Here is a 243,793-nt window from a genome sequence, read left to right on the forward strand (position 1 = left end):
CGCATAGCCCAGAGAAGAGAAGGCTTGGGCTGGGGGGATCTTATCCATTTGTACAAATGTCTGATGGGCAGGAATGAAGTTGTAGGAGCCAGACTCTTCTCAGCAGCACCCACTGACAGGATAAGAGTCAACCGGCACAAATTGGAGAAAAACAAACAAACCCGCAAAACAAACCAACAAAACAAACCAGAAAATTCCATCTGAACACAAGAAAACAATTTTTTACTGTTAGGATGCTCAAACACTTGCATAGGTTGCCTGAATAACCCGCTCCAGTTGACCCTGTTTGAGCAATGAGGTTGGACTAGACGATCTCTAGAGGACCCTTCCAACCTAAACGATCTTGTGAAAGTATTGTAGCATGAGGGTTTACTGTGTCCTCAACATGGTGTGCATGTCTAATTTTATGGGAGTAGTTTACAGAATACAAATATTCTACTCTGCTTTTTTAGCCACCAGGACTCTTCACTGACAATATCCAGAATTCTTTAATGTCTAAATATTTGAAAAATTCCTACTGGTTTATGAGCTACTTCCTAACAGAAAACATTGACTAATCATTCCAAAACCACGGTTGGTGTTTTACTCCCTCACTTTTCTTCCCTCAGTGTGGATCCTACCCTGAAGATTTTACAAACTAAATGAAGCTATAAGACAACTGCAGAGCAGGTAGAAGAGTGCCTGTATTTTTAACCCCTCTAAAATATATGCATTGGAAGTTTGCTGTCTTCTTTCTTAGACTTAAGACTTTTCTTAGACATTTGCAAAGCATCATTACCTCCACCTTTCAGCTGGTGATATGCATTCTGCCTCCAACAACAGCCCATGGTAGTTCACTAACAAAGCTAGATATAGCATTTTAAGGCTGCTGTTCCCATCAAACCATTACCACCAACACATACCTGATGTGTAGGTGATGTGGCCACAAGATTTAATTGCTTTTATCGCTAACCAGCGCCCCATGCTTTCTTTGTGCAATTCTCTTCTCTTAGCAGTAAGCATACAACTTACCCATATATCCCCTCACATATGCTGGCTGCTTGCCCTAAAGGTTCCCATGTCATGGAAGTAAAATTCATGAGATGCTCATATAATTTGACTTCTTGTTACTCTTACTCGCACGTAGGTTCTGGGACGGATACTGCTATAGAGAGAACCACTCGCCGATTCCAGCGGCGTTACCCACCGAGGCGCACGGCGCTGCGCGGAGGTCGCGGCGGCTCCCGGGGCGCGCAGCGCGCTCCTGCCTGCAGGGGGAGTAACGGCCCCGCGCCCCGCGCCCCGCACCGCGCTGCCCCCGACCGAGCACCTCACCACCCAGCAAACAACACGAAGGGGCTGTGGGCCGGGGGGCTGCTCTTCTGTACGCTTCCCTCCTCGAAATGCATGAATGAAGAATTTGAGGGTCCATTTTCAAATGAAAGAATATGCTAGAAAGCATTTGAGTGAATGTGCTTCTCCCTTTGATTATGCCCCACAAACCCCTCCACATTCTTGTATTAAAGAAGATAAGCGGGGAAGAGGAGAAGCTGAAGTGTTCTTAAAGTAAACGGGAGGAGTAAATTTTCCATATTTCCTACACGGGGAGGATTTTGCACGAGCCAAATGGATGGAAGCTTGTAGGAGCCTGACCACTAAGTGTTCCCCACCCGGCCAGAGAAGGTGTGGATCTCCTGCTTAGTCTTGTGAAGGTCATCAAGCAGAAGATAAAAAGTTGAAGTGAATGGCTATTAGAGAAGAGGTCCAGAGAGGCAGCTGTCTTGTCAAGGCATACCAGATTGAAGATGGTTTTGTTGGGTTTTCTTGGAAATCTTTATTATATTTGAGATGTTTGCTTCATTCCAATGTATTGAATGGCAACTAATGAGAAAAAAAGTAAGCCTCCTTGGTCTCAGTAACCATTAAGTTAGGTGGCCTCTACCTCAAAGTTCCAAGAACAGTGGCCATCAGAAACAAAACATTTTGGCTGCCTCGTGAACCCTACAAGAGCTGTATCAAGTCAAGTCAGAAGGGAGGTACTGGGATGCTTTCATTTACATTAGAGAAAAAAAGAAAAATTAGTGGCTTTTAAATCATCAGCCGAGTAGCAAAACAATTGGGAAGAGGGCCAAGAAGGTACTCAAGTGCAGCTTTCCAAGAGAAAACAGCATTGGAGAAGGTACTGCAGTGAGCTGAGATTAGGAAGAAAGAGTGTGGAATGTCTTTCTGATCTTCCAGCACCAAAAAAAAAAAAAGTCTGCTCAGCAGAGAACAGTAATGCAGAAAATGTGACAGGAACTCTTCTGCGCAGGGCTTATCAAGTTTATATGATCATACAACCCTCCAGTCCCCACAGCTGTGATACCATGTCAGACATAATTATTTCCGCTGCCCAACTGGGTATGCTAATCAAGGTAGCTGGGTCAAGTCTGACCCCCACCTACTTCCCTCCCTTCCAAAGCTTTTAATCAACTTACTAAAAATGTTGAGAGCTCATCACACCCATCACTGGATGATATAACAATATGAAGACTGTCATCCTCCATCGCTGACATTGTTAGAGAGCTTCACAGCACACAGTATTTTGCCAAAGGTCCTGCTTTATGTTCTCAGTGACTATATATTATTAAAAAGAATAAAGCCCAACAAATTACCTGGAGCTAGAAACTCCAGGTTCCAAAATACAACACAAAGAAAAACAAAGTTAAAACATCACCCACAAACCACCCAACACCCCACCCCGAAGATGCTAAAAAGATGAAGACATTTTAAGTTGCAAGGGAAGTCTTAACAGTTTCTGGCTTGACAGCTCAAACATTTCAGCTGACTGAAACTGTTATCCCGTCATGTAATGAGACTATCTAACTTTCAAACCTTTGAAGTTTAGGGGCCCTTTCTCTTCCCCGAGTTACCTCTGAACTGTCACTTCATCCAGTTCTCTACCCCTCCCTGTTTCTCCCCCTTTTATCTTTACAACTGAGGCACATCGCTCTCCTTCATCCTGACCCAGAACACTCTTCTAACCTACACAAACACCTAAACTTTATATTCTTCCTCTAATCAACCATCCTATCTGATTACAAGCTTCTAGCTTAATTTCTTGCTAAAAATCAACTGTCCTTACCAAACTCCCATTTCCAAACTGCGCTGCCTTCAACAGCTTCCTGTACTATGAAGAGTTCTCTGTCCAGTGTCTTTCAAAATTGGTCTGCCTATACTTTTCACACAGACCTGCTCTGACAAATTGCTCATCTCCAGGCTCTGTTGAAGTCTCCCATTACCTCAGTGACACTGTCCCCAGTGAGGCTTCCCATACTACTGAGCATCTTACTCTTTTTAGCTGCTCCTTGTACAACCAAGCCTTGGGTTTTTACTGGCACAGTAAAGCCATCTAACATACAAAGTGGTAACGTGATTTTGCCACATAGTTAGGAGGAAAAAAAATATTAAAGAAACCGTAAGGGCCTTTAAAGCTCTGTCCTAAGGTACTCTCCTCAGACTCCAGGCTGAGGCAGCTATGCTAGCAGACACTTGGAATGAAGCTGCTTCTTCCTTGGCCCACATCCAAGAGGCAGGCAACTCTTCAGGCCTTGCTCACCCATCCTTTAAGACAGGCAACATCCTACCTCCTGTACTTGAAATACTTTTCACAAAAGGCAGAAAGGCTACTGAGGGAAAGGCTGCGTCAATTTACAGAGGATGGCAAAGTCACAAATGCAGGAAGATTAGGTTACAGGCCAATACTTGTTTCCTAGTGATAAGGTTAAGAATACTGAAGATAAGGTAGCCACTTACTTATGGGTGCAGGAATAAAAATCCTGCATGAATTTAAGTGATTTTTTTACATCTTACTAAGCAAGGACAAGCTCATCATTCAATCATCCCAAGACGCAGCTACCTTTTGAAACCCCCCACACCTTTTTCACACGTTTTAACAGAAGGAAACGGCTATCAGGTGAGAAGAGACAGCCCATCTGCCGCAGCACCGACCCTTCGGCTCTGAGGGTCCCTTCCCGAGGCCTGCGGGCAGCCCTCCTGGCACGGCAGCCCCTGGCAGCAGGCCGCCCCGGTGGGGGGCTCCTGCCTTGGCCCTCAGGCGCGGGGCGGCGGCGGGGCCCGCTCCCCTGCCCTGCCCGGCGGGCGCGCTCTGGGCATGCTCGGCGGGGCGGCCGCCGGGCCGCACCGGGGCGCTGCCGGCCGCCGCTGCCCTGCCCTGCCCGCGGGCCTCGCTGCGGGGCGGGGGTCGAGGGGCGGTGGCCGGTGCGGGCCGGCGGCGGGGCATCGTTGCGGGCGCTGGCTGAGCGCAGCCGGCAGGCGCAGCGCCGTGTGCCCTCCCGGGACGGCAAAGCTGAACCGGAGCCGCGGGTGGGCGGGGGCGTCTGGGTGAGGTGCAGGGGGCAGCCAGCCATCTCCTTAGCGTGCGCTGCAGGCAGCGCGTTTACAAGGGCGTTACGGCTGTGCCCCGTTGTGTGGCGATATCAGAGGCCGGTGGGGCGATTCCGGCCCTAACTTCAGCTTTCCTGGCTTGTGTTTTTATCTCCGATTCATACAGAGTGATTCTTAACGTGTTTTTATGTTTAGTTTCCTTTGTGTTTAAAAAAACCAACCAAACAAAAAAAGTACCATTCAAAAAAAAAGAAAGTCCTCTGGAAATACATGCAACAGTCTGTTACGTTAGCATTTCTGCTTCTTAAAGTTAAATATACTGAATCACTAAAACTTAGATGATTAAAGCAAAATTTCAGGCAGGCCTGTAGCTACCATGTTGTGGAAAGTGTAGTAATGTCAGCTTTTCAGTAAATTAATACAGAAGCTAGGTGGAGAAAAAAACCACACCAAACAACAGCCTAGAAGAATTCATCAATGCCATCTTAAAAATAACCCAAACTGGCTGTTAGTTTGTGTGGCTCAATTTGTGCCTCACTGTGTGCTCAAAGATGTTCTGTTTTGCAGCCAGCTTTTTCCTTTTGCTTAATTAAAACTACAACATGAGCAGCAAGGTTTTAAAGAAAATGACAGAGCACGTCCTCTTGCGCTTTTAAAGTCTCCCCACATACTCTGCTAGATCCTTGGTGAACCAAAGCTGTTGTCTGTCCCTCACCACCTCCCCACCTCAAGAGTTTCCACGGTCCCATATCATGTAAGGTCTGTCACTGGACTTGAGCAGTAGCTTTCACTTGGGCTATTTTCATGTGGGTTTAGCTGTGGAACTGCTCGCTATTGATGCAGAAGTTGTGAATGAGACTCTAGAGGGGTTATCAATTTCACCCATTCAACTCAAACGTGTAAATGCTAATGCTGTTAACCATTCAACTGCCAAAAAAGTTTTCTGGGACTGCAATTTCTATCCCAGACCTTACTTCACAAGGTATTTGTGAATGTTACTGCCACCAGGAAAGCACAGAAAACAGCTGCTGCTAAAATGAACACTCTGCAGCAGTGTCAGAGAGAGTTGGACAAAAATTTACGATATAGATAATCCTGGATGATAAATTACTGTGGTTTAATAAGTTGCTGCTCATCAGGTGAGCTTCCCTAACTGCTCTTGCGCACCCTCTTAGACTGTTAAAATGGCAAGTACAATGTGTTAGATTAAAATACTTTTGTTTCACTTCAAATGTGTCAAAGATGATAAAAGCACACAGTCAGCTACCTCATTATGCCACTGTAACTCAATAGCCTGCAAAAGTCAGTACAATTCTCAACCAGTGGGTTTTCAAAGTTCTGAACTGGAGGACACATACTGGAAATGAAGGAGGCACTCTGAATGCACCAACTCATCCTGGATCCAAAACCCAAGTTTTCAGTTGTCGCTATTAACCTTTACTTCTACCATTTTCACTATCTTTTTGATGGCCATTTCATTTACTGAGCATCTAGAAAATTGCTGCTTTTACCACTGAAAACAGAGAGTGATTTCCTCAAGTCTGCACCTTCTACTCATTCGTTTGATGTTATTAAGTTGATCACAGCAATAGCATTGCTGATGCAGTCATGTTTGAATGTGAGAAAAAGCATCACATAATGCATAAATACAGAAAAAATATAAAATACATTTAAAAAAGGGCCTTTTTGTAGTCTCACCTCTAGGGCAGAATCTAGAGTAAGGTTAGGCTGCTGAGGTCCCTACATAGCTCATGACAGTAGGTGCTGCAGAACCGGATCTGTGACCAACCCCATGCTGAGAAGCTGCCTAGGGCCAGTAGAAAATGGATTTTACTCTTGGTAAAATCTTACATTTTCCTCAGGAAGTTTCCTCATCCTACATAGCCAAATATCAGGTAATATGGGTGCAATTTATACAGACTAAGTCATGGACCAGAAACAGTTCCCTTGAGAAAGAAACTGAAGTTAACTTACCTGTGTACTGGAGTTCATTAGCCGGTGGTCTGCAGTATGAGACTGTGTGTCATCCACTCTTTTTTTTTTTTAGCTTCTTCCCTTCTCCTCCACTTCTTCGATCTGGAAGAAAATGGTAGCAACCAATGACTTTTCTGAGCAGCCCAATTGCTTAGCACTGCCTCCATCAGTGGAGGCTGGTAGGCATGTTCTTGATTCAGATCAGGCTAAACTACAATCACTGGTCAAACTGTGTACTATGGTTCAGTCTCAATTTGAATCTGGAAAACTTTTAACAAAGAAAGCTAAATTTAGGTGCTGCCAGAGCTGAACAGCAGCTGAGTCTTTTTTCCCTAATTGCAGTCTCAGGTGTAAGTAAGGATTAGTTTTTGGGGGAAGAAGGCTGGGTAGGTTTGGGCACTTCTTTTTATTATTTTTTGGGGTTTTTTTAACAACTGTTGAACACTAGCCCCTGAACATGTTCTGGGCAGATAGAAGTGTGGGGTAACTCATTGTATCTTGCCCCCCCCCTTCAATCGTTCAGTTTATTTCCATAGGAGAGAAATAGTAGTAACCTTTACAGGATGTTTCTGTCAGACACACAGGAAAGATATAGGACAAATGCTAAGGAGCTAAAATAACAGGATTGCACTGTTAGTCTTAAGCTACCTTTTTGTCAGTCTGTCACAAACTGTACCTTCACTGCAGAGAAATTCTCCTGCTCACCAGTCTCTCTGCCCCTCCATGCGTTAGCTTCCTTCTGAGTGAAACCAGGCAGGCCAGAAGACAATGCACACCAGCTGTCATTCCAACACAGACTCAGATGGCAACCAGGCTGCTTATCCAGTGACCCAGACTTACAGGTGCAGCTGATCAAAGTATGATTTTTCCTCTCCTTTTGTGGAACACCTCAACTTCCCACCCTTCCCCCCGCCCCAAGGAGTGGGTGTTAGGGAAAGAGTGTATTAAGTCCTGATGTTGAAATCCTGTCAAATATGTTCCTGTTCTGCTTTAGAGGATGGGCCTACTAGCCAGTAGATACATAACTTCATCTGAGGTATTCTGCTGGTCAACTATGTCAACACTGCTAGAGAAAACTGACTTCTGATAAATCAAGAGTCCTTTGCACACTTTTCCCAAATGAAAAACAGCTTGTCCTCAGACTTCTTAATAAGCATGATCTCAAATTTTAACAGTTTCTTTTCAATTGTCCTGATGAAGCCACCAGTTCTGTGAACTTGTTTTCTAGGCTTATATATCTTTTACTGACTATCACAGGTCTCTGTAGACCAGCTGGAATGGAAACAGAAGAGAGCTATTCTGCAAATAAAAATCTCCCCAATAAGTATCTATAAACAGAAATCACTGTCATGTCAACATGAGATGAGAATACTCGAATTACCACTGACATAGTACCAGCATTTTAGAGAAAGACCCTTTTCCGCTACAAGTTCCCTTTTTTTTTCCTTTAAATCAGGTTTTTCTACTGTACCTGAGTACCCACAAATATTTTATGCAGTTATTTAATGCACTTAGGTCAGCAAGCAGTGCCTGAGGGCCTGAAGAAGGAAACACTCACCATTCATTTGCTTGAATGGTCCTTCAATGCATCAATCCTTATCAGCCAAATCCTACTTTTTAAATCACACATTTTAAAAGCAAGTAGCACAGGGATTTATGAGTCCTGCTTCCCATGTTAAGAAGCTGGGAGAGGGAAGGAACCAGTTTCTAACATTGACCAAAAAAACCCCCAGAAGTAAACAGTTTGCTCTAAGCAGCAGCACAACTGTTGCACATTTTTCATAATTAGTAATTACAGTGAAATCCTGATCCCAATTCAATCAATGGCAAAATCCTCACTGATCTGCTCATAGCTGGGGTTTTGTCTGTAGAGGCTAATGATTCTAGCTCTCATGCACCAAAGCAAATTGTTTCAAGGCTCAAGCTACTTCATTGCCCCCAAATGCTCTTTCCATCCCTTTGCCAGAAGTCAATTTTCCCATAACAGGGTCAGCAGAATTAATCATATACCTTACCCTCAGCCACTGTGTTTTGCAGTCCAGGTGTTAAGACACAGTCAGACAAACTCTGCTAGCTGCTCCTGATCCAGATTAAGTGGTTGCTGACCCATTTCTGATGCCCTGGCACCCCCTCCCCCTGCTTTTGTTCTGTTGATTTCACTTTCTGCCTTACCATTTTCCAGTTCAGATTTTCAATCTTACTGTTTCAGGGTGGGGTTTTTTTTTTCTATTTTAAGAAACACAAAACATAGGGTGATACAGTAAGCTTTTGCCAGGGACTATGCTGTGTAGATAGGAGCCTGTACCAGGAAGACAGGTAAACTGTCAAGAGGTTGTGTGTCACCTCACAGTTCTCCCATCTCAAGCCAATTCCAGCTAACCTAGCCACTTTGTTGTTCACAGTTTCGGACATGCAGTAGTGTCAGATTTTGTTTCAAAGCTTTTTGAAATTAATGGAAGATACCAGCCTTGGGGAGTTTTAGGCAGTAGATAGCAAATGCAAATTCTGCTAGTCTTCACTATGATAGAGGGACAGTCATTTAATGTAACCTAGATTTCTAGGCTACCTGTTGTCAAGAGAGAGAGTTAAGCAGTACCAGTTGGCAATTGTTCCCTATCCTGTGGAAGGTAGGATGAATTTCTCTGGAGAAGCCTTGCTCTCTCTCCATGGACTACAGAGGGAACTGAAAGACTAGTTCAACCCAAAACATCAAATTTGTAGGTACATAATCCTAGCTCAAAGGCAAACTCCAACTCTCAAAAATCAATTATCATTCCATCATTCATTTAACTAAAAGGAATGCCATTTAAAACTAACTGGAGTGCTGTGTTCTAAGCCATCACACAGAATCTAACACAGCCTTGTAACATGGTGTGGTTTGACATTCAGTGGCAGTACAGTTTGAGCAAATGTAAACTGCCACCCACCTTGTCTATCATTCCTGCTTTTCTGTACCACACTAGCAAAAGCATTTGTGTAACACACAGTGAACAAGATTGGACAACAGATGTTGCCAAAATTAACTCAGAAAAACAAAAACCTGAAGTCACGCATCATTCAGATGGGTTCCCAAAGACCCCACAAACTGCACCTCTAAAGTAGAAAACAAGAGCTGCCTATGACTGAATGGCCATTAAAGCCATGCTGGGTAAGACCACACACTTTGCCTGCAGTCCCCTAGGCTGTTGTACACTGTTAAGCACTTTATTCTCTTTCTCTATTGCAGATCCCCACCTCGTAAGAAAAGACTAACACCCTGCTACATTACTAGGCTGTTGTGACCCTAAATATACGACATATAATGAGCTGTTAATGTGTATGTTATTGTATAAGTTTTGTAAGTATGTATATAAGAAGAGCCAGAGTATGAGAAGCCCACATGCTAGTGTCTCCCCACATACCAAATCTGCCCCTTCCAATCGCTCAGCACACACAGCAAGTTACACAAAGGTCTGTTTGCTCACCTGCAGTTTATCAAAATTAACAGTTACCATGTTTGCTAATAGTGCTTTGGAAGGCTTCTGTCATAGATCAGACTTCTACGAGGAACATACCAGACCCATCACAACCAGGAGGCCAACGCTACAGAAACTTTAGCTGCCAGATCCAGTAGATTTTCAGGACTGATGAAGCCTGGTAAATACTCAGTGAAACAACCAGTTTCCTCAGATAAGAAGAGCAGGAAAGGTTGCAAATATCCTAGTACAGTGACTTGATCAATTATACTTTTAGGTAAAATACTGATTTCTAGCCTGGCCCTAGAGATCAGTCCTACTGAGGTTAAGGGTTTCTTAGGTTAGATAAAGAGGATGCTTTCCCCCTCCATCTCCGAACCCCCACCTCTCCCCTAAGGTGCAGTTAGGTAACTTGCAGGTTACTTGATCTAAATAAATCCGTCACTGTCTCTTGCTGAAGGACCCTCTTTTCACTGCAGCCATTATTTCCTGCATTGCTATACTAGCAGGCTGCTTTCACCTCTGAGAGATCAGGTAGCATAGCCCCACCCATAAATTCCCAGATTATAAATGAGATTACAGTATAAAAAGAAAAAAATCCAACAAAGTGTTTCACAGGATGGTGACTGGGCCACTATAGCAACCCCCTTTCAGACCCTGACTTTATGAACCAAGGCTTAGTTTGACTGTGATAAGCCTTCTGACAGAAAGGCCCCCACAAAGGCCACTGTCACTGCCACTTGCTGCTCCAGAAGTTCTGCACTGATCTGTATCTTGCTGCCTCATTTGCACAGCCACAGACCTCGCCCTCTACTATAACCTGTTACGCCACCTTCTGCTTTAGCTGTTCCATAACACTTACATGATCTATTCTACTTAGTCTTGTTCTACCGATGAAAGCAGTTTACTTCTTGCATCTGACTCTTAAAAAGACAGCTTCTGCTCCTTCATCTCCCCGTGGGGCAGGTCAGTAGTTTCCAAACTGGAAGGTCACATGTCAGCTGATTGACCTTGGAGGAGTAGGAAAGTGGAGAGTAGGATGTTCTGCATCCATCATACTGTATCCCTATTTACAGCTTATGTGAATTCAGTTTACCTAAATATGTTCCTGAAAGTTGCTTTAGCAACGCTCTCTGCAAATTAAAATGATACCTGTCACTAGCAATGAAGCTGAAGATAATAGAAGAGAAAGTTATTTTTTTATTTCCTCCTTTATTTCCTCTTTAGGAAGGAAAAAATCCATTATTTACATACTATAAATACTTCACCTGTCCTTTTTTTCCTTCATTTGTGTTACTATTTGTTTGGGGTTGGATTATTTGGCAAAAATTCTAGAGGTACCTACACGTTTTCCCTGCTCTGATGAACTGAAAGAAGCTGGAGGCCTTAGTGTTCTACTAAGCAACATTCTTCATACTTTGGTGTAAAACATATTTAGAGGAAACATAAAGAAACAAATCAATACCTCATACCTCAGTTAAATTACCACAAGCCAAAATGTGGTTCTAATTCTCTTTCTCATTTAGCTTGGACACAATTAGTGAGAAAATTAAGACAGAGGGGAAAAAGTTTTGAGCTTTGATTTTTTTATATTATTGGCTTATGTTTTTTCCCTTCTTTACAGTGAAAGTTTAGAAAGTAAAGCTTGCTTTTTGCCACAATCTTTGTGTTTTGAAATGTTTAATTAACTTACTATACAAAGCAATGTAAATCAGACTGAGTTAATCTGTTTTTCAGTGGCTAAAGTAATGAAAAAAATGTGATGGTAAAGAAAATGAAGGTTGAGATTAAAGAGGCCTACAGTTAATGACAGGCTGAAGTTCAACTGTCATGTAATCAGAAATATTTGAGAATGGACAATAATTAAAGTCAAGCAAAGGATGAAGCCCAGATTATTATAATGAGATATGATATGTTCTTCAGACTATTTGGAGGTTAATGTTACTTGGTTTCATATGGTTACGGGTAAGTAAGTACTGTACTACTATATAGTAAAAATAATGTAACTGGATACAGTCTGCTTCACAGTGACCCAAGGTTAATGGTAGTTGCTCTTAGTATATTTAAAAGGTTTAAAAGAGATGTAACAACCTCAGCATTACAAATCTAGTGCAATGGCACTAGAAAATGGCACCGAACAGGCTAGCTTCATACTGGCGTTCTTGGTTCCATGAAAGCAGCTTCCAGGACGTTGGCTTTTATCTGTGTAATTATACTGAATATGTCCATGAATTCTTTCATTCCTGAATGGCACCACCTTTTGGGTAATAGATCATTGGTATGCATCACTCTGATAAGGTATTACACTAATATATCATTAAAGCAACAGATGTATTAGTGTAATACATCACTGGGACAAAGCACTCTGATGATGATATATTCCTAAAAAGATGGCACCATACAGAGAAGATGAGGCCCAGGAGAAGACTTTTGCTCAGTTTAATAGAATAAAAGGTATGCCTTCCTGGCATGAAAATGTGATGCTCCCTATAAAGATATGGCACCACTATTAATTGTATTCCCATTTGTATTGGTAATTTGAAGATCATATGGCTTGGAAAAAAATTACTGTGGTTGAGGAAAAGATATCCACCTATCAGACTATTTTGCAGTCTTTTCCCATAATGTCTGATCTCCTCAGCCCTACAAACACCTCATCAAAAACCTCACTGTGTTGAATGCCTCAAGAAGCCTATCCTGTTCTGGAGCAATGAGGCTATGGGAACAGTTCAGTGAGGTTGGTGATGACACGGCCTTGCAGAGTTCACCCAAGGAATGGGGCTCAACTAGACAAACGGGCAGAGGCCAGGGAAATCCACTAATACTGACCTCGGAGGCTCCTGCTGACTCACTGCTTCTGCAAGCAGGGATTATGCCACAGTCCCTGTGCCAGCCAGCACAGGAATTGTACTTAAATAGTTAGAAAGCCACACACAGCTCAAGAGGCACAGATTGGCCAGTTCTGTTCCAACCTCTGTGTATCAGCCTGCCTCAAGACTTCCCACAGCCAATGAATAGCATTCAAACTTTTGTAAAACCAAGGTGCTTTTTGGGGTGAGTCAAATAAAAGAATATGTGCTTTGAAAAAAGGTTCAGGAAGCTAAATTGTAGCAGTTCAGTTATTAGCATTTACAAAACCTCTCCCTGTATTCCAGAAGTCCCACGTTATCTCACTTACCAGGATGTGTATCTGGGCAGGCAGTGCAGGGGTATACTCTCTGCCTCATGTTATTTCAGAGGAATTTCACATATTTAATTACAAAAGGGGCATGCTGATGTATGAAACAAAGGCGAGGACTGTGAACCTCTGAAGCAATTGTCCTTTGTGAGTCCTCTGAAGTAGTCATCCTTTGTGTTTTACCCATTTTCAGTCCATAAAATTTCTCACACAAATTATAATTAAAATTATAAATGAATTAATTAGAAACTTATTTAAAATAATTGTTTAAACACAAAGGTCCAGATTACAATACCTGTAGTGATGTAGAGTTGTGCTGTATTCCTTAGCCCCCATAAGGCAAGTGAATGTTCAGATTCAGTGGTGATCATAGTTGGGTCCTAAATGAAATTGATTTGAAATGTAATAGTGAGTATATTGGCCATTTTCGAAATTAACTCTGAAGAACTGGAATACTAAGGGATGAGAGCAGGACAGCTATGGAGGAAGAAAAAAAGAGGAGAAAAATAAGCATGGAGAATAAAAATAAAAGTGGTGGAAAGAAAGGAGACAAAAGAGCTAAGGGAAGAGTTGGCAAGGATAGATAAAAAAAAGGGCAGAATTCCTTCCCCAGTTTATAATGTTGACTTCAGTATTCAAAATTTGTACTATATTGGTTATAGGCATACACATGCACATGCACACACACACACATATGCTTTTCAATGTATAATAGAAGGAAATGGGCTCACTGGACCTGATTTTACCATTTACCAGAATAACATCATAAAGTTTTGCAGGGCCAAAATGACTACAGAAGGGTTGAGGCAGATGGAAATCAGAATCATGAAGTTTTGGATAGCTTTATTCTAGTAGTGTGGTATTGTTTCTCTTCAAAGGTTTTAATTTCAAAATTCTAAAGTGATAAGGCAGTGGTATTAAGATGAAAAAACAGCCTAACCAGATCTGTCTGTCTGTCTTTCAATAGGACTGATATGTGATGGGACTATATCAGGCTTACATGCTGTAGTCGGGGGAAAGTGGGTGATGTAAAATAGTGTGGCATGTCTTCATATAATTTAGCTTTACAGACAATTTATTATATAATTCTTCTCTTTGCCAAGTGCTCTGCAGCAATCTTCTATTATTTTATCAGAAATATTTGCATAACTGTTAGCAAAAGATACAGGGTTGGTTTTTTGTTATTTTGTTTTTTTAAATCAAGTTCATTTATTTATCACATGCAAAATACAGCACCAAATTCTCACTCCCTGTAAATGAAATTACCTTTAATGGACCTATGTTGATTTATTGTAGCTGAAGATCTGTTTCACAATGTGGCATTTGATTGGTAACAGAGAAAGGCAAACAGATGCATTCATTATTTTGGTACAGTAGCACCTGGGAATCACAAAGAAGAATAAGCAGTTATCCTTAATAGGCCCTGGAGAAACAAAAATTACAAACCTACTTCCTGACATGTAGGCCTCACTGTCTAGGATTTTGTTTTGGTTTGTGACCCGCTTTCACAAATGATGACAACCCAATGTCTTGCAAGTCTAAGCTGAACAGATGCACCATGGGGGGAGGTCATATGTAATATTTGGAGCCTTCCCTCTGCTTTCTAAACAGATGAGCATCTACCTAAAAACTTAAGCCCCAAAGTCAGCTATGCATTGTACAATTACTCAGCTCTACAAAAGAAATATTACTAAGGTGTGATCATTAGTATTATAATCTGGTCGGTCTTCATGCAGATTTGCTCTTACTTTGCAGAAAGAATCTAGAAACAGGTAACTTCCAAGATAGCGGTTATCAACCTGTGGTCTGCAGAACTCACAGAGAACTAAGGGATCTGCAAAAGGAAATTCAAAGCAGCAAACTTATTCTAAGTAGGTTAAATTTGCCACACACTTACACTGGAAATCAGAAAGGATTAAAAAACACTGATTTATGTGAGCTACAGCTTTACATTATTATATCCATCCTAAATATTTCCCTTAGCAGTTTCTTCCACGTATTACTTGTCTTCTATCCAATACCCTATACTTTTCTTTCAGTTGGAAATTGAGGCTGTGCTTTAAAGTTGTTTTTTTTAACACAGAAACAAATTATGCAGTAAGTCTCTGTAGAACCTATCACAACTTTTTCCCTGAATTCCAGGATGGCCAAGAATGCCTCCAATAAAAGACCATTCAAACATAAGAAACACCCTCTGGAGTAAGACCAATGATCCATCCAGTCTGTTATTATGTCTCTGACAGCAGGAAAAAGAAGGGGGGGGGGGGGGGGGGGGCGCGGATATTCTGGCAACCATTTCCATTATTTCATCCCTGGAGCTCTTCAGGCAGTAGTAGCACACCTGGGTGCTTTCTTCTGTGTTTCCCTCCACTTTCCTATCTATATATTATTGATACTCTGACCCTCATACCTCTTCCTTTTTTTTTTTTTTTTCCTGTTGCACCATGACTTGTTTTTGCATCCTCAAACAGTTTTGGCTTTTTTTCTCCTTTATTTACTTTTCCCTCAGGTTTTTCTCCCTGGGAAGCGTTATGGGGTTTGGCTAATGCCTGGCCCACAAGGGAGATGGCAGTGGGGATAACAACAAAAGGAAAAGCTATTTAGGGAAAGCATGTGAATTTGGCAACTGTTGGCAATATGTTTCCTTTGTACCGGTCCAGCATCCATTGTTGTTGCAGAGATTTTAAAGATTACCTTCCCACATAGTCATTCTATTATCTTTTTATGTACATCCTGTCCATGAAGTTGTCTAATTCCTTTCTGAGCTTTCTGATACTAGTAAGATTTAGCTAATACATCATGTCTGTGATGTTGTGAACCTTCACCACATTTCACCTCACTCTTCCCTCCAAACTGAAGAATATCAGCTTTCTTAGTCTCTCCTCGCAAGGCTGTTGCTCCATCATCACAAGCGTTTTGACTGACCTTCTCTTATCTTCTTTAATTCCACTGCCCCTTTCTTAAGATGTGGAAACCAGCACTGCACACACTACTGAATATGTGAGTGCACACAGCTTTGTATGGTGACAAAATGTCATCTCTCTTTTGTACTCAGTACTTCCCTTGGGGTCTTTGCTTCGGTTTGGTTGGTGGGGTTTTTTTGGGGGGTGGGGTTTTTTTTTTGGTTGCCACAGCACCTTGAGCTCATGATTTCAGAGAGGTGACAGTAATGACTCTAAGATCTCTTTCCTGAATTCAGTAGTTCAGCACCTCAGTTCTGAGTTCAACATCATGTAGGTAGGGATTAGATAATTTTTCATTAGATCACATTTGTCTACACTGAAACCTGTGATGCAAAATCAGTTAATATCACCTGCAAACCTGAAGATTTCATTGTTCATTCCCTTCTCCAGCTCTTGGATGAAGACACCAAATGAAATTGGTCATAGGACCAGTTCTTGGGAGACCTTACTGCTGGCTCTTCTCCATCCTGAGAAATGCCCATTAATTCTTACTCTTGCCTTCCCATCCTTCGTCCAGTTTTCAGTTCATACGGGGTCCTTTCCTCCAATCTTAGTACAATTTACTTTCTTTAGTAACTTTAAGCAGCTGGACTAGATGATGCAGGTCCCTTTGCAATGGGAACTGTTCTGTCCTGTTCTATTCTATATTCTATTCTGTTCTAATTCTATTCTATTATTTGGAATCTTGGCAAAGGCATTTTGACAATCCAAATCCATTATATCCAATATATCCTTTTAATCCATTTTTTATTGTCACTATCAAAGAACTTCAGCCTAGTGAGGCAGGATTTCCAGGAGTCAGGCCAGCCTGACTCCTCAACAAGTGAAGTTTATCTACGTGCTCCCTGATCTTTTTCCTTATTATTATTATTAGAGGTGGTATTCTACCATTATGCTAGAAATGACAGTAAGGCTCACTGTCTGTAGTTCTTAAGATCCCAGCCAGATCTACCTTTTGGTAGATGGAAGCTTTTGTAGATGGAATTTTGTAGATGGCCATGCACCCACCCTCCAGCACAGTAGCTCTTTGTTATTATATTACACATCACAGCCACCAGTTCTGCAATTTCATATTTGAGTTCCTTCAGGACTCTTGGGTGGATGTTATCCAGTCCTGGTGACTTACTGACATCTGACTTGTCTATTTGGGCCAATACATCCTGTGTACTTACTTCAAATTGATCTATTTTTTCTGATTTATCTGCTACAAAGAATGCGTCAGAATTGGGAATCAGACAGTGCCTGCTTTAAAAAACACCTCAAAGAGTTCATTGAGCTTTCTTCATCTGCTGCAGCCCCTTCTATACCTTGGCCATTGTGTGGCCCCACTAATCCTCAGCTGGCTTCCTGCTTTTGGTGTATTTACAGAATTCTCTACTATCAGCTTCAGCATTCTCTGCAAGGCTGTCTTCAAATCCTTTTTAGCTTTCTTAATTCCTTGTTTGAAAATGACTTGCCATTTTAATGGGCTTTCCTGTTCTCATTGGAGCAAGATTTCAATTTCTTAAAAGCCTTCCTTTTTCTTTTGGTGGTCTACATAATTTTCATATTGAGCCATGCAGGGGACTTTTGGACTGTTTTGTTTTCTTTTTGAATTGTAGCACAATTTTTACCTAGGCTTCTAACACAGTAACTTTTAACAGCCTTTAGGGTGCTATTAGGTTTCTTGTGTTTCAGATTGCTCCTTGTAAGGGTCTTTTTTGAGAATGTGCCCCATTTTTATGTAGTTCCCTGTCCTTAAAGTGAAAATCTGTGTAATGAATTTATTTACTTACTCTCTCCCACTATAATTTTAAGTTTGATTGTATTGTGGCTGCAGCTATCCCACTATTATTTCATGAATGAGGTGTTGCATATATTCAAGACCAAATCCTGAATAGCTTCTTTTCATTGCTTTCTGCTCTATTATTTTATATTCAGCTTCTTATAACTTGACCAAACATTAAGTGATTGAGCTGAAATTTTCCATGTCAGATGACTACCTCATTCAGCTCTTTCTGAGAATGAGACTTGCAAAAAATATATTACAAAATATGTTTGAGACTTTTGTTTTGAAATATTCTATATCTACTGGCTCTGGAATAGAAAAATCATTATTTGCAAGGGAGAACTGTTGGAACTTAAAACACCTAAAGCCTCAGAAAATTCCAACCTCATTGCATACTTGAACTTAGAGGGCTGACCAGACAACTCATACTGTGAAGTATATGATCATAGTGCAGCCCCAACACCTAGCAGCTCAAGAGGACATTCTTTGTAATGGCCACTCTCATCTTGCTGAACACCAGGAGTGAAAACAGGGTCTCAGTCACATCAGTGATTTGTAGGAATCCATGCAGTAGAGGAGAGAAATTAGTCTAATTAAAACACAGAACAAAAACTACATCCAAGGAAAGATGGGGAATGGATTGGGAGAAATATGCCTGGTTGTGGAAAGTGAGTGAATGGGGCAGACTGAAAGCATATCCGTAATGCAAATTAGGTCTAGCTTGATGAAGAGGCTGGGATTAGGATGAGAAGCCTCAGGAGTTAAAGTTAAGCAGAAGGAACTGGAAAGGAGGCCATGAATGGAAAAGTGACAAGATTGGGACAGGGGCAACTTAGAGAGGATGAGACATGTAGGGGCTGAAGTTTGTTAAAGAGAGGCAAGAGTACCTGTGGGCACTTTGGTATGCTGCTGACCACTGTCCAGAGTTGAACTTGAGTTTCCACTGGTTTCCATTGAAATATGAGTGTACCTTTGCTGCATCCCACTGCAAAAATAACGATCATATAATTGAAAATTATCATAAGACATACATGCTCAAGAACTGAGATAAGGTTGCTTTGCAGCATTGGTACTGGCACTTCCTAAATCCTGAAGGCTTAATTCCAGGGTCTAATTGAACATGCTTTTAATATAGCTTTCTGTGTGTTGCAGAAGTAGAGGCTGAAGAAGGGTAAGGTTGTACTGCTCTACCTACTGAAATGAGCTAGGCCAAGCTGGTATGGTTATGATAAATGACCAGCTCTGGTATGGTTGCTGTTGAGCAATCTATCATTTGAGGAACTGGGCTGCACCTGCTCTGAAAGGGTCACTCCCAGGTTGGAAAGGAAGTGAAAATTTTAAGGAACATTTAGGCTTCTTGTCAAAGTTGCAGCATAACTAGTGGACTTCAAGAAGGAGAGAGGAAAACCTTGTAATTACACCAATGCTTGCAATCTTGTTTGGGTTTTTTTCCCTACCTGTCTTGAGCCAACTGTTATCTGCATGCTCACCTTCATTTACTTATCTTTAATTATTAATTTGATTTTTAAATAAAACTGCATTATAAATACAAATTGCCACCTTTTTTTTTTTTCTTCCTTTGGCATGATAAATAAATAGCTGTGTGGATATGACATCCTTACAAAGATCTTAAGTAATCTGTTGGAGGGTTTTCTTTTATCTTTGTAATTTTTGTATCAGAAATGAAGTAAATGAAAGCGAGAAACCTCCAGAGGTTAGTTACATAATTCTGAGGATTCATATACATGCACATACTACACTTTGTAAGTTCTGCTATAAATACAGTGCAAAGTTCATTCTAAAGTATGTAATGTTTCAGTGATTTATATTTTTCTAATATGTATAAATTTAAGGCAATGCACATTAAAATGGGGTGATTTCTTGGTGAGGACTTGAGAGAAATAAAATAGCAGCAATGGTTCCTTGACCTTTTTTCTTAAATATTAAATAGGAACTATATTGCTCTTTTGGAAGCTTTTCTACATCTTTCCCAGTAGCACAAGAGGTCAGTACTATCACCAAGACCCTGACATCCTTTCCTCTGTAATAAAAAATCCTTAATAATATGTATAGTTAATAAAATCTAATTGCATAATTCAACGGTAATTTCAGTCATGGTACTTGTCAGTGTGTCAAACACATCTTTCATAATATATGCTTCTATGACATAAGCCCCCCAACTCTATTCAGCCTCCTCATGAACAAGAGTATACACTTTTAAATACTCAGTAATCGTAGGTTCTTGTCTAAATACAGACAAATTTGGCACACTGTAATAAAGTGAAAGGTCATTTCTCCGTTGCTGCTTCTCTGAAGGTGACACTTCTTTGGTTGAGTTTTGTGACACTATGCAATTCTTTCCTCTATTTATTTTACCACTCTGGTACCTCATTAGCCATTGCAGAAATGGGATTTCTTTGACTGTGGTTTGCACAGAGGACAGAACATACTGATATGCACTTAAAGAGTGTTAAAATGCAGGCTATGTAAAAGCCAGTGTTTAGGGACAACCTGTAAATGTGACTTAACAAACCAACAGACCATAGCAGCTTCAAAGCACCGAAAATATAAGAACAGAATCAGTACTGTGACACAGGGTGGTTAGTAGGTTACTTTCATTCTTCTGCAAGGAACACAGTTGATTTCATTACTCCTAAACTCCTCATACTAGAGACATACCAAATGTCATCTCAACCATACCTAAGACAACCATTTCTGCACTCCCTTGACAGTCTCTTCTAGTTCTACAGACATAAAATGGGGCCAGAGTCAAACTGTACCTGCCAGCTCTGGTGAAAACTGCCTCAGCCTCCTGTGGATTCAGAAGAAGGAAAACTAGGTAATTAGATTTTGCTGGCTAGGGACAACATTGGGCTACCAGCCCAAATCCCTCATGGCCTGAGTGTTGTTCTCCTCCTGCCCTCCTAAGATGAACCTCCTGGTGCCCTCCTTCGCCAACTTCAGCTGAAAAACAGAAGGTGACTGTCTGCCACTGCAAAGTCCTTACCCCAACATCCAGCCTTCTACCTGTTTTTTTCCTCTGGCACAACCCTTAGAGTGAGCTAGCCTTAACATACCAGCTACATTTCACCTAAATCTACAGTTTAGACTGGACTTGTCCTGTTCTTCTTCAATGGTAAGACTGAGCCCTCTTTTCCTTATAACATCCCTTTTTAGTTATTTTTAAAATGATTATGTCTCCCTTCAGCTTTTTTTTTTCTAGCTGGACCATGCCAAAATTTCTTAGCCTCTCTTTATAGGTTCCATTTTTCAACTTTTTGGTATTTTTGTTACTGTCAACTGAACTCTTTCCAACATTCTGAGGTAATTTTCAAACCTGGCGCCCACAACTGAACTAAACCTTGCAAATGAGGCTTGCACAGGACTGTCAAACAGAATAATTACCTTGCTTGTCTCTGATTATAATTCATTATCAAAACTTGTACAATACTAAACTTTTAATGACAAAGTCTTGTTTTTAATGCTGGCATGTGTGCAGCATACAAGACCTACAATTTGCCTTTGCTCAAGGAAAATTTCAAAAGCTGAGGAGGTAACAGTAATACTTCCCTGTGAGAAGTAATGAATCTCAAGGTGTTGGAAATGTGGGCCAGGATTAGACGTCACTGTCTGCTTCAGGCAGTGTCAAGAAATGAAGCTGGTCAAAGAATACGCAATTAAGGCAGCAAGCAATAGCCAGGCTAAAGCTGTGAAGCTGGAGATGCCTAAACCCCTGGGAGGAGAAGAGCAAGCAGGCCAGCAGCAAGGTCTGGTGGGAGAGACCCACAGCTGTGGTGGTAGACAGCAAGAGCTGCTACAGAGAGCTTGGCACCCAGAGGTGGTCTGGAAGGCCATGAGGCTGCAGGGGATAGTTGATAGGATCCCTGTGTAGGCAGCCACAAAGTGAGTTAATTCCAAAGTCAGGCTCCCCAGTTCCAAGCTGGTCTAATCTCTGTCTTCTGTTAGATGCTGGGGGAAGTGGGTGCAGTTGGCATGGGACTGGTCAATGCCCAATGGCCAGCTCATAGCCTCCTGCAGGAAAAGGCATAGTTTTTACACTAGGAGGTGTCTATTTATAAAAAATACCTTTTTTTTTTGATTTAGCATAAATTTTCATTTAATTTTAACCTACATTATTTTTTGTCTCAATTGCTTTCCAAGACATGTCAAGCATTAACAAACAGTCATATCTTTAGCTCTTTCCACCAGTGATTTTCTTTTCTTCTATTTCTACTCTCATCTGTTGCCCCCTGTTAAGCCTCCCACATGTCTAACACTTAATCTCTACATTTATTTCACCTCCTAAGAATGTGCAATGTCACATATAGAGTCTTCTGTGAAAAACATTGAAAAGGGAAGGAAAGCAGTGGATGGAGCAGAAGAAAAACCACTATAATTTCCTGTAAACTTTCTGTAAAATGAAAACTTTCTTTTATTTTTCCAAAATTGGGCAGGAGGGATAACTGAAGAAAACAAAAAATAGTGATACTTTCTTCTACTTAAATTTGTTTTTATTCAGAAAAGCAGCCTTTTCATACTTCTCCAGTGGGGAAAAAGTTAAAGAAACAAACAAACAAAACACAGAGAAATTAGGTGAAAAGAATTATCTCATGCTTTCATTAGAGAGAAATTCAAAACACAAGTTTTAATACTAGACATTAATAGCCTGTTATTTTTTTTCAAATTTCATGTCATATTAAAAAGAAAATAAAAAATTTTCCTCATGCCCACCTTTTCCTTTCCAAAAAGGGCAAGGCAAAAAAATCCAAACCAAACAAAAACCAGACAAGATATCTGTTTAAAAATAAAATAAATAAATTACATAATTTCAGTATTTCTTAAGAGAGATTAATTTAGATTTTCTGGGAGGGTTGGAAATAGGAAATGTAAAAAAACCCAAAAACATTTTGTTGGTAAAAAAGAACAACCACCTGCAGTCTTTTGTTATTTCACAGATAGCTTCCAGTGAAATAGAACTACTGAAGAATGAATGGAAATTTGTCTTACAATGGTCTGATTCCTACATTGCAAGTCAAAGCTGAAGACTACTGCGTATCGTTGCCTTTAAAAAATGCAAAATGGGGCCTATGAAAATACATTGTAATTAGCTGGCTCAGCTGTACCTATCTTGACTTCCATGACACGTCCATCATTGCAGACACCAGTGGAAAGCTCAAATAAGGCATGCCACCTTAGAGACCCTCCTATTGCTTTTTGTGGTTTGTAATAAGTAAAGGTTAATTGTTATCCTTTGTATTTCCCAAGAGAGACCAAAGAAATGTAGAGAGGTTCAGGTGCCTGTAAACACAGAAGTGTTTGGAAACCTGTGGCAAAGGTGGTTATTTTGCTAGCCTTACCCTTTGTGTCCTGTAGTTCTCAGCACTGTCCTTCTGACAACATCGCCTGAAGTATTCATAAAATTATTTCACAGGACGACAGTGTCACAAAGGCTAATTGACTTGTGCTGCTGCCATGATCCATGGCTGTATACATACAGACAGTATTGTTTCCAGCCAAATGTATACACGCATCTGCAAGTGGAAACTGGGATTTGAATTCATAACCTTTAGCTCCCAAAATTCAGGTCTTTATCCAGAGAGTTAAAAGACCAGCTGTAGTCACATAAAAATACTGCTATTCATGAGCATGTTTACCCTTTTGAGGTAAAGAGTAGCCGTGTGTGTTCGCTTCAGCCAAAGTGACATATTTCCCAGGGAAATCTGCTTCTGGAAAAATGCCATGGTTCCTTTATGATTTCTTGAGTATCAGTGCCTGGCTACTACTGAAGAGCAGATACTGGAATCAGAATGAACTGTCTCTAGTATTTTTTGTCTCTGTGCCTCATTTCCCAGTCTTCTCCTTGTACACCCTACTCCACACACACACACATACACGCCTGTTTTCTCTGGCTTATCTGCTAGTTAGAAATACAGTTTACAAGTGTATTAAAGCTGTTCAAATTTAAGTACGAGTTGCAGCACTCACAGTACCATTACTGATATTTAGTTAATAAAGAGAACATGTTCATAATAGTTGTAATGTATCAAGCCCTAATAACAATTCATTTCTAGGCTTTCTATCTAGTGTAATACTCCAGTTGAAGGAGATTCTTTAGGGGTTAAATATGTATTTAGAAGGATTTTCAATGTTTATACTTTTAAATTATATAATGAGGGCTGTGTTTGCAAAAACTTTCTGAAGGATTATATTAACATACTCCCTGTTGAGGCAAGACAGCCTCACCTGCCGCACAACCTGAATAATAAAACCTCTGTAGTTACAGAAGCAATGCTTGTTACCTTCAGTAACTTTTTCAGAGACCAGGAGAACTATTTATACAGAGCAAAAAATATGTAAGAAGTGTTTCAAGTGTCCTTTAAAGGACTACTCAAAGCATTTACTTTGGTTTAAACATACCTACTCTCTGGTTTTGGGGAAAACATGATTACTGTAAGAACACCTTACAGGATACATGGCTGATGTCCAAGAATCCAGGCCTTCATCCCAGGAGCAAACAACAGGCATCCTGCTTATACATTCATTCATTTTGACTCATTTTAATGTCTTTGCACAGCCTAAGACTCACACTTGAAAACAAGATGTCCCCATTTGTTCTCATGGAGGCACAGAGATGCCGGCTGTTAGTTATCTGAATAACATCTATCCAGGTGACATGACACAAGGTAAAATGAAATCCTACAGCCAGTGCAAGAGAGGTGGTGCCATTTCTTTCATGCTTTTCTCAATATGGTAGTTAGGGACTTAGTGGGAAAGAAAAGGATTTAATGCATCTTTCTGGTGTGGAATACCACATAGCTAAACCAGAATACAGGTTATGACACTGTAACATGACACAGAGATGTCAGAAATGAAACATGAATCCACATTGTACTAACACTGCTAACAGCTGTGCAAGGCTAGTGCTGAACAAAAGAAAGATGGAAGAAAATGAGAAAGGTAAAAATCAGCATAAATACAGATCCATCCCAAATAATAAAATCTTTTAAATATAAAAAATGGATTGTATACTGACTTTTATATTTTGCAAACACAAAACAGCTACAGTTCTTTTAAGAGGATTTAAGGAGATGAGTCAGATTCCTTCAGAGTGCTGTTATTCCTATTTCTAATAAAAATGCCACAATGTGAGGTGCACATATTTTAGTTTTTCTTTCTCATAGTATAAATGCAGAATAACAATCATGAAATTATATTGTGCTTACTAGCTTTTATTACCTTTCATTTCTAAATAACCCAAAGCATTTTATATATCAGAAGGGTCAGTAAGACCAGGAACTCAGCAACTGTCAGTGTGAAGCTGCATGTAGTGACATTAAGCTGCTCAGGACAGGAAGCATGAATGCCATAGCCAACAGATACTGAAATTTATGAAGATAGAATTTAATTACCTAAAAAGACTTGAGAAGGGGTAGGACTGCTACTCTTACAAGGAACCTCACTTGCCCAGAATTACACCTCTAACAGCACAGTTCACAGCTAAGACTGCTAGATGTTTGTTAACTCCTTTTATTTCCTGTGGTGCATGTATATGTCGTGAAGATTTACCATTCAAATACAACCATTTTCCAGCTTAATGAAATCCAGATTGGACACAGCGCCAAGATGGCACCAGCTCATAAAATACAACTTTGGTTCTTTTTTCTTCAAAAAAAGGGGCAAAAGGCTCTATTTGTACCTAACACCAAATACTGTATTCAGTACTGGATCAATTACTTTACTGAGGTATTTTCTGAATGCAATGCCTATCCTCATTGCATACTGATTTTAGCTTTTGACTGTTGTTTACAAGTAATGCTACTAATGCATTGTATAGCTCTTCTATAAGCACTGGGAAGTGTAGCTAAATACCAGCATAAAAGATGTGACAAACAAAGTTAGAAATGGGGAGAAGGAATGGGAGGAAGAAATTGCAAAAAGAAAAAAGTAATCAATTTTAGTAATAGCTTGACAATTACAATTAAATAATCCAAAGCTCAAGCTGAGCATTTTTGTTACACACTGCATGAATGATGTTTGTACTTTGGAACCTTTAAAATATTTAAGCAGAGAAGAAATGAAATGAACTGCAACCAGTTAAGGTCATCCATTTAGGACAAAATTGATAAAATATTAAAATGAAAGAAATAAATTTTCAAACAGAGATACTAAGGCTTCATAGAGATGTATTATTCAAAGCAGAGGAGCATGTGTGACCTCTAGGCTATTACATAATAGAGAAAGGATACGACAGTTCAAATGAGCAGGAACTATAGGCAGCAGAGACAGAGAGGGAAGATGGATTAACCATTCCATAAGCCAGTGCTTTGCTTACAGGGAACTGAGCCTGGACCCCCACATTAAAGCATTACATGCTCAGAGCCAGCCCTTGGACTCCACTATTATATTTGGCTTAAAAAACTTTGGAAAAATCATGGATTTTAACTACAGATTGATTTTGTGTCTAGCTGAGATTGCTTGTTCTCAGCGACTGGCATTTAAAGCAGGGGTGGTCCCAGGCTGCTGAGTTTCAGAAGCCTCATCTTCCAAATCGTGACTTTGTCCTTATGTGTGTTTTGTAAAACAGCCTGCAGTCAGGACAGCAGAGGCTGGCCATGGTATAATGCACCATACTTCTCTTTCTGTGGCCAGATTTGGTAGCTGCCGGCGAGCCTTCTCATCATTCATCTGTGCCCTATCAGGGCTTGAAGATGCTCAGTTTACACTTTGGACATTTTTAAGAAAAGCGTTCTTAAACTCTAGCAACAAATTCTCCGTTTTTAATTTAAGACCAGTATTTATTATACAAGGTTTATTATAAAATAGGGTTTTGCAAGGATCTCAGCTCTCTTGTATCTGAAGTACTTAGGTACTTCGGGTAATCTCCCTGAAATGAGGAAGTAGCTGCCTGAAACAAGAAGTATCTTTAAATCCCAGCAAAATCTGTGTAAAAGTAGAAATTTTACCCCTTTGAAAAATTAATTTCCACCTAGCAGAGGGCTCTTGCTTCCAAGCTCAGTGTTCTGATGCAACTCCATTGCTTTCCTGTTGGCCAAAGGTATTCAATATTCATGCAGCCAGAAATGCTGTGCCTAACATAAGGTTTTGAACTGCATGTCGGGGGCGAGGTGTCAAAAACTTAGCTAACATAATGGCAAATCTTCTGGATGTAGATTAGCCTCCCTAGAGGATATACAAAAACATCTAAAATATTAGGAAAATAAGTGTCACCAGCAGTTATTTGTGATCTTAAGTCCTCTAAATGTTTTTGATCATCTTCCCATTTTTACTCAGTTGCAATTACTCCATGTGAAAAATAAATCTTCGCATTTGCAGAGCAAGCATTTATTTCTAACTCTCAAAGCTCTTTCCAAAACTAAGTATAAACATTATTAGCTTGATTTTATAGCTGTCCTAACTGGAGAGATAGCAACCATTTACAAATGAGGTTCTATCAAGGATGTAGGTGTAACCTATGATACTAGTTTTCTGTTCCTGGCACTGCAGCAGGCTTCTCTAGTGACCCTTGGCAAGATGTTCAGTTACCTCACTGGAAAACAGGCATAATGGAATGGGTCTGACCTTTTAGAAATTGTATGAGCACAGTCCTCATAAGGCCTATGGAAGATGGAGAATTTCAGTGGAAGAACTGAGACATGAGTCCTGGCCCTAGCCCTGTACCTCAGCAACATCTTGGAAGAGAATGTTCATCGATTATATCTTAGAGGCCTCTTTCAAATTTCAAAGGTATTTTTAAAATGGTTGGTTGGTTGTTTTTTTTTAAAGGGGTCAACATTGCTCAAAACCTCAGTAACAAAACCTACATTTTTTCACTGGTTTTGCCTAAATGAAGAGACACCTACTTATAAAAATAACCACAATTTCTTTAAAAATTGCTATCCTTGCCCTTTATGGATGTCTTACACTTCAATCTGTAGTGGTATAATTTTCAGGAATACAAAGAAATAACAAGTGCTTAGCAAAAATATAAACCAGCAATCTTCAGGCTCTTGATCTGATAGAGTATCCCTCAAACAATGCAAAAATTTTAGAACATATTTTAGTTGTCAATATATCTTAACCCAGAAGCTAAAAAGATGACCACATTCCTTTTCTTTATAATTGTCAAAAGGGACCATAGAGTATGAAGAACATAACAGAACTCTTCTGTGTATCACACTAAAAAGAAAGACTGAATTTCTAGTGTGATGATTAAAAAAGCTGTGGCTACAGTTCTAAAAGTATGTTTCTTCCTTTGAGTCAAAGTGAATTTGTTGTTGACATAACTAGGATTGGCCATATTGATCAAATCAAAGGTCCATGCCACCAGGCGATTTTCCTCCAGCAGAAGCCAATAGCAAACACCTAAGGAAGTGAGTAAGAAGGGACATACATACAGTGACACATCCTCAGTATAGTTTTATAGTTTCTAGTGATTTTTTTTAAGCAGAGTTACTATCTGCATGTTTGAAAGTCCCTGATAGGTGTTCCTCTCATGAGGATGTCTGATTACATTTTCAATATGTATAAAAAAGTGAGATCCACAAAATCCTGTAGCAACAAGTACCACAGTTCAATTATGGGTTGTGTGAAAAAAACCTCTCATGATGTTTCTAGATTTCAGCTAAACAACGTGTGCTGGTATCCTTCATCCTGCTAAATCCAGCAGAAAAAAACCCATTTATACTGGTGTGGAGGAGATGGGTCTCAGAACTACCTAAAATAAAAGCAATAAATACATTTTAATTGAAGTAAATCGATCTTCCTCAAAAATCTGGTTAAAGGGATTTATATGGCAAGACTGAAGAAGTGAGCTACACTTTTCAAATAATGGAGGGAAAAAACTAGAATCAGATAACTTGAAAAACTCACACTAACTTTATTGAAATTTTGCAGAAACAATCTGCTATGCCTTCAGTGCAGACAGAGAAATTTTGTAGCCAATATAATTTTTAAAACAGATAAGTATGTGTGTTGGGGGAGGGGATAATAGAGCTTTCTATTAATGGAAAGCAGTCCGGCTGCAGCCTGAACCGTGATGTCTTCCCTCCCCGTAATCATGGCATTAATTACTTCATAGGTCAAATTATGTTTCTGTTTGAAAGAGTTTGGCCATCTACATGAATCAGGGCATGCATATTTAGATCTACTGCATCCTTCAGCATGGGCTTTTATTCTTGTTTGATGCATGCGGGCTACTAATTTAGTTTTTCATTGAAGATGGCTCTTTTTTTTTTTTTTAATTCCTCTCCTGCATAATGGCAGTCTCATTCCAAAACATGTAGAACAAGCACACATTAATTGAATCTGAGGGCAAGTATTCTTCCTCCTTCGACCATATGGACAGGATTTTTCTTTAAAATAAAAAGGCCAAAAAGTGACTGGAACAATGCCCAAAGGGGAGAATAAAGACAGACATTTAAAGGTGAGCTCACTAGATTTATAATAGCAGGGGACACTATCATCCTTTCCAGCCAGCTACCCAGTTAGCACTAATGCTTATATCACAAGAAAGGCCCAGGAGATTCTTCTTTAGAAAATAATGGATATAGCTATTAATATACTGGGGAAGCTGCAGCAATCCACTTCAGATATTGATAATAAATTATATTGTTCAGATATGAGATTACATAATCCAGGCAGGCAATGAGAAAAGCATTTTTTGTGTATCAGTGTTATTTAGAAGAGCTGCTCAGAAAAGTTTTAAGGAGTTAGAGTGATTCCATCCAAAAAGAATAGCCAAGGGCTTTGAACAAAAATACTGCTAATCATTTAAGAATACGAAGAGCCTGGATGAGATTGTAGCTTAGGGCCCACAGGGAAGGTGCTACTTCTTATATTAACCTGATCCCACTGTTTGTGGGAACAGTTTGTAAAATGATTTTGAATGTATCAGAAGAGGTAAAGAAAGCATCAACATATTGTAACACATAGGAGAGCTTGCTCAATCGTTGAAAGGCCTTTCACTGTAAGCATTAGGATCACCTCTAAGAGGGCCAGTAGTGACCCAGCAGCCTACTCACTGAAAACTGTATCAAGACAACCAGTCTTGGACTCAGATTTTTTTAGAGGATTAGCTTACTCCCATGTGCAGATGCGGGAATTCTGTTGTCCAAAACTTAAAATAAGAAGCACAATGGGGGAACAGGAAATAAGCCTGAAAATCCCAAGTTTGCTAACCCTAAACACATTAAGAATACCATGAGTTTGTTTTAAGAATTACTGTACTTCAGATCTCTGTGATATTTCAGTCATCTGGCTTGTCTGCTGGTGTTGAGATAAATGGATTCAACGTTCTTGGATTTTTCTCAGTCACAAAAGTTAAACGTTTGTTTGTTTGTATAATGATAGCAAATATTCTTGTATTACCACAGCTATGGGAGCTGAGAGCTGTAGAAGCCCTTAAAAATCATGACCTTGTGGTAAGGTGGTGAGTGTTGCCATAAGTGAACTCCAAAGACATTTCTGAACCCTCTCTTCCCTCTCTTCTTCTGATTTCTGACTGAGCATACAGTACTAGCCCTCCCACTGAAGCCAACAGAAGTTAAAATCCGTTTTCCTTGAGGTGGTTGGTGCTTTGTAGGATCAGAGCATAAGCAAGGCTTACGAATTAATACAATCAGAGTGATATTTTTTTTTAGCTGTACCTTTTTAACTGTATAGCAATCTTTAACACCACCTTTTAAAAAAAGTCTGACTCTAAGAGGATAAGCATAATACAGCAGGTTTGAAAAATTCCCTGACTCCCTGGTACCACAGATTCAAGTCTCAGGGTCACTGAACTCTTCACCTTTCTCAGATAGATAAGATGACTCCTGCAATATTTAATATAAGATAAGCCACACAAGCATTTGACTGGATTTGACCTCTCAGACAGCTTACAAACCCAAGAGCTTGTGTAACCTGAACCTCTGCAAGGAAATGGATATTTCTGCATTCTCCCATAACTCCAAGAACCGGGGACTTTGGAAACGTCAAATGTCAAAAAACGTGCTGAAGTTGTTAGCCAGCAATGCTGCTGCAGACATTTCTTTAGCTGTATCCTCCAGTATCATTGGCCAAAACTTCTGTTCACCCAGGTGTGACCACCAGGCCAAGGTATAGGTGTCCGCACACCAGCAAAGCTCCATTCCGGTAGCTGCACATCAGAGGTAAACGGCAGCCACACAAGAACACCAGACAGCTTGACTAGGTCAGATCCAGGGCCACCTCATCCAGTTCCCTGTCCCCAGCAGTGGCCAAAGGCAGATGCCTAGAAAGCAGAGTAATACCAGAACTAACTGGTCCTTGTTACGGCATGCATACTGCCAGAGACCACTCTGGCCCCTGACAATTTGTGGTTCAGCCTTCCCACGAGCCAGGGGTGGTTTCTGCCTGTTAACAACCCTGAGCTATCTCCTCTGAGCTTTCATCACCCACTGCATCTGCGCCAAGGAGCACCACAAAGGTACTACATGAAGAACTGCCACTACTTCACCGTTTTGACCTGCCGCATGTTGCCCTCCTTTGATACTAGCTCACGTATTGCAACAACAAACCATCAACTCTTACTTACTCTCCTCAGTCCAGTCACAATTTTTAGGCAGCTGATATATCCCCTCTCGGTCATCCCTTTTCCACACCAAAATGCCTTAACGGTTGGTGGTTATACCCTTGAATGTGACTGCTGGTTCTTGGGTATCTTCTCTGGCAGGAGAAGGCACCTAATGGCGACCAGCTGGCACTGGCCAGCACGTCCCCAGCCACTGCGGTGGTGGGGCAGCCTCTGAGGTGGCAGCAGGAGCACCCTGAAACATCCCCTCATGCAGCCGGCGGCAACCGGCCCCAACTGGTCGGATCCGGCACAAACTCGCCTCAGCTACCAGGGCTGCGGCAGGGCGGGGCACGCACCCCTCCCAGCAGCCAATCAGGATGGCTGTGCTGGAGGTGGGGGCCAATCCCGGTGCAGGAGGCAGCTGCCCCAGCCAATGGGAAGTGGTGGAGCCCACAGGGTCTGAGCCTGGGGAAGGAGGCATCAGGATGGCTGCCTCGGCAAGCAGGTGGGTGCCTGGGGGAAGCCAAGGCGGGAGCCGGCGGCTGGGAAGCCCCCATGAGCCTTGGGTGGGGAAGGAAACCAGCAGGCCATGGGCAGCCAATGCTGGCAGGCCCCAGGCAGCACAGGCCTCATCTCCCTGCTGCGCCGGAAAGTCGCGAAGCATGCACCCATCAGGTACAGGTAAGGGTGGAAGGGCCACAGTGTGGTGTCAAGCTTGCATTCAGAAATTATTTTGCATTCTCTGCTTGCATTACATCAGCTTCACCCGTGACACTTCCTTTTCTAACAGTCCCTCGTGTAATTTGCCTTCCCCCCCCTTTCTTTTTTCATTTGCTGCTCAGCATTGAGCTGCTATTTTCATTAACAACACTCTCTAACCCTAAGCTCCTGCTCTTAAGTGACAACAGGCTGCTCAGAAACACTTGTTTTGTATGGGAAGTCTGGATGGGTTCTCCATTGTCCCAGGTACATCACTCTATTCGCATGTAACTTGGTGATGCGGCAACCAGAGAGGAAACCCAGGTAGCCAAGAACATCCACCTTGCATGATTTTGCTGCCCAAGCATTGTCCTGGTGGCATTTTGGGTAAGCGCAAGCTCTGATCCACAAGAGAGGTAGGGCAGGAGAAGACAGACAGCTGCAGGTGGACTGCAAGGACAGCCATGGGCCTGGCCATGTTCCACTGACTCTCCTGTCCTCCCTCAACCACTTGTCCAGGGGTCCTTAGATTTTCATACAGAGTTTCAGAGTACATTAACGCTGTCTTCCCATGTGACAAGGTTTCTCATAGTGGCTACTGTCAGAAATGAAAGCAATCAATACTTTAGGAGGGGTACTTACAGCTTGCCTGCCAGCTCAGCTCAGCCCATAGTGCTTTGGAAGTACCAGCAGATGCTGTCACTCATTACTGTATCATCCAAATCTGCCCTGAAAAAAGTTGTTACCTGTCAGCAAGGACACAAATGGCTTGTCTACAGTTGAGTAGTGCTACATGTAGACTGGTAATAGTAGAAAGTTCCCTAGTGCAGACAACCTAAGACAGCCACAGAAATAATCCACCAAATTTCAACAAACTTACACAAAGCATTCCTATTTTGGAAGCGATAATTCCTCATGAAAGCATTTCCATTTCTTCTTGTGTACTTCAGGATGTACTTCCAATGCCTCTGACAGTCCAGAACAAAGATTCTTGTCTTAACCCAAACATCCATTAAAGAGCATTCTGAATTTGATTACAGGAATTCTGAAATTGCCTGTAAACTGTCAGAAACCTTTTTCCCCCTTCTGTTGTAGCATCAACAGAAACGATGACAAAAATTCAAACTGCATAGTTGGAACTAACATTCTCACCCTAACCAAGTTTTAAACAATAAAATATGTGTCTGGTTTAGCATGATTTATGGCAGCTTCTGGAGAAGCCAGGACCGCTTCAAAACACATTGACTGAGAAAAAAAAATCACTACTAAAAAAATTTTAGGAAAAAGTACTGTATGTAAACTAATGAAGAATTTTAATATGTTCTTAACACTATAGTTATTTCATAAGAAGAAAAAAATAATCAGAAAATTTTTCACTTCCACTTTCATTGCATTTGTCTATATGAATAAATAATTCCTGTTCCATTTCAGTCCTAACACAGACAGCAATGTTTGTAGTAGCATGGATCAGGAAAATATATGTAACTGTTTCTGACTGAGGGTATCTAATCAAGGACATATTTTCGGTACTGAAAACAAGTATGGCAATAGAGTTTTATCTAGCCCACAATTTTTTTTTAAGAATGGAAACTATGGTACACTATAGGTCACATCTGGTTATGATGAACTGGAATAAACTTCTATTCAGGTGTTTTTCTTTTTACTAAATGATTGCCAATATGGGTTGTTTTTCCATGTTCTGACTGCAGTTGCATGAACTCTTCCATGTGTTATTGCAAGTTGATCAAAACTTTTTTGTCCAAACCACTTCACACTAGACAATTCGATATTTAAAAGGTCTGGGATCAAACTAATGTATTGCTTTTGTTATATTAAACTTGATGCTAACCAGCACAGTCCTAAATCTGAAAACACTTGACTTAGACCTCACAAATAGTCACAATTAGTTCAGTTAGGTCTGCTGACATCCTTAAACATCTGTGGTTTCAGATTCAGGAACCTGGTGAGTCTTCACCAGCCCTTGGCCTATGCATCCTGCAGGTATATATTGGCTGCAAAATGGTCCTGCAGAGTAAGAGATGAAATCCACAAGCTGGACAACTGCTTGCAAGATGGATAAATATAATCAACTTGCCAGAGGTACTTCCTTTGTGTCAGGTTGTTGCACACAAAAAGGCTTGACAACCTTTGCCTTCAAAACCAACAATTCAAGGTGGCTAAGCTCAGGTTCCTCAATCTGACATAATCAGGTATTAGGTATTATTTTCATGACAGAGGCAATGAGTTGACCTAGATTCAGATGAAAAGGTTATTTATGTGTAAATGTTACATATATTACTGAAGTCACAAGAAGCTTTTAAAATTAAAATTGCATAGTAATTGTTCTAAATATGTGTGTAAATGAAAAATAAGTTGCCCACAAGATCTGCTGACCCTGATGACAGTGACAGTAAACTGCTGCTGCTATAGTCTAGGCTGACGAAGGGACAAATATGAGGTAGCTAGCAGCAGGTCACCTTTTACTTTTATAAGCTTTCTTCTTGTTACCTGTAAGCCACAACTAACTGGATATTACTACCAAATATGTAAATGATGTGCTTTTTATATAAATACATATATAAGGTATATAATGCACACATACACATACTTACATGGAACAAAATATTCTAGATGAGAATTTATTTGCCTTCTAGAATTTGCAGATCCCTCATTGACTTCTTCCAAAATGCATAGCTCTTGAGTTAATTGCTTTCATTAATTTTACCCAAGGAAAGCTTTCCTTCCACTTTTGCTTGTGTGATTTTTTGAGCTGAGCTTCTTCTAGGTAAGCTTGGTTCCAGCCACGGATAAACCAGTTGCAGTTTGATGTTATACCTTTCCATAAGCTCCTACTGTGTGGATTACTCACTGCATTGATCTTGGTGGATGAAGTCCAGTATGATGACTGGGTTCCTGTGAATGCAGAAGACAAGCCATTACTGAGTTAATTTCTATTGCACTCCTCACTGGAGAGCGGTGAACTAACGTTTGAGCTGATGGTGGGACAGACTCCAGCTCTTCTCCTGAAAGGTATTTCAAATGGCAAGAGAGAATGTTTCCAACTGTTTGTTGTGATGGGCTTCTTACAGCAAGGTTCCTTTTGAAATCTTTCATATTAAATCAGTGACTGACATACTAGACTTCTTATTGTGTGCTGTTGGGACTTTATATACTGTGGTGTGCTATATTAAAGTTTTTCCCCTTTTGAGCAAGCTGGTTATGGCAATGTTAACAAGGTGATGACACCACAGAGCTATGCCCCCTTTTCCCTGTATTACGTAGTTTGCATGCAACAAATGGTATCTATTAAAAATAAGAAATAAATCCTTTTAAACATTGCATTAGGAGGTCCAGCTAACACAATGTTTCATTGGAGAAACAGGATGACAATACTCTTAATATGATGGCAAGATCTGAAGAAGTTAATGATAATTTGATTTTACATTGGGTAATAGTAGCTGAATATTTCAATGTAAACATGCTACTTTTTAATGTAGACATTAAATAGACATGTTCTCTGTCCTAAGGTCATCAAACAGAGAAAGGAAAAATAACTAAGGAAGAGATTTCAGAAGTTCAGAGTGACATTTATGTGAGCAGCTTTTGTGAACATTGAATATTTTTGTACCTTTGAAAATTACTCCTTTCATAAAATAATTGTGATCCCCCCCCCCGCCCAGGTATTCAGAAATCTGAATAATCGTGTAAAGTAATTTTATTTGGGGTTTGTTTATTGAAAAATTAACATGTTTAGTCCTGATACATTTAATAATATGTTCTGAAGAGTAAAATGAAGGAGACAAGGGAAATGTATGTGCAGGGTCAAGCATCATGGACATTCTCTTGGACAACAGCATTCTAGTGGAACCAGCTCAAGTAGTCAGGAGCACAGGAGAGACAACCTGATGTAACTTGGCCCATGTTTTTACTCTCAATAAGCAGGGTTCAAACATAATGGGAATCAGTGAACAGAAGCTTCAAAACATTTACACGTATCTAGACAGAGAAAAAACTTCACATCCATGATTAATGGCCTTTTTTTAAAAGAAAAAAAAATCAAAGCAAAAGCTGAAGCAGATTCTCTAGGCCAAGCTGAACTTAACCCAGGGTTGACTACAGCTGCATTTGATGGCTGAGTCCAAAATTTGGCTCAGCTGTAGTTCAAGTGTAATGACAGATAGCCTCTTTTTATTACAGCTCTCTGCTGAATTGTGTAGTTTGGGGAAGAAGCATGATTCTGGCATCATATCTTAAGTTATGAAAATTATGAGATCATTCTTATAATGTAAAAAGGTAATATCAGGCTCATTTATTAATCTCCACAGCTTACCCAAGATATTTTTTGTCCAGGAAGCATACCTGTTGCAATGCTTAGCATCCTGTAAGACTTATAGTAGTAGTAGTAGTCTTACAGTTGTCTTCTCAAAAAACCCTTGCAGGGTGTGTAACCTTCTTAACTTTCCTTTTTTTCCCCCCCATTTTACAGATGGAAAAAATGAGAACAGTTATGCCATCGATAAGCTTGTAAAGCGTTCAAACTTGTCCATGGCGTGAATGAGTGGTTCCCAAACTGTGATACATACACAAGTAGTTGTATATAAACTACTGTTGGGTGGTATATGATGTAAAGTTGCCACTGCCAATAAATGGACCCTCTAAGACAGCATTCTTCAAAGTGGGCGCACAGAAGACAAACCACTGGAATACAGGAAGAATTTTTTTGTGTGTATCATTAATAAATAATAAAAAAATGAATTTCATCTATTTCATCTTTGCCTCATCCTTTTTTAATTTCTGTTTTGTGTATTTCTTATAATGTACCTTATGTATTAGCATAGTAGTACATGTATATAAGTCATAAATAAATGATATGCACTGGTAGTACATGCTCAAAATATTTTTGCTGATAGGAGTGCATGGTCCAAAAAGTTTGGAGATCACTGTTTTAAGGGTCAGTCCTTAAGTGACTGAAGTGGGACTCCCATAATTTAACAATTCTCCTCCAGAAAACTAGTAAATGTCTCTTGGGACTTCATGCAAAGATCACTGAAATAAATGGAAGTCTTTCAAAAAAAATCAAGTGCGTTTGGATCAGGCCCATAAGAATTACAGCAGCAGAGGTAAAAGTACATATCTGGCATGCCTGAATCTGTTCACACAGCCCTGCAGACATTGCCCTCCGTAAAGTATTGTATACATGGAGAGGAAGGAAAAAGTGGTTATGTGTAACTCTGCATAGCAAGAGAGTAGTTTTATGGTGAATATATAGATAAATATGCAAATCAAGTATTGATATAGAACAAGATGAACGTTTCTTGGATCACAGTAAATGGTATAGTTATCCAAACACAAATTTAGCTGTCAGCTATGTACTTTTTCTAGCGCTACACCACATAATCATAAAAAGCAGAATACTTGACACTGCTATTGTAAAATAACCAAGTACACAGCCCACAGGTTTTGACAAACAATTGCATGCTATCATCCTGAAAATGAATGCCATCTTATTCCTTAGCCCATGAGTTGTCAACCCAGGAAAACAGCATTGCTGCTGACAAGAGGCACTTTATGGTACAAGACAGCAATCCTTTCCTGCATGGATTTCTTTCATTACTGACAGCTATGTTTGGGTGGCATTGATCAGCAGTAGTTTCTCACTGACCACAGAGCCACTGCTTTAACAGGAGGGGTGCTTATACCTGATGCCCATCACGCTGTCCCCCAAGCAGTTCAAAGACACGTTCTTTTCTCAGATCTGAATGATTAAGAAGGGCACCTGAAATACAGCTATCGCTGCCGCTGCACTCTAGAAGTGTTGCAATGTAATGCAACACTTTTATGCACCAGGAACAATTCTATGACTATAAAAAAAGGTAGGCGCGTTTATGCAAATGTCTAAAATCAATCATCAGCTACCAGGAATAGATCATATCTGAAAAGCTATTGCTTATCCCCCAAAGTTTCAATAGTAACTCCACTGTAGGCCTGTCTCTAACTGGCATAAGTGAATGGGAGGATCAGAATGAGGATGCTTAGAGCATCAGCATGTTTTTCTTGCTGTGGAATTCCCTTCACTAATCAAAACTTCTTTCAGGATCTCTCAGCTGCTTTTTGAGTTCCATGCGGAGCTACTGCAGCCTTTCCCAAATGAAATTTTGCATTGTACCAGAAGCAAAAAGATGCCTGATGCTTCCAGAACATCTTTAATTGAATATAACATTAATAATAGTTAATTATAGAGGTATCATTGAAGTCACATTAGCTCTAGAAGAATGTGCAAATATAAAACCAGGGCAACATTTTAGCCTTGACACACTACTAGTCCACTTCTGTTAGTATGATTAATAGGACATTGACTGATGGGTATACACTAGACTGTTCTCTAGGTACTGGCACACTTGTGCTATGGTGGCTGCTGTAATTTCCATCCATATGCAAGGCAGGGAGAGGGGCTCGAATGATTTCAGAGGGTGCAGAGCAGCTCATTCATTAGTCTGGCCTCATAAAAGCTTACTCTACTGCAAACATGGAACTGGCCACACCTATTTTAAGGTATTTAAAAGACTACATGAATCAATGTTACAACAAGTATCTCCCTTTAGATAGCCAGTAGTGATGTTAGCTCTTAGGAGAGGGCTTTCCTTTCCCTAGCGTCAGGTCACAACCTCTGGTTGGCCTTACAGTGCAGCAGAGGCAGCAGAAGCCAGTAGCCTGGACAGTCTGGCGGCTACAAGGGCCTTCTGGCATCACCAAGCTTCTGTAGCCTTGGCTGCTGCTCAACAGGCTCGCTTGACTCCACACTCCTGGCACAGCTGGTAATGCTGATATACCTGCATCTCTCTGCTGTCCTGCCCCAAAAATCACTGCTGTTGTTAGTGTAGCAAAGAATCCCTGTCACTGCCTCCAAGCACTTTAGAATGACATGTTTTCTTAGAGCAAGTCCCATTATGCCCTTTTCATAAAAGGGGAAGCTGAGTCACAAAATGCTTAGGTGGCTTATCCAAGATCACAAAGCGGCATCAAAGTGGTAATTCTTATGTAACTCTTGGGGAAAGCAGCATATTTCACTGAATCATGCTGCCTCCCAACCATAAATAATGATATTTGGATTCAGCACTTTCAGATCTATGAGCTATTCTGTCCCTGACTGATAGCTAATGGAATCAACTGTTTTTATCATCCAAAACCTGAAGAGAAATAGGGTATATTTCAAGCTTATTTTATGAGTGAGCCCATTGTGAAATAGATAACAAGGTGGCGGTTCCCAGGACACTTTTCATTATAAGCCTAAATAGGTAATTTTCTGGAGACATGCAAATAATGTTTAAAAATAGAAACTCCAAGGGAGCACAGACTGGCAAAAGCACACCATGCAGAAAAGGACTAGGTCAAACCCATATATCCCTGTCCACAACCAACAGCCCCCCAAAAAGCCTGGGCTTGCGCATTGGGCAGGGCAAGGTTGCTGAGGCTTTTGCAGGTAGTCTGTCAGACACAGGCAGGTGGACCCCAAAGCACAGCGCACTCAGTATCCAGGTTTATCCATCACCTCTTCACCAACAGCACCCCACTTTGCAGTTCACAGAGGTGAACAAGGGGAAGGGCACAAAGCCTACTGTACACCTTCGTAAGGTTTACGTTTATATTATTCTATTGTTTTATAGTCTGGACCATGTCAACAGGAGATAAAGAGGAAAGATGGCTGAGGAATTGAATTACCTGTAGTGCTGAGCAAGCCTTTTTCAGTCCACTGTGGTTTAAATTTGCCACCTGACATGATAAGATAGAAAAGGTTATGTTACTCTTCAGCTCAAAATACACCTGTCTGGGAAGTCTTAACATACCTCATTAAAAGGGGTAGTGCATGACCTAGCATCGAGGTTAATACTAATATGTTCTCCTGCAGCCATGACTGTGGTCCCTCATTACCATCATCCTCTCAATGTTGTTCTAAACATTGGCACTCTAATTGAAAAACACTGAGCCAGTTTCAGACGTCAGAGGCGAGCAGCTAGAATTTGAGATAGCTATCCTTTGAAACAGGCAAGGAGAGCAATTTTTTATTTGTTTTTTTCATTAGGTGTCTGCAGAACTTTAATCGATCTTCATGTGATGCCAATAGTTCACAGATAGAGCTACAGTGCTTGAAGGAAATAGGTTATCTTTTCCCACTGTGAGCTGCTATTTCTGAGGAGCATTTGATGTGAGTCTGAAGTAAGTGTGCAATCTGAATTTGAAAGGACCATTAACCAGGAAAAATTAACAAAATACATGGAAATGACTGAGCTTGGATGGCCAGTTTTCCAGCTATGGCCTTTAATTCTCCATAAAGAGAAGATGCTTTAAAAAGTCAAACATTCTCACCAATCAACTTATTTAAACAGAATGGTGAATGATGTCACATGTGTGGAAGGAATCCAAAAACAGTTTGGGTGGAAGAAAAAAAATGCAGTTATAACCCAGCCCTCTTCAAAGAAGAAAAATTAATATTTAAGCACATGGTATATTATTTCGTGAACCTTATACTGTGAGACTAGTGCAAATATGTAATTGCACTAAACAAATATATACATAAAAGTACTGTGAATGAAATCTATTTTTCTTCAAAAACTCTATCAGCATACTCAACATATACATATATATATTAAGGAAGAAAGTGTAAGCGTGCAAGTAAGGTCTTAAACAACTTGTAAGCCATATTAAGTTAATTTTATGAGATTCAAACATCATAAATTCAGCTCAAATACAGGCTTTATTTCAGAAGTGCATAGAGTCCAAATGGAATCATTCATTTCGGACTGCCTGAACTTGGTACATGCCTCCTCACTGACAACTTCTATAACATATGTGCTCGCTGACACTAAACGTTTGCCTGAATCGTGGCCAGGGCAAACAGACGAGTTGAACTTTATGCACCACATATCAGTGAACCTGTACTTACATTCACAGGCAAATAAAATTCACCCCTGCAGGAAGTGTTCTCCCCTATGCTATCTAAATGTCATTAAACACACAGAGATTTGTTATGCATCTGAGGGTACAGTCCTCATCCTCTGAAAGATATCATATACCTGCTGAATACATGAAGAACATAACTACATTCTGAGTTTTCTAAAAAACACGCTAATGACAACAAGGCAAGTTACTAATCAGGTATAGGTTTAAACCCAAGTCTTTTTAAAGCAGGAATTTACGAGTTCTTGGTCCAACATGCATTTATTTTAAAAATCTATTATCATAGCATCTAATGATCCAAGTCACAAGCCATCGCTCTCTTGCACTTAGCACTGTATAAGCATGTAAAGAAGCAAAGCCCATTCCCGAAATAGCTTACGATTCAGTTATAAACAAAGATACAATAGAGGGATACAGCATGGAAAGCATGAACAAACAATGAGATTGGTTGATGTTATGCTGTAAACTGAAAAATGTTGCTTTGGTGTGGCTCTTCTTCCACATTTGTACCTTCCAGAGTCATTACAAAAAGGTAAAATCCCACCGTTTCTTCGCTAATAGTACTTTCCCAGGTGACCATATGTCACAGGGATGCTACACGATCACAAATGGGAAAAATACCAAAGACCGTAAGGAGAATGAGTCATGAAGCAGTGAGACGTGTTCTAAAAATATTTACAAATCCTTAGTTAGAAAAAAATTGGCTGTTGTAAATAACACTTCTTGGGCAACAGGATTCTTTGTGTGGACAAATGGCACATGTGACTTAATAAATGGCAAGCTTTTCATGCGAGACCGATTTTCAGAGTGCTTATGAATGTCTCTCTCCTGAATTTCTTCCTCCATTTTTGCTTAAACTGTCCTGAGTCTTACATATGGAGAAAGAACAAGTTTAATCGGGGCAACTGTAAGCCTTTCATCAATTCAATTACCCGTTTAAGGACTCACTCATTGAACTTAGCCATAAAATGTTAGAGTTGTAGTGCTGCTCCTGTCTATCAGCTTGTGTCCCTGAATTCTTTGTACCCTTAGGGATGTTTTATCTTTTGAGAAATGTGACAGTCTGCCTTTTGAGACTGGCCTCGGCAGAGCTCCATAACCAATATATTGACAGATAGAAGGTAGCGTGGAAAGTGAAGCAGTTCACAACTTGTGTCTGTCAAGCTGCTTTCGTCTCTAGACACAAGGACCTTTTAAAACTGTTACAAGACCTTTCAAACCATTAACTTATATTAGTGGCATCTGATTATTTTTTTTTTCAGGGATCTATGGATCTATAGCAGTATCACATCATACCTCATTTCCCAGTATTTTTACTTTTTGGAAAATATAATTAGAATATTATCATATCTCCAAGCATACACAGGGCTTATCTTTGAAATGTTCCTTTGCTGTCAGAAGAAGAGGCTCAAAATGGGGAGAAGAATTCACTGATACTGCACTTCTGACATTTTCCACTGAAATGTGTGTTGATTATTTCTATATGTAAACTTGAATTGGAAGTTTCTCTTCCCTCCATTTTGAAGCGGGATGTAGAGAGACAGCTGTTTCAAAGTAAATTAAAAACAACCACATCACCTCTACAAATATACTTGTTTATAAAAAGTAAAATCAAACCCATACAGGACTAGCTGTGGAATATTACAGGCATCTTTATGAGGTCAGCCATCATTTCTGATTTTGCAAGACACACAGAGATGCAGCTTTGTTGAGATCAACGCTTCCTTTTGGGGATAACACTATCCAGATTGACCAATACCATGATTTCCTCCTTGCTTGCCTTACCGGAGTATTACTCTTTCAGTGCCCCAGCACCCCTGCTAGGAAAACGTGATGGTTTGGAACCTGCTGAAAAGCATTTTCTTTAAAAATTAAGATTTCTGCAAAGATAACAGAAAACAACAGAACTACTTCTTATGTTGTTCTTTACATCCTCTAGTACGTTCCTTCAAGATCAAACTGCCAAAATACCAAAAGACACAATATTCAAAGTTGATTTTCCTGAGTTTTAGTTTAGAGGAAATTAATCTTTTGAGGAGATACAGATAGGTAGACAGGTAGGTAGATGCCTGCATACTTCAATTTTCTGTCTTTAACCAAAGTCACAAGCCTAATGCTAATGCAAGATACTTATTGGACCTTGAGATTTCTTGCCATTTTATGGCCTTCTCATCTTATGCTCTTGTATACAAGGATCAAGAATGGTGCAGCTTCAGAATTACACGATAAAACCTTTCAGTCAGGAGCTGGAAGCACACTTAAGAAATGCACATTTTAAATCAGCCTTTAAAATCACTGGCAAATATTTCCTAGAGAAAATAGTAAATTAATTGGTCTAATGTAGAATGAAAGACCTAGGTTTTGGTAGTGTTGCTGTCCTTTCTCTCAGTGAAATAATCATGTGTCCAGCTAATGGTAGACTATATCGCTGTCAATATCACTTTCAAGTTATTAGGTCCAATCAATGCTGGATAAAAGGAAAAAAGGTGGTCAACAGGCAATCTAGCTTTCAGTTTAACACTCCCTCGAGGATTTTCATTATCCTTTCCTTTTCTGTTCTCAAGGTTAGCTCTAGCAAGACTATTTCTAGCTTCAACTTCCTGGAGATAATGCACATCCACAATAGCCTTGCTCCTCCAACGTCAGTGTGCCCTTCCACCTGAGTAAGCAGAGTCCCGTCTTTTTTTCTATTATTTGTGACCTTTTCCTGGGTTAAAAGGTCACCCCTGAAGCAGGCAGGTTTCACTTCTTATGGTGATTGCAGTGCAAAAAGCAGGCTTCTACCTTGTTAGAAGTGACATCACTGTACATTAAAGACATCATATCTCCTTTCATATTAAAATGCCTGTCAGTTCTGCTGCTCGCAGGCTGTAAATCTGCCACAGTCTCCTGTGCTTGGGAGCTTTCATTATGAAAATATGGAAGATAAGCACTCTGCTTTACTGTCAAAAGGAAAAAGTAGTCTGGTAGTAATGAGGTTACTTTAAAAATAAACACACAGTTTCTTAAACATGGATTATTTAATGTGGGGCAATTTTTGAAAGCAATCCTTTGTATTTCTTTCCCTAAAAAAAAATCAAGCTTAAAAAACAGTGTGAGTAAAGCGTGAATATACAGTCCTGTAGAATTTATTAATGCAAAGATTTTACACTTGCTCATGCAGTAAATCATTAGATTTTCCCTTTGACTTTGGCCCTCCAGCCTTGAGAGAAATGACATACTAGAATTTAACCTGTTTTTCATCTTTATATCATATAGATACAAAAAGACTTGTCTGTTCTGCAAGAAAGTGACAACATTCAGCTGTTATGCATATGACTTTAGAAGACATAGACAGTAGAAAAATACCTCCTAAACAGCAAAGAAAAATATAAATAATTATTGATCATTTTCTCTCATGGCATCATTAGGGTATTAATAATACCTTGCTATTAGGTAAAGTTTTCGTCCATTGATCTGAAAGCACTTTAGATATATCATTCTTCTTGTTTTACAGAAGGGAAATTGAGACACAGAGAGGTGAGATGACCTGTCTTAACACTTGAGAGCAGCTCAGCAACAAAAGTGAGAGCAGATCCTACATCTCTAGACTAGCCTGTCTTGCTTATTTCAAACTGGAATTTGCATCATTTGCTGGTGTACCCCTGAACTGTTCACACAGCATGTGATTATTCATTTATTATTCATTAACAGCTAGAATGATAACAGGTGTTTCTTTATTACATGTAAAAAAAAATAAAAATCTCCTTATCCATCTTGTGTGAAAATATTAACCCACTGCTATTCGCCATTACTGTTAGAATCCCCTCCAGTTGAGGAAACTTCAGCGTGCGAGCATAGCATGTGTATTTTCAAATTTCATCTTCCAAATGACATACTCCATTGCTGACACTCTGAGGAGCTGAAATGAGTAGCTCAAGAGTTATTTATGGATGATGAAGCCTTTCACCTCCAAGCCATTGATTTTAATGTCTGAACCCTACATCCAGAGACAGAAATATATATTTAGGCTGTGCTGTGTGCATTATGTGAAATCAATTGGTAATGTCAGTTCCAAGTAGAGAAGCACCCAGGTGAAAACCATGGGGCAGGCGAGGGAAGAAAAAAAGACCCAACAAAATTATTTGGATATTTGGGTATCACAGGAAGGTGAATACACAGGAAAAATTAAGTGGCTGAGGAGATGACATGGTTGGGATATGGTCTGATGAGGCAAGACCAGAGGATCCCACATATGTCGTGGAGGAAACCAGAGCATGTGTCACTCAGTGGAGCTGGAAGTGAAATGAAGCAAGAAACCAAAGAAAAGTGATGCATGGTTTGAACACAGCTTGCTTCTTCACCTTCCAGTTCCTCCTGAATGCAAAGGGGATTTTCTCCCGCTTTGCAGAATGAAGTCCTCTGTTTATGTAGAGCAGAGCAGAGTGAAGTAATGAGCACTGTAGTTCTTTAATGACCCAGGTCATAAGGATTTATAACCTATTTTACAGCAACATTGCCAACACCTTCCTAGCCACAAAAGCCTGCAAGGACTACTGATTAGGCTTTTGTATCTTCTCTCTTCTCCTCACAGGAGCCTTTTGAACCTTCCCAGTTCCACAGTCACAAGTCTTGCCTGAGTGCTTTCTCAGCATTCTCCATTGTTTTCAACACCTGTGCAGGTCCACTGGTAGTAGCAAGGGTGCAATTTTTAGTGACAGGTGGTCTGGGTTGCTACAGGCACTTTGCGCTACTGCCCTCTAAATTTTCTAGGCAGGATTAGGTGAGTGAGAAAACATGTGGTGGTTTGTTTTTTTGGGGTTTTTTTGCCCTAAAGCTCCTACAATTCCTAGGACTAGTGGAGCTGTACTGATAGCACAGATGGCAGTTTTGCCTCAGAGCTGAAAAACAGACTATGGAACAGTGAGTCAGTTGCCCTGCATCATTCCCCTCTCCCAGAAGATAATATTCATTCCTACCTGTTATCACAGACCTGGAAGAGTTAGTACATAACCTTCAATACTGTTTTATGTAATTTTTTTCTGATATTTTTTTTCTTGTAAAAGCAGTCAAGATCAAGACTGAAGTATATAGGAATATTTTCTTGCATGTGTGAACACCAGGGAATCAGAGCTGAACATCGTGTTTGAGGTTATACTACCTCTGAAACTGCAGGCCCTGGGGACTGGGTCACAGGCAGTCACACCATATTGAAAGATCTATATTTATAGGTAGCATCCTTATTTTCGCTAGTGTATGCACTGAAATGATGATAAAGTTAAAAAGACAAGAGAGCTGTAAAATGTACTCCGTTAAAAATTAACTTTTGAATTAATATGAAACTTTATGCTTTTGGTCTATTCCTAACAAAACTGTTTACCTTGCATGTATACGTTTCCTAGTTCTTACTTTTGATTTTACCCACTTTTGTTGTTACGTTACACAATAATCACATTCCATTTTATACCCTTAACCTCAGAAATAATGATTTTGTAGTCAGTGGCCAAGAACAGAGGCTGCTGGAAAATACCAGCTCACAACTGCTCTAGGAATGACCTAACATTGATATTAAATCACATTTTATTTCTAAAGAAATTGAGCTCTTCAGGTAGTAAAGGCACAGAAAGAACAGAGTGAGTATACCATAGTCTCCATTATTTTAAATACTTAATTGTTTCACCTCCTGGATTAACAGTAGATCAAATATTTATGTTTAACATTACTGAAATTAGGAAGATTTCAGATTTTTCTACATGTACCTTCCCTATTTTCCCTTCACTTCAAAAATAATTTATACTAATAAAAATAGCTTCTTCCATCTAATCAAATTTCTGTTAATTGAATGTGGGAACCGAGCCACTGAGGATGTGATTCACCCAAGGTCACACTGGAAGCCTCTGGCAGAGGCGTGTGAGAACCCAGGTATTCTGAGTTACAACAAACACCATTGTTTTTGCCTATTTCCAGTATCCTCACAACAGTAACGTGGATGAGCAGAGTAAACATTGACTTGGTAGCCTCCGCATGTGCCTTCTAGTCTGGCTAAAATCCAGGAAGGTGCTCCTCACATAGACAAACTGAATCATCTTTGTATATTTATTTTCTCTCTGACATTTGATTATTAAATATTTTTTTTTGCATTTCAGTAATGTCTAAGGAGGTTCTGCATATTGTACAAATATACAATAGCAACAAAACCAGAAGTTTGCAAGGCCAGAGATTGAAACCTTAATCTATTTTTTTAAGTTTTCATTTTCTAGTATATTTTCTTGGTATGTGTCAGCAAATGCTTTGAATTTCACAGCATTACCTTCTTGTTTATGTTGTGGCCTGTGTCAATAAAACTCAATTTGCTACTGTTGCAACTATTAATTAAACTGTGCTAACTGCTTTATACAGTGAAGTAGCACTGCTGGGTTCACGTTTATGTCTTACAATTTCTGAAAGACCGAAATGTGTGGATAGAAAAAAAACCTCTCAATTTATTTTAGGCTTGATTCCTAATCCGCTGCTTGCTGAAATGCATGGAAAGGCTCTTGGGATCTTTCGAAGGAGAGGCAAACACATATTTTCCCCATATATGAAATACCTGTAGAGGGTCAGATAAATGGAAAAATTGGGCTGAGAGGCCGGAAGAAGTCAGGTGATGGCAGATCCAGTCAGTTCTCAAAAAGTCACTTACACATCCTATGAGTCAGATTATACTTCTTCCCTAGAGCATCAGCTGGATTCTTAAGTGGTAAGGGTCAGAGAGGGACAGAAAGGTGGCTGAACGCTTTTTAATCTTCCTTCTTCACTGAATTTCAGAACATGGTATGGATAGTTTTTACCACGCTACAAATTAGAGCTGCCTCATGTTTACTTCATATCCCCAGGTCTGTGTCAGAAGCATTTCTGGGGAGCTGGGAACTAACCTTGCAGATGCTTTACACCGGAAGGTCAATTTAAAGTAACCACTTCAGCCCTTGTCTGTGCTTAAACTTGACACCAGAGTTTTCATCCTGAAATACTGAATTAGCATCATCAAACTGACTATGGAAGTTTACATTGAAATGTCATCTGGAAATGGTATTCCACACTGGAAAACATAGAGAACTTGTGTTTCTTTGATGCACATATTTTAGAAAGTCTAAACACAAAAGGCTGTGCCCAATTCCATCATATTTTGGGTAAAATCTAGCTACGTGTTGCAGAAAAGGTTCAAGTAGAGCTTCCAGCCTTTACTTAACAGAAAGCACAATTTTCACATGATCTGTCAAACTGTATTTTAACTGGAAAGAATAGTAGGAGACAGAAACATGTGACAAAAGGTCACCATGTCACTTAACCCATATAGGAAGACTTGAACAACCCCAGGTGGTGAGCACAATGTAAGAATTTGAAGACGACAGAATTTTATTAGGCTCTTCTATCTAAAATCTATAGCACAAACCTGATATTTTTTGATTAAAGTCCAATTTAAAAATGCATTAACTTTTTAATTGAGAACATGGCTGGCAATCAGGAGTTCTGATGATCTTAGCATAGCATGGGAAATAATGTTGGAGAGCTTAAGCCTTCATTTGGGGAGAAAAAATCTTTGCTTTTTTACTGTATAGGCACAGATAAACTATCATTCAAATGCTGAAAGGCTCGAACTCTCCCATCGAAATGCATGCAAAGGGGGGATGTCAAACCTCTTAAGTCTCATGAAAAAGCTTGGCCCTTGGGGAAGCCAAGGAGAGCACTCCCAGGAACTTGGAGGTGCTTAAGTGAACTCTGAAAGCTTCTAGGCATCCTCCCTTTCTTTTCTACAGACCTGAAAGTTTAGGAGACAGACAGAAAGCCTCAGGCTAAGTTCTCACATTATTCTCCCCAGCTCCCTGAGGATGTGCTCACAGCTCCCTGTTTACTGGGAAGTTTGCTGAGAAGGAAAAGGAGGAAGATCCTAATACTTCCTTTCTGTTGTTCATTCCTGCACCCTTCAATTACTTAATGTCCTATTGCATACCCTCAGGGCATCAGAAGACGACTTCTAAGAAGCACAAATCATATCAAAATAACACAGCTCCGGAAGCAAAAAGAAAGCGACAGAGAGCATGGAGCTCATGCCAGCTCGCGAGGTGAGGTCAGCACCCATCTGTTCTCTGCAAACAGCACAACCTCTGACAACACAAAGCCAGATACAGAGCCCCCAGCGAGTCATACCCACTGCTTGCTATTAGACAACAGCCTGGGAGTCCACAGCGATGAGGGGGGTGTTAATCCTCACTCTTCTGACACAGGAGGGTTTTCAGGACTGAAAAACAGACAAAGTACTTGGGTTGCAAAAGCTCTCCTGTTGTGAGGTTCTCCCTTAGGAATCCCATGGGATAGCTGCGGAGAAAGCATGTATGGTGCTTTCTTGATCCCAAGTGGATGGAAAGGATCTGCAGCCTACGAGTCATACCCTGAATCTGCTGGAGGAGTTTTGGATCAGGCTGGTGGGCTGATTGTTCAGCAGCTGGAATCCATTGCCAAGAAGTTTCTAAAACCAAGTTGTGACAACTACCAGTCTAACAGTTATATTTTTGATACCAGCTCATCAAGACAGATTTCTTTTGAGACTTCAGGTATATTTTCAATAATTTGTAGAGGCATCCTTAGTACAGAGAGGTAATTAGCAAAATCTCCACTGGCTTCAGTGGGAACAAAATCTCACCTTCCACCTCTCAAACTCCAGAAACGCAATACCGTGTTTACTTCAGGGCCCTCAGGAAACCCTGCAATAACCGTGCTGACCTTGAACTGCAGAGCTTCTCCACCTCAGCACTGTTTCATGGAGGCTACATCTCCTTCTGCCCCCACACTCTCAGAGGCTGTGAACAAGACAAGTTCCCCTGGATTTGGAACTCATTCTTGGCCTCTTACTTCATTGCATAATTTTCCAATCTTTCTTTTTTTTCTTCTTTTTCTTTTTTCCTTTCCTTTCTAATGTAAGAAGGCACCAAAGGTGACTGTTAAAATCATGGGGTATGCTGTGATTGTGGCTAGAATGGGTTTGTCCTCTCTGACATATTTTCAGGTGAGGACTGTTCAATACATATTCTTTTTCATCTACTACTTGCAGCCAGGGATTATTTAGGCTGATTTCAAAATCTGCCACAGACATTCTTTTGTCATCTGGATTGTTGTTGTTCTGTCTTTAACCTACATAAATGATGTGCACTTCACAAGAAATAGAAAAATTGGACGGTCCTTTCAACACATTTTGTGTTGTATAGCCACTTCACTCTATGGAAATGCTTTTATTTCAAGTAGCTGGAAGAGAAAAACCTTCCTAACTTTGAAGCGGTTTTTACTACATTAAAGAGAATGAGAGACTGTCAAATTCCCATTTCATTTTGTAAGTTAACTGTAAAGTTTTAATTAGGTCCTCTGAACAAGAATTCTGCAATGCTTTATGTTTAAGTGTTAGCAATAGTACATGACCCACCGACTTCCATCATTAAGTTCAGTTGACAAAGGCCAACACAACTCTTTTCTTTGTAACTTTGTAACCATTTATGTTTGAGGTGAAGATGTTAATATGGAAATTTTGTGAGCTGGGAACGACTACGAACTCTATCATTGTAATTTATGACCTTTCATCTAAGGCCAAATGTAAAGGCAATTGCAATTGTTCTGGATCTCAAGGCCAGCACATAGCAGATGTATGAAATTTGGAGTGTTAGACATAAACTTTTATTACTAAATTATAAATAATTTCTACCACTTACAATGTTCACCTTTCAAGTTCATCTTGATTAAAACGCAAGGGCAGCATCTCACTGATTTCAATAAGTTATACAGCTGAAAAAGCTCTGTCACAGTACACTATTAAAGGATAAAGCCATGCAGTATTTAAAAGAATCTACTGATAGCAAGGTATGCGATGTTTTAGATCAAAATCCTCTTTCATCTAGATGACAAACAAACAAAAGAGAATCATTCGCCAATGACGTCTTAATTTTATTTGCACTCTGGAAGCTTTGAAATCTTTAAGGAGTCCACCAACTGTGGATTACTTAAATCCTTTGAAGACCACCTTCCTGAGGTCACTGGGGTTTTGTCACTCAGGAAATAACACATTCTTTAGGTTGCCTAATAACAGATGTGATGACATAATCTTCCTGAATGTACAAGATGGGAGTTGTCCTCCCAGGTGCAAAGCACGCTACGTCAAAATGCTCAGCAACATAGGCCTTGTTGCACGAGAGTTAATTTACCACTGGGAACGGCATGTGAGACTGCTTCGAGACCTATGGCAAACCAAGGAAAATCACCCAAGGTCTGGGTTCATGACTTGGCCTCAAATCATGAAAGACAGGAGCAAAGGATACAAAACCTGCCAATCTCAATGCCCATGATTCAAAACGGATGCGTCTGTGAGGTTAACATAATATGAAGCAGAAAAACAGAAGAATTTGTTGACCGACACCAGACAACCAAAGGATTCACACACATAGAAACTGTAATTAAGTATATGCCTAAGCTAGCTAGAAAGCAGCCTGCTGAGCAGAAGGCAAAATAGCTTCAGGTTCTGATGGCTAGCAAAAAAGAGAAATACAAGCTCTAAAGACAAACTCAGAAATAACACAGAAAGGAAGGCTACCAAATTCTCCCAGTTGGATTTGCAAAATTGTCATGAAAATTAACCAGCTCAGGCATGAAAAATATCTTTGCCCAGTCTTTATCATGGAGATCGATAACACAATGCAAACTAGAATACTCCCTTATCAAAATATTATGTGCTGAAGCCAGGCGGCCAAATAAAACTTTGCAAGCCTGCTCCCCAGAGTAACTATTTTATGTTCCTTTTCTGCTTCAAGTACTAGATATAATCAAGCACAGTTGGATGCTCCTGATTAACACGACGGTTGCCTGGAAACACAGGCATAACATGGCCCAACTTTCCTGGCCATGCCTGCGCTTGACATTCACTGGACAGTCAGGTGAACGCGGTTCGGCTTTGCAAACCTTGGCTCTTAAAGCCTTTTAGCCTAAGCTTTAGGGGGGAAAAAAATGTTACCGGGTGCATGTTCAAAATGAAAAGATAAACAGCTCCGGAAGGAAGAAGGAATGCAAATCTGTGTTCTGAAAAGCTGTAGTACGTTTTCTTTGTATAGCGAGGATTAAGAGTTTCACCACCATACTGAATCAATAATGGAAGAATACAAAAATCCAGTCCAGATGCTTTCACAGTTGATTAACACCTATCACAGTACTCAATCCCTTAATTTTTTTTTTCCAGACATCAGGAGATAGCTGGGGGAAAGAGGAAAAGGAGGGGACAGAGGTTCAGTTTGTTGTTGTGCCATACTTTTTTTTCCAAATGACACCTGGAAAAAACATATCTCAGCCTATGTTCAACATAAAAATGTTCTGCAACTCATTTGTAAAGCGAGTGGAGCAACACTCTCCTGCCCGGGCCCGATCAGTGTGGCAACCACCGCTCACTTGGTCTGAGGAGGCAGCCCCGGTAGGGCCAGATCACCTCGGGATTAACAGGATCTCATCATAGTAGACTACAGTTGTATATGGGATCATACAGGTTTTTCCGTAGGACATTCATAAGGCGTTATGTGACTGTAAGTGGAAACAAGTCATACAAAACCGCATCTCTGTGGAGAAACGGGTGTTTGGCTGACGCGGGGTGCGGGGGAAACCCCGGCAGCACAGCCCGCGGGGCGCGGGGCCTTGCACGGGCGGCCAAGCAGGCCTGCACCGGGCAGCGGCGCTGGGGAACCCGCCCACCCCCGCGGACGCGGGTGGGAACGGCCCGCCCGCCCTGCCGCTGCCGGAGGAGGCGGGGAGCGGCCCGGCCCGGCCCCGCCCCGCGCGTCCCGGCGCCGTTTGGCCCTGCCGCCGCGCCGTAGCGGGCCGGCGGGGATTGGGCGGGAGCGCGGCGGGCGGCGAGCGCCGGGCAGGGGGCGGCGGGCCGCGGTGAGTGCGGGGCGGGCTTGGGGCTCCCAGCGGCGCTTCACCCGCCGCCCCGGGGAGGGGACGGGACTGGGGGCAGGGAGAAGGGGGTGGGGGCTGCCCGGTTACGTGGGCGGGGGAGGGGGGCTCCCGTGCGGTGGTGCGCGTACCTCCGCCGCGTGCGCCCGTTGTAGCCGGTGCTTCCGCCGTTTTCGCGCTTTTCTAAGCAAGCGGCTGCGAAGCTGCGCCTGGCCCGGGCGGGCTGTCAGGCGCCGGCCGGAGCGCGCTTCGCGCCGTTTCAGCAGGGCCTGAACCCGCCGCCTTGGCAGCGGCAGGCGAAGCCCGGCGGGTTACCGGCGGGGCAGGGGGGCGCCACCGGCGGGACCGAACGCGCGCGTTGCCCGGGAAGGCTCGGGCTGTGCAGGGCGGCGGGGCCGGGCCCTGCGGCCGCGGGCAGAAGCGGCGGAGGCGGGGGGCGCTGGCCGCAGCACTAGCCCCGCTCGCCGCCGGTGGCGTGCAGGGCAGAGCGGGGGGGCAGGCGCTGAGGCCGGGGCCCGGCGGCGCTGCGGGGGGAGCACCGAGCCGCGCCTGGGCGCTGCGCCCTCAGTCTTGAAGTCGCAGCATCTTTTCGGGTTTCTACAACTCGAATCTCAAGCCTTAATCCTAAACCTAGTCTAAGGTAACTGATCCATTTGAAGGCGTCCTTCCCAATTTACTCTTTGCTCATAGTTGGGAGCCGAGATCAAAAATCCTTCTGCTCTTTCAGCACAGGCTTCTGTGTATAGAGCCTGCCCTGGCTTCTCACCCCACCCCCTAAAGATACGAACCGCTACTTGTGGCTTAGCTATCTAATTTTAGTAAAACCATTTTAGCAAAACGTGTTACAGAGGCCTTTGGCTCTGTTGGAAGCTCCAAAGACACACAGCACGGCAAGCAAGGATGCTTAATAACTTCAGAAGTTATAAAAATGCCAAAGGGAAGGTTTAATGCTGTGGCTCTAGGAGCTTTGTCTCTCCACCTTAAGGTTTTGCTTTTATCTCCTTTGATATTTTCTTCTACTGAAAGTATGGAGAGTCAGGGAACCGTCTGTCTGTACTGAGCGTTCAAAGACCATATGTGAGCGTGTTGCTTACCCGAATGTTTTTTCTCGTTTCTCTTCCCAGCTTACCAGAGAAGATCAAGATGAGTCTACGGAAGCAAACCCCTAGTGACTTCCTAAAACAAATCATTGGAAGGCCAGTTGTTGTAAAATTAAATTCTGGAGTTGATTATCGAGGTAAGCTCTCCATCTGTCTCTCACACAAAGTAAAGTAATTGTTTGGGATGGCTGGAACAGATGCATTGCTTTTGAAAAACAAAACTGTGATCCAGAATCTTGGAGTATGTGAATATAGATCTCAGAATGGTGACATTAAAAATAGAAAGGCAACTCTGGAGAAACTGGTGAAAAGGAGATTAATGGTAGATTTAGAGATATTTACTTATCTAAATCATTAGTGTCCTTCATCACAGATTGTTAGACCGGAGTCTTGGGATGATTCAGAGTTTCTAAAGTGATTTTTGTAAAGATTGGCTGGAATTACAGTTTTTGAAATGGCCAGGCAGTCCCCTTTTCAGTGCTCTGATAGCAGCCCTTGTTGGAACTACCTGGTTTTTTCACCTTCCTGTTCTCCCATTCCTAGTATAGGCCTTGGTCCAGAAAAGCTTCAAACAGTAAACTCTGCTATTGGTCATAAGCCTAAAGGGATGAAAGAGTTATTTACATTCTTGTTTAAACAACAGCCTAGACATGGTTTAGATCAAGACTTGTGGACATACAGGAGAAAGCTTAGTGTGGCTTTTGCTGCTATATGCCCAGTTCATTGTAACATAATCCAGCAGTTCTGTTCCAGAACTTTTCATGCGCTGTAGGATTATAGGGGGTGTTAACCAGTAAATTAAACTTCTTGGTACAGTGTGAAGTGTCCTGGTCCTACTCCCATTAAAATCAGACTGTCCTATTTTTTTAGTAGTATCCAAACTTAATTAAAACTATCATGTATCTCCTGTTGTGCACAATTAAGTCATTCCAGAATAAAATGTCTAAAACATAATGGTTCTGGTACAGGTCACTCCTTCAGACAGGTTTAATTCAATTGGCTCAGTTTAGCACTTGTGGGAGGAGACGTTTTTTGTGCTGTGACAAGGAAGCTTTTTATTATGACAGTTTAAAATTGTTACTGGTCACTGACAGAGCAAGCAGTGCCTTCTTATCCCTTCCTTTGCCTCTTTAGTGTCCCAGCTGACAAAATTTGCAGTCTGTCATTTCTTTGAGGACCACATTGTCTGAGCACTTCAGGTGGGGTTGGTATCTTTAAAACTTCACTGCTTCTCATCGGTCTTTGGCTACTGTAAATTCTTTCTTGCAGGAGGATGTAGTGACAGCACATTGAAGTCAGTTATAGCAAGTCATCATTTACCTAAAGGTACACAAGGCAGGGCCAAAATGGATTTGGTCTTTGGACGTACTTTTTATTTGCTTTGAGAACACAGGTACCTTCTGTTTGGTAAGATCCATTTGCTGCAGATAAATTACTCAACTTCCCTCTCAACAAAGCCAGTTTAACATGCCTACAGTCAGACCTATGGGGAATTGAACCATAGTTCTGATGAACACCCTCATTTGTTACTGGTTTCCCCCTCCCTTTCTTACTTCCCACTGCTCTCCTTCCCACTTGATGTGATCCTGCAGTTAAAAACTTTTATGCTGTTCTCATTTGAAAAATATGCACTCATTTTGTTTTCTGGAGAAATTTGACCAATATTTGTAAACTCAGGCTCCTGTTACAGACCTGTCTAGATTCTCCCTCTAGGTGTTGTTGCTAATTTTATGTCTGTACCTCCACCCTCCAAGCCACTGTATACACAAACGTGTCCTAATACAAGTGTTGATGTGTAACTGTAAAATGTCTTGATTTGCTGTCAAGTGCTGCATTCATCTAAGGGAAGAAGCCCTGAGAAAGTAATCAGTGCTAAATTAATACGTATGATTTCTGTGTGTAGAGATGGATATTTATACTATAACATCTCTACATATAGATAAAACATAAAATACTAGCCAGGACGGGCAGTGACAATATTTAATGGCCTGAGCGTAAACACAAAGAAAAGGAGGAAGAGAATGAAAAAACCATGAATGCACTCTAGGAACAAAAGAGTTTGAAAGTACTGCATTTATGGCCTACTAAGTGGCAGCTTTAAGAAAATCCACACAATCCAATTTTAAATTTTGGACAAATATTTTTTGTGTTCTGTTGTTACATGGTGTACTCTGCATTACTGGAGTGAAAGAGTTTTGACTTGTGGGTTGGGTTTTTTGGTGCATTTAGTAACACTTTGTAAGCAGTCAGTTTTTCCTCTGTGTGTGGATACAGAGGAAAAAAACCAAAGGAAAATAATAACCCTCAAACTATTACAAGCTGGCAGGAGAACTTGAACTCCTAACTATTTCATGGAAGATACTACAGTAACACTTCTGAAAAATGAGGATGTGTCCTAGAGGAGGATTCTCAGACTGGGGTTTTTCCCCCTCCCCAAGTACAGCCAGTACACTATATTTTGAGTTTTAATGCCAGGTAAATAAATCGGGTATTTTTCAGAGGAAAAAAATATTTTAGTATTTTCTGCGTGTGTGCAAGGATTAAGTTAGGAAAACACACATGCAAGATGGAGGTAATTAATACAGCTTTTTACAAGTTGTTTTCTGTGCACTATTAACAAATAAGATTGTATTCTCTGAGCAATTCTTTACATCTGTTAATCCCCACATTCGGTTCCTTACACGAATAATCCATTTGTTGACCAGGCGAGTTAAATTTTTAGATGGCCATGGTTCTGATCTTAACAGTGGGTGTAGATGCCAAGGAGTGATTTAAAATTCAAAAATGCCATCGTGCTGCCAGCACATAGGAAGCACTGTGTGAACAAAGTACAGCCTTCAACAGGGGCTATGAGAAATGAGAATATTGTCTAGAATCAGTGCTACTGAAATGCATATTTATCCTGATCAAAACCCATCTAATATTACAAGTGGCACAGACTTTTTTCCTTGGGTTGCATTAGTTACAAACAACGTAATTTTAATTTTGTGGGAAGATTTCAGTATTATTTGAAAATCTTAGCCTGTTGAAAATTATGTAGAATTTTGTTTACATCAGAGACTTGCATCTAATGTTCTTCTAGATCTGTAAGCATGAAGATAATTATGAAAGTGTAAGGTGTCCTGTATTAAAGCGGTTGTTTTTCAGCTATATTCTTCACAAGTTTTGATGAAACTCAATTTACATAGCCTTGCCCTTTGATTATCCAGTTACACTTAATCTTACAGGTTTTTTTTAGGTGTGTGGCTTAAAACACAAATGAGAAGGGACAACTTAAACTGTCAAAGCGGAAGTTAGCAATCTTCTGAAAGTCATGCCCTAATAATGACTTCTTACCACCCCCACCCCACCCCAGCCATTCTTACATCAACTGATACAGTTGCTTTGAAAGTGTCTGGGGTTCCTCACTCCCAGTGTAATTCCGGGAAGAATACTCTGACCTACTGGCTCATCTAGCCAAGCCTGGGCTTTTAGTCTGTTACAAAGATACAGGGTTTTTTTCAGTACTATTCAAACAGTGCATTTTTGTTTATTTTAAAAAAAAAGTTTAAGCTGATTCAGTTTTAAATTGTCACTGTCTTCAGGTGTCCTGGCTTGCCTGGATGGGTATATGAATATAGCTCTGGAACAGACCGAAGAATATGTAAATGGACAATTAAAGAACAAATATGGGGACGCATTTATCCGAGGAAATAATGGTAACTGCTCCTCCTTTGGTTATTGCTCATTAGAAGGTTGTGATTTGATATTTACTTCTGAATTTGAAGAGTGGCTGAGGTATAACCAAGCTGCTTGTAAGAATATTAGTTTTAGGCTTTCTTGGAAACCTTAGCATATTTATCTTCTACAGTTTTGCTTTTCAGTGTCTGCGCATTCTGCATTCCTGTGGCCCTCTTGGCCTCTGAACTTGCAGTTCATTTAGAGAAGCATGCTCTTTTCTACCCTTCCTTAGAGCTTAGTTCTGTTGTTTGACAGGTTTACTCTTTTGCATTTACTGCCTGCCTAGATGGCCTCTGCTCCATAGAAGCTTGTGTTTTGCTAGGCAAACTACCACATAAATTTACGATACAGTACAGATATTGCTGACACTAATATTTTCATGTGATGCAATTGTCCAGACCTGATTGAATGCAGTTCATTAGTACTGGAGGCTATTTTCATCTTTATGAGTAAATATTTTTACCACCAGTCAAGAAAATCACTAACACTTCACTATTGAGCCTTTGAATATCCCAGTGCAGTAGGTGGATTTTAGTGCATTTCAAGGACAATCCCAGGTTCCTGAAATGACTGTGGTATCAGTTAGGCTGTAATAGCGGGGCATGCTAGGAAGAAGAATATCTGAAAATAGAAAAGGTTTACAAGTCAGGTGTGAAGAGACTTGTAAAGAAGGTAAATGAAGCAGAGTTTGACCAAGTTACTTGAGAAGAAAATGGAGGACAGGAAGAAGGGAGGGAATAAAAACAAACAAGAACTGAATCCTATGTTACAAAAAGACTGAAAGAGAATGCAGCACCAGCAGGACAGAGTGCTTTGGGAGGAGAAATAATCCTTGAATGAGGCTAAACGCTTTTTGCGGGGAATTTGGATTATTATGCTAAGGAGTGCAGTGACATTGCAGCTGGAGAATCAATTATGGAAATAAGAACCTATTATAGAACTTAAAACAAATGGATGAGAGGCAGGAGGCTGCAGAACAGGCTGAGCAGAGAACTTAAGATATCCCAGGTTTAGGAGCATGATGCAGTTTCATGTTGTGAATGGATCTAAGGATATCACCAGCAAGCAGGTGGAAGATGTCTGCTGCTTCACAGGTAATCATTAGCTTTGCCTGAAGTGCTTGGGATTTCCAGCTTTTGTTGAAAGATCATACAGCATTAGTGTCTGACAAGTAATTTTGCTGCTTAAACTCTCATGCTCCCCTCAGTAATGCTGCAGGGTAGCTGGCTTTATTCTTCCTCTGTTCAGCCAGCATCTGCTGGCTATGTAGTTTGGCTATGAATAAAGTGTATACTGAACTAAAGTAGTACATAATGTGTAAATGTGACAGCATTTCTTGAAACTTGGACTTCAAAGTTTCCTGACTTCATTCATGCTGAGGAGGATTCATTACACTGTTGTTTTACAAGCCATGGAAATAAGATATTTTAAGTAAACAAGCTTCTGCACATTATTTACCAGGGCCCTCTTACATGTGCCACTTTCTCCTTTTCACAGTATTGTACATAAGCACACAGAAGAGGAGGATGTGAAGATGCCAGAAGGAGGCCGTTTTGTACTTGTGAACCTTTTCAAAATGATGAGCTCTATTTGATTTGTAGTTAATAATCCACAGGTGAAATACACAAGTGTTTAAATATTTCTTTTTTTAAAATAAATGTAAAGCAGTATAAACTTACTGAATGTTTTTGTTTCAAAGCATTGCTTTGTTCCACTGTACAGAAAATAAATAAGAGAAGCATGTAATAGTGCTGCAAGACTGACTCAAAGCAACAGCTTGTTTGATTATGCTAACAGTTACAGAAATAATGATAGGAAGGTAAGCAGGCACCGAGTAATTGCAAATCACAGCCTTGTACTGATGGCAAAACAATAGTTTAACTGATGTTGGGGAGGAAAATGCTAATGTTTCAGTGACACTGACCCATCCTTTTGGAGAACACAGGGTCAGCTTTAAATGCCAATCTAGTAAGAGTCATTAGGTAAAAAATTTAGCTGTCCAAAGAAATCTTGAATTGTGGATTGACTCAAGGGATGTAACGGTGTCACTTGCACAGTTAGGAGTGGGGAAAGAATGGAATCAAGTAAAAGAAAAGCCCCAAGGGTGAAAAGAAAGCTCTGTGCCAGCTGAGGAATCAGTCACAGGTGAAGAGCTCTTGGCTGGCATGCCATCACAGTAGAAGCTGCTTCACCTTCTGCATATGTACTGCCCTCCCCCCACCCCCCAGCTTGCAGTTACATTTCTTCCCTGCATCTCTACCAAACACAGTGGTCTTTGTTAATAAAAAGAAATTGTAACTAATATCTAAAGCTTCTCCTGAAAACAGACTAGGAATTGAAAAGCTTTTGAAGCTTTTGTAAACATGCCATATGCATCCTCTTCAGACAGTTCATTCTCCTCCCATACGCTTCCCTCCAACCTAGTACCATCTATATGTTCTCTTCCATTACGTGCTAGCCAGAAACAAGAACAAATACATTAAGCTTATAGTATGGGGTGTGCATTAGGGAGGGGGAACCTCTGTGCAGGCAGTGGAGCCAGAACTTGTTTATATTTTGCAACAGTGCTCCCAGATAATTAAAGCCTACGAGTAAATCCAGCTCAGTTTTACATTGATACTTACTCTGCTTTAAAAAAAATTACCTTTTCCTCCTTTTACATGCAGTCAGACAAGAAAAAACGCCCCACCTGAATATTCAGGTATTTCTTAGTCTGAGTGTTACTGCACTTAAAATCCAGATACTCGGAACGTTTTCTTGTTCCTTGGGACAAAGTTATAAGTTAGGGTAATATACCTCACTGTGAGATAATTTAGCCAATTTTTAAAAACACATTTTCTGAAGCCCTGCTTTATTCTTTGGGCAGTTTGTAGTGCCTCCAGGAACAAAAAAAAAAAACTTCTAGTTGTGGATGGATGAACACCAGACAATTGTGTGAATGTAACATTGGTCCATTCTTCCCAAGTACCAGTAGCTCTAATGCAAGCAGGGAACAGTGACATTTTAGTTATCCAAGGGAGAGAATGTGGGTTGCAAATTTTAAATTCTTTTTTTAAAAAAAAAATCAAGGAATAATTCAAAATTATTTTGCAATCAATAGTTAACCTTTCCACATTAAACACTTCAGAAGCCACTACGGAATACATGGAGATGCTACTTTATAATATGCTTCAAAAATTTATTGTTTTCTGACAAGGGTTGAAAAGGGTCCAGGATCTAAGTACAAATCACCAACTTGCTCTTCTCTAAGTCACTTTTTAAAAAAAGGAAGATGTCTCCAAGTGGAGCATGTGGCTTCTTTGTTTTGCCATCTATACACAGCTGGCAGGTCACTGTGCGTTTCGTTTCTGGAGACCATCTGGGGTTTGGGGTTTTCTCATTTTTATTTCAATAAGAGTTAGTTTTTCCCACTCTTCCTCCACCTACCCACCTATAGCAATGTGCTCTGCACAGACTTTGATTTAGTCTCAAAAGTTTGCCTCGCTAACTTTTCAACTGCAGTTCTGTTTCTACAAGTCTAGTTATAGAACATTTTTCAGTTGTGATATCTACTTCAGCTGGTCTAGTCACATACTAAACTCTGAACTTAGAAAATACTATGTAGTTCACGTGCTAAGCGTTGTTTTTTAAAATGTATTTTAGATCATGAAGTCACTATTTACCTTGTGAGGTAGACAGGAAAATTTGCATCAAGATGAGCTGTTGCAATTCATATTCAAATTTCAAAAGTAGCTAAAGAAATTAAACATTTAATTCCCACAGTCACTGACCTTTATCTACATTTTACAAGATTTTTTTCCTCCTTAATTCAATTTTCAGCCTCTGTATTTAAATCAAGTGAACATTTAAGCTTGACTTCAGTTAGGTAGTCCAATGTTCGGATGTAGTCTGTTTTGAGTTGAATAAAACCTTCACCTTTGATTTTTTTTTTTTACTTATCTCTTAGAATTTGTTTTCACTTAATATATTCTGTAGGACACCATACCACTTGCAAGTAAATCAGACACTGGCTAGACAGCTTTCAGAGCAGCACACAGAACACTATCCAAAGTTTTAAGGTGAGGACCCCATTATATATGTATGTAAACATCAAAGCAGAATGGCATATTCCACAAACTCTTGATGCTTAAGAGTATCTCGACCTAGTTTATAATATCTTTATCCCATTGGGACATACAAACTTAGAAACACAATGTATCTTCCTACACAAAAGACTGTATTACATAGTAATGCTCATGTCCTTCACGTTACCTCATTTACCACATCCTAATGCTCTTGCCCCAGTACCTACATAGAAGAGTATAAAACAGTTTTACTCATGGATCAGGCTCATCTAGCTCAGGACTGACAATGAAACATTCCTTAAGCAACTTTACAAGTGCTGGTCCATCACTTGTCTTAGAAGACTACACCCAAACCTAAGCAATCCAAAACTAACAAACAAAAATGAACTGGATTTCAAAGACTAGAGCTGCCTTCACACCTTCACATCCATAGTTTGTACTTTCATGCAATGAGATCATTTCATGAAACCAAGGCTGTTCAACCACTGCCCCAGCCTCACCACGCCAGACAGACTCTGGGAAGAGCAGTAACTCAGGATCTGCTGCATCCCACATCCAGCGTAACCTTCCTGCACTTGAAAAGCCAAACTAAGCCACATCTCCTCAAGCAAAAGCCTGGTTGGGAGCAGCAGTGCAGCACAGCCTGTGGAAACTAAAGCAAGCCCATCTGTAAGGAGGGGGTAAATACTCACTGTGTGGTGGGGCAGCCAAAAGCCAGGTCCCTACTCAAGGCTACAGCACCCTGAAGTGCCCCTATATGAAGGCAGGAGAGCATGCTGGGAGGTTGCTTTAAAGGTATACACTGATGGCCACTCAGTTGCCACCTGGTTCCTATTTCAAAGGGAATCTAAAGCAAACCACTCTGAACATCACGTATTTGAGTTCTTTCCATCTTTTTCACAGTGTTGCAATGACCAAAGAGCTACCCAGAGCCCTGGTGGCTACGACTTGCCCACTGAGCCCTCAGGCTCTCACCCAGCTCTGCAGGTTTTGGCTGCATTATTCGCGGCAGTGAAGGCAGTGTGAAAGCATTTGCAAAGTGATCGCCTTGGAATGTTTGACTGATGGTACCAAACCCATGCCCAATCTTTGCCATGCTAACCCGTGCCTGTGTCTAGCTCCAGGCCCGTTGCAGTTTTGAAAGCAAACAGGCTGCAGAGCCAGCAAAGTTTCAGGTTCCTGTGCCAAACTGGTCTCCAAGGCTGTGAAACTGGATGGGAGGAGGCTTTTTCTGAGCTGCTGTATTGATCCTGACCGAGGGGCCCATGAACACGTCAGAGTCAGTGATCCACACAGCAGCTTCAGGCTGGCAGCGTGGCTTCCAGGTCTCTGCTGGGCTGCATGGACCCCTTGGCCACAGGACACCTCCTCGTCCTGACAGCGGGGGGCACGGGCAGCTCCCACACAGTACTGCGACTGCACCACCTGCCTGGCCTTGCCTTTATCTAGCAGAGCAGCAACAAGTTCTCATGAGAACATCCTTTAGAAAAAGGGTTGTTTTCTTGTAAGGAAATTAAAAAATAGCTCAGGTGATGGGAGAGCTGCTCTCCATGGACAGCGCTGCATCTGCTCTGAGCAATGCATGACAGGAAAATCCATCTGGGCTCCATCTGATGCTACATGAAAGTGGGGTGCTCAGCATCTGAAGGGATGTACAATTTACTTGCTGTCTGTATTCCTCATCTGTCTTGTTAAAGCAGTCATTAAGCTATTTGTTGCTGAGCCCTTTTTACTGAGATCCAGAAAGAGCCCTGCACCATCTCTCTTTCCCTCAACCCCATCCCCCAGTGCTGAACAGCTGCCCATGTTGCAGTAGTTACCGAACAGCTACCCACGTTGCAGTAGTTACCAAATAAAGGGTTGGTCTGTGGGGTTTTCAGCTGAATTTGTAAGGGAAGGAGGCTTATATTTTACGTTGTGTGTGAAGGTGTGTGTCAGTTCATTCCCAGCAGTAACATTTGAATCCACTGTCACGCTACAGTAAGTGGGATAGAAGAACAGCAATAATAGTCAACTGGGTGGAAATGGAAGGACCTCTCAGTACTTCTGCCAACCTTCTGCCTAACTAGATGTCAGAGAAACATCCTCTTTCCCCTGGTCTCCCCAAACACAGAGCCACAGACATGCACAGGCCAAGCCTGAGATGCCAGTCTGTAGGCATTGTTCTCCAGTCCCCTTGGGGCACTACCATGGGGTTTTGCCACTCTCCTACTGTGAGTTTTTAACCACTCTCACAGCTGGCCACTGCTGCTTGTTTTAAAGATGACCTGAAATCTTCCTAAATAAAATGGTGCTGCCAGCTTTGTTGGTTTAACGATCAGTTCCTTGTGATCTGGACTCAGCTGTTGCCACCTTCAAGCTCCCTACTTCATCAACCTGCCCACTCTTCTCTAACCCCCTCCAACTTCGTTCGCAGGACTCAGGTAGCCACTAGCTGACCAGGAAGGACTTGTAACTTGTTATATAGCTCTTACTGTCTTGCAGTAGCAAAGCATTTCTCAACTTGCCAATGAAGCAACCAGCTTGCTCTTGAGTGTCAGCTCTGGGTTGCTCACATCCATGTCTGCATTACATAGTGACCTCCACTGCACCTGCTCCACGTCTGCTGTACCTGTTGTGCCCCAACGAAGCAGAGATGTGGAAGCAATCTGCAAGGAGAAAGTTTCTGTATCAAAGAGCCTGAGATGTTACTGCGTTTATAATCCTTCTGTGCACTTTGTCAATAGTCTATCTTGGTTATCAAGCTACTACAGAGCATCCACACTTTTCCCTAGTGCTATTTTTAAATCCCAGCTGTGGGTTTTTTCCTGCTAAAAATCCACTACACAAGTGCTGCTGAGAAAACAATAGGCCGGGTGTAAGTTGTGTTATGTCCCCTTCTTGCAAGCTCCCTACTAACAAAGAAATTTATGACAGGAAAAAGGCATACCTCTCTCTAGTGACAGCAGTGCCACCTGGTCTTCTCGTGTCTGTCTGGGCCCCATCGTCAGAGTGATACGCAGGGCCTGGCTGAGCTCAAGTGACTCCATCAGGTCAAAGCTCTGGCCAGAGAAGGCTGAGGCAATGCTGTCCTGGTGGGTGATGCAACCAGAGGCTATGGAGAGGGCTGTATTTCTCGTTGGAAGCATCTGCCTGTCACTTGGTATTCAAATGTACATTTTGAGGCTGCTGGTAGGTGCTCGTGTCACGGTAATGGCTGTGACAGGCTTTTTCCGTCTCTAAGGAGGGGGTGGCTGTGACATTCGGTTTGAGAGTGGCTTTGAAGCCTCTGCTTGAGAGCCAGCAGTGAGGATGAACTCTGCATAAGGCTGTATTTCAGATCAGCCCAGCAATTAATGCTGCATCCAGGCAGCACTGTGCAGCTCCACTGACTGGTGCTGCTAAACCTGCATCCCGCGCCACCGGGCAGCACACCCTGCCCTCCTCCCACTGCCGCAGCTTCGGGAGCCGGCAGGGCCAGCTCAGCCCTGCGGTACGTCCCATGCTTTTATGGACGGGTTGGGTCTGGGTCTCATTTGTTTGAAGCTTTTCTCCCTATAGCTTTGCACAGAGCTCCAGGGAGCACCCAACACCACCGTTTCAGGGTCTGCACTCTGCTGCTGCTTTTCCCCCTTTTCCAGGTGGAAGCCCATGGAGAAATGGTCCAATACAAAAATGTATGCCTAATGCGTGGCAGCAGCTGAAGACCATGTAATGCAAGGCCATGCTGAGGTGCAACGACCTACATTTACCTGCAATAAGTAAGTTTCAGACCTGGCCGCTGTGCCATAACGGCTGCGATGTGTTTGGCATTTCCCATGTGGACTGCTGGAGGTCTGGAGCTGCTGCTTTGTTATGCTGGAGTTATCAGCAAGGGATAGTTCAGTGTAGGGTTAAGTTAGTAAGGAAAGGCTGTAAGAGACCAGCTGGTTTCAGGAAAGGATTAGTCTTTAATATAGCACAAAGGTAGTCTCTTTTTTTTATATAAAGTATGGGCAACGGCAAGCTGGAATATAATCAGTAATGCAAACCCTTCCCCCCTTCCCCTGAACTACCCTCTGCTTCCACTGACAAAAGGAAGGAAAACTGTAAGACTTGCATTATAACTTGAAATTCAGCGGCTGTAAGACCTCTTCCAAACGCAGAGGAGAGCAGGCTGCTGAGAGCCCAGGACCATCAGTTCCTGTGCTTTCAAACTGGTTAAACAGACGAGAGCTAGGCTGTTGGTGGTGGTACCTCAGTTTCCCATCCAAAGGACCAGCTGTAGACCAGGGCAGGCTGATGGGAACAGTGCTAATAAGTGGGGTGTCTGCAAGCCTGTCTCCAGTTTGCAGGGGCTGCCCCAGGCAGAGGTCACCACGATGCCCACTCTGGCCAGACTCCCATGCTGGTCAGACCCCAGGCAACATTGAATACAGGCACCACTGGAGCTGCAGAAACGAAATGAGGTGGTGTTGGTGTCTGTCCTTAAGTCACAGGGCAAGACAGAGCTTTGTGGTGTCCTGCAGGGAGAGCGGCCTAAGCACTAGCATGAATTCATTCAGCCATCAGCCACATATTTATCTGAGGACGAGGAGGACTAAAACGCACCAAGTGCTCTTTTGCCCCTCCATCTTTAATAGCTTTTCTGCACCACAGGGCCAACCCCCTTCCTGGTGGCCCTCAGACATCTAGCGCTGCCTCCTGAGGGTCTGCTGACTGAAGAAAAGCCAGCCAGGCGGCCGATGGGGCTGTTCCTCTGGCCCTTCTCTGGGCTGCAAGCTGCCAGCAGTTTGTTCAGCATCTCCTGATGGCAGCTCTAATAATGACAAGGAATTGGACCCTAATTTCCATCCGTTGCGAGCAAGGAGCTGCTGGCAGGGAGTGGGGCGAGCCTGGTGGCAGTGGCCAGGGTCAGCTGAGAGTCCCCATCACAAGAGCAGCCTGCCGTGACAAGACAGATCTGAGGAGGATCCGGGAAGCCCAGGGACAGGATTGGCTCCATGTCCAGGCACTGGCATGGCTGCAGTGTAGCTCAGGCAAGGAGCAGGGTGGCAGCCTGGATTTAAATGCAGCTTGTGTGCCAGGGGACAGTCTCACATATCAGATATTCAGTCCCATGTGCCAGCTCTGGTGGGTTTGGGGGGTGTTAATGGCTCCTTCTGGCAGGGCTGGTGGGTGGGATGAACCCACCTGGCCTTCCTAGCAGAATTCTGCTTTTACTGCCAAAATAGCTCCCGTTAAGTGTGAGAATCAGGGTGCACACAGCCTGCGGGTTACGGCCTGGGGGGAGCTGACGTGGCTTTGCTTTGCAAAGCTTCAGCATGGAAGCAGGGGGTGTGGGGAGGGTAACGGGGTGAGCAAGAGTCCGATCCTCCTGCATGTCTGCCAAGGAGTCCCAGGGTGTCCCACACAAACCCCACGGCTTGCTGCTGGCCCCCCTGCTGATTGCCTTTGTTTTCATTGCAGAAGCTTGGAGATTTAAAAAAAAAAAAAAAAAAAAAAAGGGGTGGGATATGAAGAGGAAAACTAATATGATTAAGGCAGGATTTGGGCACTGCCGGAGAGCTGCTGTAGGTGGTGGGTATTAGCAGTAACAGCTGCTGCGCTTCCCATTAGAGGAGAAAGCGAAGAAGGTCCCTGAAAGGATGGGTCTCCGGCAGGCCGGGCGGGCAGCGGTGGCAGCGAGCCCGCAGGCGTACGTGTCCCGAGGTAAGTGACAGCGGCACCAGCAGCCCCATCCCGGGGGGGGCTGGGGATCACGGCCCTGCTCCCCGTGCTCCAGCGGCGAGGGGTGCGGAGGGCGGCTGGGAGAGGGGTGGGAAACAGCAGCGCAGCCTGGGAAATGCCCGAGGGAGAGAGCTGCTGCTGCTCGGGGTGCTTTCGTGAGCTCCTGCAAGAAATCATATCCATCGAGGGAGGTTTAGGTGTGCCTAGACGGGAGGCTGACTCCACGAAGAGGAGGCATCCTGACACTGGTCCTGCAGGGGCTGAGATATTTAGCAAAGGCTCCTGTGAGTCCCACGGGCATCTTCTGGCACATAAATGGTCGGAGTGGCACGATGCTCGGCTGTGGGAGGTTAAACTGCATCCATCTGCTCCCTGCTTCAGGCTGGGCACAGACCGTTTCGTGTGCAGTGGTGGTTTGTTATACTCAGCTGGCAAGTTTCAGAAGTGCTAGGGATGGAGGTGTAAGTGAGACTGCCTCAGCCGCTGGTTTCCTCCGATTTATCTACATCTACTATGAAATCTAAGCCAGGAAAAGCTGCATGTTGACAAGATGTTAGAAAGCGCTATGTTAAAAGCAAGACTACCTGCCTTATGATACCTGTTACAATAAATGCCACACACTTGTCCTTCAGCTTCACTTTCAAAAGTGCATTCTGAAAAATCAGAATAACACAATAGCCCAGCTAATCTGGAGATGCGTTTTGTTCCAGCCACCAAAGCTGAGCAGTACTAAAGACATGGTATACCAAATATTAAACTTTGACTGTGTTGAGGAAAGATGCTTGCTTAGATTAAAAATTGGAGAAGGAGAAATCCTGGCGTTAACCAAAACGGCTGCCCATTTATCTCGCTTCCAATGCACACTTCAAAGTCAGTATCGCTGCTGTCTCATCAGCAACAGCCAGCCCTGACCAACAAGGACAAGCTGGAATGCTGCTGGGCAGCTGGGGAAGGGTCTGACAGTCACTAGCAGCCCAGCGGTTCTGAGCCGCGACGTGCGGGCTGCTAAGAGGTGCCTCGTGCTCCCCCAGGGCAGAGCGGGAGGCAGCCACATGCCATCCCACAAGATTTTCTAGAGCAAATCTCTCCCAACTGCTCCCTTCATGGGCAACTTTGCAAGAAATGCATCCTCTTGCACGACCTCCCCTCAACCCCAGCCTCAACAATTTACTGCAAAATATGAAATGCTGCGGATTATGGAGGTGGCTCCATGTGCCACAGATATCATTTATTGTCCTTTGTTTAAAGGCAGTGGGCAGGGTAGTGCCGGAACTCAGCTAATTCAAAGGCACCAGAGGGGCTCACAGGCTGCTGAAGCTGCTGCTTTGAAGTGAACCTGCCCGTTGTTTTCTGCCGTAGGATGGAGGGCGGCAGAAGAGCCCGCGTTGCCATCGCTGGCTGGGCATGCACAACCCTGTGCTTGGTCTCCTACGTGGCTGCCTTCTCACACGGCGCGAGCCTTTCTGCCTGCACTGACATGATGCCCAGGCACCTGAGAGTGCAGCTGCACAGCCCCGGCAACAACTATGTCACTGTCCACACCAACATGTCCTTCTACTTCCCAGGTGACAAGGTTCCAGGTAAGGAATAGCTTCTCATTCCTGCGTCTGAAAAATACATGGTAACTAATCTCAAGCGATGGCATTAATCTTTGTGGGGGCTGGGTAGAGGGACAGCTGCCCCTAGTGAGCTACGCCATCTCTCTCGTCACGTCACGAGGAAACAAACATATTGGCAGAGGGATTCCGCTGGCGGTGCTTGGCCTGAGGTTTCTCAGGTGATGGCTGACCCCAGGTTTTCACCATGGTTTTGTCCAGCTGTTTGCCAGAGGAAGCCAGTAGGTTTGGATGCTTTGGGCGGGATCCATTTGTCTAGACCATACAGGACCTCATCGCCACGATGGCGCATGAAAGCCACCTCCAGAGGGTAAAGTTGCCTCCCCTGCCTCTCTGCACTGCACGAAGGGGTCTGGGTGGCTCACCTGACTCGTAGGTATGGCTGGGCAGCATGCCCCGGCCCCAGCATCGTTGCTCCCAAGGCAGATGCAGAGATGAGAGGCACTGCTCCCCAGCCTGGCCACTTGCCTGCTCATCCCCATGTAAAATAAAACCTCTCTGAGGGCAGCACTCAAGCTTTTGTGTATTTACAGGGTGGTACCCAAACCTCCTTCCTTAAAAATGGCTGCATGCTGCCTAATGCAATGTCCTTTGGAGCTTATAATCGAGGAGAGGGAAAAAAAAAAAAAAAGACTCAAGCAAATTTTGGGTGCAATTCCATACCGCAAAGTTCAAGTCTGGCCTCCTGCATCCAGCATGTCCAAGACAGACCGTGAGGACAAAGACAGTAAAACATTTTTGCTGGTGTTGCAGGGGGTTTTCTTTTAGTTACAGTGCTACCACTGGAAAGTCCATTGCAAACAGTTCACCCCATAACTACGAGACAAATCCCTTTGTGTTCCCTGTTTTGTCTTGCAGTAACAGTGAGGAGCACCCGGGATTTTATGGGGTTTTTGCTTCAAGCTCGCAAAGTGTCTAACGATGAAATCACTGGCACGTTTGTCTTCATCCCTCCTGGTTCCAAGCTGCTGACTTGCTTTGAAGATGGTGACACTGTCACCCACTCGGACAAGTCACTGAAGAGAAACCTGTCCTTCGTATGGAAAGCACCAGACCAACCCATTGGAGACATCAAGTTTTTGTAAGAGCATCACTGGTTCCTAACCAGAATTTGTGTATTCTTAGTTAAGGTCTGGTTTTATTTTTTCATCGTACTTGTCCAGCACAGTGGTTTATGTATCTTAAACCCCATATAGCTAAATACTTATCAAATGCTGCAACAGTATCCCAGCTGGTAGATAAATCACTATTTATAGCTGCTGGGTAGTGCTGCTTTTTATTTACATGGTCACTATTTTCTCACAATAAATACACTGGAAGATGACAGCATAAGCACTTAAGAAATAGAAATATTAAGGCATAAAGAGAGAACTGTGTGATCATGTTGCCTCTTTCTAAATAACACAGCCCACAGGACTTCCCTGCCTACAGAATAATCTTGTATATCACTTCTTTAAAGAAAAAATAATTAAAAATGAGTGGGTTTAAAAGAAGTTATATGTAAACATAATTATTCACAGTAGGAAGAGAGAGGGAGCACTGGGTCAAAACTTGACATCTCTATTTTGCACCAAAGTCCCAAACTGTCCAAGTATTTTGGTTCTGATTTGGAATGAAATTAAACATCTTCTAACTGGCTGTCTTAGAGGAAGCACTGAGACTTCTCATTTTGGAAGAAATTAAATTGTTACGTTTTGACTTTACAAAACCACTTAGAAGCTGCTTGGCTAAATCCTTGGCCTCTCCCCAAAACACAAGTGTGCCGGTGAGTGCTGTGGCTTGTGCATCTCATCGTGATTCAACACAAATTCATTGAAACAGAAATATTGCCGCTTGCTTGGCATTTCCAGTTTTCGGTTGTTGTTTTAGATCAGGAAATACTATTAAAAACACATAAAACTCAAGCAACCAAATAAACCCAACACAAACCAAACACCACCCACTCCTAGCCACCCGCTCTTATGCTTCCTTCACCCTCTGGCTTTTGATCCTCCAGGCTGATTTCTGACAGCCTTTCCCTTTTCTCCCTATCAACAGCATCTGGAAAAACTCCTTGTTAGGCTTAAAAATGCCTCATAAGAGTCGGCTGGCACAGGAAAACCCGGGTTGTTTTCCCCTTAGCTAATTCGCAGAAGCAGCTGAGCAATCCAAGCTGAAATTCTCCCAAAACCTCCAGCTTAAATAAGGCTCTCTGGGTGAACAGTTAAAGGTTGGCCAATGCAGTTTTGGCACCTGACAAAAGGCAGAGGGTTAGACGGGCTCAAATATCAGAGGGCTGAGCAGAGAGACTTTTTTTTTTCTCTACCTATTCTGCTGTTTGTACAAGTTACATTGACTTGTTTTAATTAGTAAATACCACTGTTGTATCCCTGCCTACAGAAGATTATCAGCAGAGCTAGTCCAAGTTTTCCAAATGTGCTTCTAACAACACAGCAAATACAACATCTTTTTTTTTTTTCTTCTTTTTTTTTTTTTAATTTAAGTTCCCACACATTTTTTTGGCTGATCTTGATTATGGCTGGTGATTCTTCACCCTGTATCTTTCTTATGGGGCCTGGTATCTTTTATTTGTAATATAAAATGTGTGATGGGCTAATCCTTTAAAATACTTTTGCATCACTCCTGTCTTTGGATTAAAGCAGTCCTTGTGAATTGATCCCTGTGAAACAGTTGGATGTTTTATTAATGCCATACAGCCAGTAAATTCCTAATGTTAATTAGTAAATGCCTAATGATGTTTTAACAGCATCTCCATAGTCCAGTCATACTTTGTTTACTGGGCAAAGATCGAATCTGCTACCGTGGCTCAGCAAGGACAGAACAAAACACTTGCTGGCAGCGGCAAGAAGCCCGATTCCATAATTCCCGCACCCTCACAGGGACCAGCTGACCCACACCCCACAGGTATGGCAAACAAAGGTACGGGTTTCTTACCAACCGCTCCCCACAGAGTAGTTCTAAAGCTTATTCCAGGCAAGCATCAAAGTGACAAGTGACCCAAACAAGCTGGTGGGACCCATTTAACTCCTGTGGCCACTGGGGAGATGGCCATGGTGAACACCCTGAAGTGAGGGTATGGGTCAGCATTCAAGATGACAGAGCCAGTTCCGAGGAGGGCACCAGAAAGACAAACAGGGCTGCCTGATCTTATAATTTCAATGCAAAACCTAAAATACAACATGCTTTATGTAAAACCTCAGCCCCTTAGGACAAGCAAGTGCAATTAGCACTGCTCTCTAAATAAGCAAATACATTTGTCTCTAAATGTCACTATTGCCCTTCAGGTCTGTATTTAGTTGTATTTATGCAGCCTTTGGTCGGTAAAATGCTCCAATAATTTACTTACAACCAAATCAGACGCATTTCTCAGCATTTTCAGCATGGCACCAAGACTGGGTTTTAATTGTTTCACTTGACCATAATTTAGGCAGCAGGTTTTCCTGCTTTACTTTCCAGCTGGGTTCCCACTTAAAATTAAGTGACATGAAGATTAAAAAAAAGTCACTATTATGATTCTTCCTGGCAAACATTAACACCAAGTGGGATCTGAAATAAATAAACCAAAGACAACAGACTTCTGTTCCTCCCTCCCTGCTTGTTTTCTCTCTGTGCTGGACAAGGTCCCACCTCTCCTGTGGCTGCCACCAACTCCCCGCTGCGCACCACACTGCCTGCCAGCCCCACTGGCACGGTGGCAACGCCGGCACCGGAGCCAGGTTTCGGTGTCAGGTCAGACGCCCATCCCGTCATGGAGCCGAAGCAGCCAGCCCGGCCTTCGCGGGCTGTGTCTGGCAGGAGCAGCGGGTCCAGCGGCTGGGGGCTGGAGCCATCCCTCCCCACCCGAGACCCCGGCATGATGGACACCTTGCGAGGTTTCCTCTCCCAGGATGACACTTCCAGCTACAGCACCTCTGACAGGTAAACTAGGCGGTGGGAAGAGCTATTTCTCCAGCCCCTGTGCAGAACGAAAATAGTACTAGTTTCCCCACAGACGAGCGAGGCTCCATGTAGGAAGGTGTCTGCAGCTCGGGGCAGGGAGACGGGAGGGTGTTTGCTTGCCCAGATCTTGAGAAATAATTCTTTGGAGATTGCACACAACAGACAGTGACAGGGAGAAAATCCAGCTCTTAAAAACCCAACACTGTGCTGCTCAGCCCAGCAGAGGACCAGCCAGTGGCTGAAAAATGTGATAAAAACTATTGGTGGCTACAGTATTTTTCCAGAAGCGCATACAAATACTCAATGAAATGGTGAACTCGGCGGGCCTATTTCTCCATTTGCAGGGAAAAGGAAGAAAGGATTCAAAAGCAATGATGAAATTTTGGGTTGAGGCTATCTGCTCAGAACTCTTAGAGGGTTTGGGTCACATGAGCTTTCATGCAACATTTCATAGTCTGGGTGAAAATGATGGGGATTCTCGAGTGGTGCAGAGCCCAGGGATTCCCACATGAGCTGCAGCAACAGGTCTCATTTACTAACCCTGCCCTTCCTCTGTCCATATCTTAGAGCAGGAAGCATTGACAGTGCTGCCACCACACGCTTGTGTTTGACGTGTAAAGAAGACAGGCAGGTAAGCAACGGAGTTGGGTAGGACGTCTTCTCCAAAGACAGAAAGGTCTAAGAGAAGATGAGGGTAAAACCTCTCTACTGCATCACAGCACCAAGCAGCCCGTGTAGCTCTCACAAGTGAAACTACACTGACACTGTTAAGAGTTTTAATTTTTTTACTTTAACTGGGAATCAGTTTTCGTATCTCTTTTTTGTTTTCCTTTTGACATCGTTGCCTGAGTTTTTAAGAGTCCCCCTGTAAAAACTAAAATAACTTTTCCATATGTAGACATGACTACAGGCTTCTGGATGTTGCTGTGTTGGAAACCTGTATTTTGTTCCTGCGGAAGGCTGAGATGTTCCTTTCCAGAGATGCTGGATAGCTACCATCCATGACATTCACCAGAGGTCAAAGACTTCAGCTTTCCAAGGGACAGCCAAGGAAGCCGTGTGCTTTCCGAGGGCAGGGTCAGCCCAGGAGGCTGGATGGAGCAGAAAGGCAGAGGTGGTGGTGGTGATGGTGGGGTTAGCTACAGGTGTGGGGTGCACTCACTGGAGACAGTTGGAAGAGCAGGAGCTGGCAGATGGGATGAGTAGGTGAGAGTGCCTTTTGGGAAAGGGTGGCCTCAGGAGAGGAAGCCCAGAAAGGTGTGAAAGGACTGCAGCCTTGGGGGAGCGAGGTGGCTGTACGTACGGAAGGAGATGTGGGAGCTGGGAAGGGCATGCAAGAAATTAGTTAAAGAAAAGGAGAGCAAGAGAAGGGAGAGAAACTGAAGAATACCGGGGCTGCAGAGAGAGGAGGATGCTCAGATGGGAACGAGTGGAGAAGCTGGAAAGCAGGGATAGCTTAGACACATGGGATACAGAGTTAGCAGGGGAAGTCCAATACACAGGGAATGGAGAGGAAAAAAATACAAGGAAAGTAAAGAACCAGATCCAGGTTGCAGGATGGCACAGGAGGAAGAGAAGTAATCTCAAAGAAAATAGAAGAGGAAGGGGCCATACAGCAGAGAATGATGAGGCAGAAATATTTAGAAAGGAGTGGAGGACTGAGAACAAGTAAAGGAGAGATGTGTAACATGGGCACCTGGCATAGGCATGGAGAGAACTTGAGAAATGACAGAAGATGGTAACCAAAGGAAAGGAACAGTTACGGTGCAAGGCAAGACCAGAAGAGCATAACGAAATAAAACTATTGAGACATTAGGCAAGAATGGAGAAAGTACAAAAAGAAAGGAAAAATGGGGTGAGATAGGGCAAGGACTTGCAAGGCAATTCCATTTTGTATCCTAAAGTCCCAAATCCTGCAGCGTATCCTTACAGCATAGTGTTTGCATTTTAAGGGCAAGTGATCCATACACATGCAATCCCAACTTTGCCAGCCAGCTACTTTACAGTTTGCAGTTCAGCCACTGAAAGTCTTTTATTTGCTACTGTATTTTACTAGCACCTTCAGAAGCCTTTTCTTCCACAAAGAATGCTCTGACCCTCCCCTGCTTCACTTCACAGCTTGCCAGGTCTCCTACCTCAGCTTTATGCTCCTGTCACACTGTCTTCCCAGCAAGCTTTAGAAATCGCTAATGATGGTAGAGGGTGAGAGTTTCTCTGGTGTAATTAATGGATGTGTGAAAAAGCCTGCTGGGCTGGACAGGCTGGAGAGGTGCCAGCTACTGAGGGCCAGATCCAAATCTCAGTGGAGCCGAAGTAAAAACTCCAGTACATTTTCCAGGTTTTGGATGGGGGCTCAGGTGCACAGTAGGAATGGAAAAATTCATTGGGGACCTCCTAAATTGTATGACGGTTTCACCGTTAAGGCTTGGATGATATCTGCAGCAAAGCCTGGGCTGCAGAACTGGCATGGACTGGCTGTCGTTTTGTGACAGATAAAATAAGGTGCGCGGCACAAAACTGAGCCCCTAGGAACAGGAGTCATTCCCACGAAAATGGGTGGTTAAGCAACACTCTGAGGCAGCAGGTTTCAAACTGGCTGCATAGACTGAGAAAGCAAGACAGGCTCGGGGGAGAGTTCGCAGGTAGTAGGTGACTGCCCCAAAGGCCATCCCAAGCCTCCTGGGTCCCTCTGCTCCACGGTTCAATCCACAGCTTCAGAAGGGCAATACTGAATCCCAGTGGGTCTGCTGTGACCCTAAACATGACGCTTGGCTGGGGAGATCACGCCTGTCCTTTCAGCATTGCCCTGGCATCACTCAAGGGGGGTACTGTTAATTAAGTGATTTTTTTGTGTGTGATAACAATGCCTGTGAAAAATGCTACCGCTGCCACTGCCACAATGGGAGCTGCAGATTTTTTCTTAGGCAAAGCAGCGACCTTCCTCTCTGCCTGTGCCCTTCACCTCTGTCCCCTCCACCCGCTCTGCCTTGCCCCCCTGGGACCAACTCCCAGTGCTTTGTCCCTCCCGTGGCAATTCTGATACAGATGGAGCGGCGCTGAATCTGCCTCATTTTCTAAAACTACTAAGTAACCAACCAGGGGATATCACAAGGTTACTCTAAGGCCAGGGGGACACCTGGGTGTCAGAAATACAGAGCTGAACTGTATCATGACGTAGGCTGTGAGCATCTAATCAGCCCCCTTTCTCTTCCCTCACTGCACACCTTGTCATGTTTTTGCTTTCAAAGGCCAATACCAAGAGTAGAGACATCTTGAAAGCCTCCCCACATGTGGCAGAGTCTCCTTCTGCACCGTATGTTCACACTCCCCTGGGTGACACCACTGTGACAACAGCCTGGTTTGGTGATACCGACGCTGCCGGCAATTTGTCATCAGCTTCAAGGCAAATGGCAGAAAGAAAGCCAGCACTGCAGCCAGAGGAGGCAGATGCCAGGGGCGAGGAGGAAGAGGCAGGTGGGAACACCCTGCCATGGGTGACCAGAGCAGCTCCTGAATCTGCTGTTCCTGGGAAGGGGGAAGAGCCTGGCAGAGGAACCCGACTCCTTGCAGCCCAACTCGGCATCCTCCTGGTCTGCACCGCCGCTCTGGGCCTGGCGCTGGCAGCTGCTGTGCGCTGTGTCTGTGCCCAGCACTGCCACAAGCGGACGGAGGTCTCCTTCAGTGAGCCTGACCCTAACATCATCGCCGTCAGAGAAAACGGGGAGGTGATCCACTTCCGAAAGATCCGGGAGAATGGCTTCGTGCTGGTGCAAGCCGAGTACAACTGGGTCAGCCCCTCAAGCAGTGGGAAGAAGACAATCACCTGAACATCTGCAGGGTTGGATGCAGCGCTACAGCGGCCGGTGCAGGTGGAAATAGCCCAGATGGCACAGCACAGGTTCTAGGAAGCGGTGGTGTAGTTCCTCTATGTTCTGCCATATAGGTAAACAAACTTGAAGCAGGCAGTTCAGACAGAGGTGTTAGTCAAAAGTATCTAAACTACAGCCGCTGAGAAAATATAAGTTGATAGACTTTTCAGCTTGTTACACTTACTGCAATTAATATTGTATTTCTGCTCATTAGCTGTCACTGCAGCCATGACATACGCTTCCTCTGTTGCCTTAAGGGTGTAGCCAAAAATAGAAATTCTTCCTCTGCGCTGTAGTATTGTCTCCTGTTTAATTTCAGTAAAAGTTTCTATTGTTGTATTTCTTTTCAGGAACTATAAACCCCTGATATAAACCCAACCATTCTCATTTAGGAGCTTGCTGGTTTGATTCTGTGTACTTGATATCTCTCAGATGACAAAATATTTGCCAGTAGATTTTAAGTTTCAATTTGAAAATAAAAAGCAGTAACTCATTCGTGGAGAACATTGATCTAAATAATGCCAAATTTATCTATGGGAGCAAAGCACGGGGTGGCGGACACCAGCTTTTGGGGGAGAAACATACCTCCTTATCAGGTGCAAATGGAAGAAAACCTTTCCTGTCCATTTGCACCTGATGAGGAAGCTTGTTGAAGGCTGACAGCCAGCATTTACTTAGTCTTTTACTTCGAGTCAGCTCAGTAACACTCTGTGCAGAAACACGCACTGAGAAGTCCCCTTCCCAGGTCACTTTGGAGATGCTCAGCAAAAGCTGTGTGGAAAGTTAATGGCGCCCTTGTACTCTGAGTTTGTGCAAACTTCTCTTCGACCACATGGTTTTCTGCAGGAAGCCACTGAAACAGCCCTTGGTAAAACATGAAGATCTTGGACACCTTCCAAGAAGGAGAGGTGATGACCACAAGGGTAAAGGTTTATTTAACTGCAGCTTTGAAAGAGCCAGAAATAGTCCTGATAAGAATCCTCTTGAGATGTACATTTTAGACTCTTTCAGAGAGCAGGAGTCACCCCTTCTGGTGTCCTTTTCTAGGGTGGAGGGACTCAGATGGTCCCCAAGCTGTGTAATGGGGGTCAAACTTTGGTGCTGCAGCTTATTTCGCAGCCCACAGCAATCTCCCCTGAACTAGAGCACATAATGGCAGGACACTGATGGCTCACACGTCCTCCCCAGTGACAACCTCCCCCTCTGTCAGGAGGCCCCCATGGCCATCTCCATGCTTGATAGTCAGTCAAAGCTCTGCTCCCACATTCTCCCTTACCTTGCCATTGACTTCAGAGGAGACAGGTGGGACACAGATGAGTTCTTCTATTCAGACCCCTACAGCATGATGAACACAGTGCATCTTTTGCTAACAGTGCCTTCTATGTGCGCTCAGGAAGAGCTAGTTTCCAACCATACTACTCTACTATGATTAGTGACATGACGCTGCACACACAGCTGCACACATGCTACACACAGAGCCAAATTTCTATTGAGTTAACTTCTAGGCCTAGTAAGCCTTGGGCAAAATAAATGAGTAAGAAAAGAAGTGTACTCACAAATGTGGCTTGCAGAGGTGAGCTTCATGGTGTTAACCACTGCACTTTGAAGAGAACGGCAGCCAGACCATGGCCCTTTCACTGCAGAGTAACCAAGGGTAGTGCTGTAATTGAAAAGACATTTGTTTTAGGACTCAAAAGGATGCCAGGTGAATGGTTTTACGTTCAATAAATCGAGCCTAAACACTACCTACTAGGAAGTCTACACATTTTTAAGTACAGGTCTACACACTTACAGTGGCATTCCTCCTCTGTGTCATGTGCCTTAGAAAGAATACATATTTCTGTAACCCAGTGTAGCTGAACTGTGGAGCAACTAAAGCAGACTGCATTCAAGTCATTGTTAATGCAGCCAAAAAAAAAAAATTATCCTAATTAACTGAGAAAATAGGCCAACAAACTCTTTAATATTTAAAGAACTATCACATATTATTTTAAAAAGTTTCTTATGATGGCATAGCTGTTTATGAATAAATTACAAATACCTATGGCCTCTTCCACTCTGTCTAGGTTTAATGTTACCAGACTGCTATAGCTCTAGGACTGTAACCCTGCTCTTTCCCCACAACCCAGCAACACTCCTTGCCAGGCTGACCAAAGCAAGTGAAGGCCTCATGGAGATGTTTGAGTAGGACAGTGGCACTTTAATGCCACTTTGCTTTCTGCCAAACTCTGCCTTCCATTAAATTTATGCAGCTCCAGTATTATTAGTAGTAAAACCAGCAATGGTGAGTTCTGAGGGACACAGCTTCTTTGAATTAGTAATGAGTTTTGCTACTTTGCGGACTTGGCTGAGACCAAAAGTGCTTGTGGGTTTTTTTCCCTTGACTTCTGAATGATGTTTCATTTATTGTAGTTGCCATGACAAGAGGGATGGAGGTTTTATTTCTTACGGCTGTTAAAAACACAAGCACTGATTAATTTATTAAAAGCCAAACCATTCAAACTCCCCCATTGTCAACTGACTTGCTCTGTATGGAAATTCATCTGTACTCCTGTTTGGAACAGGTTTAGGAGAAAAAAGAACAGAATTAGGAGAAGAAAGGCACAAGCCATTCTAATATTACTGGAGAGACAAGTGAAAGACTTGCCTTATTTCCACCTCTAGTTGCATGAGATGGTGTTGGCCACAGACATTCTGCTGGAACTGGGGGGATCTCAGTTCCTCCAGCATGGGCCAGCTTGCAGCCGTCCATAGCCCATGTTAGGCTGCCATCCCTCAGCAGAGTGAGAGGGCTTTGGGTCAGAATTACTGGCCAAAGGTGTGGAAAGAAGCTCACATTCTTCTCCAATGCACACCTATCCTGAGTCTGTCTCCCTACTGGCCAAACAAGCATCCAACACAGTTTTGACAGTGAAAATTCCTATGGCTTAAATCCTCTGATGCCACTATGATGCTTGACCTATCCTAACTCAAAATCAAAACGCCAACAACTTTGAAATAACTGATTTGCATGCAGACATGCCCATTCATCACACCCTTACTTGCATCCTCATTTTCCCACCTCACATCACTGTGATTCCTGCTTTCGCTCTGCTCCACAAAAATATAAACCGCTGCTGCTAAACCATCAGTCCTCCATGTTGAGTGTGTAACACCATTGCTGATTCTTACTGCTTTTTCATAGTATCTAAAATCAATTTGTTTCTGCCCATCATCAAGCCCTTCCATAAATCTGTTCCCCTTCTGCTTTGGAGATGTCATCTTATGCAACGCTGCATCTGCGCTATTAAAGATGCCCGCCCCAACTACAGTTAGCAGAGGATGGCAGCCCTCCAGTGCATTAGTGGCACTAAATGTGACACGGAGAGGTTGCGTTAAGCAATGCAGTTGGCTTGAAGCTTGGTGAAGTCATTGTGGACATTTCCTTGGTTGAATTGCCACTAGTAAACAAAAAAAGCCAAATATGCACTGATTCAGTCAGCTCCAAAATGGGTGACAAGGCTTGTAGGAGAAGCCACGGGGCCCCAGCTGCCATGATCAGCAGGGACATGTAAGCTCAGGCTCTCAGCAGAGGCAGTGCTCCCCCCCCCAGCAGTGCAGGATGAGGCCCCAGGCATTATGGAGACCTGGCTGGTGGCTTGGCCGGCCCTTTTGGCACAGTTTCTGCAGCTATGTAAGACCACACTAACCAAGGGAGGCAAAGCAGTAAGGCCAGGAACCTGGAGAGTAAAACGTGCGGCACATCCCCCAGCAAGCTGAGCACAGGGAGATGATGCCTGGGCTGCCTTGCTGAGGGGTGAGGATGCGTCTGTCACCCCTGAGGGTCTGCCCCTGCTTCAGCCAACTCTCTGGTGGAGCTGCAGATGCGTGTGTCATTTATTCGCTTAGATTTAAGTATCAACGAGAAACACCTGTAAAAAGGAGATGCTCTAACACTTCCTGCAATATTCAGCTGCAAAAGGACAGGCAAAAACTGACAACGAAGTAGCAACCCAACCTACCCAGCCGGTGGGCAACTGAACAGCCCCCTCACCACTCCAGGCCAGCCAGGCCCCTCCCCTGCCCCTGCCACCTTCTCAGTCCGAAGGTCACCACGCATGGGCAGCTCTGCAGGGCTCCCCTCTCCCCTGCCAGCTCCTCCCAGGCACCACATCACCTACGAGAGGGCACAGAAAGGCCCGGGGGGTCACACCTGCCCTCGGCCTGCCAGCTGCTGGGGGTCTCTCCTGGCTCCCTCCCGCTGCCGAGCTGCTCCTGGTGGGGCATCTCACCGCAGCAGCCCCCCTCCCTCGCCAGCATGCGCACCGCTCTCTCAATAAAGCATTTTGTTATATGATGTATGAAGGAGCGTGTCTGCAACCACATTTTACTGTATATTTAAGTGCAGGTTTTGCTGATTTACTGCTGTTGCAGAGAACGTCTCCCTCCCCAAGCAGGGCAGGCCCATAAAGGATCTATCAGCTCTGACTAATGATTATTAGTACATCCCAAGGTTACGCACTGCAATCAAATAACGCGTAGGAGGGATGAAAGACTCCAGCCTGCTCGGCTGAGGACAAAGATCACAGGGAGCCTCTCTGAATCTTCGGATTGCAGTATCCATTACAGACTGCCACCTTCTAATGTCAAAGTATAATTTGTTGTGGAGGAAGCGTGTCGCTATCTGAAAGGCGAGCCAGAGAGCAGCCTCGCCGTCCACGCTGCCCTGCGTGAGGTGGCGGCAGCCCCGCGCCCAGGTGTGAGGGACGTGAGGCGGCTGCCGCGGAGGGCAAGGCCGCAGGGGTGACCCGCTGGTCTGCGTTGTGCGAATGCACAGCCCCAACTGGAGAAAACCACTTAACCCAGTCCAGCGAAGCGCCACCGGTCACTCCCAGCGCCTAACGGAGCGCAAACGCTCCCCGCCAGCCGAGCTCACCGCCGGGCCCGGGCCGGGCCGGCCGCGCCGCCGCCGCGCACACGTTCCCCATGTAACCCCAACAGCGCCCCGGCCCCCGCTCCCCGCCGCCGCCAGGGGGCAGCCTTGCTCCGGCGATGGCGGCCGCGCCCGGCCCCGCCGCTCTCCCCCGGGCCGGGCCGGCGGCGGGCGGGCAGCGCCCAGGGCGGTGACTGCTCGGCGGGGTGTGTGTGCCGGACCCGGCCGCCATCTTCTCCTGGGAGAGGGAGCGGCGGGCAGCGGCCGGGCACCGCGGGGCAGGTGCGAGCGGCTCCCGCCGGGCAGGCCCAGCCGGAGCGCTGGCAGGGCGGCGGGAAGCGCGGAGGGCCGGCTCGGGCAGGTCACCCTGCGGAACCCAGCGGAACGCCCGCAGCCTGGCCTGGGCTGCTGCCGCGGGGGCTGGCACGGGGCCTGGGCGGACACCCAGACACGCAAGCACCCTGACACAGGTGTACAGCCAGAGAGGCCAGGCCCCCCCAGACAGGCACACCCAGACCCCCAGGCGGGCACCCAGCCGGGCTCCCAGACACAGCTGCAGGCCCCGACAGGCACACCCAGATGGACACCCAGCCACACTGATGGGCACCCGAACACACAGATGGGCTCACAGACTGAGACAGATGCACCCACACGAGCACCCAGCCAAGAGCACCCAGCCACAGCCAGATGCACCCACACGGGCACCCAGCCACACTGATGGGCACCCAGCCACACAGATGGGCACCCAGACACAGCCAGATGCACCCACACGGGCACCCAGCCACACTGATGGGCACCCAGCCACACAGATGGGCACCCAGACACAGCCAGATGCACCCACACGGGCACCCAGCCACACTGATGGGCACCCAGACACACAGATGGGCACCCAGACACAGCCAGATGCACCCACACGGGCACCCAGCCACACTGATGGGCACCCAGACACACAGATGGGCACCCAGACACAGCCAGATGCACCCACACGGGCACCCAGCCACACTGATGGGCACCCAGACACACAGATGGGCACCCAGACACAGCCAGATGCACCCACACGGGCACCCAGCCACACTGATGGGCACCCAGACACACAGATGGGCACCCAGACACAGCCAGATGCACCCACACGGGCACCCAGCCACACTGATGGGCACCCAGACACACAGATGGGCACCCAGACACAGCCAGATGCACCCACACGGGCACCCAGCCACACTGATGGGCACCCAGACACACAGATGGGCACCCAGACACAGCCAGATGCACCCACACGGGCACCCAGCCACACTGATGGGCACCCAGACACACAGATGGGCACCCAGACACAGCCAGATGCACCCACACGGGCACCCAGCCACACTGATGGGCACCCAGACACACAGATGGGCACCCAGACACAGCCAGATGCACCCACACGGGCACCCAGCCACACTGATGGGCACCCAGACACACAGATGGGCACCCAGACACAGCCAGATGCACCCACACGGGCACCCAGCCACACTGATGGGCACCCAGACACACAGATGGGCACCCAGACACAGCCAGATGCACCCACACAGGCACCCAGCCACACTGATGGGCACCCAGACACAGGTGCACACCCAGACACAGGCGCACACACAGACACAGGCACACCCAGAGACACCATCACCCCCAGGCAGGCACCAGCGGACACACAGATGGGCACATACCCAGACAGGCAGCCAGACATACACACACCTGAGACAGGCACGCCCAGGTGGGCACACCCCTGTCCCCCCAGACAGGCACTCAGACAGACAGATGGGCACCCAGACACAGGCGCACACCCAGACACAGATGTACCCAGATGGGCACCCACACACAGATGGGCACCCAGACAGAGACAGACACAGCCAGATGGGCACACAAACACATGGGCACCCAGACAGACACCCAGACACAGGCGCACACCCAGGCGCGCACACACACACACATGCCCCGAGATAGGCACGCCCAGGTGGGTACCCCCCCAGACAGGCACCCAGACACAGGCGCACACAGACACCCCCCCTACACAGGCAAACAGACACAGAGGGGCACACAAACTGACACCTGGACAGCTGCACACACACAGACACCCCACCGCTGGCGGCAGCTGGTGACCCCGGCCAGGGCATCCCCGAGCCGTTTGCTGACACACACCCATTCCCTCCAGTCTCCACGTGCAGCTGAGCTGCAAAGTGCCATTCGAGCAGAGGATGCAGGCACAAGAGAAAGCGTTGAAGGAACAAACTAATAGAATCCTAGAAGCTAGGAATCCAGGCTCACCAGCTGTCATTTTCTGAACTGCAAACAAAACAAAAAAATAAGGCCCAAGACAACCATCGGTCAAATTTTTCACTTAAGTCAAAGGACCGATTTGACTTTTGATTTCTAAAGGACAACTATCATGATTTTTAAAGCAATAATATGCAGAAGAGATAGCACAGTTGGTGATCTGCATGATTTATTTGGCAAAGCCTGTTAGTTCTTTCTGGAGCAAATTAATAATTCTCCTGTTTGTCGGTGGGAATTTAATGTAAGCTACAAAGAATCATGGGGAGTTTTCTTCAGATGGAAATCCGTTCAAAACAGCAGAAAAAAGATGAATATGAGAAAAAAGCTTAATAAAGTTTTCTTTAAATGAAGCCTTAAATGAAAACCACTCAAGGCTTGACTGTTAATCAGAAGAACATTACTTACCTTACTCAGCATCACTGAAACCAGAACGTGGCAGCAAGTTTTAAAAAGGAAACCTTTTCTCTTTCTTTACAATCATAAACTGTAAACAGCTGAATTACTGGCTATGCTGTTGTCTTTCCGCTAATGTATCATGCTTCTGGGATTGTTCAGAGCAAACATTTTGTTGCTAAGACAATAAACTCCTAAATTGGGGCTTGTGGGGAAAAAAAAAATAAAATAAAATCAAGCACATTCTGAGCAGCAGCTATTCAAAGAATACCACTATGCCATCTTAAAGAGACTAAACTTTATTTTCAGTAGTACCAGGAAATATTGAAATTTCTTACTAAAGTTATTTTTTAAACAAGGAAAGCTGCTGCTTGCATACAATGGAGCATATTTATGTGTATACCAAAGCTAAAAATTCAAATGGGATGTATTTAGCAGAGTTTGCCACTGAAAGTAAAAGAGCTAGACAAGCAAAACACGTTCCTCAATTCAGTTCAATTGAGTTCAATACAAAAAAGTAAAATACTTAATTGTAGAACATAGAGGATAAAGGTTTAACGTATATCCTCTTACACAGAGAGCATTTTTTCTACATGTAATATGCACCTTAATAAAAAAAAACTACCTAAAAATCTTCCAAAACACTGGTACCAGCAAGATTTGAGTTTTTCAACAATATCCCAACAGATACTTCAAATGAGATCATTTGGGAACACCGAGATGTGATAGCATTGCTATGTACAGCTCTTTATGCCCTTTAAAATCAGAGAGGTTACACCTTAGTGTTACACATCACAAACACGTGTTACCTGATCAGACACATGATGAAAGTCAGGCTCTGTGGACTGCAGCGCTTTGACTCACACAAAATCTGACATACCAGAACTCAGCTGTTTTTACACGTGGAAGGGCCAGAAAGAGAGGGGTTTGTGAGCACAGAGTGGCAAAACCCCCGGCGCCCTGGGGATGTACCGCTCCCAGGTTGCTGCTCGCGCAGCCGGCCGTGGGATTTGGCTCCGGCTCGGGGAGCGATCTGTGTGCGAAGCTCCCAGACAGCCCAGCTGGAAAGATACAGGCTTCCCACATTAACACTCCACAAGCGGCATCAGACAGCGTTATCGTATTAGCGGGCTGAAATTGTGTCATACTCTTATTTTTAGTGCGCTATTATGCCTCTGGGATATATTTTATTTATCAGGGAATCGGACCTAAACAGATGTAGCGGTTTTTTAAAGGGGGCTTTAGGCAACTTACCGTGAAGTACCTGAAAGACTGCACGTATGTTTTGGGGAAGGGGCAGAGTGAATGCGTGACCTAAATACTCTACATTCATCTTTTTTAAGTCCTGAATGACTGTTTGGAAATCACAGTTAACTTTTCAGACAAACAGTGATATACAATATTTCCCTGAAGAAAGATTTTTGTCATTTTTAAAAAAGAAAAATATTGAGGATCTCCCAAAATTTCTCTTAAGTTAAAGCAACATTACGACACAGAACAATTCAGAATTTGCAGAACTCCTCGACAAAACATACCATTGCAGTGACACGGGATTGCCCAGAGGACCAACAGTGACTGCAACGGATACGCCGGTGAGCTGCAGCCCCACATGCATGTGGGTGTTTCCATCCAGGGGAGCTGCAAGTCCTAACGAAGAACATGAGAACCATAATCTGCATGGGTAAAGTCCTTCAGCGTCAGCACAGGAAACTGACTTCTGCTTCCCCAGGCAGCATCCTGGAAAGCTGCCCTAGTTTCTTGGTCATGGTTATCCTGCATGCTGGCACGGGATGGAGTCTGAAAGAAGACAGCCTCTTTAAGAGATGCTCTCCAAGCAGATGAGAGGATGTCTCGGTGACAACACCAACAGGTTCAGTTAGGGACAGCTAACTGGGAGAAGTTAAAAAAAAAAGGGGGGGGTGGGGATTTAGGCTGAAGATGGGGCAAAAAGACATTTTATCACTTCTTTCATTAAACGGTGTTGACAAGAAGTGGCAAAACTACACATGGAAGGCACCAGGAGACAAGATAGAATTCTGTAACATACAAGGTATGGACCGTGCAGCAGACAAAGGACACCGGTGGGGAAGGACTGCAGTCACAATGCTAAGAAACAAAGGGAGCACAGAACTGCAAAAGCTTTTGTCAATAGAACTTCATACCCAATTATTGTCACGGGACTCTCAAATTTTATTTCCTTCAGTTCTTCTGGCAAAGGGCCACTTTTCACATGACCTCCGTAATTTTTTTAATCCTATCAATGAAATAGTCCTTCCTTTGAGACAGCCCATTTTCTTCTAAGACAGCTGACTTCTCTTAGAATTTGGAACTTTCATAAGAAAACTTGACCATAAATAGTAAGTTTTCTCTTACAGAAAGATGAACTAACACCAGCATGCATCTGCAAGCCTTTGATTTTGCTACAATTATAGTTGACGGAGCTCACCCACAGAAGATGCTATCCAAAGAGGTGCTTTTTCTTCCTCCTCTTAACTGGGTGGAAAATGGTTACGCCAGGTGGCAACTGTGAAGTTACCTTACTCACAGGTAACGAGCGGACAGTACACACCAGCATGGGATCCTTGGGAGATGCACAGCCTCTTCTGTGCGCCGCAGCTGTTCAGTACCGGCTGTCTCTCCGAGCAGGCATCACAATCCATTTCTAATCTCATGCCTGCTTCTGGGCTGGGCTAGCAACACACGAGACAAGAGTTGATTTGAACCTACCAGATAGCCTGAGAATGAACTGGTTTATTACTTAACGAATCCAGGTGTTGGGATCAACTCAGTGGGGCTCTTTTCTGCGTAACGATGCCAAAGGCCATCCATCTGCCTGCCCTCCCTGCCCAAAACAGCAGTCAGTAGGGGAGGTGGCAGGGACCAGAGCTGGTTCAACAGCAGCTATTGCTCATTTTCTTGTCACTCTATAGGTCACTGGCTGGCAGAAATCTCTGAAGAAATGCATCTAAAAATATTTTGAAAACTTGGCCTCTGCTGATGAGAAAATTAAGTGGTGACTCATGCTCCCATCAGCTCCAGACTTGATTACTGCAATTTGATGGACTGAGAAGCTGATATTCCACCGAGACTGCAATTTGCTTAGGGGAGCAGCCGAGAGGCCTCATTGGCACCAATTGCTTCCAACACATCTCTCTTGTCCTTTTAATCACTAACAAATTTAATTTCACTTCTCACTGAAGATCTCACTCTCCACCTTTCTGGCAAGAGAACAACTTAGAAGCTGCTTTCATCACCTCTGCTGCAGCTCAAGATGCCAGCATGAAGCAACCTGCCCGTAGCAGTGCCTCGCACCTGCATTTCCTGGCATTGCTTTCTCCAGTCCTGCGCATCTAAAGCCATTGCACAGTCCTTGCCCGTGGTGATCCAGGAGATTACTTACCATCGTGCAGGGTGTTTTCCTTGTCAAACGAGAATTTTACAGGAACCGTACACATAAACTTCGAAGGATTTAATTCAAAATGCCTCCTCGAAGAAGTCACAGTCTAATGATCACAAGGGGTAATGTGGTTTAAGCAAGAAAACGGCAAAGAGGAGACAGCCTCCTCCTTCTGACATTGTTCTGGTACGATGACATAGATTTAGTCTGGAAGATGGGGACTACCCATGGAAATAGGGACACAAGAGATTCAGTTTGTTGGATGCTGGAAAGGGCAGGCCATCAAATCTAAAGTAAAATACTCTTCATTTACTCTCATCATGTGCTACGTTATCACCGAGCTTTGTTAGAACAATGGCAGGGCTTTTCAAACAGCTTCCCTAGGGAGACCGCTCTGCAGCTTAACAACCCTTTCACTGGAGATGTGCAAGTGTAACCAAGGGCAGAATTTAGTCTCTTGTCTATTTAACGTGTTTGTGAGGGACTGTATGTGTTTCTGGCACTTTATAATAATAGTAATATAAATGCATTTGGATTATAACAACTTGGAGAAACTATGATTTAGCCCTTTACTGTGTTGTAATTCCCAAATGCATCAACATCTATTTAAGTGCAAAATAGTCTACAGTTTACAAATACAATGCTGCGATTGTCTGCTGTAAAGGTTCTGTATGAGATTATGATTCAACACAAAACAATTCAATGTCTGAAATTTCATTTTTAATGTCAGAGTAACATCAAAAAAGTAGCTCTTTCTCCATATGCAGTCTTGCAAAAAAAATGTATACCAGGGACTTGGTCCTTTCTAATGATTTCTACATATATAACCGCTCATCTCTTATACACATATGCACTTGCAAATAAATAAATGTGGTTGCAGACAGACAATATTTCATCTTGCCTTCTAACCTCCTGCTGTCAAGATATTTCCACAGAAAACCATACACAAATAAAACTAATGGCTCCTCTCTCCCTGACTGCCAGAATAACGTAGGGGACTACTTCTGTAAAATCAAGCTGCTGGATCACTCTCCTTTCGCTCTGTGAACAAGCACAACTGTGCAGCATCTGCTGAGATTGCCTTTTCTGTCATATAACCTATTTGCATTAACTAAAGGATTTATAAGAAAAAACACAACCACAGTTTTGATTTTAACTACATAAAAAGTGATTTATCTTGGACCTATTACTGAGGTCATCAAAAGCTTCTCAATTTAGTGCACAAAAAAGGGAAATAAAATGTTTGAGTAACTCAACACAAAGTGCTAGGATTCCCTGTGACCTCTGAAGTGCTCTTTTATTGTTCAGGCATTTTTTCCTCTGCTATCATTAGATGGGAGTACAGATACACAGAAGGTAAGAAGTGTTGATGATCAAGAAAATCCTTATGTTTTAATATAGGCAAAGTTCTCATTTACCATCAGTTTTGCCTGATTATGTTCAGTAGCCGATATCCCTCAGATTTAAAGCCAAGAAGTTGAAAAGATTCAGAACTGTTCTAACCCTCTACTGAAAAACTGGTGGAGTTCAATTAATTAATTTTCAGTCAGTGATAATTTGCAGTATTCTGAGGATTTTCTTTCCCCAAATTTAGTTCATAAAATATTTCAGTACAGTTCACAGATTGTTTTTTTTTTTTAAGAACAAGCAAACGGTTTAAAAGCTTACCCACAAAAGAACAAAACACAGGTAACAGAGGTAAAAGTTGACCTACAGGTTAAGTAATTTTATCTTGTTTTCCTACTAACAAAATTAAACTCAAAAGCATTCTGTTTATTAAAGACATAATAACAAGTAGGCATAATAACAAGTCATAAAACAAACATCTTAACAGTCTTTAAACATAACAGAATTGATATGCATAATGAAGTACAGATTTAAAATATGTATTTCAGTTTTGCTTTATATTCCCTTTAGATTAACACCTCCAACACTCATACACAGCATTTAGGCTGCCCCAAACAATTAACAAGGACTTTGTAAAGGCTCTAACAAAACTCCATCGTAAACCAGTTTGAAATATTCTGTAACACAGAAAAAAAATCAATGAAGAAAAAAGGATGTGTTCAGTGGATCTAAGCAAGTTGTTGGATGCACTGAAGTTGGAGGTTCAGTACGCAGAGGTAGCTCAGTAAGGGTACTTGCAGTGATCTGACTACTTAGCATTGACACAACCACAGTACGTTACTGTATGCCTGAAGTCTTCCTATATCCTTAAAAGAAGCAAGCACTCTTTCTGGGCCTGTTGCTTTGCCACTCAAAACCCACAGAAAGAGTCATCAGTTTCAGTGGGGGTTGGGATTAAGTCCTTACGTACTCTGGAAGTTCAGATTTATGGAAGCAAAACAAAACCACACCGTCCTGTGTCTGAACTCTCCGTTGCAAGGAGGGTTTTTAAGCCCAAAGGATTTTTTTCCTCATGTGGAGCCAGTTACTGGCTAGCAGGCTTAAAGAAGGGGAACCTTGAATTTGGTCCAAGAACACGCACGCTATTCTCTCCAATTACCTGACAGGTTGGCCTGCTGGTGGATGTGACTGTGCTACCTCCGGGTGTGCTCATCAAAAGCGTGAGCTCGCTGCCCACTGCCCTTTGGCATCACTGGCTGGTGAGAGCAGAGTGCAACCCTAGGGGACACGGGTCCCTCAGCCCCGCCACCTGCTCAGTGTGCACAGCCTGATCCCCTGCCAGGGAACACAAGAATCCAGCATGTTGCCACCTCAGTGTACCTTTGTTACATGGTCATTTTATTGGTGATGACAATGCTGAACAAAGTGATGCTGTCAGCTCCCAGTTGTTTTTCTCATGGGTGACAACAGAGCAGTCTTGCACTGACTGGCCATCAGGTAAAGCACTGATGATTGGTACCAGATTACTTTCCTGTTGTTCACAGGAGTAATGGACTAGGAATAACAGACTAGGTAAACCAAACACAGATTATTTCACAAAGGCAAAAGGATACGAATTTCACATGCCTACTGTCATACAAAAGATCTTTAGCTTGTGTAAATGGCTGTAGTCTTATCAGAGGTATGATAATTTACATCTGCTAAAGATCTGCTCCTAGGTGTTTGCACTCAGTTGCACGATTAACTGCAATGCTAACCATGCCACACATGAAACTTCTGCATTTATATTGATCCCACTTTGACTTGTTTCTTTCATTCCTTTTAATGTTTTAATGCACAATTGCCAGCATAGTTTTTGTGGATGGGCACACTTCAGAGTCTGGACTAGAGTACACTTCTGGCATCTTAGTCTCCTGGACAAGATGCAGTGCTGACTATGTTTAAGTATATGCTTGTATTCCTTTCTCTTAGAAATAGTATCTTGTATTCTTTTTCATGTAAGTTTATTAAAAAGAGTAACATTTTATTTTTAAAAAAGTTGTGACTGATTGTCAAATCAGCTAAGACAGCGTTGCTGTTGCTATAAGAATCCTTTTAATTGGAAAAAAAAAAAAATTGTCAACTTTCTTGTCCTCACAAGCTATTATTCATTAACAATGCAACAATATAGAAAACATAGCTTGGCTTACTACAATAAAGGCTCTGCTGAATATTAGCATCCTAAATTCTGTCACTGCGGATCTCCATGCATTGCATCAGGGGAAGGAAAAGAAAAAAGAAAAACAAGAATTTGTGTTCTTCAGGGGTAAATTATAAAAGATCTCCTAGCTGCAAACACAAATACTTCACTCATAACCCAAGCACCAGACCATTTCTTTGAAGAAGCTTATGAGGCATTTAAGATATACAATGGCACAATATCATACAATGGAATTGAAAGAATTTTCTTGAGAAACCATTAACTTTGAAGGAATGTCTAGACAACTGTGTCAACAAATGCAAATAATTCATGCTTCTCAGCTTCTATCCAATGGATGGCCCCATGCTGAGTATACACAAACTCAGAAGAAAAAGGCATGTCACAGTCATATGACTAGGGAGTGTAACAGAGTCACACAAAAATTCAAGTCAATCTTGGAAAAAAAACCTTCAGAAAGCTCTTCCCCAGGGTAAGCCAGCAGTGGGATAAGCTTCTGGTCATTTTGGCTAGTTTAAAACAGAGTCTTACAGCTGGTGCACCCTGGCTTCAAAAGCAGGGGCAATGGAAGAAACAGCTGTTAGTCATGACCATTCACTCCGTTAGAAAAATAAAACCTAAAGGACTCCAAAATACTGTACAACCTCTTGCAGTAACCAACAAAGTAGCTTCTGGAAACAATGCTTTTGCCAAAAATGCATCTGTAAGGCACTTAACAGGTATCTTTTTAATATATATATATATATAAAAATAAAATATGCACTGAAGCAACATTCACAAATACCCAGTTGTCTCAATTGTCTGTGTGTACAGTATAGTACATATATACATTCACTGTGACGGCCATCTCCGTAATTATACCTTCACAGGTGCTTTGGGCTGCCTGGTTAACTTCAGTGCCTGTGAAAAGGAAACAAAACAGTCACTTTTTTATATTCTCCAAAGACAACCAACAGAACAAGACAAGATTTTAATTTATAAGGGGCAAGAGAATGCTGTGTGACTTCTGGGAGGCTGAGTGAGGAGCCAGCATGCAGCTGACAGGCCGCTCTGGGATCTGTGATGATGTTTTTCTCTCTGATAGCACATCACAACCTCCCCAGCTACAGACAGTCTTCACAGCGGAACCACAAGGAATATGGCCACAGTGCCAGTAAAGGAAGCGGAGGTGGGTCTCAGATGTCTTTTAGAAAGCGACTATTTGAACCCCACTCAAACCACTTGTGGCAGAGATATGAGAGCTTCTGACTCATGTAGGGAAAGACTGTGAAGAACATTTCTGCCAACACCTTTGTGTTCCCTGGCCTCCTTCCATATGGCTCGAAGGCTGCTCAGAGTATAGTCACTGCTGCAGGGGTGGATGTCGTGCACCCCTGATGTCTATACCCTTCCGAGAAAAGGTAAAAAGAAGCCAAAGTCCATCAGCCCAGAGGTGGTCTTATGCCAGCGGACACTTGATGTCTTTGTAGCTCTAGTCTACTCTTAACTGAGGGAAACCACTTGCCTTTACCTGATGGTAGGGTCCAGCTCTGCGTTCCCCGCAGGGTGGGCCAGCTATGGTAGCTGAGCTATTTATTCAGTGTGTGACAGTTCACCTCAAATGGCAGGCGACCGTGCTTCTGGCTTGGCTGGAAGCAGCCCCTCTAACCTGGGAGGCAAACGCAGCAGGCTTAAAAGGTCTGAGGTTTTCAGCTGCTCCCGTGTTACATGGCGTGGTCACTGTGAGGATGCCTGTTGCTGGTGTGCTCTGCAACAAAAAAGCTCAGTGCTTTCTTGTGCGGGACGAATCAGCCTGAGTGAGAGGGAAAATCCTGAAATTTGGAACCTCTGCTTCCCTTAGCCTTTTGGGTGAAGTGCCCAGGCAGACTGGCAGTTGCCTGTCGAGTAAGAGACTTATCGTTTCTGGAGGGTTGGCTAAACAAGCGATTTTCAGTCTGAGAGATGTCTGATGGGTCTTCTTATTGTAGATATTAACCTTTAATATTGTACATTTAAAGCTTGTAAGCACTGCTTGAAAAACGCTCTAGCACAAATGTAAACCCTTAAAAAAATCCAAACCTTTAAAAATAAATAGGCTATATTCCCCTCAGAAACACCAGCTTTCAGAAACACCAGCATTTAACTATTGTTAAATCTAGCCGTTTGAGATTAGTCTTTTGGTTATTATTCAGCAAGAGACTTTGGAGAGAGACATCATTTCACATTTTGTTTGGGGAAACAATTTTTTAACTTTGTAGTCTGGCAGATTCTGCTGCCATATTTACAAACTAGAAATACCTTAGTGTAGATGAACCTCTAAATATTTAAATTCAATTTCATACAACCAGATCACATGTACTATCATAATTAAGTAAGAATGTCACTGCAGATGAGTACTGTGACTGGATAACCGTCTCCCCCTGCAAGAGAGATGCCAAAATGAAGCCAAGGTGTTTATAGAAAATAAACATCAAGGGTGATGATGACATGTTTATTTTCAAAGCAGGAGACCATTATCCAGTCACAACATTCACTTCTATTATACTTATTGCAACTGTACCAGACCCAACCTCACTGATTTTTTTCAAAGAGTAATTAAAATAACATTTGTAAATAATACAGAAGACCAACTGAAGAAACTGCTGCAACAGAACAACAATCCCCCAAAGTGGCTCTACAGCAGCATTACAGTCTGATTAGCACAGGAGGTTTATTTGATGCTTAATGAATAAGAAACTAGTGCTGGTGAACTGTAAGTCTCTCCAGTACTGGCTGACTTTTCTGATGCCCTGTTTAAAGGCAGTGTTAACTTGCAGTGACTGACAGCAGCCCCTAAAGGCCATTATCACCCCTGAGGATCAGGGAGGTCTGGATGAGCTCCAGCCCCACTCCTGGTCTTGTGGCAGCAGAGAGCAGTTAGATGATGAAGAGAAGCCAGCATTGCAGGGATCATTCACCAGTAGTATCAACTTTAGGCTATCTTTCTGCAGGAATAGCAATGGAATTTTCTTTACACAAGCTGTAATGTCTCCTGATAATTTCTCACTAAAAAAAAAAGACTCTTGGACTGATAAGAGAAATGACATATGATTCTCAATTTCCATTTTCAGATACTACAATACATGCGTCTTAGCAAGGTCTGATTTGTGGACACAGTTCCTGAACACTGACAATTTTCCTGCTTTGTGCCATTCAGTTAAGCAAAAGTGGAGCCACATAAAAACCACAAATGTGGGGGATTTTAGCATTCAAGTTAACAAGGTGACTTTGGTGAAGCTACTAAAATGGAAGTCTGTTGGGTTTTGCTGAAAATTCTAAATACGAAAGTTATAAAAAAAAATTTTCTCCACTGAGAAGTGGAGAATACAAGGTACTGGTGGCACTGGGCTTCCCACAGCTTCCCAACCTTCATCTAAAATGGCTGTCAAAGACAAAGCATCAGCTTCTTGATCCTTATTATCTCAGAAAATTAAAGATAGCATTAAAATTAGTTGCATGGACTAGCTTTCTGTGAGGTGGTTACTACTGTTCTGAGAACCTGACCAAAACCACTGCAATTATTTCATGTAGATGTCAGATGTCAGTAGCTTCAATTTGTATTGCAATAAGCATAATTTGAATCAGGGATGTCGATGCAAAAACCTCTAGTTATAGTCAATAATCCTAACAAACTATCCCATGCCATAACTGTGGCATGAAATGTGATGCATCAGACTTCTAAGACTTCTTGCTGTTGTACAGGGTGACCCAAGTAGAAAAAAATAATTAAAAAACTTTACATCCTGCTTCCATTCAATTCAGGAAGTGCCCTCATTTTACACAATTTCCCCAGCACCCACACCAGTGGACAGATCTTTGTTACTTCTCCAAAAGGGAGATCCAAAGCTGTGGTTATTAGCTAAAGACAGAGCCATTCTTATTGGGCATAATCTGAATTTGTAATTTGAATGAATTCATAATCTGAACTAACTGTAGAGGTCTGACTTCAAGATTTGAACCTTTTCAGAACCAAGGGGGATAAAGTTCTGCATTTTTAATTTGACACTACTGTGGCTATCACTGCCATAGAGGGAGAAAAGGAACAGAAAAATCCTACCATGGAATCCTCAAGAAGGAACCTAAGGAGTTTAAGACGTGTTTAGGTATTTTTTTTTAACTCATAGCACACCAGCCATTATAAATCAAAACCAGCGATTCTTACCTTTTGCCTAGAAACCATCCAAGATTTTATTGTTGGTACCAATAGACTGCCAAGAAGAATCTGAGCAGGATGATAGATGAGTAAGGGGACGGAAATTAAGGATAGGTGCTCATAACCCATAAATACTATCTTCAGCATTGGAATCCCTGTAGGCAGAAAAACAGCAGACACTCACCTCAGATTTTAAGCTCCAGATAAGAGCAAAGCATTTTATATGGCACTGACATTTCACACACACACACAAAAAAACCAAACAAAACCCAAACAAACAAACAAACAAACAAACCCAAACAAAAAAAAACAACCCAAATGAACTCAAAAGAAACAAAATGAGGACTCAGAAGTTTTGTATAAAAAAGCCAACCCAAACAAATCAGCAAGAACATGAACAAAAAAAAAAATAAACGGCAGAGAAGGTTCTGTGGCAGAAAGGAAGGAATAGGGGAATGCCATAAAAGATCTTTTATAATTATGCTATTAGCTGTCAAACTCCTGCTGAAGATTTGATATAAAATATGTTCTGCTATCGCATGACTGTTGGGTTGCTGAGCATCACTCTGTGCTGCTTATTTACTTCTTCCTCTCTCTCCCTGTGCTCTGGTTTGTGTTTTCATGATCACCCTCCATCCAACCTGCCTGACTCCTGCTTGCAACCTTTCTTGAGTCCCTTCACCGCTGCAGGAGGGTTGCGTTTCCCTGGCATAGCCCCTGCCAGCTGGTAAGTACCCAAATGACAGCCTTCCCTGCTTCGATTCATGCAGTCAAGGCAGACTCAGGTGCCCTACAGATGAGGCTCACTTGTTAGAGAACAAAACGCTCTACTCTACCTGTATGTTTCAGAAGAGCTACAGCATGAGAGAAAAGGTTTCGTGAACCAAGTGAGCAATATGAAGTGGTCACATCTATGAAGAGTTGGGGAGCAGCTGAGTACAGAATTTGTCAGATGCTGAAAGAAGTGACTGTTAAGAGCTAAAGATGGGCCATTTTTCCTAAGAGCTCGAATTTGCACTCAGCAGTGCTAATTCTATTAGATACCTCCATGCACAATTTTCCCACTTGACGATGTGATATGTAAAATTAAATTTGATCTAGTTTTGCAGTAATTAAACTGATTATGTTTACTTTGAACACATTGTTCAAAATTACCTGCTTAAATCTTTGCTACTGTGCTCCACAAAGCATAGGTGTGGGCAAAACTTGCAACCATCTCTGTCTCACTTGACCAGACATTTGCATAGTCACCAACAAGAGCAGCTGTGATCCCTCAGGAGCCCCCTGAGAACATACCTTATTTTTTCCCTCATCTTAAATGTCATTCTATGAATCTTCCACCAGCATCAACCTTGCAGCGAAGCAGACTACACACGGTTTTCACAGAGCTCATCTGTCTGTCTCCTTTCTTAGCAATGACAAAAAGCTGAGCGTAGTGCTACGTGCTCTCCGTTCCCCCATCAGAAGATGTTTCAGATCAGCCAAAGTTGCCGCGTTTACATAAATGCTTCTCTGTGTCCCGGACAAATTCCCATTCTCAACACCGTTTCAGGTTTCCCTTAATGAAAGCTGCCTTCTCCCTATGTGAGGAAGCAGCTTATTTCTTGAATATTACCATTCCACTAGTGCCCCACTATTGCCGACACATGTCTGGGCTTGCCGGAATCTTCATGATGTTTCCACAGCACCGTTTCTTGTAATTATTTTCATTTGCTTCATCACATTACACCACTAACAATGCTGTCCCCATACCAGTAGCCTTTACTTAGCGGACATTTCCAGGGAAAGATTAAATCAAATAAATAAAGGCTTGAGTGCTTAATTTCAATATTATAATTACCTTCAAAACAACATCATGGACTTATCACACAGTAGGGCTGCTTATTATTAACACTAGTTTCTGGGGCTTGGGGATAGTTAGTATTGGGATAGAAATTAAATGGACATCCACATGATATTAAGGAGTGTAATTTACTTCAGATGTCCATCATACTGCTTTTGTAAACGGATAAAAGGTTTTATTGCCCATTTCCAAGTTTGGAATTGACCCTTGTGGGTCCTTTCCTGTTCTCTAACCACAGAAAACTAGAGTCCCAAGCTATGAACATGCTGTATTTATGTTTGTAAGACAGTACCTGGTGTTTTGGTAGTGCAATTTCACCCATAGATCCAAAAACGCTTAAGTAAGCTGAACAGGACTCCTACAGAGAATCAGAGAACACTAAAATGACTAGCCTGGGATCACACAGAAAACTAATGGCAGAGATGTGAACAGAATGGACCCAAAGTGACGGAGACACACTTTAAATTACTGTACATTTTCTGAAAGAAAAGATGAGAAATTCCAGTCTAAAAGGTAAATTCTCTAGAGGAAAGCTATTTCAGTAAACTAGGAAAAGAAAACTATTGTTGTCAAATACAAATACAAAATACTGTAATTAGTGTGACAATATAATTAGATCACTGGGTGGAAAGCGGTTCTTAATTCACAGCTTGTTTAAATACATGTCACAACAATAGGTTCCTGTAAGCTACTAATGTGCAATTAAAGTTCCTGTTATTTACCAGGAAAACCTAACTGGTGAAAAGAAGAAATAATAATCATTTTTGCAGGTAAGCATTATTTCAATGGAAAGAAAAAGCCCTGTCGGCTTCTTATGCACTTTCTGATTTTTGTAATTCCAACTTTGCCAGTATGCAACTCTCTCAGAAAATACTTCATGACAAGGGACCCAGAAACTACAGTCACAAATGCTTGCATCAGAAATATTACCACAAAGCTAAACAGAAATTTATTTATTTTTTAAAATGTTGTCAGAACTTTTTTGTAGCAATACATTGTAACTGCAGGCATCAGTATGACTGCTAACGTTTTCCAAATGCATAAAACTCATGCAAATTCCTAATTAGGAAAAATGTATTTTAACAGTTACTTTTCCCTCTCTTAAAAAAAAAAATCTCTGTACTTTTTTCTTTAAATATATATAATGTATAAAAAACACTGGGAGGGGGCACACAGGGGGACAGGACGACCAAAATGAAAACCAAATCCCAGCCAAAGGAAGAAAAGTGACATTGTGACGCCTGGGCTGATGCTGTACGCTCAATCTGAGCCCATAATGCATTTTCAAGATGAGATCATGACCCAGCACTAAGAGAAGCTGTAACAGAAACACAGACACTGACTGCTACAGTAGTGACGTGAACAGGTGTGGCTGTAACAAACCTATGGAAGTGTGAGTGAGATGAGTTTAAATCTTTCAGATAGATAGCAAGGAATGAAGGTGCTAAACAAAACCGATATGGTTATCCTTATTTTGGGCTGTCTACTCCTCTTTTCCTCATCTTTTATAGCATATTGCTTCCAGTGCTAATGGAGTATGACAGCTACACCAAGTCTAAGATAAATAAAGTTTTGCACAGGACCAAATCACATATATTAAAACCCAGACCACCACCTTAGTCTTAAGTGTCCTGAAAGTACACAGCAGCTCCTCCCTCCTCCCATGCCTTAATATTACTAGGGTACTTATTTGCCATCTGGAGCATTAAGGCTGCATTCAGACGTGTGAAGAATAATGCCTGTAAGGATTTTTCGTTTCGTTTTCACAGAGCCATTAATCAGGCTTATCTGCATTTCAGGGTAATTGGACTGACTTCTATGGGTCTTCATCTTGATTGACACTGGAGGAGGAACATTGACATTATCAGTTTATAGACAGTCTTCAAGTTTTAAGACTGCTGTCATGATCTGAAGGTTCATACCACAAACACCCATTTGTGTTGCTGTGGTTTATGCAGTTACAGGCTTCCAGCAGCTTGGTTCAACTCCTCTGCCAAAGATCCTCACTCACTATCTACCATGAGAACTGAATGGCAAAGTGCTCCTCTGTGGTTTCTTGCCAACTTGTGCAGCTTTGCTCAAAGCAGGGGTGTAACAAACTGTTGAGTTGCCAAAATCCTTTAAATGGGATTTATTGCACGAATGTGTGTCCAACTCCTGGATCAAAGCTGACCAAATACAAGTCAGGGTTGTATCCCATCCACCTCCAAAGAAAATGTGATACCCAGCTGGGTGAGAAAACAGCACCTCACCTGAGCAGGACTAGTGTGGTGTCTCAGAAGAGAGGAAGCACTGAGATCATCTCACAGATGGCCCTTACAAACAGGATCATTGGTGTTCCCAGCTTTTTACCCTGAACTTCCCTCTTCTCCTTTGTTTGGCTATGTTTCTCCTACCAGCGCTCCCCCGTGTTCCCATCTTCCTCCTTGCGCTTTGGCTCTGGTATTCAGAGGCTCTTTTTCTTTTTTCTGTTTGTATTCTCTCCCTTTCTTTCTTCCTCCTCTTCTCCACTCCCATGCTTCTAGCCTGCCTGGGTTTGCTTCCCAAGACCTTTCATTCTGCTCACTTGTAGCAGTGTAAATTTTGGGTTCTTCCCCTAAAATCACAGTCCCACTGCAACAGAGAGAAGAGTTAGGCCTGTGACATGGAGCACATTTCATTTTTCTCCCTGTTTGTGTCCCCACTCTGCCCATTTCACCCAAGAACTTTGCAAACCTGAGGAAAAGCCAGCAAGGCAAAAGCTGTTTATCCGTGACCTTCAACAACGGCAAGGAGGAGTGAGAGGGCTGCTCTCACCGGTCTGGTATAGGGAAGCCCTGTTTGCTCTCCATTGCTCCAGGGCATTCCAGTTTGGCTCCAAGGCTGTGGTTTATCGGCCCCAGTCAAAGGCCACCGTTTCTCTAGTAGCCTGCACGACTGAAAGCTCCCTATCATTCCTCCAGCTCTGCACCCAGCATAACCTCCCACATCCTCCCCTTTCCCCTTTGCTACTTTCACACTTCGTAGTCACCTTCGTAAAAGGCCCATGAAAATATTATGCTGTGCTTCACTACATTTAGTTAACTGTAAAATAATAATAATAAAAAATCCTAAAAGATTTGAAGGTATTTTTAAGAGAATTTAAATATAGGACTCTTTTCATCTAGCTATCACTGCAGTAATATAAATGAAGCAAATTAATTTTAATGCTCCAAGGTACTGATTCTGTGTCACTGTCACTGACAGGATCCAACTAGACTTTATGAGATGGCATTTGACTTTATGGAAGTGAGCACTATGCACGCATTTACAATTTTACAGGGACTTTAAGCTGTCATGCTGAAAAATGTTTATAAAACATTAATCAAAAAATGCCTCTTTAATACAATGCATTGTCTCAAAGATGTTAGAAGGCACATATTGTAAATGGATTCTTTTTCTGACTAAAGTAATTTCTACCAAAAGCCTTTCCCCACTGCTATACAAGTACACAGTGTGGAGAGATAAAGAGCACTTTCTCAGCACATTACTACCTGATCCAAACACTTGGGAAATCACTAATGTACAGCATGCCATATTTCCATGTCACACATGACACATTTGTCTAAAATTACCCAACAGAGTTTGACATTGCAGCATATTCCATAGCAGGGCTTTCAACTGACATCTGCCAAGTAAGAACTTCAAGTAGGAGCTTTCTTCTTCTAACAAGCAAGTAAGAGTTTTCTTTTATCCTATACCCATGATGGAAGTGATAAAACAGAAGTACTGGAAATCAGGGTGGTTTTTTTCTGTTTTAATATGTTTATTTTATGCTTGCTGAATGTATAAGCTCCCCTTAAAGCACTGTTTCATCATTTGCTGTTTTCTATCACATTGCAATGGGTTCAGAGAACTTAATAGAACATTTTTATTACCACCAAAACGTAGGCCATTATCTCTCACACCCAAAGCAGAATTATTGCTAGATGCTCTGCTTACATACTCCACTGTATAGGTTTTTCCCCTTGAATGTCTTCACAACAAACAATTTATCCTAAAACTTTATTGCTTACATTACTGAAACACATTCCAAATCACAAAACGCTGCAGCATTTCTTAGAAAAAGAGGTTTGGGGCAAAACAAAGAGGTCATCACTGGGGCTATGCAAGGACCAGGTGTTCAGGCATCAGAATGCCAAACAACCCTCGTAAAGAGGCAGAGGAAACACTCTGAAGAAAAGCCTTAACCTCTGGATTTTCAGTTCTCCCTTCTACTCATCTATGCATTTCAGAACTCTCCGTTGCCATAATCTTCAAGTGTAATATACAAAATGAATGAAATGTATGACGGTAGCTTCTCTGACACTCTCCATGCTACTCTCTCTCTGAAGGATCCTCTCAGGGGTTGATGTGAAGGGAACATTAGTAGGTCAAATAGCTATTTCTTCTTTTCAGCTGAGAAAAGACCTGTAAAGAGGGGCATATACGGCATTAAACCCCTCCTAAGCTGCCAGAGCGGAAGGTGTCTGAGCTCATTCCTGCAAAGACAGTGCCAACTGAGCACCTGAAATTTTACTGTCAAGTTTCACAATAGTATCGCATACAGCACACTGACCGCATAGTGGGAAAGGGTGGCGAGATCTAGGCAAAATCCAATTTAGAGGATTAGAAAAAAGTTGTTCATGCAGATAGCTACCAGAATGGCAAGATGCTGCTAATCTTCCCTCTTCTTCCCAGGCAAGTCGTATTGCCACAGTTAGTTTTGAGGAGACAGAAGCTTACATACTCTGCCTATCCTCAGGGAAAGCTAGCCAGGTATAGAAGGCATTTCTTGCCCTTGTCCAGACTCTGTTAGAGATCACGACAGGAGAAGATGCTTTTGAGAAATCAAGTGCCTAAGGATTCTTTTCCCTATATCCATGCCCTCTCCGAAGTATGCACTGAACTCAGGTTAAATGCTTTTCCCTCCGGACCAGTTTGTTTCAGGTATGGGAATAGCTAAATAATAGCTGACAACCCACAACAATACAAATACTTGCTCGCCTCTGAGTATTCCCATTTCAGCTGAAGAAAGTACCTTCCAACATAATATGAAATCACACCACATTGGAAGGCAAATGTTACCTGAAGCTGAGCCTTAAACAGGCAGCCAAGCTCTTCCTCAGGTGAAAAATTCCTCAGGGAAGAAACTGGTAGCCCTTTCCAAGGCCCACTCCAGCTGTAACTCTGAGATTTCTTTTGCTCTTAGCCCTAACCAAGTTATTCTAAACCTTACAGTAATTTTGTACTCTGCAAAGGAATCAAGGCTGAGCAAAGTAACAGACCACCTTTGCTACTGTCTTGTCCAGAAGTAAATAATGTCAGGAGTCCACTCGCAGTGGCTAGGCAATGGTTTACAGCAGTAAAATGGTTTGTGGCACTTAAGGTTCAATCACACCTTGGTGTCAAAGCCTAGCGTTACCATGGAAGTCTGATTTTCCTGAAGGTATAAAGAGATCATCCATCACGATGCACAACCACAACTGCCTCCAGGTGACAGGACACTCCCTCCCTGACTGGGAAGGATCTACAATGTTTGTAGCAGTTGAGACTACATTTCCCCTGCCTTTTTGCCCACATACATGCTGTATGAAGACTTGGGCTTAAAATATTTTCAGGGAAAAAAGACGATTCTTTCAGTATGTTTTCATATTTCAGGTCAGCAATAATGTAATGGAAAGCAAAAACCAGGCTCACAAAGTGATAAAACCAAACATTTGACAGGGAGGTTTTATAAGGGATGGGTGAGACATGAAGGGAGTTTGGAAGAGCTGCAGAGGAAAACTGCAAGATGGAGAGCTATCCTAGCTCAGTCTGGAGGTCTGCGTGGACCCTCATCTTCAAAAAGCATTTTCACCTTCGTCCCTCTCCTTGGGAAAGAACAATTATTTACCCGAATATTCAACAAGCCCTTGCATTCCATTACATGACTTACCTCTTTTGGTGGCCTAGAATTATTGGGAAGGCTCTGTACTGAATCAGAGCAGTGTGGTCACATATGGGCCATACAGTTATGCTAGGATGCAAGAATTTCACTGAGACCCACACCACGTTGGAAGAGATTGCATGGTCTAATAGTTAAGTAAAGAAGGAGAAGGAAGAAGAGAAATGAATGAGAAATAAAGTATTTCTTTTGCTATAACAAGAACTAAAAAAGAAGAAAACCTAATATGCTTCGAATGCTTTCATTAATTCTTGTTCTTCAGATAGCTGGCTCACTATACTGCTCAGAGGAGCAGTAATTTAAGTGCAATGTAAATACAGTTACTAAGAAACAGCACATCTTGATACTTTTTTTTGATATTTTGCTTGGTAAGTTTTAAGTAAATAAAAATGTAAAAGCTGGGAGGGAAGAGAAAGAAAGTACAGTTTGTCTATTTCTGGGTTTTCAACGTGTGCATTCAGATTAGAAGTGATGTTTAACGAACACAACACAGGCAATCTTACCAGATGCTAACAATGAAACATTTAACACCAACAACTGAAGACTAGTGCTTTAGACTCCAAAACACCTCCACCTGTCTGACAATATGGTAGTAGCAATTAGTTAACAGGGAATTAAAGAATTAATTGAACCACCATAAGTCATATTTTAAAGGTGACCTATCCTTAATTTGGCACCACAACGTGGGCACAGCAATGTTGTAAACTTTTCCTCACACTTCAGTGCTGGTTTTTTTTTAATTGCTTGGGTATCAGTTCACTCTTCATACACGTAACTTACTCAAGGCACAGAATAAATTCTTCCTTATAATTCACTGGCAATATCTAAGCTATGACATTTAAACCAATGAGATACAAACACTTCCTTCCCTTCTTTATAATTCTTGTAGCCAACACTTTTTGAATATTTAATAGATTAGACCTACTAATGAAAGGAATTCTGGACAAAGAGATTGACAAATGTTCTAAAAACACAAAGCTGCGATTTGGTTAATTTGATTATTTCCTTGAACATTACTGCCCTTTCCACACAAAGCTGAGGCTAAGATTTCTTAGCATTAAACTTTTGATTATGTGGATTTTATTTACACATATTAAAAAAGCCATTACAAACATGTGTTATAGTTGTTCTAACTGTATTTGCAAGCACAAGCAGGAAAGGGTTATGCTCCGAACTGTTTCATACTACCTTTTAATTAGATTTTTTTAAAAGGTTTTATTCCTTCTGAAACCTTGATGCAAAGAAAAATTTGATACACAAATTCATTATAAATGGTAAAACAAGAAAACACTTCTTTTCATAAAGAAAAAAGTTAGGAATACTAGCTTAATTTTTCCTTTAATTCTCTCTTCATTTGATTTCTGTGCCCAAGAAAGGCAGATACGAGGCCAGAAAAGCCTTAATGCTCCAGTCATTCGGGAAGGCATTTTGAGAAAACGGCTCACTACCTAGAAATACTGAGGGATACTATTTCTGAAATTCTGTGGACTAGGGTTATGTGCTTGCTGTGGTCATGGCAGCTTTTAGAGGAGGATCCCTCTTCCAGATTCCCAAAACTATCCTGTAATAGGAGATTTCTAAATTTTGCTGCTGCTGTTGATTTTTCACATCTTTGCACCCACTGTTTTAGAAGCGTCTGGAGTCAGCAGCTCAGACTGGCTGCCAGAAGGTGCACTGAGAGCTGCAAATGTAGATGCAACTCTCTCAGGGAGACTCAACATCATCTTCAATACTTGCCAGCTTTAGTATGGGTGACACTTGTAGCCTCTGCCAGCTTGAGGTAAAAAAAAAAAAATCTTGAGTCATGTCCAAACGTGGATCTTCCCAAGGGTAACCTGTCAGCTGTCTGCTGAATATAATGTAGTTTCTTAAAGTAGGTAAATTAACTTTAACTGTTTTTGGTGGGGAGGGAGAGCTCTTCTGTCATTATCATTTTACAGATGAATATGTGTGTTTATTTTTTTTATTATTATTATAAAGAGGTATGAGCTTGCTGTCATTAAAAACTGGCAATCTGGTTTTTAGTGTCTGATCCAATTACGTGTACATCTGGGAAGACACACAACCAAATAAATAATTGGAGAGGTGCAACTCTGAAATGACAATTGTTATTCATCGATCTCTTTCTGCAAGTCAAGATTGAGAGATGTAAACTTCAAGCGAATGAGATCTCCTGGGTGAGATTCTTCAGTTCAAACACAGTAAACAACTGTTGTCCTCTGATGCACATTTTAGTACTGCTGGAGGCAAACTTTCTAAATATTAATAAAAAACCTATACAGATGAAAAGGAAGCCTTGGGAGCCAGTACAGAATTTCTTGCCACATTCTAAGCCTAATCAAAGAAACATACGTTTCAGGTCCAACAGGAAAGGAGTTTCCCTAATTTACTCTAGTATTCCCCCTTCTGGAATCACAGAGAGGTCAAGATTGAGTAAATTGCAATAGATTGAACATGCTATATTGCGAATCTGTGATTAGAAAACCAAAGGAGAATCAGGTACTTGGTGTCCAAAAGCCACTATAACTCACCAGATTATACCATTTCCTACTTTCGGAATGGCCTGCCACCACCTTTCCTTCCCAAAAGTACAGCCCCTAGGGATGCTCTGGTGTGAAGGAGACAAATAGGGGGTGTTTGCCCAGCCACGTATATGAGTAGCAAGGGAAAATAAAAGAGATGCTCTGGCATAGACTATCTCCGTGACAACAGCCTACACAAAACTGTCAGTTTGATTTCTTGTGGAGATAGCCCCTTCAAGTGGGTGGTGGCCTTAGTGTTACAGAAATGCTTACACATGCAAAATGATATCTTACCATGGCTGGATTTGTCCATGAAAGCAGGAAACATTCATGCCATTCATACCATACCATTTGGTTTTGCTAGTATTCTGACATAGCAGCTGTACTGGAAACAGCAGCATTTCCTGGCATTCTTTGGGGTGTATCGGGAAGGAAGACATACCAATTACATGGTAATAACCTGACCAATAATATCATTTGATAAGAACTAAATGTTGGTTCTAGAAGACTGCTGAGCTAGGAAAGGCAATCCAGCTGCCTTCAACTTGGGCTACAAGAAAAAAAGATGCAAACATGAGAGAAGTGCAGTATGTGCAGGTGCTTCTGCTCTCCCTACTGTCATATCATGTAACATGAATCCCTCAGTACTTATTTTCCAGGGATGGAGAGAGGACAAAGAGAAGGGGAATCCCAGAGCTGAGGAAAAAGCCCAGGCAATTCCTTGCTGCTGAAGCCCCTTGGGATCCCAGAAGCTGGAACACGAAAGAGTTTCTAACTCTCTGGCAGTAGTGAGGGGTACATATTGGCCCAGACATGGCCTCCATGACACTCATTCTTTCAAGAATATTCCTCCCATCAGCCTCCCTTCTGCCCCAAGGGTCAGCACCCACCAACTCTAGGCAGAGCAGTCACTAGATCATTTTCACTTATATCACTCTACCAGACACGTAGGGAAGAAATGAGAGTAAAAGTCTGTAACAAGTAAGAAAATACGCAAATTCAAGCAATAGTAACACCAAGAAGTATGACATGATACCAGCAGTAATGTCTCCTGTTCAACACTCATAGGAAAATTTCGAAAGTAAAAGAGAGTATCAAAGGTCTTACTCTTGAAAACTTTCAGAGAGCAATTAACCAGGATTATTTTCTAGATCTATATGTAAAAGTCAGAGGAATTATTTACACACTTATAGCTAGTCACAGTTAGTACCCTGATGAATAATCAATCGCCTTAAAGGACAATTCTCTGCCAGGAACTGAGAACCACCACCACATTTCAAAAATACCAGAGTATAGCCTGAACACTCACTTAGGGAAATGCACGCAATTTTACCATCTTACTTTCTATTCAATTATTAAGAGATGCCCCCTTTTTAAAATCAAAATGATCTATCTACCTTTTATCTTAACACTAGTTAGAACATTTTGGCATTTTTTCTATGTAAAGGAGAAAGGCGATTATCACCACAGAATAAGAGTCTGTGCTTTATTAGTACAGCATTTCACAGAGTTTGGGTGCAGGAAAAGAACGGATGAAACAAAAATCCAGCTAATATTAAACAGCCATGGTTTATGCTGTATGAATATATTGTTTATCTCCGAAAAATGTTGTAAGGAGGTATCTGTAGAAAATATGAGCAAACGATAGATAAGATGTGAGCAGACTGGAGCTACATGTGAGCACGATGCACTCTGTCACATTGTGCAGCTGGGGAACACGGGGGAAAGCACGGGCTGACTAATCCATAGCCCAGATGATCCGTGCACAGACAATTTGAGTTGCCTGTGAATCTGCTTGTGCATTACAGCAGGCTTTTAAGAATTGTTCAAGTACAGAATATCAGTTCCATACCTGTGCAGTAAGAAGCTGAGTATTTAAAAAAAAAATCTGAATGAAATTAAAACAATAGGAAAAGTTTGTGCTTTGGCTTTTATTTGCAAAGTTAGCTCTATTTCCTTAAAGTATTTTGTAGCCTAGAAACTTTGACTGCATTACTTTAAGAATCCCATGGTGAACAAACTGCTACGCTGATAAATCTAAATGGGGAAAAATGTACTCTGCATCAAAAACAATGCCCTGGTTTTATTATAAACCAACAAAAATAACCCCGTCTTATTTTTTTACCAATCTGCTGCTCATCATACCTACAGTACTAACATTTGCACTTCTGGTAGCCAAAATAGGTAGTGCACTCCATTTTTTGCTGATAAAATAATTTTACATGGTAAATACAAAGAATTAAAATGGTTTTTTACAGTTCTGCATTTTACCTTTGGAGTTGTAACTTCTAGCTAGCAATTCCCTCTCTGCAAAAAATAAAATAATGTTCTGTACTTGGCTGTAACTTTTGTTTAAGTGCAAGCAACAACTGTGGTATTTTTTTAGATAAGCCACACTGATAGCTTTGCACTTCCTTGAGGCCTCTTCTCACTGAATGAACTCCAGGGAATGGCATCATGTCGGGCTTTCCAGATGGATTATGTGAAGCCATAGCTCAATGTCATTTTCAATAGCAGGGCTCATAATTAAAGGTCAAATAGTCACTTCATCTGCAATCAATCAATAGAAGAAGTACTAATACTAAGTACTAATCAATCAATGGCAAATGCACTAATAAAAGCCATGCATCAAATGTCCGCATATGTATGTGCCCACATGTACCGTGCATATATGTGAGTAGGGCAAAGGAGAGAAAGAGAACAAAGTGTGGATGAATATGCCAGAGGGCATTGTGAATACTATATTTATCTTCTCTCCTTGTAAGTTTATATCCTGCTTCACTCATTAAGTGAAATACAAATAAATATTAGTTTTTCTGTGTATGTGATGCACTGTATTCAAAAAACTGCCAAAGCACCCAACTCTATGCAGAAATACCAGCTTGTGTTCCTAACTAAGAAACGCAAAGGCACTTACCCTGTGTAATTTGTCCCTACACAAACATGCCCTGCACTCTGATCTTTGAGACAAAAAGTGTGTCAACTGTTCTGTCTACAAAATAAAACCCAGCATATGGAAACAGCACTCATCTCCATGCAGAGCAAGCGCTTATTCATGGATTCAACAGTGGAAGTGGCAGTTGGCCTCATGAGCATGCACTGCATGGGAATTAGTTGGTTTCATAATATGGTGTGGGAGAAACTGACTTACAAAAGTCTTCTCATGCCTCTCCTATTACCACTTCTAAAGCTTTAAAGCTGTCAGCTCTTCTCCCATTTTAGTCGGTGCCATTCTAAGCTCCCCAGGGAATGGGCCAGACGTACCTATTTGGAGTTTCACCTGCCAAGCTGAGAGAAATCAGTTTCAAAGCGAAAGAACAAGTGTTGGGGGGTCATTTATACACTACCACTGGAATCTTGAAGACAAACAAAGCAGAGCTCCACAACGGATGTGAAACCAGACCCTGAGCTGTGTTTGTTCTTTCAGGCATTGTAATGACGGAGAGGGAAAAACTCTCTCTGCTACAAGAGAACAGAAGGTTTCTCACTGCACCGTTTATAGCAAACACCTCCGGACAAGCAGAAACGTGACAGAACAACAAAAGAGTAAGGGCCAAAGTGCCTGCGTCTGTTCTCATTTCTGCTGAGATCAAAGTGGACAAGACCGTGCTGTGTAAAGATTTAACTGTCATTCAGAAATGGCTGATCCTTAAAAACAAATTAGATCTACTCTGCTTCCACCTTCAGCCAAGCAATAAATGCTCGCTGCTCTGGTTAACATTCCTGTTTACATCACCAGCTCAGGGGCATGCCTCATCGCACTACAGCTTTATAAAACCCAATCATCCCTGTTTACCTAGAAATGTGTGTTTATACAGCTCTATCTTATCTGCGTCTGGTAAAATACCAGCGGTCTCAAAACTAGCCAGCTTGAATCTGATACACAGCAGGCACACCTACGTCGTGCACACATGGTGTAGGGGTGCAGACAGGAGTGGTGGGACCCTCAGGTTTGCCAAAGATGGGCTCCCAGGGACTGCCAAAAAAGAGCATTTCCCCATCAGGGCTGGTGCTTGATTCAGGACATGCTGCTGCTGGTCCCACACAAGACAAGCCTGGAAGCCTCAAAGAAATGCTGACAAGGCTGAGCCCCAGAGATGGCATACAGCATGGGAAGCACAGGTCCCAGCCGCCCAGCGATCTCAATGCAGGGCCTCAGCAGGAAGGAAAGGTAGTGCAAAAGTGCAAAGCCTAAGAATGAACTGCATCTTCTGACTAGCCACCTAGAAGGTAAACTTGCTTTCCATGAGATGCCAGCTCTACAAGGATGAAGGTAAGGCAGTCTGTCCTGAAGCTGACAAACACAACAGTCTGGAGGCAAGAAACAGTCCCACAATACTCCGTTCCACCACCTACTGTTCCATTTCAACTTGCACACTTACCCATGAGACACCTGTATTAGCAGGGTAGAAGTATGTATGGCTAGGGAGAAGCTGTAGGAGTCCTTGTAGTCAAGGTGGCCAAAGTTTTGGGGGCTTTTTGTGTGCTTCAGCAAAGAAAGCTGCAAAATACAAAGCTCGACTCATCAGTCTATGCTAATGAGCGCAGTAGCTTGGAACTGAGAAAATGTGAGCCAGAAAGTCAACAAGCTAGGAGCATCAAACTAGGTTCTTCTAAAGAAGAAAATAAAATATAAAAAGGAGAGCATACTAGCAGAAGTGAACTGACTCAGCTGTGTGCACAGGATGCAGGTCAAGACAAGCTGCATAAGGATGCTTAGTAGAGTGCGTAAAAGAAATGGAAGAATCCTCATTTTTTTCTGGGTGATGGCAAGTCCCTCTAGGACTTAAATATTGAAAAAGTCTGTGCGTATTTTCTTAGTGTCATGGCAAGCTGCAGAAGTTCTCAACAGAGCGTATATAAAACTGTTTTCACGGGGAGGAGACTTACACATTTGTACTGTTAAATACAACCAGCTTCTCTTTTGTGGTCTCACAGGTGTGTCCTAAGTTTATACACACCTCCAAATAGCAAGTATGGTAGTGTGTTATGACTAATTTGTGTGGTTGCTCTCTAGAAATGTAAGTGTAACTGTCCTCCCGAATACAAGCTCATCTATTAGTTGAAGCTTCAGTTTTGTAGAACATTTGGGGGAAAAGACCTAACATCATTTAACCTATGTTCTGCTCCAAGGCAGAGTCAACTCTAGCTATCTGATTCCTGCCTAAGGCTTGTCTACAATGATAGGGGAGTCAAGACATCAACAAGCAACATATTCCACAACTGAAGTGTTTTACATGAGACAGGTTTCCCTGATTGTTAGCTGAAATCATCATAATTGTAACAAAGTCCTTCCCTTCTCAAAGTCCACTGTGAAAGAGTTACTTTTTTTCCTCCTTTGCATCAACCTTTTATGCATTTGAAGATCACAACTGTATTTCCACTGTCTTTTCTCAACAATCCCAATTGTTTCAACCTTCCTCTGTGGTCACTTTTTTGAGATCTGTGATCATTCATGGCACTCTCCTCTGATCTCTTTCCAGTTGGTCCACATAATTTTTGAATTGTGGAGCCCAAAATATCATGCAAATGTCGAAAGCCATACCACGCTCAAGCCAGACAACTTTTGCTACTTTTCTGCAACCCATGAGACTGTGTGTGAAAGGAAATTGGGTTAGTTTGGTATGATATGCATTTGACAAATCTACGAGGCTGTTACTCATTTCCTTGTTTCTTCCTACACTGTTACAATAGTTTAATTATTTGTTTCAGTAGTTTTCTACAAAATGAAGTTAAACTCACTGATCTATAATTCCTTGTCCCCTCCTCGTTTCCACTGTGAAAAAGAGGCATTATGTTTGCCTTTTTCTTGTCTTCCAGGAACTCCTTCACTTCCCACAGACTTTCAAGGGCACTTGCTAACAGTTCTGCTGCACAGGCCTGGCTGAAGCAAAGAACCCTGAGATGAGTTTTGCTGTATCAAACTGACTTGGAAAACATCTCACCTAAGTCCCGACTTGTTCTTCTGCTGTTTCAGGCTGAGTTCTTACCTTTGTTATTGACACTAGCTGTGTTTCTCTTTGACAGATACAGTCTTGAAAAGGCGTATATTCAGTCACATATACTTTATCAAACACATGTTTTCATATTTTGAAAAACAGTAAGAATATATTCTAGTCATTTCACTAACTGAATATAATGGATGAAGCAGTAGCAAGTGGCTGTAAGCATAACTGATTTAGCAATATTCTGTGAATATCTATCAGAACATCTTATCATCACTAAAGTGTCGTAAGTGACAAATATCTCAATGATGTTTTGATAAATGAATTCTAATAAGCAAAACTACCCAAAACATCGGCAGACTTAAAACACATACATTTTGCTCATGTTAAGCAAAAGACAATCTTGTCTATTTGTGGTTTCTGAATATACTACATGCTTTGACTTTCACTTGTACATCCCAGCTTTTAAGATTTTACTGTGAGATTGGGCAGATAATTCCTTACAACCTCTTTAGTAACAAACCTGAAATTTTATCAGTATTGGATTAGGTGACAAACCAGAATAAGAACAGAAAGAAAAATCCAGCTTTTCATAAACAAGGTGGTCTTACTGTATCAACCACTACAATCTCAGCTGAGTGAGAAGACTATTTTGTCTGCACCATAATAAGCATTTATTTTATCTGTGCAAGAATATTATCCTACTAAGAGTATCATACTGGTAGCATTACTTGTCACACTAAAACCAAAACCATTTAAGCAGAAAAGCCAGACACCACCAACATTATTTTTTTTTCAAGACAGCAAGGTATGAATGTTACTGTTGTTTTGCTCAAAAGCTTATCTCCTGACTTACCCAGGGTGAGGGATTTGTGTGTGGAACAGAAAATGATAGCCACTGTGTCTGCTGGTGTGAAACTAGAGTTATTCCTAGAAAAGAAAGAGTTTTAATAACCTTTGATAGCGAACACCTTCTTAAAACATCATCGAATGTTCACATCACTTTGATCAGGTCTAGTGACAGAAATAATTCTACCCACAAATGAACAGTAGTGTTTGATTTTTTTTTTTAAAGCAGAATTGTTTCTCAGTTGTAGCAAACTCTCTAATGAATATGCTCCTGTGTGAAGGAGAGGAATTCAGAACACATGGTATGCAGGACACAACTTTACTCCAGCCAAGGTTATTTTTGCAAACATGCTATATCACAGCAGTGACCAGCTTAACCCTGTAAAAAAAAAAGAGAATTACCTACAATTTCTTTTCCTAGTATGTAATGTTAACAAAACGCTCAGTTTAGATAGTGTGTTGAGTCTGCACTATAAGCACTGCTTAGAATATGTAGTTATCTTTCACTTCAGAGAAAAATTGCATCTAAGGGTTTACACACTGGGAGTAAGGCCAGAAAGGGTGGAAAAGTGACATACACAGAGAGGTATACAACTGGCCAATGGATCACCCTTTGGTCCAAGTTAGGAATCATTTTATGAGATTCTAGATATTTACCATGCTGAGTTGGTTATTATGGCATTTTAGATTTTAGTGTTGGGACGTATCTTCCCCCCAGGTTAAGACTGGCAATTCAAGTTATTTAAAAATGCCTTTTAAGGTCAGGGGGTGATCTTGTCACAGAGAAATTTTCCTGTGGCACTAAAAAAACCCGTAAGTAGCTCTAAGACATTGCACCATTCTTTGTGATTCTCCCTTACAGATATTCTATAATTTATATAAAGCATATATCTGAGTCTGGTGTATTGTGGCACCTTCCGTTCAGCAGAGCACCGCTAAAAAACCTGCTCCAGTAAGCTAAAGTGAGAGGACAGTGGTGAATACTCTGACCAGCTCAAGTGATGCATTAAGTATCACAGTACTGTTTTTTAGAGAAGTGAATGTACAACTGTTCTTCCTGGTTGATATTTTAAAAGAAAAAAAAAATAGCTCTACCAAACATTAGTTCAGGACAGCTGTCTTTTAAGAATCACCATATAAATGTAACAAATTTGACATATACAGAGCAGAGTAAATTGCCAGCCCAGCAAATGTATCTTGAGATGTAAAAAGTCAAACTGAGTTCTCTCTCTCATATGTCATCAGCATGTCTGCAGGGCAAATTATACCTTCAGTGACATCTGTGCAAATCCATTTTTTTCAGTGGATGAGGTATAGCAGTGATTGATTGAGATTTAACAACTCTGTAATTAACACACAAGAAAGGACAGAATTCAGGTCCTGCTCTCTTAGCCTATGAAACTCTAACAGAGAAAATGCAGTAAGGAGAATATGAAATGCCAAAATGAGGTCATCCCTGTTCAGAAATCTGCCCTTCCACATTTGCATAAACTGTAGCAACCAAATCAAAGATATCACACAAAACAAATATTCAAAGGTTCTGACTCAGCACATTCAATTACCTTGTAGAGAAGAGGAAAGTCAGAAACATGAAGCTCATCTGAACAGAAAATACTGAAAAAGAAACAAGTTAAAATTAGACTTAGATCACAGAAGTAAAGATCACTTACATCTCTGCAATTGCTGTGTACGTGCCTTTTGCCCCCACACAACAGGTCAGAAGCTAGACTGGACCAAGTCTGTCTGGAGAAACCCAATGACAGACAAACTTTAAACACTGTCTGGAAGAACAATACGTATTACTGCAACCAAGAAAGCCAGAGATCATATCGTGGCTACACAAAAGTTCTTCCCAAGGTAACTCTTCCGAATCAAGTATTTCTTGGCACAGTGAATGGCAGGACATTTCCCTACTGCATGCTCCACATCTCTCTGCACTAGTTTTGCTTATCGGGTTGACAGCATAAAACCTCTCAGACATGCTCTGGTTGCCAAATATTTAAATTTAGCCCCTTTCTATTTAACAACGGAAAGTACAATGTGTAAGCAGGATCACAATAAATATTCTCACACACTGGGTATATTACTCTCCTGATGAATGAACACTATTAAGAGAAGATCATCACAGATATTTTAATTCCCTCTGAGACAAAGGCTGATTACTGAACTGGGCAGTGTACATCAGACAAAGCAGCTTTCGTTCCAGCTCAGTCAGCTTTGGCTTCCCTGAGCATCCTGAGGGGAGCTCTCCTCTCTGCCAGCCCTCCTGACACCCACAGAGGCTGTGGGATGTTCCGAGCCCACCCTTGGTCTGGGGAGACGTGGGGAGAAGCAGGCAGCTTCCCCCTGTGCCATGAGTAGCTGCTGGGACTGCAGAGACTGAGCGTCATGCCGGAGTGCAGGAACTCCCCACAGAGCTGGAGAAGAAACTCTTGTGACCTGCACAAACCTTTTCTGGGTATTTGTGGGTTATAAGGGAAAGGCTTTTACCTGCAGCAGAATCTGAGGTGGATCCTCCTCCCTTTCCTTGCAAAACTTGTGAATGCAATAAGGCTAATGTGTCCCATAGGGCAGTGCAAGCCAAGACAATACATTTGATTTCGACCCCAGTTTACAACTGGGGGAAGTGGCAGGGATATTAGCTATTACCAGTGACATTTTCCATTCTCTTACACACATTTCCTAGGATGTATAAATGTCACCTCAGCATGCACTTAATCCTTCCTTCACAAACCAAGGAAGCAATCCATTGTTCCTGAATTACATTATTTCTGCAACTAAGTACATTAATTTAATATGCACAGAAAAAACCAAAAGATCCCTTAATACATATAATTCTGTAAAGCAATAAGCATGCGTTGCTACCAATTATCCCCTGTGCGTATTTTGCTGTGGCTAGAATATTAACATAAAAATTACATAAAAACATTAATCAGCAGAATAATAAATGCAGTTTCATCTCAAACTCCTCGTGCTTATTTCACATCCTGGTATAACACAACACACACATCCAATAGCAATACAGAAACTTTTTCTAGAACACAATGTGCATATCCGTCTCCCCAAGTTACTTGTTTTTTTGTTTTATAAATATTTTAGAAAAAAACAAATCTCTGATATGTTCCAAGCAGTTTCAATGCTTTTGTTAATATTCTTACTAAGACACTCCAGTTATGCACACTGGCAGTGAAAACATATATATAATGAATTTCAGTGTGTTGCCCTGCAAGTGGCATATATAATTACACATGGCACAAATGCAGAGTTGCCTTGTAGAGGAATAAAAGGACGGACAAGAAAGGCAATGGAAGCAACCACTCTACACCAACTGTTCAAGGAAAAACATGCCTTTTAAACTGAAAAAAAAACTTTGTTTTTTCGAAGTAGCCATCAGCACATTAGCAAAATTACTTTATTCTGAGTTTCTCTGCATGTTAAGTCAGAGTTTAAAATTTCCATATCGCTCTCTCTTGCTGACAACTCTGTAGTGATTTAAGTGCATCTGGGATGTGGTCTTTCTCAGGTGCCTATGCAAAGAAGTATTTCCTCCATTTGGAAAAGAAGCCCTCCTTAGCATGGCTTCCATCTTTCCTTTCAGAATACAGTATTTATACAGTACCATTTATAATCCCATGTGGTATTTCACACATGTATAGCGTTTCATAATAAAAAAAACCCTGCCATAATTAGGATAGAGTAAGAACTGACCCACAAAGGGCAGGGGCAAATTTCCTACTCACTTTAGCAGAGGCTGGATTTATAGAAGATACATTATTTTTATTAGACAGAAATATGTGCGCATACACATATTTCAAAGTAGGTGATGTATTGATTCCTTAAAATCTAACAGTTTTGAAGGGTATGAGATGTGTAGTTACCTCTCCCCCCAAGCAAAGTGAAACTCCTGTATCTGGAAACCCTGAAGCAAGACAGGAATTCCCTGCTGGGAGAGCAGACAGTGCCTGTATACCACTGCCTTTCCCTGGGAGGTAGTGAGTGATCTGCAAGTGTGTTTTTAACTGATGGCAAGGATACCACCTGTCTACTCTCATGTGTATGTTATTTAAGGCTGAATGACTAGAGTGCTTCTAAAACAAACTCTGCAATAAATGTGTTTATCCACAGAAATATATCAATGTACTCAAACTCCCAGCTAGCTTCTAGGTTTATTATACGGTAAGGAAGAACTATTCAAAAGTTATAACCATGTTTTGAATAACAGCTCAAACCCAAATCTTTCCTTTCTGTTTGGAATGCAACATCTGAGCATTTATAGTTGTTTAATAACTAAGAAGCCAAACCAGAATCGTAAACACTTGGAAAGTAATACCATGCCCCTTTAGAAAGGGAGGACCACTGAGCAATCCCGGGCACACCTGAATAGCGGGGTTCATCCTTCATCCCCCTCTAAATGCTTACTCAATCCCCTAAAAGCATCTAGCCCCTACAAAGTCTGGTAATCTGGTTTACTAGATGCATTAAAAGTACAAACTCTAGCCCCATACCAGTTTCCCCGCAGCCCCACCCTTTCCAGCACATATAACTCATTACACACCTGAAACAGATAAAAGAGGTGCTTTAAGGCTGAACTTACTTATGAACACTATTAAAATCAAGCTAAATTTATCAAGGTCAATATTTGGATTGGCGAAAGTATCACAGAATGTTGTGTAGATGATCATCAGGAGCACACAGCTGCTGATAGTGCCAAATGGAGGCTTCTTCCTTTCAAGCCAGTCCTTGATGTATCTTCGGACAATCTGAAACACAGAAACCAACAGGTTGCCTCTTTTCAAAGATGCAGGGAGCCAAGTTGGGCATCACAAAGTGAATCTGACAGCGGAAAGACACAAAGAGAAGAGAGTAATTTGGATGACGGCCACAGTGGATTTCAAAGCTTCCCTGCCACACAACTCTTCTTCTGGGGAATTTAACATTTGTAGTGCAACTTCCACTGGGCGTCCATAATGAGAGTATATTTTCAAGTACATTCAAATCCATCCTTAATCATGCCAAATGTTCTTTGCTAGCTGTCACTGAGACATGCCCATTAAGCCTCCCCAAAGTTTATCTCCTCTGCTGATACTAATGGATGTATGTAATTATCACAGTCCCCTTTGCATCAACAGACAATTCCAAGTGCAACTTTGGGAATCTTAAAAATCTGACATCTTCAGGAATTTCACGACGGCAGATAATCGAAAGTGATCCATGGAACATTTTAATATTTAAATAGCTAGCGATGCACCAGAAGTTTTTAATTAAATTATAACTCAAGCTTGAAAAGCAAAAGTGCATGTGTTGTGGGAGTTTAAATAATTCAGACTCTGAATATCTAGAGTTTTTGTAAATCCAAAGACAAATGCCATTTGCACGCTTTTAGAATACCAGAATTAACACATGAGAACAAGGAAACCTACTGTACTTAGCGGAACATTTGCACTTTCAGGAAACAGAATCTAAAGTTGTTTTTCAAGAATTTTTTAGAAACAACTATAAATTTTAAAGCAACTTCAACTTCAAATTATGCCAAATACTACAGGACTAAGCCTCGGCAGATACAATGCATCTATTTCAGCCCTGCCTGGGGAGTCGCTTTTAGTTTCTCTCTTTACTTTATATGGTTTGAAAAAACTTTTTAAAGCTTTTATCATACAGCTGTGACTTGTGTTAATTTTTCAGCAATCACATTATCTTGCTTAATTTCTCCTGAGACTTCCTGATGTTCTCTGTAACCATGCTCTTTCAGGAATAATAGCACAAGAACCTGAAACATTTCTACCAGAGGGCTCTAAAGTTGTCTTGTTACCTCCCCATAGCAGTACCATTAATAAACATCACCATTACTGGTTTAATAATACAGTATTTTTATTTAGAGGTATTCAAGATCGATATCAAAGCATCATCATCAATGCTACCATATGACCTTTTCACACACACACTGCCAAACCTGCGGGATTGACTTCACAGCTGTCAAGTTTTCCCCACTGCCTTCCCAGCTTGTTTGCAAGTCTCTCAATAGGGAAGTCCTGGAAGCAGCTATCCCAGTCACCACCAGCATACAGACTTCAAAGATCACATGGCAGGACACATACTAAAAATCTGGCACACAGGGTTCACGCAAAGCTAAGCAGGCTGAAGACCAGCACTTACCTCTCAGCACTTCTAAGTTTCCCACTTACGAAAAAACAACAGATTTACAGGAAACCATGTAAGGGAATGCTCAACACTCCAGTGAAAACACACAACTTTAAAATTTCACGCTTGCCAGATGTTAAAACAACAACTCAGAATATACAGCCAAAGTTCTGAAAGAGCATTCCATGGAGCTCCTTCAGCCACCTCCTTATAAGCCACCGGGTAGGAATAAGACTATTGATGAAGACAGACAAGAAAACTTCAGTGAAGACCCTTAGTGTCCAGTGTGAAAGACATCAAGAGGAAGACCGGATCTGTCTAATCTGAGCAGATTTGGGACTTTGTAATTATCAGAAGTAAAAAGTGAAGTCTTTCACCTCTAAGGTGCGTGGGTTTTAAGGAAGTTTTTAAAAAATCCCATATCCCCTAAATTAAGGTCACACTGGCGGAAAAAAAAAGCTACTGAAGACCACCTATTTATTTATGGTCATTCCAGAAGATTTATATTGCAAGTAATGAGATGTGGAAAAAGAAAAGTGACAGTTAACTATGCTACAGTACAATTTATACAGGAGGTATTTATTACAAAACTATAACCTTGTGTCTGTACAAGGTATAATTATAACATACATGATAATAACAACTTTATCAAGGCCTGACATATAAAAGAAAGAAAAGAGAGTTTAAAATGTAACTGCAAGCAGTATTTCCTCAAAATCCTCAATTGGCTGGTATCTTCTTTAAATATCCACCTCTATCTAGTCTGGAATTATTGTGAATCAACCATCATAAATACCAGTATGGCTTCTTACTGCACATTGTACTTTTTTAAAAATGACATAGTTGGACCCTGAAGAACTAAATTGTGGCTTCAGGAAATCATCTGATCAACCCAGCATCATACTAAACGTACACTGTAAAAACACAGACAAAATACATCCTCTCGTAGAATCCCATACATTTTGATCTTCTCACAAGGTTCAAGGAGATCTACAGTTTCAGAGGCTGAATCAGCCTACGATCACTGATTCAAGGTAATCTAAATTCTTGCATAACGTAAGAGGGGAGAAGTATGACCCCCTACAGGCATCTCTAAAGACTCAGCTAGATTTTTCACAAGGAAGGTCACGTCAGCTGATTCATTTTGGCTGAAAAACAATCCATTTGTTACTTATTCATGCCCTGCAGATCTCCTTCAGGACAAGGATGCTTTGAAAGCCTTTTAATTCTTAACCCAATTCTGTAACTTTTCAGGGTTAACACAGAACTTAAAACTAAAATTGTGAAGATTTGTAGTGAAGTAACAATAAATCCCACAAATACAGTGAAGACAACACCCAATAAAGTACAGAACCAGCCAGCCAGTGAATCTTGCTGTTCTGTGGCGCCAGCACTCTGATGGGAAGTCTAATAGAGGTTGAAAAGCCATGAGCAACGCAGGTGTAAATGATTACATAAAGAATCTCATAGGTGCTTTGGAGCCTGGGCAGAGATATTAAGATTCATTTGTCTGCAAACACAGCAAAAGCTAATACAATCATTTTTATGTGTTATGGCCTGTACGAAGGACACCAGACTTGGGCTCCAAACCACCGTGCCAGCCCTCAGCTGAAATAACGAAGTCCAGTATTTTGAAGCACATGCCAGTAGAACGGGGCACAAGGGAGGGACAAGCAGCAAACAAACAAGCAGTTGAGAAAACCTCTGAACTGAAACTCCTGTGAAAGGATGAACTTCCAGAGTGAAAGGATGAACTTCCAGCCTGGGGCAGAAGTGTGACTGACCAACATCCAAAACACATGCATCAAATGGGCATGCTGATGGAAAAGAGCAAAAAGGGGATGTACTGGGTTTCGCATGGCAAGGTTTTGGTAGTAGGTGGGCTACAGAGCTGGCTTCTGTGAGAAGCTGCTGGAAGCTTCCCCCATGTCTGATGGAGCCGATGCCAGGCGGCTCAGAGATGGGCTTAGCCTTGGCCAGCAGCGGGTCCCATCAGTGACAGTGGTAGCGCCCCTGGGATAACGTATTTAAGAGGGGGAAAGTTGCAGCTGGAGAGAGGAGTGAGACTATATGAGCAGCAACTCTGCAGCCCCCCAGGTGGGTGCAGGAGGCCGGGGGGCTCCAGGCCCGGAGCAGATCCTCCCGCAGCCCCCAGTGCAGCCCCTGGCGGGGCAGGCTGTGCCCCTCAGCCCGCGGGGGGGTGGCGGGGGCAGATCCCCCCCGGCAGCCTGTGAGCGGCTGCAGCCCCGGGGAAGGGGCAGTCGGAGAGGCTGGTGGGGGGCTGCCTGCCGGGGGTCCCGGCTGGGGCAGGGCAGGGTGTGAGGGGTCCCCTGTGGGGGAGGGGGGCGGCAGGGACAGCGTGTGGGGGGCTGAGGTGACCCCTGTTCCCCTGCGCTGCTGGGGGGGTGGGGGGCGTGGGGAGAGAGACAATCGGGAGGGAAGGTAAACCCAGGAAGAAGGGAGGTGTGAGGGGAAGGTTTTTATTTCTCGTTATCCTACACTGATTTGATTGGTAATTAATTAAAACTAATTTCCCCAAGTTGAGTCTGGTTTGCCCATGACAGTAATTAGTGGATAATCTCTCCCTGTCCTTACCTCAACCCAGAGCCTTCCAAAACGTCTTCTCCTTCCCCTGAGGAGGGCAGTGACAGCATGGCTTCGGTGGGCACCTGGCGCCCCACCAGGGTCAGCCCACCGCAGGGGAGTACCTTCAGATGCAGTAATTCCACAGTGAAAGGGAATTCCTCGCATCAAAAAATGCAGTTAAAAACAACATCAGATGTATGTGTGTGTGTGTGGACAGGGAGAGGGAGACCGAGATATTGCAAGAATAATCATTATGTGAAACATAACAGCATTTTAAAACTTACTTTACAGGGGAAATGCTCCAAGATGCTACCATGTTGCAGAAAATGCATGCACAATTTTTAAGGTACGAATCTCAAGGTACAAAGGCCTTGCAGCCCATACCCCTGCAGAGACTCCTGCAGATGTAATTCTGTGAGGAGGGCCTCAGGGCCTCTGGGCCTGCGGTAGCGATCTCATCAGGTACAATAAACTGTAAAGTCTTTTGTGATTCCTTCCCTCCAACTATGGTTAGTGGACAGAAGACTCGAAAAGTAGGTGATATTTTATGAATAGCCTGCATAATGAAAAATGCTGATAAACTCATAGAAAAGTTACATGATACAAGAAATAAACATGTCCAGAAGGCAAATACCTCCTGTTGACTATGCCCTGGTAATCTCCAAAGGTTTTTGGAAAAGCATCAGCTCAAATTTCCTTCAAAATACAATTTGAGGCTCAAACTTTCCTCTTGCCCAGGATTTAATTTTTAAAAACAAAGCAATGTAATTACACATGAATTAACTGTAGTGTCCCCATTTCCATTTCATTCTTCTACCAGAATGGTTACATCCAGTGTTTTTCCTCCAGACTGCTCCGTATCCTGCCATAACCTCCCTGTCTAAACACCAGCCTCCCTAAGCAAATGGACTTACTGCTTAGATGCTTAATTCACCTAACATCCCCTGTACAAAGAAACACAATCTGCTACTCCAGCAAAACAGGTAAATAATGCTCACCTGTTAGAAGGTCATACATGAAAATAACAGAAGATCTATTACTGAAAAACAATTCACTTATCTAATCATACCTTCGTAACAGTCACACTGTCACTGTATACCCAGAGAAATTTGTCAGTAAAATACAACTAGGTTGTTTCCATATGACTGTTCAAGTGCTGGACATACAAGACAAAAAGATGCAATAAACAATGTAATTCATTAATGTTCATTATTAATTGAATTAAACATAGCAAGGAGCTCCCCCACCATCTATATGGAATAGAATAATTTCTGACATTTGTAATGCAGTACATCTTTTAAAAATTATCTAGATCTTCAGCGTTTAAAAAAAAAATCCATTAAATGAAAAAAAACAAAACAAACCCAGTGGAGATGGTTCCGAAGTCACTTTTTCTGTTTCCATTATACACACAAGAGTATCTCTTGGTATTTACATCATCACACAAAATAGTTTTCCTTATTCTATCAACTCTTTTGGAGTGATTTAATCTTTAACAGAAAGTACAATGTTTTACTGCACTTCTGCTCCTCTTGTTTATTATGTATTGGTAGGTACTTCTAAATACCTGGGAAAAACACCCGGGGCTTTACCATTTCCACACAGTAACACAAGTGACTTTTTCCTTATGTTGAAACATACAAGGCAACAAGCTGAAGTTATGATGGATTATTACTATATCTAAATGCAGCAGTTACCTTATTTAATTTAAGGTAAGATTCCTAACTAATTCTTAACTAAGATTATTACTACTTACATCAACAGACCTTTGCAATGAACTCTGCAATGCAAAATTTTCTCTTGAAAAGCTTTCAGTCAGGCTAGGTATTTGCAAGAGTTCAGTAACTTTCCAATATCTCTTCTTACATGATGATGGTAAACCAAGAAAGAAGACTGCATGGAGTATTTGGAACTACTTCAGTGAAGGTTGGAAGACACAAAAGGGAAAAAAATTGGGAAAAAGTACACTAAGATGACAGCGACTGTGAAGACCAGTAGAAAAAACATCAGATGCTAGAATGGAAGGGAGATCATGCAGGTTGCAGAAATGACATAAATAAGATGGTAAATCCTTCACAGATTTCTATAGCATAACCACCCTCCATATACCCAAGGTCTGCATCACAATTCAAATGCATAGATCCTTTTCCAAAGCGGAGCTTATAACTTCAGCCAGACCCCTGTCCTGGTAATTTTATAGGGACTGTACCTGTGTGAAGGCACACATTCTCACCTGTTCCTATATGCTGCTATAAAGTCCCAAACTTTGTACTGGTTCACCCACCCTTCTATACCTTCTGGGACATCAACAAATGTCAAATCTATCCTTATTCTATGGAGTGCACAATGATGGGATGGAACAAAAAACATTTTTGCCATCTGGGAAAAAGTCTTTTTTACAAGTGCCGTTTCCTTTCCTCAGCTTACCACCACCCCACCACCACCCAAAAAAAGCTATCTTACTCCATTATGTCAGTCAGTATACTCCCAAGAGACAGCTCTTGACACATCTACACCTTTTCAAAGCAAGCTTTATAAAACCCAGACAAGGCCATTTTCAAAATTAACTTTCACATTTTGGGGTAATTTACAACTATTGCTTTAAAAGCTTACAAACAGGCGCAACGTCAAAAATGTAAAGAGAGCCTGTAGCAGCAGTACATGGTTTCGCCATATTTTCTATTTCTGTGGAAACTAGGTTCTGCTCCCTGTTTGAGTTAAGCATCAGAAGGGACAGAACTGTGATCTGAAGGCTGTTTATCTGCCATCTCAGTTTTCTGTAACAAGCTTCTAGAAGTGCTTATCTCCCAGGGTACCATGCCTCCTCCCCGCAGCTCCACTGGACTTTGAAGGGAAAGTAGGGCTACTTCCATGTGGATTTAAGTTACAAGAACAAAAGGATTTGACACTGTTCCCTTTTTATAACAGTTTCTTTAACTATTGTTTCCCCCATCCACCCACTATAAACAAACATTAGGCTTAAGTGAACAGTACCTTCTACTCTGAAGCAACTGCCTTCCCCTTTCAATTTCTTATTCTTTATAATTCTTTTAAAAATAAATACATTGCTAAGCTTTTTAGTTTCAATTTCACTGATAACTTGTATTGCAACATAGCACCCTTTTAGAGTTGTGTTTATATGCACACCTCCCAAACACTGATAGGATTCCTCTGGAACATTTTGGGCACCAATGCAGAAGGCACTTAAAATCCTTTACCTGTAGGACATCATGATTTTTTTGTGTGTGACTAGATTCAGCGAGGATTTCTGTACAACTGGCTTCATTTCATAGATTTGGGAAGAAGAACTACTTAGAATCATAACATTAATTTTAGCTTTAGTTAAGGTCTGTTTAATGTGAAGTGCCCACTTTACGCTGGCAGACAAATTACCAATGGGGCAACTAGAGAATGCATGAATGATAATGTACAGACAAGCTTTTTATTATTTATTCATAGAAAACAGTGGGTTTTGGTGTGCTGCTTTGAAAAATGTTCAAACTAGTAGAATATAATGAAAGCACAGTGAAAATTCTATTTCATTAACATTTAATCATAAATCGCTCTTTAATATAAAACATAAAATAAAAGTCTGTCATAAGCATTTAGGTGTAGGGAATGGAAAAAGTCTGCAAAAAGGGGAAAGGAAATATTGCAGTGGTTTTCACTGTTCCTGTTGTCTGTCACTTCAGAAGAAAAAAATAAGCAAAGAAATGACAGTCTTCAGCCAAATCTCACAACCAGTCGTGAAGAAACCACTTAGACAGCTCTCAACACCTTACATTTTACTGGCTAAAAGTATTACCAACATCTACAGACAAGGAAACAATTATTTTAGCAAAATCACAACAGCTCAGGAACAGTAATCTGCATCAGAACTCTGCTACCCAGGAAAAAAAAAATCATCAGAACTTCAAGCTTCCAGAGTAAATTCAAAAGCTTTTCCATGAAATAACTATCACCAAGTTTATAGTATAACAAGTATTCTCAAATTCCCCTTAGAGGGATACAAGAGTGGTGCACAAATACCCAGCTCTTACACACTACAGATCTTCAAGGTTTGTAGAACTTTAGATCTTTATAAAATACTATGGATTATTTCTCTTTTCAAGATCTCTTGTCAGAGAGGTCTTATTCGTTACTCTATAAATACAAATTATATTTGACCAGCAGTAAATCAGATATTATATTACCAGTACTGACTTGAGTAACATCATACTGTCAATTAGCAAAATACATCTGCAGACACAGAGGATGCAGGTCACAACACTTTTTTAGGTTTAGACAACCTGCACATCCCTGACAAAGAACACAGCACAGCAGTTCTCTTTATTGAAGACCATTTATCAGCAACTGCTATGTGCAAGACTCGGAGCCTTTCTGATAACATAGGATCTTCCTCCTCCTTTAACCGTTCTTTCTTTACCTACCAAATGGCAGGCACCACCTGAGCAGAGCCTGTACCTGCAACCCCTTACACGTTTCATTGTCAGTGGCTAGAAAAGCGTGACTCGTCAATGGCAGTCTTGCCACACTGAAATAATTGTTCAAGAAACAGTAGAAAATAAGCATCAATTACACTATTGTGCCTTCTTTCTCCCAATCATCATTAAGAATTCTGACAAGTCAGCCAAGCAACCAAAACTCTTGATACATTTTGCCATAAAGCAAACAAAAAAACCCCACACCCAAACAAAACAAATCTAAAAGCACCTTCTCATCTGCTTTGCTTATGTCCCAGGGGCTCCTCAAACAACCAGCTCTGGCAGCCTGCTCAGGAAATGAGCATTTAGGCAACACAGGTTTTCCCAGAGGCGAGATTTTTTTTTAAAGGAAAATAAAGCCCTTGGAGAATGCTTCCTTTAAGCTGCCTTCTCTGTTTTACACTGATGTGGATCCAGCACAAAGCCTCTGCTATTCACAACTGAGTTAGGAAGGCTGAAGGGAAGCAATCCTCCAAGCAGGCAGGTTCCAAGTCCATTTTTTTCCCAGTCAAGCTTTTTGCTACCAGGTAACCCTACCAAGCATTCTTCCACTGAGTTTTCTGCTGAACAGTATGATTTTGCATGGAAAGGAATTGACACTGTGGGAATGAAATGATAGAAGTGCTGAAACCATCATTCTTAATTGTGGACCATTATCTCTTAACACATCTATAACCCCAAAGTGAGCAACTTGTGATTCACAAAGCAATGTTACCTTGCTGTGCTGCATGTTGTGCAACAGTTAGTCATGAGTCTATGAACTAAATGCAAAACTTCCCATTTAATCGGAACAGATCCACACCACTTCTGGATGAAGGGCAAGCAGACTTATTACTGTTACCTCTTGGTGTCAGTTCTTTTCTTGCTTATTGTTTTCCCCCAATTACTGCACATTATTTTTTTATATTCCCCCTTCAAAAATGGTTTCTCTTCCTCCTATCTGGGCAGGTTGGTTTACCTTTGTATGGTTCTACCTAATCAAGACAATCAACATAAACTACCCCGGCATTTCTGATCTGTAGCTATCCTTAGCATTTCCTCTCTTCCATTTCCTCTGAACAGGTATAACAAGTGCAATAACTTTAGAAACAAAATCTTCACAATTAGAGGAATGTGAGCTCTTTCTGTTGACCATTCATTTCCAAAAAGTGCTTCAAACACTTTTAAAGGAGAAACAGCCTATTTCTTCTTGGAGTGTATTTATAAAAACCAAAAATTCTTATATATATTTGTGACTGAGTTACATAAGCTTCGAGATTATCTGTACTTTTTGTTCAGTCTTTATCAGAACTCCTAAATCACATCTGTTCTCAGTTAAGTCTCATCACAATTCTAATTCTGAACTTATGACCATTCACAGCAGATTTCACCTGCTTACTGCTCAATTCATGTTACATAGCCTTATTATTTGCTGCAGCCAAAAAAACCCCAACTCCACCAGTTAGCTCACATAGCAATTTCTTATATCTTTCCAAAGTAACATGCCATTATATATAGATGGAAGTCCTCTTGAAATTTTGCAATCAATTTATCTAGTAATCTACCATCATCTTCAGGCTTACTATGTTGCAGTACAGATTGCTGATATTACATCACTATAGGTTACTTGATTGCTAGATCTCCTGTCACACTATTTGTTTCCTAGAAATTCCCAACTCATAGCTTCCAGGTTTTGGACATTTCAGGATGAAAGGATTCAAATACTTTTGCTTGTCCCCTTTTGGTGGACACTTTAATATAATCTTGACAAGGCAAGGATGTGATACATCCGTAGGTTCGTCAGAAACCCTTTGTGGTCCTAATTAATTAGGAGACTCTTAGGCATTTAACTTTTAAGCACATGAGCAATTCAATAGGCTTCAGGGACACAGAGGTTATGTCCATTTTCCACATGGTATAGTTGCAGCCAGGTTACACAGGTGCTGATGCTGGGCGTTTTTGACCACATAAGAAATTTCACTAGGACTTTGGTAAGTTACAGTACATACCAGTTTTGAAATATGCAGTTATAGTCTGATACAAGACTGACTGCCTGTTCTACATAGTGCAGGCAATGACAGATATTCTTAACCTTGTCCAAGGTGCTCCTTTATAGACTCCATTTTGATTTGCCTACATTTTAACCACACTTTCCATTTCAAAGTCTACTTTAGGCTGAAAAAATTCAGAAAGATCCAGCTGAACCCAGAGTTAAAGTGGATGCTAGAACCAGCAATGGTGTACCCCTTGGGAATACCCACTGACACTCCCTTTGTGCATTCTGAATGCCTGAGAACAACAAATACTTTCAGGTATTAACAATTAGGCTTCGGGTGTTTTGGTGTCCAAGAATAGTGGACACATCTGACAAGTTTTGGTCTTAATACAGGAATTTCCCACCATGACATGGGAGAAAACAGTAATTAATATTTGTGAAAAAAAACCCAGATATTACAGAGACAACTGTCACAGAAAATCTTATATTGCAATTAGTATCTTTACATTCAGTGAAAAGTTTCTATCATATGCCATGAAAAATAAGGCCTTGTGTTACAGTATGAACAGTGAGTATAAAATGAAATATTGAACAGCTGCTCATTCCATGAATACCCTCCATCCAGTGTAACAAATGATACAGGAGTCATGGCAAAAGAAGAGTTTGCAATCGTGCAATTAAAACCCTTATTGGAAAGCATATGCAAAACAGCTCGAGCAGCCTTAATTTTATGATTTCTTAACTTCTGACTGCTTAGCCCTTATATGTTTTTTAATGTTGAGAATTTTTTATTCCTGTAATTAGTAGTAGATACTACACAGGGAGAACTTCCTTCATTATCCAGGCAAAGGGCATGTGGCAAAAGGCCTATATAGTATTCTCAAAGCTCATTTGTATGGGTCTGGAATTTCTCACAGTCTGGGCTGCCATTTTTCCCACTTTATGTTCACAAACTCCCTTCTCGATATGCAGTAGCGTATGTTTGTGGTAGTGAGGGACAGATGCTCAATCTCAACAAAGATCAATGCGGCTCCAGGGAGCACTGTAGCATCTTTTCTTTGATATTAGACTTCGCTATCCTGAGGCTGTTCCTATGTGGCAGTTTATGAGGTTGCCAGTCTGTCTTTAAGATAGCTCTCTTTATCTTATTTTTTTAAATAAGAATGTATATTTAAAAGACATACCTGTCCAATAATAAGGGGCACTACAACAGTCATAAACAGCTGCGAGAATATAGATGTAAAAGGCACAGAGGAGGATGATCCAAGCTGCAAAATAAAAACATACCATTAATATCGCACTTTTTCTTAGTATCTGCACATTTCATACATAGATATCACATACTAGTATATATTTTATTTTACACACAAAAACTTGGAAGTATGTGCACAAACTTGGAAGTATGTGCACACATGTTTAGTTGTTAAGTCCCAATAAAATATTTGGTATTCCACGATAACAAAACTAAAACAATCTCTGGTTGACTATTTTATAACCTAAGGTGATAGTTCCATCATTATTCATTTAACTGAAACCTTGCTATACATATATGCCAAGTAAATTATATAAGCATTTGTAGGATGACAGTCTAAAAAGACAGGGAGTGAATCTTCCTAATTAGCTCAACTAACCTTATCATTTATACAAATATCAAGCAACAAAAATTGGTGTAGTTGTTTCAAGAAATAAATAAAAATTAAATAGTGAAGACATTCACGTTTTATTTCAGTGACAATAAAAAAAGAGATCTACTGAAAGTATATAACAATTGTTTCATTAAGACAACTAAACTGTGACAGGTTTAGTCTTCAAATAGGTGATCTCTTTAATTATGACTGTAAAAGCTAGAAGTATTTTTTTAAAAAGGTGCAGGTAGAAAAGGTGAACAGAGTGGAATTTCTGCAACCTACTTCAGAATGCTTAGGTAAATATGCAGTATTTTTTACATTCTGATTGGACTTTTTTTATGCCAAGTCATGGAAAAATTTAATGTAATTTAACATATCTTTAACAGCAATAGAATACACATTAAGAAATATATAGTAAGAGGACTGAAACAGCATTATCAGAGCTTCCACAGACAACCATTTGCTTCATGACGGTAAATGACATAACATTGAGGATTTCACCGATCCACATTATTTTATATTTTGCACTTCACTTTAAAGATCCTCAAAACAATGCCAGAATTCAGAATCTTTTAGCTCCATCTAAATAACGCTGATTTCCTAAAACATTCTCACATATGTCATTCTCACACTCAGATTGCGTTACACTTTTGATGCTTAACTTCCTTTCAAGGCTACCTGCAGGCATGATAAGACAAGGTGATCACACAATCTAGTCACTTGCTGTAACTGTCAAGAAAAACCAACATACGGCCATAAAACCGGGTTTGGCGTGAAACCAGAATCTTCGGAAATTCAGAAAAATCAGAAATTTCACATACTGAAGTATTTTACTTTATTCAGAAATGTACAACTGTAACCTTTACCTGTTCTCTGATGAGAAAATGCCAGTTAAACCCCTCTGGCAGTGGTTTACATGTACGCGCACTGCTTTTCGTAAGTGCCATTTGTACATGCACTGCCTGAGAAAACAGCGAACATGGCTACAGGCTGTCTATGTGAGCTAAGCTTTTGGTGCACGCAGATGGCATCGGAACTGGGAAACAGCAAGAAATTGAATTAACTTCGGACATTAGGAAATCATGGGACTTTGTTTCTTGATCAGCCTAGAGTTTAAAAGCAGACTGCATCTGCTCTTTCTTTAAACATACTCCATCACGTGCTTTTTGTATGTCCCTTTCTGAATATGCTCTGGGTCCAGAGCCTTGGGCAGAACGTACAGGATATGGCTGTTTCCTACACATTACCTTAACTGGCAACATCAAGACTCAGTTTGGCCCTTTAATAAATGATAACATCGCATCCCCATCACCTCCCATCGTAACAATGTGTGCACAGAAGGCAGCTGGAGGGGACCTGAAGACGGTATCATCACCAACACTTTCCATCTGCAAGTAGGATAGGAGTGAGAGCACCAAATTTAAGGAGCCTAACTTCCCAAGGAGTCAAGAGGGAGAAGGGTGGGCTTGCAGGGGGAGATACAGATCACCCACACGAGTACCTGAAGCCAGGCAGTGCAGCTCCTCCACTCCTAAGGGACACAGGGCTCTCTGCATGACTCCTTATAGAAACTGGAGCAGAAAACTCCATCATACCACTCATGATCTCCTTGTTGTTTTAATTCTTCTGAATTAAGTAAGTTCAAGTAAGGAACTTCTGAAATTTTAAAAGGTTCATAGTTTTTCGAACTAGTTTTGGACTTATTTTTTGCTATATGCTGAGGAGCTAAAAGCGTTACTTACTGTGTATCCAAAGAAGCTTTCTCAAGTGAAAGTGAAGATTTTAAAACTTTAAAATCTGCCTGGGTCACAGAGGAGTGGATCTAACCAAGCAGTCCACATGCCAGGACCCTCTGCATAGCTTCACAAAACTATGATACTTCAGCAGTGGCTCTTGTGCATTTTTATAAAAACACTGATTGGATTTCTCTTGCTACATGAAAGTTTTATGCTCAATAGATGCATAATCAGTTTCTAAGTCAGGAATGAAAAACTGTTCAACAATATAACACACTGCTGAAAAAGGCAGCCATTCTCACAGCAATAATCTTGCCAACTTTTTAAAATATTACTTTAAATGCAATGCCTTCAAGCTGTGGATTCTTATGCACGTAGTATATATATATATGGATATGTTTTGGTTTGGGTGTGGGGTTTGGGTGTGGGTTTTTTTGCTTTGGTTCAGGTTTTTACATAATTAGAAACTGAATTACAGGTACTGTGCTGGGATGCTAGACCAATTTACCTAGGAAAAGTAAAATTGTTTCATTCAAAGAAACAATCCTCTAATTCAGGATATCAGCATATGGTTCTTCACCTCAACTTCACCCCACCCATTCAGGTTCATCTCACTGTCATCTCCACCACCAAAAGGCAGATATTTCAGGTAACTCTCTCACCCTATCTACATTTTAAACAAAACAGAAATCCACATATCAGTCCAAAGTGTCAAAATTAATAAATCAATAAATTGTTCGTTAATCAACCTTTTGGCCAGAGGAAGTTAATTCTTCAACTACATTTGGTTTGTAGGAAAAAACCTGCTCTCCTCCTTGGAGAAAAAGTCAAGTTTTTCTGCCTCTAATTTGACTCCTCTCCTGCACGATCCACACTATTTTTGATCCTGTTTCAGTTGTATAGTTGAGAACCATATTCTTCCACCAGTCACCAGCACCTTCATTGCTTTCTCCAGAATAGCATGGAACTAGCTTTTTTCTTGGTTCCTTATGAGGTCCTAACACTCTGCTACACCACACCTGGGCACAGAGGTTCAAAGCAGTGTGTTTGCTAGGCTCTACCCGCCCCCCCTCCCCTTCATGCACTGCTATGGTATTAGACCTCCCTGTCCCACTTATGGTACCGTCAGTACTTCTTCAGACAGACTTCTAAAATTTGTTCCCCTTCTGTGTATTATGACAATAACTTCAGCGGACTGCTTTTTATCAGAATCTATCTGTTACAGAACATTTATAAACTCTTATATTATTTTAACCTTAAATCTATTCCCAGAGAAAGGCACAGAAAATAAAGGCTGAAGAGAACTCAAGAACATCTTAACCGCACAGAAGAAAAAGACTTTCTAACCCAGACTTTGGACATACAGTGGCTAACCATGAGGAATCACAAATAATACAGGACAGACAGCTAATGGGTACACAATGTGACAAGGAGTCCCTCAACATTTATAGTATGCAAATTCATTAGGCTCACAAAGGTAAGCATCACACAGACTCTCAGGCATTGCCTGGGTTCCAGACTTCCTTTGAACTTGGATATGTTCGTCACATCCATTTTGAGAAAGAGAACTGAGGAACAGAGGAAACAAAAAGATTGATATAATGTTAATCAAACCTTCTTGTACATTTACAAATTAAAATATTCTGTCTGAATGAATCAATATGATTTTGCTCAGGTTTTAGTTGGATCAGGCTAAGTTCTGTGTTCCATTTGCTGTCACGAAACAAAGTTTTTTAAAGGACAACCTAGATGATCTGCATTGCACCAAAATTAGCATTTGTTCATATTTGGATACCCTCATCTCCATGTCTAAAAAACGAACCTTTCTTCACAGGCAAACAAGAAATAGCACTGTAAGAACTTGTATAAAAACATAGAATCAAACTGCTGATTTATAGCTGTAAAAAATAAATCAGATGGGAATCTCTTATGGGAGGTAAAACACCATTTAATGAAAAAGCTATCACAAATTTTCATGCCACCATATTGTCTATGCTTATCTTAGAAAATTTTGAAACAGAAGTTTGATACTGTAAAGTGATCGTTATGTGCTGTTATGGATAGCAGCATTTCAATTAACAGTTTATTAATAAAAGCCAGCCCTGACTGAATTTACTCACTATTCAAAAAAAGATCCTGAAAATTCTTGCTTAGAGAAAGGCACTTTTCATTTAAACAATCTGAGTGATTTCAGAAGGACAACTCAGATAAGCAGGAACTGCACCTTCTGCAAGTGTTTGCTGGATATGGCTGTAATGAAAGAGAACTCCAGGCAAATCTTTCCAAACAATTCTGTCACAGTGCAGTATTTCAAACCTGACCTGTAGCATTCTTGCTAATTTAGTTCTAGACCTCTCTTCTCAAGACAGTGACTGTTTTAAAAAACTACTGACAAATTATTTAGCGTGTTTCTTTATGAGTTTGTGGTAGAAAAGGTGGCTTATCCTTAATTGATAGGCAAATATAGCAATCACTGGTTGTGGTAAAAACAAAAAGCAAAACCCAACCAAAAAAAGAAACCTTCCTTGCATAAAAACAAGACAATTCCACTCCCCAAACTAGGCTGTCTTCATAAGCCAGATGCTCTATTCTCATCTTTCTGGCTGACCGTGGGTGTTCCCATGTCTACTGCCAGTGACTCAGAAGAAACACACCTCCTGCCACTCACACCAAATAACAACTCAGTGTCATGTGTGCTGCACATCCTGAGCCCACTTTGGAGGCAGCTGTCCTTTGGGGCCTTACTCTTCCAGTGTTCTGCAACTAACATGTTTCCTCAGGTTGTGTCTTTGTGCTCTTCATGCACCACCAGCCAGCTTCAGCCTTGCCGTTTGTTGAGTGCAGGCAAGGAAGCGAGGCAGGGGTGAAAACGGGGCAGAACTGAGGGGAAGGGTCACTGGCTGCTCTTTCATGTGAGACTGAAGCTTTTCTTTTGCACCTTCAGGTCAGGCTACTTTGATACCTGTCTTTTTAAATTGCGTGTTCAATGCTGTATCATCACTGCTTCTGCATCCAGTCCAGATACAACTGCCTTAGAGGCCTGCCTGGACCACCGCATGCGCTAAACCCTTTATATGTCCTGTTATGGACAACAGCCCCATTACAGAAAGGACATGTAAGGGGATGCATTTTTGGAAAAGATGCGGATGGGATACAGTTCAGTAATGAAGGACAATGAACAAGACTGAGCAGCTGAACTAAGCCCTCCCTTGCTTTGGACTCTTTTCCAGAACCTTTATCCTGACCCAGTCACAGTGGTGTGTGATGTTACAGCACAGAAGTATGCACATCACCTTCAGTAACCCAGGTACTTGGCTAATGGAAATGCTTTGCAGAGAATACACTGCAATGAGAAGTAACAGTAATGATTCTGAGGCTCTGGGAAGCAGGAAGTGTCTGCGCTACTCCATGGGAATGGTGTTGATGGGCTCCTATGAGTTCCATAGCACCCAGCTCTAGATTTCTGGTAGGAGGTCAAAAAAGATGAAATGATCATTCCTACATAACATCTCACAGCAGTCTAAACAGAGCTGGCAGCTCACTAGGATGTTCTTCTTACCTAAATGCTCTGCATATGAATAATGCCTTTACAGCAGTGGAGTATCTCAGTAAGGCAGTTTTTCTAAAAGATGCCAACTCCCAGTGACTGACGAAGAGTCATTGGTATGAAATTAATCCAGGTAACAAGTGACAGAACAGGAGGAAATGGCCTCAAGTTATGCCAGGGGAGATTTAGGTTGGATATTAGGAAAAAATTCTTCATGGAAAGGATTGTCAGTCATTGGAACAGACTGCCCAGGGAGGCGGTGGAATCACCTTGGAAGTGTTTCAAAAACACACAGATGTGGTGCTTAGGGTCATGGTTTAGTGATGGACTTGGCAATGCTGGTTTATGGGTGGACTTGATGATCTCAAAGGTCTTTTCCAACCTAAACAATTCTCTTGATTCTATGTATTTAGATTTAAAATAAAGCTTTTAATTTTACCTATCAAAAACTGCAAGTTGTCTGTTGCTTCAGAGACAGGGGCTAAAGGTACAACAGAGTTCATGTTCAACGGCTTGGCAGTCATGTATTTTACAAACAGATCTTTCATTGTTATTCTTAAAAATTAAAGGCAGACACAAATCTCTAGTTCTGCTAAGGAAAACAGATGTTCTGGTCTTATGGTACATTTTGCAAATTCTTGCATATTCTATATGCTTCTATGGCCCTGGGAATTGATTTGGCACAAATATATAAAAAAATAGCTGTCTACATACACCCTCCAGTTTTGTTCCCCCCCCAAAAAAAATCTCAGCATTTCATAATCAGAAGTGTTGAAAAAGAAAAGCTGACAATCTCTTAACTTTAGGATTTGCTTTCTCCCCCCCTCCAAACCCCCCAAACTGGGCAAGGAGACTGTATATTTTGGCATTCCCTTGTTAAAGGAATCACAGATGCCTAATGCCATTCCAGGTTCCCCTATGACACATTAAACACCAATCCAATCCAAACATACCTGTTGATTTTAAAGCCTTTTATAGAGCTACATAAATAACCATAGGTATTTTTAATCTAAAATATACCAGAGCAACTCTTCCATTTTACCATGGTACCACAATCTTGAGGGCTAATGTAAAGGAATGAGATCACACATAAAGCCCAAAGGCACCTAAATGGGAATTAGATGATTAATACCCTTGGAGGGCTGAGACTTAAGGACTAGTATACAAAAGTTCTGCTGCAAACAAGGGGTTGACTAACTGGAAAGAAATAAATTAGTAAATACAGGATAATTAAGAACAATGAATATTATGTATCCATGAAAAAGGCAGCTGTGACATACCAGAATAACTAAATCAATCAAGGCATGGGATACTTCTGACACTGCACAAAGCCTGAATAGGTCCTTGTGAAGAATACTGTGCAACTGTGCACAATTCTTATTACCTAGGCTCAACAAGGAATTAAAACTGTAGCAGGTACACAAACCACCTCAGAATAAGGGATTTATTTGGGTTTTGGTTTGTTTTTTTTTTTTTTTATTTATGTGTTAAAGGTTTGAAACGCATGGCTGGTTTAGTCTAGTTGACTGAAGACTGAGGGGAGAGGATACGATTGTACACTATGTCTGAGCCAGGGTGATAAATTTCAGAGAGGTGCTATTCAGGTGTGTGGTAACATTGGCAACGAACAGGTAAAATACCTGTCACAAATATTGGATAGGTTTCTGCTCAGAGACACAAGTCTAGTGTTGCAAGGGTGGAGGGGGGGCAAAAATCCTTACTTTTAAGTTGGATCACATTCAGTTTTGATGTGAACTGCACAGCATGGAAGAGGTGGACTGGATGCTCTTGGTATCCTAGTTCTATGATCCTGTTAAGGTATGTGGTTAGTTTCTGCTGTGTAGAAGCAGGATGTGTACTTAAAAGGCTCCCCTAGAATTGCATAGATGAAAATTTCAAGAGCAAACCAAAGCAGAAGGTTCCCTCATGGAAACATTACATATTTTAGTCTTCTACCAAGACACATTTACAATATTTTGTGTGTGTCAAGAAGAGAAAGGAGGGACCCTGTGATTCTCTGACTGTTATTTGTATCCAATTTATATAGCAAAGCCATAAAAGGTGAATTTGAAAAAGGAATAAAATGATTAAGCAAGTATTTCATGGCAGCCATAAAAAAGTTCTGGTTAATTTTAAAGGGTTTGGATCAGTTCAGAGAACTTTGTCTTCCCAATGATTAAAGAGAAAGGAAAGGAAACGGTGAGGTAAATAACCAGGTAGAAATAATGATGCAGTTTAAATCTTCCACATGAATGAGTTGATCTGTTAACAACTCATGCACTATTCTGCTTCCCTTCCCTGCCCCCCACCCCCTTCTCTGTAATCAACCTTTTGTCACATACTAGTGAAATCCATTAGCTGCAACTTCCTTATCAACTTTCAAAGCTTTGCAGCTACCAAAATATTTGCATATTTAACGATTCATTTGGCTAGTATTGACTCTCATTTACTGACTACTTGAGAGGAAAAACATGGCAGTATCTACAAATCCTGTTCTAAAAAAAAAAAAGAAAAAAAAAAGAGGAATGACGGGTCTTTTTAATAAAAAGATTTATCTGAAATACATGGGAGTGGAGAAGGCAAAAAAATTTTATATCAACAACTTTTAAAACTATGTTTTAATTTAAGGATTGTGAGTATAGGGGAAAGCTTTTAACTCCAGTATTTCAATCTGCTAGTTTCTTTCACATCCTTATTCACCAGTCATTTTATTTCACTTTTCTCTGTGCTATTTGCATGTAATTTCCTTCAGTTGTCCACTCCTGAATTCTTTCAGCAATGCTACTTTCTAGTACTTATGGTATCACTGCTACAATGCCACCATAAAAATACCTATTATAAAATTCAGACATATGAAAGGGCACCAAAAAAGAAAACATCACTGAATAAATCAAGGAAAGGAGCAAGCTGATAAAGCCTTGGGAAGATTCCATGTTGACACAAATGTCATAGTAGTCATCCTTGGTAAAACAGCAAACATGAGAGCAATGCATGACAGTTACATGGAAGTTTTTGGCAAGTGTATTTTTAAAAATACACATGAATTTTGCATTGGGTCTTTAACATTCCACATTAACTGGTTTGCATGCATACTTCTGAAGAATGTAAAGTACATAAAATGTAAAATACTTACTTATTTCTAACATTTTCTTTGATGGCTTTCAATAAAAACACACCTTGATTCACACACCTTGACTTTTGTCACTTTGATAGCTAACTGGCTGTGCTCCCAGCAACTGAACAGACCACATCTGTCAGGCGTCGAGTCTCGACAGCAAGGGTAATACCAAGAAGGCAGCAGAGCTGGGATACTGTGTTATAAATACCACAGCATCACATTTGGCTCCAATAGGTGTGCGAATGACTGACTTCTTGTATTTTGATACCAAATACAATCAACAAAATCATAAGCTTGTATGGCTTGGTAAAAATGCCAGTCTACACATGCTCAACTGACTTTAAGGACAGAAAAGACAACCCCATCTCAGTGCAGCTGGAAAGCAACAGAGCTATGTTCATATGAGAAAGGTGACTATGCATCATCCTTTTACACGGTAGTATAGTATCTATGCTCACTCTGCTTCCAGGCCTCCATCCTGTGCAATACATAGGCATATGAAATCCCTCAATGAAAATAAACCTGCATTCATACATATTCCTCTTTTTCATGACTAAAGTTACAACCTACGGACGTGTGAGACGATACAGCTACAACTGTTGCAGAGTGCAGTGCTCCTGAAGTTCTGTGTTTCAAACAAGACATCATAAAAAGGTGCTGACATCTCCAGGTTATTAAAGAGATCACAGCACTATTATCTTCACAGTATGATGACACCTTTTGTTTAACTGTCTTTTAGTACTGTAAATGTGCCCAAATGCAGCATACTTAAGAATTCAAACCATAAGCTGTTATTACAAATCATAAAATGTTATTATAATTGCTAAAGGAAATAACTAAACTGAACATAAAGAGCAAGTCATATAAGTAAAGATGGACAGTCATACCCAAGTGACTAACTTCCTCAGCTATTACTTAACCTATCTGTACTCATTATTCATTGATAGCAATACAGTTATTTCCCAAAAAAAGTTTAGCCTACACTTCAATTTCTAGTTGGCAGTCGTTTGGGTTTTTTTTCCCCCAAAATGCCTTTGAGAAAATAAAACTTATTTCTTTCCTTTAAAAAATGTCACGATCAATCTGTTACCTCTGGCTTCAGCTAAGTATATGACCTCACGAGAGGAAGACTGACAGCATCCTTCTCTGAGTATTTTGGCACACTGCCTCCTGATCATCACGAATGAAACTGGAGAACATTGCGAAGAAACGCAAACAGCATAACCTCATGTTAACTTGAAACTGATGTATCTTATAGCACTTTGTTTCAACATTCCAGCTCACCGCACAGATGAACTCTAATCAATTATATATAGTTTATGGGACATTGCCCATTTATAGTATCTTTGCTGAGAATACAACACATTAACTGTTAATAATACACAATGATTATTGTGTTAATAACACAAGGATGATGTTATTGCAGATTAACGCATCTGAAAGCCAGATTCAGTAGCTTTTTACTAGCGTTAATCAGAGGTATCTGTGGTGATCCACTATTCTTTGAATTCTAGCAAGGCATCCTTAGAAGGATACAGTCTGGTAATTATGTGCACATTATTTAAGGTTTCATTTAATCAATTAGAAGCTCTTAGAACGCTTTTTTTTTTGAGTAAGCTTTACACCAGAAGTTTCATAGTAGAAATACACTTTTCAGAAGCATAACTGACAATCTTATGTTTAACACCATTCATTTAAGATGATACGTTATTTGCATTAAATGCATTATTTATTATAAGCTTCAACATGCCTTTATCAATGTTGTTTAGACAATTTATATTTACGTTACTAGGCAATTATGAAGAGAAAAGGCAGTTCAGAACATTATATTCTCTGGTCCACCTAGGGCAAAATTTAACCCATCGTCACTTCCACAGGTTAAGCTACGTAACAAAACCAAGCTAACAGACAACAATGTAATTTATTTCTGGCAGCACTAAGGGTATTTCTCTCAGTGTATACAGGGAGACTAACAGGATCGCTAATACTATGTAGTATCCAGACTATTACAGTATGACTCTGTGGAAGAGTTAATGCTCCTAAGTACCAAATCCAGGAATTAAAATTCACTGAAAGCATTGACTTCAAAGGTCCCTGAATGGTATCCAGAAGCCCAGCTCAACTACTGCTGAGGTAAGGGACAGCTTTATCTTGAAAGCTGAAAATTCCACCCTTTATTAACTAAGCATTAAGGCTAAGCTGCATGACTAAACTCAGGAATGGTCCAGAAAAGATAACCAGGAAATTACTGGTCAGTGTTTCTCACTCCACAGTACCACATGAAATGATCAAGCAGCAAGTTGTAAACAAACAGAAGCTTGTGAAATGTGTGCTTGAATCCACCACATGGTGAAGAGGCCAGAGGTATCAAGGAAACTCAAAGGAACTTTAGAGGTTCACAAGAAAAAAAGGATTCAGCAGTACAAACCACTGACTGCCAGGATACAGGAACGTGCATCAGGGTGTGCACATTTAGTTCACTATCCTAAATACCCAGCACTGGATACACTGAACTTTCAGAGAAGGTGGACCCCATCATAGTAAGATGTGCTGCTGGGCTGACCAGAACGGCTGCTCTTCATGTGTCAAGTTCTCAGGAAAGACCTCAAGAAGTTTTAAATATTTATATACCCCAAGAGAAGTTCTCAAGTTTTGGGCATTGTGACAAAACCTGCAGGTTTTGTAACTTCCCCCTATCCCCTGACTAGTTTGTTTATCACTCCAATGAAAAAATAATTCATGTGTGTATTTTCCACAAGAACAGCAGCTTTGAGTCATGTTAGAAACTGCACAACAATTAATGTGCATTTTACGCGCTTCTCATACAAGTGTCTCCAGGGCTGGCAGGAAGAACAGAGGCATACGCTTTGCCATCCTGTTCTTGCACACGAAGTTTTATCACTTCTTTTGAGAGGTAACAGTGAAAACTGCAATTTATGGGACAGAGTATCTCAGCTGCCTGGGGAAGTGGTTGAGTCACCATCCCTGAAGGTATTTAAGACATGTAGATGTGGTGCTTCGGGACATGGTTTAGTGGTGAGCTCAGCAGTGCTAGTTGGACTCAATAATCTTAAAGGTCTTTTCCAACCTATATGATTCTATAAAGTCACCAAAGGAAAGATCTTTATCTTGCTTTAAAAAGTATGCAGATCATTCCTTAACATTTCAGTTTTACAGAAAATATCCCTTTTAGCTATGTAGGGCACCAAAACTCAGCAAGGTATAGCAGGGTGAAAGTTGTCAGTGACCAAAAGCAAGAGCTGAAGTTTCAGTCACCTGAACACAGGCACAGATCTGGGTGAGCGCCTGTGGAAGAAACGCATCTCCATACAGGAGGGAAGAGTACAGGAAAACAGTGAGGCAGACCATCTGGAATCAATGAGTTCAGTGCAAGAATAACAAAACTCCCATTTTTCTTAGAACAGTTATCTTTTTCAACCTACAGTAAGTCTATGGTCCCAATCATATCAAGAAAGCTTTGCTGGTGTGTATGGATATATACGATATGGTCAAAGCAGTTCTGGTGTAAACATAGCTACATCAGATGGATTACAATTTGTTACAGTAAAAAATCTTCCCAACACAGATTTACTGAAGCAGCAGTTGATAATATTACAACCACTCTCACAGTACTGTTTATCCCAGTTTAGTAGACACTGCTGTATTTGTATACAATACATATGCGGCTCGAGCATCCCTACCATAAACAGCATGCCACTTGCATGCCACTAACAAATTGTTTCAGGCTAACTTCACATTTACCCCACCTTCCAATGTGCTGGCTTACATACAATGCCATTAGTAAGATAAACATAAAAGACAACGTGTACCTCCCCTGAAATCCTTGAAGTGTTTCAGCCGATTTCCCTGCTCTTCACAAAGCCGCAGTCCTCAGTAACTTGCACCACATCATAGCATTTCTGCCAGCAAATCCTCAAGCACCAAGACTTCCTAACTGACAAGGGACTCACTAAAGCATCACTATCCATCTATTAAAACCTTCACTGTTTGCTGGCTAACACCCATATCTTTATAAAACATGAAAATAAAACTCTGTCTTCTCCTTGCCCTTCTACTATGAACTGTAAGGAACCAAGGCCCTGACTGAAATAAAACTGTCTTCTCCTTGCCCTTCTGCTATGAACTGTAAGGAACCAAGGCCCTGACTGAAAACGTAACAACTGAAAAAGAAATCTTGGAACAGGAACAAAGCAGCATCATATTTAGCGATACACAGGGGCTCCAGTAATTTGTCTTGCTGCTGCTGCTATGTCACTAGCTTCTACCACAAAAATACCCATGGGCTTAGATGTCCAAGAGCAAGGCTCAGTTTATCTGAACAGTGCCTTCTCAACTGGCCTGTCATACATTTTGGACTAGTTCAATTTCATCCAGCTCGTGTATGTGAAAGCTCTCCAAGAGATCTCCTGAGTGATCACCTTACCTGGCAAGTGTTTGTATTTTACCCAGCCTAATAGCATATGGTTTTACAATTCTGCAAGAATAATGGGGTCTGGTCCTCTCAGAATGAGGTGCAGGTAGCGTTTGCATTCACTGTGACATGCTTTGATGGCCTTTATGGAAGGCAGCTTATTTAAAATACTGACCAGAAAAATCTTCCTCATTATTTAAGCATTGTTAAATCACCCAAATTTATATCTTAAATATGCGGTCTAATAGGTGCAAGATTACCCAGTAAAAAGACATTTTAAGATCAAGATACTTACAAAAAGCAAAAGCAGAAGTGGAGTTATTACAATGCCCTGGAAAAAACAAAAGAAACAAAAATAGTCTGTTAGTCAGGGAAGCAGAATAGCCTTTACTTCCTTGTACCTTAGCGCATGGAAATACGCAGACATCATTCAACATCATAGAAATTAAGTAACAAGAAGTTCAACTTTGTTCTTCACTAGGCATGTTCTTTAACATCTGTATGCCGATCATTTTATAAGCCATACACAGTACAAAGTATCTTTTTTTACCTCTAGCTTTCCCCATTTTGCACCTATGCGCCTCTATTCTGAAAGATCCAATATACAGTATAGATAATTTATTTTGAAAACCATATTGCAGCTCTTCCCTCGCTATGCTGCATCTTAACTTCACTAAGCTGCTCCTCTCCTTAGGGGGAGACTTGTGATCCAGTCCCATGCTACCCAGTCCCAGGTCCTCTTCTGAGCAAAAGCTGCATCAACCATGATGAATTAGGTGTCACGACTGTGTAATGTAAACTGATATTCCCCAAGGAAATGAGCTGAGATCTCAAAACTCATTTCACTTGATTAGACCTTGCGTCTCACTGGTAGAAGGCGAGTCTTTCATCTAATTTAATCACACAGGACCACCTCAGCTTTCCACATCCCCCAGGCAGATGCAAGCAAAAAGATTTGTTGTCTTCACTGACAAGGAAGAGGTTTAAAGCTGATGATTGGACAAAATAGAGGATTTTAAGTTCCACGAGAGCAAATCCTAAAATGAGTTGTTTGGGTTGGGAGTTAACATGACATCCATCAGTTTCATAGCTGCAAAGAGCAATTCCCCATCATCCTTCCATCTGAATTCAATATTTTATTATTGCTTAATAAAATTCTATCATTAAATGCATGTTAATTCACAAAGCTTGCTCAGAAGTTCTCTAAGTCAAGACCAGACATGTTCATCCAGATATGTCTCAAGAATAACTAGTATTTCAGTTATTCACAAACATTCTTTTTAAAGGACAAAAATCCAAAACTTGCTCACATCCGTCTAAAAGGATGCTTATTTTCTGATTTTAGCTCCAAGTAAAAAACAATTAAAAAAAAAAGCAGTTGTCCCCTGCTTTTCATTTAACCTTGAGAAAGTAACACAGCTTTACTTCAATCTTTTGGAAGCTAATATAAAGAAAAAACTTATATGACTAGATTTGTATTTGCTTTCTGGGTCCACAAAACGTCACGAATCCAGACAGCCCATTTGACACCGAGAGTTCCTATTGCGCTCTTAAAAAAACTGCAACAAGTAAATGCCACAAATGAGAGCAGACAAGAAGGACTGAGGAGGCAACAGTTAAGCTGTGCAACTTGAAGGCTCTGCAGAATTTAAAAATATATTTTGAAATAAATAACATATGCCATATCTGACTGCCCCACAGCCTAGCTATCCATAATCATTTATCTTTTTTCAAATGTCACAGCTGAGATAGATCATAAAAGACCAGAAAGAAAAGCCGTAGATACAATAAGAATTGCTTCAGGGAGTCACTCACTGTTTACAAGGAGGCCTAGACCAAAATGCAGACAACAGTTATAAAGAAATATAGGTGTTAAGTATACGGGCTGTAGAGGAAGAAACAAAAGTTGAGTAAGGGAGGAGGCACAATGAGCTGAACTAACACATGTCTACAGTAGCATCTGTGATGCTGAGAACAGAGAACTGACAGTAAGATCTGTAGAATATGGATGCAACACAGTCATTTCATCAGAATGAACAAATTCCAGCGCCGCTACTAAGAACAAATGAGCCAGACTTTCCCCTTCTTCTCCTTTCCCCACCACCAACTACACTGCGCAGCTCAAATATTACCAAGTGCCAGAGTATTCCCTAAGAACCCTGTAATTTTGGGACGGCAGAACAGTGCTGCAGCAGGGTTCCGTCTTCAGACCTTCGCAGCAGCAAAGAGGAGCATGGATGGAGCTGGAGGTGAGACATCAAAAGCATCCTACACTCCAAACAAACATTGAGTGTAGGGAGAAGAGAGCACGCTGCCAGCTGGTGAGTGCAGCCAGCTCTCCTCCAAATCTGAAGGAATTGATTCAGTACTATTGGTCATTTCTTACGCACTTCATGGCTCAGTACGTTTCACAGCACTTTTATACATTACAAAAAAATACAAAGGTAAAAAACCCAAAACAAACAGCCTTCCCCTGTATCTTGTTGATAAATAAAGGTGGTATCCTTCCTCTTTAGGATGGGTCCTGGGACTTATTATGTATTTGCTTTAGAAGCTTAGTGATATTAACACAATGGGCAACAGCCACTGCTAATTCAAAGTGTTATGTCACAAAAGGAAACCTTATTTCTGTGACAGTAACACTTCTTCATAATTCTGTAAGTGGAGAGGAAGAGAATCCTGGTATACTACATAAACAGATTCCTGACTGAGCTTGTAGAAGACTCAGCATTCAAAAGGTCAATTCTAGCAGGTATTTCCAAAATTTTGCTATTAAGCCTGGTGATCTTCATAATCAGAAGCAAGTGTCCTGTTGCCTTACCACAGAAATTATTTACAAGTTTGAATTCTCCCATTTACAGCACATACGCAATTCCCTGGGAAGCTAAAAACCACCTGACAGAACAGCCAAGTTCATATTAAAAAATAGATGCTGTTGCTGAATCAGAGTAATTTTATGTTAATGTTTCATTTTGATAAGGAGCACCTGTCTGAAAAACCATAGGGATTACATTAAAACCAAAGGGTTTTTTTTCAGCCGGTGGTGCTGTGGTGACTCTGGTCGTTTATGGGTACAAGCAAGGCAAGACTTATTAGGGGAGGGAAATCTGTTACCAGACCAAGTGATAGAGTTGGTAAAGAACAAATTTGGGGCATGTAAAGCCCATTTATATGTTACCTGAAAACACTGATGTTCTTTTATATGCAAAAGCCCTTCTTTTTAGGGTTTCTGTTCCAGATTTGAAGAAGGCTTTACAAGACTACAGTGTATCTGTCTAACAAAAGGTTTTACCTTTCCTTGCACAGACTGCCTTGCTTCAACACATTACCTCTTCATTAGAAACATGCTCCTCAATATGCTCATAAGCGTTATGTGACGCATCCCAAGTCATAACCGCTAAATAATAATATATAAAGCACATGAGTCTAAAGCCTGCTGATAGAAAGTACAGATGAAATTTAGGTTTTGAAGGCAAACCCAAAATCCAATTCACTGAGAATAAAGAAAAGGTGGAAGGAAAACAGTTACCCTGCACAGTCCAGCTCACGCACTAGCAGAGGCTTCACAAAGACAAGTGTATTCTGGCAGTGGCCACCCGGGCAGTGCAGCTTTCTGAGACTATGACAGGCTGAAAAGTGCAAAGGGAGTTAAAAATTTTTAAAAAGACTATTGCTTCTAAGTCCACAGGACACTAACACCATCAGAGAGAAAAAAATAACTGAATTTGACTACGCTTTTCCCTGCCTTGCTTTCCAGGTAAGTGCTGTGAAATACATGGGAGTAGGAGATAAACAGATTGTAGCTTAGCACTTCCAGCTGAAGCTGAGCATCTGCCCTTGAGAATGCAAGGTCATTACACAGTTTTAGCATCTTCAAAATTCGGGTGGAGTGTTAAGCTTTCCGACTGCTGCCCACAACGGAGTCAAAGTTGTAAAGTGACTGCCGTTTGCTATCAGCAGAAAAACTTTCAAGAAATCCATTTACACCTCTGATGTGAAAGACTGATTGAATATATTTCAATGATTTTACTTGGAAGGGAAGAAAAAAAAATCTCAGTCTGACCGGAGAAATTGATACAACACAAGAGTCTGAATAGTCAAATAACTGTTAAACAGATTTCTTTTTACAGCAAAGATCATGAAACATGTCTTAATTAAGAGAGTTTAAATACAGGTTTGTGTGTGTGAGCATGTGCATAAACGAACACTTTAACAGCAACGACATACTTGGAGATCCATTTAATTGTTACTTGCCTTGTACAGGTAAAGATGTTAAGAGGTTTTCTATAGGTTTCATCCAGTACAGCATTGCTGTTGAGCAGATATTAAAAAGTGTTTATTCTCCAAAAGAATATGTAGAATCAATACATGTAATTGGCTGCCAAATCAGACAGCAAAAGGAAGTAACATAATGGATTTGAAACTATGATGGCAAATCATTAAGAAATTATGCAAATTGTAAGAAGGTGGGCACAGATCCAGAAGGACACATGGTAGAAGACGAGTAAGGATTATGGTAATGAGGCATGAAATACATGTGAACTTTCCTTCGTTTCCTTTACCCACAAATTTCCCATGCAATTTTTCTTCATTCTTACAGGTCATCAGTATAACACGCATGTGGCAATTATTAGTGAAAAAAAAAACCTTAACCAAAGTCATGCATGACTTGTCTTAAGTAGGGCTAGAAATAAATTTTTAAAAAAAAAGGGTTTTGTAATCAAGGTTCTGAACAAATGTGTATTCTCTGAAATCCATTATCTACTTCTGCTTAACTCTACAGATGTTCTTGAACGCTTCATCAGAGCAAGCCACAAAAGGAGCAAAAGCATAAGCAGCATTATGTTATGAACTGAATAAAAATTAGTAAAAAGTTAACTGGGCAGCATTTCCACTACTACTGATATGGTAAAGTGCGAGAAAAATTACCATGAACTCTGGATAATTTTATCGGAAGACAAGCATGAATGAGAACTGAAACTCAATCTTCATCTGTGTACAGCAGTATTTCTCATATGGTTTTATTTCAAGAGTCACTGGCACTTTTTGGAAAGAAAGAGCAATCAAAAAAACCCAGCCTGTTCCCCCCCCAATAACATCTGTGTAGGTTTTCCAGTTACATGACAGAGACTTTGCCTTGAAACATATACTTCTATTTTTTCTTACATCTTTTGTTTCCTTGCTTTTGGGCTTGGACGTGTGTTTTTTTAAAAAATACATATATTTCACTTTATTTTTTGACAAATCTGCAGACAACTTTGTAACGTTTTACATTTCAAAACAGAGCCTTGCAACTTACCTTTTTTGGAACCATGCACAACCTCTCGACAGACACCACAGAACAAGATAAAAACCCCTACACTACATAGACTTAGTTTGTTCCAAACCAGAAGAGAAAAAACCACTAAAAGTCAGGTTGGGACCAGGCAAGCTCTTGCAAAACCATCAGCACGTGCCGCATGAAAGAGAGGTTCTAACAGAGAAGGGCCTGATAACAGGCTTGCATAGGCAACTGTGAATTTTCCATATCTCAGTTTTCAAGTACTAAACTATTTTAACATGATGATTTCAAGCCTGTAAACTGAAGCTGTTCGGAAAACATTTCAGCACATTCGTATTTGGATCAAGTGGCTGCAGGAGCCTATTTGAGACAACCTTTTTCTGGGTTCTTTAAACAGTCTTTAGTATTTCTGTAAGCATGGCTAAGCAAACTGTGCTGTTCATTTGTTCCTATTTAAAGCTGACAATGCAGGTCACAAATTTTTGTGGAATGAGACGTGGAACTCTATTTCCACAATAAAACATAGCTTTTCATCCCTTTCAAACTTCATGTCCATGTAAATGACGTAAGTTTTGGGGTTTTACCTCTTGCAAACTCAAGAGATTAAATTGGCACTGCACCTTCTGGTGTCCTTGTAATTTCAGTCATTGTGCCACGATGAAACTTCAACATCCCTGTGTTGTTCCTCCATGGATATCACAGAAGTTCCTGATAGCAAATAATCACTTGCCTTTTGTCTTCCAATTTAATTATTTTCAAAATCATTTCAGGTGCAAAACAGAGGCCTTTAAAAGTCTCCTACCACAGGTCCCTCTTCTGTCAGCTACTCCAGTGACATTGCTGGTTCTGAAATGGCTTATTCAACTGTAGGACTTCAGAATAAATTATGTAATTTATTTCTTTATTGTCCTGCTTTATATCAAATGACTGATATGAATTCTGGGAAGAACAAAGGCTTATGAATTTATGATTTTTAGGATGCTAAATACACTCATCATTCCCCTAATAAATAAAACGAAAAATCTGAAAACATAGTGAAAAGGGCATGAAGTTAAATTCACACATTTTTTGTCAAATTCATAAATACAACGCCAAGGCAAGGAACTATAATACAAAATTGAAAATACAATTCTACATAACCCTAATTCAACTATAATTATAAATAGGTACCGCAACAATAGCTGCAACTCATCCAATCAGGTCAACATTGGATTTTAATAACAAAACTGTAAAATTAGAAGCAGTATGTCCAAATGGTTTTTGCTTTATCAGAGGGTAAACCAGATTTCATACCAACTGTGAGATTACTGTGAATCGTTCCAGACATTGTACCACCTACGTTATGTTGTGTCAACCCCATGGCCTCTACTGTGGGAAATTTATTTTTTTAAAAAAAAAAGGGAAAAAAGTAAAGAAATGAAAAAAAGAGAGATAAAGTAATATTAAAAAGCACACTAGCATCAGATAATAGTAGAAGTCAAAAGCATTTCCATTATCTATTAATAATTACTAATTGCAGATGTTCCCCTCACACATTTTTTGCAAGTATGAAATCAAAATGGAATGAAAAGCAATGCAGCCAGAATTTGGTTCTTCCAACACAACAGAACCTAGAAACTAAGAAATAAAGTGATATTAACTACTGGCAGTAACGCTATTACACTTGTTACAGATTGAGTGTAAAGAATAAAACCAAAAAGAGAAAGTATTTTCTTCAGTAAGGTTGAGGTTCCAGTATCGGATTGAGAGTTAAACCAGGAGTAGGAAAAGAGTACTTCGGAAAGGTAAAACTCTATGTAAGCCTAGTTTGCCTGGTTTCCCAGCAGAGGGCATCTTCAGCACATTACACATTTTCTTCTCATATAGTTCAGAACACAGTAGTAAGGACTCTGAAGTTTTAAAGCAACTATAAAAACTTCTTGGGGCTTTGCAGGTGATACTGGAATAGTATCTGGAATGATGCACAAAATACAACAAAAGTCTGAATCAGAGTTGGAAATGAGTGCTTTCATCAAACATCCTGAAACCTCGTAACCTATATTATCAGTATTTTAAGAAAACCTAAATGAAATTCAGCTATGTGGGAGCTGTCTGCCAGCGCATGGAATAGTTCCTACAATGGGTTGGGGCGAGCTGCTGGAGAAACTGCTTCTGGCCATACTTTGCAAGTGCTGTGACCTCCTGCTACTGCAGCAGCTCAGCAGCGCTGTGCATGACCAAAGGAGATTTTGGTGGGCCTTTGTTCATGTGTCGGGAATGGGATCAAGCCACATTCCCCACCCAAACTTGTAATGCCTTCCTGCAACTTTTTGTTGTCTCTCTCAGGCAACACGTTCCAGTCAGCTGTTTTGTTAACATCTTTGCTGCATTCAATGATACCGCCAAGCCTGTAGCTCCAACTGTTTCCCATTTCCTCTTCGGCTGTTTATTGCTGACCATCATTCCTGCCCTCAAGACTTCCTCTCCTATACCTCCCACCTCCATGAGGATATTTTAAAACTTCTTCATATGCACGATACTTTTCCAAATTCCAGCTCATTAAACCATTGTCTGTTCCTATTCAAATTTATTTTTCATGCAGTATCAGCAGAGAACAAGACCACTATAATTCTGCATGTCAGCATAGGAACTGAATTTATACACTGCCATGAGGTGGGCCTTCCTTAGAAAAAAAGCCAAAAAGGAACTTCTCAATTGTCCACACTCATTCATTTTTCAGACTAATCCCCTTGTCTTTGCAAAAATCACTTCAACACAATCCTGTAATTTCTACAACACAGGCAGGTTCCCACACCACGACCCCAGCGGGGCTGAGGAGGAAAGACACACAGCTTGTAGTAAAGGTATCTGTAGGTACAGGCATGGCCCTTTCTCAATAAACGGTTTAATGTACAATAAGAATATAACAAACTCACTGTTAGGTGCTTTGGAATGTGCGTTAGATGAAAGGTATGTTAGTGCAGTGTTAAGGACGTACCACAATTTCTCCTTTGTTTTGTGCATAGAGAACAGAAATACAGTTAACATACATTTTAGAAGAAAAGGTATTTTTCTTCTAAAATTTTAAGTCCGTTTTCCTGCAGAAGAAAGTTACCAAGGATCTAAATTTCTTCTGTATTTGGATCTATGTCGAGTAACCACCAAATTTTAATGTTAATAACTAAGTTGACTTTACCTAGCAAAAGGTGCCAGCCCCAGCACCTCTGCTATCACAAAACCACTGGCAATACGAAAGGATGGCACACTAGATGGTGCTGTGGGACCTTCCAGGGAAAAGAGCCTCCTCCTAAAACAGAAGTTGTTGTACTGTTAAAATTAGCCATACAGTTCACTCTGTCTTTTGAAATACATTAAGGAGTACCAAGCCACAAGAAGAGAAACCAGAACCATAGAAATGGTAAGCAAACATTCTGCTTTCACTGATACTGCTTTTTGGAATAGCAAAGTGTCCCTCTTCCACTGGAATGGCTTCTCACCTCTCCCTCCCAAAACATAAGAAAGCAGTTTTTATGCTCTAGTTTTCAAAGGGTTCTACATGTAAACTGAATTGAAATAGTGATGTCTGAAGCCAGAGAGCCAACACAGCAAGGTCCCCACAAGCCTCTTCCTTCCTTCCTTACAATCTAGACCCATTCACGCTCTAGCACTCAGTATTTTACTCCACTGAATGTTTTCTTTAAAAAAAAAAATTTAACACAGTAAGCTCTGCATTAAGTGTAAATTATCTTTTTCCTGCCATGATAATCAGCTGTGTGAAAGAAAACAGAAGTATAAGGGAAAAAGGTGCAGAAACCTAAGGGAAAAGCTATTACAAATACTACAGAAATGAGTAGTTACAAGCAGTTATCAAAACTGATTCTACTTATTTCTAGCTTTCCTTGTAACTGAAAACTATTTAAGTAGAACAGTTTATGTATAAATACACCATCAACATATGAACCAAAGCACATTTCATTTTGTTAACATAAACACTATGTTTAAATAAACTCCTAGGTCCCTCATTTTCCTTCATGTTTTCAAGAACCTCAAACAGTGCAAGTGCAAAGCTCTGTACAACCCCGCTTTGACATACAGAAGAAAATAAGAACGTTATATAACGGTCAGGAGTGTTGTGCCAATAAAAACCTCTAAGGTTAATTATGTATCAGTAGTAGTAAAACACTTTCTTAGCATTGCAAAGGTCTCTTGGTGACCTGCTGTTCAGGAATACCACTTAAAACATCACTAAAGTGCTGCCATGAGTCTCACACTCACCCAGACTGTGGGTTTGGTCTGTGGTATACATGAAATGAGATACCATCCCCTCCTTAAATCAAACCAATAGCACTGTTCAGCTATAACTGTTGTTATAGATAAATTAGACAGCTTAAGTTGGTTTTGCCAGGAAAACGTCTCATCAGCCAAGGTGCTAACTATACTCTGTAAGGTGAGAAATTCCCTCCAAATCCCCTGGGGTATATGATGCTCAGGACCCTTCAGGATCATTTCCAAGTCTGCTGGGAAGTTAAGCTATTAATAATTAGGTTGAGGGTGAGCTCACTCATACATTCTTTTTCTCCTTTAGTCTAAGTGCCCTGAACTGTTTTACTAAAATGTATCAAAAAGCTCATTCAATGTGTTTCCACTATTATTTCCAGATAGGATTTCCTGTCAGAATTGAGTATTTCAAAGGCCAAACCCAACCAAAATGCACACACACGTGTGTGTGCACGCACACGTATACACAACCCCCCCCCAAACCCAGCCCCCAATATGGTAATCTATATTGCTTGTGTTCTGTGCTGCCTGCCTGGCCCCAAGTCATCAATAATGAATAGAAATGTACAGCTACAGCAGTAGCCTGTGTCGTGGGCTTGTCAGGGATTTTTGAAAAGGGACAAAAACACAGGTTTGCCATTCGATTGTGTCTTCTTTTGCAAACACAGGACAGACAAAACAAAGGGGTATTTAGAAAGGAGTAATATGATTAACCCTTTTCATACTAATTGACAGTTTCTTCCACCATACAGAGTGGAAAATTATTTGCTTGTAATGCAACCAGTATTCTCCTAGGCCTGGGAATTCAACAATAATGTTGATTCCGAGCACAGAGAGGGGAGGTTGTTTCTATTTTAAGATAATGAATACATACTCAAGAGGAGTCAAATACCATGGTTTAAATAGAGGGAGGAAAAAAATGGCTTTGTTTTCCTAGGAATCCAGCAAGTTCAGTCCCAAATAAAATTGTTCTTGATGAAGAAACTTAATGCATGCAAAGAGATGTACACCCAGGCAATGAAAGCAATGGTCTTATTAAAAAAACACACAGATCCTAATAAATGAGTTGATAATGTTTAAAAAAAAGAGGTGATTCTTGTATCTATTCTTTCTTTTCAGTGTTCCAAACAAGTCTATAGACATTAGGACTGTAGTCTTACGGAAGTGATTATCTCACATTTTAGAAACAGAACACACCAGCTGGTATACTACCAATCCACCCCCTGGGGAGGGTGGGTGGCAGACTACAAAATGTCTACAGGACACACACAAACTAAACTGATTGAAAACCCAGTTGTAAACCCAAATCTTTCCTGCCTTCTACATCTGCATAAATTCTAGAATAAGTCCTGCATTAGTAAAACTAATTAATAAAAACATTAACTTCCATAGTAGATGCATAAACATTCTCCACTTTGGAAGATGTAACTGAGGATACAGCCTTGTCTTCAAAAAGCCTGGAACTAGGCAATTTGTGTAAGAAATGAAACTATATAAGCACTTACTTTCAAACCAGGCATCAAAAGCAAGACATCTCAATTCAAATTATGTTGCCAGGCCATCCTTTCTAGAAGCCAGTAGCAAAGAAAAGCACACGGTTTAAACACAACTGAGGAAAATCTTCAAAGTAGCAATCAATAATACAATTTAAACAGCCTACTGAGTGTTCTGGCCTAATGTTATCTTGTGATAACTGTTTTGTATGGTTAGAATGGGGTATTATAATACTCAGTTGAACTGATGGGGTATTATAATACTCAGTTGAACTGAACTGTGCATAAATCGCTGAACATTCATGGGTTGAACATGTTAATAATGACTGCAAATAAGGAAAAAGGACCATAAACCACCTTTCTGTGGCAGATAACTGCCTCAAAAATTACAAGTACACACTATAGCACACTAAGGTTAAAAAAACCCCAAATCACAGAAATGGGATTCTGTTTAAATTAACTGATTAAATTAAGATAATTTACTCACAAAAGAAACTATTCTGTTTAAAGAGTTACCAGATTATTTTATAGCAGAAAATGTCTCAATTCTAACTCCAACTGTACATCAGCATGACTAGATTGATTATTATTCATCTCATCAATTTATACAATCCATAAAAACTGCTGCTTTTCTCCTACGGACATGTTCTTGTGCTTTTGGAAGTGCTCAGCCACCCCTCTTGTAGTTACTGGCCAAACAAAGGACTGACAGCATAAAACTTCTGGGTTGTTTTGGATATCCCCGTGGAGTACACAATCTGCTTAATACACATTTTAATGTGCTCAATACACACATCTGCAACAAGAAAATGCAGGGGTTTGTTCACATGTAGTAGAATGGGCCAAACCCCCTGTTCTTGTTATCAATGCAACACGAATCTGAGCATGTTGTAATTCTTTTTTTTAACCATCTGCTTCAAAGATGTTTTTTTCATGTTATCCACTAGATACAGATGCAGATCTCACATTCAAGACAAAAGAATGGTGCGTTTGTTCAACTGCATGCTATCGCTCCAGTCACAGATGACCTACTGGCTAAGGTATTGCTTCGAGCAGCCTGTCCCTCAGCACAGCATCCTAAATCGCTCATTCTACCTGCCGAAGAAACTGACAACTGCTTTGAAGCACGCAGGAAACTGGTTGAATCTACAGTGCTGTCACATCAAAAGAGCTCTGCCTACACTGATTTTTAAGCTGGCAGGTCCAAGGAAAATTCACCTCCCTGAAACTCAGCTCCACAAGTCCACACCGCCTGGCTCCCATCTACCATTTGCCCTTGGAAGCAGACAGGAGTGCCACCTAGGAAGACTCTGGGGCTGCCCAGCATCACTCACATCACTGGAGCACAGCAAGAGGCAGGGTACTACCATGGGGCTGAGTACAGCAACAGGCACAGAAGCCCACGTCCACTGCAGCGAGCTTTTTGGTGAGTGTCCTTTGACAAAGATGGCATGTCACAGTCTACCTGGGAACAGTAAAGGCGGCACACTCAGGGGGTACTGGAACAGGTCAGTTGTAGAAAGGTAAAAACTCAGGCAGACAGCCTAAAGAACTGTTTAAAAGAAAAAGGAAAAGAAAGGAAAGGGGGGGGGGGAGGTAGCAAATAAAACTTGGCTTTGTACTTCCATTTCCTGTATGGGTTATGCCACTCCAGCGTGCCGTCACAAGGAGCCTGCTTTTCCCCTGTCTGATATGAATACCGGCTTTGCATTTAAATCATCTGCCCTGAAATGCAGATCTTTGATTCAGTAACATAACAGAATATTTCCAGAGGGGGAAAATTGTTTCTGAAAACAAAACAGTCCTAGTCTGGCAGAGACTGCCTAGGCAGGGAAGGGAGCTGGCATGTGAGGCTGGAACCAAATGAAGAGAATGTATTTCCCTCACAGCCCCCACAAGAAAGGCTTTTTTTGATTTGAGCTCCCAAGAGCTCAAATGGCAAGATAATACTAACTTGGAGGGTGTTTCCTACTTTATGGGAGGTAAAACAAAGAAACAGCTAAAAGATGTCGTCCAATATTTCTGCCTTCCCCTTTTCAGGGCAGGAGCCTTCAGACTACTCTGTCCCCAGGGAATCTCAGCTCCCTAGGCAGCTCCTTTCTGACTCCTCAGGCTTTTCCCCAGCTATTCCCAAAGAATCACTGCAAGGCTGGAAGTTCACAGTACGGGATTAGACCATTTGTGTACTTAAATTTCTAAAGGCCCCAGTCCTCTGCATCCAGAATAATTCTCGTTCCACAAGTGGAATACATTCTTTTTAAAACTGAAATCCCTTGTACTTGGTTAAATGACATGCCACACACATTCACAGAACCTCATTAGCTGAAGGGACAAAATATATCCCTAAGACCCTTAATTTTTACTGAGGATTTCTAGGATTTTCTGACCAACAAGAGATTCACTTGTGTCTGTTTTGTGTGCCAAACACTTTGCATAAACTGTTTCACCTGGTAGGCAACAAACAGGACTTCTCCACAGAAGTTGCAGAATATGTAAATCACCTGTGATCTCTACCCTGAATATGGAAATCATGGAGACAGCATCAAGATTTAACCTATGATGAACAACTCACCTGATTTTCAAATTTGTTCTCAGATGCACTGTTTGTCTCATTAATGTAACAGAAATCAATTATATGCAACCTAATAATTAGCATTACAAATCATTGCAATCTACCAGCTGTAACCATTTTGAAAATTAAAAAAAACAACCTGTCATTCAACTCAGTATTAGCTGTTAGTAACCAAGAGTTACCAGTTACGGGGCAGTTTTAATACCCATAACATGGAAGGGTTAAATAGCCTCACCTTGGTGTTAAATACAGATTCTGCTTGCATTCTGCAGATGATACTTTCCAAATGAGAGCTACAACAGCTCCTGGCTGCCTAGGTATGAAAAGTATGTTTCATCTGAGAGGGGATCCTTACCCACCAGTTTACTTACCACCAGTTTATTATCAACCCTTTTTGTTCTAAGTGTAATTTCCATGTGAAAAAAAACTCAGTTTCCTGGTTGTTTGTGGTTTTTTTTTTCCTGAAGTTTTGCTGCATACTCTCACACAGGTGGTAAGAGTCAAAAAAATAACTGCCTTGCTTATTCACAATTACACATTAACTGTTTCTTTTACCTATAAAGCAATTATACGCAATGCAAATGCACATAATGCAGGTTTGCCTAACACTGCAGTGGGCAAATCAACCTTACTATTAAAAGGCAACAATGCCATCACCCCTCTCATTTCTGGATCAGACACAAAGGACATCAGCCTAGCTCATACACAGAGCAGAAATACACATCCTGTAGGCTAAAAGTAACAATAACTTGAGACAGTCATTCCCAGTATTGGTGCTGTGAAGGAGCTGCAAGCTAAAGACTTCAAATACTTTTTTTTAACCACACTGTTTTACTGAGACAGTATATGAACTAAAGAGTTCCAGGATCAGTTTGCCAGATACCTACTAGAGCTTGACACACACACACAGACACCCCCACCCCCACCCCCACACACCCCAAACCTGCTGGGTTATTTTTTACATACCTTATGTAAGAGGGTTTTTTAAATGTAAATATTATATTTAAATTAGGATTTCTGGTTTGCCTACAATCAAAAGCCTCTAACATCACAATCATGACAACAAGGTGGCCTAGCAACCTCGACAGACAGACATAGGAAGTTCAGTCAGTCAGTAATAAAAAGCTTTGGCTGTCTGGCTTCAGGGAAGAAGAAAATTGCTTGGATGCTCACTTCAGTACTCTTACTAGGTGATGCACTGTTTTATTCTTTCTGATAGCTGCAGTTTAAAAGAACTCAAAACAGCAAAATGTACATGTAAAGGGCTGAGCAAAGATGTGGACTGAAGCTTTATTTTGTTTGGTTTCAGATTCACACTTTTGATAGAGCCTAGGGAGCCAGAGAGAGAGAAAACTGTCCCGAAGCACCTGACAGTATCAGAAGTGAAAGCAGCTGCTGAAGTTGCAAGCTACCTGTAGAGTAAGTGAGTCTGGAACCAAGGGGCTCTGCTGCAGTGGAGCCACCTTCTCTGCAATGTTAGCAGGTGTTACTGCAGCAAAGCAAAACATATTTATCAAGTCATGGCCACAATTAAATTTCTTATCGTGATTCACCACAATACAAGAAAATGCACTGTCATTCTACTTGCCAGCAACTTTGTGGTAAAATTTACATTGCTGCTCATCACGGATCAAGCCTGAAGGTGTTGAGCATTTACAGCTCCTCCCAGAGGGGAAGGAAAAAAAAAAAAAAAAGCGCACCATCTTACAGAAAGGTTTGATTCAAAAAAGGGAGGTAGTGTCAGAGCTGAGGATTGTTTCTTCATTCTTCTTCACTGTAATTATACCTAGGTAATCACAGTGCTAAACTCCATGCTATTGAGAAACTTTCAGTTCTTCTGTCAAAATGATTGGCTTTTCTCTTCCCTAGCCTTCTCGAGTCTCTTTACTTTCTGTTCATCTCTTTTCTTTCTTTTTTTCCCCTCCTCAAAATCTTTCCAAAAAGATTAAAAGTATAATCCGCCAAAGACCTGACTTCCAAGCATACATAACACTTCAGCCTATACACTGAGGTTCTCTGCATTTTTTGGTCATAGATACAAATTTTTTTTAAGAACTCTTACTTAATGATGAGACCAAGAAACACCTTCTAACTTCACTACTAGCATCTACATTGATAAAACTCCAAACATTAGCTTGTCTTCAGTCTCTCCCAACTACTGACTACTCTTAGACCCTGAGCTGCAATGACAATTGGCAAATAAATCTGATTTGGTCATTTATTCAGCAAGCACAAAGCATCAAGATGAACATTTCCAGATTTGACAAGTAATTGCTGTATTAAATACCGTACATGTACATTTCTCAGAAGTAGATGGCCCATCCATAGAATACTTATTACTAGCAGCAATAACCATTCCGGATAAGTGACTATTCTCTTCCAAGGGTAATAGCATCTGCTTATATAAAGGGATATTTTTGGCACATTCTCAAGGTCTTCTTTCTTCTGCCCTGCTGTCAGAGCTCTAATCAGGTATGCACGGCACCTACAGTGCTCCTGCATACTCCAGGTAATTAGCCTTTCCACTCATCAGTTAGCATCTCTCATCACTGCAAATCTACAGTACGCTGCTTGTTCCTTAACCCTCAGGTTTCCTTTGCTCATTTCTTAAAGAATCAACTGAACAGTGGTTGCCTTGAACTGCTCTTTCAATGCACACCATTTAAACCTTTCCAAATAAAATCATTCCTGAGCATTTTGCTGGGAGCTGAATTTAAAGACATGAATTATCGATGTTTCAGCTAAAATGTATCCCTGGTCTTTCCCTTTTCTGCTAATAGTTAAGAAAATAAAAGCTCACAATGTGTCTCCTTGTGACCATCTTCACACACCTCTCTGCTTGAAAAATTGACCACCTTAGATAAAAACTAATTTACGCCTGTGATTTATTAAGACAAGAAACTCGTGTTTAAAGGGGAAAAGGCTGCAGTAAGTGTCTATGCTCTGACAAATGGCAAAAAATACAGCTGATTTAACAAATGAGTGCTCAATCAATGATGCACTGAGGCACATGACAAAGGGAAGTCAAAATCCATTACATTCAAGAACCTCCTTTAAATTCCACTTCAGTGCACTGACCCTGTTGCTCAATGCTAAAGACTTTACAAGGTTTTCGGAAACATTTAGAAGAGCTTTTGTTTTGGCATTCACTCAGCTGCACCTCACAATTAACACTGCCAGACTCCTTTCTAATCAATTATTCATTAAGATTACAGGCATATCTTTTGAGCGCCTTAACTTCACATCAGAAGTGTGCGAGGGATGACACATGCATGTGTACTTTACAGAATAAAAGGCAAACTCTAAGCAGGTTTTAATGCTAAATGAGAACAAGGCTAAAAGAAGCGAAATCAACACTTTTAGTCAAAGTTGAGCTTCAGGCGAGCTGCAGGCAGTGCACAGCATGAGAGAATTTGGCTCCAGAAAGTGCCCATGTGTTGACAGCTGAGTAAGAGTTTGAAGGCTTAATGGTAAGAAATGTTCCGTCAATGATAATGTTACACACTACTTACTCAGTTAACTACTCATCTTCTTCAGCCCTGACAGCTAATGACGCAAACCCCATTTGATAGAAATTTTACCATTTTCTATACAAACATGTTTATTGCAGTTACCATGGCTAATATTTTTTTCATTAAAAAAAAAAAAAACACAGAGGGAAATAATTTTCAGGAAATAACTATGAAACACAATTGTGCTGAGAAATTATGAATGTAGAAAAATCTGAAAAGCTGCTCAAACTATAGAATAAATACAAATTATTTTGAGCCTATGTCTACAAAACTAATAATATATGTGCAAGAAATTATTATCAATACCTATTTTATTAAACAGAGTGTGTTGGTGGGGAAGGATATTTGACCTCTTAACATTAAGACATATAACTTAAACGTGTATGTTAGGAGGGCTTTGTATTTAAACTCCATCAGAAATCTAACTTGGGCACTGAGGTTAGATGGTGTAAATGCTTCTTCCCATGGTATACTGAAGACTGATTTATCATGCAATCATTTAGGTTGGAAAAGACCTTTAAGATCATAAAGGTCAACCATATAGTTGAAGTTACCAAGCTTTCAGTCCTAGTTTGTACCCAGCTGTTTTACCAGGGCCAGAAGAAAGAGCTAACTAGGACATTAACCAAGATTAACTAGCTAGTTTAACAGACTCAGGGCATGCAGAAGCACTGATTCTGCAAGACCTAGGTACAGAATTGGCTAGGGAGGGTTGTATTCAGCAGCATCCCGAGTAGCAGTATTCAATGTACAATGTACATTCAATGTACAAACGCATGCACAGATCTTCAGACAAATATGGCCTAACTGCCTAGCACTGGTGCATTTTCTAAACATTACAGCATGAGCAAAGTCTAAAGAAAAGAGAAAGAATAAAAGGAAGTTGTAGCAAGGTGGGTGTTGGTCTATTCTCCCCAATAACAAGCAATAGGAGAAGAAAAAACAGCCTCAAGTTGCACCAGGGGAGGTTTAGATTGGGTATTAGGGAAAATTTCACCAAAAGGGCTGTCAAACATTGGAACAGGCTGCCCAGGGAAGTGGCAGAGTCACCATTCCTGGAGGTATTTAAAAGATGTGTACTGTGGTGCTTTTGGGACATGGCTTAGTGGTGGATTTGGCAATACTAGGTTAATGGTTGGACTCAACGATCTTAAAGGCCTTTTCCTACCTGAGTCTATGATTCTGTAAAATTACCAAAGATGATCAAAGGGTAAAGCCTACCAAAGTAGAACTGCATTTCCAGAATCTGAATTGTTATTTGGTAAAATCTCATAATCTCTCTAAGTGGGAGCAAGTCTGTAGCTGCCAAATAATACATCAGTAAAATGACAGAGGCGCCTAATATTCCTCTACTCTGCATGCCCACAGCTGCTGCCATCTTCACTGAGAAGAGCACTTCTGTGTTCACTTTCTACACATAGTGATAAGCACGTCTCATCAGTCATTTACTGAAGGATGGGTACCATGTTCTGGTACCTGCTTTTACATTACAGAACCATTACAAAAAATAAAAATATTCATCAGCAGTTGAAAGCAAAAAGGGAATGCCTTTGAACACGTGCCACAGATCCAAGCACTTCAAAAAGAAGTGAAATGATACACATTGTGACCACACCTAGCTCCTTAGATTATCAAGGATCAAGTGGCTCAGATGCATAACTGGCACTGACTGGATTTTTTGAAACTATTTAGTCACTAAGGACCGACAAAGGTCCCTAGGAGCATTTTCAGAAGAAAGAAGAAAAAAAAAAAAAGATAATAAATGGCTTAGGAATGAATGGGAGTAATCAAATTAGGTGCCTTGAAAAGTTTTACCTACCGTGACTTTGCAGAGCGTACAGAAAGCTACTAATGCATACCTAAAATGACAACTGTATTCCTGAACTAGTATTATCTCACGTGCTGTAAACACCTGCAAAAAGCCTCAGTGTATCAAGAAGTATGCTTGAAACCTTGACAGCAAAGGAACTTACTGTTATCAGACCAGCATTCCTGTCCCCGAGCCAACAACAAAGGGATTTAAATTGTCCTTGGAAGAACCAGCACTTTACAGAATTATTTAAATGTTCAGTTCATTTTGAATGTACTTCAGAAATAGAGGTAAAACAATTAAAAGACTAATCCAGTCCTAGAATTACTATTCGGGGGTCTCACAGGAGTCAGTAGGCACCATTCATATATAACTATGCATAAACAAATGAAAATTTATGTTTTACTGTTGTGATGTTCCAGTTTTACACCACTGTAAATACACTGATTCCAAGGGATTTAGAAAAGGACTAAATTTGAATCATGGAGTGCTGAAGTCAGCCCTGCCACCAACTGTACCAGCCTAACAAGAGTTATGAATTCACCATGTTTCCCATGACTGGGCCTGTACACAGTACCAGTTTTTCAGATGTCTCTTGTTCCTGTAAAATTTCCAGTGATTTCATAGGATTTGGCTACTCAGAAATAATTGTTTCATGCAGAAATAAAATATTGTATTTCCCAGCAAACAGACTAATATTGCAATTGAAGTACAGTCTAAATCCTGAGAGGATTTTCTTTACTATCCTGATTTGTTCAAGTCGTTCAGAGGTAGCATTTAACAGCAGTATTACATTTGCAGAAGTTATCTCTGCTTTTCAAAGAGAAAAATCTCCATTTAAATTTATATGTAAATTCCATGTTGCTTCATGAAGCTTCACAGCAATACATGACAGTACAGTATTATTAATACAGTAATACATGACAGTACAGTATTATGATTGAATATATGGGAGGGGGAGAACAAAGCAGAAAAATCCTCATAAAAGCATTATCAATATTCTGTTTAGCATCAGAGGCCTGAACACAAACTACAGCTCTGCTACAATGTAAAGCAACCAACTGACAGCCCTTTTGGACTGCGTGCATCATTTATTTCTGCTGTAACAGAAGTCTATTTCAATGATCATTTTTACAAATATTCATTGTCGAGCTCACCATCATCTGTAAAACAGATCAAATGGTACCACTAAACACCCCCACACACTCTGTTTATAACTGTGTATGTAACCCTGTCCTCAGGGTGTATATGAACAATGTTTAAAAGAAAGCAATATGCACAGCTGATCAGACCAGCAGCTGATCAGTATTTAATCACCAAATCCAATAAGGAAACAAATGAGGCAGAGCACAGGGGTTGAAAACAATGGTAGATGGAAAATGTTAAATGAGCCACCAATTTATGGAAGATAAAAACACTCTCAGAAACAATTTACAAAACAATTTTCTTTTTACACATTTAATAAACATTCTGTCAGAGTAAACGAAATCTCAGAAGCTGGAAGTTTAAAAAAATCAATTAAAATGAAGTCACAGGGAATGGTGGGGAATTGTTCCTGGCAGTTATTTGATATAGTATGGTTAATATTTCTAGTCAGGCAAATTAACAGTTTTGCTGCTGTAGACTTGCACTTGCACAATCCATAACCTCTGAGGGTTTGTTCTAAAAGCTACAGAACCATATGCATAAATATTTTTATATAGCTACATTTTAGATGTACAGTAACAGTAAATAACTCTATGAACTTTTATACGAAGGAATTCTACACTGCTAAAACCAGCTGAAAAGGATGTCTGCATCTAAAAAAGTAACAAAACACATAATTCATTCCATGGGGTCCCATTTCACTTGTAAATAATACTTTGAAAGCTCTTAGATAAAAACTGGTTTCTCTATCCATCTGTATCAATAGATAAGCTCTTCTCTAATACTATTCTACTGTATAATTTGTATTGTGCCACACTCGTATTGATTGAAGAAAATTCAAGCAAGGCAGTGTCAGTTTCTGTTTCTACAGGGAAACCACTGAGCTGAACAGCAAGGCACGTAAGGTCACATCAGGATTCAGCTTGCTGTGCTGCTGCCTTAAAATTATACAGAACTAAAGAAGAAAACAATGGCAGACTTAGCAGACACAGTATAAATACCAGTAAATAAACCTTTTTCTTTTCATTATCCTATTAATGTATCTTGAATAAGAACATTAATTAAGATTTTTTACTTTCCACACCCTTTCAGGTATTAAGTAATTAAAATCTGCAAGTGGAAGTTTTAGTTTCTTCATATGCTTCAAGCCAAACTTTGCTTTCTCTTCTGTGTTGTCAAGCGTGATCACAGAAAGAAGTTCAAGTTTTAGTTTACCAGCTTATCTTGACATCCTGCTTAGGAGAAGCTGCTGTTCCTCAGCCTCCGCAGCTCATGTCTGCATCAAAGATTTACCCATCTGGACTTCAGGTGCAGGAAGGAAGGGAGAAAGCAGCTTATCTGTACCACAGTGCGCTTTGCAAACATACTCCATTTCACACAGATGGTGAAAGTATGGATAGGCAGATTGATACAACCTTGCCTTGTTCAGAGGAATGAGAAGGGAAAGAAATGCACGTGTTTGACACGCAGAGCTCACTTTCATTTATGTTTGACCTGTACAAGCTGAACAACTTATTGTCAGCTGTCATGGGCCCCTGCCCACAGGTACCAGAAAGTGGAATACAGAGTACCACCGAGTACCTCTAACCAATGTGTTGGGACACCCAAGTGTCAGCAAGAATTGGGAACTTTAGTCCTGCCCAGTCTTCAGAAAACAAGACTCTCCCCACGCTGAAACCTGGACCCTTGAAACCACAGCTGTACTGTGATGCTTCCCTGGCGCTGTCCATCAGCAACACTCTTCCCTTAACCTGCAAGTATCTCAGAATTACATACAAGTTTACAACATACTTAGAGCCAACCAACACCAGCAAACAACTGAAAAGCTTTCTTCCTTGGTGCAGCACTGAGGAATCATATATCTGCTTACACATATTTGGAGTTTCAAGCTCTAATGTAATGTTATGAAATTTGAGCTGGCAACACAATGATGCAACAAGGGAAATGCGTCAATAAAAACAGTTGTATTTGAACTAAAGGATGTGCAGATACAAAACTTCATGTTGGCGTGAGGTATTTCATATGTCATCCTCTTTTTTCCCCTCTACAGATCACACAAGATATTTATGTGATCCCATTTATCCCATTAGCACACACATGCTCAAAATAGTGAGCACACACTGAAAGGATCAGCAATTATTTTAATAAGCACTGTGCTTAATTATTTCTTACTTTTTTAGTGACTGCTACATGAAAAAAACCCAACACTATTATCTCAGCTTGCTTAGAGTGCCCCAGAAAGACTAAATGAGCATGAAACTGAAAGGCATCTCCCATCCCAAGAACAGTAAGAAGAATGTCAGAAATAATGCAACTAAAAGAGGATTCACCTATTGAAGTAAAATCAAAGTTTCTGAACTAGTTAACTTTGATTTAAAAGAGCAAAATAATATGGTAGAGAAGGATGCACACTTGCTAACCTTTCATACTACCTTAACAGGTGGCATGCATTTCTTTCTTTGATGTTTCTTGTGAGGTAAGATTCAAAGAGCCAGTTTAGTTATTCTTTTGTTACATTTGTATTCTCCTCTTCTATCAATAGCTACATTAAAAAACAAAAGAATCCACACACATATTTTTAACCTTATGAGTTAAATCTGTCAAAGCACACACAGGCATTTCTGTAAAGGTTCTCAGGCATCTTGTGACTTTTTTTTTTTTTTTGAAGGTGTAATTGAAATTACATACTTTTCACTACTGATACTGTTTTGCACAGAAGTTTTGTAAAATCAGAACATATAGCTGAAATCATCACAAGGGATATGTTCACAGCAACAAATGTGAAAAGCAGAGGAAGGACAGGATACATGCATAAGCCTTTGCCCAAACAGTTTCTGTCTGTTATTTATCCCAAAACCAAAACTTTGGACCAGTCTCCTGAAGAGGATGATCTCCTTGGTGAATGACAGTCCTAATCAAGCAGCAAACAAATGCAAGTTTTTCTGATGCCCATCTCAAACCAGGTGTTAAAGCCATGCCTTGCGCCTGCAGGTGGCATTTTTTATTTTTGAAGACTTTTGTTCAAAGACCTATCTGTTTTTTCATTTGTGTGTGAGCCAGAGACACCAATGCCCTACTATTTCAGTAGAATACCCAAAGCAGTAGCTAGTAAGCACAGTCAGTATGTGGAGAAATGGCAGAACCTTCTGGTTAAACCTAATAGAAAAAACACTCACCCCCAATGTTTCTTTCCTCAAAACTGTTTATCTTTTACAACCAGACACGTGTACATGGCTTGAAGAAAAAAACAGGACAATTTTACAGAAGAAAAGCCTGTTGAAGTTTATTACGTATGCAGAAATTATAACTAGCTCAGGAAATACAGAGCTGGAGAGTGAGAGAACTTCAGGGGAAAGTGTCATATATGAATTCCCTGAACTTTAAATACAGCGTTCCTTAAATATTTGTTCTGAGGCCATTGATAAGAAAAAGAATATTTGGTCAGTCCCAGTACAGCAGATTTTATGTTTGCTGCAATACAGTCTCAGCCATCCATGTATAAACTTGCTTCCATCAAAAAGAATATACTCTTTGTTTCCACCCAGACCCATAATACAGCTAAGCAGCCACAGAGTCTCTCTGTTTATTACCTACACACTAGGAGAATTTTAGAAATTAAGAAGACAGATTAATTACACTGTACAATTTAATTAAGTCTTTGAAGAGTAATGGATCCAACAGAAAGCTCCCTATATAATCTGCAGATAGAACTATGAAAGAACAGTGGGTTCAAAAAAGCAGGTTAAAAGCCCAAAATGGCACAAAAACTCCCTTTCCACTGAAGTTATCTTCTGAGTAACTCAGGCACAGAATCTGGAAATAAATACCTCCACAGTAACAGCCTCAGTGAATATATCTGCAGCTACAACCTCCAATACCGCTCGGTCAGTCTGAATATTATTTGAGATCTGTCACCTCTATTAGCAATTAGACGCTTTCTGCTGATCCGCTGCCTCAGCACAGTGCACCAGCTTCTTACACAGACAGCTAAGACACCATAACGGACACTGCTCTCTTTCTGAGTGAACATTTCCAGGCTACAGAGAAAACAAAGCCTACCCATTCACTGTTTTCTAATGAATCAAGATGTACTGCTGGTGGCTGAGGGATGTAAAATGTCCAACTGCTAGGAGAATAGCCCCAAGCTCTTGCCAAATTATGCACTTCAGTATTACAGATCTGCTAGCAAAATGTATCAGATTTTCCTCCAACATGATATTTATTCTTTTGGACAAAGAGGACAGATAAAAATAAATTGTTGAACAAAATCTGATACCCGATGGAATAATAAGGTGTTCAACGGGAAAAGGTTTTCAGGCGCAGCAAAATACTACAGAATCTTAGATGACCAGGACACACGCACACTAAATGCAAATACATTCACTGACATAAAGAAGTGTGGAAAACTTAGAAAAATAAGATTCATTAACATAAACATAAAATCTTGTTCCATGGCTGAATCCACCTGAGAAGTTACCTATTCAGTTAACGGGTATATACAAAGCAAAAAAAAAACAAAACCACAAGCCACCATAATTTTAAAAAAATGCATTGTGTATCAGACATGATAAAAAGTTCGTTATTATATTTAGAGTGTGTGACCATCCTTCGTCAACAAGATACATAGAATAATATTTTTGTTTATCCCCATCTTGGGACATGCTGAGTCTCAAAATTAAGGACAGTAATAACTTGTATTTAAAAAAAAAGGGAAAACCAAACCCTGAAAAACACAAACAACAAAAAATCCCAGTACATGAATTACAGTATCAATTAGTTCTACATTAGCACATCTAGATTAGGAGAAATTCTGCAGATGGACGTATATGCATTTGTCTTACTGACATCAACACAATCCCATCCAAAAACAGCGTTTCACTTATCATATACCTGCAAACATTTGAAGGGAAAACCCGTGAAGAGTTCTCTAGTAGCCATCTGCCTTCCAATGCCAATACAGTGTAGACAATTACAGCAGTATTCCTTTCAACCTCTTGAACAAAAGTACATTAAAAACGTTTGATCAAATCCTCTTTATACAATATATGTCACATTCAGCGAATACAAATTGATGACCTTGCCCTTTGCCCTGGCAAACTCTCTTTGTCTTTCCCTCTGTGAAATGGCATATTTGAACACAGTATTTTCTTAAATGTTGCCCTGATTGCATATGAAGAGAACACAGGCAGCTAAATGTTAATTAAAGGAACAAATGGGGTTTAATAAATGCTCTTCTTGTGCACAATTTTAACACACTCTCTCACCTCAGATACATGTATAATGAAATGCCAGAAAGGAATATAATCCAAGTAGGTTAATAAAAAAAAAAAAAAGGCACAACCTCAGAATATTTAATGGTACAGTGAAAACATAAATCCTCCTTTTTGTACCAAAGCACCAACAGATTACCTTTAAAGGGAATACAATAAACTCTTTAAAATAAACTCCAGCACAAACTATGTCCAATAACTTACATAGCCTTGGACAATTCATTAGGCTGCTGTGACTGAAACAGAGTAAAAAGCACCTCTCCTTTCTGTTCAGTTTAGTATGCAAATGGTTGTCAAACAGCCAGAGTAGCTGGTTTCACTGATTTTTCTACACTGCCAGTTAATCAGTCTCCTATTTAATCTGTATGCAACCTTCATACACACATACAGGAGAAACAAAAGCATAAAAAGGAAGATATAAGTGCTAACCTACAAATTAACAGAGGACTCTCACCACTAGAACAGAGTTATTTGCATTATCTGTTTTACAGTAATGCTAAATGGTTAGACAACCCAATGTGCAGCAAACTAGGTATTTATCAGGCAGTCTCTTCCTCCAAAAGTCTATAACCTGGCTTATGAGACATACATTAAAAAATCCCCAGAGAACAGAAAAGAAAGCCAAGAGACAGATAGATATATGAGGGGGGTTGTCTGGTTTGGTTGCCTTTTTTTTTTTTTTTTAACTCTATTTTTAACAGAAATTCCTGAAGAGTCACAGGAAGTTAACAGTAATGGCATGAAGTGAGCAAGTGCACCTATCTGTTCACGTGCTCCTGAACTGACTGGATTCAGTAGATATTTATATAGTGAGTTTAAGTACAAGGTACTGAGATCTAGCACAAGGTGAGACTTCACAAAGTGTACACCCAGAACATTCAAAGAATTTAACACAATACTGTGTGTAACAGGCTGGCAAAGACAACGGATTAAGAAGAAGTGTTAAATATGTGTTATTTTTGTGCTGACTGCCTTTGCTTGAGCTGTAGGAAGGTAAAAGCTGGCATTTGATAAAGGGCTGGTTACTAGAAGGAGAAACAAAGAATACTCCATCTGTGTCACATGCATGTCACAGTTCATATTAACAATGAATAATACAGAAAAGACTGCTTCTTTATGCAACTTTTGGAGGATAAGAATACCTATCCATAAACAAATGAGGACTGAAGATTCCCCCACTTTGCTTCATCAAGCAGCAGATCAGATGGGTAAGAGGTCCCCTCTGAAGCAGTGTAGCCCACACTCCACTGATACAACAGTGGTACTTGCAAAGGGCACTTCTCTTCTGATTTCTTGCATGAAAGCCAGGAAGAGCTCTGGTTCCATCATTCGAGGATGCTAGCAGGCTTTTTCCAGACCCTTTCCTGTAATATCCACGTGCCCCTTAGAAGCATTACCCAGTCTTAACTTCACTATCAAACTGTGTGATAAATGTCACATATTAAAAAATGTAACTGGAAGATCTTAAGTAACTGGGAGGAAAAAGGCAATGCTGGCAACATATTAACAGTGTTACTTACATGTATATCCCCATTTGCTATTACTTTGTATCTCAACTGAACTTCAGCATTTGAAAACTAAGTTATTTCATGTAACCATATCTTAAAAATATTTGCAGATGTTCCAGTCAAGCAAAAGGGGTTTGAAAACAGTAACGTTTCTCCAGCTGGGAAGATATTCATCCTAGTTCTGGAAAGGCAGAATATTGTGTACATGATTTGTCATGTGGTTCAGGCAGCGAATCCAGCAGAGCTGTGAGAAGGACATTATCAGAAAGACTGTATATGAGTAAGTGTATGAGCTTATAGCATTCCCAGTTTTCTAACCCCACTCAGATCTCAAGACTGGAATGAAATATCATAGAATCATTTAGGCTGGAAAAGACCTTTAAGATCATCAAGACCAACCACTAACCCAGGACTGTCAAGCCCACCACTAAACCATGTCCCTAAGTGACACATCCACAAGTCTTTTAAATACTTCCAGGGATGGTGACTCAACCACTTCCCTGAGCAGCCTGTTCCAATGTTTGACAACTGTTTTGGTGAAGAAATTTTTCCTATTATCCAGTTGAAACCTTCCCTGGTGCAATGAGGCCATTTCCTCTTGTCCTGTTGCTTGTTACTTGAGCGAAGAGACCAACACCCACCTCACTACAACCTCCCTTTAGGTAGTTGTAGAGCACAATAAGGTCAATATATGGGCAATAAGAGAGATAAGAGAGTGATATGAAACATGCTTGGTTGTTTTTTCCTGGCTATAGCTTAGAGCACTTCAATACTTGACAAGATAAACTACAAAATACACTATCAAAAAAACCCAAACCACCCCCAGCCAAAAAAAACCCCACCACACCACAAAACCCAAACAAACAAAAAAAACACCAAAACACCAACTTTTTGTAACCCTTCTGTTTCATAGCAAAACATTAATTAAAGAAACCTTGCACTTTGGCACCAGAACAGCCTTTTCCATTGATTTTCATCAAGGCAGAATTCTACTTTTTAACTTTATACAAGGCATAGCTTCACTTCAGTCTCCTCTAGCAAAGCTAATAAATTGTCATTCTTAGCCTCCTCTTCTCTGCCCACAGTGAACTATCTCTTCTTCAGGCACAGATGAGACCATTTCTAAAATGGATCACAGACATAATCCCAGTGGGGGAAATAAAACCCAGGTTTTTGTTTTTAAACTCAGCTCATTTCACTGTACTAGTCTAAAACATGGCCCAAGAAACCAACAGGTTGGCATCATTTTTTTGCATTATGAAGGAAGTAGAAAGCAGGGCTGTCACCTCTTAAACTCACTCTGTCACCAGAGAAGTCAATGAGGAATTGCACCTCAGATGTAAAAAACAGAAAAAGGAAAAAAATTAAATCCCATTTTGCTGGATCACACTTCCCTTTTGAAAGGAACTACAACAACAACAACAACCCACAAAGCAAAAAGAGTAGCTGTAAAAAACCCAAAACCAAAAAAAAAAAAAAAAAAACCCACAAAAAAACAAAAAACCCTGACAGTCACTGGACAGCAACATTGGTCATTCTGAGCACCCTACCTCTATCTGTGAAAAGAACCCTCAAAACAAGGTAATGAAGTGAACCAGTAAACACACTTAGGAAAAAGATACCCCTTATTTGAAACTCACAGTATAACCCCACACAAATGCAGCATTTGAAGCATATTGCTTGCTTTATCACAGCAGCAAACCAAGCAAAGCCAAGAAGCTTAGTGTTCTTTAGCATTATCAGGCATCAGCAATGAACTGTGAACAGCTGGGATGTCATCACTGGAACACACAAAAATGCCTACTGCCCATTTTGACCTACTCTGGAACTCATTTTCCTGCCCCCACTTTTTTTTCCAAACAAGATTAGCTCTCAAAACATTACATTTCTTTTAAAAGGTCAAGGTTCATTTTTCGACCTGTTTGATGTTTTTTTCTCTTTTGTAGCTCCATTCACCTAAACAGTCTATCAAAATCAATGCCTTTCTAATGATCCCAGGTTCATGGTAAAGTGACTCTGGCTTGACTCACTACAGAAACTCTATCCAAAACATCCCACAAAATATCCCTCTTCCAGTCATTTCATCATTGTTCAGGGCTACAGAAAATAAAACTTGCACCACACAAGTCTCTTGCAGGATCCCACTCGAAGTTCTTGCAGGTACCATAAAAACTAAGTCTCTGACCAAACAGCCTACAGTTGTACTGACAAGCCAAAGGCTACCATATCTTTGTTAGACACAAACAACTTTTAATCACTCCACAGTTACAGTGAAAAGTTTGACAGCTCCCTAGAGTAGACATGAGATGTCCAAGATGTCATTTCCAGCAGGTAAGTTATACTAACTTCACTTGTGACTTACTTCGAAGTGTTTCTCTCCTTTCACATAGTAAATCCCTGCACGCTCTTCACACTCACGTTTTACTCTTTCAGACATATTTTCAGGCTTCCTTAGGAGGAAGAACCAAAAAAAATTCAAGCGTGTAAGCTTCAAAAAGGAATTTTCTCCCAAATATTATGCTGTCATAAACAATAATTGTCCCAGTGGTTCTGCAGTCCTTGTGATACACTTCTTTGCTGGTGCATTAGGGGTGATGGTGAAGAGTTTTGATTCAAGATCCACAGTGCTACTACCGTTACGCTGACCATAACCTTCTGCCAGCACAACCAGAAACCTCCCCATACTACAGAGGTCTGACACCAAGTGGATGGCGCGGCCACAGAGCAAACAAGACACACCAGTGCAGACAGACTCCTCTCCAGTACAACAGCGTATTTTCCACCAACTGTGGCACGGATTTTGAATTACATAGAAGTGGAAGGCTTGGGAAAAGAATATTGGAAACGAAGACATGGGCTGGCAGCTGAAATCACCACCCAATTTACAGCCCAGAGAGACTTGGGAACCAGCCAGTTTTGAAAGGACTGGTTCTTTTGTAAGCAAGAGAAGTCTAACAATGCCAAAAAATATGCCCGCTGAGCCGAGAAGGCAGGAAAAACTGCTTGGCACAAATGCAAGACTCCCAGAAGCAGTGACAGAAGAACAAAGGAACCGGAGCCTGTGCTTTTCCTAGGGTAACTCTCTTGTTGCGTAAGACTTGTGAATAAGAAATTCATTTTTTGACGTCCACAATTCTTCGCCTTCCTGACAAGTGGTTCCTACTACAGGTAATTAGAAAATTAAAGCCTCAGCTCATCACTAGATAAGGGAAGGGGTGTGTGAGACAGACTAAAAATAATCATCATAGAGAAAAGGTTGGCTAAGCCTGGGCCAAAATCCATGTAAGGGTGTTCTCTCAGGCTCCATTTACACTTGAAATCAGAGGCTAAGCCTGCTCACAAGTCTATTCAGAAACTCAGAAGCTCAGATATGCTCCTATTCAAGAGCAAGATGCTGATAATCCTATTTTTGTGTAAGGTTCTTCCAATTTCTACTAATTGCAAGTTTTACTGGGAAACAGAAACTGGGAGCTGTCACCTTTCACAGACAGCTCTTAAGATGCTGCACTTCCCAGCACTTGACCTTGCCTCTCATGTTCTTCCTTAGCAACTTCTTTAGCACCCAGGTTGTCTATTGCTGATCTCTGGGCTAAGATCCTCATACCATGGCCTGGGAACCAGGTTTCCTCTACTCGAGATGATCTAGCATAACCTAACATGTAAACTGAGAGGTCCTCTGCTAGGAAGCAAAACCTATCACAGAGTCAACACCCAGAGGTATGTTAGCTTGTGGGATTTGGAGACTGGATCCAGTCACAGCAGGCTGGTGTCTGCCCATGGTGACTGCAACCCAGACCTGTTCCATTTTAGTCAGAGGCACAGGTCAATCAGCCTACACAGCAAAACACAATGCAAGCCGTGTGCCAGTCACACAAGTATTTATGAACCAATGCCAGAACACAGAGAAGTAGGATTCTTGCTTCCTATTACTGGTCCTAGGAGATGATGTTTTATGTTTAACCAGGATGTTTGTATCTGCTATTACCTGTGCACTTTTGGTTGTCCAAATAGGTCCAAAGGTATGAACTCTAACAGACATGAGGCCCTGCAATGCTTGTCATAAACCATCTGCGTACACTCAATAGTTTGAGAAGGCAATGACACATCATGCTAACAGAGTGACAAATTAAGCCTCTAATTTCACAAATTCCTCCTGAAAACTGAAGAGTTGGCTGCTTCTACTGAAGACCTGAACTGATTTCATGAAAGCCTTTCATTAACACATTAGCAGAATTAGCAAATAAATGTGAAGTACACATAAGTATTATTAGTAAAATACTAAGATCAGACTTAAGGCCTCAACGTTGTAGACCACAGAAATAAAGTAGTATACAGACTATCTTTCTTATAGTATGACTACTTAATTGCTGTCTTCAGCTATAAATGAATTCCAGAAGCTGCCATTCTCTTTTCTCTTCCAACATTTTACCTCTGTTCCCATATGCTGGAATACCATCTTCTCACTTAAAACAGCTGTATAATAAACCAGACTACTGCCATGGTCAGGATTTAAAATAGAACAAAGCACAAGAAAACCACAACAAACATCAAAAGGGTTATTTTAATACTCAGACCAGGTCTGCCTTCCAACCCAGTCCCACTGCTAGTTGTGTTAGGACAACAGAAGGCACAGCAAGCTGCAGGGCATGTGTGGGAATGAAAAGCCACAAGTGCTGCTAATGAGAACAGGCAATTCTCACATTCTCTTCTGCTTCCCTGGAATTACAAGAAGGCTTCACTTTCCACACCAATACAAGGCTGCCAGCAGCAGGAACCAAAGCAAAGAAACATACCTCTAACACCCCCCCTAAACTAGTAAACCGAAGTGAAAGGGGAGGGGAAAAAAGCAAACCCCCAATCTTTAAACTATCTCTTCCTCACAAGTGTTAAAACTGATCTTTCAATTATTGACAGCTCAGTGACCGCTAAACTGGAAGCTGCCCATATCTGAATTTATATTTAAAGGCAACAGTCAATGAGAGGTATATTCACAGCCTTACTTAAAAAAGATGAGCAGGCCCTATGCAAAGCAACTTTGTAATCTGGGACTGTGAGCGGACTCATTGTTTTCCATTATAACTAATCTAATTGAAAAAGGGATCAAAGATTAAACCAACTCCTATTTAAAATCGACAGTGTCATAGTAAAATGTCATTTATACCAGTACATTAAGGGAAAATGAAGCTTTTGTAAATGTTTTTGCTTAACATGGCAGTGACATATTCAGTGCAAAGTAGTTTTATCTTGTTATATAAAACAAACGCAGCTTGTATAACATCACTCCAAATACTAAGTTGCTAGGGAAAAAAAAAACGTGAATGCACAGATTTGAATTCAGAAATAAAAACCAGTGAAAAATTGTACCTTGTAAAATTAAATTAAGTGGGGAAAAAAAATCTCTGTGGCTACACTTTAGCAGCTTCACCAGTCCACCTATCAGTTGTGAAGGCTGGGGGGAGGAAGGAGAGATATTGTATAAAGTGAAAATAAATGTCTTCTCTTGTAGAAGTCAATACATCATCTTAAGCTAGAAAAAATGGTCCCTAAACATCCGTAACTACAATCAGCAATTGTCATTAAAAGCTCTCATTATATAGAGTAAGTGTAATTAGAACATCTTGCCCGCACAGGGTGCAGCACACAGAGAATGCTTGAAGGATTCATAAATTAGTGCCAAATCAGCCTCCTTCCCATCTACCACGCAATCTGCTGTAAAAGAGAAAAATTGTATTTACACACATTAAGGCAAAGCCCACTGGCCTCTACAAAATTAGCCTAAACATAAAATGCAGTTATTTGCGGGACTCCCTATTTCATTATGTGTCTTAGGAATAGAGGGATAAAGTTTGCCATCAATAACACTGAACATATCTGCTGAACCCCGCAGATTCCAGGGCATTAATAATTTAAACTCTTATGGGAATTTTGTCATGGTGGAGATAGGACTTGTCTGCAAACGGAGCTCAGGGGATGTTCAATATGATCTATTCTAGTATACACACACAATTGCTACATTTATCATGATGCAGAGGAAAAGAATGGCTCTTTCTTAAGGACTTCAGAAATGTTTCTTACTGTGTAAATTACAGAAAACCTCTGAGTATTTCTAATAAAGAAATCCCAGATTCTAAAAAGATACTGTCATAAGAATTATACTGAAAACGTTTCTTCTCTCACCTTCTCTATTACTCATGCACGTACAGTGGTGTTCAACCCATTATAAAATGGGGTGGGAAGTCAGCAATCCAGCTCCCAGTAGTGTTGTCTATGCAAGGTGCTACTGTAAGCACAAGATACTGTATGAGATTATGGCCTAAGTAAATAAAGCTCTACGTTTGACTCAAACATTTATACCTTGTAAGTGCAAATCTAATAGCTCTGTATGTAAAACAGTCAGTTATGTGCACAACTACTAGACTGCAGTTCAAAAATTCCCTTTTGCACATGCCAATGGTAAGGCAAAAAAGAATATATCCTTTTGAGATGCTTGTGGTATTTGTGCAATACAGATTACATTCAGCATTTGTGCAATAGCTGTTCTAAGCTAACTCTAGGTATGGACACATCCACGCTGTAACAAGTTGATTTGTGTTCTCATTTAGTGTAACAATTTTCCACACTTCTGTTCTCGAGAAGTAAGCTCAGAGTTCAAAATTATTAGGCAAGAAAACCCTTCCTTTCAGAATATAATTTTCAGGAAAAAAACCTTCAAAAACATGTCTGTCTGCAAGCTTTTAATACACCCACACTGCACCTTCACTATGCCAGACATACACAACTCCATGTGCACCACAGTTCCCATGCAGCAGGACAGATGCTCCATTACAAAGCTCAGGCACTAGAGAAGCTAATACAAGGAAGTACCTGAAAATGTGTCTTGAATTTGTGAAATCTTCACTGAAATAGTATTTCAGCCAATGAATGTATAGGTGATCAGAAAGAATCTTAACAGCACAAGGCATGCCTCAGCATCTTAGTACTGATGATTAGCTTTACACCATGATTTAACATGCTCCTTGTAAAACCTTGAGGATAGCATTCAAAGGCTCTAGAAGATTACTGCCTGATTATCCATGAAAACTGTACTCCCTATGAGTTCAGTTCAAGAACTTTATCATATAATATCATAAAACAATTATTTTTCTATAGGGACATTTGTAACAGAATCAGTCTGGAAAATCTAATTCAAAAGTTTATCACTATAGCAGCTTCCACTTGATGTTAACACCCTGAAGAGCTATGTTCCCATCTCAGCTTAAACACGTTACGTTAGTGTTGGCTCTCAAATGACTACTTGGATGAGGCCTCCCGGATGGGCGCAAGAACAACAGATCGGCAGAGGATGTTCCAATTGTGCAGAGGGAATGTCAGGACAGCTGTGGTGTGTGCACGCTCCTCCTGAAACAGGAACTCCCAGGCAGGGGCTGCTGCAGGGTAACCCCAGTCCAGCCTGACTCAGAACTTGCTGTTCTTCCCTCTGCAAAACCAGCATTCCCCAGAGATACGTCAATCCTCTCTCACTTATGCTTCTCCAATATACCATCTTAATTTAGACCTCCCACTCTCCAGGCCTCTCCTGTCCCAAAACCCCTTTCTGTCACAAATCTCTTTTTAATCTGCTTGGACATATCAGTGCCTGACTGAACTCTGAAGCCTGCTGGATCTCCCTCTTGCTAGTTGTCCAAAGAGGAAGAAACTCCCCCTTACTCTGATAGAGCTTTAAGAAATCCATGCGCCATATCAGAAAAACTTTATGTGGACAGCCTAGAGACAGTGACTACCACACCTAAGAAGTCTTAATCTATATCATGCTGCTAATCTAGGGTGCTTGAACAGCTTTATGAAACAGATGGATAGAAACATAGTATTTTTTCTATCAGTGATGGCCTTTTATGCCCCTAAAAGAAAGCATAATAATTATCTGGAAGAGGCTGTAGAGAGTTTTTAATAGCTTTTAGAATAACTCCAACAGCAAATAAAACAAATCATACCTCTTCCCATATATTACAGATGATGTCATTTTCTGTATATTATTTGGTAACACTGGCTCAGGATGTTCTCAATACAAGTTCAGGGGCACTGGACTCTGCTGTTGACTGAATTAGCATAACAATTTTAATCCCACAAGTTAAGAGAAATCAGACTGAAAAATAAAAAAGCAGTCAGCATAATGCTTTGCAAGCATTTATGGTGCAGTAATTATGCCACAGCTTGAGGTACTAGGACTCTGAGAATATATTTTTCCAAATGTCTTTGGAGTGACATACCCTATTTTGACAGACCTTTATGAATGCAGGGAGGATCAGCCCCCCACTAACTCTGCTTGAGGGTAAGCAAACTGAGATAGTAATGATGAAATCCTATTTTAGTTCTTGCACTTAAATATGTATACACATTGACTGGATTTTGGAACTGGAAGACAAACTGGCAACTGGGCCAGCTTTGCCGGGAAGCCCACACTGTAATTAGGAGGGAACAAAAATAAGAAGAAAAAAAAGTGCAGCAAAACCATACTTGCACTTCCATTAACCAAGTGACTAAACTAAGCATTAAGGCAGTACACTATAAATATTAAGCTTCATCTAGATTTTATTATTTTGCAAGCTGTTTGCATTACAGTGATGCTCTTTGCTTGTATTTTAATTACCTACTAAAAATATGAAAAGCAATAGTAATAAATACATTTTACACATAAATTCATGTAGCAGTTCTTTGCTAGGGACACTACAGAGTCTATAAAATGAACTATATGTAGTCTTTTGCTCTGCTTTAACAGGCCTGCAAAATAAGGAAGATGGACAGAAGCTGTTTCTCATACAATGTCAGTGACCAGAAAAATCTTACTGAAATGCTACACATGAGTTAAAGCTAGAGGAAAATTTCCATTGTTATTTTGCTAACAACTTCATTAAAGTGCATTATCTGTATTGTGAATGCACCAAGTGGCCTTCCTGGGGACTCTGTATGACTACACACGATTTTACACCCACTGCAGGGAACTCAATTCTGCAGCACAGAGAAAGATTCAATGACTGTCGTTGTAGGAACAAAAAAATGCATGTCACTAACCACCAGTTAACAGAAATGAGAAACAGAGCTAGGTCTAGGTGCCTATGGGTAGAGGTGCATGAAAAACAGTGGAACATCTGGGATTTATTTGTTGTTCTTACGGAAAAAAATAAAGCAGATACATGCAAGACACTTACAACCATTTATAGCCTTTGCAGATTTCAAATGACTGGTTTGCCAGCTGCACGCTGTCTATCTCCCAGGAAGCACTGGACAGACACTTGGATATCTGTTCCACTCATTACAACCAAGCTTTCTCAACCATATACAGGATATTTACAGACTATGGACTAGCTCCTCCAGTCAGAGCAGAACTGTTGCCAATGCAAATCCCCTGAGCTGACTGACAAAACAATACTGTTTATTAAAAAAAAAAAAAAAAAAAAAGTGGCTCTTTCATGACAACATACCTTTAGTACTTTTAGCAGATCAAGGGACTACTTACTAAGAAAAAATCCTGCAAAAGCTGTCCTTCCCTTGCAGTCATTCTAGGTGACAGAGGACTGTGCCATACCCTTGTTACTGTCCCCTGCACTACCCAGATGTTATGCTAACATGGGGATCCTACCAACCTCTTCTCACAAAGGTCCAGACTGAGAAGAAAATAAACTGTCCCTCACACTGAGCAAGGGCCTCTGTACTGCTTTCTTTAAGAAAGTCCTCACTTTAAGAGATTCTCTCTCCCAATCCACTTCCAATTCTAATTTATCCGAGAATTAGACCTCGTACAGATTGATTACTAGCTCCAGGCACCTGGTAAGTCATGACGAAATTAAATTCACAGGCTAGTACAGTTTATTAGCAGGTTACCGAGTCGCTGGAAGACAAGAAAATACCCTCAACCCCTCTCCCAATGCCCTCCTACCAAAACCCTAACAAGCTTCATACCACTCACATGAGTAAGGCACCCACCCGTACATCATGAAGCATAATGTCCACAAAAAGCCTACAGAGTCTAGAAAAGAATGACCTGTACATTAACCTGTACATACCTTATACCACTTTCACAGGAGCGTGCTGAAGGAGCCAGCTACAAATTTCCCAGTGTCTGAGGACTTCTACAGCAACACTACTAACATTCAGCCTCCTTCATTTATAGAAATTGTATTTACCCACAATTGTGTGTTGGCACTGCATGTTTCTGTAAAACACCTAACTGGCAAATAAACATACAGTGTGGATATATCTAGCTGCATTATGTAATCTCTTTCCACATCAAAACTTCCACGACGAAGCGAATTCTGTTAGCTGCGCACCATGTACTGTTAAAAAGATTACAGGGGAAAAAAAACATCATAAATGCACAAGGACCTTCTCCCTAACTGCTGCACTATCTCACACAATAAAATTAATAATTTAACTATCTGAAACTTCACATGTGCAGGGCACTGCAAGTAGACCAGTGGCATTTTCACTTCAAATTTATATAGTCTTTAGTCAGTATACTTAATCTGCATTTCTAACACCTGCTTCAGTCGGCTGTGAAGTGCAATGCTATCTATAAAATTTTCTTTCATCTTTGTACTGTCCATCTAACAAAAATTATATGATGGTGGATAATTATTTGACTTTTAAAAGGATATGAAACTTTTCACATGTTTTTTGATCATTTCTTGAAAGACATGCTCATATATTTGACATTCCATTTTATTAAAAGGTTCGAGTTTTTTAAAAACCCTGGCTTTCACATTATTCATGTTATCTAATCCTATGTAATATATTTCTCCTTCAAATAGTTAACATTCACTTTCCATACGGTAGTAAAAATGTGGGAAAGAAACTAGACCACAATTAAGCAATGAGGCACTACAAGGTGTGCCTTTTCAGGCTATTAGCACATGCCTCAAATGCACCAGGAGGAAGAAGCTAGAATTTTTCCACTCAGGTGGGCATCACCATGAGCACCTCTATCATACCACAGTACAAAGTGACATACAGAAAGTATGCAGAAGGGGGGAAACCACACGCAGCTTTCATCCAGTGGGTTTCTGTCAGGCAAAAAAGCTGTTCCCAGTCATGCATGGTTGCAGTCAAGTTAAACACTAGGAAAATAAAGGTATCCAGTCAAAGTGTCCAAAGTTGTCCTTTCACGACATTGGCTGAAAACCAGAAGATAATATGAAGCATGGTTTACAAATGTAGAAATAATGACCAATGTTCTTATGTTAACATAAAAAAATTTCTGTCTGACATGGAATGATCACCACATTTAGATACAAGTAAAAAGAAGTCTTTTTATTGGGAAGTAAAAACTAGCAAATTTTTAAATGCTTCACCCTGTCAGAGCTCACACGGTCTTGTCAGCGTGTGACCCCACTTTGTACAACATACCAAGTTTTTCATAGATAAAAGCCAGATGATCACCTAGTCTGATCTTCCACCAACTAACCGGGAAAGGACATCACACAGCCATTATTGCAACAAGCCCTTACACTGGAGTTGACCAAGAAGGTACCTTCAGAAAATATTTTAGAAAAGGAATTTTGTGATACAATCTTTTTTAACAAAGTAGAAGCAACAAATAAGCAATTTACTTGTAATTACAGGAAAATAATCAGGGGCATGTGGGTGGAGAACTGGAATGAAGGAAGAGGAAAGAAGATGCTGGGAGATGCATTTGCTGACATGTCATGGCAGAAAGGTGACAAACTGTATGAACAAGTCTGAGCCTCAAGGCAGGCAAAGTAACTATCTCCAAGATGGTTTGGGTTTTGTTGGGGTGGAGCTTTAGGGCTTTTGATGTTGTTGTTGTTGGGGTTTTTTTGGTTTGGTTGGTTGTTGTTTTTTTACAGAAAGTCAAAACAAACAATCTATTCCACTGACAGAACAGTGTTAAAAGCAGCCAGGTAATGACAGATCATTAATTAAAACATTTCTTCCCCTCCTTCACAATGACTGATATTTCTAAATAAGTGCCATTAAGAATGAAAGCTGAGGGTTGTTTTGATACTTTGAAAGAAGCTAAGGCAAAATAATAATGAAGGGAGCCTCTTAGCAAGGACACAAGCACGGCCATTCAAAAAAAAAAAAATACACAAACTACTGCTGTCTCATACTGAAGGGTCACAACAGTTTCCCAAAACTGCCTTTTAAAAGGCCAACAATAAATAATAAAGAAACATAAACTTCCAAAGGAAGCTCCAGTTTTATAACAACTGTGCCTTCCCTGCTAGCTAACTTAAAAGACTTTGTGAAAGCTCTTGACCTAACCTCTGGCACTTCCATTAAGACAGTATTTGTCACCCTGACAGCAAGGGGAACGGTTTCCAGCCACTCAACTTATATTAATAATGATGTCCCTCTTGTTTTTACCCCAAGAGACTGAGGACTGCCGATTCACGAACTGCTGAGTTTTGAACAGGCACTGCTAGGTCAGAGAGAAAACCACAGGAAAAAAAAATAATCCTGACCCAGGCAGAGCTTTAACCTGTTCTGGGCCAAAAATTCAAGCAGCTTAATAAATTAGGTGTTTGGTATATTTTTCCACGGCCAAAGAGTCAACTCAAAGTAAAAGGTTTGCATAAATGATACAGCACTAGTATTGCTGTTTGTAAAGAGATATCATGAAGAACGCATACTGCTTTCTAGAATTGAACTCCTGCTGGCTGTTGAAATGACACCAGCTGGTAGACAGAGAAGGAGAAAGATCTCCATGCTCCATTATGAATTAGTGCATTCATGTAGGTGACTCCTCAGCATACCAGATTATATTTTATAACCAACACAGACATCAGGTGAAACAACTCCTTTCAGCAGCACTAGCTCAAAGTGCTAATGAAGCAGAAGACAGGGGTTTAAATACCCCTGTTCCAAATGAAGGGATGATTTCTCTCCACTCCTCCTCATCCCAACACACTTTTTTCATGCAGGTGACTAACAGCTGCAGTACAGAGGAGAGACTGTTGTTCCATTTCAATCAGAAACTAAAACTTTGGGGGAGAACATTAACACTAGATTCTAAAAACATTTTCATTTCCTTTTGATGAATTTTTTAAAAGGGAGGGAGAAAATTATATATTTTGTGCATTTCCAAATCTTTCTGCAGGGAACATTTACCCTCAAATCAGGCCAAATGACTACATGTTTGTGTACACCACAGCTCTAGAGGAATGCAGTTTTGCTGCTTCTAGTATTAAAAGACACTACAGAGAGGGTGAAATAAAAACCACATTGTCTTTCATAGTGCCTCCCTTCTCAATTTCTCCTTCATGCACCAACATACCTACCATAAAGAACCAATAAATTCAAATATTTGGTTCCCACAGACAACTAGTTATTTGCAATAATTTTAAATCTCGTTTAACAAACCAATTTTCAAAGTTTTGTAGTGCTAATTCTCACCTTTTTAAACAAAGCATGCAAATAATTCTCCAAGTATATGTCAGAAACAAATGCAACTTTTTTAAAACTAATTTCAAGTAAGTGATATGACATCGTTCCATGATACAAACTTCAGTGACTTAACTAGAAGTCAGACACCTTGATCTTTCTAACAGAACTAGTGATATTTCTTTCTGTTAATTTTACTTTCTTTGACTTGGAGTAAACAGAAATGGTTGCAAAACAGAAGACAAGAAAACATCACAAACTAATACCATAACCTTTTCAACATTATGATCTGCATACAATTCTGCACTAGTACAGTTGTTTTTTTCGACTATTAACAAAAAGCAGAACCAGAAAAAAATAGACCAAAAAAAGCATATCCTTTTGACAAAAATGCTAATTTTCACAGTAAAGGCGGCAATGATGAATTTTACAAATTATGACCAAAGTAATCTTAGACAAGCTGATTTTATGCAAAAACTGTTTATCGACATGGATGTGATTCACATATCAATCCAAATTGCCTGATTATATAATATTAAACACACACATTTCCTCCTTTAGATGTTCTCGAAATGATACTTACCAAACTTACATACTCTCTTGACTCTGATATTCATTAGCATTCATTTAAAATGGAATCAAGCTTTTTATAAGTTTTCAGTAAGAGAGGGATGACTGTACCATAGTCATATAGTCACTTTCATTTCCAGTCTCCCCACACTATGTGGTCAGGAGAAATATGGTCAGATAATAAAATTTAAAGTACTTTGAATGCTCAGTTTTAGCTCCTAAAACTTCACTCCCTTCTACTCTGCAATTCCTACATGACAATTGGCCTGGAAGAATAAAGCTGCTTCAACTCTCATGCTATCTTTCTGATTTGAAACAAACACCCCAAATTCTGCCTCTGAATTTTCTGCAGCAATTTCCACTTTTGCTGCTTGTTTTACTAACTCAAAAATGCTACTGCACATACATCCTCAGCTATTTCTTTCCCTAAGAGCCTGTTAACCCATAGAGACAGTAATGATGAGAGATGGGAGGGTTCAATATACTGTCTCAAAAGCTGTCTGTCACCAAGTACCACACCAAGCAAGAGCACTAGATGGGGTTGCTGACCAAAAAAGTAGGTGCAAGAAAAAATTCTACCTACTGTTAGCTATCATATGAAGAAGTGTAGAAAGCAGAATACTCAAATCTATTTATCTTTAAAAAGATTGTAGATCATTATTTTGGGGCTGCAAAGAGAATATGAAGAGATACATTTAATGGCCCACTTACTGCTACCTTTAAATAAACTTTTTTTTGGAAGAACTGGCTACTTGAGTCCCTTAAGACCAAGGGAGATTAATTAAATGGTCAGTAGCAAAAGCTAATGGGAACACTAAGAAAGCACTGAGACCAGCTACAGCTCACATAATTTATAAACATTTGACAGCTAATAGCTTCATTTTTTTGTATTATGTAGATTTCAAGACATTTTCCTCTTAGCCATTGAAAAAAAAATACAGGGACAAATCACTGGCCTTCTAGAGGATACTCTTTTCTGAAAGCTTAATAGTGTATTTTTCTTTCCTCTTGGTTACTGTTACCTACCCTCCTTAATGTTTCAAAGATAACCAACAGCAGGCCTATTACTTGTTAACTGGTTCTCAAACAGTCTGCGCTGGCTGGCCATGTCAACCCCTACTGGCTTCACTGGTCTTTTCAAACGAGCTGTGTCAGACAGACCACACGGTAAGTGTTGTAACACTCAGATTTCCAGTTATCCCCCTACCCGATTTCTCTCAGTCACTTAAAAGCAGGATCTCATTTACTTCTTTTCAACTTTCTGATAATCACACCTTTATACTTACTCCTTTTTTATTTACTCAGAGACAAGGAGATTTTCCTTTTCATTTTTTAACTGACATAACTCTGTCAGTTTGGCAGGAGGTGGAGTGGGTGGGATTAGAATATACTGGTATGGATGCACACACCTATCCATCCCTCAAAACAATCATCAGTATCAAGGGCTCTTTTCTTAAGCTCATACTAACAGGTCTCTGTCACAGTGAACTTTGTTACTCTGCCCTGCTTGTACCAAAATAGTACAAGCTAATTCAAATTTATGTATTAAACTGAGCATGCTACTCACTGGAAGCACTAACACACAATAAGAGTGAAGGCCTACACATTTATCAAGTTACGTGGCAAATCTGGGAACAGCTGATAATACCCAAACTTACGCTGAGATTTCAGATCAAGCTAGCAGAAATCAAAATGAGCATGTCAAATAACAATGAGAGAACCAAGCACCAGCCACAAAATAAAAGAAAGTTACACTAAGGCAACATAAGTGGCTTCCAAGATTATTTAAATTCCACAGAATCTAAACTCCTCTTGCCAGGTACACAATATCTGGTCCAAAGACTCACTGCTGCTGAGATCTGTCATCCCCTTCCACTCATGCAAAAACCCACCCTTCAGGGCCGAGGTGGCTTCCCAAGTGGCTCATTAACAGGGAGAATTTGCTCAGGATTTTGAGAACCATCAGAATCAAATGTGGAGCACAGACCAGCAGCACCACTGTACTGCTTCACAGAAGAAGAGACCACTTCTAGGAGCATGGTGGCTCACCATAAAGCAGCTTTGCTTTGAAATTAAACAAGACTGAATCCAGAATTCAGCACCTGTTGTGAACAGACGTCCTGGCAAGATTTTCTTGTAAACAGCTAGCGCAGTAAGAAGGGAATCCCAGATGACTGTTCTGCCCCTTTTCATACTGCAAAGACACAATTAAAAGGGAACAAAGGGGTATACAAACATTTACCGGATTTTAGAAAAATATTTACAATGGTTGTGCTATGAAATAATCAAGCCAGAGAAGGATATTTATCCTAGAAATAACTAAGATGAAAAAGTGATAACAATAAGAAAGAAAAAAAAAAAAACAAACACCCAAAACAAACCTAAACCATTCAACATCCATTAAGGTAAAATACAGTAAATAAATTCAGCCAATTGGTTATTTCCATACGAGTGGATTTCTTTAAATAGTAATGAAATCATTGCTAAAAAATCCATTGTTATTAAAATAAAAAAGTTGTCTCAGCCTACCAAAATTAGATTTGTAAGTTGCCGGTCATTCCTGTAATTAAATCTGTGTCACAAATTTGCAAGAAAAATGGACACTATGACTAATGCATTTACTTGCTGCACTAGTGCTGTCAGGCTGTGTAAATCATTATGCCTGCTAAAGCAGAGTAGATAAGAATTCCATACATTTTCATTATCCAGCTAGGCCTTGCATACATGTGACAGGCTAACGTACATATTCCATGCTAGCTTTAGCTTTCATTTGGAATACAATGTAAATAAAAACACTAGCCTTGATTTGATTAGCCAAGTGGCTGCTCCAAAAATTAACTGAGTTCTGAACAATATGAATGAGCTCTGCCCCCTTCAAAAGACAGATAAACCAACAAACCCATACATACTTAATTTGGACAAAGGAGACTGATGAAGTGGTGGGCACCTGGAATAGGCTCCTTCCTTCAGACTGACTTATGTAGCCTAGACACATGCCTTCTTTCATCCCATAGGTTCCAACAGAGGAAGCAAAGCTAATCAAAGACAGAATCTGAAGAAGTCTCAACCAACACTTTCATTTTTTGGCTGTCCCTTGCTCTGTTTTCTCAGGAGTGCCATCGTCACAGCAGCAGAACCCTCTGAATCCTTACTTTTCCCCATGATTTCCTGCCACCTCAGACCTTCAGATCTTGGTTACAGTTCTTTGTTTAAGGTGAAGCTGACGGCTGTTCCTTTCACACTTACTGTTCATAACCCCAAGGCACCAAAGAATCAGACAAAATTGACTCACATCACAAGCTGCGTACTCTCATGGGTTTCTGCTTGAGACAGTGGGCTTGGAAAGGAGATTAATGAGAGGTGGGAAGAGATTAGACAAGACTGTTCCTAGTCTAGCAGTGCACAGTATTTTGTGAGGACAACCTCTTCTACACTTCAGACTCTCCTTCTTTCAAGTACATGGTATTATACTGTCACTGCGAATTGAGTTTAGCTCTCAACTGAGCACAGTCTGTTTCAGTCCAAGAGCAGCCTCAATGACAGGCTATGCCTTGCTGAACTTAAAAGTCAAGGACGCTGAGCCACCCAGGCAAACACCATGGAACAGCCATCAGCACAGCATGTTTTGCAGTATCCTGCCTATTGCTCTGTGCTTTGGACTTTAACAACCACTACCTTCCTGTTGCAGCAAAACTTTTCGAAGTAGAACAGAAATGCTTAGGAAGCAACAGTAATGCATACAATGTTAAGAATCTCAGCAGACCCATACTTAACATCCCAGACAATTTCTTTAGCCATTAGGTGCAAAAGTACTCTCTCCTACAAGTGGAAGCAACTACTTCAGTGCTTTGTATCCCAGCAGATCTTAGCACGCATTTGCATGCTTTACGTTAGCAACCCTGCTGATAACCAACTACCCCATATTAGTAAAACGCTATCAGATTTTTATTAACACCTCATTAAAAGGAAAAACTGAAATAATTTATTACGTTCTACAATTATTGTAAACCAAACTGTTTAAACGAGGGGAGGAGATAATGACATTAACTACCCAACTCAAAGAGATCCTCTGTGGTATGATTCTAAATATTCTCTTGGCTGAAATTTATGTAAATTGAATTCATCTATCGTTAGTTATTACTAATCTAGCTACATAAAAACACTTTTCTGTAACAATTAGTTCTGTAAAACACTGCATTTTAATTAGACCTGGGATATTATTAAACTAAGTGTAAATATATATAGTATCTTTCCATACATTGTTTTGCCTGTGTATTTATAGGAATATGGGCTTTGGTAGAGTTTAAAAAATAATTACTTTGCAGTTGGTTGGTAATTTTTGTAAATCTCCTTACCAGAAAACACCTCCAAAGGCTTCATCTAAGTGTATTTCTGCTCATCAAGACATATTTGGCATTTCTACGTTTTGCATACCACAGTGTTCCGTTTCACCTGAGTAACCTCATCTCAGTATCATTCTAACATTATGCTAAGTCTTTTCCCACAAACATTTTGTTCCACAGTTACTTAACTTCTCAAGGACCATTTCCTAGTCTTACAAAAAAAAAAAAATTTTTAAAAAAAAAAGATTTAAAAGCATAGCACATCTTTCAGCCCCTTCAAATCAGCTTGCTTCACAGTATCATATGCAGGCACTGGCCCACAGGGCATAGTCTGAGAACAGACAACAACATACTGTCCTCCTGGCTTTGTCAGGGCTACATTAACAGCCCATGTGCTACACATTTTAAGACAGGGAACATAAGAAAACTGCAGCCCTGCCAGTGGTCAGATCCTTTCACATTATTTCCAGGACATGTACACGGTTATGGTCACAAAGATATAGTTATATACCTAAGCCTATCCACAGACAGCACATCATCAGACACTAATAAGAAAAATGCAAATGAGATTTAGAATCATCATGAATTAAAGATACAGGAAACAGGATCTCCACCTACAGCCAAGTCTGTAAGTTGGCCACCAATATAAACACAGATTTCCAAAACCACCACCAGGACCTTCCATTATCTTCTCAGAAAAAGGCCAATTATTTTCATGTTTTACAGAACAGTTTTGATTTCAAACAAGTATGTGTGCGTGTATATAATTACTACTTCGCTAGTTGTTCATGGAAAACTTGCAAGTAAGTGACCACATGCTAGTGACATTCAGAAGCCACTCCATAAAGGCCACATAGACCTACCTACAGCACTGGCTACTTACTGCAGTCCCTGCCCCGTTATCACCCCATTGCATTTTCAGTCATAAGGTTCATCCTATCAACTTCATAACTGGAAATGTTTGTAAGAGCAAGGCTTTCAGTAAATGTATTTGTGATTTATTTTCTGTCATACATACATATTCCCTACAAAATCATGATTTCAAACCAGGATACCACAACAAGCATCTCATTGTGTGCATGTATTTGTGAATTCATAATGGCCACTTTCTTTATAATTTTGTTTTTCAAAACAAATCAATTATTAGAAAAGAAATCAGCTGGTACTTTGGTTTGATTCTAGCTGATCTGCAATATTTTTAGAAGTCTTTCCTAAGAATTTTTTAACAAGAATATTTACTGCAATGCTGCTCCAAGATTAAAAAAAAAAAAAAAAAAAAGTGAAGTGAATAAAAAAAGTTAAATGAGGTAATTATATGTACATTGAACTTTCCAGGGATCAGTTCATGGAACTAAGATCAAAACCAAAAGTGGGAGTATTACATGAACACACAAACTAGCTCAGCTTCTTTAACTGAGATTTCTTCAAAGAGCTACAAACACGTTCTAGAAATTGAAATATGTTTATGGTGCCTTACTAGGAGCCAGCATTGTCAAAAGATATTCTCCTAATGACAGCTGAACTGAGGCCTTTGGGTATTCAAGGAAACCTCCTGAACAGAAAGCCAGGGAAAGCAGAGAAACCGGAGCTCATGCCAAGCAACAAGAGAAAATGCCACACACACACAGACTTAACAGTTGCTCTAACACTGGGATTCCACAGTTTGTGGCAGAAAGCACCTTCTTCCCGTTGGAAAAGGAGAGGATAGATGACTGAAAGGAAAAAGTATTTTGGGAACTGATATTTTAAAAATGTGAAGTCATCTATACCCAAAAAACTTATATCCACCCTCCTAACTTTAAGCTAAACCCTCAAAAGTAGCAGCAGAATGCATAACTCCAAAATGCCACACAATTTTCTCCTGGCAGTACAGCTTTACATACTTAAAACTCCCAAACTCTAACTATTCATAAAACAAACATGCATCAAGTTACTTATTTTGCACTTGCAGTTTTGATTTTAATTTTCTAATCTGAATTTGTCATTCATTCATTTTATACAACATAGTCCTCCTTCTGGGGACACAGGACTGGAATCACGAGTGAATACTTCTAAACAACTACAAATTTTAGTAAAAACCAACAAATGAAATTATTAGCTGCCTAAATAAATAAAACAGTCGCAGTATCTTGCCTACACATAAAATAATTTGTATTTAATATTCATTAATGTCTCTCTAAACAACATATCAATAAAAGAAATCTAATCTTCCTTTCTTCATAAATATATTTAGTGATTTTTATAGTGTCCTTTCTGAATCTTTGGATACCATCAGGCCCACAAATACTGTTTTTGCTTTTTACAGAAATGGTTATATTTCCAGCTGGATTGATTGTTTCCCCATATCTAGCTATTTTAGTGTGCTCCTCAGAGACAGAGTGGCTTCACTGACAGCAAAATATGCTAAACAAATGACAAGTCACTGAGTAAATTAGCATCTACTCTCTGATCAGCTGGGTCATGTTTTCTTTTCAAAATCCATGGCCTCTTGATAGAAAATAATGAGTATTTGATGGGCCTTATTAGAAAAATCAATATATTGATGCCCATGTCTGAAACATCTGCATAATAATAGCTTCTGTTAACCCATTAAGGAGAAAATTAAGATGTGTTTACACATTATTAATTTACCACGAGCAGAAACAATTTACTCACTACTTTTCTCAAGAGTTTAACAAAAAGAAATTGTAGTAGCTGCATTTAACGGCACGGTGACACAAACTGAAAGATGATTCAAATTCTTGCCAGCTATATGGCATAATTCCACCAACACTAATGTGAACAATACAAACACACCAATGACACTATTAAAATAAAAGCACTTGCTATTAATAATGCATTACTTACCAAAAAACTTCCAAAAGCAGAATTAAATATAGCAGCTGCCTGAAGAGAGAAAAAGATAAATATCACCAATGGTAAAACAGCTATAGTACAAGAATAAAATGTTATTCCCCCGCCCAACAAGCTATTCGATTCTCCAAATACACACATACACAGAGACATTAGGCAGTTGGCCACTGCTTAAAAAATTGCCAGTGGCCTGTAACTTATGAAGACTGATAGGTTCTAGTTTATGCATTTATAAGTAATGTGCTGAAATGGACAAAAGCAGGAGAAGAAAATCCTTGCCAGTTGACCTAAGAGGTATATCCACAAGAACTAAGAATATTACACAGAAGCTTCATCTCACTGCTTTTGCCCTGATTTGCCAGAAACATTTTTACATATTGACACCTATTAATTGAAATAAATATAATCTGACTTAAGTAAAACACTGCATTTTCATAGACTTAATTTTTAATGGAATATTAATCAGGCAGGCAAACTTAGTTGTTCATCATAATAAAGTATTGACAAATTCGTAAGTTTCTGTAGTTTGACCAACAAATTTAAAATAGGAAAAAAAAACCAAAAAAACCAAAACCACACAACCACCCCACACTTCTGAGGGCAGTGTCTAATCATCACTTTTTACTCCACACTCATTTAAAATAAGAAAATAAACAAGTCTGATAATGACTTTAGACATCTTTGTGCTTACCTAAATATCCAGGAAATACAAGGTAGCAGTATTATTTCTTAATATTAACTCATTAAATTCCAAGAAATTAAAACTTGAGTCTTGAATAGCTTTCCCCAATTACCAAGAAAGAACGGAAACTCTTGTATAGTAGCCAGTCTGATGATGAAAAGCCACACAGCAAAGGTAAGAGGAAAGGGAGAAGGGAAATCTACCATCTACATGAAAATTTAGAGCACAGTCAAATTAATCACTCTGGACACTTCCAGCTAAAGATTAATAACAAGTGGATGCTAGCGAGTTTAGTAAGTTTGAATAAAGTCCAAAATCAGGGTAGGAGCTGTAGCTGAACCTGCCTTCTGCTCCATAAGAGGATGCAATGAAAATGAATGGGTAATGAGATCCTTGGCTCTAGAGAGCTTAGCTTTCTTATTCAAGTTCATAATTAATTCAAAGCTTTGATAATTTCATTAGATTCCTCCTCTGCTAGCCCTATCAATAAAAGATGGCACTGGACTGCAGCTCCTCAGTGGCCCAAATACAAAAACAAATGCGGACTGGGAAACCTTTGCTGACTTGCTTACTAACAGGGACAATGGCATATGGCACTCCATGTTGCGGAGGGAGCATCTGAATAGATACAGCTAAATAAAACATTATAGTTGACAGTTGTAAACTACAGTAACATATTTTAACACCTCTTCCTCATCAGCATTCCTTTTTTGAACATAAAAAGAGGCACAAGTCCAAACAGTTCCTCTTGCCAGAGATCACAGCTGAAAGCAAGAGTGAGTACTACTTAAAATAATTTTTCAACAAGTGTGAATTAAATCAGGATTTTCTACCGTGCAGCTGATACTTCCATGTGGCCAGAGAGCACCAGATTACACCCATGCACACAAACCTACTGCAAAGGATCAGTTTCAATACAGATCACCTTGCAGGTATTTTTTGTTCATATATCCCTCTTCAAGTTCCTGTCACGATTATATTAAAAAACCCACCAGGTTTATCAAGTCTCTTTGGTATTTGTTGGACACATGCCACTCTTACACAGACTGATTGTATTTGACCTCTTCAAACCGGAAAAGATGCAGAAAGGTCCCTTTTATTACATCTGCCTCTGAATCCATGAAGGAGGATCTAGATTTCCATTTTTAAGCACACTTAAAGATCTCTTCCTTGCAAAACAGTCTTTGCTATATAAATCAGTGTAAATCAACTGTTAAGATCTGAAAGACAGAAGCATCTGGGCTTCACTTCCACACCAGAAGGCTGGGAGGAAACTTGATGGTCCCCTCCTCCCAATGCAAATTGTGTGTGCAGAGCGACAGCTACATTTCTGTCTGCCACAAAGAACTGTGTCGCTCACCCTCTTCAGGAAAGCTGGTGGAGCCAACGTAAAATGGATAGAGAGCATAAGTAGTAGCCCTTCGCTTTCTAACATGCTAAACTTACCTCCCTGTCTCAAAAATATCCAGTCCTACCAGAAGCTGGATTCAGGCCAGGCTCTGCTTGCACTGCAGGTGAGCCTGCCAGACCACAGCCACTGATGCAAGAGAAATAACTTTAGTGCTAGACAGCTCTCAGCCATTCTCCTGGTCACCTCAACGATGCACAAAAAAACAAAGCAGTAGCTCAAAGGAGTAGCTGGCAAGAACCGGTACACTTAGTATGACACTGTGCATCTAGTTTTAGCCACATGAGCAGCTACCAATTCTGATTTGAGGATCATCTACAGACACAATAATGTATTTTTTACTTAAAATACACTGCAATTCCACTTCCAGGAGAAATTCTGTACCTGGAAAGGTGTTAAGGAGAGACGCTAGATAGTTCTGTGGTGGCAATACTGGATGGTGATGTTTTGGCTATCAACAAACTTTCTTCTTTCCCAATCCAGCTGGAAGATTTCCGATTTGTTTGTTTTGGGGGTTTGTTTGTTCCGGGTTGTTTGGGTTTTTTTAATATTCTCAAGCACATAACAGGTACTAAGACAACAGTCTTAGACAATTTTTATGCTTCAGGTATTCAGCCAGTCATGTGCAAAAATCATAATTCACAACTAGTCCAGGGGTACAGTAGTTTGCAATTTTTAATTCCCTTTCTCCAAAGTGTCAGAAATTGTCCATAGCAGATGATTAAGCACACATTAGAGGCAAAAGAGGAAAAAGAAGGGAAAATAAAACAAAAAGGGAAAACCGCAAGTTAAGGTATAATCATTCAGATTATTTGCCTCACTGAGGGAGGACTTACACATGTCAATTAGTCTATTTGCAGTTTTCATTATAAAAATTTCTCCCGCAGAATAAATTCAGAAGAAATTTTTCTCATACCCACAAACCTGGGGCTTGTATTTGCAATTCTGGTTCAGCTTAAACAAACTGGTAGTGAACTGAATTGCTCCAATTCGTAATTAAACATACCTAGTAGCACGACCCTGTAGAATTTAAACACTTTGTGCTTCCAACTCCCTTCTATCAAGAGAGATAATATTGCCTACATACCTCACAGGGCATTGTCAAAATTAATTCATTGCTTAAAAAGCACTCTGAGATCCTTAGAGGGATGATACAAATAAACATTAGTGCTGACACATGATACAGCTAGGCTCTTCGTTTTCTATTTGAAACATTTATTAGTCACTATTATTGTATAACTTTTTTTTAGTGTTTGCTCCTTTTGTGCTTCAACAGATATCAGACTATATGCAGTCAGCTTAAATGAAACAATAAAACATGAAAACATTTAGATGTCCTTATAATACTCCAAGTTCAGATTCGCATGTGTTTGCAAACCGTTCATTGCACTTACCGTTAATACGAGGGGAGAGTTCACTATAAAATCAATGGCAAGATCCTTTCAAAAGGTAAATGCATAGCCATGTCTTGAAATGCAAGGTCAGACCACATTCAAAAGCAGCAGCAGTAAGAACCAGACCAATCATTCAAGTTTACATCAACTCAGAGACATGACTGAAAGTCACTATCGGTACTCTTAACAGGGCTAGTACAGGAGAGCATGTACATCTCCAGTTTAAAACAGTACACACTAGCTCCACTAAACACCAAATCTGCTTGATGTTAAGCAGGTACAATTTCAGTCAACTCTGTATGGCACTGGACTTGAGGGAACTCTCTCGCTGGTCGGCATTTCCAGGGAGGATCTGCTGGCCTGGAGCACTGTCAAGGGAGCAGTAACTCAGTCCACCTCTGAAGGAAACCCATCTGGCAGTACACTGGGCAGAAGCTTTCCTCTTCCCATACCTCAAACCTAGTGCAAAGCTTCAGCCCTTCATCTCTCACCTTATCCTGGAACACATGTACAGAAAACACTGCTACAATTTCTAACAGTGACGGCAACAAAAACCAAGACGGATCCCATTGTAACAAAGGCTAGTAAAAGAAGAAAAAGGCAAAGCCACAACCAAGGGGCTGAGCACTTCCCCACGGGTGGGTACCCAACTGCAGCAGCAAGTACACAGAGCATTCCAGTCCGTGTACCTGAGCAGCAAATCGAACAAGCGTGCTAAGGTTTTGATAGCAGTAAACACAGAATAAATTCTGAACTCTATTCCACTTCCTTGTATTTTGGTATCAAACTAAACTACCTTGGAATTTATTAGACTAGATAACTTTTGATAGTAATGTAGCAAGACCACATTAAAGAAGAGGAAAAGATACACTGGCAACATTTGGAACACCTGGGTCAAAACCCAACATTCTATCATTATCGGCAGTATTTGAATGAAACTGTTATGCACAACTCAACTGGAACTACAATTTCTTTTACTGCAGAGCCACAGGGAAACAACGGTGCCTTATAGCTTTGTATGTGGATCACGTAAAAAAGTAAAAGGCTTTTTCACCAATATGTATGTATCTTTTTAACACTAAAACATTTGATTATTGAGTGTCATTTGGCAGCCTTTAGGAAAGTAACCTTCCTAACTGTACTTAACCCGATGCTTACCCAGAGGCACCCTATAGCTGAGAGAGCATATGCTATGCGCACTGGGACCCGCCTGGCCCCAAGTTGTCCCTGCTCTGCGGGAAGGACATTCCAGGGCCAAGGCCACAGATGCAGCGTAATGAAACTAAATCACCTTAAAATGTCTCAGAAGGAAGTGGCCTGGGTGTCATACAAAGCTGCTCCAAGTATGTCCACAATTACCTGCAGTTAAAACCTCATCATCTTCAGATGTGCACTAGTGGGGGATATACAGCTCGAGCACCAGGCATAAGATTAAATATCCTATTTAACACACATGGCATAATGAAGAAGAGAGAAAACCCCAGAACAGTAGAAAGGAACTGGAGAAAGACAATGACTCTAGCAGGATTATGCAGTAGAGGCAGAGAACACAATGTAGTACTGTAAGATTTTACATTGTCCATGTTATTAATGCAAAATTGATAGACCTGTGTCTCCTATTTGACAGGAAGAAGAAAAAAAAAATTTAAAAAAATGGAAGAAAGTGATGGAAATGGTTTGACCCAAGACGGCAGAAAAGGAAATTTTATCTCGCCAAAGAGATCAGTGTAGTTCAAGAAGGTGAAGGAAGATGGTAGGACATCAGAAGTAGCTTGAATGCACTGGCAGAGTCCCTTTAAACTCCTTCAATCTTCTATTTAAAAATAAAATCTCATGTGAGTGTTACCACAGCTCATGTCTTAACTGCTGTTTCCATTAATAAGATGTTACAGCTCTGTAGAAAGCTATTTGCTACAGCACTGTTACTGCAAACAGAATATAAATATACCTAATAAGGTTTAATCTGTGTTGCTGTTCATAACTATTCATATCTGAGTTCAGACGGGAAAAATATATATATTCAAGTTCCTGGTTTTAAGCACTAAATTGAATCAGGTGTCCTCTTCTCTTAAGAAAATTAAGTTGCTTTTGTGCAAGAGTGTTTTAATGAGAACAGAGCCTGCCGACATTGATAAATGGGAATGACACCAGAGAGAGCATGTAAGCAGGACAATATGTGCATGTTACAGTCTTACAGGCTATTTTTCACTGACTATCCTGAATGACTTCGCTGTTTCTTAAGGGGCCTATTAATCTCAAATTTAGTTATTACACAACGTTTATTTGAACATACATTCTGTGGATGATGACAGTTAATAAAGGAAATCTTTTACAAGCTGTATTTTTACATATTGTTCCAACTGCAGCTCCTAGTCAATCTACTGTATTGATGAAATAACCTAGTTATGATGCAGCTTTAAAAAAGGCACATATATTCAGATTCTTTTCTAAGCATATGGGGACTCTTAAATAACTGTTAAAATGCATATAAAAATCCTGCTACAGCATGGCAAAATAAAAGAGGTAGTGTTAACTGCTCAACAAAGTCTCTAGCTGCACAGTTGCCCCCTCAAAGGCAACGCACATGCCTTTTTAACACTACAGCATCATCTTTGAGAAACAAACAGGGTCTAGACTTGACTCTTGGAGATGTATAAACACTCCATATTGAATTCAGCAGAAGCAGTAGTATGCATCTTACACATTAATTTGGCCCCACGTATTGTATACATGATAGGCCACCTCAACAGTGTTATTTCATTAAAAAAACCAAACAAACAAAACCACAAACACACACATGCCCCCCCCCCCCCCCAAAAAAAAAAAAACAACACACAAAACCACTTTGGCAACAACTACATTTTGAGTCCAAAGAAACCTTAATAAAAATCTGAACTCTTATTCAAGAAGTCTTTTTAAAAAAGACACCAATCTCCAATTTTTTAGTGGAGTGGAACTGTACACATAACCTTATCTTCTTAGAAAAACAAAACCAAAATCACCCAAAAACCCATACCACACACAAAAAAACCTGTATGCCTGCAAACCAAGGAAACGCCAGAACACAACAGGAAAACCCACCAAGATACGGTGGGGATTATGTTTTTTATCCACGGCCACATTCCCTGTGGTCCAACACAATTTGTTGACTGTGCAAAAGATATGGCCTAATCCGCAACCTGCCTCTAGAGCTGTGCTGAAAATACGAAAACATTTCTTTATTTCAACCATGTTCAATAACCATCAGTTTTATGGAAATAATGCTGAAAAGGCACCAGAAAATGAAAACAGAATAACTAATGTGCTTTTTGTTCACATTTCAGTGGGGGAATGTCATCCAGAGAATGATCTCCTCTAAAATACCTCATTGAGCCATGGATTCAAAGCTGCATACACTCCAGATTTGTTCCGGGCTGGCAGAGGTTGCCATCACCCGAGTACAAGTTTGTGCTGCCTCAGTCAGGCTCAGCGTTCTGCCACAAGCAGAGCACAGAAACAAGCTGGGGGCTCTGCTGGCAGAGAGTTATTACCTCCTACCTCTTACTAGCCAAGTTCCTTCTGTTGAAAATGACTCTTTCACTCCCACATTTTTGCAGTTTCTCATAACCATCACCGCCTGTTGGTAATAATATTTATAAATAAAAAAACATCAATCAAGAGGATGTCAAAAGGCAGGCTTTTTAGACACTTTAGTGTATGTGGTGCTCTCCATTGAAGGATTTCTGTTTGACCAATAGTTTCAGCAATACTGAAACAGGGAAAGAAAACTATCCTGCTTCCTTTCACCAGAAACAGTAACTTCTCTACTGTGACAGGCATGACTTAAGGCAGTTCTGGAGCGTCAGCACTGTATTTCTCATTCAGGGGCCGTAGATGAAGACATCAAAATATATACATCAAAGGCTTTTTTTCCAGAGAGTAAAACCAGAACATAAACATTTGTTAACAATGCAAATAGTGAAGGTTAAGCATTCAGACCTCAAAAACGTTTATGTGTCGGTCTGCAAATTTCCACTGATACTAAGATGTAACCGGAAGTTATATAAGTAACAGGAAATTCATGTTGAGCAGAGGTTGGAAAGCAGCACTGCCCTGCGTGGCTGGATCCTTTTACTTGAGATTACTTGTATAACTGAGCAGAATGAAAACAAAAACCTTTGTCATCAGTATCAGAAAGATCACAGGAAGGAAGCCAGGAGGGAAGAAACTCTTTCAGGAGCTGGAATGTCCATCGCCACACTGAAAGAACCAAGACTTGGTCTCTTCAGGTACAGAAGAGATTAGATACCTTATGAGACACAGCGCACAGTATCTGACTAGCCCAGGCTATCACCTGTACAGTAGTCACTTTGTTCGTAGTTTCTTTGCTTTATCATAAATGCCACAGATCCACCCATACCCTTTTCTTCCTTCTAACAACCATGGTCTGTTTCCTTTCGACAACGAGAAGGGCTGTCAGCAGAGATAGCCACCAGTACTCTCACCTCATCCTTGTGCAAGACAATCCTTGACCAGCTATGCCCCAAGCCCTGAAGCTATAACTTAATCTTCCTGTCCTCCCATCAGCTGCAGCACAAAACACAAAAATCATGCACCGAAGACACAGGGCCTTCTAAGTGTCAGTTCCTACGTCATGCACCCCAATGGGCAGTAACCTGAACATCCACAGTGGAATTCTGAATACCAACATGAATAAACAGAGGCAGTTTCTAATTTTCTCTCCTCTACTTTACTGTAAATGCAAATATTAAGATTACTGGCCAGTGCCAGTGTAAACATTCAAGTAAGCAGTGATTTAAAGCTGACAGACTCGTAGGAACACATGCTTTCTCATACTGAGTACACATGTGCATAACTATGCGCAGACTCCGTGCTCTAGCACCTGACCCACTCCTCCACAAACTCCATAATATGGCTCTGCCATGCCGGAAAGCTCTGGATTCCCAGGAAGGCATACAGCCAAACTTTTTGTATGTATTTTTCCCCAAATGGAAATCCCATTTCCATAGTTCTCCTAATCATGGGGAAACAAGGTAACTGCCCCCTTCTACCTAAGTACTGTAAAGTAGAAGCCTTAGCAGCTGTACATTTGACCTGTGAAACAGACCATGCTACACAATTAGAGAGCAAAAAGGAGAGAAACTGAGTCACTGACACTTTGGTATGAAAACTATCCACAAACCTTATGCACATTGTGCATTTGTTAGTAACTCAAGGCTTATTACCTTAGCAATGAAGCCGCTAGCTCTCCCACCAGAACAAACGGAACGCTGAACAATGATTTAATAAAGGAGGCTCAGCTGAACAGCGGTATACAAGTAACTCTGCCAACTTGATCCTCTCTTATGGTCAAGCACTTCATAACTGTAAGTGACTTTCTCTCTTAAAAAAAAATATTACTGTAGAAGGTATCCTCAAAAGGATACAGAGCAATAACAACCACCCAAACATACTTTTATTTAAGTTCACATTTTCTAAGATCTTAAGCTGTGATAAAAACACTTAAAGGTCTTGTCCCCTGATTCTCCTGGAGACACATCATCCATAACATGATTAGAGGTCTAGTTAAACAATGCATCCTACAACTCCAAAGAGTATTACTTCCCTGCTGAAGTGAAATGAAAGCACAAGGCCACTTTTTAAAAGGTGCCCTTTGCATCAACTGTAAGGCTGTGCCTGCACCAGTATTTTTCTATAAATATCCCGCTGTCATATTGCTTTCTGGGCAGTTAGTAGCAGAACCAGACATTTTAACTGCTGTGCCATCCAAACCAGCTCAGAATGGCATTGTTATTCAAGTCCCTGTCACTACTACCACCGGGAACAGCTTCACTGTAAGTTGTGCAATGCCAGGCGATGGGAAATAAAACACTAGCAGCAAGGAAGGCCACAGCATGAGGAGGCTGGCTGAAGTACCCGCTTTATAAAATAAAAAGTAGTGTGGCCCACTGCACAGATCCACGAAGCCCAATCTCTGGAGCTCATGTCAGACTGTGTCACAGGTTGCCGTTAAAAGATAAGGAATTTTTCATCTCATCAACAAATGTCTGTCCATATCTCAAAGAAGGTACAATTACTAGGTGTGGGTTTTTGTTTGTTTGTTTTAATGAAGCCTGAAGGTTAGGCTTTACTGTAAGCCAGTATTGTATGGTACTAGAAATTCCCTTTTTATGAGCCCAGCCAAAGCTTTGCACCCTGCAATACTGTGGCAGAGGTAGAAAAGGAAGGGAAAGAAAAGCTGCATACTGTAAGGAGAACAGCGCTATAGCCACTGCCTGAAGGTAAAAAAGGAACAGTCTTGATGCATACAGCTGCATTCTTTTAAATGCTGCTTAGATACTCGTCATCTAAATTAGCAATTCATATACTAAAAGTTACACATACACAGAGTGAGAAGGTGCATAAATGTGCATCTTTACATATTACGTATCCCCAAAATTTGTCCAAGGAGTTAAGTAGTGGATCAGTAACAGCTGAAGCTCCAAGCTTTTTTTTCCTCTGAAAACAAATTTTGAAGCATGCCCAAAGTTCTAACCAGTTAGTTGCCCCATTTTCCTCAAAGGCTGCTACACCTTCTAATCCAAAGGGGGTGGGGTAGGGAGGCTTATCTTCGTTAAAGTCCAAGGATTAATACTCAAATGCTGATAAGTCTAGGTCAGGGACTTGCTTTCACAACTACCTGGCTATCAGCAGGAGTACACCATGATCCACAGAAATGCTGAAACTGATCTTTGGAATTTTGATTTTTTTAATATATATATATATAAACATATACATATATTACATAAATGTATACATAAAATACATAGCAACTCAACTAAGTTAAAGGTATTTTTATTACATCCTTGAAGTAATTTACTTTATCCTCTAACGGAATAGAACACTATATAACCACTACTTCTCTGAAGAAAAAGTGGGAAAAAAAATGTTAAAACCTATGAGTTTCATGTACAGAACTCTACTCACTTTCTGTGGAGAGCAGAGGCTCACCAAGAGCTGTGCTGGGTGCGAGCCTAAGAAACGCATAAGCTTGTTTTACTGCAAAAGGTCACAAACTTGCCGTCTGCATCGAACATGCTCTTTCTGGCAGCATTCACTGAGCTTCCACAGTTTCCATTTGCATCCAGAGTTGGCTGAAAACTGGAATAGCCAGCATAAGGGATATTCCGGTATTTAAACATCTGCTTTAAACCTAAGCTCCCCTCCACCTCTAGAATCGACACTTCTCAGACAGTGATTGAAATTTTCTTTTCTAACCATTTCATTTTGGTATTTTGCTGCTTTCAGCTGAATTGCTCTCATGCCTAGTAGAAGATGACCTCTGCCTGGTTTGTCGCTGCACAAGCTTTTCAGCTGGTCCACAGTGCAGCACTGTTATTAAATTCTTATGATGCACAGAGAAGACACAGCCAGGAAGATCAGCTTATCAAGAGAAATGAAAGCACGGAGCACCTAAGTTACACTGAAGAACACGGACAAAGTCAAAATTAGTTGTTTGCAAAACTGACCCAGGTTAACCTGACCTGAAACAAAATATTTACATACAGATTTCCCCGAAAGTGTAAACATTTCTACAAAGTCTAAATTGCATACACAGTGCAAGACAAAAAGAATGGAAATGTTCCCTAATCAGCATGGTTTATAGCCCGACTTCCCTATTTCTAAAGCAGTTAAAGAACTAGGTGCATACATAATATGAAAGAAAAACGCAATTATCAGAAAAAACTCCTTCAACTGGAAAACACCCCTTTTATAACAATTAGTCTGTTTCCAGCTTTAACCATTTTGTGGTTAAAGATATCTTCTCATCTTACTAATAAACTGTAGAGACAGGGCCAATGCATTCTGATTTGCCCACAGAGAACTCCAAGGAGAACTCTATAAAGAAGTTGGTAATTCTGTGTGAAGTACAAAGGCCCCAGCAGAACACAGACACCACTACTACCTATTCTGCAATGATTATTCATCATGGGCACCCAATGAGGCAAGAGGTGTGGAAGCAAAATTGTACTACCATGCCATTTAAGCCTAGAACATCCTGTATCTACGCCGTCAGACCAAACTAAGTTTGCAGAAGCAACCTAGATCCAGAATTCTTTTCTACCTTAAAGTGCTTCAGTAACATAAGATGCCCTATAATACATTAAGTGGACAAAACTGCTTAAGAAGTCCATTCACAACTGCCAGGTCAAAAGTACGAGAGCTGCCAGCTTTCCTGCGCAGCAGGAGGTCCTGATGCCAAGACAGATGCACCTTCTTAACAGCAAAACAGAGTAGCAATACACATAACTAAGGAACAGAACTGGGATATGTAAGCAAATGGGTGAAGAGTAGAAAGCACACTACAAGCGATCAGAAATCACATCTTACAACAAACACCAAGTATCAGCTAAACCTACAAGAAAAGCACCTCACCTATCAAACAACTTTGCATCTGACACACTAGCTGCATTTCACAAAAACAGCTCTCACTTTAGAAGTGTAATTTAGGTTAACAGCTACTTCTCAGAGTAGTCTGTGATCAGTGCTTTGGGGGTAAAATAGAAAAATAAGGTTGCTAGAAATCACATCTGGCTATATTCCAAGTCAAGTTTTGCCACTGATAGAAGCTTGATAAAAAGTGGAGAAAGACTTTGCATACCAGGTCATATCACTGTCATCATCATGAAAATAAATAAAAAAATAGTATTAAAGATACCTGTTTAGAGAACAGGTTTTCATTTCTCACATACATTCATTCTAACACCAAGATGCTGTTTAGTCAATCCTATAGCAGGAAAGGCCTCAGAAAAACATCACAACATAGTCACCATCTCGTTGAATCAAAGTTCAATTTGCTCTAACACCGTAACAAATACATTTCTGTAATCTGTATCTATCTCCTACTCTTGTGGAAGTATCAACAAAATTCAGAGTGATATACTTATCTACAATATATAAAAGAATCATATCACTTCTGTAAGCTGTAGTGCAGCAATATAGTGGCAGAGCATGAAACAGTAATCAAAGTCCTGAAAAATACACCATTGTCAGCATTGTACACTGGTACCAGTGTATTATAGCACCTCGGTTTAAAATAAATCAACCTAAGTGCCTGCTTTGGTAAGCACTTCGAATTCACTGTACATCAGCATTAGGGGGGGTAATGCACAAAGAAACAAATCAGAAAATGGGACGTGTAAATAACAATTCAATTAGCAGATTTATATTACTCATTTCCTAATAAACTTTCTATCCGCACCTAGGCACAAACCCTCCCCTGCAGCCTTCCCCCCTTCATTTACATATCTGTGCAGGCCTGCTCTTTTTTCTTGCGAGCCCCTTTGCCCTTTCAATCATGAAGTATATTACTCCACTGTCAGAGCAAAGCAGTTCCTAACAACGGGGAGCCCAGCTGGGATAGGAAGAGGGCAGCAGGCTCAGGCATTAACATAATAATCCAACTGTGTTCCCCCAGGCCCTTAGGGCAGACAGCATATTAGGCAGGCCTCCTGCGCCGCCCAGGTGGAAGCCGCCGGATCACCTGCCCATCAACCTGTAGCAGTCGCCCCCGCCTCGGCCCACGGCTCCTGCCAAGCCCGGGTGCCCAATTACCTTCCCACAGAAGACACGCTTCCCTTCTTCCACGCCTGCTTAACCTACCTGCTGCACGTCCTTATTTACCATCTGAATGTGCCTTGCCTCACCATTTCCAGCCGACTCCTTGCCTTTCAACTTCTGGGAAGTCTAGGGTTTTCAACGGGACCTACTGCTGCTGCCAGCAGGAACCAGACTTTGAAACAAAATATCAAATACAAAGCACTGCTCTCCAGATGCAACTTCCAGCTCTACCTGCCTTCCGGATTTTTCCCCCGAGAGAAAGAGCGTGAAAAAACAAAAAGGCAAACATACATGCCCTTGCTATTTCTGTGCCATGCCATCCAAGGCAACCAGTTCAGGGCTGGCTTGCTTGTTCTTCCTGGGCTTGGCAAAGCTGGAGGATTTTCAGCTGCAAAGCGATTTCACAGCCTTTGGTACATGGCCTGCCACCGCGCAGTACACAGCTACTGATTAAGGAACAGAGCCCCTGACAAGGATTCAGCTGTACAAACACACAGACAAGAAACTTCCAAGAATTGCCATGCAACGCTGATTTCGGATGCAAGACTCGTGAAGCCTTCCAATTTAAAGAAAGCTTACAATTGTACTACTCTTCCCAACCTATATTTAATATCTAAGAAATATGCCCGGATTTCAAATGCTTTGGGTAGCAAGCAAACTGCAACTCAGAATACTAATTTGCACATCCCCTCTATTGAGCCCTTGAAATAAATTAAAAAAAAAAAATAATGGTCACATTTATTATGCAGTGTATTTCAATGTGGTTCTCTTACAAACCTTTTCATTTACAGTATATATGCTGCTTGTACAGAGTACAAGCTCAGGTACTTAACCAAAAAGAATAAACACACTTGCCAGTAAAAGATACTATTTTCTTCACCTTATACAAGGCAACCTCAAAGGCTACTAGGAATAAAGCCTTTGGTTCTAACAGAACTTTTAATTTAATTAAAAAATACATATTCTCTAATTTCCCTTAACAATGGAAGGCACAACAGAAATGCAATACAGTCTTATTAAAATAATGTTTTGCAGACTGTGCAAATCCAAATTTACTTTATCACTTGTGAAGCAAAATTTCCCTAACCTCATTAATTTTCATTTATCGAGCCCTCTCAAAGAAGGAAAAATTCAGAAACAATTTCACATTTTATTTTAAATGCTTGGTTGTTATATTATCAGTATAAAGAAGTGCAATGCACAGTAATCCATGTCACAATAGTCTGCCTGAGGAAGAACACTTAAAATAACGCTAGCTATGTAATTTAAATATTTTAGAAAGCAACTGGTAAGGAAGTTCTACATAATGGTAACAAAAACTACATATCATGAAAATCATGACACATTTTTTTAAAAACTATGTTTACAAGCAATTAATTTTCACAGCATAGACATTCTGCCACCCTAGTTGTAATAACTTGTTAGCAGCACGCCCCTCTGAACTGGGAAGAGGGGTACAGTTAAAATAGCCCCTTGCACTAAATTCATTCTAGGTCACAGGAAAACACACTAGAATAACCTACAGGTTTACAAAACATTTTAACATAGCAGTCTTCTCACACAGCCATAAGCTCATGTATCTACTATGACCTGATCTAGACTTCTAGAATCTGCAATTTAGGTAAGAGCTTTGTCAACTATCTCATGATCCTCCCACCCATCTCCTTTGCCCCCCAAACCAGTTACCTTCCCATTAGCGATGTAAAAATTGAACAGCACTTGGAACATTAACTACAGCTTTTCTCCTTCAACACCTCTAAATATAAATTACATTGGTTATCCATAAACCAGGAAAAGGAGTAACATTTTTGATTACAAGAGATTAGAAGAAAAAACCTTTGAACACTTGTAGTTTTCTAGAGGTTTGTTCTAATTAATTTCCTTCCTTCTCCAAACTCAAGGTCAAAAACTCCACAAACTAAAGTAACAGCAAGCTGTACCAGACACGCTTGGAAGACTACAAGATCAACAGCAAGAATTCTCTACCAAGAAATCAAGTATAATCAAGTCATCAAGTAGCTTTTGCTGTTAGGGGTGAATGCTTTGCGCTTACAGACACATTGCCAGCAGTGGCAGATGACAACAGAAAGCTGCAATGTTAGTTACATCCATCACTTTTCTTACGAATTCAAATGTTGTGAATGGAACACGTGAACAGAAATAAACTTGTGAACGGAAATACAGATTTCTTTATTTCATGGCATGATCTTTAGATCAGATCCATGTCCCAATTAAGTCAATAGGAAATTTATAAATTTGATTTTAAACAGCCCAAGGCCAGAACATTGCAACAGCTAAGTAAAAGGGAAGCTGTAGCTTAAGCTTCTGACACAGAATATGCTCAAGTTGTGATGGGCTGTTTAAAACAGTGAATGCCCCTGAAATTACTAAACATAAAAGTTGCCGTATGGAGGAAAATATATACATGTTGTTTAAAATGTATTTCATATGACAACATCACTATAAAAAAAAATTTCCTTGAAGTAATGAACAGTTAGGTCCATGCTGATGATGTAATTTCCTTCACAATTTCTCCTTCAATTCAACTGCAATTTTCTTTTCTTTTGCAAGACTCACTCTTCCTGACTACCTATACAGCCCTTGCTCTTTGATAGCACCATTCCTATGATTTTATTCTTAAACACCAGAGAAGAGTACATTAGTGCAACAGACAACGGTCATCTTCCATACATAGCTGTGCCAGCAGAACAAATATGAGCCTGTAATCCCCAGGTGCCTATCAGCCTTGGCTAGAAGGCTGCTCCCACATGCATAGGGAACAGTCTCTTTAGTTCCTATGTCTTTTCCTTTACAAAAGTTATTTCAAATTCATAAAGACTCTCTTGTAATGGAAGTAACCCAGAACGAAGCTGTAATCATTAATATGTAATATTAACACCTTAATGTACTCAAATTTATTCAGCATGTTGTGGTGGGTTGACCTTGGCTGGATGCCAGGGTCCCACCAAAGCCACTCTATCATTCCCCTTCCTTAGCTGGCCAGGGGACAGAAAAACCTAACAAGAAGCTCACGGGCCAAGGTAAGGACAGGGAGAGATCATTCACCAGTTATTATCACAGACAAAACAGACTCAACTTAGGGAATTAATTTATTACCAATCAAATAAGTGTAGGATAATGAGAAATAAAACCAAATCTTAAAAACACCTTCTCCCCACATCTCCCTTTTTTCTGGGCTTAGCTTCCTTCCTGATTTTCTCTCCCTCCTCCACCCCAGCAGCGCAGGGGAACAGGGTTACGGTCAGTCCATCCCATGCTGTCTCTGCCACTGCTTCCCCCTCGGGGCGGGGGTTCTTGCACTCTGCCCTGCCCCAGCCTGGGGTCCCTCCTACAGCAGGGAGCCCTCCACAAACTTCTCCAACACTAGCCCTTCCTGCATGCTAAAGTTCTCAAACGCTCCAGCATGGGTCCCTCACACAAGGTGCCATCCTTCAGGTACAGACTGCTCCAGTGTTTCACCAGCCCTGGCAGCAACTCTGCTCCAGCCTGGGCTCCTCTCTCCAGGTCCTGCCAGGAGCTGCTCCAGCATCAGCTCCCCATGGGGTCACAGCCTCCTTTGGGCATCCATCTGCTCTAGTGCAGGGTGCTCCATGGGCTGCCGGGGGGGGGAGGAAATCTGCCCCCCACGGGCACAGCCTGCCCCGCCAGGGGCTGCACCGGGGACTGCCAGGGGGGGATCTGCTCCAGGCCTGGAGCCCCCCTGGCCTCCTCCTGCCCCGGCCTGGGGGCTGCAGTTGCTGCTCTCACAGAGTCTCACTACTCTTTCTGACTGCAGTCACTCAAGGTTTTTTTCCCCTATTATTAAATACGTTATCCCAGGGGCACTACCACTGCCACTCATGGGCTCAGCCTTGGCCAGTTTCCATGGGGAAAGCTTCCAGCAGCTTCTCACAGAAGCCAGCCCTGTAGCCCGCCTCCCCCTCCCCCCACAAAAGCCTTGCCATGCAAACCCAATACACCTGGATAACATATTTACACCTACTCCCAAGTCTACTCAATTGCTCTAAAGCCTGTTTTTCCTTAAGTCCAAATAAGGAATCATTTTATAGGTCCCCAAGACATTTTGTGGTACAGAAAAGAAATGTGCTACATGAACAAGAAACTGGGGGACAATCTAACTGCAGAAATCAGTAATTTTGCCAGTTCCAAACTTTAATTACTGGTTTAATAACCACTAGTGTCTCATAACTTCATCCCTCAGCATAAAAAGTAGCTGGCATCAGCCAGGGAGAAGTAGGTCTGCAGTGCTTTTCTCTGCTCCTGCACTGCATTTGAATCTCCCACATTCAGATCCAGTCACTTTTTTTTTTTTTACTTAAACTGGAGAGGTGGTACTAGTGATCAAAATTTATATGTATGTTTTACCAGCCTGTAAACAAAAAGAGGGATGGGAGTGCTTCTACTAATATACACTAATGTAATATTTGCAGACAACGTCATGTCCTCGCTTGTCGACAGTAGCTGTGGCTTCTTAGTTTCCAAGAGCTTTAGGCAGATAACAAAAGAGAATAAAATGAAAAGCATTTCTGTCTCAGGTATGTTGCAAATCCACCCTGGTAGGGCTCTCCCAAAACCTCAGCTACGGATTCAACACCTTTATGGGAAGCACCTTGCTGCCTGCGTAAGGTAACTCAAAAAAAAGATCACACTGGCCTCTGCAGACATGACCTCGTGGACACTTGGATTTTACCTATTCTGGTGCTGACTGTGACCTTCAACAGAGCAGTGCAGACAACCAAAACTGCTGCAATGCCTCCCAAAGGAGCAACTTAGAAAGAAAAGTAAGAAAATAAACAGCCCACAAAGGTTGTGCAAAACAGAATCCAAGTGTTATGAAGAGCTGGTTTCTTCATATCAGGATAGCCAGCCAGAATCTTTTGAGCAGCATGTGGCTCCCAAGCAGTCACAGTGAGGCCCCATGCACCTGGATTACGGCACATGAATGGCAACAAATGATCCAAAATCCAGAGTGCCTACATCCGTAGGGAAATGGCTGCTTCCTGCCTGTGAACCATTCCTACACAGCTCCTCCCTCCTTTGTGTCCCTGAGAAGCAGAGTACCTGTCCCTATCCTATAAGAATTTTAATGGGGTACATAATATTAATGATTGGCTATACCCGCTAACAGCCATAGGGCCTGAAAGGTTAAATAACCCTGCACAATCAGAAAACTCTGCCCTCAAATTTCTTTAGATGCTGATATATATTTTTTTTTAAACAGCCCTTTGGGTGTAGAGCAAGACTGATGACTTATGGAAGTGAACAGGAATAGGGACAACAGAGCAGCAATCATGGCCATGTTGGAAGATGCACACAGCAGGCGTTACCTGTGTCAAAAGTGAAAATGTAAAAATTCAATACACATTCAGGCAAGTCAGGTTTGGGGGCTTCTTGCTCAAATAAAATATTTTGAGGAGAGACTGTTGAGACTGAAACAGGTAAAATCAATTCAGTCCTTTAAATCACTTCAGGGATCTTTTCCGCACTCACTACTCAAAATTAAGTCTCTTAAAATTGTTAAACACATGTAATATAGGCAATAAAGTACAAACACATTCAGTGTGACCAGAAAAATCAGAGTCTCCCACTCACAGACAGTGTGTATTTACCACATTTTAATTATTTTTTTTTCAGTATTTACCACATATTAATGTTATATCATGTTAAAGAAAGTGAAACTCTAGCAGTAGTAACAAGCAACGGGTATCTCCAATAACTACAGCTGACTATTCAACAGCTAGGAAAAACTGTTCGAAGTCTTCAGTCCTACAGTGCAGACATTGTCATCATTTAGTAAAATAGACATTCCACTTACAACCTTGATATTTTCACCTGAGGACAAAAAAAGCACAGAAGGCTGCAATCAGGTTCTCTCTCTCTCTCTCCAGGTGCCACTCATTCTAAAAGCACTACAAGAATTCAGAGACAGCACCTAAATCTTGGTTTGTTATTTCAGAGTATATAATACAAACAAACATTGATCACTGAAAATATTAATTAGCATTTCATTAGAAATATCACTACAGGAAAAAGCAGTGATGTGCAGACATCCTGCCTCTGGGATTAGATTCTAATTCATTTTAGATTAGGAAGCAATGAACTAAACCCACTACCCTGACAAGTTAACTAATCTTACTGACACAGTTCTGGATAGGAATAACACCAGCCCTAAGTATGGCACAGTAAACAAAAAGAAATGATGCTAACTTCTGACATTTACAAATGACCATGATAAAGAGTATCTGGAAGGGTTACATAAATTTGCTACTATGAGAGTATTGCATTTTGGTTTCTTTTTTTAAACTAACATGTTTTTATGTAACAGGACCAAAAAGAACAAATAGTTATTACGGACAGGGCTGTACTGGCAAGAAAATTTAACCAACAAAAGGGTTAATTAGGGATACAAATTTTCTCAGACTGTTAATAATGGGAATGACACATAGTATGTGCCCATAAGTAATTCTCAGGTATCTTTGATCTTCAGCCCCAAGCGATTACTATTGCCTACCATACCCTGGCCTCTGGGACTCTCTCAGAACCAGACATCTGGCTACTTTGTTGTTTTAGACTAATCTCATCCCATGAGAGCTCAAGAAATGACACCAGGCAAGGAGGGTCCTGGCAAGGGAAAAAACATTACAGTATCAGCAGATTTTCGAGTGGACTAGGGTATCAAATTGTCTTCAGATTTCTATAGGGATCCTGTGGCTTCTCCACTCTCCAGGTCCGCTTTCACACACAACACCAGAATGCACATGATCCTGTTTTAAGGAACTGTTAATCTCTTTGGAGAAGCTAATGAATGATAATCCAGGAAAGAACATGTAACAAAGGCAAAGCGAAGTAAAAAAACCTGCAAGGAATGGGTGGATTTAATGAAGATTCTATTGAAAGGTCAACACACGGCATGATCAAACAACGTTTTTAAAAGCCTGCCAAAAAATTACTCCAACATCCACTCTATTTTTGACTAATTCACTGGTTTTAGCTGCCAGCAGTGTTATTCCTAAAGTATGACCTTCTGACAACTGGAACAGATTCAGCCGAGTGCCTGAGTGGCTGCTCTGGGCTTAGAGACAGGGCAGTTCACAACGCACTGAACCCACAGGGGTGAGATGGGCTGCAAAGACAGAGAAAGAAAGGTTTGAATTCTGAGGCCAGGCTCTTCTACAATCAGAGGCTACCTGGGTTTTGCCACAAACTCGGGTCAATCAGATTCCCATCCTCTCCAAATCATAATAGGTTACGTCTGATGTGATGCTGGAAAAGCACTGTTGCAAGCAGTCCTGCAGAAGGCACTTTTCCTATACTGGTGCTCCTATATCCTTCCTACAGTAGGGCCCCTATAGCCTAAGTGTTCTCAGTGCATGCTTACTGCCTGCACTTGGCAACTGAAAGAACCAGGGCACTTGGAAAGAAATAAACATCTCCCATGTATTTTTCCGAGGGAAGTAAGTACAGCCATACTATGAACTTTATCCCAGCCATGCAGCATCATTTTTAAAACCCCGGGGTGGCACATAACGATAAGGACAAGAGTACTTCTGTGCGGGTATCCTTTTTGTTTCCAATTAACCACCACACCTTTTCTTCCCCTCCATTGGCAAGAGCAAGTTAAAAAGAATGGACACTAAATAAATTCAGATTCTAATACTTTTCTAAAGGCAGGCCTATATGATTTAACTTTGCTTCATTTCAGGGTATTTTCAAAGCACTCAGAACAGAGCTTTGGAGAAACCTCCAAATAATCTGCCATATCACACCAGCTCCCAAAAAAACCAAATTGCTGCTAAAACCTTTAAAAAGGTGCTACAGACAGAAGCAGTTTGAAAATAGTGCACTGAACTTTACTAGAGATCAAGCTGTTACCCAGCATCCTACTTTCTTAAAAGTTACTCCAAATGTATTTTAGCTGTTTCCTAATGGACGGTAACGGATCAAGAAGAAAAAAAAAAAAAAAAACCCAAACAACTGTGCTTCACCTAGCTTTAGTTACATCATATCAACAGTAAAATAACACTCCTGAACAATTCAACATACTTCTGAGATATTCAGAAAGTTGTTAGGCAATTTTTTTCTGAATATGAATCAAATTCTCCTTTGCTTTCTCACCAAGCAGGTATGTTGTTAGAGTGAATGTGGCTTAGTCTGAATAATTAAACTTCAAAATACCAGCAGCACCAGAACAATATAAACTGTTTTGTGTGCTCTCTATATACAATACATGCTCAACAAATGTGTCTCTTAAAAGCTTTGGTATGATATCAGTCTGTTATAGATTAATTGATGACTTCTGTGACTGCTGCAGCTTGCAAACAGAAACAAGTCATAAAATATTCCATACCACCACACTAAAAACTTGTATTGTATTTATTAATACATCATCTACTGCAGAACAATCCAGACTGCAGTGTAATAAGAAAAACACTGTAAGTTAGAACAGATCAAGCTAATATGTTTTAAAAATAGCATGTGACTGTATTAGTGGAGATAACATTAACACAAGTAACACCAAAAAAGAAAGTAAAGGCTATGAGGAATTTTAATTTTGGCATTTTATGCACTGTAGATGATTCATTACACACCCTCTTCTTTTCACTTGCCACAAAATTTGAATAGTACATCCCACACCTTCCCCCCTACTCCTTTTAAATCAGTAACAAATACTCCACATATGAACATGTAAGAACCACTTCACAAAATACACAGGAAATTATAGAATGGTTTGGGTTGGAAGGGACCTTAAAGATGATCTAGTTCCAACCCCCTGCCATGGGCAGGGACACCTTCCACCAGCCCAGGTTGCTCCCAGCCCCACCCCTGCTCTGGGCAAGCTGTGCCAGTGCCTCACCACCCTCACAGCAAAGAATTTCTTCCTAATATCCAATCTAGATCTACCCTCTTTCATTTCAAAACTATTACCCCTCATCCTATCACAACAGGCCCTACTAAGATGCCTGTCCCCAATAAACAGTTAGTCAATAAAGCAAACAAACCCCATGTTAATTCTTCATATTAAAGACAGAAAAAACACAGAGGATATAGATATAGGTTCTAACAAACATTTCTCACAGTGTCTAAAAGCATGTTTTTATAGGATTATCTGGAATATTACAGTTACAGCTTGGACATATGTATTACAGACATTTTCAAAGCCATATACCATCACCAGCACTCCAACAGCAAATAAGCAAATGCTTCAGAACATAAACACTCCTCCGTTTAAGTATAGATTTCTGTTCTGTGGGTATCCAAACATTGGTAGCTGATGCCGCCTTGCACTATCTATTCCAAAATTACAGCTATTCAGTGAGGTTTTCTAACACTAAATAAAACTCCCCACATCCATTCTCTTAAATTCAACAGCTGGAAGAAGTGAGCACTGTAGCCATGACAGGAATGCCAACATATATTTAGAAAGGTAAATCAAGTATGAAAACAAACTCCAGAGAAAAAAGGTCTTCAAACAAAATCCATGTTAACACATCTCCTAATTTGGAAATGGAACGGAGTAGCTCCCATTTATCTGTCATTACAGTAGAACAGAGAGAGGAAAAGTCATTTTGGATATTAGCACCACCACTTTGAACAATATCTGGAACTCCTCCACGAACCTAGTCAGTTTATATCATAAAGAGTTAATGAGCAATATTTTAACTTACATACAGTTCAAGCATTGATCTCACTGCAGAACCATTAATCCTGCCAAAGTACTAAATTCTAAATAGGGCTTCTGATTCCAACATATATTTGAAAGGCTGTATAATACAACTATAACATCTTTCTTCTTTCCTAATCTAAGACATTTAACAGCACAGCTCTATAGTTCACTGCTGACTGTATGTATAATATGCAGTTCTTCATGATTTAGATATTTTATTTCTGTATGTATGAACAAACCTAGGAAAAATCATCCATAAACTACTTTGATTAAATTCTCCTGGGTTTTGGAGGCTGTCTTTACCTCCAATAAAGGCTGGAGGAAACAGGCTTCTGAATGCAGATGGAAGAATGCATTTCCTCCACTGCGCAAAGCTCTGTTTCTTACCTTGCAATTAAACAGCACGTCAGCTAATAAAATGACTTTATACTCCCCTAATATTTCCATAAGGAGAAAGCAGAGGGAAAACCTAGTGATGTTTCCTGATGAACACACTTCCTAAAAAAAAAATAAGTATGATTACTCTTAGCTTCAAGAGAATGGCATACACTTAACCCACAAATAAAGCTCTGTCTATAGAAGCATTTAAAGCAGGGGTCCTCAAACTACGGCCCGCGGGCCAGATACAGCCCCCCAGGGTCCTCAATCCGGCCCCCGGTATTTACAGAACACCACCACCACCCCGTCCCTGCTGGGAGTTGGGGGGGGGGGGGGGGGGGGTGCGGGGACGACCAAGCAGCCGCAGATGACTGCCTACCACTTCACCCGCACACCAGCCCCCTGTTTAAAAAGTTTGAGGACCCCTGATTTATAGTATGAACAACACTTTTCTTCGCTTTTCTATTTCAAATTTACATGCACAATTTATTTGAAACAAAGACTATATTCTCAAAAAGACAGTAATTAATGTACAGTAGACATTGTACATACTACTTAGCACATCATGTCAACTGCACACTTTTGCATAAGGACACCAGCTAAGGCCAATTACTGCTTCTGGAAGCCATGTACTACAAATCACATAGACCCAATTTTCATTTGTGACTCTTTCCTACACTTACCCAGTCCACTGCTTCGATTTCAACAGAAGAATATCTGATTTTCACTAGGATGAAGGAGAAGAATCATGCCCAAGTTTCCAGGTACTCTCACTAGCAGCACAGGTGTTCTTTTGCTGGTGGCAGCTGGCATGTGCTAATTAGCAGGAAAACCAAATTCAACTATTTCCAGTTTTGTAAAAACATCTAAGGCTCAGAATAAAGTCTCAGCATACTACAATATGCTCTACAGGAAAAAATAACCTGAGAAAATGAAATTTTCCATTGTTTGCCTCACACAATTTAGAAAGAATTTGAAACCTGAAAGACATAAAGTCTCCATAAAATCTGCTTGTATGGCACATCTGCATCGGGTTGCAAAAAATTATTAGAGGGTACAAAAAGACACTCTTGCCTCCCACCACTCACAAAACAAAGCAAAACAAAAAAAAATAAATAAAAACACAAGAGCTGATGCAGAAACCATGAGCATAGCCTGCTGGAAGTGTTGCTAAATGAGCCATCTACCTCACAAGATACTGTATGATAAGTTAGCATAACAAGCAATTTGCCTGAGTAAAATAATCTCTTGAAAGCACTGACTGCTGCTAAGACCAGGCAGTCTGGGAAACAGAAGACTACTGCAGATTTCACTGTGGTTTTGTATTAGCAAGAAAGACTACAAACAACATGCTGGAACTGGCTGATGATTTGAAAGAGGAGGGAAATGAAAGTCAGTGTGATCACTTAAGAGAGAAGACAAGATACTTACACAGTGGGCACAGTGACTTATGTTATGCAAAAATACCAGAGGGGGGAAGAGCTGGGAAGGTAGTAAGCATAACTATACTGCTAAGACAACGACAAAGAAATTTTACACATTCTAAAGACAGAAATGCACATCTGAGTCCTGTTAACAACTCAGCACTAAACTGTCAGACTCAAAGTACCTGGGTTATAAAATGTCATTACATTCCAGGATTTCCCATTTACATAACAAAGTAAATCAGAATTAATGCAGAGGCTACTGTTTTGAATTTATATACATCTAAAACGAGAGAAAATTGTTACCTATAAAATACAACTAATTTCAATGTAATACTCTAAAGAAAATAGAAAAGAAAGGTTGCAGAGTAGGTATTTCGTTATTTGCAGAAGATAACTACACTTGAGTTTTATCTGCTAGGAGTATTTGGAAAGTTCAAAAACCTAGATGTAACAACATAGGCATTTGTGACTCAAGGGGTCATGAGAGTGGCCCCCTTATGAAGCAGAGATGCCTTGGAGTGACTCATTTTCAGAAGTATTTGAGGACAGCACTTTACAATACTGCCTGTTTTTCTGGGTATTCCATACTTACAAATAATATCTATTGTTCTGAGCTTCTCAGATCATAAATTGCAGAGAATCAAGTCATGCAGAAATCATCAACAAAGGTGGTATGAATAGCAAAAATGTCCTAGTATCATAGGTCACAGACATTTGTGACTACGCTTAGAAATAGAAATGCCTCACAACTGTACAAAAGAGATTGCACTGCTCGTTGAGGAGAAAATGTGTAAAAGAGGCCATTGACTAAATTATTGAAATATACACCTTAGAGAACATAACCTATATAGAAAGTCTCACTCAATACAGATATTCTGGACCATTTGGATAATGAAAGTACAGCAAGTATTTCTGGGATAACACATATGATATTAACATTACAGAAAAAAAAAAGTCATAGGATGCATTTTCTAAATTGCATGTTCACATGCCATTTTAAAACAGAAGCATAAAACATATCCATAGATCAAAACTGAGATTTTATGCCCAACTTTAATGTTGTCATTTCTTGACTTACAGGTAACTTATCAATACAGCTTATGCTTCCTCTTCTCATAGGACTTTTAAGAAATCATATACATTGAGTGTATGAAGTTTCCCTAAAAACATGTTCATTTTGAAACAAACTACTTTGCTTAAGTAGAATAAAAAAACCTGACAGCCATTCTTAGAGCTGACTTTCTCTAGTTCCAGTTATAGAATTTTCTTACTGTTGTATCAGTTCATATTTTTTATATTTTCAAAGAAATTAAAATATCACTTGCCAGAAATGCCTACGTATTTGCTATTTGTAGTTGTAACTCAGGAAACAAATGCACATTTTAACAAACATCACTTCTTAAAGTAGATGGAAGCATTAAGAAAACAAAACCCCAAAACCTTAAGTTTTACTTAGAAATGGCATGAAAACAGGACTAAACGGACTCTTCTGAATAAAATCACAACAGCTGAAACTTTCCTGTAAATGTAATAACCTTCATGACAGTGAAAGCACAAATATGAAAGGATTTGGTTTTGCCAGTGCTTGTTTTAATACTCTACTTTGAAATGCAGTACATAACTGGCAAATCTCAACGCTTCTACAAGCAGATTGAGCACTGTAAACTCTGTGAACAAGCAAGTGCTGTCACTGGCAGAGATATTTTGCAAAACCATTCCCAAAACGCAAGCACAGAGTTCAGACTCTCTACTATTGAGCACATTTCTACTGCTCATTGGTATCGCTGAAATGCATGTATGCACACATGCAAAGTCCAGTAAAATGTAAAAAGTCTGTTGAATAAACAGACAAATAAATATCCGTTTCTGCTGACAGGATAATAGTCTAGGTCACTAAAAACCTTAGTTCCACTTACGCTTTTCTGCCCCATTTCCCTTCAAAATTTGTTCTTTCTGGTTTATGTGAACTATCAACAAACAGGGACAGAGACGCAACATCACTGCACACACATGTGCTTTGATTAATTCATTAGGGACTGAAGATCATTCAGGTTTACTAAATTACATTTCTATAAAAGGAGTATTGTTATTAAATAAGAAAGGGATTATTTGTATCCTATGACAAAACCTGACACAGCTGAAAAGCTAGGATTTTTTTCTAAAAGTCTTTACAGCATTACAAAAAAAAAAGAGGGGTTTTTTTTCCATCTAAAGGTTGAAATAAAGCCACAATAGATAGCAATAATCACAATGATTCTCATCTTCTGCATCTGGATTAGAGGCTGTAAACTCCCCATCAATAATGCGAAAACCTCAGTGAATGTTTCATGCCCCAGTATTATGTCTGAGAAATAACTTTTCAGACTCCATTATGTCCGCCATGAACTTGATCTTTCACCTCTAGTGAAAATCCTCTTATAACTATAATTCTAAAGTTAATGATGAGAGATTTCATTTGCTTTCCAAGCACAGATAAAACCTTTTTGAAATACACTCTCACTGCCATGACCTTGGTCTATGACTTAAGAGTTCACCACATGTAATAATTTACTTTGCCCCATGGGGCTCATTGAGATTTCTTTTTAAAAGGTTTTGGATATGCAGTTGGAGCTGAAACACTCACACAGTATGTATCAAAGTATAGATCCCTGTATACATTACAGATATTTTGCAACAATATTAACAAACAAAATTAACTTAGATCATTACAAAATACTACAACAAAAAGATCTAGCTAAGCAAAGTCATCCACACACTAGAAATTCAACGTTTTGGGTATCTTGCTGCAATAATCCACAATATCTGCTAGAACAGGGAGTTTCAAAAGTTCGTGGAAGTAGTAGCATATGTAAATTGGCAAAGTAATTCAGGAAATATACTGTGTTGCTCTGGACTTACCAGCTGAAACACAATTCAGTTCAAGCACACTAATATTCTCTTTAGTTTGTGTGCCATATAATTACCAGAATTGCTGCATTAGACTACACCTAGTTAGTTTATGGCTGTTGACATTGCTGTAAATACACTACCTGCTTTGTTTGCTCATGTACTTCTTACTAAACAACCCTTTACCATTAAAAATAGATTAAGTCAGAACTACTGTATCCAACTCAATATATGACAAGGTGTTTGTTCCCTTGAATCTTAGGGAAAATTCCTTCAGAAACGTTATTTACCTTAAATTCAAGCACTGCCTTGCAGCCCTAGTCAAAAAGTACATAGCTACTGCCTCAGAGTGTTAAAAGTGCACATCAACCAATGATAACATACTGCCAAGCGTGACCGTGGCTCCTACCAGTTCCCACACCAACATTGCTTCATGCTGTCTCACAGAGCCGCCAGGCAGTTGGTGCCAACTCCCTGGGGATGCTTACAAGGGCCCCAGGCAGGGCAGGATTCCAAGAGGCAAGCAGTGCAGACCTTCAGTAGTTAAGGTGAGGGTGGCAAGAGGACCCACAACACCAGCAAAGCAAACAATCTGGAAATGCAGCTTATGGTGGGGATGTATTTAGTGGTAAAACTTCTCCCCACCACACAGATGGATAACCAGGGGCTGTTGTGCTTTCAGGGCACCCACAGTAGAGCGAATGCACTAACGAATTCTCCTTTGCGAGTCTCCTGCCCCTCAAATTTTCTTGAGCACTACCACCTTCTCATAGGGACTTCCCATGCGAATACAGGAGTTTAAGCCTCTGCTACAGGTATTCCAAGGGGTGCCGTTTCCCCTCTATCCTTGATAATTTAGAAGTAGCAGGAGAAGTAGCAGATTTCAGACAGAAAAGGCCACAGGCACAAGGGAACGCCGGTAAAAATCCTAGCTGAGCAGGAAGGCACCCGGCTGTGGGGACTGCATGTCTGAAAAAGGGTTCCCAGGAGGCATGCGGCTTTTCTTCAGCATGTCCAGAAACAGTTTACCAGCAGTATGCTGTTTTCAGATCTTGTCATAGGGCCAATGTTTTCCAGAAACTGGAGCCTAAATAATCCTTTGAAATCAGAGAAAATTTGCTGCTCTACTGCTCTCCCATTTTTTGCCAAATGCTCTAACAAGTGAAAAAAAAGTAAAAAAAAAAAAAGAATACTACAAACTGGGAAACACTTCTAAAATATTCTATCTTCTCATAAGATTTCTATAAAAACATTTTAAATAAATATGGGCTTGTTTATTCTCATTTATATAAAGGAATCTAGAAATTTGTTCTGCCTCTTCACACAAATGAGGTTTTCCTCATAGAATGCAAAACACGTTTTCTTAACATGCATTGAATATAATCATTTGACAAACAATTCAGAAGACAAAAACCTTCACAATGTTCTCTCATAATCATAATGAGGAAAAAAGGACAATAAAGTCAATTTAATTTTCTTGAAAAAGAATTAAAGACAATAGTAATTTTAACTGAAATACCTGCCTCATGTTTTACAGCTATGATTTCCACAAATCAGGACTTTGTATTGCACACCCAAAAAGAGAGCTAAAGAAAATAAATTATAGAACTATTAACGTTGCAAGCCTGATAGTTTTCTTTCCTACATCAGTAGCCACTAAGCAGATATATTCACACCAGAAAAAAATGTGCTTGGATAGAAAAAAAACCCCAAACTTTACCAAGTGAAATACTCTGAAGCTTTGATTTTAACACACAAAGGACAAATTTAAGAAAGGAGAAACAAGGTAACATTATCTCTTTACAAGCCAGTGTTCAGAACTGGCACATTTCAAGAACAGTAATGCTATCCTTGAGTAAATCCACCGAAGACACTCCTAAAGGGCATTTTGTATTCTCAATAGACATGTTTAATTTTGATTTCTCTGCAGTGAGCTGCCAACAGTCAAACGTATAAAGTATTCTTCAGATATCAAAATGTTAGCAATGCTTTACACATCATCATTCCAAATGTTCTTTTTAGAAAGAAATACTGAATTAATTCCATTTTTGACAATCAATATTGTTGCATATTATCTTTTGCTGGTTTTATAAAATACATGTTTTCACTCCTAGTCACAACGCAGGGCCCACCAACAGCCATGCTAAACCATTTGGAGCAGTATCCCTTTGTGCAAGGGGTCCACAGAGACAGGTGAACACATGAACAGATGTCAAAGGAACCATCTTTATTGTTCATGGTAGAAAATAAACTGCCTACAAGCAGCGGACAAAGCTGAATAGTTTCCATTCTGCTGATTTAACACCAATCTTAACATATGCAATGATTATTGCATAATCATTCTGTTACTATTAAAATTAACATTAAATTAGCATTTGCTTTGTAAGCAAATGGGTGAGGGACAGCAGAACCAGAACTGTGTTTCACTGGGTTTTGGTGCCAGTAGACAACTAACCACACTGCTCTGCCAAAATCAAGCCATTAGAAAACAGCCCTTACACAGCTGAACACTGGCATCGTGCAGGCATTCAATGGAATGAAGACTGCATAAAACACTCCACTGCAAACAAACCACTTGTAACTTTTTGAAGCTGTCACCTTCAGAATAATATTTCCAGTCTCCGCTGCTCTCCAAAAGATAACCTTTCTTTTCAAAGACTGAGGTAGAGAGACTGGGTAACACCTCCCTCGCTAGTAAAATATCTGCATTCTTTCTTTCAAACAGCTGTAAAGATTAAACATCAGAGTACAGTAGCTGAATTTTAGTGGGGCAGTAGACTCCACTCTCCACAAATATTTTAATAGAAGTATTAATGATTTGTTCAAATAGTTTAAAAAAATGCATGCTTTGCATATGCAATGCATTTCATACAGCACTCCCTGCTAAATAAAGGAAGCTCTTGCACACTATAGTTTTACACTGAACTAACCTGCAGACCAAGACAAATACAAAACCACCTTGCTTTAAACGGCCACTTTTGCAAGCATGAGAGCAAGAGTCCTCTTCTGTCCTGGCTTCTTTATGCCACAAACAGCTTTCAGAGTCACTGAACATCCCACAGCAGACAAAAAACTGATGTCTCCAGCCAAGCACTGTAGAATAGCAACAGCAAAGCCTCTGAGAACACTCTGGTTACAAAGTCAGATCTAAGACAGTGGGCAAACATTGCTGTAAAAAGGCTGTAACAAGGCTACAATGATTTCAGGTAGATTCCAGCCACAGCCCAAGTAGTTTAGCATAATTTAAACTGGCAATTTTACAACATTCTAGATTATGGCAGAGCTGCTACAAGCACCCCAGATTTGGGAAAGCTAAACATGCACAGAACCGCAAGTTCTGGATCATACATCTTAACAGTACATAAAGTTGTGCAGTTAAAGAGGTTAGGGCAGTGCAAGAACATAAATTAAATCTCTCACACTCCAACAAGTGCAGGAGAGTGGCTTTTTCCCTGGATACCTTATGAGCCATAAGAAAGACCCTGAGTTAGAGGTACTGTAAACCAGGTGATTCAAAGATTTTACTTCATCCAAGTCAACTCAACCTCAACACCTTAGGTTAGTAAATCAGCTGCTTTTCAAAGGTCTTGGGAGAATCTGAAACTTCATACAAGCTAAGTAAGGAATCTGGAGGTGAAGTGTTCAAATACGGGGACTTAGAACCCTCACTGTTTGCCTGAACTTGCTCCTATAGAACTAAAAGCAGAGATTAATGCCTTTGAAAATCCCTTCCATTCTAAACAGTTTTAGTAGTGAATCTGTATTAGAACTGGTAGTGATAAATGAAAGCAGAACAGTGAGAGAGGGAAGAAGCCCAGAAGATTCCACAATTGCTTTCGGTTATAGAAGACTTGAGAAGACAATAAGGAACTCTAGAGATATCTAATGGAGCTGCGTGACTGGGACACATTATAGTGATGAAATTCATATTGTAAGTAATAATTTGGGCTACTCCTATGCATTGATGGATATAAAATGCACTCACCACTCAGGGAAGGAAAAAACCCTAAGTATCAATAAATACTTCAATAAAAACCATCTGCTCCAAGCACAGTAATGATAGAAGAAAAGTAAACTCTTAGGATACATAAAAAATTAGACTGTAATACTAGAATAGAGTGGGTGAATTTAATAGCACAACAGCTCCTATGTACATACAAGGCTTATGCTGACACAGTTAATTCTTTATATTTGTACATGTGAAGTACAGATATCTTCCCTAAATCTGTCCTCTGACACCCACATACATTTCCCAGAGACTTCAGTGCTGTATGTAATGGTAGAATTAGTTACAATTTCATTTAGAACTGTTTAATCTGTGTAGGCAGACAAAATTTATTGCTTAGGAAATAAAAACACATTTTCATTATAGGTTTTTCCTTTTACAGTATCAAATTTAAAAACAATAGAATGAAATTACTTACCCTTCCATAAACAAACCTAAAAAAATGTATATTTTAAATGCAATTTGGAATTCAAATTTTAGACAATACTACTGTAAAATTGTACTTATTTTTAGAGAAGAGAAAACTGTATTATAGTAGACAACTACACATCATGACACATATAGTTTATTTGAAGATCTTAAACGATTTTGTTTCGTAATGTTCATGTGTTACCTTCCAAGGGTAAACACTCTTGGTACACTAGTGCACCAGTGTATGAATCTCAAACCATTAGAGCTTGTACTTCTTTTTATTCATTTTATTTTGTTTGTAAAAAGGTTAATGTACATGTATACACAGTTCAAAGAACTTCAGGTATTTTTAGATAAATCAATACCTTTCCTGTGACTTTACAGTAGTGTTAGGGTTCACTTTTTTGTTTTTACTTAAAAAAAAACAAAAAACCCACCAGCCAAAATCAAAAACACACCACTCACAAATGGAATTTTCCAGTGATCATTTCTCAGTGAGTATGCATATGCCCTTTGTTTTAAAATATCAGTTTAAACTATTTTATATAATTTGTTGGCAAAATGTTACTACTCTTCCTTGATTCTTTTCCAGAAAGGCTAGCTGTAGACCTTGCAAGTTTATATTTGGTTTTATGTTCTACATCTGCTTCAAAAAACAAATCTAAAAATCAATACTAGAACTCTTTCTTTACTTTCTATCTTACTTTGTAAATACCATTCTCGCTTTCTTCATTAGTCTATTTCATATTTCAAAATCTTGTCTTGCATATGCAACACATTTTACAAAAGGCACAGCAGATCCACACAAAACTTGCCAAAAAAACCAACCCACCCAGCACCTTGATTATGAGGTTTTGTACAAGCTACAGCTTAACTGAACAAAAAAACCTCAATGTTTTTGTTGTGTATGAGATAGCAAAATAGCCACAAGTATTCTTCAATAAAATGAACTGTCTGCCACGATTTATCTGTACAATTCTATCACAGCTCTTGCCTATTATGTTACACTTTTCAAAAATATGTCATTAAGCTGCCATAAAAGTCATCACAAATTGTTTTTCTCCCAAACTGATAATAGACTTATAGATCTAATTTTCAATCTCTCTTCTTCATTACTTTGATTCTTAAGAAGAGTATGACATTTGCCATCTGAATACTTTGTAGTAATATCCAGCACCTCTACAGCACTTCTGTTTGAGGATCTCCAAGCTTTTAATAGGTTTGTCTTTACAGCACCTTGAAATGCTGATGTATTTATTTGTCTGTCTCTCGCAGAAATGCACAGTTAGAAGCCAACTTTTAAAGAATTGGGTTTTATAATTTCACTGAAGAACTACAAGAATTTTGGAAAAAAAATGACACAGAAAAGCCTTCTGTGCTGTCAGACGCAACAACGTCCCTAAAATCCTGACCCTTCACGACTCAAAAAGAGCAAAAAACAAAAGTGAGACCTGGTTTTCACTCCAACTTTTTTTTTACTACATGGACTGTCCTCCTCACAAATCAAGAGACTTCATCAGTGTTACTGATGACAGAAACAATTAAATAATTGAGAAAATACAATCAAATTAAAAATTAGATTTTGATTTCTCATGGTGCTCCCTCCTTACTTTTTGCTGGTGTACATGTGAACATTTTTTTGTTCACCTGGGGCCTTCATCCATAAAATCACATTCAGTACTAGAAACTGGCTTTGCTGATGAACTAAATGCATTTGCAACAAAAGCTAGGAATAGGCTGGTTTAGAAAGCTGTTAACAGGGTTATGAAAGTAACACCATACAGGAAGAGATCACAAGAGGAATGATGGAAAAATCAGGGTGAAGAGGGAGAAAAAGAGAAAAGAAATAAGAGTTGAAAGGCAGCTGAGAGAACAAACCACACATCATACAGAAACCAGGGAGAGGAGCTGAAAAAAACTAGGAATGGGTCACAAAGTCAATAGGTGTGAATTTGTAGCCTTACTAGACAAGTCGTATTTCTGCTCATCACATCAAGAACTGCTACTTCCACCAAAACAAAAGACAGAATAGCCATAAATCTTCCTCTCCTTCAAAAGCCCAGATTTTCAGAAAGCACAGAGAGTTTTCCTCCATACCACTTACATTAGCCAACACCTCTCTGGATAGAACGATACCAGCTAGTCTGAATTATATAGGCTGATCTTTGGACAGCGGTTTTGATCTCCACCATACCTTCTTCCAACAACCACAGGTAAGTATCTTACAATGCCACATATCAGATATTTTCAGAACACGGTACCTATAACACTACTAGCACACACGTTATTCTTAAGCAATACAGAAACACTGTCTTGAACAGCTAAACACCTCTGCTGCCACCACTACCATCAATGGCAGTATGTAAGAAAATGAGATTTGAAAAGTCTGTCTTAAGTCTCGTGTAACAAGAAATACCGAGACAGAACTAGTCACTCCATTATTTTCTTTGCAGCTAGAATCCTTTGTTCTTCCACTCTGTTGATGTCAACACCGGATATCTCCTCCATTGATTATGGCAAAAAAAAATCCAATACACCTATAAAAACTGCTACTGGCTTTCAGCCTGACAATCTCTTTGCTGTCTCTCCATGTCTTTCTTATAAAGTGACAAGGATCTTTTCCTCTCTATAATCCCTAGGACTTGTGAAGAAGGCTCTCTCCAGTCATCTAAAACAAGCCACCAACTCACTCACACATCAGAGCTAAGTGAAGATGTCAATTTTCACCCTTAAACACCAAAAGACTTGGAAGCCTTTTATAATGCTTCCACCCACTATAATGCCACAGATAACAACAAGCAAAGGTGCTAAATGTCTTGATCTTGATCATCTTCCCTTATTAATAGAAGGCTACTGCTGACAAAGGGCTTCTGATAAAGATTGATTTCCTCTGGAATACCCCAACCATCAAAACCAGCCTCCACCTGATCACCTACCAGGCAAATGGCTAACGTGGTAGAGTTTGGAAGGCACACCTAACAGACACTAAGACTAGAAATTTGAAAGTAGAATAGATCACAGGGTTGGTGATCAAATGATGTATAGGAAGAAGACTTGGGTTTGCTTTGGACAATTTTATATTTGCACTCTTGAGTAACTGTTCTGCTGTTCTATTCTTATACACTGATAAAGAGAACTTAAAGCTGAGATACACTTTTTTTGATATACCATGTGTTTCAACCATTGGGAAAATAAACATTGGTAGATTGTGTAGTTGCTATTAAACAGGGACAGTTAAATAATAAAGTTTAACTTACCTGGATTTATACTCACAATCCCAGAACATTAACTTCAGTGAGGAGCACAGTTTAATCAGAATTCTTAGTATCAGCTTTGGCCACACCTTCCTCAGCCAACAAAAGCAGAACATTTTATTTTCTGCCCTCAGGCATTTATCAATTAAAAAAACAAGAGTCTTGAAATACTAGAAAAAATTTCTTCCTTTTATCATCTTACAACTGAATTTTCCAACTGATACGCAGCAAAATCCCCCATCCAAGTAGCTTCTAATGACTCTCCAAGCACTTGACCAAACACTTAATAACCTTGTCCCAGAACAATAAAATACAGCTCTTAGGTAAGGCTTTTCAGCACTGATCTTCAAACACTTCAAAGTTGCCATTACCCATTACTGCTAACCCCAGAGACATGACACCCCACTTTTACCCAACAAGTAAATGACACAGCTAAAAATAGAATCTGTGTTTCCTCAGCCCCAGGCAAGTCATGGCATAGAGCCTGATACTCCTTTGAGAAAAACCCAAGTCCAAGCTGACATTCAACAATCACTCCTACTTGGGTAAAGAAAACCAGAAACCCTCTATACTGTCGTACTACCGTCAACTACCACAGCTCTCATATGCTGTGTTTCAAGAAACCCAAAGAGGTTTTCAGAGCACTTATTGAGGGTGTGCCTGTATTCTACAGCAGCAGGACACTTCTCAGACTAATTAGTTCATGTGGAGCTTCTTCACTGTATTGCTTCTGAGCAAGCTCATTTATCTTCATATTACATTATGCAGTGTAGATACACCCTCAGACAAATCAATTTCTCCAGGTAAGGGATACATGCTTGACGAGGCAAAAGTAGTTTAAGAGACATTATTATGAACAAATGCTCTCACAGTACAAACACTTGTATTTCCAGTTGACTCCCAGGTTTAAATTCTTCACTTATCAGAATGGATTTACATTTAAATGGGAAAAAAATGCATTGTTCTGCTTATGTCAGAAAAAGAAATACATCAGTCACAGCTTAAGGAAATTTGGTGAGGAGATGTGAGAGGGTCTTCTCCCTTAGCACGAGGGATGTGATTTGCTGTTTTTCAGAAGAAAAATTAACAGTAGTCTGAATGACACAGAAGCATCAAACTCCAAAAATATGTTTGCGTTGGAAACTTGCTGATGTTTGGCAATAAATTTGCCACATACTTTGTCTACACTGAGCATGTTTAAAGCGTGTTTCTCTTTTGCGTATGTTCCTAGAGCCTGACTGAGAACTTTCAAATCCCAAAACCTAATTCTTGATTCACTGTCAGCAACTATCTGTAAAAATCACTAGGTATGCATTTTTACACTCCTCCAATACCAGTTTGATACAGAATTAGAGGTTCAACCTTACTTTGTCAGCGATTTATACAATTACTTACACAAGCCTCACATGACAGAAAGTTTCCATTTTTCAGCCGGTATAAAGTACGAACATTCCCACCACCCCAGAAGAACACTACCACAAAAAAGTGAACTTTAATGGTCAAGAAACTAAAGCAACTCTCTCCCTCCTGCACATGAAAGCTGTATGATACTGCCTTCAACTAACCAATCATATCCCCATGTGTTTCCAGAGGATCTTTTCCTTGTTCTAAGGACAGGACAGACAGTGCTAACATTGAATAAGCACTCATTCAATACTTCATTTTATCCTCACTGTTCACTATGTGATATCTTTATATAATTTACAGCACCTACATCTAGAATCGTAACTAGAAAACTTTTCATTTCTCTGTTGATCACTATTAGGTACTTGAATTATTTCCTTATACCAATTGTTCCACAGCACCTCCATCAGCCAAATTTATGATTCTTTTTCAGGTAGCAAACTGGGAGACAGCAATGTGCATCAGGATTGCCCGTAATTAGAGATGCTTGACTTGAAATGCTTTGGGTCTCTCTTCAGAGGATAGAGCAATTAAACAGCACTTTGTCAGTACAAAGTACAACTTCAATCTATTTCAGTGCTATCATGTGTTTTTCAAAGCTGACATTAATCGGTCCCAAGAGTCTGAACTCAGAAAATGAGAAGTACACAACTAATGGCCATATTTTAAAAATGTGGTTGAAGTGACTCACCCAACCTCGTGCAAGAGCTCTATGGCTGAATTCAGATTTGGCTCTAACCTTCCAGCACAGCATCTCAAGAACCCTAGCCTTAAAACCAAGCTCTTTTAGTGTTAGCCTCTCCCTTCCTCAACTACTAGGTCTCATCCACCTTCAGCAGTTATGAGGAAGCAGTTCTAAAGGAAACAACCTCATTAATATCACACCTGGATTAATTTCCTAAACACTGGTCTTCCTGAAAATAGCAAGTGTTTTGTGCCTAAAGAAAGAGTCCAAAATTGTATCAGCATATGCCGTTTTAAGACAGAAGTATAATGTGACCAAAATTAGTTTGCACAAGCAATTTCAATTGTGGCATTTCCTATCTGTTGAGGAATTTGCATTGCCTTACTGTCAGAGAACTCCATGTTCCCAGAATTTTTCTTTCATGCAGTCTCAAATAATAACGTAAGATTTTAATTGATGTCTGTGTCTCCATCACCTCTCTTGCTACATTTGCAGCTTCAAGCTTGAGGAACTTCAAGCTTGAGGGCCTCTTAATACTAAACACCATCCAAACAATCACTGCAAGGGCAGACCTTCAGCATAAAGCTAATGTTCCGCGAGATAACCAGTACACAGCATATGATCATTATATTGTTAGGAATTACAGTGCAGCAATAAGCAGAAATCTCCTAACACCAATTTATATCAGAAAACTTCCTACCACCTCATAAAACTCACCTTCAGTTTGACCAATGCCAGCAGATAACACCACTATTTCCCGTGTCTGACACCAACACGATACCCAAGCTTTAATTCTAGAATTTTTTACAAACTACATTGCAGTCAGTGTTTTACCACATGAGTTGATCATAAACATATATTTGAATTTCTGTTTAAAAAAACCATTCAAAACCAAAACGAAAACTCACCTCATTTCCACCAACAGCTTTGGTTAAAATTACTGCAGAAGACACAGGAGGTGGCATGCAGCCTACTGTCTGCAAGCTGAAAACAATGAAAAGAAATGTTACATACCTCACACAATGCAAACACTATGCAACCTATAACCTTAAAATACCAAATAGCTGAGTTGAAACAATCATCTTATCACCTGCGCAACCCAATCAGTTTGCATTACAGTTACAGCCCTGCACCAGCTGGCATTATTTCCATGCCATCTCTTACCAACCCCTACAGTGAAGTCACACCACCATTTAAAAATACACACACTTAACTTCTCTGTGACTTCATTTCCCCATCTGTAGTACTGTTAAAACGTTCACAAAGATATCTACAATTATCACAAAGATAACTGCATCACAAGTCCTGATATAGTAAAGTTTGTAGTGTGTTTTGAGATACGCGTAGCTATTTGGAAAAAAAAATAAGGAACTAAACTTCTATTTTCTTGGAAAAGCTGTTCATCAAGAAAAACATTTTCTGCTTAGTAGAAGAGTAAGAAGAACCATGCTCACTGTTCCAGGTTCCCACTACGCTTTGTTTTTCATCAACTCCTACTTAAAAAAAAAAGGTTTAAAAGAAAAATCACAATTGAGCTTTTGATTTCCTGAACATTAAAAGCCCATCAAATGTTTAATTTTTATGCATATTTTCACTTCTTGGTAAAATCACCTGACTTCCATTAATCAAAACATCAAAAGCTTTCTCATGCATTTTAGAAGTCTAAAATACACATTATTGTAGTCATTTTTTCTGTTGATTGCGTGGCAAAATTATCAACGTATATAGTAAATACTGTTGCAAAGTAAGAAAAAATGGTGAGGTTTCCTTTGTTTCCAAAGACAGTCCATAAAAACTGATTATTACAAAAATTAGTTGGATAAAATGTGTAGTTATAAACAACAACAACATTATACAATAGTTTAAAATTAAATTTGGGCCTAAGTAAAATAGGGCTTCTGAAGAACAACTGTTTTGACTTCGAAAGAACAATAAGGTATGGGACACAATATTTTGCAAAACCCCCAAAAGTATGGAATCTATATGTTTTCAAGTATTGGAGTTTGAGACAGTATTCTAGTTCAGAACAATCAGTTACTAGTGGTGAACTACTTTGCACTTGTAACTGTGTTAGTCCATTCCCAAGAAACGCAGTGTCAAAAAGCTGTAGCAAAAAGAAGTATTAAATCCAAACAACAGGGAGCATATTACAGTGCAATTGATACGCTGCAAATATACAAAAAGCTTAAACAGAAGAAACAGGTAAATGACAATGACGGTATTCAGTTTGTCAGCTACAGACACTGTGGAAAAGGAAAGAGGCAACCAATGTAAGCATTACACAAATCCAATCACAAAGTGCCAAGCACCACCTTGGAAGTATACAGAACCTTTAGCTTACATTGAAATAAGCTATGGAAGCAGAGAGTTGTCAGCACTTAGCAGGATAAGCTCATTTTGAAGAGAAAAGAAATACAGGAAAAAAACTACACGGAAAAGTTTGGAAATAAATACAAAAATATACAGCAGACGTAGCGAGTCTGATGTCCATCCCCTACACCGGTTGCGATACTGTTATCTCTCTTCTATGTGGTCTCTTGGCAGCCAGCTCCTTGAACTTCTCACCTGCACTAATAAGGGGTGGATTAAGTTCAGAGTTATCCAGAAAGGCATGAAATGTGTGCAAGGGCATTCATCTCAGCTGGCAGCGATATTCCACACTATAAGGGAAAAGTTTAATAATACAAGCTCTGTTAACCCTCTCACATTTAACAGAATACATTTGGAATTAAAAAAAAAATAAAAATCACTATCAAGCTATGGTTTTTAATATTCTTCCTATGAAAACAGTTATCTACAAAAGACTGGTACACACTAAACAGAAATACTTTTAATAAGGTGTATTGAAACATGTACCTGTGAAGATTTTTGTTGCTTTGTACCAACTACACACAATACTACCGATATACAAATTCCTCTAATGACCAACAGATTACTTACTACAGGTAACAACCAATGAACTGAAACGTTCCACTGGTACAGGTCATACTATATGCACTAACACCAGAGGTCCAAACACTTGCTGAAGAGCGATAAATAATAACTGTTCTGCTGATACATTACAGACAACAAAGTAGTAGGGTCCAAAGTCACATATTTTAGATGCGGAACTATCAAAGCCAATTCTTGTACCAGATCTTTGTATCTCGTGCCTTACCACCTGTACCGTAAATGCTATATGCTAGGAGTGGCAGAAGAGGTGAATCTGTGCAAACATTAATAACCCACTTCATGCTCCTTTTCAAAGCGGCGCTGCCAATGCAAAACCTAGTCATCTAATAAAAAATTAACTTAAAAGATGCTTGGGATGATGATGGTTTAGCCTCTGTTTTATATATTTCAAAATAATTGCAAAGCAACAAACCTCCTAATACCATCCCAGGCATGAAAGAGCAGGAAGAATACAACTGTAGACGCACAGATGAAAAGCTGGTACCACCTGAATCTGCCTCTCAAATAATATTTACAGCAAAACAGACTATTATAGAGGACATAATAATCTACCATTCATTCTGAAGCAAGACAGGAAATAGGCTGTGGGCATGACACTGTCCTTTAGGTATAACCTTGTGTAGAGAGTAATGGAGAACTACAGTCCCCCGGGGAGCCACCCTGTGTAAAGGGTGCTGCATGCCCTTGGGTACATATGTCTATTTTTCCAGGCCTTTGTGAGAACTACCTGCTAGCTCCCACAGCTCATAAGCTGTGCTAAACATGCATGACGAGGAAGTAACTTTGCCAAAGCCTGTCTTGTTCCCATGTTTTCATTAGGGTACTTCAGTGTTTCTAGGGAGTAAGAACTACAGCTGCAGGGCATTAGGATGAACTTCTGGTTACACAGAGCGGCCAAGGCACAGACAGCTCCTCATGTCGGCTCCTTGCTGTTCTTTCACATACCCACATAGGGATATGCGAGTACCTGCTTTAAAATGTGTTATCCTACGATTAGGACCGAGTTCAGTATCTTCTCACCTACACAGCACTGAAGGTACAGCTCCCAGCAGGCTCCCTTTGCAATGGATGCCTTCAGAGCCACACGCCTGCTGCCCTGAACGTATCCTGAATAGCAGTATTCATCAAGAAAGCACAATTTCAAAAAAAAAAACCCAACAAAAAACCAGACTCTTAAAACTGGTAATACACAGACACACCTTCATGAAAAATAAGGCTGGTTTAGGCTCCACGTTTACAGAGATACACACATGAGCTTTTTTTAAAAATATATATACATACGTAGTTTTACATGCAGTTTCACAGGTGTGTATGTATATACATACACATATATTTGTGCATGTAACAGATCACGTCACTTTAATACTAAGAACCAAAGTGGCATAAGTCATAGGAAATAAGGGATGGGAAGTGCTGCAAGGAACAAAAATATCTTGCACGTTGCACTTCATAAACTGAGACTCCTACAGATTAGGAGGGAATTTTGGCTACTGTGGAAAGTCATGTCTCTGTCCTAGTTGAGAAAACCTTCACAATGGTTTTACTTTAAAGAATAACCTTTACTGCGAATAGCCAAGTGCATACAGACACTGTATACAGTGTATGCAGATGGACCTTGTTATTTCCTCAATGTACTAATGCTGTTTAGCAAAACAGTGCTAACTTTTAAATGATGTCTCAATTTTCAGGTTCTCAGTATCATTTGGACCACTTCACACCTGGAGAAGTCTCTTACAAACAAAACAAAATGCTCTTTTAAGTTCAGGCCTTGTAAAAACATAAACATGAACAGCTTTATCATTAAAATTTTAAGACCGGAACTCTCCCCAAGCAGTGTTTCACCAAGCAGTTAAGAAACAATGGGGGATTCTTTAAGTAGTTTTCTAAAAGAATTGATTTTTGCACTCAAACACTCCAGTATAGCTGCATGGTGCTAGGTATTGAACTTTGATTTTGAAAAAAGCTTTTCATTTTTTGGATTTTTCATAACATCTATCACTACCACACCATCAATGCAGCTTTGGAAGCACACAGTACTTTGACAGAATACACCAAAGACTGAAAACATACTGTTTTCATGGTAACTTAGCTTCTGCTCATCTCAAAGTTGTCCTCCTACAAAAACTTTACTTTCTTGCCCCCACCCCACCCCCCATATAGTTTAGCTAGGAGCAGATACTGAACCCCAGTCTGGACACAGGCAAGAGGTGCCCCATACGGACGGTTTAAAAACAGAATGGAACACCAGTACGTGGCATATACAGTCTTTATCCACCAAGTTATGTTTTTCCTTCAGCATTCCTTTTCTTTCCTCCTCATAGTCCTTGAGACCCAGCACATCACTTCAACTGGGTTTTGTGAAAGAAAGCTAACCTGTTGCAAGCTTCCTAAATGTGAAACTAACTGACCAGACTTTCTAAAAACAAGACCAGGTTCCTGAAAGGATAATCTTGTGCACATACAGTGTTTTAAACAGCAAAGTGCTGAAGCACAAAAACAACCAGCAAAATCTGTTTGTAATACAAGTCTTAAAGCACCCACAGCAGGATAAGCAGCCCTTTAAGATGACAGCTACAATTATAGTTCACTCATTATGCTTAAACATACCCTTTTAAAAGCCATTCATTTATAGGTGTGATTGATAATAGCTGAAGAAAGAGCCATATTGCTGTTGGGAAGAACACAAGGGTAAAAATCTGGACAAAAAGGTGTAGTTTCACATGCATCAAAGCACTTGTCAGCTCCTGCAAAAGAAAAAAGAAGAGAGGAAGTTGCAATCATAACAGCTGAAGTAAGATCAGTTTGTGATTTTAAAGCTAGGATCATCTTTATAATACAAAGAGTGCACGTCAAAAAGACACCTTTTTAGGGATCATCTGATCTCCTCTTCTAATGAAGTACATCTAGAGAGCATAAAAGCTCTGTCTGCTTCTGGGCATTTTTCCAAAAGCATTGTCCACCACTTCAGTAATAGTGTAGCTCTTGTAAGGGTAGCTTTTCAGCAGGCAGCCTGAGCACTTTATCACTGCTTCAAAACCTGTGTTAACTATGCTGACGGCCTGTTTATTGACTGCTGATATCAAGAGGAAGGGAAACTTGCAGTGTCCATGTGATTGCAGGTTTCTTTAGTCTAAAGAGAGCCACAAACTGTGATTCCCATTTATACCATGAAAATGGGATGTTTACATTACAAACAGTCTTCATTTGTGGTGAGGTTTTTTTAAGGGAAGACCAACAAACATAAAAAGTGAAGTAATCTATAGCACATTTTGATTATTTATTGTATTAACAGATAGGAAATTTATAGAAAAAAATTAAGCTGATGAAGAACAGCAATGAAAGAATACCAAGACCATAACAAACTAACAACAGCTAAGCCATAAAAGTCAGAGAAATAAAGTGCAAAACACGAGAGACTGAGGGAAAAAAAATAATTTAATTTTAAACAGTGTAAGAGCACTACAGAGAGATGATCAAGTATCCTTACTCAATAAACTCTTCAGTTCGCTCTGTTTCTCCCTATTTCCCTCTTTTCAGGCACTCCAAGGACCTTCTACACAGTTTTTGAGTAGAAGAAAAAAGCCTTGTACATTTCAGCTCATTTCAACTCTCAGATTGAGAGCAAAAATTCCTTTCCCTCTCAAAATAACTGGCACTCTTTTCAAGTAAACAATGCAACAGTAAAAAAAAAGCTGATGGCACTTTTATTCAATGTCTAATATGCTAGGATTCTCCAGCTATCTGACACCCCAGGACGCATTAAAAAAAAATACAAAAAATTTCTACAGTAATGCAGCAGCCAATCTTCAAATACCATGCTCCCTCAGATTCAAAACAGGCGAACTTTTATGAAACACAATCAAATACCCCATTTTCAACCATCCAAATCCACACTGATGTAATTATACATCTGGAAGTACTAGCAGTTCAGCACCGTGTCCCTGTTCATTTTTTTAACACAAATAAAGTATCTCCCAAGTTTGGGTTAGGGGAAAAAAAACCTTCCACAAAAAAAAATACACATCCGTTCATAACCTATTCTTAAAGTTATACAAAATGTGGATTTGAAAAATAGATTTTGATCCAGTTTTACCAAGAAAGTATCATTACATTCAGGGCTTGGTTAACCGAATGAAACAACTTTTTTTAAAAAAAATCAAGCAAGCTCTTAAGCAGGCTAGTATCATTCCGCATGAGGAAAATGGGCCTTCTTCACATATAACCTGTCACAGTACCTATGGCATTACGAATAGCTTCACCATAGAACTATCTCATCTGATCTCAAAAAAAAGAGGCAAAAATAAAAAACAATTAGTAGTAGAAATACATCCAATGCAGGAAGAAAAGGCACCTACATAAAAGCGTACATTTTAAAAGTAAATAATACAATTGAAAAAAACCAAAACAAGTGACTTCTTTGAGCAAAGCTGCTAATTCTGACTCCTTTCCTGCGAAGTCACCTCCAGCCCCAGACTTCCTACTGGACCAATCTACGAAGGCATCACATCACACATACAGAAGTGCCCTTTTAGTTTCGTATTTTTACAATTGGAAAACACCTTAAAAACAGATGGTTTGAAAAAAACCTGTGTGATACTTTCAAAAGCAAAATTCAAGACAAAAATTTCGGAAAGACTGGTTAGAGCTTCCAGGGAACAAGGAAGGTGATTACAACACAGCCAACCTAGTGCATGAAGGAATGCTGTATTGGTGGAGCCAGTCTTTGCAGATCTAAATTACTGCCTTTAAAATGTCTCTAGCAATTGCCTTTTAGAATTCCTTAGACCATATCATCATAGAACAAACACAGAGGCAAACAGCCTTCACCTTTTTAAGCAATCTGCAAGGGGTTGTCCCAAAATACATCTGTCACTGTAGCTCTCAAAAAAAGCAGAAGTCTCAGAAGTTACTGGAAGCTGCTAGTTACAACTCTTCCTGCACACCAGGTGGAACAGGTTACCTTGTCTTTCCCCGTATTTCAGACCCCTTAGGGAGCTTATCCTAGCTTCTCGCTGGTCAGTGTGGGTCCCTGTTGCCATCCAGCCACACTCAGATGGTCATAGCTGGACTCCTCTGGGCAAATACCCACACAGAGCAAACACTGTTTTCAGTGGCTTGCCAAATTCCTCATTGAAATGGATAACTCAAGTATGTAACTTAATTTCTGGGGCCCTACAGGAAGTATTTGCTTTAAAAGAGCAAGCTAACTACTCACTGAAAACTGAAAGAGCATTATATTAAGGTGGAATCAAATGTTCTTGTAATTCCTGGACACAGACTATTTCTACAAATGTAACAGGACCTCAGTCACCTCTAGATTTGAAAACATAACAAGGCCATACACAGGCAGGCTCTCCCTGAATGCTGCCAATTATTTTGTAAAATGCTTTCTGAATGCATGTTAGCAAATTCTTTTCAGCATGCGCTTTCACAGCAAATAAAACCAGAAGTGTAACCTTAGAAAAGCATCAGCTATGTTTTGTCAGATTTATCAGAAGGCCTCCATTAACACTTACACATTTTTTTCACACAACATCATTTCACAAAGCATACCAAACACAAGTTTCAATCTAATTAATATATTAACCAAGGTAGAACAGCTGACACACAGGTCAAGAACTAATAAAGACAAAAGCAGAAATTATTTACATTGCAATCCAATAAAAAGATAGATTAACTGACTAATAATACAAACTTTCAGTTGTGCCTTAAACAATTAAAACATGCCCCAAAGCATTTTAATAAAATCATGACCTGGCCTCCTAACACATTTAAGGATTGTTTTTAATGTACGTTTTTGAAAATATTAGCACAAGGTACAATGAGTGAAGTGTTTTAATTCCTCTTCATCTTCTAACACCACAGCAGAAATTCAGAAAAGGCTTCACTTCTTGATGGAACATAAAGGACTGGTGCTGTACATCCAGCTAACTTGATGCTTCCAAAACAATTTGAGATGAGCTACCTTGACACGCTACCTTACACCACCTATAAAAGCTTCATTTACATCAATATATTGCTTTTAGAACCAAAGATGAAAAGAAGTTAAGTTTAAAGTAGGACATGACATACTGCCCAGGAACCTGTCAGTCATGTCACCTTAACTGGGAAAAGTTAGAGGTACACTAGCACTGAGAATCTAATCAAGACTTTGATAATGCTACGGATTTCACCCTCAGTCACAGCTGCTTTACAAATACAAAGCTTCAAGGTTTTATCCTCTGCGTGCTGTCCTGGTTTCGGCTGGGATGGAGTTAATTTTCTTCTTAGTAGCTAGTACAGTGCTGTGTTTTGGCTCCGGCCACAACACATGCAAAGATTCCTAACCCTGAAAACAGAAAACTCAACTCCATTAGCACTACTCGGGCTTTGTGTTTCAGGTCCTCTGTGGAACAAAGTGCCTCTCTGCAGCCTATTTCCATTAGGATTAATTACTGTCCCAGTCAAACAGATAACATGGTTTTTCCTGCTTCCGTATAAGACCACAAGGGTCTAAATAGCTGCTATAGAATTGACTAAAGTTAGGTCACTTCATTTACACCGTATCCTGGCAGAACTAGAGGCCCTGGTGCCAGAAATGCCAGCAGACACAGGAGGAAAGGACTGTCATCAATTCAAATATCACCTCCATTTGAAGTTTTATCACTATAACGATGATACAGGCATAGAAATTTTTTATGTTGAACAACTGCTGTTCCCCAAATCCTACTTTGCCCAGAAGATAACTGGACAATATCATGATGATTCTTTTACACATTAGTAGCATGCAACATATGAATGACATCACTTGTTAGCACAGCCAACAGTGTAAAAGGAATCAAGAAACTAGACTAGCAGAGGCATGCAGCGTTTGAAGTCAACTCTGGCTGCTCCTTCTCTTCTCGGCACGTAGCCATCATTTCCTTTCTCCATATCTCCTTTACACATCACTAAGAGGTTCTCCTCTTCATCTCTTCTTACTCCCAGATTATTCCTCTTTGAAAAATGTGTGACAAAATTTGAAACGAGTATCAGTGTCTCCAACATGCAGCAGAGCACAGGCACTTCAAGTCCACTCACCTACAACTAAACCCTATAGAAAAAGATTGCCAAGACTTTGTACCTGTATATTGGCCCTGTCTCTGCAGAGGAACCCCTTTGTGTTGACACTGGATGCTGTCTGTCCTGTGCCTACCCAATGTGGTAACTTAAAGCCACCAGATCTTTGCTTGCATCAGTCCTGTAGTGACTAGCCTGAACAGTTTCACTTAAGAGAGCACACCAGCAGGTGAGATGAAGAGGCACAGAGAGCTCACACCTCTTTGTGTCCTACAGTCATGGAGACTCCACATAGCCCCTCTCTGCCTAGATCCCTACAAAGTTCTGCCCTAGGATTCAGACAGTTTTCTGGCCTGTATCTCAACTGAGCAGCAGGGAAGTCATGGCGCAGAAGGGGTGGCAGAAGGCAGGTGCTGATGTGGTCCTGGGTCTCACTCTTTTGGGTTTGGGACACATGCAGCATGTAGCATCCAGCTCAAAACTGTGCTCAGCACTTCCATTCAATCAAAGCCCTGAAAAGTCAAGCAACCCAGCCTCTATGGATGGGTGAAATTTATTCCCACTCTCCTTCTCATTATGTCCATTACTTTGTGAAGAATCATCTGAAATCAAGGAGGGGTTATTCCATAAATGTCCAAGTTTTATCTTCTCGTTAGCCGTTCTCCCAACAACAGCAGCATAGTAATTAAATATTGCAATTACATTCAAATCAAAAGCAACACAAAACTTTTTAAAGGAAAACAAGAATGAAGCAATGAGAAATTACAGTACCTCAGTTTTTAAGGAGAGTCCACTGTTAAAGAATATAGCTGAAACAGCAATGTAAGTTATGGTAATTTCTGGTTTCAACGGTCCTAAAAAATATAGACGTAGAGAACAAAATTAACTACAGTCAGAGATAATGATATGCATATATTACATCAAAGTAAATGAGAATACTTAGAAAAATACCTGGAGCAAAACTAATCATTAAAGTCTCTAATAAGAAGAATAGGGTTTCAATTAAGTTACAGAAAGCACACTACTCATTTTTAAATAAAAGCAAACCATTGAGTGGAGAGTGCAGCATGATGTCATATACATTTGGCTTCCGTGATTACAGGCCACTGGGAACTAACAGGTAAATTCTGGAAATTTGAATACGGGTAATTTTTCACAGTTCTATCATCAGAGTACCCCTGTAACATCAGCAAACTCAAACTATACACTTAAATAAAAATATCAGCTGCTCCCTCCACAGGGCCATTGATATCATTCACGTATCTACCTCTCTCTTCTTCCACCACAACACACACACCTGTCTGGCTGCCTGTACAGAGGAAACCAAATGGTACTTTGCAATGATTCCCTCGGGGTAATACAATTCTGCATTATTCCTCCAAAACAGGGCTGTGGCAAAATGGTTCATTCCTGCCCTACAGTAAGGCATTTCAGACACACTGCTGCAGTAAGATCAGCAAGGGCAGATGCCTGCACCTCTAAGGGTTCCACTATATTAAAGACTTACATTTGTATATATTTATATACTTTTTTCCAGGGAGATTAAAATAAAATACTTTTTACACTCCTATAAAAATGATGAATTCTCTTAATACACTTTGCCTTTGGAGGCCACTAAGCGCAAAATGTATATACTCATTTTTTCACAAGCATTCAACCAATTATTATATTATAAAGAAAATATTAGCAGTCTACTTAGGACCAAAGTAATACGCTAACTCTGCAAGCGAGAGCAAGTTTCATGAGCAAAACTGCAGCAGCAAACAAGCAAGCCTTTACTCAACATTACAGAAGAGAAGATCCTTTCTGCTCTCTTGGATGAATGATACATTGATGGTCACACTGGAACAAGGTCAATGATCCTTAAATTAGAGGGATTTGATCATACACTGAGTCTAATCAAATTTGCATCTCTAGTCATTTAAACCCAAACCCTACTCTCAGAGAGGGCTCTCTTTATGAGACACTAAAACTCTGTGTTAAACACAAAAAATAAACCACTCATATGAAGCATAAGGTAAAAGTAAGCCAGGAAATGCAAGAGTTAAAGTTGCAACAAAGCACATGGCTCATTGCAAAATTATGGCACATTAGCTGAACAGCTGGAGGGAGGGGGGAAACAACAGAAAAGTTATATATGTAGTTACACAGAAAACTATACTTTTATATATATAACATTTTTCTAATGTTTTAGAAAATTAGAGTATATACGTACATGCATATACACACTGGGCAGACTGGTAGTGGGTTAGTTAGTCTGGCTAAGATAAGGGTTCCTCCAGGACTCTGTGTGTGTATTTTAGGTTTTTTCACTGGGCTACCTGAACTCCTTTACACAGGAGAAACCTCCACTACTAGAGCAACCACGTTCATGGCACACTGGGAACTCCGGTCAGAACAGATCCCCTTCATCTCTCCTGCAAAAAACTGGTCAGGAAAGCTCTTTTCACAAAGGAAATAAATAGGCTCATTCATCAAATAGGAAAACACACAAAAAGGGCTTGGCTTATGCCCCGAAGGTGGCAACAGCACAAATCTTTGTTATTTGTGGCACAATGTTCCACTGGTATGGACACTGGACCATCCACACCATTCAGTAAGGCCCTGCAAATTACAATATATGGTTTTGTCAGCTAGAAGATTACAAACTAAAGATTTCCCATACGCTGATATTTCCCACGCCTTCACACCTTTTTTTTTTTTTTTTTTTTTTCTGGTTTTAAAATGAGTAGATGAGGGATACCACTTTGGGGAACATGTGCTCACACGTTTCAATCAATGCTTGCAAGTTTTTTCAAGCAAGTTCACCCGGGAACAATACCATGTCAAAGCCTGACATCTCTTTGCAATAGGATAATTAAACGAACTACTCCATCATAGTGCTTCCATGCAGGAAGTAAGCTGAGGAAAAAATTATCTCCTATTCTAGTTAAAAGGATCTCCCACACTGCTGCTAACAGTTAGCATGACAATCAAACAAGAAAGGGACAACAGCATGGATCCTGGAAGAAGCTCCAAGTGGATCCTATTCACCTATGCAAAAGAGCACACAGATGTTAGAAGAGATCCTCACACAGCAGGCACTTGCCTACCCTGAACTCCATGAAGTACCAGAGCCTTAGTGGCCACAGCAAGTGTTCAGAGCTGTATTTTTTTAAATCACTTTCTTTTTTCCCAGAACCTAAGGAGGGCAGGGGGGTGGGGTTGGCTGAGAAGCTATCTATCCTCAAACTTCAGCTCTGTTAAGAAAGAAAAAAAATTTTAAAAATCTATGCGTATAGAAACACAGCTAGATTCTTCCTCCCCTAACATGGAATTGCTGAAGGAATTTTGTTCAAGTGTTCTACATCCCTTTTCTTAAATCTTTTAAATCAGTTAGAAAAAAGTACATATAAAATGTAATTTATTTTTGAAAATTGTGAAGATTTGGAACTGAAGTTACAATAGAAACTAATCAGAAGATGCTGCCCACATTTATACTTAAAAAATACACTGTTTATTTTAAAATAACACCGGTTACTTCATCAGCTCTCCTTACGAAAAGCAAACAAGACCTCACTGCTTAGAAAAGGACAGATCTTTCTTCCAATTTGTTTACGGTTAACATTTGACACCATTTTGCATACAATCACTCTTTTCCCTCATCTTTCATGAGGGAATAATTAAAAGAAAAATCTTTAAAATGCAAATATGTTGCTATAAAGTGAAAAAAATTATCTGGCTGAGATACAGCACCTGGGATTTTAACACAATATACACTGTAATATAGATTAAGCTACGTCTCTCGGGAAGCTCACAGATGGCAGACATCCGCACCCTGAAGTGCAAGGGCTTCAGGCCCATCTTTAAGAGTTTTTGAAGTTTTTAGTTTAGGAGGAGCACGTTCAAAGTAAGCCGCTATCCACTTCTCATTACTACTAATCAAAAAAAAAAGAGCAGGCTGTTATCCCAGCAGCCGGCACAGCGCCCAGCAAAGCTACACACGGGAACACACCTCGAACTACTCCTCGGCTACCTGAGGAAGTGACCGGCGAGCGCGGCGGGAGGGCGAGGGGCGCACAGGGGGCCCGGCCCACCCCCCTGTGCCCGCCAGCCCCGCCGCCCCCCGGGCAACTCGCTTCAAAGTTTCTGGGCCCCACCATGCCTCGGCGCCCCCGGCAGCAGGGCGACCGGCACCCTCCGCCCACGGACCCGCGGACTGCCGACTGCCTCCACCGCCCGGCTGCGCGGCCGCCCGCTCCCCGCCGGTACCGGGGCCCAGCCCCGGCCCGCACGACCCAAACGCGGCGGGGGGCAGCGCCGGCCGCCGGGGAGTTGACAAAGTCCCGCCAGCCACCCCAGGGGGGCCCGGGCTTCGGCTCCGGGGCCCCTGCCCGGCGCTCGCCACACCGCCGAACTACCGAGGCAAGCCAGCCCCGGCGGGGCAGCGGCCACACTCACCCCCTTTGACGCCGACGGCGGGCTCTAGCCGCGCCACCGCGATGACCAGCACGATCCCGACGATGAACCACTCCTTCCGCAGGCGCTCCAGCAGCCCCATGGCGCGGCGCGGCGCTACCCGCCGGCCCGGCCCGGCGCACCACGGCGCAGCGGCGGGGCGGGGTGCAGCCCCACCGCCCGCCGGCAGGACCAGCCGGATCCGCTGACAGGAAAAGTCTCACCCACCGCCGCCATTGCTACCACGCACCTCCGAATAGACACGCAGCCACCGCCGCCGCCCGCCCGACTGCCCGCAGCGCCGACCCCACGCCGGCTTCGGCCGCCCCTGCTCCGCGCTGCGTTCCCCGCTCCGAGGCGGTGGCGCCGGGCCGCCGCCGCCGGCGGAACAGAGCGGGGAGACGGGACGGTGGCGGCAGCGCCAGCGCCAGGCGGGCCGGGCAGCGCGGCCCCAGAGCCGGTCCCGGCGGGCGGCGCGGCCCCGGCGGGCGCGGGGTCTGAGCGGACGCGGCGGGGCAGCGCGGCTGTGCGCGCTGTTTTGGTACATTACAACGCCTGCGAGACGCCCAGCGTTTGACGCGCGGGAGGGCGGGCGCGGGCTGGCCGTTGGGCGCGTGGAGCGGGCTGAGGCAGGGGGCGGCAGACGGGGCCGCTCCCGGGCCGTACGGGCACCCCCGCCGCCCCCTCCCGCCCGGGAAGCGGAGCGGGATCCTCCCGTGGGGGCGGGCCGCGGCTGCCGGCAGTGAGGATAGCGCCGGCCGCAATCCTGCAGCCCGTATTGCGAAGGCGGGCGGCGCCGGCCGTGTCACACACGAACCGGCCGTGCCACACACGAACCGGCCGTGCCACACACGAACCGGCCGTGCCACACACGAACCGGCCTCGCACACGGCCGGCCGCCTCGCCCCGCCCCGCCCCCCCGCCGAGGCGGCAGGTTGTTCCCCGTCGCCCCGGAGCTCGCCCCTGTGCCGCTTGGTTGCCGCAGGACGGCGCCTGCCTGTCTGGCCCGAGCGGACCCACAGGCGTCTGCCCTGCCCGCGGGAGAAGAATCGCCTGTCGCGACCTGCCGACATCACCTGCGGTGCGCCTGCCGAACGGGCCGGCTTCCAAGCTGGAGACGATTCCCCGTGCGGAGGTCGGTGGGTTTACTTCAGTGTTCAATACACTTCCATTAAAGCAGAGTGTGGTAAACCCCCCCGCGCTGGTGCTCGGCCTGCGCGTCCCGTCGCCGTTCCCCCCTTCCCGCCGCTTCCCGGGGGGTGCGTCAGCCCAGCCCCCGCCCGGCCGCGGCCCCGCGCTCTGGATCACACCGACAGGGACATGGCAAAGTACGAGACGTGCCGCCACCACTGCTGCTCACACCGGCTCGGCCACGGCTGGCAGGGGCTGGCGGGTTCCCCACACAGCGGTTCTGCCGTGTGACTTCTGAACGGTTCGGTAAGTTTGTACTTCGCGGTCTTTGTGGGTCTATTCAGGCTTCAAAGAACAGCCCTGCCACGCACTTTTCTGCTCTCCGCTACCACGTAAATAAATGTTTGTACCTCAGAGCTCTGCTGCGCTCTCGGCGACTTCAGGAAGTGTATATTGCTGTATGTCCTGTCAGGTTCACTTGTGTAAACACATATACGTCATAGCTGATTTTTTTTTTTTTTAATAGGGAGGAAATGTGCCTTCTCCCACCCATGAGGGATCCACAGTGTGCAGTGTAAGATGATTATACATTTCGCTGCTTTGCTGGAGTACATGGTGGTCCTTGCTCTTTTCTCAGATATGAGTGCCAAATTGCAAAACCTCACAGTGTTTTGCCTGTGAACTGCTACAGGCTGACTGTTTGGGGAGAAAAT

General features: G+C 40.8%; 3 protein-coding genes across 17 annotated transcripts; 2 read left to right on the plus strand and 1 right to left on the minus strand.

Moving 5' to 3' along the window:
- Window positions 1-52,665: 52,665 nt before the first annotated feature.
- Window positions 52,666-59,323, plus strand: LSM6 (LSM6 homolog, U6 small nuclear RNA and mRNA degradation associated). Of its 3 annotated transcripts, none has more exons than XM_055797371.1 (4): window positions 52,666-52,810; window positions 53,950-54,062; window positions 57,510-57,623; window positions 59,143-59,323. In XM_055797371.1, the coding sequence occupies exons 2-4, from the start codon at window positions 53,969-53,971 to the stop codon at window positions 59,175-59,177; spliced, it is 243 nt and encodes an 80-aa protein (XP_055653346.1). In that variant the 5' UTR covers window positions 52,666-52,810; window positions 53,950-53,968; the 3' UTR covers window positions 59,178-59,323. The 3 variants fall into 3 exon arrangements, with proteins under 3 accessions (XP_055653346.1, XP_055653345.1, XP_005243372.2); XM_055797370.1 differs by having other exon boundaries at window positions 52,727-52,810; window positions 53,958-54,062; XM_005243315.3 differs by lacking the exon at window positions 52,666-52,810 and adding an exon at window positions 53,441-53,465.
- A 7,873-nt stretch (window positions 59,324-67,196) lies between these two features.
- On the plus strand, window positions 67,197-77,230 carry REELD1 (reeler domain containing 1). The gene is made up of 6 exons (XM_055798006.1): window positions 67,197-68,977; window positions 69,872-70,094; window positions 71,760-71,917; window positions 72,634-72,931; window positions 75,071-75,147; window positions 76,139-77,230. Exons 1-6 carry the CDS (start codon window positions 68,758-68,760, stop codon window positions 76,777-76,779), a joined length of 1,617 nt encoding a protein of 538 aa, XP_055653981.1. The 5' UTR covers window positions 67,197-68,757; the 3' UTR covers window positions 76,780-77,230.
- Window positions 77,231-88,525: 11,295 nt separating this feature from the next.
- SLC10A7 (solute carrier family 10 member 7) lies at window positions 88,526-243,511 on the minus strand. 13 transcript variants are annotated; one of them, XM_055795023.1, is made up of 12 exons: window positions 243,491-243,511; window positions 238,284-238,366; window positions 233,082-233,218; window positions 228,431-228,506; window positions 190,297-190,335; window positions 142,585-142,620; window positions 129,013-129,096; window positions 117,240-117,405; window positions 114,208-114,259; window positions 112,653-112,726; window positions 95,552-95,697; window positions 88,526-92,271 (listed from the first exon to the last, which is right to left on the minus strand). In XM_055795023.1, the coding sequence occupies exons 3-12, from the start codon at window positions 233,198-233,200 to the stop codon at window positions 92,227-92,229; spliced, it is 837 nt and encodes a 278-aa protein (XP_055650998.1). In that variant the 5' UTR covers window positions 233,201-233,218; window positions 238,284-238,366; window positions 243,491-243,511; the 3' UTR covers window positions 88,526-92,226. The 13 variants fall into 13 exon arrangements, 11 of the variants coding, with proteins under 11 accessions (XP_055650998.1, XP_055650992.1, XP_055650994.1 ...); XM_055795017.1 differs by lacking the exon at window positions 243,491-243,511 and adding an exon at window positions 241,953-242,171; XR_008745640.1 differs by lacking the exons at window positions 88,526-92,271; window positions 243,491-243,511 and adding exons at window positions 111,594-111,735; window positions 241,953-242,174 and having other exon boundaries at window positions 95,557-95,697.
- Between the last annotated feature and the right edge of the window lie 282 nt (window positions 243,512-243,793).

This window comes from Falco peregrinus, chromosome 2 (genome assembly GCF_023634155.1).
Source record: "Falco peregrinus isolate bFalPer1 chromosome 2, bFalPer1.pri, whole genome shotgun sequence".
Lineage (NCBI taxonomy): Eukaryota > Metazoa > Chordata > Aves > Falconiformes > Falconidae > Falco > Falco peregrinus.

What these genes read in the sequence shown, in the direction of transcription:
- LSM6 (XM_055797371.1), top strand. Translation starts at nt 53,969, where the DNA reads ATGAGTCTACGGAAGCAAACCCCTAGTGACTTCCTAAAACAAATCATT. An exon ending in TTCTGGAGTTGATTATCGAG is followed by an intron (nt 54,063 to 57,509) that starts GTAAGCTCTCCA and finishes CACTGTCTTCAG; the next exon opens with GTGTCCTGGCTTGCCTGGAT. An exon ending in ATTTATCCGAGGAAATAATG is followed by an intron (nt 57,624 to 59,142) that starts GTAACTGCTCCT and finishes TCCTTTTCACAG; the next exon opens with TATTGTACATAAGCACACAG.
- REELD1 (XM_055798006.1), top strand. Translation starts at nt 68,758, where the DNA reads ATGGAGGGCGGCAGAAGAGCCCGCGTTGCCATCGCTGGCTGGGCATGC. An exon ending in AGCTGACCCACACCCCACAG is followed by an intron (nt 71,918 to 72,633) that starts GTATGGCAAACA and finishes GTGCTGGACAAG; the next exon opens with GTCCCACCTCTCCTGTGGCT. An exon ending in AGCTACAGCACCTCTGACAG is followed by an intron (nt 72,932 to 75,070) that starts GTAAACTAGGCG and finishes TTCACTTCACAG; the next exon opens with CTTGCCAGGTCTCCTACCTC.
- SLC10A7 (XM_055795017.1), bottom strand. Translation starts at nt 242,052, where the DNA reads ATGGGGCTGCTGGAGCGCCTGCGGAAGGAGTGGTTCATCGTCGGGATC. An exon ending in CGCCGTCGGCGTCAAAGGGG is followed by an intron (nt 238,367 to 241,952) that starts GTGAGTGTGGCC and finishes TATATTTTTTAG; the next exon opens with GACCGTTGAAACCAGAAATT. An exon ending in CTGCTTTTGGAAGTTTTTTG is followed by an intron (nt 142,621 to 190,296) that starts GTAAGTAATGCA and finishes TGTTTTTTCCAG; the next exon opens with GGCATTGTAATAACTCCACT.